Raw genomic sequence first — 242,201 nt, forward strand, 5'->3', positions numbered from 1 at the left:
CTAATGTGTAGTTGAGTTTGACAGCCATTGCTTGAATTAAACCTAAAGTGTTCTTCTTTTCTCATATGCACAGTTCATCATTCCACACTGTTTTTAAAATTAGATTACTCAAAACTTCATATAGAAGAAAAAAGGTTACAGGTGAAAATGGAAATAGTTCCATGCTGACATATATATGACATGGGCTGCCATGATATTTTCTTTCTTTGATTAAGTGTCAAAAAATTTTTTGTAAGAATTTATTTATTTTTTAATTTACATCCAATTTAGTTAGCATATAGTGCAACAATGATTTCAGGAGTAGATTCCTTAATGCCCCTTACACATTTAGCCCATCCCCCCTCCCACATCCACTCCAGCAACCCTCTGTTTGTTCTCTGTATTTAAGAGTCTCTTATGTTTTGTCCCCCTTCCTTTTTTTATATTATTTTTGCTTCCCTTCGCTTATGTTCATCTGTTTTGTCTCTTAAAGTCCTCATATGAGTGAAGTCATATGATATTTGTCTTTTTCTGACTAATTTCACTTAGCATAACACCCTCTAGTTAATTCCACATAGTTGCAAATTGCAAGATTTCATTCTTTTTTATTGCCAAGTAATACTCCATTGTATACATATACCACATCTTCTTTATCCATTATCCATTGATGGACATATGGGCTCTTTCCTTACTTTTGTTATTGTTGATAGTGCTGCTATAAACATTGGGGTGCATGTGCCCCTTTGAAACAGCACACCTGTATCCCTTGGATAAATACCTAGTAGTACAATTGCTGGGTCATAGAGTAGTTCTATTTTCAACTTTTTGAGGAACCTCCATACTGTTTTCCAGAGTGGCTGCACCAGTTTGCATTCCCACCAGCAGTGCAAAAGAGATCCTCTTTTTCTGCATCCCCACCAGCATCTGTTGTTTCCTGAGTTGTTAGTATTAGCCATTCTGACAGGTGTGAGGTGGTATCTCATTGTGGTTTCGATTTGTATTTCCCTGATGATGAGTGATGTGGAGCATTTTTTCGTGTGTCAGTTGGCCATCTGGATGTCTGCTTTGGAGAAGTGTCTATTCATGTCTTTTGCCCATTTCTTCACTGGATTATTTGTCTTTTGGGTGTTGAGTTTGGTAAGTTCTTTATAGATTTTGGATACTAACCCTTTATCTGATATGTCATTTGCAAATATCTTCTCCCATTCTGTCAGTTGCCTTTTAGTTTTTCTGATTCTTTCCTTCGCTGTGCAGAAGCTTTTTATTTTGATGAGGTCCCAATAGTTCATTTTTGCTTTTGTTTCCCTGGCCTCTGGAGACATATTGAGTAAGAAGTTGCTGTGGCCAAGATCAAAGAGGTTTTTGCCTGCTTTCTCCTCTAGGATTTTGATGGCTACCTGTCTTACATTGAGGTCTTTCATCCATTTTGAGTTTATTTTTGTGTATGCAGTAAGAAAGTAGTCCAGGTTGATTCTTCTGCCTGTTGCTGTCCAGTTTTCCCAGCACCACTTGTCTTTATTCTGTTGGATATTCTTCTTTTTTTCCAATTTAAAATTTTTTTTTTAACGTTTATTTATTTTTGAGACAGAGAGAGACAGAGCATGAACGGGGGAGGGGCAGAGAGAGAGGGAGACACAGAATCGGAAGCAGGCTCCAGGCTCTGAGCCATCAGCCCAGAGCCCGACGCGGGGCTCGAACTCACGGACCGTGAGATCGTGACCTGAGCTGAAGTCGGACGCTTAACCGACTGAGCCACCCAGGCGCCCCCTTTTTTTCCAATTTTAAATACAGTTTTAAGACATTGCATTTTCCACTTAACAATACAGTGCTTATAAAGTGCAATGTTGCATTTCCTTTTCTTGTGCACATATTCCATTTTCAAGTATCAAGAATGCCCAGTTTATTAACTATATAAGCTCAACTTCACTGCCATAGAATTTGTTACAAATTTGGGTCCTTCAAATGTTTTGTGTGGAACAATGCTAGACCTATTCTCAGCTTGGCTTAATCAACCTCTTCAATGGTGGGCCCAGAGGAGGCACCACCAGAAGGGGGAGCTCCACCACCAGGGAAACCTCCAGGCATTCCTCCAGGCATGCCTCCTGCACTCTGGTACAGCTTCATAATGATGGGATTGCAGAACTTCTCCAGCTCTTTCTGCTGATGTTCAAATTCTTTTTCTACAGTCTGGTTCTTATCCAGCCAGTTGATTATTTCATTACTCTTGTCCAGAATCTTCTGCTTGTCCTCATCATTGATTTTACCCTGAAGCTTTTCATCTTCAACAGTTGCTTTCATGTTGAATGCATAAGATTCAACTGAATTATTGGAGGACACCTTGTCTCACAGCTTCTCATCTTCAGCTTTGTACTTCTCAGCTTCCTGGACCATGCGCTCAATGTCTTCCTTGCTCAAGCGACCTTTGTCATTTGTGATGGTGATCTTGTTCTCTTTTCCTGTACTCTTATCCACAGCAGAGACATTGAGAATGCCATTAGCATCAATATCAAAGGTGACCTCAATCTGAGGAATGCCACGGGGGACAGGAGGTATGCCTGTGAGTTCAAACTTAACAAGTAGGTTGTTACCCTTGGTCATGGCTCGCTCACCTTCATAAACCTGAATGAGCACACCAGGCTGGTTGTCAGAATAGGTAGTTAAAGTCTGGGTCTGTTTGGTAGGAATGGTAGTATTGTGCTTGATGAGAACAGTCATGACTCCACCAGCAGTTTCAATGCCAAGAGAAAGGGGAGTGACATCCAACAGCAGCAAATCTTGAACATTTTCAGATTTGTCTCCAGAAAGGATGGCTGCCTGGACAGCTGCACCATAAGTGACAGCCTCATCAGGGTTGATGCTCTTATTCAGTTCCTTCCCATAGAAAAAGTCTTGTAGAAGTATTCCGTTGGATATTCTTTTCTGCTTTGTCAAAGATTAGTTGGCCACACATTTGTGGGTCCATTTCTGGTTTCTCTATTCTGTTCCGTTGATCTGAGTGTCTGTTCTTGTGCCAGTACCATACTGTCTTGATGATTACAGCTTTGTAATACAGCTTGAAGTTTGGGATTGTGATGCCTCCTGCTTTCGTTTTCTTTTTCAAGATTGCTTTGGCTATTCGCAATCTTTTCTGGTTCCATACAAATTTTAGGATTGTTTGTTCTAGCTCTGTGAAGAATGCTTGTGTTATTTTGATAGGGATTGCATTGAATATGTAGATTCCTTTGGGTAGTACTTACATTTTAACAATATTTGTTCTTCCTATCCAGGAGCATAGAATTTTTTTTCATTTTTTGGTGTCTTCTTCAACTTCTTTCATAAGCTTTCTATAGTTTTCAGTGTATAGAATTTTCAACTCTTTGGTTAGATTTATTCCTAGGTATTTTATGGGTTTTGGTGCAATTGTAAATGCGATTGATTCCTTGATTTCTCTTTCTATTGGTTCATTATTGGTGTGCATTGATTTCTGTGCATTGATTTTATATCCTGTGACTTTGCTGAATTCATGGATGAGTTCTAGAAGTTTTTTGGTGGAATCGTTTGGGTTTTCTGTATAGAGCATCATGTCATCTGTGAAGAGTGAAAGTTTGACCTCTTCCTGACTGATTTGGATGCCTTTCATTTATTTGTGTTGTCTTATTGCTGAGTCTAAGACTTCCAATACTATGTTGAATAATAGTGGTGACAGTGGACATCCCTGTCTCATTCCGGACCTTAGGGGGAAAGCTCTCAGTTTTTCCCCATTGAGGATGATATTAGAGTTGGATCTTTCATACATGGCTTTTATGAACTCGAGGTATGATCCTTCTATCCCTATTTTCTTGAGGGTTTTTATCAAGAAAGGATACTGTGTTTTGTCAAATGCTTTCTCTGCATCTGTTGAAAGAATCATGTGGTTCTTGTACTTTCTTTTATTGATGTACTGTATCATATTAATTGTTTTGCGGATATTGAACCCAACCCTGCATCCCAGGTATAAATCCCACTTGGTCGTGGTGAATAATTTTTTAAAATGTATTATTGAATCCGGTTGGCTAGGATCTTGTTGAGGATTTTTGCATCCATGTTCATCAGAGAAATTGGTCTATAGTTCTCCTTTTTAGTGGGGTCTTTGTCTGGTTTTGGAGTCAAGGTAATGCTGGCTTCATAGAAAGAGTTTGGAAGTTTTCCTTCCATTTCTATTTTTTGGAACAGCTTCAAGAGAATAGATGTTAACTCTTCTTTAAAAGTTTGGTAGAATTCTCCTAGAAAGCCATCTGGTCCTGGACTCCTTTTTGGGGAGATTTTTGATTATTAATTCAATTTCCTTACTGGTTATGGGTCTGTTCAAATTTTCTATTTCTTCCTGTTTCATTTGTGATAGTTTATATGTTTCTAGGAATTTTTCCATTTCTTCCAGATTGCCCATTTTATTGGCATATAATTGCTCATAATATTTTCTTATTATTGTTGGTATTTCTGCTGTGTTCATTGTGATCTCTGTCCTCTCTCATTCTTGATTTTACTTTTTTGGGTCCTTTCCTTTTTATTTTTGATCAAACTGGCTAGGGGTTTATCAATTTTGTTAATTCTTTGAAAGAATCAGCTTCTGGTTTCATTGATCTGTTCTACTGTTATTTTGGTTTCGATAGCATTTATTTCTACTCTAATCTTTATTATTTCCTGTCGTCTGCTGGTTTTGGGTTTTATTTGTTGTCCTTTTTCCAGCTCTTTAAAGTGTAAGGATAGGTTTTGTTTATGAGACCTTTCTTCTTTAGGAAGGCTTGGATTGCTATATACTTCCCTCTTATAACCACCTTTGTTGAGTCCCAGAGGTTTTGGGCTGTGGTGGGTGATATCATTTTCCTTGCCTTCCATGTACTTTTTAATATCCTCTTTAACTTCTTGGTTAGCCCATTCATTCTTTAGTAGGATGGTCTTTAGTCTCCAAGTATTTTTTATCTTTCCACATTTTTTCTTGTGGTTGATTTTGAGTTCTATAGCATTATGGTCTGAAAATATGCACGGTGTGATCTTGATCTTTTTTACTTGTTGAGAGCTGATTTTTGTCCCAGTCTGTGATCTATTCTGGAGAACAGTCCATGTGCACTGGAGAAGAATGTGTATTCTGCTGCTTTACGGTGAAATGTTCTGAATATATCTGTTAAGTCCGTCTGGTCCAGTGTGTCATTCAAAGCCATTGTTCCCTTGTTGATTTTCTGTTTAGATGATCTGTCCATTGTTGTAAGTGGGGTGTTGAAGTCCCCTACTATTGTGGTGTTATCATCAGTGAATTTCTTTATGTTTGTAATTAACTGATTTATATATTTGAGTGCTTTCACATTTGGATCATAAATGTTTACAATTGTTAGGTCTTCTTGGTGGATAGACCCTTTAATTGTGATATAATGCCCTTCTTAATCTCTTGCTACAGTCTTTATTTTAAAGTCTAGATTGTCTAATATAAGTATGGCTACTCTGATTTCTTTTGTCGACCATTAGCATGATAGATGGGTCTCCATCCCTTAATTTCAATCTGAAGGTGTCTTTAGGTCTAAAGTGGGTGTCTTGCAAACAGCATATAGATGGATCTTGTTTTCTTATCCATTTTGTTACCCTATGTCTTTTGATTGGAGCATATAGTCCATTGATGTTTAGAGTATTGAAAGATGAATTTATTGCCTATAGAGATGAGTTTCTGGTGGTGTTCTCTGTCCTTTACAGTCTTTGTTGCTTTTGGTCTTTTTTTTTTTTTTTTTTTTTTTCATCTTTTCTCCCCTCAAAGAGTCCCCCTTAAAATTTCTTGCAGGGCTGGTTTAGTGGTCACAAAGTCCTTTAGTTTTTTGTTTGTCTGGGAAGTTTTATCTCTCCTTCTATTTTGAATGATAGCCTTGCTGGATAAAGAATTCTTGGATGCATATTTTTCCAATATACCACAGTGAATATATCCTGCCACTCTTAGAATTCTGGCCTGCCACGTTTCTGTGGATAGGTCTGCTGTAAACCTGATCTGTCTTCCCTTGTAAGTTAAGGACTTTTTTTCCCTTACTGCTTTCCTGATTCTTTCCTTGCCACAGTATTTTGTGAATTTGACTATGATATGCCTTGTTGGTGGTCGATTTTTGTTGAATCAGATGAGAGTTCTCTGTACTTCATGGATTTTGATGTCTGTCTTTCCCCAGGTTAGGAAAGTTTTCTGCTATGATTTGCTCACATAACCCTTCTGCCCCCTTTTCTCTCTCTTCTTCTTCTGGGATGTCTATGATTCTGATGTTGTTTCTTTTTAATGAGTCACTGATTTCTCCAATTCTTAAATTATGCTCTTTTGCCTTAGTCTCCCTCTTTTTTTCAGTTTCATATTTCTCCATAGGTTTGTCCTCTATATTGCTGATTCACAGTTCTGCCTCATCCATCCTTGCCACTGTGGCATCCATTTGAGATTGCAGTTCAGTTATAGCTGATATATATAGCTAATTTTATATATATATATATATATATATAATTATATATATATAATTTATATATATATAATTTATATATGATTTATATATATAATTTATATATGATTTATATATAATTTATATATTATATATAATTTATATATATAAATAATTATAAATATATATATAATTAGCTATATATATATATATAATTATTTTTTATTTCATCCTGACTATATTTTACTTCTTTTATCTCTGCAGAAAAGGATTCTAATCTATTTTCAACCCCAACTAGTATTCTTATTATTGTGATTCTAAATTCTGGTTCAGACATCTTGCTTTAAGTCCCTGGCTGTCATTTTTTCCTGTTCTTTCTTTTGGGGTTAATTGCTTCATTTCATCATTTCCTTCATTTCATCATTTTGAAGGAAGAAAAGGAATTAATAAGGTAAAAAATTAAAATTAACAAATAAAAAACAACACACAAAAAACCAAGTAAATGATGCTAGTTCCTAGTGTGTTTTGGTCTGCTTGCTGAAAAGAGCTTGATATATTAGAGAAAAAAAGGTAAAGATAAAAAAAGAAAAAAAGGAAAACGTTTGAAAATTTGAAAAAATAAATACAATGAAATAGAATAAAATAAAATGATGGAAGTAAAATAGAATTTGAGAATTTTACAAAAAATATAGTAGAAAAAAATTAAAGAAACATATTTAATAAAAATGAAAAATAAAAATGAATATTTTATCTTTCTGTATTCAAGAATAAGAAAAGAAAAAGAAAAAGAAAAAAATTGAATAGATGGACCAGCAAACAGACTGAAATACGATTGAAATTATATCAGTTTCCCCTAGAAGTCAAACTATGAAGCACTTTATAGTCCATAAACTAAGCAGGCAGAGAGACTTATGGTGTTCCTGAAGAACGAGTTTGGCCCAGTTGTGTGGGACTCAGTGTAACGGCTCCATTCTCCACTAGATGGTGCTGTTAGCTTACTGGGGTGGATTGTTGTGGCACTTGTAGGTGTGTATACACATGTGCGGGGGTTGGGGGGTTGTGAAAATGGCATCACCTAGCTTACCCAGTCTCTAGTATCAGAATTCTGTTCTCCCTGACCAGTAATTGCACACCCCTCCTTTGTCTCCAGCTTCTGTTCACTCCCTGCTTTTACACTGTCCATGACCAAGCCTTCAGGTTGCAGGTGGCACCTCCCTCCTGAGTTTTATCTCAGATGGGGCTGTTTCCCAACCCCTCACTTCTGAGGGACTGTGGCTTTGACCTGTTCTGTCCCTCTGGGGGAGGGTCTCACCGAGCAATGGCCAGGTGCTGGCCGCACCCAGGAACATTCACGGGACTGTGCTGTTGCCGATGCCCAGAGACTGCAACTGGTTGCCAGCCCACCCCAGAAAATTTTCACACGATATTGCAGCAGCAGCATTTCAGGGATTATAGAAAATCACCACACACGTCTGGCACCAGGCTTCACCATAGTGAATGTGGTTATTTTCCAGGGTCCGCTGGGACCTTTGCCTGTGGGGTGGTCACACAGCCTCTACCAAATGTCCTCCCAGCAGGGGAACTGCCTCTTCCTGTGTGGCCCAAGGACCCCTTGGACCTTGCTCTCTGCTCTTGGGTATTTACCCTTTCCACCAGAGCACCACCAGGTATCTAGCTGTGGAGTTGCAGACTCTGTGCTCCCCCTGTTTATAGAGTCTTAATTGAATTTAGACCCACTCCTTTCTCCTTTTTACTTTCTCTCTTTTTTTGTTCAGTCAGTTGTGTACTTTCTCTCCAGCTGCTTCTGGGCGGGGTGGGGGATGCTTTCCCATACTCCCCCTTCCCCCCACCACTCCATCTCCATCCTCTCTCCACAAGCAAAAACAGCTCCTTGCCCTCCGTGCCTCTCTCTCCCCTAGTTCACCTCTCCACACTGCATACCTGCCAAGTTCTGTGGTTCAGGTTGTGCAGATTGTTGTGTTAATCCTCAAATCAGTTTTCTAGGTGTGCAAGATGGTTTAGTGTTGATCTGGCTGTATTTCACAGACAAGAGAAGCAAAAAAAAACTTCCATGCTTTTCCACCATGTTGGCCCCTCCAAGTACCAAAAAATTTTTAAAGTTTATTTATGTATTTTGAGAGAGAGAGAAAGATCATGCACAAGGTGGGTTGGGGAAGGGAGAGAGACAGAGAGTGAGAGAATCCCAAGCAGGCTCTGCACTGTCAGCACAGAGGCTGATGCAGGACTTGAACTCACCTGAGCTCAAATCGTATGCTTAACCAACTGAGTCATCCAGGCAGCTAATTTTATGTGTCAAATTTTATCAAGCACACCTATGTATTATTCTTTTTTGAGTTGAAGAAAATGTGACAACATCCTGCTTCTGTTTCCAAATTGGCAATGACATGGTGTGTCTGTTAAAGGACTTCAACTTTTATGCTCTGGAATCTGACTCATTAGGTTCAATAATTTTCATATCTCCCAGAGAGAGGGGTAGGTAGCATTGGTGTTTATAAGAGAAAATGGCTGCTTCTACATCAGAAAACATTTCTGCTCTCAGCTCAACTCCTGATAGAGGTGTGTTTTGGTCAAATTTCCTCATATCTCTTTGATTTTGTATTGCCCGTTTGAATAGAATTTTTAAAAATATCTATGTCTTTGAGGTCTATGATTTTATAAGATTTAACTTTCAGTCACCAAATACATATTGGTCTTTGAGACTTCTAAACCTTTTGAGCTGTTAGGGGCTCTGAAACCTATGAGCAAGCTCTTTTGTTAAGGTGGGGAGGGAGCTTAAATTCAACATCTCCTTACTTGAGAAAATCTGAAAGGAAATATTAGTGAGAAACAAAATATGAGCAGAAAATCTAGGGAAATCTGGGAGAGGAGGGGCATGTACTTTGAATATGGAAAGGTAACAATGTAACAGTAACAGTACTATGATTTCCTTCAATCCAATCATATTAGAAAGAAAAAGATCACTCCTTCACTCAGCATTTATCATGGCACTTGGAACTCTTCCTTTATGAGTCTTTCCCCTGACCTAAGTCCACTGCCAAAGGCATCTGGTAATCATGCATAACACTGCATTAGTCTAATCCTATGAAAAACAAAAATCACAGTTACAGAAAGAATGCAGCCTGCAAGAATCAAAAAGAATCAAGAAAAATCGTGTGATTTTTGTAGCCTTGTGCTTGGAAGATCTGTACAGTTTTGGAGACCTAGGGTAGTCTAGGGATGCTCCTTATATGGAGGGAAGGGAACATTGCCTCATGAAGGTTCAGAGTAATCTGACACCCTTTCTCAATAAATTTGTACTAACATCATTCTTCAAATGACAGTAAGAACAAACTGTAGAGGCTATTATTTTCTCTGGCATCCTATCCTTAAATACTGATATGTAATTCTGTATGTATCAAAAAAAGTATCTTTTCCTAGAAAATGGGTACTAGACTATAGCTAATTTGTTCAAAATATTACCTATTCACTGGTATGCTTATATTTTCCAAAGCAAGTTTTCTATGGACTCTCTTTTATGTTACTCCCCCTTATATGTTCTAGATTTTAAACACCAGTTAGAATATCTAAACAATTTTAAAGATCTTATCCAATGTAATATATGTATATATATATATATATATATATATATATATATATATATATATATGATATGTATCCATATGTGTATATGTATATAGTTCCTAGTACAGTATTTCCGGGGGGGGTAGTTTTTCTTTCAGGGTACATTTGTTGATGTCTGGAAATATTTTTGGCTGTCACAGCTAAAGGTCACTACTAACATTAGTGGGTAGAAGTGTCACAGATTCTTCAAACATCCTAAAAGACAAAGGACAGCCCCACCAGAATGAATGATCCCATTGCCAATGTTGATAGTTCTGATTTGAAAAATCTGTGGGTGGAGGATTAATAATAACACTTTTAACCATCCAGTAACTGGAGACAACAGGCAATCAGTGGAAGTCATGCATAAATGGAAAGCTAAGAATGAAAATTAAATGCCATAGGCTTAAGGTTTCTCTAGGATTCCCTGATGTTATAGATGATTAATTTCAATTCCAATCTACGAGAGGACAATATTTTGACTTGGGATTATTGTCACTATGATTTGAGATGTCTGGCCTTTCAATGTGTAAATATATTTTCAATGCTGCAAATAATACATCTGAGGGCATTCTTGGATTACTTCATTGCTTATTTCCTTATTAACAGTTTGTTCTGGGTACAGAGGGGTAGCCAGGATTGAGACAGACTTCATTCCCACCCGCTGAAGGCTATCATCAGGGAAGGAGGCACAGAACAGATAGCTACAGGAATTGTAGTTACAATTTGGGTTATGGCTATGAAGAAGAAAACAGGGGGAAGGACTAAGGGAATGGATAATGAAGGACAATCTAAGACTAGGGTGAGGAAGTGGCCTTGGAAGGCAGACTCCAAAGGAAATTAGGGTGTAGTGGGTGGAGATGCTAAAGTGGGAAGACTAGTGATAAATTCAAGTTACTAAATCCAGTGCGAGCAAGCAATAAACGTGGAATGAGGTAAGCAAGGAGCAGAAATTGAGGTTTTTTAGGTTTCAAAAAATATTGAGTGCATTTTCCTACCCGTTTCCCATTTTTTCCATTGGTTTGTTGGTATATAGCTTGTTTTTGTTAATACAATCTTCTCCTAAAGATCTCATTGTATGAACAGTTTTATTGTCTTCCTGCCAGTCCTATACTTTTGTGTTCTTCACTCCTCCAACAAATATGTTTATAAATTGTGTGGGCTAAGACTTCCATCCAATATTGGGTGGAAGCGGTGATAGTGACTATCTTTGTCCTTTTGTCTCGTTTTAAAGAGAATGCTTCCAGGAATTCCCCCATTTACAATGGCATTGCTTATATTCATATAAAGAGTATGCTTTCTCAAATTAAATATTTCCTTTTAACCATGACTCTCTCCCTAATATTTTTATTGTGACAACACGTTGCATTATTTTTTACTTTCTTTAGGTCCTAGTGATGTGTTTTGGAGTGTTGGGGTTCAGAGCCAATGGCTAAGAAAGATTTCTTGAGACATCTTCGGTGCAAAAAGATGGTTTTATTAAAGTACGGAGATAGGACCTGTGGGCAGAAAGAGCTGTACTGAGGTTGTGACAGGTGATTGATTATACATTTTCAGGTAGGGAGGGGGTTAGGGATAGCGTAAGTCTTCAAGGTATTTTGGAAGCAAGGTTTCCATGACCTTGAGGGACTGTTAAGAAAGGTCATTTATGGGGCATTTATGGGACACCTGGATGGCTCAGTTGATGAAGCATCTGACTCTTGATTTTGGCTCATGATCTCAGTTTTCATGAGTTTGAGCCCCCCGTTGGCACTTCACAGTCTCTGCACTGACAGTGTGGAGCCTGCTTGGGATTCTCTCTCTCTCCCTCTCTCTGCTTCTCCCTCGCTCTCGCTCACTTGCTCAAAATAAAGAAATAAACTTTTTTTTTTTAAAGGAAGAAGTCATTTATTGCTTTTTTTTAAAATATGAAGTTTATTGTCAAATTGGTTTCCATACAACACCCAGTGCTCATCCCAAAAGATGCCCTCCTCAATACCCATCACCCACCCTCCCCTCCCTCCCACCCCCCATCAACCCTCAGTTTATTTTCAGTTTTTAAGAGTCGCTTATGTTTTGGCTCTCCCCTCTCTAACCTTTTTTTTTTTTTCCTTCCCCTCCCCCGTGGACTTCTGTTAAGTTTCTCAGGATCCACATAAGAGTGAAAACATATGGTATCTGTCTTTCTCTGTATGACTTATTTATTTCATTTAGCATAATACTCTCCAGTTCCATCCATGTTGCTACAAAAGGCCATATTTCTCTATACACCGGGGCGCCTGGGTGACTCAGTCAGTTAAGCGTCTGACTTTGGCTCAGGTCATGATCTCCCACTCCGTGAGTTCCAGCCCTGCGTTGGGCTCTGTGCTGACAGCTCAGAGCCTGGAGCCTGCCTCAGATCCTGTGTCTCCCTCTCTCTCTGGCCCTCCCCCCATGCATGCTCTGTCTCTCTCTGTCTCAAAAATAAATAAATGTTAGAAAAAAAAAAAAGAGTGGTCTATACACCAAATGATGTAAAAAAAAAAAAAAAAAAAAACAAAAGGCCATATTTCATTTTTCTCATTGCCACGTAGTATCCCATTGTGTATATAAACCAAAATTTCTTTATCCATTCGTCAGTTGATGGACATTTAGGCTCTTTCCATAACTTGACTATTGTTGAGAGTGCTGCTATAAACATTGGGGTACAAGTGCCCCTATGCATCAGCACTCCTGTATCCCTTGGGTAAATTCTTAGCAGTGCTATTGCTGGGTCATAGGGTAGATCTATTTTTAATTTTTTGAGTAACCTCCACACTGTTTTCCAGAGCGGCTGCACCAGTTTGCATTCCCACCAACAGTGCAAGAGGGTTCCCATTTCTCCACATCCTCTCCAGCATCTATAGTCTCCTGATGTGTTCATTTTAGCCACTCTGACTGGCGTGAGGTGGTATCTGAGTGTGGTTTTGATTTGTATTTACCTGATGAGGAGCGACGCTGAGCATCTTTTCATGTGCCTGTTGGCCATCTGGATGTCTTCTTTAGAGAAGTATCTATTCATGTTTTCTGCCCATTTCTTCACTGGATTATTTGTTTTTTGGGTGTGGAGTTTGGTGAGTTCTTTATAGATTTTGGATACTAGCCTTTTGTCCTATATGTCATTTGCAAATATCTTTTCCCATTCCGTTGGTTGTCTTTTAGTTTTGTTGACTGTTTCCTTTGCTTTTTATCTTCATGAGGTCCCAATAGTTCATTTTTGCTTTTAATTCCCTTGCCCTTGGGGATGTGTCAAGTAAGAAATTTATTGCTTTTTAATAAAAACTCAGTCATGAGACCTGTGAGATGTATATCAGGGGACCATAAGCTTGGCGTATGATTGCCAACATATATCTTGGGGGGTGGGTGGTGATGGGGAGAGATAAATGAAGTTTCCAAAGGAATTTTTACATGTTAAAGTAGACTTCCAAGATTGCAGCAGTTGGGATAATGTTAAGCTAAGATTGCCTTTTGCCCTGAGCAAAGTGTCATTGTCCAGGCAGCTGAGGTCCCAAAGGAAGCTCACTCTCAAGGACTTGTCAATGAGCTGTAAGTTGTAAGGAAATTTAATTTTTCATTTGCCTTTGTTTTACACATCATTCCCCCCTGCACAATTTTGACCCTTAAATCTTCAAGGTTGCTGAGGGTGGAAGGTCTCTTTTTATGTAACTTTTTCCTGGTAATGAGAGGCATAGAGATGTCCCTAATTATGGGTCAACGTTTGTCAGTGGGGGCTTATACATGTAGGAGTTATGAAAGGCAGAAGCAGTTGAATCCCAGGGAGACTGAATGTATGGATCTTCCCGAGTAGAAAGCATTCTCTGTCAGTTTGAAGTTATGGCAGTGAAGGAGTCTCGGCACCAAGGGAGAGACATAGGAGAAAACAGCAAAACATAATTAGAATAAGAAAAAGAAAAGCCCAAATACAAGTCCTTTGATAGTTGACAAAAATCCTCTTCCAGTCCAGGAGTTTAACAAATCAATAAAGGAAAGAGAGGGGTGGTTTAGAGCTCTGATTTGAATATTCATGTCGGATAGAAACCCAAAATTATTTCTGTGCTTGTCTGGAATGTACACACAGCATTCTGTGTTTATGAGGGCAAGTTCCACCTTATGCTGCAGCTAAAGCATCTAATGCCATTTCATTTTGTAAAACTGCTTTATGCATTTGTGTTACTTAGTGTTTATTAGGGAGATGTTATTTTGAGTGTCATCTAGGCCTTTGTGTACGAATGAAGAGCTTCCTGTGCCAAACAACATCCTCTAATCCCAAAGAGGGAACAAAGATAGATGCTAGGTGGTCATGCCAACGAAACACAGAACATGTCCATCGTTGTTTTAAGTGTGGAAGGTTGGCTGGCTGATAATGGTTTTAATAATGCGTCTGTGCATCCAGGCAAAACCCAGAGGACAGCAGCCTATCCAGCCAGGGGGAGCTATAGCCACAAGTAAGAGCTGCATAGCCATTGGATCCCCTTAGGAGCCAGTCAATCAATTCTGTGCCTCCTTCACTGCAGTCAGGAGATTGAAGGCCATTGGTTTTGGAGGGCCTCCTTTCCAGGGGATTTTGGATGCCAGGCTGAATGCAAATAGTCATTAATTTTTAAGGCCCTATCTATTTGCTGAGTTATGTTTACAATAAAAAGATGGTCCATTGTCATTCTGTAGGGACCAAGGGAGACCAAATCTAGGGACAATTTTTCTTAGCAGGTTTTTGTCACCTCAGCGGCCTTTTGGCTCAAATAAGTGAACTGGTATAAATCCTCTATTACCTTCCATTGGTTATTTTTTGGGTATAAAGATTTTCCCCTCATTATTAACAAGTCAGTCCTGTTCATTTTTTAATATCCTCATTCCTGCACTATGTGAATTTTGTGGTCTGAATAGACTGGAGTTATGGACTTTATTGGAGTTAAAACTGGTATAAGACTTAATATTTGCTATTTTGTGCTGTCTTCTGGGCTGCACAGTCTATAAAATATTGTTTCCTTCATATTCTAAGGTCATATTCTTTTGATGTCCTTTGAGGTGAATTATAGCTACCTCCTTAATTTGGTGTACAGCCACAAGAAGAGTGATAATTTTGGACCCATATTTGATTGGAGTGTTCAGGCTTGATTATAATCCCCTTTGCTTCCAAATTACCTCCTGGACATGGAGGACTGGAAAGGCATATTTAGAGTCAGTACAGATATTAATTTTGAGGTCCTTTGCCAATTGTAAAGCACAAGTGGGTGTTATTAAGTCTGCTTTTGTGGGAGATATATTTTCTGGGAGGGCTTTGGCCTCAACTGTCTGAGTTAGACTGACTTTGGCATACCCAGAATTTCTAATCCCCTTTCGCCTAAACTACTGCCATCAGTAAACCAACTGTCATCTGCATTTTTAATAGGGGAGTCTTTTTAGTTTGATCGCCTAGAATAAACAAGATCAGTAATCTCTGAGCAGTTATGTTCTAACATGGAATAATGATGGTCAGCCCCAGGCACAAGGGTAGCTGGATTTAAAGTTTGACAGTTTAATTTTTAAATCAGGCATATATATAGGCATAGCCTGCTATTTAATAAGTTGGCCTCCTATCATCCATTGGTGGCCTTTAGTCTCTAAGACACTTTGGAACAGATGTGAACTCTTTATTGTCAGGGACTGTCCCATAGAAACTTTTGAAGCTTCTTCTACCGGGGGAGGGGACTGTTATACACTTGGCTAAGGCCTATATTTGCAATTGTACATCAATAGAGGTAGTTCGTGGGACAAATATGGCTAAGAGATAAAACCATCAAGAAGACCTCATTTTCGAGGCCTGATGCTAACAATATCCTAATTACAAGGAATCACTAGCAAATCACTTGTCTCGAGAGACAAGGGCATCCCCAAGGCATCATTCCATCCAGTTATAAGGAAAGTGGGGTCACCCATTATCTCCACAAGTCCATAGTTAACCCGGTGGAGTAGGGTATGCTCTGGCTTTTAAGGAACAAATTTATCATTCCAGCCACATAAAATTGGTCAAGGTGATAGTTGAATTATACAATTGTTGGAGAATGCATCTCATTTTCTGGCTGTTCAAATAATCATATGTCCATAGGTCCTGTTAGTATCCCCACAGAATAACAAGCATGAAGATTGTCTATATATGAGCCTTTGTAGCAATTTCTCTGAAGTTGACCTCAAGTTGTCTAGCTTAGGCAAACAAGAAACACTCAAAGATAATCAGAACTAGAATTTAACATTGGCAAAGGTGTGTTATTGAACCATAATTTTTCTCTCTATAAACACCATTATCTCCAGTGGTAGTCAAATCAAGACTAATTCGTTTGTAAAATAAGTCCAGTTTTAGCAAACTTGGCCTAATTATTTACATAAGCTCAGCAAGAACACTGATTGGCCATATAGATCTTTTAAAATTTGCTTTGCTGGAATTTTTCATAAGGAATCTAGATTTAACTTTTAGTAGCTTCTCTAGGCCAGAAACCAAGCCAAGTACTTGCCACCAGACATGTCTGCAGTACCCGTAGATTTGGGCAAATTCCTCTTCACAAGGTCCCCATGATATCCAGACCTGCCAGGAAGTGACATTCTTTACTCACTTGGCATGGCTACTGGGTAAGCAACATAACAGGCCAACAATGGGGGTTTATGGCTCCATTTCATAAAGCCAACCTCAATTCCTTAAAGCTATCTGGTCATATCTGGGTCTATGCATGTCTCTCTCAACTATGACATTACAGTCAAAGCCTTGGTAAAATAGTCCGAGTTTCCAGTGGTGTCCTGTTGCAAAGAGAACTGGTTATTATTAACTTATGCAAATAACTGTGATTGCCATGGAAGAATACTCACTGAGACTTTTTGAATTTCAGAGCATTCAGGTAGAGAGAAAAGTTAAATGCTTCAGTTTGTTCACAAATATTTTGTCACATTTTTATAAGTCTTAGATATCCTAAGAGAAATTTCCTTAATCTGGATGAACAAACATTATAGAACCAGCAATGTTTCCAACAAAAGTCACAAAACTATAATCATCTTCTGCAGTTCATTTAGTTCCATGTTACTAATTCCTGCTCAGTTTGAATGCAGCTTTTAGTTAGTTCTGGAAACTCTTACCCATTTCAGTTTTATGATCTTAAACATATAAAAATAACTATAAATGACAAATAACTCAGAAATGACAAATAACTCAGAGATAAGAGAGTTCATTATGATGCAGTTGACAAGGAAATTCAGTTATTTCTGTGACATTTAACATTTTATTTATTTAAAGTTTATTTATTTCAAGAGAGACACACTGCATGCAATGAAGGGAGGGGCAGAGACATAGGGGGACAGAGCATCCAAAACGAGCTCTGTGCTAACAGTGGAGATCCCCATGTGGTGCTTGAATTCATTAACTGTGAGATTATGACCTGAGCTGAGGTCAGACACTTAACTGACTGAGCCACTCAGGAGCCTCTGTGACATAAAACATTTTAATAATCAGAATAGAGTGATGACCTTATACAAGAACATAACATACCAAATAAACAAGCCTAATTAGTCAGAGACTTCATTTACAATTTAAATCTTGGGGAAGTTTGTTAAAACCTTGGAAAGTTTTAAAACACATGCCTAAATAGGATTACAGATCATTAAAGACCTGATAACGTCACACCATAGAAACTGGTTTTTCTGGTCAAAGAAAACACAATTTTGTTTACATTTTCTTGTCAAGAGCAGACCAATGATCCAAGAGCAGATCCAATGATCCAAAGCAGAATTTTGAGCTCTTAGAAACCTTAATCTCCAATGAAAACTAAGTAGTAACCAATTGTGAACTGTTAAACCAGAATTCCTTGGAAGGCAAATTTGTGAATCAATTAAGCACAAAGCATGTTTTCCAATAGACCCAAATATCCTTAGTTTCTTTACAATAAGTCAAAACTGCAAACCTATGTTCAGTAATCAATGCTTTAGCACTTTATCACATTTGGAAAAGACCTAGAGGTCCAACTAATTCAATCCAATTTATTATCTAAGCAAAACTTTAAAGTTTCAGGTTACCAAAGACTATCTTAACAATCACCCATGAAAAATTTGAGAGAGGCAAAATTAGCCATTATTTTAAGTCATCATTTTGCTGACAAATAGCAAAAAAGATAACATGAGCTTATTTGACCTTCAGCAAACCTTGGTAGAATAAATGTTTCATTTAGATTAAATACCAAGATAGAATTCTTGAAGACATCTTTGGTGCCAAAAGGTGGTTTTATTACGGCATGAGGATAGGACCTGTGGGTAGAAAGAGCTGCACTGGGGTTGTGCAGAGTGACTGATTATATACTGTGGAGTTGGGGGAGGTAAAGTCAAAAGGAAGTTTCTTTTTTTTTTATTTTTTTTAACGTTTATTTTTGAGACAGAGAGAGACAGAGCATGAACGGGGGTGGGGGGGCAGAGAGAGAGGGAGACATAGAATCCGAAGCAGGCTCCAGGCTCTGAGCCATCAGCCCTGAGATCGTGACCTGAGCTGAAGTCGGACGCTTAACCGACTGAGCCACCCAGGCGCCCCTAAAGGAAGTTTCTTAAAGGGATTCCCATATGCTAAAAAAGATTCACAGATTACTGGAGGCATAGCTATTGTCAGGCTAAGGTTGTTTTTCCCTCTAGCAAAGCATTATCATTAAGACAGAGAATTTCTGGAGATAAGGCTATTGATAAGATTGCCATTTTCTTGTAATATTACTAAAATATTTGTAAACTGATGGAGATTCTATCAGTTTAACCCTTTGTTTTCTGTCCTTTCTTTTTTTCTTGGGCAGCAAAGAATGCCTGAGAAATGTCACAAATATCCCACCTGGGGGAAGGGGGTTGTGCTAGCTTATGCTTGGCCCTCAGCTTGCCTTATGGTCCCTCATCAAATCTGTTCCCATGTCAGTTTTACCTGGGGCACCTGTGAAGAAATCTGAAGTGTACAGTGTAAGTCCAAGAGGGTGTTTTTTGCTCCTTGACGGCAAGGGTAGAAGGAAGAGTCAATGGCACCAGTTACCAAGGATAGTATAGTAACTGGTTATAGGCCACACCAAAGGTGGTACAGAAAGAGGAGGAAAGAGAGGGGGAGGCAAAAGAGGCGAGGTGCCTCCAGAAGGCAGAGAAAGAGGGTTCCTGGTTCTAAACCTCACTGCTTGAACAGAGGAGCAGATGCCATTTTGTTTTTTTCCACAAAATTGGAAATACGCAGTCCATGTAGAGCCAGAGAAAACAGGGAATTCCCCAAAACAAAGGGAGTCTCAGCAGCTGCTTCATAATGTTGGCTAAAGTCCCTGTCCAAGGGAGACTAACCTCAGTTGGCTCCAGTTATAGCCATTCACCCAGGAAATGAATGAGGGAGAAGCCCCCACATCTATTAGAAGGAGCAACAGTGAGAGAGTCAACATCCTTTTTGCTAGGAATGGCCTGTGTTTCCTCCAGCAACCTGGCTTCTATCAGGAGGAGGCCTATTTAGATAATAATCATCCAATATATCAGGGGGGGAGTTTACTGGTATGGTTACTGACCAAATATGTTCTGCAAGAGGCCCTTAGGTCCAGGTCCTGACTTACAGGCCTGAAGGCCTGGACCTAGGGAACCACCATCCATTTGCCCTGTTCCCTACAGAAGAGATCCATTGATAGATCTTACAGAGGTCATGCAATGTTGCAGAATATCAGTCTTTTTTTTAAATTTTGCAATCTGAGGGGCGCCTGGGTGGCTCAGTCGGTTGAGCGTCCGACTTCAGCTCAGGTCACGATCTTGCGGTCTGTGAGTTCGAGCCCCACGTCGGGCTCTGGGCTGATGGCTCAGAGCCTGGGGCCTGCTTCTGATTCTGTGTCTCCCTCTCTCTCTGCCCCTGCCCTGTTCATGCTCTCTCTGTCTCAAAAGTGAATAAAACGTTAAAAAAATTAAAAAAAAAAATAAATAAATAAATTTTGCAATCTGAATTGTTTCCAGCGGGTTAAAAGACATTCCAAGGATGAGTACTCGAGAAATGAAGAAGAGAAGGTCCATTACCAAAAATCCCCTCCCCCCAACTCCTGGGTGGTGTTCTGGCCTTCTGGAGGCACCTCGCCTCATGCAAGATAGGAGCAGAGGTTCTGTGTGTCAAAAATGACCAAAGGTGTCCCTTGGATGAAAATCACTATTGATCACATTCTGCCATAAAGACTCCATAGGAGGGAATGCTAGAGTCCCCCCAAACTTCCCCATGGCATCCTAGGCCTGGTGGGTGCCTGGTGAATGGAGTGAAATACCATTCGGTTCGTGTCTAAGCCTTCCCATGAAAGCCTCACTATTGCCTTGCTGTGAAGGTTATGCTGGTTTTTAACACATGGAAAACACTAGAAAAGTTTTACAAGGAGAAATTACTCAATTTTGTAGGGGACATTGACAGAAAACAGTAAAGATAGAAATCCATTTTGGTCTAAGTGACATTCCAGCACATGTAGTCTTTACAGCCAACTCCTTAGGAAACATTCCCCATTTGGGTTTTAATTGAATCGGATACTGGTTTTGGCTGGCTCCCAGTGGAGGTCTCTTGGCCAGAAGTAGCTAGACCAGAGATGTGGAGGTGATCACATTAGACCAATCAGGAGGACACATCACACAGGAGTCTTAAGATTGGCAGCTATGCTGGTGACCTAGGTGGCTGTCCCATGCCCAAGACAGACAACATTGTATAAGGACAGGAATAAAGAGAGGACATCAAGTTTCTGGATAATATTACCATTATTACCATGGAACTAACTTCCAGCCAACAGGCAGCCTTTCCTTTCTGTAGAGTAGCCAGGGCTAGAGGACTGCAGCCTGAGCAATGGACATGAAAGTGTTCCAAGAAGACCATAGTCCTTGAAAAGCCCCTGAAATGAAAGTAAAGGAAGAGAAGAGAAAGCACTCACCAAGTTTGCACCAAGGCTCAGAGTCCAAATGAGAAGGCTCAACCCGACATTAGAACACCAAATGATATTGTTGGAGTGTTGGAGTTCAGGGTTGACAGCCAAAAAATAATTCTTGAGACATCTTTGGTGTGAAAAGGTAGTTTTATTAAAGCAGAGGACAGGACTCATAGGCAGAAAGAGCTGCACTGGGGTTGTGATGGGTGACTGATTATATACCTTCAGGTTTGGAGGGGAGTAGGGATAGCTTAAGTCTCTAAGGTATTTTAGAAGCAAGGTTTCCAGGATCTGGAGGGGCAAGTTGCTGTTAAGAAAGGGTCATTTATTACTGTTTAGGAAAAGCTCATTCATGAGACCCGTCAGACATATATCAGGGGGCCATAAGCTTGGAGTATGATTGCCAACATGTATCTTTGGACAGGGTGGGTAGAGATAAAAGAAGTTTCTGAAGGAATTTTTATATGTTCAAGTAGACTTATGGAATCCTGGGGTCAGGATAATGTTAAGCTAAGATTCCCTTTTGCTCTTAGCAAAGTGTCATCATTGAGGCAGCTGAGCTCCCAGGGGAAGGTTACTCTTTCTGTCCAAGGACTTGTCAATGGGCTCTAAGTTGAAAGGAAATTTAATTTCCCATTTTCCTTGTTTCCAACATCACTAGAAAATGACCAGCCTATGTTTGACAATAATGTGATTTGGTGTCTGATAATAAGCTTAATCTCATTAACTGAGTCCTTCAATTCCCTGACGTCCTTGCTGAACTTCCTGTGCACTTGACTTATCCATAGCTGAGATAAATGTTTCCTGCTTCATGTAAATGTGTATATGTCAATGATCTCCAATGTTTCTTTTAATTCTGAAGCTCCCAGTTGTCTAAATATTTAGATTTAGTACATATTATTGAACTGTGTTTTTTTTTTTTCATTTTTGAGACAGACAGAGGCAGCCTGAGTGGGGGAGAGCCAGAGAGAGGGAGAGAGAGAGAGAGAGAGAGAGAGAGAGAGAGAGAATCCTAAGCAGGCTTCGCACTGTCAGCACAGTGCCCAACACAGGGCTTGAAATCCTGAAACCATGAGATCATGACCTGAGCCCAAACCAAGAGTTGGACTCTTAACTGACTGAGCCACCCAGGCACCCCTGAATTGGATTTTTTTTTTTATTGTATATTTTCCCTCCAAACACACTGGAACTTTTCACTTAACTTTTTGTCTGAGAGCAAGCCAAGGTTTCTTTCACTGAGTGTTTTCTATTATTTCATTTTTTATTTTTTTATGATTATTTATCTTTGAGAAAGAGAGACAGAGTACAAGCAGGGGAGGAGCAGAGAGAGAGGAAGACGGAGAAAATGAAGCAGGCTTCAGGTTCTGAGCTGTCAGCACAGAGCCCAACGCAGGGCTCAAACTCACGAACCATGAGATCATGGCCTGAGCCAAAGTCAGATGTTCAACTGACTGAATCACCCAGGCACCCCTCTATTATTTCATTTTCAAACTTCTCCTGTCATTATTTACTAGTGTCTCTTCTAAATAATAGCCCCCATTTATCCTCTTTTTGTCTAAGATGAAATATGTATTTCATAACTGGTAAACTGAATCCATTGATGTTAATTCCAATTGACATAAGCCTTTTCAGATTGACTGCCCTCACTTAGTAATCTGTGTTTAAAGTCTCTGTCTACTGCCTGCTTGGCAGCGCATTTCATTTACTGTTAAATAATAATGCTAATCCATTCGTGGTAGTCATTGATTTAAGGTGTGAAATCACAGGAAAGTATTTGAAGATATTTTCAGAGAACAGCTTTATTGTGTTAATCTAATCATTAGGGACAGCCTTCTCAGGACATCACAAAGAAATCCATCGTCTTAGGGCTTTCCGAAGAAATGGGTGTGGGAATTTGTATTAAAAAAAAAGATTGTAATCACTAGAAAGTTTACCAAAAAGTCATTCTTAAAAGAAACATTTTTCCAATTTTAATGGCCTTTTCAGATTCTTCAGATCAGGGTACTGTGAATCACAACAGCCTGTTGTCCTTCAGGGAGGCACAGCCTAAAGTGGCAAGACATGTGACGCCAACAAGGTTATTTCATTTTTTTTTTTTACTTTACTTTATTTTATTTTATTTTGTTTTATTTTATTTTATTTTATTTTATTTTATTTTATTTTATTTTATTTTATTTTATTTTATTTTATTTATTTTTGCTTCAAATATTTATTTATTTTTGAGAGAGAAAGAGAGAGAGAGCATGAGCGGGTGGGGGAGGGGTTGGAAGAGAGGGGGGCAGATGATCCAAAGTGGGCTGCACAATGACAGCAGTGAGCCCAATGCAGGGCTCGAACTCTTCATCATGAGATCATGACCTGAGCCAAAGTCGGATGCTCAATTGACTGAGCCACCCAAGCACACCTATTTTATTTTCAAGGTTATTTATTTGTTTTGAGAGAGAGAGAGAGAGAGAGAGAGCAGGGGAGGGGCAGAGGTTGAAAGAGAAAGAGAGAGAGAGAGAGAGAGAGAGAGAGAGGATCCCAAGGAGGCTCCACACTTTCAGCACAGAGCCTGACTTGGGGCTCAATCTCACTACCTGTGAGATCATGACCTGAGCCAAAATCAAGAGTCAAATGCTTAACCAACTGAGCCACTCAGGAGCCCCAAAAGGGTCCTTTTAGAACAAAGTTTGCTGCAATAATTTTCAAAGCCCGTCTGGCAAGCACCAAAGTTAAATAAATAATAAAAATTTACTCACAACCACTTACAAATGTTCTGTCATCTAGAATCAGTGTCTGCTGCACATCTCCAGCATATTAAAAGCTTGCCTAAATGCCACTAGTTTAATTAATATTTTGAACAGAATTATTTGTGTTTTACTAATTCCAAGCACTGATTTTCATAGCATTTGCTTACTGTTTGCCATATGCTCCATTTCTTACCCTATGTTCTACTTGCACTCTAGATTGTGAGATTTGGGAAGTGGACTATCCAGGCATTTTTGGTTTGTTTGTTTGATTGATTGATTTTTTTTATATTCTCTGAAAAATACCCTTCTCTCAATCACAAAATGTCATTTATCGTGGCATGTCTTGTTCTCTCCAATTTACTGCCTACAAATGAAGTTTTAAAAGCCTTCTAAAAAAAATGCTAAGAGATCACAGTTTCTACTGAAGGCCATGCTTTGAAGGAAACACACATGAGATTTCCTGATTTATTTATTTATTTTTACTCTGGACTGTTTCATACTATTGAACTTTATCTACTTTCAAATAACTTGTTTCTTGAATCTCACTCATATGTGGAATTTAAGAAACAAGACAAACAAGCAAAGGGAGGAAAGACAAGAGACAGAGAGAGACACAAACAAGAAACAGACTCTTCAGTATAGAGAATAAACTGATGGTTACCAGAGAGGGGGTGGGTGGGGGACGGGTCAAATTGGTGAATTTCTGGTACTCCAATAAATTTATGTTGACATTTTAAGAAATGCAGAATTTCTTTTCCAAGGGTGCTGCATAGAAGCCATCCTGCACCCCTCCTAAGGCACTGGGGCCACATAGGCAAAAGGGCCTACATTTCCCTCCTCTCTCTTCTCCCCAGCATAGACTTCAAGAAGCCACAGCAACAGATCCACAGCCTGAACTTCCATTCCTGTGCTTTCCGAGGTATACTCTAAAAGCATATTATTAATGAATATTGGCCTAAGTTAGAGGTTCTCAGACATCAATTACATTAAATCAGCACCAACACCAGCATCTTCCAACTTGTTAGACAGGCAAACTCTCCAGCCACACCCCAGACCTACTGAATCAAGAATCTCTGTGATGGAGACCCAGAAGTCTGTGTTCTAACAAGCCCTGCAGGTGATTCTGATCCACTTCCTAGGTTAAAGCAGTCTTGATGGTAATTGCCGAGAAGGGTTCTTGCTCAGAAAGGAAACAGCACAGATGAGAAGGGAAGCTTCTCTTGCCCTCTCCCACCCAAATCCTCCTCTTCCTGAACCTGGACAGTTTAGGTAGAGATACAGAACATCGGTTCTGGGTGGTGGGGGCAGACAGGAACAGGCAAGGGAGCTTCCCGGAGGAGAAGACCGACAAGAAGGTGAGAAAAGTTGAGTTGTGTAACACAAGATTACCTTGCTTCTGGTTACTATTTGCTTCTCTTTCTGTGTAGTTTTCCTGAAGCCTTTAATCAAACTTCTAGCCTCATCTCCACCCCCTGTTTGAAAAGAAATGGGACCAACTTCAATAAGCATATTAATGTGGAACACACACACCCATAGTCACCTCAGTGGTGACAGTGGTGATCCTGAACGCCTTCAAAGAATAGAACCGGAGAACCACCTTCTGCACCTGGAGACCTGCCTCCAGAACACCTTGCCAGGTTCTGAGTTTCATTTCTGCTAATGAAGGAGGCTTCATATTAGTCCCGCAAAGGTCTATGAATACTGTAGAGACAGCAGTCTACCTTCTGTCTCCTAACACAACTGTGCACACATATTTTTGCTACTTGCAAAAAGTTCATAAAACGTGCAACAAGAGGAAATCACATTAAATCACAGTAACCTATAATACAGAAAGTTTTTAATAATTTTGTTAATATTTGGAAGTAATTTTTTAAATTTTGTGATCCATTGAGAGGAAATGTTATTAAGGAAATTAACCAAATAATTGGGATTGGTTGGTAAGGCTGTTTTTATATATATTGAGAGGGACTGAGGGGCACAGAGAGTGAGAGAATATCCCCATGCTGTGAAATCGGTTGCACTTTTTTGCTAGCCTCCTTGGGAAAATGCAGAATGACAACAATTTCTAGGGGATAAATAATGTTTTGAAATATATTTCACTATTCCCTAATCACAGCAGTGTGTATTTCCTCTTGAAAAAGTCTGAAAGTGAGTGTGTGAGTGTGCGCATGCACGTGAGAAGGAGAGAGAACAAAGGCAGATATTCCCATCCCTCCCAAAAGATTTGTAATTTTTGAGGAGTTCTTGAACCTGGGGAAAAAAAGCAAGAAAAAGGCCATGTTTTTCAAGGCTGAATGAGATCCAGGCTTCTCTCTTTCTTACCTTTCATCATTGTGAGAAGCTGATTTGAAGTAAAGGCTGGGCTAAGCAGAAGTGAATATTGAAGAAAACTGTCCCTTAGTGGCTTTAAGAGGAACAGTACAGATGGTTATTTTGACTGTTACCTTCCACAGCTTTGGTTTATATAAATCAGTTGCTATAAGGGAGGCAATTCATCCCATTTCCTTTTGTTGCCGTTCCCTCCCTGCTTTTGAGAGGCTACTACTTCTCTCTGAGGGACAGAGGAGAGAAGTTCCCTCCCTAGAACCTTTGACCCTAGGAGGTTGCTTAAATGCCTATTTTCAGGAAAACTAAGATGGAGCCTGAGGGTGTATGATTAGTACTCCACTTAGGAATATTACACTCATGCTGTGGGGGCCGCATCTCCCAGAAAACGAGGAAGGGGGGGCAGGAACCTATGAGGAGCTCTGTTCTGTATGTCAGGTGCTTGCTCTCAAAGCTGGAACAGGGACTAATCTACATCCAGACCTCCCTAATCTAGGGAGCTATATTCCAAGGCACCTGACGAGCTATGGCTTCATTAAACAATGGGAACATTGAGTCCTGGATGTGTGCTTAGCTGGGTGCTGGGTGATAAAGAGGATCCCAGGACTCATGAACTCACTTCTCCATGCTTTATGATGCCTAGAGTCCTCAGACAGCCCCATTAATTTTCCCGTCCTTCTGTGGCTCCACTATGAACCTGACAGGAGTTCCTGATCTCAACTATATCTAAAGGCAGCTGACACCCTCTGTGACTCTTTTTAAAGGAGCCACAGGAAAGCTCCAGAGCATGAGGGAGCAATTATGGATTCATTCTAGGGGTTGTGGGAGCCCAAGGTAGCATTGTGCCTCAACCCCCACATTGAGAGGTAAATGAAAGAGGTCACACTGTCTAAACCCCAGCTTTCAGACTGTGAATTTGTTAGCTGAGACCTCTGGCCATTCTCTGCTGTGATTTTTGCCAGGTTGGGGTGCTGCAGGTAGTGACACTTGAGACGTGTTACTATTGTGGGACATGACCATGGTGGGGGGGAGGCATGTCTTGGAACCCTGAGTGTGAGAAACATATGAAATCTCCACCCTGGATTATATCCAATGTGTCTGTTTTCCAACATCAGTTTTCCCTTACCAATTTTAAAGTTAAAAAACCTTAGAGGGGCGCCTGGGTGGCGCAGTCGGTTAAGCGTCCGACTTCAGCCAGGTCACGATCTCACGGTCCGTGAGTTCGAGCCCCGCGTCAGGCTCTGGGCTGATGGCTCAGAGCCTGGAGCCTGTTTCCGATTCTGTGTCTCCCTCTCTCTCTGTCCCTCCCCCGTTCATGCTCTGTCTCTCTCTGTCCCAAAAATAAATAAACGTTGAAAAAAAAAAAAAAAAACCTTATAGGGTTTTTCCTGGCTTTTTCACCTATTACTGTCTCAAATATGGATTTTCTCTCAATCTTATGCTAGATTTTTATTGTTCCCTACTTAAGTCTCTACTTTTCCTCTCATCCCTCTCTTTTTGCCCTTCTCTCAGATGTTCCCTCTCTCTTTTGTTGTCATCCTGTTCATGTACTTAACAACAGTGCTAGTGAACACTTGTGCAAGGCCCTGGTCCAGTTTCTCCCCCAAGACAGACACTTTGTTTTGCAAACAAGGTAACTGAGGGGTCTCCAGGTGTCTGGGCTGGTAAGCAGTGGGTCTGGGACTCAAACTCATTAGCTGGGTCTCAGGAACTGCACTCTCCATGACAGCACTATATTACTCTCAACTGTCTTGTCCCCTTTGGGTCTTAATGAACAGCAGAAGCTTTGTGCCAATTCTATGAAGTAGAATTTTATACCACCTGAGAGTAATTTTGAAATATACATGAAATGTTGTCTGTCACCTCCTCTATCAGCATGCCATATCATCTACAACTTGGACACTGTTCTCCAAGGATTGTCTTCCTCCTGGATTCATGTGTACGTTCAGTTAAAGTAAGGGAAGGTTACTTTGTGTAGGCGCTGTTTGAACCTCTTTTTTTCTCTCTAGCTGCCCACAGTGTCACTGGAAACCTTTTTGGCTCGAACTCCATTTCTCCTTGGCATTGCTTTCTCTAAGTTCCTTGCTAGTCCTGATGCTTCTCTTGTCCCACACTCAGTTTTATTTATTTACCTGGACATTACTTTCCTCTTCTTCTCTTCCTGTTAACACAATCCCACATACCTCCTGTCTTATTAGACATGATCTCCTTACATGTTTGTGGGATCAATCAGAACAGAAGAAACTTCATTCTAGTTATTTGCTTTTTTTTTAAGTTTATTTTGAGAGAGAGAGAAAGAGAATGGGGTGGGGGGCAGAGGGAGGGAGAGAGAATCTCAAGCGGGTTCCATGTTGTCAGCACAGATACTGATGCAGGGCTCAATTTCAGGAACCGTGAGATCATGACCCAAGCTGAAATCAAAAGTCAGATGCTTAATACCCAGACACCCCACACTCTAGCTATTTTGAAATGAAGTCATGCCATAGGAATAGGACTGAACATTTTGAGAACCCTCACCTTTTGCCTTGTCCTCCTCCCCTTAAGATCTTACTTTTTTTTTATGTTTTTATTTATTTTTGAGTGAGAGCAAGACAAAGTGCAAGCAGGGGAGGGAGGGAGGGAGAGAGAGAGAGAGAGAGAGAGAGAGAGAGAGAGAGAGAGAGAGAGAGAAAGAATCTGAAGCAGCCTCCAGGCTCCAGGCTGTCAGCACAGAGCCTGATGTGGGGCTTGAACTCATGAACCACGAGATCATGACCTGAGCCAAAGTTGGACGCTTAACCAACTGAGCCACCCAGACACCCCAGGATCTTACATTTTTATTGCTAGGTCTCATGCAAGAACAGCAGTTCCCATTTCTTATTATGGGATATTTAGATGATCAACTCATCTCATGTCATGAATGTGAAGAGCAAGAACAGAGCCCTGGAATGTGGGTAGAGACACTCCAGACATTTACACCAGGATCTGGACTGAAGGAGAAGGACTTCAGTGTGATTCTATCAGGCATCATGGTTCAGTAGAACAAGAGGAGAGGTGAATATAGGGACACAGCCAGTGGACCGTGGCAAGGACAGGGTCTTCTCCTTTAGAACAAACTCTTAATATAGACACTAGATGTTAGTAAATAAATGACATGTCTCTGAGCTAGCATCAAAAACCTTCATGATACAGGAGAGCTGGAGGTCACAGGAACTAACCTGATTGTCCCTTCAGTGTATGGGTGGCACAGGGACCATGAGAATAGAACACCACTGTCTGAGGGTGGGGCCAAATTTCTCTCTCTTCAGTCCACACTCACTGGTAAGGTCCAGAGTCCAGTAGTGTGATTTTTCCTCCATATCCTTGGCAGTGCCTGGCATGGGTCTGTTTTGCTGTTTTGGTTTGACTTTAATGTTAGCTATTCCCCTGGGTGTGTAGTTGGATCTCATTGTGGTTTTAATTTGCATTTCCTTAATATGATGTTTAGCTAATGTAAACTAGATGTAAATTAGATGTAAACTAATGACGTTTAGCATCCTTTGCTTATCTGCCCATTGTGTATTTTCTGGGGTGAAGTGTCTGTTGCATCTTTTGCCTACATTTTAATTGGTTTGTTGCCAGATTATTCAGGTTTGAAATTTTTTAACAGATTTTTGGACAAAAATCCTTTATCAGGTATATAATTTACAAATATTTATTTTTATGGAACATGATGTTGGTGTTGTAGCTAAGAAATCTTTGTGTAAATCAGAGTCACAAGGATTTTTAATCCACATCTTCTAAAAATGTTTAAAATAATTTTACATTTTACATCTCTATGATTCATTTTGAATTAATTTTTACATAAGGGGTAAACTCAGTTGGAAGTTAAGTTTTTCTTGTATTTGCATGCTCCATTATTCCAACATCATTTGTTGCAAAAACCTATCTCCATTGAGTTGATTTTACACCCTTGTTTGAAAGTCAACCATCCATATTTGTGTGAGTCTATGGACTCCAGTTTATGGACTCTATTCTGTTCCATTGATCTATGTGTGTGTCTCTTTACCAACACTACATTGTCTTGATTATCATAGCTTTATAGTCAGTTTTAAAATTAGAAAGTATGAAAAAAATAAAATTAGAAAGCATGGTTCTAACTTTATTTTTTTTTCAAAAATTATTATTGCTTTTAGTTACTTTGCCTTTCCACATAAATTTTAATAGCAGCTTATCTAAACTACAAACATCCTACTGAGACTTTTGTAGGAATTGTGTCATATCTATCGATCAAATTGAAAGGAATTGACATGTTTCCTATGTTGAGTCTTCCAACTACACGCCCCACCCCGAAAAAAAAGATCTCTCTCTCCATTTATTTTGGTCTTCTTTGATTTCTTTCATTAGGACTTTATAGATTACACCATATAGATTTCGTATGTTTTGATCAATTTTCCTACATTTTTATTCTTTCTCTTTTTCTTTCTTTCTTCTCCTTTAACATAGTGCAAATGGTTACCTTTACTTTGGTTTTCAAATAATACACTGATGGCATATGGAAACGTGTTTTTGTTGTTGTTGTTGTTGTTGTTTGTTGTTGTTGTTATTGTTTCTTTTATATAAACTTTTTATTTTGGACTTGAAGAAAAATTACATGGATACTTCTGAGAGCTCCTGTACACCCCTGAATTTGTTTTCTAGGGCTGGCATAGCAAAATATCACAAACTGAGGGGCTTAGAGCAAGAGAATCATATCATCTTACACTTCCGGAGCAACTGAAATCAAGGTGTTCACAGGACCAAGCTACCTCTGAAACCTATAGGGAACAATTATTGGTTGCATCCTCCTATCTTCTGCTGTTGGCTGGCAATCTTTGGCATTCCTGGTGTGTAGATCCTTGCCTCAATCCTTGGTCTTCACATGGCTGACCTCCCCCTGTGCATGCTTGTCCCTGTATCACATTTTACCTTTTTGTAAGGCCAGTATAATGTGGGGTGAGGACTTACCCTAATGACCTCTCTTTAACTTGATTTTCTCTGTAGAGACCCTATTTCCAAACGATCACATTCTGAGGTACTGAGGGATGGGATTTCAACATTTCTTCTTTAGAGGAGACACTTCAACCCAGAACAACCCGGCACCCAGGTGTCCCCATTGTTAGTGTTTTACATTGGCATGGTGCACGTGTCAAAGCTAAGAAAAAACTGATGCTAGTACATTACTATCAATTATACTCCAGGCTTTATTTAGCTTTCATCAATTTCTCCATTAATATGCTTTATTTATTTTAGGATCCAATCCAGAGTACCATACCAAATTGAGATGTTAGGTCTCCCTATTGTCTTCTGATCTGTGGCATTTACTCAGTTTTTCCTTGTTTTGTTTTGCTTTTAAGTTTATTTATTTATTTTGAGGGGGCAGGGAGAGAATCCCAAGCAGCCTCTGTGCCATCAACATAGAGCCAACACAGGGCTCGATCTCACTAACATTGAGGTTATAAACTGAGCCAAATCAAGAGTCAGATGCTTAACCCACTGAGTCCCATCTTTCCTTGTTTTTAATGATCTTGACAATTTTGAGGTGTGATGGCCAGGTGTACTATAAGAGTGTCCTCACATTGGGGTTTGTCTGAGTTTTTATTTCATGATTAGGCTGTGGTTATGGGTTTGGGGAAAGAATAACACAGAGTTTAAGTTCCTTTTCATCTCATCATATAATGCTCTATATGATATCAACAGGCTTTTATCATTGATGAGTTAACTTTCATCACTTGGTGAAGGTAATTTTTACTTACTGTAGAGTTAGTTTTTCTCTTCCCCTACTTTATTCTTTGTAAGTAAATCACAGAGGGGAGGAGGGGAGGAGGGGAGGAGGGGAGGGAGAACTGCCAAATTGTCTTCCAAAGTAACTGGTACTGTTCATTCTCAACAGCACTAAATGGGAGTTCCTGTCACTCTGCATTGTCACCAGCATTTGGTGTTATCAGTTTTATTTTATTTTATTTTATTTTATTTTATTTTATTTTAGCCATTGTACTAAATACATAGTAATATGTAATTATGGTTTTAATTCCAATGTCTCTGATTATTACTGATTCAGAATATTTACATATGCTTATGTGCCATCCAGATATCTGCTTTGGTGAAATGTTTGTATCTTTTGCCCATTTTAAAAATTGGGTTAGTTACTTTCTTATTTTTGAGCTTTAAATGTTTTTTGTGTGTATCTCCTGAATATAAATATTTTATCAGTTGTTTGCAAATATTTTCTCACAGGATGTGTCTTGGTTTATATTCTTATAATATCTTTCAGAAACCAAAAGTTCTTATTTTGTATAAAGTCAGATTTAACAATTTCCTTTCATGAAGTGAGCTTTTGTGACTTTATTTATTTATTTATACATGTTTGTTTATTTTGAGAGAGAAAGAGCATGAGCAGGGGAAGGACAGAGGGAGACAGAGAATCCCAAAGCAGCCTCCACACTGTCAGTACAGAGTCCAATACAGGGCTCAGTCCCACAAACTGAACCCAGAGATCATGACCTGAGCCAAAATCAAGAGTCAGGCGTTTAACCGACTGAGCCACCCAGGTGCCCCAGAGCTTTCAGTGTTTTATCTAAAGTTGGTCTTTCTCCATCGAAGTGCCTTTATACTTTTGTGACAAATCAGCTGACCCTCCTGGGCAGGTCTCTGTTCCACCTTCTCTCTGGTTCTGATGATCCCTATGCCTATCTTTTTGTCAATACTACATTGTTGTATTGTCCTTGTCCTGACTACTGAGCAATTCTAGTGCTTCTTAAAATCTAATCATGTATTTGGATATTTTTATTTTTAAGATTGTTTCAAGCTATTCTATTGCTTTGGTGTACTATAATACACTTGATTTTTAAAAACTATTAAAATAAAATTTTCAATAATATACTTTAGAGCCAGCTTATTTATAACTACAAAAAATTTTCTAGGATTTTGTTAAAGCTTACACTGAATTTATAGATCAAATTGAGAGAATTGTCATAGCTGTATAGGTTGTCAATTCTATGAACATAGTTTATTTTTCCATTTATTTGGATCTTATTCCTTTCATCATTGCTTTATAGATTTCACTGTACTGATCTGCATATGTTTTAAGTTTATACCTAGTTAATGTATTTTCTTAAAAGTTAACAATTTTGTTTTTCTCTGACTTATTTCTCTTAGCATAATACTCTCTAGCTCCATCCATGCTGTTGCAAATGATGATTTCATTCTTTTTTAGTGCTTGAGTAATATTCCGGTGTGTGTGTGTGTGTGTGTGTGTGTGTGTGTGTGTGTGCGCGCACATATATATGTATACACACCACATTTTCTTTACCTGTTCATCAGTCAATGGACTTTTGGGCTCTTTTCATAATTTGACTATTGTTGACAATGCTGCTATAAATATCAGGGTGAATGTATCCCTTCAAATCTGTAGTTTTGTATCTTTTGAATAAATACCTAGTAGTGTAATTGCTGGATCATAAGGTAGTTCTATTTTTAACTTTTTGAGGAACCTCTATACTGTTTTCTGAAGTGGCTGCACCAGTTGGCATTCCCACCAACAGTGCAAGAGGGTTCCCCTTTCCCCACATCCTCACCAACACTTACTGTTTCTTGTGTTTTTAATTTTAGCTATTCTTGGGGCGCCTGGGTGGCTCAGTTGGTTAAGCGTCCGACTTCGGCTCAGGTCATGATCTTGCCGTTCATGAGTTCAAGCCCCGCGATGGGCTCTTTGCTGACAGCTCAGAACCTGGAGCCTGTTTCAGATTCTGTGTCTCCCTCTCTCTCTCTGACCCTCCCCTGTTCATGCTCTGTCTCTTTCTGTCTCAAAAATAAATAAACGTTTAAAAAAAATTAAAAAAAAAAATCTTAGCTATTCTGACAGGTGTGAGGTGACATCTCATTGTAGTTTTGATTTGCATTTCCCTGATGATGAGTGATGTTGAGCATTTTTTCATGTGTCTGTTGGCCATCTGTATGGCTTCTTTGGGAAAATGTCTATTCATCATTCAGATGTCTTCTGCCCATTTTTTAATTCTTTGTGTTTTTGTTTTGTTTTGTTTTTTGGTTGTTGAGTTGTATAAGTTCTTTATATATTTTGGATACTAATCCTTTATCAGATATGTCATTTCCAAATATCTTGTCCCATTCCGTAGGTTGCCTTTTAGTTTTGTTGATTGTTTCCTTTGCTGTGCAGAAGCTTGTTATTTTGATGAAGTCCCAATAGTTTATTTTTTCTTTTGTTTTCCTTGCCTGAGGAGGCATATCTTGTAAGAACTTGTTGCAGCCGATGTCAAAGAGGTTACTTCCTGTGTTATCCTCTAGGATTTTAATGGTTTCATGTCTCACATTCAGGTCTTTAATTCATTTTGAATATATTTTTGTGTGTGGTGTATAGCATATGATTTCACTCATATGTAGGATTTAAGAAACAAAACAAAGGAGCATGGGGGGGAAAAAAGAGAGAAACAGAGAGGCAAACCAGAAAACAGACTCTTAATTATAGAGAACAAACTAATGGTTATCAGAGGGGAGGTGGTTGGGAGATACATTAAATAGGTGATGGTGATGAAGGATTGCACTTATTTCAATGACCACTGAGTATTTTATAGAAGTGTTGAATCACTAAATTGTACATCTGAAACCAATACTACATTGTATGTTAACTAACTGGAAAAAACGTTAATTTTATTGGGACATATTTGACATACAATAACCTATAGATACTAAAAATGTGCAATTGGAAATTTTTCAAACAACTGATAACAACTGATATGAATTTGCAAACAACTGATAACAACTGATATGAAACCTTCACCAAAATCACGGTAATGAATCTGTCCATCCATCATCTGTGAAAGTTTCTTTTGCCCCTTGTTTTTGTTTTTGAGTTTTGACTTTGGTAACAACTCTTAACATGAGATGTACCATTTTAACACATTTTAAGTATTGGTAATGATCTCTAGAATTTATGTGTCAAGTTAATTCACTTTTTGAAGCTTTTATAAATGAGGGCTTTTAACATTTTTCAAATACAAATTTTGAAGCTATAAATGGATTGTTAAAAAAATTTTCAGATACAACTTTTTCACTGCAAATATGTAGGAATCAAGATGACTTTTATATATTGACCTTTTATCCTGCCACCTTGCCTAACTCACTTATGAGTTCCAGGATATTTTTAGTAAAGTCTTTGGGATTTCCTACACTCATAATCATGTCACCTGTGAACACATACATTTTATTTTTTCCTTCCCAATGTTTTTCTTTTTTTCCCCCTCCAACCAGATTTATTGGACATAACAAAATTCTACATACAAAGTGACCTGGACCTGCTATTTCAAAACATGGTCCTTTCTTAAATATTTTGATAAATCCATCTATTGAGTGTTTCTATTCATTTCTCTAAAATGAATAGAAAAGTACTCAATGCAGATAATATACATGACCCGCCTACTGGAACTTTAATAGTTCTACAAGATAATTAATGTAGGTAAGATGCCGTCCCTATGACAAACTGTTGGAGAACTGACAGGAGATGTTAAGAGGCCATTTCACACACTGCCACTGTGATGCTGTCATGTTTCTGAATCGTAGTGCTCCCATTATCTGATTCCAGAGACACACCACAGGAATGTGGGGTATGAGGTTACCTTGCTGATAGCTAGGCTAGAACAGATATGACTCTAGCATGTGCATCTGATAGGGTCCCACAGAAGCCCAGATTAAGTCCTTGTGAATCTGTGCTCCAGCAATGGAAGAGTTCTTCACTATGTCCTCCAAGTGCTGTGCCAAGTATGCTCCTCCATCCTGCCCACTGTCCCCTGGTCCAGGATCCCACAAGGTGTCCAATGTTTGTCATTTTGTTTTTTCTTGTTTTGCTGCACTACCTAGGACTTCCAGTATAATGTTGAATAGAAATTGTGAGAGAAGACATCTACTATCATCCTAAAATTAGAAGAGAAGAATTTGGATTCTCATTACTAAGAATGTTGTCAACTTGAGATTTTTCATAGAAACACTTCATTAAGGAAGTTCCTTTCTGTTCCTAGGTTACTGGAACTTATTATCATGAATGGATGTTGTATTTTGTTGGATGCTTTTTCTGCTTCTATTAATATGTTTTTCCTTCTTTAGCAAATTAATAAGGTAATTTACATGGATTATATTTGAAATGTTGAAGTAACCTCATGTTTTCTTGAATAAAGAAATTTCAACATGCTATATTATCTTTTTAAATATTGTTGGATTTGTTTTGAAAATGTTTTGTTGAGGATTTTTTGCCTTTATGTTCAAGGGGGATATAAGAATTTAGCTTCCTTTTGTTGTAAAGTTTTTGTTTGATTTTTGGATTCAATTATTTTCTCAGTTGTCTTTCTGTTTTCAACTTCACTCCTTTCTGCTGTAATTTTATTTGTTCCTTCTTTCTGTTTACTGTATGTATAACTTTTTCTCCCTCTAGTATCTTTTTTTTAATGTTCGTTTATTTTGAGAGAGAAAAGGGGAGAGTGAATAGGGGGGGGGGGACAGAGAGAGATCCCAGTCAGGCTCCACTGGAGAGCCTGATTCAGGGCTATATCTCATGACCATGAGATCGTAACCTGAGCCAAAATCAGGAGTCAGATGTTTAAATGACTGAGCCACTCATGTACCGCTAAAGAACTTCTTTTAACATTTTTCATGAGGTGGGGTTCCTGGTCATATATCCTCTTAATTTCTTTTTATTCTTTCCATTGTATTTTAACCTGAGAAATTCTTTACTTCTCCTTTACTTTTAAAGAATCTTTCTAGGTCAGTGTTTATTTTCTCTCATGCTTTAAATATTTCATTCTACTCTTTTCTTGCCTATGTGGCTCCTGATGAAAAGTCAGATGGATTTCTTATCTTTGATTTTCTGTCAGCAAGGCATTTTTTCCTCTGACTTCCTTCAAGATTTTTTCTTTCTATTTGATTTTTTAAAGTTTAAATATTATAATTTTAGTATTTATTCCACTTGGTGTTCTCTGAGTTTCCTGATGTGTGGTTTTGTGTCTAATATTTCTTTGGGGAAATTCTCCATCAGTATTCAAATATTGTTTGTTTCTTTCTTTCTTCTCCTTCTGGTATTCCCATTACATGTATATTATGCCTTTTGTACTTGTCCTTCAGTTATTTGATATTCTAAGGGTGTTTTTTTTCCTTTATCTCCTTGTTTTTTAATTTTGATATTTCTATGGAGATATCCTCAAGCTCCAATTCCTCAACCATACCTAGTTTACTACGGAGCCCACCAAAGTCATTCTTAATTTGTTACTATATTTTTTTGGCTCTAGAATTTTTAGAAATACTTAGTATTTTCATCCCTCTGCTTCATTATGTGTCTGTTCTTGTATGTTGTCTACTGTTTCCATTAAACTCTTAGCATATTAATCATAGGTTTTAGAATTTAATTTTGTAATCTGATATTTCCACCATTCTTGCCATACGGGACTCTGATTCCAATGCTTCTTCCATCTCTTCAAGCTGTTTTATGCTAGTTTGTTAGTCGTAGTTTCTTGATGAAAAGCAAACATGATACACTGGACACAAGGGATTGCAGTAAATAGGCCTTCAGTAATGTGGTAGTAAGGGGGTGGGTGAGGACGATGGATTCTGTAGTGCTATGATTAGGTCTGTCTTTTAGTGATCCTGTGTCCCTGGTCCCTGTGCCCCTGTGACCTGGAGGTCAGCAGTGCTTCTCAGTCCCCCACCTCTTGGATTTAACACAACAGTGTCTAGAGGGGCTGGAGTTAGGTAGTCCCTTTCCCAGGGAAGTTGGCTCTGGTTAAATAGTTTCTCCTTTTTAAGCAGGACAATCCTTTTTAAGGACAATCCTCTTTAAGAAGAACAGAATGCTCTGACATATTTCAAAATGATTAGTTTTCCCCTCCTCCTGCCAGAGCAGCAGCGATTTTTTTCCCCCAATATTCACTGTGAGGACCTGGTAAAGTTCCTACAGGTGAAACCCATAAAACTGTGGGTCCTTCCTATGAGTGAGTCCCCCTGGAGTTTTTAACTCTCAGACTTGTCCACACTGAGCCTCCAGCCATTCATCAACTACAGTACAGGTTTCCTACCCCAGCACCATGTCCCATGGACAATTCTGCTATGGTAAATTGAGACTCTCTGTATCTACCTATGCAACCCTCTCCAATTGGGGGAAGCAGCACTTTGCCCTCTGACCTCAGGGAAATTCTTTGATGAATTTAAGAGTTGTTGATATTTCAGTTTTTCAGATTTTTATTTGTTAGGACACAGTGTGATTTCTGAGCTTCTCACATGTTGCACCAGAAACTGGAAGTCTATGCTTCTACTTTTCAAGTTTCATTTTATTTCTTCAAGTGACTCACTCATTATTTATACCTCTATTTTCATTATTTTTAGTGTCTTAGAGTTTAAAATACAGGCATACCTCATTTTGTAGTGCTACACAGATACAGAGACTCTTTACAAATTGAAGGTTTGTGGCAACACTTTGTCAAGCAAGTCTATCGGCACCATTTTTCCAGTAGCATCTTCTCCCCTCATGTCTCTATCACATTTTAGTAATTCTCAAAATGTCTCTAATTTTCTTATTACTATTATATTTGTTATGGTGATTTGTGATCAGAGAATATGACTCGCTGCAAGGTCTGATAATGGTTAGCATTTTTCAGTAATAAAGTAGTTTTTAATTAAAGTATGTAGGTTTTGGGTGGCACCTGGGTTGCTCAGTTAGTTAAATGTCCGACTTCAGCTCAGGTCATGATCTCACATTTTGTGAGTTTGAGCCCTGTGTTGGGCTCCATGCTGACAGCTCAGAGCCTGGAGCCTACTTAGGGTTCTGTGTCTCCCTCTCTCTCTGCCCCTCCCCCTCTCGTGCTCTTTCTTTCTCAAAGATAAATAAATATTTTAAAAAAATTTTAAAGGAGTATGTAGGTTTTTTTTAGACACAATACTATCACACACTTAATAGACTACAGTATAGTATAAACCTAACTTTTATATGCACTGGAGAACTAAAAAATTCATTTGACTCAACTCTATTGCAATATTTGTTTTATTGCAGTGGTTCAGATCCAAACCTGCAATATTTCCAACGTATTCCTACAGACATCTTTCAGTGATTTTATCCCCCCTTCAGTAATACTGTACCTCTTCAGATGTGATGTCAAAAGCTTATCATTGTCCTAATTTCTCTTTCCTGTGTCTTATGTCATTGTTGTCATTTCACTTTTACATATGTCATAAACACATAGTACATTGTGGCTACTGTTTCTTTAAGCAGTTAGTTATCATTAAAGAAAATATGATAATACCTTACATTTCATCATTATTTATTGCATTTCCAGTGTCCTTCATTTCTTTGTGTAGATCCAAGTTCCCCCCCCCCCCCATACACACACACACATGATCTGCTTTCCTCTGAAGAATTTTGTGTGTATTTTTTTTTTGTACATTTGATCCACTGGCCCCAAATTCCCTCTGTTTTTCTTTGTTTGGAATAGAAAATATCTTCTATTTTTGAAGGATATTTTCACTGGATATAGAATTGGGTGTTGACTCTTGTTTTCTTTCCATGCTTTAAAGATATCATTCCATTGTCTTCTTTGTTGCATAGTTTCTGGAAAACTTATTGTTATAATTCTTATTTTTTATTCCTCTGTATGTAATTTTTTCCCCTCCTAATACAGTGGCTGCCTTCAAGACTTTCTCCTTGTTATTACTTTCAATCAGTTTGAATATGACTTGCCAAGGTGTGGGGTTTTTGTGTTGGTTAGTTCAGTTTTTATTTTTTTCTGGTTGATACTTTTTGAATATCATGGATCTTTTTTTGATGACTTTAACAAATTTTGGAAATTTTTCTAAAATTATTTCTTTAAATGTTTCTTCTGCCATTTTCTTTCTTTCTTGTCTTTCTGGGAATTCAATTACACATATGTTATGTCTTTTAATATTGTCATACTGCTCTTTGCTCGTTCAGTTTTTATTTTCCACTCATGGTACTTCCTCTTTGTGTTTTCCTTGTGTGTTTTGTATTCACCTATTTTTGTGGTCACTCATACTTTCCTTGACTGTATTACATGCACTATGAGGCCTGACAATGACATTTTCTACAGATTTTGTTCCTGGCTTATCTGAGTCTGCCTTACAGTTTTTGTCTCTCCTGAAATTACCCATGATTCTTGCATGATGTCTACATATTTCATCAAAGACTTTAATATACTAATCATAGTTATTCTAAAGTCCTCATTTCATAGGTCTAACATCTGTGTTGTATCTAAGGCTGGCTATGAGGAGTGCTTTGTCAGTTCAGGTGGATTTTTTTTTTCCTTTTGATATGCCTCATCATTTTTTATTGAATACCTGATATATATGTAGGAGATACTGTGCTATGACAGTAGATACTATAAGTCTTTTTCATGTTTTTTGGTGAGCACAGTTTCTTCTGCCAGGCCTTTAGTATGATGATTTGTGTTAATCTAGTCAATATTTGATATGGGTTTGAAGTTTGTCATGGCTATGGTTACCAAAGTAAGACTGTGTTAAGGCTATGGGTTCCAGAGACCTCCAGTGCCTCTAATAGAGGTTTTCTCATCTTCACACAGTTAGCAAATTGGCTAACTCTTTGCTGTAAGAGTTATCTTTCTTGTGTTGTGCATTACGGGGTATTTAAAGGGATTTGTGGCCTCTACCCATTAGATGCCAGTAATATGCCTCAAGTTGTGACAACCAAAATTGTCTCTAGATAGTGCCAAATTTCCCCAGTTGAGTCAGGGGAGCCCTCAGTTGAGGAGTACTACTTGAAAGATATTCTGTTTACTTCTTGGTTTGGCTCTAGGTCCTCTTCCCAAAGAGACCCTATGTCTTTCATCTCTCTAGCTGTATTGCTCCCTACAAATATCTGTCCATGATCTTAAGGGGCTTTGCACACTTATCCTTGCTCACATTTTGTTTTTAGCAGCTAATTAAGCTACTTTATCTTCACAGAGATTTCTATGGGCTCCGGTGGAATCTGCCCCAGATAAACATGAACAGGTCCTGTTTTGCTCTTTCCTTGTGCTCTCTATGCAGAATCTATCTTTGCTGTTTGACTTGCTACCTCAATTCTCTAACAGTTTCAACACAGATCATTGTTTCATTTGTCTAGCATTTTTCTTGTGGTAGGAGGGTGGCAACAAGCTTTCCAGCTCTCTACATTTCTAAGCTGAAATGGAAAGACCCCCTTATTTTTATCATGTCCCTGCATGTCCCAAAAATGTCCTTATTGGCTGGTAGGTTTTTTAATCTAGGAACGGTCAAAGATGCCCCATCCTAGTTAATTTTCATAATTTAGTCACCTCCTGTATAATCATTTCGAAACATTTTCTCCTAAGAAACTAAGATTATTTGAATAATCCAGGATTGTTGTTTTGTGTAATGTCTCCTAAATGTATTTGTCTGACTTTCCCCTATGGTTACTTACAGATTAAATGTTTCTGGGAGGGATACTACAGGTGTGCCATAGTCCTTAAGTGGTCCACATCTATAAATGCATGAAATTCATGGCCATGGTTTGGTAACCTGGTTAATGTATCTGCTAAATATTTACCTTGAAAAGGTACTATTTTCTCTTTTGCATTTAGGAACTAATACTTTTAGTAGAACTTTGTTGGTATACAAATACTCTCTTCCCAAAGTCTTAGTTATTTTAGCATCTACTGATGATTCTTGCCAGGTTCAATTATTGTTATGGTGTCTTTTTACTTTTTTGAGTTAACCTCTCCAGAAAAGGCAAGTGTTCAGTGCCATTCTTGCAAATCCAGAAGGTTTTTCCCATCCCCTTGTTAGGCTCAGAGTATTGGCTGTTGTACCTAAGCTAGTTCACTTTGATATCATAAAATGGGAATGCAAATGAGTACTGTATCCATATAATGTCCAGAAACAGAAAAAGCAGATTTTTCTTCCATGTTTCTTCTAGAACAAGAAAACCTCTTATAGACTCTTCTGGGAGTCTTTCTTTCTCTTTTTTCATTGGCCAGAATTGGAGCACATACCTGTGCTAACCAATCAAAGAAGAGAAAATAAGGGGAAACCATGATACCTTTGGACAAAAACAATGCCCCCTACTATGACTAGGGGTGAGCCAAAACCTCTGATGTCTTTGTAAAAGAGACAACATGGCTGACAAATCCTGAATTTCTAATGGAAGCTGAAAAGCAGGGCTGGAGGCCATGGCTGGAAAACAAGGACGCAGGCTCTCAGTCTGGAAGACTCTCCTTCCGCCTCACCATCTTACTCCAAGCACCACCCATCCTGTTATCGTGCATGTGTGTATTAGTGAGCAAAAGCTTATTTATTTTATTTCCATTTATTTCCTCAGAAACATGGATTCTACTTTTGTGCGCTGCGCCCCCAGTCTGCTTATCTGTTCCATCTGCAAGGACTATTTCACAGACCCTGTCACCATTAACTGTGGACACAGCTTCTGTACTCCGTGTCTCTGCCTCCTGTGGGAAGATGCCCAGCATCCCACCCGCTGCCCTGTATGCAGGGCAGTATCTCCACGCATGGACTTCAAAAGCATTATTTCTGCTGAGGGACAAGCTCGTGCTAAAAAAGAATCAGTTGCCAAGAAGTTACCGAGGTCTGCCAGGCAGATGTGTTGGATACACCAAGCACTGAAGAATATCTTCTGTCCAACTGACAAGAGCCTGCTGTGTTTGCAATGCTCTCATTCGCCAGGGCATACCACTCACATACACTGTCCAGTTTCACAGGTTGCTGAGCACTGCAGGGTAAGTACTGCCTCTGAATGCATGTGAAATGTGGAGGACTTGGTATCTGATAGGCAATGAGCAAAAGTGATTTTATTTTTCTTCTCTTATGCCTTAAACAAGTAGAATTTTTAAACACCATCTGCCAGGCATGGTTCTAAAACCTATGGATACAGCACCGAAGAAACTAAACAAACATCCTTGCTCCTCTGAAGTTTAAATTCTATTAGGCTGGGGGAGAGGAATGATGATGACTTGAAGAGGGTGCTGGTGTTTAAGTGTAACTGGCCAGGTGGATAATCTCTAGTGGCAGTTGACAGTCATTGGCTACTTCTGCCATGATGACAATAAGGCTCTTCAATATGTTCTAATCATGCCATAGAAAACGTGATGGCTATCATTTCAAAATTAATATGAATTAAGATTCATTTCTGAAAATGTTCCATGTTACGTATAATATCAGTACTAGATTCCTCAGATAATAGATTTCATTTCCAAATTCAGGAACTCTACTTTTGGTCAGCCTCCCAGTTGTGACTTATTTGCGTTCCCAAAGAAACTCACTGACATCTCTGCTTCCTTTTTTATTTTTCTCATGTCTATCCCTTTATCACTTTTTGAGGTATCTGAAAATTACATATTTGTTTTTCTAGTGCTCAAATTTGTAGTTCTTTTACAGGAGAAACTTCTGATGCAAATGAAATCTATTTGGAAAAACAGGCAGAGAAATCAGAGAAATATAAACAAAGAGTACAACTTACTTAGAGTATGGCAGGTAAGTGGGAAGCCCTATTTCCCTTGGACCAGGTTGGGACAGATACCATGGTAACTGACAGTGGAAGAACCTAAGTTAAATCATAATGTTCCCTGACCAGATGATTAGAAAAAGAGCTACATATAAGAACTGTATGAAAACATGACCTTCAGTGCAGGATTTCACATTGAGTCCATTGTATAACTAAAAGCCTTTCCCTGATTTTTCTGGATAAAGCAATATGTGCCACTAATACATTATCAGGGACAAGAAAATGCACTCTCACAAGGCAGAATGCAATGATCAGTAGGGTGGAGGTAAATACAGACTTCCATAGGAACTTAGTAAACTTTGAATGTTAACAAAAGCTTCTCAAACCAGTAAAACATCAGTGTGATAAAATAAGTTAGTAGAATTTAATTTCCTGTGTATTGATGGCAAAGAGTTCTGAGGGACAAGAAAACTAAAGATGAGACAAACCAGATAACCCATGGAATTGTTTGAGATCTCGGTGCTGGACCTACTGATTAGTAGATAGGGTATGAAGCAGAACATAGTGAGAAGTGTGGCTAGAAATGTAATCATAGCCAGGTCAAGAATGCAAATGCCTAGTTAAGGATTTTTGATTGTGTCATTTATTGATTCACAAAGAGGAACAGAGAACCTGATCTAAAGAAGAAAATGACACCATTATTTTCAAAGAACTTGAGCAGTACTAGAGGAGACCTAGAGACCTATAAAAAGGCAATATGAGGGAATAATACTTCACTGAACAGGAATCTGTACATGGTGCTGTGAGAGTGCCAAAGGGGAATAAGAACATTAGCTTGATTGTTTAGGATGGATTTCTGATGAAACATTCATTCATATGAGGACCTATGGTATGTTGCTCACTGTTCTAGGCCAACAAAGAGATATATAACTGGACAAAAAGAGAAACAAATCACTGACCTCATTAGTTTATAATCTAATGAGAGAACTCAATCCAGAAATTTAAGAAGTAAAATTTAAGCTATATGACATTTATGAAGTCCTTGCAATAAAATGAAGGCAGAAAATGGGTATAAAGAGTGCAGGCTGGGATGTGCTGGTGTAACCATTGCCAAGGTTACATCTGGGCAGAGATCTGAGTGGTTGTTAGAAGATGGTGGGAGATGAGCACCTGAGAATGCAGCTTCCCAGAGCAGAGGAGACAGAAGAGATTAGTAAAAGAAATGAGTAGTAAACAAGATCAAATGTGGAAAGAAGGTGAAGTACTATAAGAATGAATCATATTATTTCAATTTAGTAAAAATAGGCTCTTGGTTGGAACCTATTGTTGGAATGTGTGGTTCAGGAACGGGTAGGAGACAGAAGGGAAGACTCATTGCTTGGATGAATAGTTGAAAATTGCATCCCTGGGCACAGTGAGTTTGATCACATCTGGTCACTAAGTCTGGCTTTGATGGCAATGAAAGTGTTAGCATAGAAGCTGGATAAAGTCATTATAATAACAATATTTAGTTTTGACATTTCCAAAATAATTTGATAAATGTGTATATGTTTAAAAGCTGTGTGAAAAGAAAGGGAAAGAGAGTGTGAAAAAGTGTCTGAATGAGAGAATAAAATGGAGACAGGCCCATAGGACAAGGGAGAGAGAGACACAGAGACATGAAGGCAAGGCAAGAACTAGTTTGTGGGATAGTAATGTAGACCAGTAATATCTCTGAGAAGACAAGACAGGGGGACCAGTAAAGAGGAGGTGGGTTTAGCCCCGGTAGTAAGAGGCAGGCAGAGCCCAGCACTGGTGGAAGAGTGTGTGTAAGGAATGGAGGTAATTTAGAAAGATCAGGTGTGATGTCCTCTGTTTTCCTGAGAAAGCAAATTGTTGCTTTTTCCTGAGAGCAGATAGTCAGTTTGTAAGTACAAGCATTGAGAAGAATGGATTATGATTTTGAGATTGTTATGAATCCTGTAAAACAACAAAATTTGATCTTAAATTTCTATTTTCACATGAAAATATGGAAGTTTGAGAGTAAGTAGTTGGAAGCAGTGGTGCAGGCAAACAAATAAATGAAAAGGAAGAAAAGGAAGGAGGGAGGAAGGTAAGAAAGAAGCCAAATATGTGGTTTCTTAGAAGGAGAAAGACCTAAAAATGTATGTAGTACTTCTATGATCTGAATTGCTTCCTCCCCCAGTTTGTATGTTCAAACTCTTACCCCCAAGGTGGTGGTAATAGGAGTGGGGGCTTTGCAAGGTGATTAGGTCACGAGGCCACAGTCCTCAGTAATGAGACCAGTGCTCATCTAAAAGAGACCCTGGAAATGTCCCTTGGGCCATCTGCCATTTGAGAACACAACGAAACGATGGCTATCTAGGAAGTAGACTCTCACCAGATACCAAATCTGCCATCATCAATCGTAGACTTCCCAGCACACAGAACTGTGAGAAATAGTTTCTGTATTCATTAGGTACCCAGTCTGTGGCGTTTTTGTAAAAGCAGCACAACAGACTAAGATCAGAACATTGGGCATAGCATGCAAACTGTAGATAATGAGAGAAGAGTAAAACTGTCCAGATACATGACCTAATTAAACCAATGTCACTTCAGGGTTTTGTAAATCTAAGGATGGTGATGATCAAGGCTGAATATCCTAAGGTGTACCAATACCTCCACAAAGAAAAGCAAAAACATTTAGAGAGCCTGGCAATTGAAGGCAAGATAATTTTTCATCGACTCCGGAGAAATGTAGCTAGAATGCTTCAAATGGGGAAACTCCTGAAAAGAATCTATGAGGAGCTGAAGGAAATGTACCTCAAAGCAGATGTGCACCTGCTCCAGGTAAGGACTGAGGAAGGGTGAACATGAGCCTGGCTGGAAATCATTTATATCCACTGAGATCCATATCCCTTTTGACCTCCATTATTTTTCTGGTTCCAAAGTTCAAATTCTGCCTCCTCTGTGCAATAGCAGGCTTTGCTCCTCCAGTATAACCCAGGGATCCAGGGTCACATCCACCTTATACAGGAAAAGGAAAACTATATAGAAATGTGAGGAACAGATCCAGAAAAAAATCATCTCACTTTTTCTACTAAGAGTTTCTAACCAACTGCCACAAAGCAGCTTTTAAATACATAATTCAGTTTTGTATCTGGACTTGTCAGTATGTGGGATGTATCCATTCTTTCTCTTTTGAAATCGTAGATTTAGAGCCCACACACCCTTGTAAGAACTTTGAAGAAACCCTTCGTGAACCTCACTGTATATTACAACCAAAGAGCCATTGTTTGCTCTAAGAACACCTTCTGCTTTAAATTTTATCATGATCATAATTTTATCATATAATACATAGAAGACCATATAAATAGAAGACCAAATCTTATCTTTTTAAGGATAAGGAAAAGGGCAAATGATTTTACCAAGGAAGAAAGTGGAGATAGAGAATTTTCCAGTTCAGCCTCATAGCCTCAGACTAGACTAAACAGGGGAATATCTTGTGCTCAAAGCTAAGCCTTCCTCTTTCTCTTTACAGGATTTGGGAGACATCATGAAAAGGTAAATTTGCCCCTCCATCCAAGTTATGGCATCGGTGACAGTGGTCAGGTTATTTCTGCTGAGATGGACCCACAACTTTTTATGACAAGTTTCTTTATGCCCTCATTTATTCCTTGTCTAAGACACTTCTCGGTTTTATATTGACCACTCTTAGGTAAAAGTGAGGGTTGAAGCAGGGTGTGGTTTCAGCTGCAAGGCTTAATGCAGAAGTTGCCAAATATAACTGTTTTTCCTGCCTCTAATTTTCAAAATCCTAATTATTTGAGGCTTATTCCACATATTCTGTAGGAAAGGCAGATAAGCTCAGAGAGGGGTGTCTGGGTGGCTCAGTCCGACTTCGGCTCAGGTCATGACCTCTCAACTTGAGGATTCAAGGGTTCGAGTTCCGCATTGTTTTCTGTGCTGACAGCTCAGAGCCTGGAGCCTGAGTCTGTCTTTCTGACCCTCCCTTACTTGTAGTGTCTCTCTCTCTCTCTCTCTCTCTCTCTCTCTCTCTCTCTCTCTCAAAATAAATAAACATTAAAAAAAAACAACAACAACAAATGAGCTCAGAGAGGCTGCAGATGGAAGGATGATGAGAAGAGAGGGGAGGGAAAAAGATGAAAACCCCTACAGAGATTAAGCTCTATATATTAGGCCCTATTAAGCTCTATTTGACACCTATTGGGTTTCAGGAACTAAATGAGAACAGCTGTGTGCCTTCCATAGGGAAGGCGAAGGGAGAAAACACATTTGTGAGTGATCTATCTTACGGAGATTGAAGTGATAAGAGCACAGTAGCTAGTTATAAAATATAAGAACAACTACAACATCCCTCAGTTTGTGGAGTTAAACTCTGACCCTTTGCGCCCAATTGTGAGGATTTTGAAGGAGCATCTTCAAGGGAGGCTTATGATAGGACTAGAGGGGTCAGTAAGTGGTTCTGTTTCTTTGCAGGAGTCAGTTAGTGCAGGCGCACTTGCCCCAGCCTGTGGACCCACAGCTCAGTGAGTGGACAATCACCGGGATGTCTGAAAGGCTTAACAACTTCCGAGGTAAGAGGTGGCGCCCTGGTGAGACCCCACTATTTCCTCCATGAGGAGATACACCTGGAGGACCTCTCCTCATTGCTCTATTAGTCTTTGCAGAGAACTGGGAAGCAGATAAATATGCAAACCCTTGTAACTAACCATATTTTATTGTTAGATACCTGAAGGCAGTCAAAAACAATTAAATATAACACTTATATGACAATTTACAGTGAGTTTAAAAAAATGAAGCACTTGACATATAAATAGTTATTTGTTGGGGGACGGGGAGGCAAGCAGGAAAGGAGCAGAGAGAGGGGGAGACAGAATCCTGAGCAGGCTCCACACTGTCAGTTTGATGTCAGCGCAGAGCCCGACATGGGGCTCCATCTGATGAACTGTAGGATCATGACCTGAGCCGAAATCAAGAGTCAAATGCTTAAACAACTGAGCCACCCAGGCACCCTGAAAGCACTTGACACATAAAACTGCATATTCATTCAGTGTATTTTAACTTATAGTTGTTAATTGTAGTTATACGTAGATGTTCAGATTCCTAGAAGCACCTTAAATTGTTATTTAAATGTTTATCTAAAAATTTAAGTTAGTGAATGTATTTGAAAAATCATTAGATTTTAGATTTAGAAAGGGATAAAAATGTTTATAAAAAACAGGTATATCCAGAAAACACATGGAACACATGATTTGCTGTGTGGATTCGCTGTCCCTAAGAAAGAAGTAGACAGTGAGCCTGGCTGACAGGAGAAGCAGGCATGGGATGGGATAGGTTGGATTCCCAGTCCGTGATGCCTGAGTTAGAAATTCAGAGAAAGGAACCACTTCTTTAAAAAAAAAAAAAAAAAAAAAAAAAAAAAAAAAGGCAAATATGGATTTCCAGTTTCTTTTCCCTTTGCTTGTTGACATGTTACATCTTTGTGTTTGGACAAAGTTATCACTATTTAAGACTAATAAGAATAACAGTATCATATTTTTGAAATGATATATAATATTTATTACTGTTACTATATTTATTTGATTTTGTGCAAGTTGATAAATGAGAAAGCTTGAGTGAAGGGCCATCTTGGTATTTACTTGGCATCAATGAGCAGGCTCCCAAATTTTCAATGAGCTAATGAGAATAAAACCAGATCCTGCCATCCTACATCTTTAAGTATTCTCAGAATTGTTTTTCATCTAGTTGTATGAATAGAGATTTACTTGCTTAGGCAAGAAGCCCCTTCTCCCGAATGGGTCTCTGGATTGCCAATGACACACAGCCCATATAGTCACTTGTGATAAAGGAGTGTTCTGGGGCAGTTAGTGTGGACTCTGCCATGAAAGCTGTTACATGTTCCAGAATTTTACGAGGAATTACTAAGTGGTAAGTACCTTGAAACTGGCCATGGTGGTGTGGGAGTGTTCCCAGCAAACAAACCAGTTTTGTTTGGTTTTAGAGATTTGGTTGTTCAGCATTTGCTAGAACACTATTGCACTTGTCCCACAGAAATTTTAAACTCTGTTCTTTGACTTCACTGTTTTCATTTTACTTAAGTGTATATTACATTTGATGATAAGATAAGGAATTACCGTGTGCCTCTGTTTGAAGACCTGAGACGTTTGCAGTGCTGTCCCGACCATCAAGACCTGCCCCACAGTCCAGGGAGTTCACAGTATAAGCCTTCCTGGGCAGCTCAGACCTTCACCTCTGGCAAATATTACTGGGAGGTGGATGTGGGAAACTCTCAGAATTGGATTATAGGACTTTGCAGGGAATCCTGGACAAAACGCCATGACATGCTGCTCAACTCTGAAGGTATCTTTCTACTTCTGTGTGTCAACGTGGATGACCATTGCCGTCTCTTCTCTGCCTCCCCGCCACTGCGCCACTACATTCCAAGACCCCAGGGCTTGGTAGGGGTGTTTTTAGATTATGAATTTGGTATAGTAAGCTTTGTTAATGTTGCCAAAAGTTCCCTCATTTGTAACTTCCTTTCCTGTTCCTTCTCCTTCCCTCTCAGACCTTTCATTTGCTATGGACCCAAATGATCAGGAACAGCTCACAAACCTGACCAAGGTCTTAGCAATTTTAATAGCTGGGGAGGGTTCTATCCTGGTGACTTCTTGAGTGGGGAAAATCACTGATGCTAATGGTCTTGAACTTCATTTTACCTTCAGGGGATACATTTGTTGTATTATTTTTTAAAGTGGTGACACTGTGAAGGATGTACATTTATCTTTTCTATTTTATTGAAATAAAAGTACTCGCTTTTATTATATTGTGTGGGATATGTTCACTTTTCATTTGCTATCTGGGCTTGCTAGAGGTGAAAGAATGCATTGATGTGGAAACTAGCTAAATGGATGAACACAGAGCACAGAGGATTCTCCTTCCAGACAGTTCTTGTCAAAACTCAGTATCATGTGGAATTCTCTTCTCCCTGAATTCATCTGGCTAACTTCCCCCTCCATAAGTTCTCAGTTTACTGGACTAGTTTAGGTCACATTATAACAAAGCTCAACAACAGCTTATCCCTTCCCTTTGTAAAAGTCACAACAGAATTTGGATCTTCTTTTCTAGTTTGCAAATCACTAGAAGGGACAGCCAATGTCACTCCTCTTCATAGCACATTCCAAGAATGAAACATCAGTCTGGGGACGTGAGAGATACAACAAAATATTTGGATAAATAAAGGAATGTGTCAGGGTACCTGGATGACTCAGTCGGTTGAACGTTGGACTTTGGCTCAGGTCATGATCTCATGATTTATGAGTTCAAGCCCTACATTGAGCTGGCTGCTATCAGCACAGAGCCCGCTTCAGATCGTGTCCTTCTCTCTCTGCCCCTCCCCAACTTGTACTCCCTCAAAAATAAATAAAACATTAAAAAAGGAATGTGTCAAAATTATTAAAAGCAAAGGCTATATATATAACCAACAAAGGTTAAGATTATGTAGACACAGTAAGATAGGAAGTGCTGAGAAATATTGTTGAATAAAGAAATGAATTATGTTACTGTTCAGATTCATGGGTCAGAAATGACTTTTAACTGAAAAGATATAGATTGTATATAATTTGACTGCCTAGTGTTGCTGTAGGTCATTCTTGGTGGTGAGCACAGTATTCCAGGAATGTAGACAATTTTTACCAGAGTGATACTTATACAGACAATAAGACCCAGATGTTTGGATACTGCAGTATTTTTAAAGAAATTACATATAGTAAAAATATACATATATACATTTTGGAGGATGCATAAACCTCAATCAACCTCAGTTCTCAACCACATAAAATATCAAATGGCCAACAGTCAAATTTCACTTCAAAAAATGCTTCAGTCTTAGATCTTAGAAGTTTGCAAAATAGCCAGACAGTAGAGTCAAACTCTCTAGGGATGTGAGGTACAAAATGATGACTATAGCTAACACTGCTGCATGGTATATGGGAAAGTAGTTAAGAGAGTAAATCCTAAGATTTCTCATCACAAGGAAAAAGGTTTTTTTTTTTTCTTTTGTGTAAAGAAGGAATCGATCTCTGTCTCTCCCCCTTCCTTTCTCCTTCCGTCCCTTCCTCTTCTCTCCCTACTCAAGATTCTTTTGGAAGAGAGGTAATATTCTGGCAATTAAATTCACTTCTGTGAAGATGTAGTAGTGAAGAAACTATCCTAAATTTCAAAGAATTGCCTAGGGATTATTTAAAGCAATATGATGATGCTCTCATCTCTTGGAAGTTTCCAAGAATTGCTGCATGCTTAACAGTTTGGTGTTGACCTCTGGCACTGGTCAAAATGGAATAAATCCTCCAAAGTCTCACCCAGAGATGACAAGTAGACATGCTGAGCAGAGCACCAAAAATAAAGACTTTGTATGTGAGGACTCTGAGGCATTAAGAATAGAATGTGAGGGGCGCCTGGGTGGCTCAGTCGGTTAAGCGTCCGACTTCGGCTCAGGTCACGATCTTGCGGTCTGTGAGTTCGAGCCCCGCGTCGGGCTCTGGGCTGATGGCTCAGAGCCTGGAGCCTGCTTCCAATTCTGTGTCTCCCTCTCTCTCTGCCCCTCCCCAGTTCATGCTCTGTCTCTCTCTGTCCCAAAAATAAATAAACGTTAAAAAAAAAAAAAAGAATGTGAAATGAGATGAGTTAACATTGGAATAATTAATTACCCATAATGGGGGTCAGTGTTAAGGAGTTCTTTTTCCTCTTCTCTTCCCTAGCATTGACTGGATGAAAGGAAGATCCACTTCTCTGAACTTCACAGCAGGAGCATATGGCAAAAGCCCCCAAAGAAACACCCCCTTCTAGCCAAAGGGCCAGGAAGAGAGGCCCCTCATACATCAAAGTGTGGGAAAAAAAACCCTTTTCTTCTTCCTTTTTCTCACCCAGCCCTGACGCAAGGTCAGCCCCAGTGACAAAGCTGCAATGAGTGGCAATAGGGAAAGACCATTGCCCGAAGAGAGAGCCCTTTTTTTTTTCCCTCTCTGGGGAAAGGGCCTCTGTTGTCCCAGTTCAGGGATTAAATCCCCTTTATTCTCTTTTCTGTTGCTTCTTTGACTTGAGGACATGCACAGGACCTGTCTGGGTGGAAGGATTAACTCTGGGAGAGGCTCCAGCTTTGAAGACTTGCTCTTAAACTGTGTAAGAAGTAGCCAGAGACTTCTAACATGGGCTGGATGTCCCCCACCACTGGCACAGTACTCTCCTGTGTATTCCACCAGGTCTCCCCCTAGTGTGTGGCTTGTCCTTTCGGGATGGTGAGAACCATCTGTAGCCCTGACTGTGCACAGATACTTCTCCATCAGCTCTCTGGGGAGGTTCTTTCCCTGACCTGCAGTGTTGTCCTCACAAGCATTCGCTGTTCTGCACCCAGCTGTGGACTCCAACTGTGGAGTCCTCCGCGACCCTCTAGGGTGCTTCCTCTGTGCAGCTCTACCTTCCACAGTATTCAGTCCTGGGAACTCCAGCCACTTTGACATTCTTGACTTTCCAACAGTCTCCTCAGTTCAGGGCGACCCCTGGGCTGTCTGACCTCCTCCCCACTGTGCTACATCTGCAAATCTCCAGGAAGTGAAATGGGACCATCTTTGAGGTCTCCTCATTTGTTCCCTCTCTGTGTTTACTCTCCTCTGCTACTTATGAAACTTGGAAAAATGTTGTTTTATACCACATTTATGGCTTTTTCTTGTCTGGGGTAGAAGAGCAAATCCCATCCCTGCTACTCCATGTTTTCTTAAAACCCAAGTCAGAGGGGGAATTTATTAAACCACAGATTCACATTCTTTGATAGAGAACTATTGATTTTCTTTTCTTTTATTTTTAGCTTCAGTAGTGTGTATCTTTCATTGAATTTACTCATTTCCTCTTGGCTGTCAGATTTGTTAACATTGGTGTTTGCTAGATATTTGTTTTGCTGAATAATCTTTGTAAGCCAGGTTTGGATGTTGTTGGGGTGAAGAGCTTCCACCTGAGTTTCTGGAGGCAAGGCTTTCACCTTTTGTTGTACTGCAAGGAGTGGACCCCATTAACAAGTGGTATGGGATGAGTGCCCCTCCATCACATCCCCATGGCAAGAAGTACCTAGTGGAAAGAAAACCTCTTCTGATGGGTTCTAAGTACAGATCTGACTCAAAAGAGATGGGAGCCCATGAGCTTTGGGGCAAACTGCTCAGTGATGGGCCAAGAAAGAAGAGAAGGTCAGGGAATTCCAGGATCATAGTCACAGTGGTCCATCCTGGCTCTGCTTTGCCTGGTGATCTCAGGTTTAGATCTTTTCACTCTGGGGCTGAGGATCCCTGTCTTCAGTCTCCTCCCACCTACCCTTTGTGTGTCGACTGTTTTAGAAGTGGCCAACCAGGACTGCCAGGCACTAACATAAGAGCCTTCCTGATTCCTTTGAGCCCTACCCATTCCTGGTGATGCACGAATGCTGCCCTATGCATGAAGAACCTTGAATGCCTCTCCCTGATATCACTGGCTTCTCTTCACTGTACTCTAAGTACAAGAAGCCAAATGCCCCTAGGCACTGTCCCTTTAAGAACAAATACAGCAAAAGCTTTCAAAACTCTCGGTGTCAGCCACCTTACCTCTCTGCACTGTCAGACATTCCTCTCCTCACTGTGTTGGGCAGAAGAACCCATCTCCATGGCTCCAAATCCAGCACAGTGCTGGTCTACTGTGGGTGGTTAGGGCTTCAGGGACGTGCAATTCCTGGTCCCAAGGGAGTCAGGGAAAAGACACTGTCCTAACAGAAACTGAGGCTAGAACAGGAGAAAAAGTTTTTAAAAAGGTTATTGAGGGGCTTCCAACTCTTGATTTTGGCTCAGGTCATGATCTTGCAGTTCCTGGGATCAAGCTCCTCATTGGGTTGTGAGCTGACAGCACAGAGCCTACTTGAGATTCTCTCTCTCCCTTTCTCTCTCTCTCTGATCCTCCCCTACCAGAGCTTTCTCTCTCTCTCTCTCTCTCTCTCTCTCTCTCTCTCTCTCTCTCTCTCAGAATAAATAAATAAACTTTAAAAAAATAAGTGATTGAAAAATTGAAGGATGGGAGCTAACTCCACCACCATCCCTGCTGTAGCTTCCTAAGTGTTTGGCAAGGGAAAGCAAAGCTGGGAAGCTCATAATCTGTATTGTACTATGTTTGACTGCAGCACCCTTGAAGGAACAAGTGGTCCTATGGCTCTGAACCAAAGTTGTGTCAGCACCAGAGGCATTTCCCTCTCCCCAGTGTGTAGTACTCCAGGAGCTGCAATGAACATGCAAGTCCAGATTATCTTTTCAAATTAATGTTTTAATTTTCTTCAAATACACAGAAGTGTAATTGCGGTGTCATGTGGTAGTTCTATTTTTAATTTTTTAAGGAACCTCCGTACTGTTTTCCACAGTGGCTGTACCACTTTAACATTCCCACTAGCAGTCTACAGAGTTTTCTTTTTCTCCATATCCTCCCCATCGACATTATTAAATCTTGTCTTCTTGATGATAGCCATTCTAATATATGTGAGCTGCTATGTCATTGTGACTTTGGTTTGTATTTCCTTGATGATTAGTGATGTTGAGCATCATTTTGTATACCTGTTGGCCATGTATATGTCTTCTTTGGAAAAATGTCTATTCAGATATTTTGTCCCCTTTTTAAAAAGTTTTTTAAGTTTATTTATTTATTTTAAGAGAGAGAGGGAGGGAGGGAGAGAGCAGGGGAGGGTCAGAGAGAGAGGGAGAGAGAAAACCCAAAGCCAGCTCCTCACCATCAGCACAGAGCCCCAGGCAGGGCTTGAATTCATGGTCTGTGAGATCATGACCTGAGCTGAAACCAAGAGTCGGATGCTGAACTGACTGAGCCACCCAGGCACTCCTGCCAATTTTTAGGTCAGATTGTTTTATTTGTTTGTTTGTTTGTTTGTTTGTTTATATATTTATTTGCTATGGAGTTGCATGTGTTCTTTATACATTTTGAACATTAGCCCATTCCCAGATATATTGTTTTTAAATACTTTCTCCCATTCAGTACATTGCCTTTTCATTTTATCAATGGTTTCCTTTGCTGTGCAGAACCTTTCAATTTGACGTAGTCTCATTTGTTTTCTTTTGCTTTGTTGCATTTGCTTTTGCTGTCAGATCCAAAAAATCATTTCTGAGACTGAGGTCAAGGAGCTTACTGCCTATGTTTTCTTCTAGTTTAAAATGGTTGCAGGTCTTATGTTCAAGTCCTCCATCCACTTTGAGTTTATGTTTGTGCACGATGTAAGATGGTGGTATTGTCTCATTCTTTTGTATGTGGCTGTCCCAGTTTTCTCAGCACCATTCACTGACGAAGCTGTTTTTTTCTTTATATTCTTGGCTCCTGTGTTGTAACTTAGTTGGCCACGCATGGGTGGGTTTATTTTCATGCTCTCTATTCTGTTCTGTTGATCTCTGTGTCTATTTTCAACTCCATACCATCCTGTTTTCATCACAATAGCTTTGTGACATAGTCTGAAATCAGGGAGATGGATGCCTTTAGCTTTATTCTTTATTCTCAAGATTGCTTTGGCTATCCAAGGTCTTTTGTGGTTCCACACAAATTTTATTATTTGTTCTGTTTCTGTGAAAAATGCCATTGGAATTTGTATAGGTATTGCATTGAATCAGTAGATTGCTCTATGTAGCATGGACACTTAAACAATATTCTTCCAATCTATAAGCATGGATTCTCTTTCCATTTATTTGTGTCTTCCTCAATTTCTTTCACCAATGGCTTATGGTTTTCATGTACAGATTTTTCACCTCCTGACTTAAATTTATTCCTAGGTATTTTATTCCTTTTGATGCACTGTAAATGAGATTATTTTCCTAATTTCTCTTTCTGATACTTCATTATTACTATGTAGAAAGTACAGAATTTTCTTTTAATTTTATTTATTTATTTTGAGAGACAAAGAGAGAGCACAAATGGGCGAGGGGAACAGAGAGAGGGAGAGACAGAGAGTCACAAGCAGGCTCTGCACTGTCAGCACAGAGTAGGACACGGGGCTCGAACCCACAAAACTGTGAGACCTGACCTGAGCCAAAACCAAGAGTTGGACAGTTAACCAACTGAGGCACAAAGGCGCCCCAGAAAGTTAACAGAATTTTGATACTGATTTCATATCCTGCAACTTTACTGAATTTTTTAGTTCTAACAGATTTTTAGTAAAGTCTTCAGAGTTTCCTATGTATATTATCATTTGCGAATAATGACACCTTTCCTTTTTCCTTTTTAATTTAGGTACACTTTATTTCTCTTTCTTGAATAATTGCTGTGGCTAGGACTTCCAATACTATGTTGAATGAAAGGGTGGAGAGTGGGTTTCCTTGTCTTGTTCTTGATCTTAGAGGAAAAGATTTCAGCTTTTCACTATTGAGTATGTTACCAGCTTCAGCCTTCATAGATGGCCTTTATTATGTTGAGGTACATTCCATCTATACCTGATCAGTGGTGAGTTTTTATCAAGATTGGATGTTGAATTTTATCACATGGTTTCTCTCCATCTATTGAGATGGCCATATGATTTTTATCCTTCAGTTTGTTAATGTGGTATATATAACATTGATGAATTATGGAATGTTGGACCACCCTTATATCTCTGGAATAAATACCACCTGATCATAGTGTATGGTCCTCTTAATGGATTGTTGAATTCAGTTTGCTAATATTTTGTTACAGATTTTTGCATCTGTGTTAAACACAGATATTTGCTTGTATTTTTTTTTCTTGTGGCATCTTGTCTGGTTTTGGTATCGGGGTAATATTGGCCTCCTCATAAAATAAGTTAGGGAGAAATCCCTCCTCTACAATATTTAGGGAGGTAGAGGAAGATTGTTATTAGTTTTTCTTTAAATGTTTGGTAAAAATTACCATTGAAGCCATCTATCTGGTCCTGGACTTTTATTTGTTGGGAGGTTTTTGATTATTGTTTCAATCTCTTTACTAATAATCTAGAAAGGATTAATCTAGTAGTCTGGCATTCAGATTTTCTATTTTTTTATGATTCTGACTTGGTAGGTTGTATTTTTCTAAGAATTTATCTATTTCAGGGTTCCAGGTTATCATATTTGTTGGCATATAATTGTTCATATTATGATTAAACTCATTTCTTACTTCCTTTCTCATTATCCTCATCTGGAAATATAAATAGTTTCTCTTTATTCTACTTATAATTATTGTGAGGACTGACAGAGTAATTAATTTAAGCTCCTGACATTCATGGAATTAATTTAAGCTCCTGCCTACACATGGAATGCTTTCTATAAATGCTGGTTGGTTTTTTATGATGTATCCTCACCAATATTTTGGTGAATTGTTAAATATTAAGAATTAATGTCAATTCATTTTAAGACACTTTCATAAAGTAATTCATGCTCAAGAACACATTCTATGCTACTGATTTTCTGCAATATAAGGAAATGAAACACAAATTATTTACACGTCATTTCAATTTAGCTGGTTTTATTTATCTCTCTGCAATAAAAGTTTTCTACTCCTCCTTAATGTTGTATTTATCTTAATCTTTTTATGCTAATACACAATTAAACATATAAAATATAAGTGTGATTAAGTGTATGATGCTATTAAAACATATAGTACATTCATATGTATGCATATGTGTGTTCATATTGCTTCTGTCAAATGACCCATCATGCAAATCATCTGTCATTAAACTCCTGAGTGAGGTTTACCACCCATGGGTGGGCTCGGTTATTCTCAGACTACCCTAGATATCCTCTCATTAACAAACACATTGCCAAACTTTTAATCAAACCTGTAGATCTGAAATACTGATGCTATTTATTGTATCCTATAACTTCCAGTAAGTGAATTAAATATAATAATATTCAGCATTATGTATATGATTCAGGATAAAAAATATAATAAAATGTTTATTGTTATAATAGTTGAATATACCATTTCTTTCAATCTTTTATGATTTGATTAACTTTAGAACCATTTTTAATGAAATTTGTCTCTTCATTATTATCATTAGCAAAAACTTGCATGGGTACATATAAATTTAGGCTATCCGTAACTACAGGTATTTTCATTAAAATTATTAAAATTTCTAAAATATGCAGTCTTATTATCTCTGTCAAAGTTCTGTTTCAGTAAGTATCTTTGTGTCTAATTTGCTGAGCCTATCAATTTTAAAGGCAGCCTAATTCACATTTCTATTAAATAACACTCCTGAGTATTCTCATTTGATTTTGGTTACATTTAGTACGTTTTTTGACAGAGATAGAGCATATCCTTATTTGCTGCCTTGTAACATCTATGAATTTACTCATATATTGAATGTCAATTACATGTTAAACTCAGTGCTACCTACTGAAATATATCTATACATTAGCCTGGCATATATCTTCTCATAATGGGTAAACAAGAGGAAGAGGAGCAATATTAGCTTGTGGACTTTGCAGAGAGTATAAGGTCTTCTGAGACCATACAATCAGGAGACCTCATTTAGTCCAGGAGCTTGAAAAAACCGTTCCATGAAGACATTTTCAAGCTGAGACTTGGTGAAGAAACACGCCTTAGCAGATGCAGAGCAAAGAGGAGAGAATTCCAGGTCTGCCAGTGAGAAGAAACCTGTGCTCTTGCTTAAGCCCATGCAGCCGAGTAAACCCACTCAGGTATTCTTCGCCTCCAGCTACCTTTGAATCAAGTGAAAGGACACGACATAGAATAAAGATAGATCAACCTCTAAGAGAGATTGTTTTTATTTAAATACAATGGAAACAAATGTATACGCTTGTAATTATCAACCTTTAAAAATAGTCAATGGGTTGGATAAAGGAAGACGTTGAAGACCCTCAAGCAGGCACTTTGCTGAGCTGACACTTGCGGTCACTTTCTGACATGTCCCTCCTCACGAGGGTGCAGAGCATAGAAAGGGTCGGAGAGGAAGACAGAAGGAACGTGAGAGGAAACTGCAAATGAGGGAGCAAGGGGCCACGTTCACAAAGCTCACCACACCACACTCATAATCCAGGAACACCCCGACGTGGCCCAGAGGCCTTTCTACATATTGAAGCGACAGTGGGGAGGAGCTAAAGAGACGACACTGGTTGTCCTCTTTGATACAAAAGAGTAGAAAAATCCCCTCTGAGTCAAGCACCATGTCATTCCTCATTGTCCAAGAATCATCGCAAAATCCAAGGGCCCAGTTCCGACAGTTCCCCACATCCACCTCCCAGTAATGCTGACCACAGATAAATGCCTGGGCTCCCCATGCCAGAAAGTATTTTGATCTTGTTGCATTAGTGACAACGTCAGGATGATCGCGACTGAAGAGCCAACGTCTCAGATCTTCAAACAGCGGCATGTGACAGGTCGTTGTTTCATTTTCAAAAAAAATGGGCACTGCAGGAGGAAGGAAACAGTCACATTAACATGGAGTGTTACCAATTCCTGGTGGATGTGGGCTTTATATCGTGTCTGGGTTTCTAGCTTTCCCTGGAAACAAGGGCCAGGGCAGTGAGGAAGCTCTAGAAATCTACTGTATGCCAGGGCCTGTCTTCATAATGAGCAAATCATTAATGAGACAAAATAGAAGACATTTATGAATTTTCTTAAAATGTATAAAGAAGAGGGATATTGCTAAGCTCTGGTTTTTTTCCTCTGAAACTTTTAAAATTGGGACACCATTAGTAATTCACAGTAACAGAAAGCAGTAGCCAACTTCTCTTCTCAGAAAATAAGAAAACTCTAAATAATAGTAATTCCTAAAGAGTGGTCACTTTGCCTCATATTTAAGTATTTTTTACCAATATATATCAAGATAAAATAACCAGAAAGAAAAATCCATGTCTTTTACAAGTAGAATGTTTGTGAGAATTTTCAGCAAATGTAATTTTTGAGAAGAAAATTATGCAATAAGTGGTTAGCTTACTTTGTGGGGTTGTGTAGAAGTATTCATTTTCTGTTCTTAACACTATTGATTTATACAAAGTATTTTTGTATTATGTGAATAAAGGATGTACTGTGTAAAGCGCCTTTATTGTGAAACATTCTAGAAAACAAAACTCTCTGCTCATCTCACAGCCAGTAATCACCACATAACCTGAAACCTGGAATATACTGAATGTTCGTGCAGATTTACATGTTTCATACAGTTAACACCAAGTCTCAGCATGATGCACACATCAACTATCTTTTCCTATTGCTTACTTCCAGGTAGCTTATCATAAACTATCATACTGGGTTTTTCTCCAGATATTATTTGTTGGTCCACATATATCATTTTTCCACAAAGGCAAATTGGGTTACAAAATGCCCAGATATGAAATCATCAATCGTACAATGGAGCAACATAACCCACAGACACTAGCTGAGGAGAACGTACGGCTATCCCACCAAAGGGCGGTCTATTACCAAGAAAATGGTTGAGTCTCTCTATCAGCCCCGTGATGGGCCATGAACTGAGCCGTGGATCCACAGGTTGGGGCATGTGCAGCTGCACTCACTCCTGCAAAAAAGAACAGTCAGTTACTCTTTCTGAGTTCATTTTCATGACAATGGTGATATTTAATCTACGTCCCAGTGAAGATGCTTCATTAAAATCCTCATAGTTAGCATCGTAAATAGTTATGAATGTAACTCCACAAACTAGGAAACTTAACAAATATCCATTTATTTTATGAAGAGCAAACTAAACCCAATTCTACCTCCTAACACTTTGATCCTGGCATAATATTTCAGGATCTGGTTCTTCACAGCCAAGCAGGGGTTCTGCAAAATGGCTCGAAACTCAGGACATTACAGAAGGGCACTTTGATTTTTAATCCACACTGGTCACCACCGAGATGCTGTGTCCATATAAGCACAGCAAGGGGGTGAGGAGCTTAGCCCGGGCAGAGATTCTGCTCCCAGGTCCCAGCTTCCGTAAGTGCCACAGACAGCCTTTCCACGTGAAGCTGGAGTCAGCCACGTGCTACGTGGGAGCCCAAACCCTACATGGTCCTCCCCCCGCCCGCCCCGTGGCTTTCTCTCCCTTCTCCCACTTTATGCTTCTCGGAAACACCTATTTCTCCCACATAAGCCTGTCACAGCTTTGGGCCACATCCTCAATGTGTTCTTACGTTTCTAAGCATTAAAATCGCAGTTGGCGCTTTGTCTACACGCAGCTTGTGCACAGAACTGCCAGCCGCACGGGCTTCCACAGAGCCCTGTCCAGCTCCACCTTACACAAAATGACAAACGCGTCTCTACCTTATGAGACATGGAAAAATAAATATATTACAAAATGGGTTCTATTATCATAATAAATTATGCTCCTATTTCAGCACCAATAGCCTGATTACTCTTAAACAATTCTCAAACTTTTAATATAGGCGTAAACTTACCTTTTTAAAGTGTTTTCAAAATGCTGCAAAGAGAAACAGAAAAAAAAAATCTCAGTATATGCCGCAAGATTCGCAGTAGAGACCTCATTACTTATTCCCAAGAGTGGGTAAGCCCCAATTCCAGCAAATTGTATCATGTACACGGAAACAGAAAGAGAAAATGAACTGTATAGATTCTGAAATTTCTCATTTTTGCCAGGTCCACATACAAATCCATAGTCTTCAAACAAGCTTCTCGGGGCTGTCCATCAGTAAGTGAATGTATATGACAACTTGAGAAGGAGGTATTCTCTAGGATTGTTTTTAACCTGCTTTTTCAGACTTGGGTTCTTATGTATGGCAAGAATACCCTTTGGACTTCTGCATCACCGAGACAGGTAAAACCGCTCCCACAGCATCACAAAGCATCACTGCCAACGCGTGACGCGTGACGGTAGACGAAGAGATTGTGGACGTTCTCCAGGCAGCCCCGTGACTCTCCTCAGTCCTTACCTGGAGCAGCTCCACGTCTGGCTCATGACACGTTTTCTTGAGGTCCTCATACATTCCTCTTAGGGCTTTTCCCTTTTGGTCCATGCTGTCCTCACTTACTCTGAGTTGTTGTAAAATCTCGTTGCTTTCTTTTTCCATTCTCTCTAAATAATGTCTCTCTTCCTCGTAAAGCAAGTGGTACACCTTCCGATATTCAGCACGGATCATCTCCCTCCGCAGAGACACATAACCCTGCGGTGAGTGGGTTGTTTAGATCACAGAGCAGGCTCTCCCTGTCTTATCATCTACTATTTCTCCTCTGACATTTAGCAATTTGGTGGTTTCTTGAAAACAGAAATTTAGGGACATCTTTCTGCCCCCTGATCCCCTTTTCTGCTCATTTGGTTATTTTTTGGCACTAGAAGTGAAAACTTGACTCTAACTCCTTCCCCCAAATATCTACGTTTTCTTAATAGGTACTTGTGACTTAATAATTGTCCTGCCTAATATGCTAAGAATCCTTATTACTAAATCCATTTCATCTCTTGTATGCCCAGATATTTTAGCTACAGACTAACTCACTTCTGAAAATAATAGCAAACATTACTTCCTAGAATAAGATAAGACCTTTCTAAAATGTTTGCTTCCACGTCCACAAACTGCAAGCAGACCAGAACCTTGTGTGTATGAGTGCAGCTTAACTCATCCTGCCCAAGGCTCTACACCCCCTTTCTTAGCTGACTTCCACATGTCCTTAGAGACATTGGTCAACAGATAACCACCTTCCAGTATTAATTCCTCTCTTCTCACTTTTTTTCACTTTATCTTTCCCTATTGTCCTCCCAACGTTTAAACGTGGTTTGTTCATGCACATAGTTTTGAAATTAAAACAAACGTACTCGGTTGACCCGATGTCTTGGCTTTTGTGCTGTCATTTTTACTCCAAAAAAGCCTACTTCTTGTTAACAGGTATACATTCACTGGACTTGTTTATGGAACTCTCAATCATTCTTCCAATCAGTGAAATCTCTCTTTTATTCCTGTTTTAATGAGATTGCTCTTTATCTCCCCAGAACCTTCTTTGCTGAATCCACATGAGTTGTTACATGCATGTTACAAAGTTCTTTATATTTCATCAGTCCTTCTTGCTGTAAACCCTGCATACCCTGGGCTTCAAGGAAATCCCTGTCTCCTGGTTTCTTTCTAACAATTTGCCTTCTCCAGCTACTCTTTCCCAGCTGGAGTTACTAATACAGGGATTTCCCAAGTTATCTTTCCATGTGAAAACTTTTTAATTTTCCTTCCAAAAATTCCCATGTGAAAACCCTCTGCTCCAATGCCTAAAATTTTCCAACAATTGTGAAATGCCCCTGTCCCATCCCAATCTTTCACATAGACTCCAACCTTACGCATCCAACTGCCTACTGCACATTTCTTCTAGGATATCTCACAGGAACTCACAGTGGCACATTTCTCAAACTAACATTATCTTAACCCAAACCAGCCATACCTCCTCCATTTCTAACCTTGGTGATGTTCCCATTTCAAATCAAAACCTGTCTCATTTTTAAATTTTACCCATTTAACATTCCACACTCACATCACATTTTCTGGCATTTCTCTACCATAAAGGCTATCCCTTGAATCCCTCTACTTCCTGTTATCTGTGGTCAACTCATTCCTGATCTTTCCTTTCAGGATTCCTGAACAGTCTCATATTTGCTTTCTTGATGTTCATTTTGAGGTCTTCCAGTCAGTATTGTCTTCACCTTGCAATCTAAATGAACTTTCTAGAAAAGAATTGCGATAATACCTCTTCTTTGCCTAAACCCCTTTAGAAGCTTTTAATTGTATTCAATATGCTTCAACTTCTAAACATATATTAGACGAACCTTCAACAAAATGGTACCTAATTATCTGTGCCTTTTTCTGTGTTTCACTTGTATCCTTCTCATTACACCAATCATATTGACCTTCTGTATTTTAAATGAGTTTTTATTCATTTTACATGCAGTCCATCCACTTAACATGCTTACTTCAACTATGCTTCTCATAAATAGGTCACACTTGACTTTTAGATCTGACTTCAAATATCTCTACTATCACTCACTTTCCTTGATTGTCTGCACAATGGAGAAGTACAAGCAGGTGTGGGGAAAACCTACGTTTAGTTTGAGATGTGTATAATTACCTCTTCCTAAAAGCTATTTCCCTGAATAATCATATACCTTGATTTCTGACCTCATGCAAGTGTCTGCCCAAAGTGACCTTCCACATTGTCTTTTCTGATCGTCATATTGAAAATTCAATTTTGTCAAAGCTACTTTCCTTATTTATTTTACTACTGTATTTTTCTTAAAAACACTTATCGTGATGATTCATACTCTAAGTTTTCTATTTTGACTTGTTAAATACCTTTCCCAACTGCCTCATGAGCTCCTTGAGTGCAAAGAAATCTGTTGCTTTTGTCTATTTCTATATTGGCCTGGAACAGTTACTGAGATACAGTAGGCACTGAATATTTCAAAGAAAAAATATCCTTAAGGATACCTTTAAGTAATGAAGATAATTTTGTTATATCACCTTGTCATTCATACAGCTCCATTTTGATTCCTTCAAGGTTCTTTAACAGTGTTTGTTTATATTTCCATTAGGCAATCTTTACTTCCTCAGAAATATGGATAAACTTTGTTTCACATCTCCTATTAGTAGAGTTTGATCCATATTTTTGAATCCACAAATGATAAATCTACCTTCCTCTCTCATTCATTAGGTCACATTTTGAAGTAACCAATGTTACATTTCCAGCCATCTCTCAACACTGCATCTCTTATTTGTTAACCAATATGAACTTTATAGGACCTCAACATCTTCAGGATTCTTCTAGTTCTAGGCTTCAACCTTCACATATTTATCTTCTTGATATCCTCATGAATTTACAATTTCAAATTGTCCAATCATTGGAATAATCAGATAATATCTTCTAGACAAAGATTTTTTTTTTTTTTTACTTTTAAGAAACCCCATATTTATCTCATGTACCAATTACTGTCTCTCATGATGATAGTGATTTTCCTATACCTGTTGATGTGTTATGGTGTTATCCAGGAAATAAAATCTTTTAGCTGGATGTTTTGATTTTAGGAAGAAAGCCTAACAAAATGACATACTTCCCTGTACGTGGTTAGGTGGAACTGGTTTGCTATTGATTACCCACTCATGGAAGACTATTAACATTATGATTTTAGCTCAAATTTTTATTGTATAATCACTGTGTTAAAAGTAGGTACTAAAGGGAATCCCTTACTTATGTCCCCTGTTCTGAAGTTCCTGTTTTCTCTTTTTTGATTTCTCCAATTTTCTTGTGTCTTTTCCCACACAGACCTCATTTCTTACAGGAGCTTTTGCTACAAAAGGACCATGAATGTGAGCATAAGAAAAGCTGTTATTGAAATTTTCATCTCCTAACAGATGGAGAGGGGCAGGGAATGCAAGATACATGATTACTGAGAGGGTAAAGTGCCAGTACCTTTCATTGTTAAGCCCAATGTCAAATATGGAGGACTTTTATAACCACAGAATAAAGCTACAGTTGGAAAGGGTGTCTCACCATGGAGGAAACTGGCCCTCAAACTTTATGTCATTAATACAATTTTAATTAATTGAAAACTGTCTCAGATTTTAACTATCCTGTTCCTAGTTATTATCTCCTAATATCTTATTATTTTAACGAAGAGACAGTGTTTCTAAGTCGACTCCATTAGTTGAGGCTTTGTACAATCATGGTTATCATGGACAATAATCATTCCTGAAACTAACATATTTGTCCACCTTGGTCTTACATTGAATTGTCACAGTTTCTGTTCAGTATGATGCACAAATAAAAATTATCTTTATTTCCTAGCCTCTCAAATATCAGATCCCCCAGACTCTTAGGCATTACTTACCCGGTATTCCTCAGCAGTCCAGTCAGTGCAACAATGTCTGTGGGCCTCACGTTCCTTCAACTTACAGCACAGCAAACAGAGCAAGTCCTTCATAACCTCACAGAAGAAGTTCTTTGTTTTCATGTGTATCTCACACATCTGTTTTGCAGAGCTCGGTAAATGGTAAGGTCTTGCCCATCTGACAAGGAATACATGAGTATTCAAAACAATGTTGGTTTTAGAGTTCATTTGATGGGATGTTTCCCTGAACACAGGGTAGTAAGGAGGATGATAGGCTTCCTCCTGGAAGATAGAAAGATAAGGCATACAAAAGCTGTGCTCACAGCCTATAGTGACTGGGTCTATGAAGTACTTCACACATATGGAGCAAAGTGAATTAATTCTGGAAGATGTTGGAATCCATATTTATTAAGAGAGAAAAGAAAGAGAAAATTAGTTTGTCATGGGCTTTGAAAGAAGTGCATATTCAAAACTTTTAAAAATCCCAAGAGGCATAAGAATTATTTTCTTTGTGTATGTATGAATATCCTAGTATATACAGCAGGACATGCTATGTATTACATATACCAGATGATGAGGAACAGAGTCCTCATGATGTAACTTATTGATTTGTCAAACACGGCCTTCCTACCAGAGTTTCAGCTCCCTTGTACAATTTCAGTTTTGTTTATTCATGTCCTCTTTTCTAAATGGACCTGAGAATGTAGTACAGATCCAATCACCAGCCACAGAGAGTGGGTCAGATTTCACCTAATGCAATCATCCTTATCCCTTTGCCAGGGATTCATTATAGGCCACTTGACTCTGTTTAGCTGATGAGATTTGAAGGAAATGCTATTAGAAGGATTTTGTAAAATGTTTATTGGCTCCTGAGAAGAAACATTAGGAAGAGTCAACTGTTTCATGTTCCTCTGGATGGTGTTTGAATGTGATGCATGAGACTGTCATTTTGTGACCACAGTGTGCACGTGCCTAGAGACTAAAGCATACACCCTGAGGATGACAGAGAAATGGAAGACCTGGGTGTGTGACAGTGTCATCAGGGCATGAAAGTAAGTAACTCTAGGATCGACCATCAATGCATGTAAGAAAAATTAAGGAAATAGAAAAATAACTTTACAGTCATCATAATTAATCATCTCTTCTGGAAAGAATCATAAATGGATATGAAAACCATTGGCTAAAGCAGTACTCATCCAAAGATTGTTTGTTAATAAGTTCCTCACTTTATTACCAACTAATATATTAAATCATTTATTGAAATTTTTAAAAGTATGTAATTTTAGTTACCATAAATTGTGACTAAATATTCAATTATATGGTTGCTGTTATCTTTCCTATCTGGAAGAATTTGAATGAGAGGGGCTGTATATATGGAAGGTTGAAAGCTTATTGTGGGTCCAAAATAGACATGAGGGGAGTTATTACTTTACTGAACAGTTATAAAACAAGCTTTACAATACCTCTTTGAAAAATAGGTAGCAATGAGACAGTGATGCCTACAGATATATTTATGAATAACAGTTTGTGGGAAGGGATTTATGGCTTTCTGCTTGATGAACACACAAGTTTCAGTGACATGGAACATAAAGCCTTCCCTCAAACCCCCCCATCTTGAGGAGATGGTTTGAGGGACAGGAAGAAAGTTGAAAGTTTAAATTTGCCCTGTGTAGAATGGCCTAGAAACTGGCCAAGAATTCATTCTAATATAATTGTTTCTAGATGGATAACATTAATGATAATATTAAAGTGATAATAGTAGAAGCTAATACTGTTTTCTAATTCTGGACATGACTCCTCTTACCTGGATTGCCTGTTTTAGTCTTCTTAACAATAGTAGTAACTTATTTTCTATTTTTACCAACACTTTATGAGGAAGTTGGACATAGCATGAGTAAAATAAGTTACTTGTCTAAAAGTCACACATTGAATAAATGATTGATCCCATACTCAAATATAGATCTTACTGACAGAAAATGAAAGAAAAAAAAACCCTACATTTTGGTGTCCAAGATGAACACTAAATCAAGAAACATTTAGTCATCTCTGAACTGTACTGACAGTAATCTATTATAAGATATCATGATAGTGGAATTTAGGAAACAAAACAGATGAACCTATGGAAAGGGAAAACAAGAGAGAGAGTGAAACAAACCATAAGAGACAATAGAGAACAAACAGGGTTGATGGAGAAAGGTGGTGGGGGATGGGCTAGATGGGTGATGGGCATTAAGGAGGGGACTTGTGATGAGTACTGGCTGTCGTGTATAAGTGATGAATCACTGAAACCAATACTGCACTGTATGTTATCTAAATATAATTTAAATAAAATTTTAAAAAGAAAAGAAGATAAGATATCATGATAAAATACACAATATTCTGGTATTCAGTGGATCAGAGTTTAAAGGATGATATAAAACAAGTTTTTTTAAAACAGTAAATTCTTTTAATGAGAAATGTGTAATGTGCCATGGAAACAGAAAAAAGAGAACCATCTGATAGTTCACCTTTGGTGACACAACCATGCTGCACGCATTGATACTCAGTGCGCACAAAGAAATTTACTTGTCTTAATGCCTAGCATATTTAAGAACATCTTCTCCTCACAGTCTACATTATTTTTATTTTCATTTATTTTTATTTTTATTATTATTTTTTAATGCTTAGCTATTTTTGAGAGAGACAGACAGACACAGGATGAACAAGGAAGGGGCAGAGAGAGTAAGACACAGAATCTGAAGCAGGCTCCAGGCTCCAAGCTGACAGCCCATAGCCCAACATGGGGCTCAAACTCATAAACCGCAAGATCACGACCTGAGCTGAAGTCAGACGCTTAACAGACTGAGCCACCCAAGTGCCCCAACAGTCTACATTATTTTTAATAAAAAAAAACTTGACCTACTTTATTATTTTTTAATTTATTTATTTGGGAGGGGGCAGAGAGAGAGGGAGAGAGAATCCCAAGCAGGCTCTGTGCTATCAGTGCAGAGCCTGACATGGGGCTCCATCTCACAGACTGTGAGATCATGACCTGAGCCAAAATCAAGAGCCAGACGCTTAACCAACTGAGCCACCCAAGTGCCCCAAAGTTGACCTATTTTAAAGTAAATGTTGTATAGTTTGTTTGGATCTTATCTACTACCTTCATTTTGAAAATTTCAAAGCAAGTCAATTTATCTCCTCCATCAACCCTAAAACATTCAAGACATTAATGATTTTAAAAAGAGACTAATAATGTACTCATAATTCAATTGGACTTATTATCTAGAACTCCAGTTCTCTATGAAATGATATATACCTCAAGTCAACATGATTGTCAGCAGCAAATGATGACTGTGTTTTAAGATACAGATTTTTCTTGACTTACTATGGGGTTACATCTGAATAATGCCACTGTAAATTGAAAATATCATAAATTGAAAACACATTTAATACCCCTAACCAGCTGAACATCATAGCTTAGCCTCACGTACCTATAAGTGCTCAGAGCACTTACATTTACAATTGGGCCAAATCAGCTAATACAAAAGTCCATTTTAGAATAAAGTGTTGGAGCATCTCAGTGGCTCAGTTGGTTAAGCCTCTGACTTAGGCTCAGGTCATGATCTCACAGCTCATGCATTGGAGCCCCGCCTCAGGCTCTGTGCTGACAGCTCAGAGCCTGGAGCCTGCCTCAGATTCTGTGTCTCCCTCTTTCTCTCTCCCCCTCCCCCACTCACTCTGTCTCTCTCTGTTTCTCAAAAATAAATAAACATTAAAAAAAAAATTAGAATGGGGCGCCTGGGTGGCTCAGTCGGTTAAGCGTCCGACTTCAAATCAGGTCATGACCTCGCGGTCCGTGAGTTTGAGCCCTGCGTCGGGGCTCGGGGCTGATGGCTCAGAGCTGATGGCTCAGAGCCTGGAGCTTGCTTCAGATTCTGTGTCTCCCTCTCTCTCTGCCCCTCCATCATTCATGCTCTGTCTCTCTCTGTCTCAAAAACAAATAAACGTTAAAATTTTTTTTTAAAAAATTAGAATAAAGTGTCAAAAATCTGCTGTAATGTATTGAATACTGTACTGAAAGTGAGAAGCAGACAAATGGTTTAAGTGCATCAGAGGTCAATCGTCACAGTCGCTGGCTGACTGGGAACTGCGGCTGCTTCTGCTGCTGCTCAACGTCACCAGAGAACCAATGTTAGGGCACATTGCTGGCCCGTGAAAAGACCAAAACACAAAATTTGAAGTTCAGTTTCTACTGGATGTGCAACACTTTCTCATCACTGTGAAGTCAAAAAATCATTAAGTCCCACCATCTTAAGTTGGGGACTGTCCATAAATTGATTTGGCTGCACTCAAGAGTCCTTATTTTCATGTTCAGTGGATGCAGAGAACCTTCCCGTATCTAAACTTCCTCATAGGGAAAAGTAACAGTCTTCTCTAGGTCACTCCAATTCCTAAACACTTGACAATCTCCCTCTGAAAACTGAAATCCAAGTCTGAAGCTGAGAACATTAAGAGACATTTTAAACACTCAACCTAACAATGAGTGTTTGTGGGATAATTCAGCACATTGAATCGACCGGCATTTTAAATAGACCTGAGATACAAACATGTACTTAAATATGCACATACACAGAGCATAACATGAACAGCTTGATGGGCATGGATAGATGACTTAGTATCTACAGAAAAATAATACAATTAGCATATATGTATTGCTTTACCTACCAAACTGCAAGCTATCTGGTGCCAAATTATTTTCTGTACCTCACGATTATATATGAATAATCAACGTACACAAAAATAACAGAGGAAAAATAATCATACTAACTCAAAAAATAAATACAAAGAGAAGAGGTTGCATCCTCATAATGGACTAAATTTAAAGTAATGAAACAATTTCTACTATTAAATTCTTTGGAAACAACCTAAACAAACAGACATGTGGGTTATCGTTCCTAATTTTAAGAGAAAATAACAGAAGTTGCTTTCATGAATATGAGTACTCACCCATGGTTACTGGTAATGGAGATTTCCCATTCTTGTTCAGTAAGTGATTCTGTTAAAGTCGGTTCAAGGATTAGGCGCTCACCTTTCAGTAGCAGTAAATTTCTGAAGCCAACTCCAACTCCAGCCAACTCGAAACACAAAGATTCTACGAAATAATGAACTGGGCCCTTTGCCTGATGTTTTATAGTCTTTGAAGACCATGCCCATTTACCCAAAGTGCTTCAGTTATTGTATCTTGGGAAAGGTGTTGGGTTACATGATTCGATTTTTGCAGCCTGGTAAACACACCCTGAAGATTATGGCTGATTGGAAACCTTCTTAAACCAACTTATTCAAACTTCCACATTCGATCTCCAGTAAGAAGCCACACCTTGAGTTAACCTATGTGATCCATATGGGTCTGTTGTTTTTTAAAAAAATTTTTTTTTTAAACGTTTATTTATTTTTGAGACAGAGAGAGACAGAGCATGAACGGGGGAGGGTCAGAGGGAGAGGGAGACACAGAATCTGAAACAGGCTCCAGGCTCTGAGCAGTCAGCACAGAGCCCGACGCGGGGCTGGAACTCACATACCGTGAGATAGTGACCTGAGCCGAATTTGGACGCCCAACCGACTGAGCCACCCAGGCGCCCCTGTTGTTTTTAAAATAAATGGATCCCCAAAATATATTCTTCCTATCTGCTTTTAAGAAACTATATTACAATCCTAACTGCACCAACCCATTACTACACACTGTATTTGGTTATCTGTGTGAATCTGTATGCATTCCTTTTTTTATGTCAACAAGTAATAGTTGTTTTTTTTTTTTCACTACTTTCCTGATATTTTTTCATAAAGAAACTTTATCCACATTTGGATTATCAGTACAGTGTGATCAAGCCCCTGGCCAATAATACCACTTGCTGGTCTGGCAGAACTATCCTTCTACTGTTTTATGGATCGTGCCAACCTCCACTGAACTAAAATTCTCTGAAATTTTATATTTTTCAGTGAGTCCTCCACAAAATTCTTCCCTTTTAAAGGTTGTTTTCTTTTTGGAAACACAGTACTATTTTTTTTTTGTTTTGGTCTAAAACTGCGCACACAATAGCTTTTGCTGGTTTTTCTTTAAGACTCTGCTTTTTTTTCTTATTACCTCACATATTTTCTCATATACTCCTTTTAATATTCAATACATATGCATAATTGAAAGATTTATGATCTTTTGTGGATTTAATGATCACACAGTTGGTGTGTACTACATGATTGACTCCTAGAAGGCATCATACACATTTTTTTAAATGTTTATTTATTTTGGGGAGAGAAAGAGCACAAGCAGGTGAGGGGCAGAGAGAGAGGAGAGTGAGATATAGAATCCGAAGCAGGCTCCAGGCTCTGAGCTATCAGCACAGAGCCCAACTCGGGGCTCAAACTCACGAACTGTGAGATCATGACTGACCTGGAGTCAGAAGTTTAACCAACTTAGCCACCCCAGGCACCCTAAGCATCATAAACATTTTTGTAAAAGAAATGCTATATTTTCTGGTAAGTTTAGGCAACTATCAAAGTTTTCTCCATCTTGACTAGACATGCATCCTATTCAGTCTTTTAAAAACATTTTCATGTTTAGTCAATGATAGATCTTGGTGCTTCACCCAGGGAAGGATCTTAGAATGAAAACACTCTACTTTCACTACATCAAATGATCAGTTATCGCAAATCTGCTCTTCTAATGTAGGCCATGGCTAAAAAAGCGAATTATAGTCTTCAGATTCCAAAATGTTTTTCTCTAATATTATCTTCTCTTGGAAATTACATATCAAAAACAAAAACACGTTTACCCTTGACACCCCTTCATTCTCTTGTCTACCCCTGCACATACAGCAGTATAGTAAATGCTTTTTACTTAAATGTAAGTTTCTTGAGGAAAAGATCATGAATGATCAACTTTTGCAGTGGTATTACCCAAAATATCACCAGGTCTATAGTGGGATGTGAAACCCTTTTTGTTGCCACAGTTCTATGGCCTGGGAGTGTGGAGGGGGGTTAACTCTGGGAGAAATCCTGCTTTCAAGGCTTTATTTTAAACAGTGTAAAGTAGGGCCAGAGAAAAAAAATTTTAAGTTTATTTATTTAGAGAGTGGGAGAGAAAGAGAATGTGTATGCATGTGTGCGCAAGTGGGGGAGGGGCAGAGAGAGATGGGGAGAGAGAGAATCTCAAGCAGGCTCCGCACTGTCAGTACAGAGTCTCACGGGTGCTGGTTTGATCTCACAACCTGTAAGATCATGACCTGAGCCAAAATCAAGATTTGGATGCTTAACCAACTGAGCCACCCAGGTGCCCCAGGACCAGAGAAGTTTTTAATACAGGCTGAATCTACCCCCCTGAAGTGGGACAATACCCTTCTGAGTACTCTACCCTATATCCTGTGTAGTGTAAGGACTTTCTGCTGTGGATGAGGGGAACATCAACTATTCCCAGCCCTGTAAGAGCTGCAGGTATTGTTTCATGGGTTTTGTCATCTTTTCTTGATCAAGTATTTTCCTAATATGACTTAACTGATCTGCACTCAGCTATAGATTCTAGCTGTGTGCCCCTTTACAGATCTGTGTGTGTGTGTGTGTGTGTGTGTGCAGCTCTCCTTTCAACCAGTACTCAGTCCTGGGAACTCCAATCGCCTTGAACTCCCTGAACCCACAACTCCACTCAGGATTTCCTGTCTCAACACTGAGGTCTAGAAATCGCCAGGAGGTAGGCATGGATCTACACTGGATCGCCTCATTTCTTTCTTCTCTGTGCTGCCTGTTGGCTAATGTCTGAAAGCTGTTGTTCTACAGCTTTTTGTGCTGTTAATGTTGTTATTAATTGAGATAAAATCGGAAAGAAATGTAAGTGATGAATCACTGAATTCTAATCCTGAAACCAACATTGCACTACTAAAATTTAAATATAAAAAAAGGAAAGAAAAACAAAACAAAACAAAAAACATTTTTTCAGAGAAAATAAATATAAAAATAGGAGAGGCAATAAGGCTCCCACTACTCCCTTTTGCTTAAACATAAGTCTGTGGGAAGACTTATAAACTAAAATTTCAAATTTTTTAATGGATATAGAGGGTTTATTTTTATAAAACATTTTTGAAAATGTATCAGTTTTTATCTTCAGTGGGTGTTGGTATTGTGTCTCTTTCCTTCTTTCTTTTTCTTTTTAAGTGTTTTGGTTTTTTGAGAGTGAAAACACAAGAGGGGGAGGGGCAAAGGGAGAGAGAGAATCTTAAGCAGGCTCCACACCCTGCATGGAGCCAGAGGCAGAGCTCAATCTCACAACCGTGAGATCATGACCATGACGTCCTGACCTGAGCCAAAGTTGTGAGTCAGATCCTTACCTATCTGAGCCGCTTGACCCACGGAGCCACCCAGGCACCCCAGGTATTGTGTCTCTTTCATCAATATTGCCCATTTCATCTAAGCTGTCGAGTTAGTTGGCACAAATGTGCTTCTAATATTACCTTCTTTTCATTAAGATGTCTGTTGATCTCCACCTCTTTTGATATATTTTAGTGTCTTCTCTTTCCCTCTCCCCTCCCCCCCTTCCCTCCCCACCAGGGTGTGTTTGTGTCTGTCTATCTGTGTGCTTAGAGCTGCTAGGCTTGAGAAACAATGACTCCCTTTGATTTTTACTGTGTATTTATTCTCCTGAGTGAGTTAGGTAAGCAGGCCTTGGCAGTGGTGGAGTGGGGCTAGGGTCTTGCATAAGAGTTTCTGGAAACTAGGTTCTAGGCACTTATAGTGTTGTAAGCACTGGGCCCCACTACAAGGTGTCGGGGTATGTATGACAAGTATCTCCAATATACCCATTATTAGGAAGTACCTGATGGGAAGAGAATCCAGTATGGGTCATCACTAAATACCAGATTCTACTCAGAAGGAAAAGAAACAGGGAATGTACAGCTTTTTTAGGGTAAAAGGAGCAAATGTTAGGCCTTTCAAGAAGAGGAGGCCAGGAATCTCCAAGCTCTTGGCCACAAAGGTCCATCATGACCCTGTCCCCTGTCTCATCTAATGTACCCTCAGGTCTGAGACCCTCCCATGCAGGGAATGAGTACCCCTGGCACAAAGCCAGCTCCCTGACAAGGGAGTGTCAGGGGCATCAGGAGCTCCAAATCAGACCTGTCAAGCATGTCAAGCAGGTACTGCCCAGAGCCTTTGGACAAGAGTTCTCAGATTCCTTTGAGTGCTGCCCATTCCTAGGGATTCCTGGGCCCTGTCTTGGGGTGGGGGGGAGGGGTGGGCTGGAAATACTCTCCCCAGATTTCACTGATCTTTCTTGGGTGTGGAACATCCCCCACTGTACCCCAAGTGCCAGGGGTCAGTTCCCCAAGGAGAATTCATTCTGGAAATAAATGCGACCTAAGCCTTTAAAATCCTCAAAGGGCCAGCCACCTGATGTCTGCACTGTCACTACCAGACATGTGGCAAGGTAGGGACCCTGGTTTTGGCCCAAAGCCCAGCACAGCCCTTGGGTAAAGCCAGGGCCTGGGCTCCAGGAAGGTGCCATCCAGGGTCCCGCGTGTGTCTAGAAGATGCAGAAGTTAGAGCCACTGAGGCCAGAACACGAGGGAAAAATCATTTTTCAAATAGGTAACAGCAGGGTGTGGCAGGAACTGCAAGCCACTTCTCCAGTCTCCCTGCTGTAGCTTCCGGAATTGTTAAGAGAGCCTCCCTGCCTGTCCTGCTCAGTGCAGCGCCCTTGATGCCCTGTGGGGGGCGCGTGGCTCCGTGACTCCAGCACAGGCATGAGAGGCAGCCCTGGTCTCCAGCTTCTGGAATAGCCACCCTCTGGCCTCCAGCTCACCCTCTGGCCTCCAGCTCACCCTCTGCCTCCACGCGAGGTTGGGGAAATGTTGGACCCAGAGCACCCAAACCTTGCCTAGAACCCCCCCCCCCCACCATTGTAACCCCCCCAGACCGGTCCCCCCTCGTCCTGCAAATATCTCTCATCTCAGGGAGAGTTGCTTCACCTCATTACCAAAACTTAATATATTAAGTTTTAAATGCTCATCTGATGGTAGTGATTGTCATTTTAATTTTATGTCTTAACTATGAATGAGGTTGAGAAGATCTTCACGTTATTGCTTCTCCTCCTGTGAAGTAACAGTTTCAGATGTTTTTCCTAGGGGGAAGGCGCTGTCTCTATTTTTCTTCCAGATTGGAAGGAATCTTTACATATTTTGGATATTCATCCTTAACTAGTTTTATGTCTTACAGTATTTTTTTCTTCTCATTTTTTTCACTTCCATTAGGGTGTCTTTTGAGAACAGATGTCCTTAAAAGTTTTGTAGTTAAATTGATCAGTAGTTACCTTGTTTAAATTGTGTTTTTTGTTTCTTCACTGGGAAATCCCTTTCTAACATAGAACCAAAAAGATATTTTCCTGTATTCACATCTTTTAAAATGATGAATTTGCTTTTTCATATTGAACGTACCTGGAATTAATTTTTGTGAAGTGTCACAGAATACTCACTGGGCAGTTTCTCTTTTCTAATCCATTGGCAATGCCTACCTATTCAGTCAAAAATCACATTTCCATATAACAAGTGAGTCTTAGGCTTCCTCTTTGGTTTCTGTGGGTTTCTTGTCCATCTCTGTACCAGTGTCTCACCTCTTAATTGTGTGTTGAGACCATCACATTTGTCACTGATATCTCAGAATGCCTAATGATGTTTTGACCCATAGAAGAATGCTGCTCTACTATTGCCAACATCCATATTTAGTATAAAGTGTATATGCATAAGTATCTAGTATGTATTTGCATGTAATACATTGCGATCTTCTCATCACGTATTTCCAGAATTTGAAATACACCCAAAAAACAACATACCTAAAAATCTGATTGCAGTGTCTTTTTTGAGTAATCTTCAGGAAAATAAATTAAACGCACTACTTTTTCAACTACATACATACAGTATTTTTTCAATGCTATGTGGTATCTGAATTTTCCAAGATAAAGAAAAAATTTTTTTCCTCTATTTAAGTAGTCAAGAATCCAGAAATATGACTATCCAACTTTGCTTTTGAAGTCCTCAACATTCTCTTTAGGATCTTAATCTCCACTATTATACTTTCTTCATTAAAGAATATTTAATCAATATCACTGAATCAAAGTGTGTCTAGCGATCCTCTAGCTCTCAGGTGTAAGAAATTTACTCGGCCTTCGTATCTGTAAACAGCCTCATTCAGTGTTTCCCAAAGTTTGGTATTCATCTGAATTACCTGGAATGACTGATAAACCATGGATTTCATCCCCCCTCATGTAACATTTTTGATTCTGTAGGTCTTGGGTTTGAGCCCACAACTGGTATTTGAAACAAGGCTCAGGTGATTATGATGCTGAGGGAGCCGAATAAAATTTTGAGAACCGTGGACAGTCTCTTCTTCATTCCCTATTATCCTCAAAATTTCATATCCTCTATTAATCTATGTCATTTTCAATGGTTGACAGAATTCCTTCTAATGGCTATTCTCAATTATTAGTCAGAAATGTGTGGAATCATATGTATTTCAGAACTACCTTTCAGATATGGACTATGGCAAATAGAGTATATAGTATGTAAACTGTACCAATTATTGGGTAGTATAGTGTAGTCAAACCCTGCTGCCAATAAGGCAATCATGTCACTCATTTATGAATTGGCTCACTCATCAAATATCTGTTAAATGCATGTTATCTCCTAGACACTAGGTTACCTGCTGGGGTAATGAACACTTTCTATATTTCTTGCAATTTCCACTACTGGAAAAGATACAGTCAAATATATTTGGAGTTCATATAAAGAAAGGCCTATCTTGGTCCTGAGGGTCAGGGGAGATTTCCCCCTAAAACAGATTTTTATTTTTCTTCTGAGGGTGAACTGAAGTGTAGGACATACTAGATTAAGAGATGGGAGAAGAAGTTTCAGAATGACATGGGCATTGTAGATAACCAAGTCTGTCTATGATGGGCAAACTCTGTGTTCCTACTTTACACCATTGAGCTGGAATCACACACTCGTGTATTTTTGTAACTCCAGCAAACTCCCAAACCAGGTGTGCAACCACAGCATGTATTCTACGTAAGTGGGCCACAGAGATGATTTCAATTTACAGAAGATGGAACAAAACAAAAGATGGAATCAAAAGTCAAGGAACATATACCAACTGGCCCAGAGATTTTTTTCTTGACAAACACTGGGAAACTGGACAGGAGACTGTAACAATTATCCTTTCACACATAAAAGAAGAAATGTATCCTCAGATTCCATCAGTGGGCCATTCTTCCTTATCCAAGAATCTTTATAGACTCCTAGAGCTTACTCCCAACAGTGGCCCACATCCAGCTCTCAATACTGTTTTCCAGAGGTGAAGTCATCATCCATAATATGTCTTGATGTTCTCCACACAGGACAATAGTTAGATCTTTCAGAATTTAAAGATGCATCTTGACAGTCATGCCTACACCTCAAACTTCTCACACAACCAGTTTGATATCATGATCAGTTATTTCTTTATTGAAGGAAATCTCCACTATGTAAAGAAAAGAATATTCTAGTCAAAACCAGTTTAAAAATTCCTAGCCCATTTCTGAGTTGACTTAATATCTGAATTCATATAAACTATCTGTGATTTCAAAATTTAAAAGAAAAACATTCAAGCTTTTTGTTCTTGTGAAATATTTCTTCTCTTAGCACAAAATATTAATTTCTAAGTCATTTTGCTTCCAAGAATGCCCAGATCCAAGTGACTCCACTTTAAAACCTAAAAAGGGGCACCTGGGTAGCTCAGTCAGATACACATCTGACCCTTGGTTTTGGCTCAGGTCATGATCTCATGGTTCATGAAATCAAGACCTACATTAGTCTCTTTTGTGCTCACAGTGTGGAGCCTACCTGGGATTTCTTTCTCCCTCTCTCTCTCTCTGCCCCTTCCCTGTTCTCTCTTTCTGAAAATAAATAAACATTTTTAAAAACCACCAAAAAAAAAAAAAAACCCAATAGATTTTTAAAAATTAAAAAAAAAAAAAAAAACAAAAGAAAAAAACCAAAGAACAGTTCTTAAAGGAATCAGGAAAAATACTAAGCAATTCTTCTACATATCAACAGTATTAATATGAGTCTATTACTAAAATGCTCCCCTCAAATTTAAACAAAGATATTTTTCCCCTTGCAATTTCTCTTGCAAATAAATCTAAATGATTGAGAACAGAAAGTTGTTAGTCTTACTTGATGGTGAAGTCATAGGTTATTCTGATAGAAAAATGTACATCATGTTTTAGTAAACTGTGTTTGTTACTGTTGAGATAAGTGTCAATTTTTGGTCACCTGTAACCCTAACTTTAACACTCCCAAATTTTACTTACTATTTTAATTTTTATATTGTGAAGGTGCTAATAAGTGCATCCGCTCTAATGAAGTCAGTATCAGTTTTGTTTAAAATCAGTTGATAGTAGGGGCACCTGGGTAGCTTAGTCGGCTCAGCGTCCGACTCTTGATTTCTGCTCAGGTCATGGTCTCATGGTTCATTTTCTGGGATCAAGCCCTGTGCGCTGACAGTGCAGAGCATGCTTAGGATTCCCGCTCTGTCTCTCTCTGCCCCTTCCCCACTTGCACGTGCGTGCAGACATTCTCTCTCCCTGTCTCTCAAAACAAATAAATAAATAAGTAAATATTTTTAAAAATAAAAAATAAAATCAGTTGATAGTAAAAACAATAAAATGGATAAAGAAGACTAAGATATAGGACAAAAAAATAAGCTATAGTAGATGACAGGCATGAACGTATATTTGTATACACATATAAGATTTCTGTGCATGTTTTGGTCTTAATATTTGTGGACTATTTATGTCACTTCATAAAGAGGGGCTCTTTGCAATAAGGCAAGAGGAACATATTCATTTCCCAAAAAAGGGGAGTGAGGGTTTGCCATTCAGTTCAGTAATTTGTTCCAAAATCCTGTTCAAGAAAGCACTCCTACTATGTGCAAACTAGCCTTATATTGATAAAAAGAGAATATCTCCTCTACTTTGATACTCTCGGGGCACCTGGGTGGCTCAGTTGGTTAAGCATCTGACTTCAACTTAGGTCATGATCTCATAGTTAATGAGTTTGAGCCCGAGTGGGGCTCTCAGCTGTCAGCACAGAGCCCACTTCAGATCCTCTATACTCTCTCCTCTCTGCCCCTCCCCCGCTCTCTGTCTCAAAAATAAACATTAAAAAAGAAAAGGAAAAGAAAGTTGTTTTAGTAACAAGATACTTTAGTCAGAAAGGCACAGATTACAAGAATTCCATGGTTTTAAGCATGTTGATAAAATTATTTGTTTTAATATTATTAAAGTTTTTGTAGATAAACAATTGAAAGCAATTACCGTAACTAAATATATACTAGGCAACTAAAACCTAACTTCTATTGCAGCTGCTTATACATTGACCCAATGGTGACCTAATTATCACATTAATTACCTTACTAGTTAAATCCATGCTTGCTAGTGATATGGGTTCCAGTTGCCAAATATATTTGTATACTTGCAATAAATGAATAAAATTCCTGTAAGAAAGCTTTGTTGCGTAACCAGCAGGCATAGGCCTTTCCAACCCTCTTCCTCCTGTATGAAAGAGTTTTGGTGAGTATTGTTTTGTTAATTTCCTCCAAAAAGCATGCACTTCAGGACTTTGATCCAATCTATAGCTGCAGGGGTGAATCCTGATTGGTCTGAAATATCAATCAATAATGTGACTAGCCAGTGATTGGTTTAACAAGGGCAGTTCACTAAGCTCATCTACTTTCATTTAAGTGTCAAAACCATCCAATCATGATTTCTTGTCTAAAATTACACTGCTACTAAATGTTGGAGCCAGAAATCCCACCTTTGACCCAATAAAATCAGTAAGCCATTACTCTCCAAGACACTACAATAGGCAAAAGCAAGCAATCTGGGCTTTCTAAGCAACTGAATTAATTAAATCAACAAGAATTTTCTGATAAGTTTACAGTTCCAAGAACAGTCTGTCAGGTTGGGGATATAATGGTTAGTAAAATAACATCATTATAAGAGATAATAATTTTTTTTTAATTGATGAAGAAATCTATACAACGCCACTCATCTGTATGTCTTCTGTCCCTCATCCATGATCCAGAAAAATGCCTTTATTGCAACCCATTGATTAAAATGCACAAAAATGTGCATACATAAGACAGTCATAAAACTAACATCTCCTTGATGTTTTTTATTTCAAACAGAATCTGTCACCGAAATCAATTTCTGAATATGAGTGTTAACAGGATTAATCTTTGTAAAATTGGACCAGATTTCAATTTGAATCTTCTTACATGAATATACTAAGTTTTTTAGTTTGCCTTCCTATCTTTATTACAAACACACTTGCATTGAAAACCAATTGTGAAGGAGGAGAGAATGGCAGCATATTCTAAGTCCTTAGGAATTATTACCAAGCATTCCTTGTCATGGTGAAAAGATTTAACAATCATGTAATTATAATCAGCACCAGAAAACATATCATAATTTAAAATTTTTGTTTTGCAAAAACATTCATTCATTTCTGTTCCAAGTGAACACATTGTCCCTCTAATTTCTGACGTTTCTGCACAGTTACCAGTGTCACTTTAAGGCAAGCCCATTCGTTCTTGCCATCTCTAACTTTATGTCAGAAAACTGACGTTTCTGAAATCATTTGCCAACAGTCAAATACAAGTTATTTTCCAAATTATCCAATGTGTTATCTACTTGTAAATTACCAAGTATTTCCTCTAGCATACTTGCATATTGCCATTTGTAGAACAGAACGTAATATATTTATACAAAGAAAATAAGATTGTCCTAACTCATTTTTACGATCTACACAGAATAAAAAATTACAAGACTGGAAACTAATTTGTGAGTCTTTATAATCTATATAAACAGCCAAGGAATGAGTAAAACAACAGACCAAAACTTAAGCACCAAATTATTCCAGAAATATATACCAAAATCAGATGACAAAGTAGCTTAAGTTATGAAAAAGATGAAGGAATGGAGTCATTTTTTAAATTTGAAAATGAAATGATTTCATAGAAACAAATGCACTTTGCTGGTACATTAAACTTATGATACTGTATTTGCTTTATTTTGAGAAGAGGCAGGAACTCCTCTCATGTAAACTGTGTTCACCAAGGGAATAGAGCTATCGTCTCACCAATGTTTGCTGTAGAAGTAAAACTAAGTCATTCTTGCAATCATGATCTCCTGATAGCCAATTTAACTTTGATCATATTGCTTTCACAAATCCTCTGTAGTTTTTGTTTAGAGATTACATCTCCCTAAACCCAGAATTCAGTATAATGATTCACATTTTGGTATCAAAGGTCACCTTGGCCTCAGTAGACTAAGAAGAACTTGAGCAGCACTAAAAGGATTTAGATAGCCTCCTGATGATGAGAAACTATCAGATCCTAGACCACAAGAAAACACTGAAATTAACACTGAAGAGAAGGCCCTACATTCAAATACTATACTGAAAGATAGTCAGATGTGTAAGCAGGAATGGGAGAAGAATGTGGGGACCCAGAAACCCAGACAAAAATTTGCCATGTGCACATTGTTTAAAATTAATGGCAAGGATAAACCAACAACAGGAGGGTAATTTCAGTATATGGTTTCTGGAGACTGAGAATGGAATTATTCTAATCAAGGACAGAAAGGTACATCTTCCATTGGTCCTGCCTACTGCAGAAACCTAATCAGGGAAGAGCTTCAGGGATCCCAAACTAAAGGCTTTGCAAGGGCAAAGTAAGTTTGTTTTGTTTGTAAGTCTGTGAAGTTGGCTGGACTGTGGGAACTCAGAAAGTTACCCATTTTCTAGTAGAGAACCCAGAGAACACAGAACTCCTAACCCAATTGGGTGGATCTTCCTATAAGCATTGATGAGACCATTTACACAATCATTAGATGAGCACACCCTTGTTAGTAGAAGAATCGGTACTTTTTTCTTTAAAAATAAGTAATTTAACTATCAGCAGGCTTAAGACTTTTCTAAGCGGGTGTAATATGCCTAGTTAACAAAAATTATGTATGTAAGTCTTTCCAGTTTACTCCTGAGCTTTCAATTAATGTTATTGTTTTGACATTTACAAATTTATAAACTTATTTTATTTATTTTATGTTTATTGTATATATAAATGGGGATATCTAGAGGGAATGTTCTAGATTTCATGTAGTTTTATATTTGGTTTGGCCCTAAAACTTAATTGGAAAATCTTGGTGCAGTATGGTAAAAGGGACTGAGGCTTGGGGCGCCTGGGTGGCGCAGTCGGTTAAGCGTCCGACTTCAGCCAGGTCACGATCTCACGGTCCGTGAGTTCGAGCCCCGCGTCAGGCTCTGGGCTGATGGCTCGGAGCCTGGAGCCTGTTTCCGATTCTGTGTCTCCCTCTCTCTCTGCCCCTCCCCCATTCATGCTCTGTCTCTCTCTGTCCCAAAAATAAATAAAAAACGTTGGGGAAAAAAAAAAAAAAAAAAAGGGACTGAGGCTTAAAGATGAGAAACACGGGGGTGCCTGGGTGGCTCAGTAGGTCAAGTGTCCAACTCCTGATTTCTGCTCAGGTCACAATCCCAGGTTTATGGTATCGTGTCCAAAGTAGGGTTCCTCGATTAGCATAGAGACTACTTGAGTCTCTCTCTCTCTCTCTCTCTCTCTCTCTCTGCCCCTCTTTCAAGTTTCTGAGCTCTCTCTCTCTCTCTCTCTCTCAAAAACAAAGCAAAACAAAAGAAAAAATGTGAACATAAATTTCAACTCAGAAGTGGGCAATTTTCCATTTCTGTTTCCATTTACATTGTTACATTGTTTACATCGTTAAGGGTGATTAAATTATGGGGGGGCGCATATCCCAAGTGGGTTGTAATTTTCTCATTCATTGCTTCTCTCTCTCCTCAGAAACATGGACCTCCCCACACTTTAGGACTTCCAGAAATAACTCACGTGCTAAGCCTTGAAAGTGAGAAAGTTTGAGCTCCTGCTGAAGTTTCTGAACTGCTAGGACCAGATAAGTGCCCCAAGAACTAGAAATGGCGTTGTCTAGAGGCCGAGGTCACTGGTCCAAAGAAGACATTGTGAAGTTACTGGACCGCATGGAGACTAACCTTCCCTCCAATGACAGCCACACATTCAAAACAACCCAGTCACAGATGGACTGGGAAAAAGTAGCTTTTAAGGATTATTCTGGAGAAATGTGCAAACTCAAATGGTTGGAGGTTTCTTATCACCTGAGAAAATTTCGCACTTTGACAGAATTAGTCCTGGAAGCCAAGGAACATGTTGAAAAGCCTGACAGAAGCAAAAAATGTAAGAAACATCCGGACTTGCCCAAGAAGCCCCTGACTGCTTACCTTCGCTTCTTCATGGAGAAGCGGCCTCAGTGCTCCCAAAAATATCCCAACCTGAGCAACCAGGAGCTGACCAAGGTCCTGTCTAAGAAATACAAGGAGCTCCCAGAGAAGATAAAGCTCAAATATATTCAAGATTTTCAGAAGGAGAAACAGGAGTTTGAGGAGAAACTGGCTCAATTCAAGGATGACCACCCTGATCTATTCCAGAACCCCAACAAATCGGATGTAACCAAGAGGAGCCCAAACGGGGCCCAAAAGAAGTTTCCGAGACACGTGCCAGAAGTGAAGTCTCCCCTAGGAAGCTGTTTTTCCAAGAGGATGATATTCCGTGGAGAGCCCCGAAAGCCCCCCATGAACGGATATGAGAAGTTCCACCGGGATTTGTGGTCAAGTAGGGAGCTGCGAGATGTGCCCCCAAGGGAGCGCAGGGTGGAGATTGGCAGGCGCTGGCAGCGAGTCCCGCAGAGCCAGAAGGACCATTATAAGCAGCAGGCTGAGGAGCTGCAGAAACAGTACAAGGTGGATCTGGATGACTGGCTCAAGACCCTGTCTCCTGAACAGTATGCTGCCTACAGAGAGGCGACCTATAGTAAGTGTAAAAACATGAGCATGAGGGGAGGCCCGGATCCCAAGGTCAGACGGACAGATCTGCAGTCGCCATCAGCAAGGAGTCTGCAAGAAGGGCTTGGACAGGAGTCAGGGCTGCAGCCTCCGGAGACAGAATCACCAGAGACCACTGGGGGCAATGCTCATGCCTCTTGGGGATCAGGAGAAGATGAGGAAGGGATGGAAGGGGAGGAAGGCAGCAGCTCCTCAGACTCCAGCAGCGGGAGTGAATGCGAAGATTGTGAGTTTGGGGACAGTGGCTCCAGCACATCTTCCTTAGGTGACTCCTCTGATGCGGACCCCAACTGAGTTTTGTTCAGCCACTAAAGGGCGGGAAAGAGAACTTCCCAGCAAAAGTCCAAGGCATCTGTGTCAATTGGAAGGGCTCTTCTCTCTGTCCCTTTTCATTTCCTTCCTTTTTGCCTTTCCTCCTCAATTCAGAGGAGGACTGGTTGGAAAGAGGGGATCTGGTGCAGTATTTTCTGGCTCCCCTCTGTACCCCAGATCCACCCCCTAGAAACTCCATGCACTGAATGCTCTTGGAATAAACAATGAGATGACAGAGCTGTGAGAACACTGGATTAGACTGTTTCCTGAAGTGAGACGTTTTCCTCTCATCTGCATGCCACAGCTGGCAGAGGACGCCTAGGAGCCTGGGTGACCCTGACATTTCCTGTGGAATCGTGCCTCAGGACTCCTGCACCTCATCTGTGATGAGGAAGGAGCAGGAGGCACATATGTGTATGTATATCGAACTCCTGTATCTCCATGAGGCTTACTAATATCAAAAAATAAAAATAGGGAACTCAAGACAGAAACATTCCTTAAGATAACTGTCCTTATTAAAGGGAGCATGTCACTGGCTGTGATGGATATGGACACTGTATTTCCAGAGAATACCAAAATTCTAAAACACTTAAAATTGCCAATGCTTGCAAAATATATATTGTTTTATTTTAGCCTCAAATATAACTTCGTGATTTTGCTGCCATAATGTTGCTTTCAAATCTTAGTTGACTAAGTTTTAAAATGTATTTTCTAAAAGTAGCCATGAGTTGATCATTGTAATGGTTTCATGATCAGTTAGTTCAGTTTTCTCTTCTTTCTACTTTTGTGAATATTTAGTTTTTTTCTATAAATAAAATATTGAAAGCAGAAAAGAACAAATCTATATTTTTTTAATCTTTGAAAAACTTCATGATTTCATTTGAATGAGCGCCTCTATGGACTCAAGGAATTATGATTTGGATCACCAATCCTCTAGGTGGTTTCTGCATTCGTTCCTGGCAGAAGCCTAAACTCCTTCCTCCTGCTCCAGGCACAGGTGAGTCTCAGCTTTAACATCCAGGATAGATGGATGGATGATGGATGGATAGATAGATGAATTAGATAAATAGATAGGTAGATACATACATACATACATACATGGATAGATATATGGAGACACAGACATAGATGTATATACTCTTCTCTTCTCCTGGCCTTTCTGTGAATTCTTGTCTCAGTATTATATTGTTGTCATTATTTATCTTATGGTTATGTTTGGAAATGTATTTAAGGCTAGTGTCCTCTAATTATACTCTTTCCTCCCTGTATATTCCTGGATGTTTCCATATTGTGTTCTCATGAATATTAGTATCATAGAATTAGTCATATTTTTTTATATGAAAACCATTAAGGCTTGAGGGTTTAGGTAACCAGGTGCCTTAGTGAATTTTTGTTAAGGGATTTTCTAAGTAAATGATATTTAGAAAATAAAGGCAATAATTACAATTTTATACCTCTAATTCCTCTTTCTGAATGTGTTGGTTGGAATATCCAGAACAATGTTAAGTCAGAGAAATGTATGCCTGTCTTACTTCTGAATTTCAAGTTGATAGAACTTGCAATGACAATTATGCTGACTAATATTTATTTGAAATAACTATAATGTATTCATAAAATGCATGTTTACTTACATTATTGTTCTTCTTAATCCATAATGTTAATCATTGTTTAAAACATCATTTATCTCATGTATCAGTGTAATTTTTCCATGGCTATATTCATACTGGGAATTGGGTTATTGAATTAACTAATTTTTTTAAGCTTTAATTTCTATTTTTGAGAGAGATGGAGAGAGAGAGAGAGTGGGGGAGGGGCAGAGAGAGAGGGAGACTGAGGATCTGAAGCAAGCTCTGTGTTGGCAGCAGAGAGCCCGATGCCAGGTTAGACTCACCAACGGCGAGATCATGAATTGAGCTGGTCAAACACTAACTGAACGAGCCACCCAGGTGCTCCAAATTAACTGATTTTAAGCCCACATCATATTGCAGACACCCACTTTTGAATACTGTGTTAAAGATTACTACAATTTAGGCACACTTCCTTTCTTATGGATATTTACACAAGCTTCTGGGTATTTATTCACTTCACCAACGCTTTTTCATGATCTAGATTTGAATTCATTGTTTTTCCAGTTTAGTAAGATCCAAGTGGGTGTGGGAACAGGATTCATTAATTATTACATCAAAGCTGAAGGAATTCCCTAGGCTCCTCCCTAGAAAACTGAAACAAAATGTAGTTAGGGAGAAGTATCAGGGAGGAAAATCTCCTCAGAACTGTTGCAGACACATAGACTGGGCTGGATTAGCACTTAGGCTCTTTCATTTTGCATAAATTGGACAAAAATTGAAGGGGAAATATCAAGGAGTCACCTGTGTGCTGTCATGTGCCTGGAATCTGAAACACCAGAGGAAGGGCGCATATCTCCTCGTATCAGTGACGCTTGGCCTGAGTCTCAAGGGAGCAAGTCAAAGCAAATCAAAGGGAGGCCAGGAGATTGTAGAATTAGTTGCTTCCTGAATTTACCACCCTTATCATTGGGCATTCCTTTCTTTCAAGTACCATAAATTCCTGGTTTCCCTTCACTGCTGTCTCTGTCTTGGAAATCTACATATTCTCATGTAGCCTATATGCCTTTCCAGCATGAACCCATCATGTCCCACGTGTCTATCTGTTATTCTCACATTAATTAAGTCCATATATTTCTGCAAAAGTCGTACCACAAAGTAATGATCTCATTGACATCTCCATTACAGTTTTCCTCTGGCACACCATTCTTCAAGTGTCAAAGACAGAATTCATCCCAAACCCAAAACCTGCTCCTCTCTTGAGCAATGATCCCACCCATCATCCAATTGTCCAAATCCTTCCATTCTATACTCACCAATGATCTCTTGCTTCATTTTCACCAGCACAGAGCAGGTGACCCATCTTCTCAGCACACAATTGTAAATGGGAGCTCCAGGAGGCCTGCCGAGCTCTAATGGAATTTTCCTAAATTCTCTTGGCTGGTTCAAACTTCTTCAGGTTCTACCAGTTGTCACACAGAATGAGATATGAAAGACTCAGATATGCCGCTGGGAACCACAGGGCAGCTCCAACACCTCGTCAGTGATTTAAAGTGCAAGCTTTTGGGGGAGGGGGCTGGGTGGCTCAGCTGGTTGAGCATCTGACTCTTGATCTTGGCATAGGTCATGGTCCCAGGGTCATGGGATCCAGTCCCCAAGTGGGGCTCCATGATGAGCATGGAGCCTGCTTAAGATTCTCTCTTTCTCCCTCTAGCCTTCTCCCTGCTTGTACAAGCACGCTCTCTCTCTCTCTCTCTCTCTCTCTCTCTCTCTGAAACTAATTAATTAACTGAAGAGAAAGGTTTTGGACTTGGGCGGTGACTCAAGTAAGGCAGCCACTGGGAAGTGGGGAGGGAGGGAACAAAGGGCCAAATGATTTGATCTTTACTCATTACTGGTGGGAAAAAACAGACAAAAACAAAAAAAAAAAAAACATGGAGGCACGAGGATGTCTGGGGTCATCTTACCCTGGGGGGAGGGGACAGGATGCTGTACAGAAGGCGGACCCTCCCCTATTCCTCTAGGGCTAAATGGTAGGGAACTCTGGTCATTGGGACAGCTCCAGTGTCAGCGGAGAAATCCTGACATCAGAAGGTCCTCAGGGACAGGGTGGGGCTCAAACTTCTTCAGAGCAGAGACTTGTTTCCCTTGTTAATCCACAGCCCCAGGATTAAAGGGGATTCTACATCCTCTCTGCGCGCTCCCCTTTGTGTCTATGAAAAAGGCAGTGCGTGGATGAAAATGTGTGATCTGAAACCGACTGCACAGTTTTCGAGAAAATCATCTGAACCACCTACAGAGGAAGCTGGGGTTCCGTGGGCCCCACCTGTCGCCTACCCTGGAGGGAACGGGTCCCACTGTCCCCAAGGCTAAGGCTTCCCAGTTCATACTCCAGGCGCCTAGAGAGCAGTGGAGGGCACTGCAGTGGAGGGCACCCTGTCGCCAGGGTGAAAGAAAAGCCTAGAAGGCCAGGGTCCCTAAACCAACACTGCAATTCGCGGAGATTCAAACTGGATCTGAAATCCCCCAGGCAAAGGCTGAGCATCTCTACCCCTTTCCCGCCAGGGATGCAGGACAGCGGCGACCACACCCACCACCGCGCAGGGCCGGCCCCAAGCGGTCCCGCAGCCAAGGCCCCTTTGCACGGGGACTCTGCGGTGCTCGCTCGGCCTACTGACTCGTCCCGCTGAGGCCGGGAACCTGCACCGGGAGACTAGGGGTAGTGGCGCGGTTTCCGAGGGAAAAAAAAAACAAAAACAAAAACAAACAAAACAAACAAACAAAAAAAAAACATAAAAGGGAAGCGGAGCCTCGGGAACAGACCCAAGGGGCGACAGGACGGGGGTGGAAATAAGGGCCCACAGGAGGGAGCCCGAGAGCGAGCGGGGCCGGAGGGACTGGAGCGAAGAAGCGTCGCCAAGCGCTTCCAGCCTCGGGGCCCCTCCGGGCTCTGCGCACCAGCCTTAGGGGGAGACGGGGTCCGCGCAGCCGGCCGCCCGGCCGGGAGCCTTTCTCTGGGTGCTGAAGTCAGGGGTGACGTAGAACAGGTGCGGGTGCGAGTGCGGGTGGTGATTGCATTCGGGTCCGAACGCGACCCCGGGACGTGGCTCAAGACCCGAACCGAAGCCGGGAGATCGCGGGAGGAATGCGGCGCGGGGCGTGGTCAAAACAAAGCGAAACCCACTGGAGTCCCTGATGCGGCTCCCCCCTCCCCATCCCCCCGTCCCCACGGAGCCTCTGCTCGGGATTTCTAAGACCTCGTAGAAGGCGCGGCCCAGAAGCGCGCCAGCTCCCTCTGACCTCATCCCACCCGCGGAATTAGGACGAGCTCACTGGTCCTCACAGCTCCTCACATTTTACACGAGGAAGTGCATGGGCTTCAGAAGGATTTCTCCTCCTCCTGGGCCCTTTGGGCGCTCGATTCCAGCTACTGGGTTGAGAACACGCAGGATTCCACCTTTGAAGTCCGGCGGGGGGTGGGGGTGGAGAATAAAACGAAAGGATGGAAGGACAGAAGCCACAGAGGTACTGTGGCCCCGCTGGCAACGTTTTTGATGCAAATTCTCTAACAAATACAGGGGAGAGAATGACTGGTTCCTCTAAGCCATAGGGAAAATAATAAAACTGCCAAACAGGGAAAGGAAAACAGGTCTGTTCTCCAAGAGGCAGATGCAGAAGCCTGGATGGTCTCAGCTCCTGACATCACCAGGTGTTCCTGAGAGTCCATACCTGCTGGGCTGGAATTTCCATCTCCTTTAGCAAAGGGCTGAAGGTCTTGCAAAGACTGGATCAGAGAGAGAAAGAAGAGACAACAAGATATTATAATACGAGAGGAGAAAAATAAAACTGAAGAGACACTACACAAAATATGCAAACCTTCCTCACAAGTCTTCGCAGACTCTCCGGCTGATGGGAGGAGGCAGGCTTTCTCCTGCACATCTGGAAAAGCTGCACAACTGCTGTTCACTTCTATGAACACGTGCCTCTACGGCCAGCATCCTTCTTTTTTATATTATGTATATCTGAGCCAAGAGTCAGATTCTCAACTGACTAAGCTACTCATGCGCCCCCAGCATCCTCCTTTTTACAAAATTTATTTTACCAACTTGAAAATTGCAGAAAGTCCAGAATCCCGTAGAAGCCCTGAAACGCTAATACACTTGCTCTCTATTCTTTCCATTTTTTCTGCATCTTCATTCTTTTGTTCCCTCTGTATCTTTATTCTTATGTTCTCATACATTTTTGCTGTAGAGACATGCTTTTTGTTAGCTTTTTTGATGCATAATTTACATATCATTTAACCAACTTTAAGCACATACAATTTTTTTGGATTAGTTGTTTTTTTATTTTTATTTTTTTAAATATGAAATTTATTGTCAAATTGGTTCCCATACAACACCCAGTGCTCATCCCAAAAGGTGCCCTCCTCAATACCCATCACCCACCCTCCCCTCCCTCCCACCCCCCAACAACCTCAGTTTGTTCTCAGTTTTTAAGATTCTCTTATGCTTTGGCTCTCTCTCTCTCTCTCTCTCTCTCTAACCTCTTTCTTTTTATTTTTTTTTTCTTCCCCTCCCTCATGGACTTCTGTTAAGTTTCTCAGGATCCACATAAGAGTGAAAACATATGGTATCTGTCTTTCTCTGTATGGCTTATTTTACTTAGCATAACACTCTCCAGTTCCATCCACATTGCTACAAATGGCCAGATTTCATACTTTCTCATTGCCAAGTAGTATTCCATTGTATATATAAACCACAACTTCTTTATCCATTCATCAGTTGATGGACATTTAGGCTCTTTCCATAATTTGGCTATTGTTGAGAGTGGTGCTATAAACATTGGGGTACAAGTGCCCCTATGCATCAGCACCCCTGTATCCCTTGGATAAATTCCTAGCAGTGCTATTGCTGGGTCATAGGGTAGGTCTATTTTTAATTTTCTGGGGAACCTCCACACTGCTTTCCAGAGCGGCTGCACCAGTTTGCATTCCCACCAACAGTGCAAGAGGGTTCCCGTTTCTCCACATCCTCACCAGCATCTATAGTCTCCTGATTTGTTCATTTTAGCCACTCTGACTGGTGTGAGGTGGTATCTGAGTGTGGTTTTGATTTGTATTTCCCTGATGAGGAATGACGTTGAGCATCTTTTCATGTGCCTGTTGGCCATCTGGATGTCTTCTTTAGAGAAGTGTCTATTCATGTTTTCTGCCCATTTCTCCCTGGATTATTTGTTTTTTGGGTGTGGAGTTTGGTGAGCTCTTTATAGATTTTGGATACTAGCCCTTTGTCCTATATGTCATTTGCAAATATCTTTTCCCATTCCGTTGGTTGCCTTTTAGTTTTCTTGGTTGTTTCCTTTGCTGTGCAGAGCTTTTTATCTTCAAGAGGTCCCAATAGTTCATTTTTGCTTTTAATTCCCTTGCCTTTGGGGATGTGTCAAGTAAGAAATTGCTACGGCTGAGGTCAGAGAGGTCTTTTCCTGCTTTGTCCTCTAGGGTTTTGATGGTTTCCTGTCTCACATTCAGGTCCTTTATCCATTTTGAGTTTGTTTTGTGAATGGTGTAAGAAAGTGGTCTGATTTCATCCTTCTGCATGTTGTTGTCCAGTTCTCCCAGCACCATTTGTTAAAGAGAGTGTCTTTTTTTCCATTGGATATTCTTTCCTGCTTTTTCAAAGATTAGTTGACCATACTTTTGTGGGTCCAATTCTGGAGTCTCTATTCTATTCCATTGGTCTATGTGTCTGTTTTTGTGCCAATACCATGATATCTTGATGATTACAGCTTTGTAGTAGAGGCTAAAGTCAAGCATATATGATTTAATGTTTTGATAGATCAGTGGAGTCATGTTGAAAAGCAAAGGACAAACCAGCTGATATTTAAGTAACATCTAAAGGTTATTATCACTTGAGAAGGAGCATATTTATGAAATTGGCTTGAAAACTTCATGTTTAATTAGGAAAATAAATGTGTATCACAAAGGAACAAAATAATTAGAAGAGATCTGTTGAGTTAATCATGAATCTTAGAAAATGCTGTTCACTAAACTGAGGGTTGATGGGGGGTGGGAGGGAGGGCAGGGTGGGTGATGGGTATTGAGGAGGGCACCTTTTGGGATGAGCACTGGGTGTTGTATGGAAACCAATTTGACAGTAAATTTCATATATTAAAAAATAAAAAAAAAATAAAATAAAATAAAAAAATAAAAAATCAAAATTAAAAAAAAAAAAAAAAAAAGAAAATGCTGTTCACTGAATGTAATTTATGGATCATGTGGGGTTCAGAGGTCCCTGAAATCCATAAGGCAGAAAATTATATATGAAGGAATATTTGGGAACATAGTGAAAGTGCACAGTTCCACATTTCTGACTCAAGAATGTATCTTCCTGCCCAGAGGTCTGTAAACATTATGAAACATGATAAAGGCATTGTCAAAGGAAAGATGCATTTCATAACACAAAGTAAATATACTCCCACATCTGGGTCTCAGTATTGCCTACCCTTTCCCAACTCTAACCCCTTCTCCCATAGAGGTGACCACATCCTAGTGATTAATATATCCTGACACTATCATATTTTTGAAATTTGTGTAAACTCAATCCCATAACACATGCTCTTCTGTGTGTGATTTCATTTGTTTAAAATTATGTTGGTGAGATTTATCCCCCCCACCAATGCATATAGCAATCATTTTTTAAAATTTTGTTTCATAGTATTCCATTATATGAGAATACCATCATTTACTCATTCTACTACTGATGAAAATGTTCACTTCCGTTTGGGTAAGCATAAATACCCCTGTCATGAAGAAATTGTGCATGTCAAAGATTATTTGTCTAGGACCACATAAGTTATCCAAAATATAATTGCAATATCATAGCTTCTCTAAAGTGAAAAATGTGACCATGAATATGATCATATGAAGGCAAGCCTAAGTCAGATGCTTCAGACTGTGTAGACAGCAATAGCACAGCTGATAGTAGCTGTGTGAAAAGCACACCCTTTCCTAGGATGACACATGATTTCAATAGAAGGGCACAGGCATTTTAACTGTACACAGCTGACCTTCTGGTAATGTGATTGCTACCCAGCAGTGACTCTTCTCAGCCTTCAATGTAGATGCTATTATTTTCTTCTTTAACTCACTGTTACCATTTCTACTTCTAATAATATAAAAGTGGTTTCTTTACATGTTCAAATACACTAGCCATGTAAACACCTTTCAAATAAACTCACACCAGTGCGAACGCCTCCACCTGTTAAGTGTAAAAACGTGAGCACATACATCAGGTGTTCACCTTCTGCTCTGTTAATCCATAAGGAAATCCTTTTGTCTGTTACCCTTTTATTTGTCTTCTGTCCTTTTAACCTTTCTGATATATGTCTTGCATTCAGCATGGAATTGAGTTTTGCTTTGTGATTTAATTTGGCAATACCTTCTTTTAATAAGAGTTAAACCATTTACTTTTATTGATATGAGAATTTTGTGTGGTTTTATTTTGGTTATAGCATTTTCAATAGTTGTATGCACATATCTGTCTTTCACTAACTTGTTTGTATTCATTGCTTTTGTTCTGGTGTGAAGGTTGGATAGGAAGGCTGGATTTTGTTCTGATGGCTTCCTGATATAATTTGCTAAAGTAATCTTTTTCTTTAGACATTGTCTCCAAACTAAGACAACATTAGCTTGTATTCTCTTTCTTCCCCTCCCCATGCTCTCCTTCATCCTCCACTTTGATATCATAATACTAACATTAAGGCTTTTCCCTTTGCAGTAGTAAATATGCCTACAGCCTACACCCATGTCTGCACACAAAATCCTGCGACTCCCGGGCATTATAGATGAGGTGGTCCATAAGCTCGTTCTATGCAATGCCTTTCTTCCTCCCCTTCTCCCATCTTTCTTAGTCCTCTCATTTCTATATTATCAGAGCACCTACTAGTTAGATTCCTTTCTGTTCATTTGTCCTGCACATGTTTTTGTCTTTGAGGCTAAATATATTCTGTGCTCACCACCACCACCACACTAAAATTAGAAGGTTTAAAAAAAGTGCTGGAGAAAGCAAACAAAAATGTATCCTCTGGTAAAATCGAAGGCAGAGAGAGAACGAAAGAGAGGGGATGAGAATGAAAATGTTCATTCTGGGCTGGGAGGGGAGAATACACTAAGCACTGTCTCTATGATAGCAGGATTTGATGGTTGACTGGGAACAGGTGAAGTTTATAGCTTTTCGTGGGAGCAGGGAAGCCCTGCCCCTTATAAAAAGCTGAACCGACTCAAGAACCTGTGATGTTTCAGAGCAATGTTTTGACCCACGGGTAGGAGTTTGAGAACACTCTTTAGCGTTTATTTCCCAAGAAAATATTTAGATATGATTTGCTGAGCGTCTGTCTGTATTGTGATGGATTTGAGTAGAACAGATACTGACTAGATTAGTAAACAGGGCCAGAAGATTCAATCAAGTTGAACCAAGCCTTCCTATTTTACCTGCACAGCATCTGGTATTTCTGGAACTAGAAGGTAAAGAAATTATCTGTACTTGGAGTTGTTGAGACTGGCCTTCTCTCCTCCTATATATCTAATCTTTTTTGGACCTCAGTGTCCTTGTCCAGCTCAAATTATAATTAGCTTCCTGAATTTTCTCCCCAGGTCAGCGCTTTGTCCTGGAGGTGGTTAATTTGCTGGATTCACAGGGTACAGACCACTTCCTCCTTCAGCTCTTTCCATCCTCACTGTCCCCTACAGGTTGACAGCAGGGGGGAGTCTGCTGCTCTAGGTTATGGTTATGCTACTGAGCTCTTCGCACCAAGCAGGAATCTCCAGCTTTGGGGGTGCCCATCTGTTACCAATTGGGTTTCTAAGCTTTCCAGTACTTAGTCTCTGGAAACACTGTTGCCTTTCTTTCATGCTGTTGGAGACAATTGGTGATTTTGTCTGTGTCCTGGTGGTCTTGCTCCTCTTGCTCAACCTGGGCTTCATGGGGTTACCTCCCTCATCACGTTGTTTAGTCATAGATTTTGTCTTGTTCTCCTACTTGATCTGCTGGTTCTTGTGGTGGACTCAGGTATTGAAAGTATGCTGTTGCTACTAATATCTTGCTTATAAGTCCTACTGATTAAAATGTTTCATATGCACATGATTTAAAGCTGTTTTAATTCAAAGTTACTTGACAGAGATACAGGAGAGCCTCCTTATATTTGTATCTTTGAATAGATACAAATAGAATAGGAAAACATAAATTACCAAAAACTAAACCTACCCATCAGCCATTTACCATAAATTGAAATGCTATGCAGCTGTTACAAATGAGGGGATACAAACTTACATGGGGTAACTATATGCTAAATTTTTAAAACATAATTTACTCATGTGACTGCTTTATTAAAAAAAATGCAACTATACGTGCACATATCCTCAAGCAAATGGATACAGACATTAAGAAATAACTAGATTGAGTAAATAGTTCAGTAACTTGAATTTATGTAATTTTATGTTCTGTGGATATTTTGTTTGCTAGAAGCAGGCATTCCTGTTTTTATCTTATTTCTAACTTTGAGATAACTTTAGATTCACATGCGGTTGTAAACTATTGATACACAGAGGTTCCTAATGGCCTTCACCCATTTTCCCCCCAGTAGTAGCATCTTGCATGACTATGGTACGTTATCACAATGTGGAAATTGACCTTGATACAATTCACAGGCTTTATTCAAGTTTCACAAGATTTTTTTTTTTTTACATTTTTTTTAAATGTTTATTTTTTTTGTGAAACTGAGAGTGTGTAACAGTGTGAGGTGGGGAAGGAGCAGAGACAGAGACAGAGGATCCCAAGAGGGCTTTGAGCTGACATCAGAGATCCCAATGAGGGGCTTGAACTCCCGAACTGTGAGATCATGACCTGAGTCAAAGTCAGATGCTTAACCGACTGAGCACCCCCCCGGTACCCCCAGATTTCACAAGTTTTACAGTTACTCCTTTATGTGTTCATTTTCTTTCATTATATGTGTATGTTCATGTAACCATCAACACAATCAAGATGCAGAACATTCTACACAAAGATCCCTTGTCCTGTCCTTTATAGCCCCAGGCAGTTCCGTCATTCTTCCTGTCTTTAACCCACACCACTGACCAATTTGTTCTCCATCTCTACAATTTTGCCATTTCAAGAACCTAATGAATGGGATCATATGTTTCAAAACCTTTTGAGATCAACTTTTAAAAGCCTCATAATTTCTTTGGGATCACTTCAGATTTTTGCAACTATTGCTATTTTGTTTCTATAGCTGGTTTTATTGTTGAGTAGTATTTCCTGGTATGGATGTACCATAGTTTGTCAACCATTCACCCGCTGACAGATTTAGGTTGTTTTCAGTTTAGGGCCAATATAAATACAGCGTATACACATTCGTGTGTATGTTTCTGTGTGAACATAAACCCATTTCATATCTCTAGGACAAATGCCGAGAATTTGGTTGGTGGCTCCCCTGGGTAGCACATAGTTTTGTAAGAACCTACTATGCTCCTTTCCAGAGTTACTGTACCCTTTACATTCCTGTCAGCAATGTATGTGTGATTTTGTTCCCTTGCATTCTTGCTAGCATTGGTGTTGACACCTGATTTTAGCCATTCTGAAAGAATGGCAGTTTTCATTGTGGTTTCAAAGTGCACTTCTGTAATGGCTAAAAATATATGAATATGTTTTCTTTATTTACCATCTGTATATCATTTTCAGTGAAATGTCTATGCCCTTTGCTTATTTTCCAACTGGAAAAGTTTCTTTAAAACTGTTTTAAGAATTCTTTATTGTGGATATAAGTCCTTTTTCAGATATGTGGTCATTCACATAAATGATTTCTTGCAATATGCAGTTTGTCTTTTCATGTACAGCTTCTTCCCCAGGGAGAAGTTCTAACTTTGATGAAATTCAGTTTTACAAATTTCCTTTTTGGGGATTGTGCTTTTGTTTGTCAGGCCTAAAAATTCTTTACTGAATGCCAAGTCTCAAGAATTTTCCTCCTGTTTCTTTCTGAAATTTTTGTAGTTTTACTTTTATGTCTGTGACGTGAGTCAATTTTTGTAGAAGGTGTGAATTTAGGTCAAAGGTCATCCAGTTGCTCTAGCGCCCTTAGTTGAAAAGGTTTTCCTTTGAACTGCTTATCCACCCTTTAAAAAAAATCATTTTCGGGGGGGAGGGGGAGCGCTGGCGGGCTGGCGGGACTGGCTCTGTCAATTAAGCATCTGACTTTGGCTCAGGTCAGGATCTCATGATTCATGAGTTCTGTGCCGACATCTCAGAGCCTGGAGTCTGCTTCCGATTCTGTGTCTCCCTCTTTCTCTGCCCCTCCCTTGCTCATACTCTGTCTCTCTCTCTCAAAAATAAAAAAAAAAATTTTTAAAAATCAGTTGGGCATATTTGTTTGAATCCATTACTTTTTAACAAAATAAAAACGATATTCATCAGCTATGAAAGTTTAACTTTTTTTTTTTTTTTTTTTTTTTTTTTTTTTTTTTTTTTTTTTAGAAGACCTACTTCTGAAAATAGAATAAAACACTTCACTGGTCAAATCAGTCAATATGCATAGTACCCTTAAAAATATTAAGATGAAAATTAATCAAGCAACTGAAATGATAGCAGACTGTAAGTAATTAAGGCAATTTGAATTAATAGGTTTTTTCCATACATTCGAATGAGTTCAGAAAGGCCTGTGTTAGCCTTAAATAAGAAAAGCTTAGCTCTTGCGATTCAGAGACTGGAAATGATGTGTTACTGCCCCCTTGTGGAAGCTTTCTTCCATTAAGGCTATTCTAAAAAGGAATGAAAGTGTGTAATCCTCCAAGAGCCATTTTCTGCTTTCCCAATTTCTCAAATATGCAACTTTAGAGAGGCCTTTTCTCCCCTCTCTTAAAAATAGTTGTGGATATTTGCCTCAAGGAACTTCGTTTGTGGTAAATCTGTTAAATGTGTGCCAGATAATCTGATTAAAATCTACACTAAAACCAAGCAGGGTGGTTTTTTTTTTTTTTTTCTTTTTCTGTGAAAAATGAAAGTTGATTCTAAAAGTTAAAAAAAAAAAATCAGGGTGTCTTGAAAAACACACTTTGAAGGACTTGTACTTGAGATCACTTACTTTAAGATGAGTCCCACTGGAGTTTTTATGTTGGGACCAGTGCTTCTCCAAATTGAAGTACACTTAGGTCACCTGGTGTGCTCTAAAACTGCTGTCAGCTTTCTGTGACTATCTCAAGTGACCTCAAGGAGATAACAAAAACAAGAAGAACTGGAAAGCCAGTTAAGTAGAGGCATGCAGGCAGTGATTTTGAAAAATCAGGTATGATAGAAACAATGTATTAAGATGACCTAAGGGTCTTTCATGGGTCTATGGAAGTCAGTTAAACCTTAATATTGACAACCAGGCAAATTATACCTTTTGATGCACAAGTATTTGGAGAACTGCTTATAAGCCCATATATCCCTTGCCCATTTTGCATATAATCCCTTGTAAACTAACAAACTTCAGAGCAATCTGAAATACTGTCTCCCAGGCTATACTCCTCAGTAATACAACAAATAAGGCATTTACTAACCTATTTTGAGATCGGCTTTTTTTTTTTTTTTTCAGTCGACATTATTACCACGTCAAAATGAGTAAATTTGACAATGAGTAAATCAACAATGAATCTGAGAAGGCTCACAGGTGATACTTAGGCTGCTGATCTTGACCAAACTTCGTGTAACAGGTTATGGACTAGCAGTTTGCAGTCCTATCTGCATATTCACCTTGGGAGCTCTTAATTTTATCAGTACCCAGATCAGATCAATTAAATTAGTCTCTGGGACTGGGATTTAATCATTAGCATGTTTAGGGACACCTGGGTGCCTCAGTGGGTTAAGTGTTTGACTTCAGCTCAGGTCATGATCTCATGATTAGTGAGTTAGAGCCCCACATCACGCTCTGTGCTTGCTGACAGCTCAGAACCTGGAGCCTGCTTGGATTCTATGTTTCTCTCTCTCTCTCTCTCTCTCTCTCTGCCCCTACCCTGCGCTCACTCTCTCTCTCTCTCAAAAATAAAACCTTAAATCAATCATTAACATGTTCAAAGTTCCCTGGTGATTAACAATTTCATTTAATGTTTATTTTTGAGAGCGAGAAAGACAGCACGAGTAGGGGAAGGGCAGAGGGAGGGAGACACAGAATCCAAGCAGGCTCCAGGCTCTGAGCTGTCAGCACAGAGCCCAATGTGAGGCTCAAATTCAACAAACCTTGAGATCATGACCTGACTCAACCTCGGACATTTAACTCACTGAGCCACCCAGTCTCCCCTTACTAATTTTTTTAAAGTTTACTTTTATTTGAGAGAGAGCAAGCAGGGGAGGGGCAGAGAGAGGAGACAGAATAACAAGCAGGCTTCAACTTAGAAACCATGAGACGACCTGAGCTGTGATTAAGAGTCAGACACTTAACCAACTGACCTAATCAGGCACCCCAAACCTCCCTGGTGATTCTAATGTGAAGTCATTATGGTGCAAACCTAAGAGATCCAATATTTAGGGAGAAGCAGACCTCTGGAAATTAAAATTATAAGCAGTAGCATTGTCTTTATCCTCTGCCTGGAAATCTGAAATTAATGTCAAAGTTGAGACAGAGAGTGGGGCGCCCGGGTGACTCAGTCAGTTGAGTGTCTGACTTCAGCTCGGGTCATGATCTCATGGCTGGTGAGTTCAAGCCCCGCGTTGGGCTCTGTGCTGACTGACAGCTTGGAGCCTGGAGCCTGCTTTGGATTCTGTGTCTCCCTCTCTCTCTGCCCCTAACCCACTCACATCCTGTCTCTGTCTCTCTCAAAAATAAACAACAACAACAAAAAAAAATTTGGAACAGAGAAACCATACAAAAGTGATCCTGAAAATACCTAACATGAAAGGTTATTGATAAACATTTATATACAACCTGATGTATATGGCATGAGGTCAGTTTCCTTAAACCATTAAGAAATGAAACAAATGAAAAGATGTTGTGTGTTCATGGTTTGGAAATATTGTTAAAATGTCAATACTACCAAAAGCCATCTATAGATTCAATGTGATCCCTATGAAGATTTCAATGGCATTTTTTTCAAAAGTAAAAAAAAAAAATCTAAAACTTACATGAAACCACAAAAAATCCTGAATAGCCAAAGCAATCCTGAAAAAGGACTAAACAGTAGGGATTATACTTCCTGACTTCAAGCTATATTACATAGTTACAGTCCTCAAAATAGTATATGGTACTGCCATAAAAATAGACAAATCAACGGTATAGAATTGAGAGTTTAGAAATAAACCCAAGCACAAACGGTCAGCTAATATGACAAGAGAGCCAAGAATACTCAGTGGACAAAAGAAAATCTGTTAAATGGTGCTGGGGAAATTGGATATCCAGATGTAGGAGAATGGACCCATATCTTACACTACTAAGAAAAGCTAGCTGGAAATGGATTAAAGACTCAAATATAAGACCTGAAATGATGAAATTTCTGGAGGAAAACATAGGTAAAGAGATCCTTCACCTGGATTTTGGCAATGATTTTTTGGAAAACACATAAAGCATGAATAACGACATAAAAAACACGTGGGACTACCTCAAACTGAAAAGCTTCTGCACAGCAAAACCATCAACAAAGTGAAAAGACAGCCTACAGAATGAAAAAAAAATATTTGCAAACCATTTATCTGCTAAGGGGTCAATATCTAAAATATATGAAGAATTCCTACAACTAAAGAGTAAAAAAATAATCCAATTAAAAATGGAATTTTTTTATATCTGAAACCTAAATAGACATTTTTCCAAAGGTATACAAAAGGTAAACAAGTACATGAAAAGATGCTCAACATCACTAGTCATAGGGGAAATGCAAATCAAAACCACAATGAGATATTATCTCATACCTGTTAGAATAGCCATCATCAAAAAGACAAGATAACAAATGTAGAGGCACATGTAGGGGAGAAGGAACCTTTCACTGTTGATGAATTTGTAAACTGGTGCAGCCACTGTGGAAAACAAAATGGAGGATCCTCAATAATTTAAAAATAGAACTGCCAAATGACCTAACAATTCCACTTTTGGGAATATATCCAAAAGAACAAGCATTCAAAAAGATATCTGCATCCCCATGTTCATAGCAGCATTATTTATAATAGGTTGTTTCCATGCCTTAGCTAAGTGTCCATTGACAGATGAATGGACAAAGAAGTTGTGGTATACTTAGGCAATGGAATTTTTTTTTAATGATTATTTTTGAGAGAAAGAATATGAGCAGGGGAAGAGCACAGAGAGAGAGAGGGAGACACAGAATCTGAAGCAGGCTCCAGGCTCCGAGCTGTCAGCATAGAGACCAATGTGGGGCTCAGACCCACAAATGGTGAGATCGTGACCTGCGCCAAAGTTGGACACTTAACCAACTGAGCCACCCAGGCGCCCCAGGCAATGGAATGTTATTCCACCAAAGAAAATGAGGAAGTCCTGCCACTTACAACATGCGTGGACCTTGAGAATATTATGTTGAATGAAATTAATGAGAAAGGCAAATACTGTGTGATCTCATTTATAAGTGGAATCTAAAAACCGAACTCCTAGACAAAAGGATCAGATTTGTGGTTACCAGAGGCAGGGAGTGAAAGGAGGAGGGATTGAAGTAAGGTGGTCAAAAGGTATAAATTTCAGTCATAAGATAAATAAGCACTTGAGGAGTGCAATGTACAACGTGATGACTATAGCCAACACTGCTGTACAATATATAAAGAAGTAAAGAGAGAGAATGAGAGTTCTCATTCCAAAGAAAAACATTTTTTTTTCTTTTTATGCTTCCCCGTTTTATTGTATCTATGTGAGATGATGAATGCTACATAAACTTAGCACTGTAATTTCATGAAACATGTTAGTCACATCATTATGCCATCTACATTAAACTTATCATAGAGTGATATAGGTCCATTATATCTCAATAAAACTTACAATAGAGTGATCTATGTCAATTATATCTCAATAAAAGTTGTAGCAAAGGATAAAAAGTTATATAAATCTGTTTCAATATTTTTCAAAACATTGTTTTGTGCTAACCAATTTTTTAATATTTGTTTTTTGAGAGAGAGCAAGCATGCATGAGCAAGCAGGGGAGGGGCAGAGAGAAAGGAGACACAGAATTTGAAGCAGGCTCCAGGCTGTGAGCTCTCAGCACAGAGCTGGACACAGGGCTTGAACTCACGAACTGTGAGATCATGACCTGAGCCAAAGTTGGATAATGAGCCACTCAGGCGCTCCTGTGCTAACCAATTCTCAAACACGATGTACATGATGTATTCTTCTGATTGTTAAATAAAAATGTGTTTCTGTAAAAATAAAAAGACTACCTTTTGAGTAAAGCAAGTTCTTATCCAGTCTTGCTGGGGCCCCGGTAAACCCCATGCTCAGAGACCATGTATTTGATGACATGGTTTTTGTGTATAGGACAGATAAGAATTTTCTGGATATCTTGTACCGAGTAGGAATCAAGATTTTTGAGTAGAGAAGCAGGAAAAAAAAATCATTGTTGGTCCAAGAGGAATAAAAATGTACTCTGAACTTTCTTACTTGGATTCTGTATACTTAAGCCCGTAATTTATTGTGTCTTATGTAAATATAGTAAGTGTTAACATAGTAATTAGTCATAATATTGCCAATATATGAAAGGGAGAAAATGCTCTTTTACCTGTAATACTTTTGGGGAAATAGAGACTCATGTATAAGTCTCAACTTTCAATTAATCTTTCAGGTTACTTTCAAATCCATTCCATTAAAAATATGTGTATGCTAATTGAGATATAATTTTTAATGTCTATAGAGGAAGAAAGAGGATGTTGGTTGAGTGTAGTTTCTGGTTAAGTGACTGTGTCTGAAGTTTAGGAAAACAATGACTTCTGTATCTTTTTTTAATCAAATTATTGAAATATAATCAACATATGATAAACTGTGCATCTTTAAACTGTGCAATTTGGTAAGTTCTGACCTATGTATACACGTCTAAAACTGCCACCCCGATCATGATAATGAACAACCATACCCAAGAGTTTCCACCTGCCACTTTTAAATCTTCCCAACTGTCCAGATTGCTCTTTTCTAGGCAACCACTGATCTGCTTTTTGTCGCTAGAGATGAGCTTGCGTTTTCTTTCTAGAATCGTGTATGAATGCATTGCATAGTAGACATTTCTTTTTGCCTAGTTCTTTTCATTCAGCATTTATTTTGAAATTCATCTTTGTTGTTACGTGCATAATTTTTATTGCAGAATACTACTTGAGTAGATGTAACATAGTATAACCATTTATTTGTTAATGAAAATATTGTTTTCAGCTTGAATGATCTGTAAGGATAAAATGGGTGAACTTCAGGTCTCTGCTTGCTGACAGCATCCAATTAGAGCAAACCTCTTTTTCCTTAGATTCTAATTCGAATCCATTAGCCAAAGCTCAAATCCTATAACAGGTACTTTTTAATGTTCTGTTCCTGAGATTCCCTCATGGCTCCCCTTGGAATATGTTTTCCCTCATTGAAAGGAGTTATAAACGCAACTTGTTCAACTACAAGTGTGTTCCTGGTGGTCTTTGGCTAAAGTTCCTTTCTAGGGTCTTTTCTATGTCCTCTAAGTTGCCTAATTTATTGGCAGAAAGTTGTTCATATTATTTTGTTACTATTTAATATCTGTACAATCTATGCTGCTATCACTGAGTTTACCAAGTTTATTGATCTTCTCCAAGATCAATAGGTTTGTTGATTTTCTTGTTTTTCTTTTCTATATCATTGGCATCTGCTAATATTATTTCTGTGCTTCTGTTTACCTTGGGTTTAATTTTCTTTTTTTTTTTTTTATTCTTAAATTGAAATCTGAAGTCCTGGGTTTGAGACCTTTTCTTTTTTTCTAACTGCAGAGGATTTTAGTGCTAGACATTTCTCCCTCAAGTACTGTTTTACAGGCATCCTGCAGATTTTGGTTATGTTGTGTTTTCATTTTAATTGAGCTTCAAACACTTCAATTTCACTTTATATTTCTTTTTTGAATTATAAGCTGTTTAGGAATGTTACTTAGTTTCCAAATAATTGGAGATTTTCCAAATCTTTGATATTTATTTCTAATTCAATTCCAGTACGCTCAGAAAATCTACTTTGTGGAGATTTTCATCATTTCAAAGTTGGTTAGATTAGTTTTATGGCCTAGAACATGAACTACCTTGTTAAAGGTACACAACTGAAAAGAATGCATAAGCTGCTGTGGTGTGTTTCCCAAATGTTAATTAGCTCAAGTTGGTTGATAGTGTTGCTTCATCTTCTATACATATATTTTTAAATATACTTAATATGAAATGGTTCTCAAACTTTAGTATGACCAGAATATACCCAGAGGATTTGTTAAACACAGATTGCTTAGTTTCTAATTCAGTAGTTCCAGGTTTGGCCTGATGATTTGCATTTCTAACAAGTTGCCAAAGTGTTAGTCTGGTGACCTCACTTTGAGAACTCTTTCTCAGTACTCTACCACATTTTCTTCTGTCTGCTTAGAGAAGGAATGAGCAGAATCTTGTTAAGTGTGAAAATTATAAAACTAACTTTCAGTTTTGTGTTTTTTTTTTTTTTTTTTTGTGGGTTTATTGTTTTGGTGGGAGGAGATGTAGCTAAAGGAAGAATAACCTACATGAATGTTGGGTAGGCAAAGAATGGACCACATGATTATTTGTTGACATGTTTTTGGTTATCTAGTATTTGAAACCCTCATCTATGTTCATGGAACATTCCACTCTGATTATTCATGGTTGCAGAATTATTGTTAACTAGAGAAGCAATAAAGTCTAGATATTTATTTTCCCTGACGGTGAAAGCTAGGGCACAGACACATGATCTAAGTGTTTTCATGGTGGTGGTAAGGATGGTCTCCTCAACAAAGTGTTACACAGCAGTAGGGTTAGTGTGATCTGATGTTCTGCTGCTACAGCCACACTATCTCTGCCTTATTGCTACTATGACATAATTTTTGCCAACACTGGATGCCTTGATTTCTGCCCACTTTATTTATTTATTTTTAATTATTTAAATTCAAGTTAGTTAGCATACAGTGTAGTATTGGTTTCAGGAGTAGAACCCAGTGAATCATCATTTACATACAACACCCAGTGCTCATCCCAGCAAGTGCCCTCCTTCATGTTCAGCACCCATTTAGGCCATCCTCCTGCCTACCTCCAGCAACCCTCGGTTTGTTCTCTGTATTTAAAAGTCTCCTTCGGTTTACTGCCCTCTCTCATTTTATCTTTTTCTTCCTTCCCTCCCCCTATGTTCATCTGTTGTTTCTTAAATTCCACATATGAGTGAAGTCATATGATATTTGTCTTTCTCTGACTTATTTTGCTTAGCATAATACACTCTAATTCCATCCACATTGTTGCAAGTGGCAAGATTTCATTCTTTTTGATTGCCGAGTAGTATTCCATTGCATCTATATACTGCATCTTCTTTGCTCATTCATCAGTAGGTGGACATTTGGGCTCTTTCCATAATTTGGTTATTGTTGATAGCACTGCTATAAACATTGTGGTATATATGCCCCTTTGAATCAGTATTTTTGTGTCCTTTGGTTAAATACCTAGTAGTGCAAGTGCTGGGTCATAGGGAAGTTCTATTTTTAATTTTTTGAGGAACCTCCATACCGTTTTCCAGAGTGGCTGCACCAGTTTGCATCCCCACCAAGAGCACAAAAGAGATCCTCTTCACATCCTCGCCAACATCTGTTGTTTCCTTAGTTGTTATTGTTAGCCATTCTGACAGGTGTGAGGTAGTATGTCATTGTGGTTTTGGTTTATATTTCCCTGATGATAAGTCATGTTGAGCATCTTTTCATGGGTCTGTTAGCCATCTGGATGTCTTCTTTGGAAAAGTGTCTATTCATGTCTTCTGCCCATTTCCTCACTGGATTATTTGTTTGGGGGAGGAGTTGAGTTTGATAAATTCTTTATAGATTTTAGATACTAACCCTTTTTTAAAGATTTTATTTATTAATTTTGAGAGAGGCTGAGGCATACATGAGAGTCAGGGAGGGCGAGAGAGAGAGAGAGAGAGAGAGAGAGAGAGAGAGAGAGAGAAGATCCCAAGCAGGCTCCACACTGTCAACACAGAGCCCAATGTGGGGCTTGCACTCATGAACCATGAAATCATGACCTGAGCTGAAATCAAGAGTTGGGAAGTTAACCTCCTGAGCCACTCGGGTGGCCCTGGATACTAACCCTTTATCCAAAATGTTATTTGCAAATATCTCCTTCCATTCCATCAGTTGCCTTTTAGTTTTGTTGATGTGTTCATTTGCCACACAGAAGCTTTTTATCTTGGTGAGGTCCCAATAGTTCGTTTTTGCTTTTATTTCCCTTGCCTCCAAAGACATGTCTGCTAAGCGGTTTCTGTGACTGAGATCAAGGAGATTGCTCCCTGTTTTTTCCTGTAGGATTTTGATGGTTTCCTGTCTCACATTAAGGTCTTTCATCCATTTTGAACTTATTTTTGTGTGTGGTGTAAGAAAGTGGTCTAGTTTCATTCTTCTGCATGTCACTGTCCAGTTTTCCCAGCACCATTTGCTGAAGAGACCATCTTTTTTCCACTGGACACTCTTTCCTAATTTGTTGAAGATCAGTTGGCCATACATTTGTGGGTCTGGTCACTTTAAATAATTTTTTATTTTCTAATATTGCCAGAGATTGTGAGCTACTATTGCTTTTCTGCTAAAGTTAGTCAGTCAGTGCATATAGCTTGCAAAACAAAACCTGATCAATACCGAAGACATGGGCTGGTAATGATGTAGGTTACAGATGATCTGGTTCAGTTTTATTGCTTGTTTTCTGATTGGTCTTTTAAGTTTCTTGTCTTGCATAACTGTTCTGGCTATGATTTCCAACTCTGTTCAATAAAAATGACAAGAGTGGGCATCCTTGTCTTATTCCTGAGCTTACAAGAAAAGTTTTCAGCTTTTCACCATTGAGTGTGACGTTGGCTGTAGGCTTGTCATATATGGCCTTTATTATGTTGACGCACATTCCCTCTACAGTTGCTTTGTTGAGAGTTTTTATCAAAAATAGAAATTGAAATTATTTTTAAGTAGGCTTCATTCCCAGTGTAGAGCACAACCCCAAGAGCTGAGATCAAGAGTTGAACACTCACTTGGCTGAGCCACCCAGGGTCCCTGTGTTTTGTCATGATTTTTCTGCATTTATTAAGACTGACTATATGATTTTTATCCTTCATTTAGTTAATGTGGAGTATCATCTTGACTGATTTGCAGATATTGGACCATTCTTACATCCCTGGAATATGTCCCACCGCATCATGATGAATGATCCTTTTAGTGTATTGTTGAATTTGGTTTGCTAATGTTTTGTTGAGGATTCTTACATATATATTCATCAGGAATATTGGCCTGTAGTTTCTCTGGGTTTTGTTTTTGTTTGGTTTGGTTGTTGTTTTTTTGTTTTTTTTTTTTTTGTAGTGCCTTTGTCTGGTTTTCATATTAGGGTAATAGTGGGCTCAGAATGAATTTGAAAGTATTCCATCTCTTTTATTTTTTGAATCGAGTGGAAAGGATAGGTAGTAATTCTTTTTTAAATGTTTGGTAGAATTTACCTATGAAACCATCTGGGTCTGGGCTTTTTGTTTGTTGGTAGGTTCTTATTTTCGTTTTTTACCAATTCAGTTTTATTGGTAGTAATCAGTCTGTTCAAGTTTTCTATTCCTGATTCAGTCTTGGAAGATAGTATTTTTCTAGAAATGGATACTTTTCTTCTAGGTTGTCCAATTTGTTGGCAAGTAATTTTTCATAGTAGTCTCCCATAATCCTTTGTATTTGTTATGTTGATTGTAACCTCTCTTTCATTTCTGATTTTCAGTCCTATTTTTCTTGATGATTCTGGCTAAAGATTTATCAATTTTGTTATCTTTACAAAGAACTAGCCCTTAGTTTCGTTGACCTTTTCTATTTTTTTGAAGTTTCTATTTCATTTATTTCTGTTCTGATACTAATAACTTCCCTCTAATGACTTTGGGCTCTGTTTGTTATCTTTATAGTTCCTTTAAGGTGTAAGTTTAGATGGGTTTATTTGAGATTTTTGTTTCTTGAAGTAGGCCTGTATAGCTATAAAATTACTTCATAAAACTACTTTTGTTGTATCCCAAAGATTTTATACTACAGTGTTTCCATTTTTGTCACCAGGCATTTTTTTTTTCCTCTCTTCTTTAATTTCTTCATTGACCCATTGGTTGTTTGGTAGTATGTTGTTTAGCCTTGACATGTTCATGTTTCTTCCCATTCTTTTCTTGTAATTGATTTCTAGTTTCATACTATTGTGGTTGGGATAGATGATTGATAGGATTTCAGTTTTCTTAAATTTATTAATACTTGTTTTGTGGCCTAACATATGATCTATCCTAGAGAATGTTCCATGTGAACATTGAAAAGAACACTTGAAAAGATTGTATGTACTCTGCTGTTTTTGGATGGAATGTTCTGAATATATTAAGTCTAATGTGTCATCCAAAGACATTGTTTCCTTATTTTCTGTCTGGATGATGTATCCATATTGATGTAAGTGGGTGTTAAAGTCCCTACTATTATTGTATTACTGTCGATTTTTCCCTTTATGTCTGTTAGTATTTGCTTTATATGTTGAGGTGCTCTGATGTTCAGTGCATAGATATTTACAATTGTTATATCCTCTTGTTGGAATTATCACTTTATCATTATGTAATTCCCCTCTTTGTCTCTTGTTACAGCCTTTGTTTTAAAGTCTATTTTGTCTTACATAAGTATTGCTACCCTGGCATTTTTCTGCTTCCGTTTGCATGAAATATCTTTTTCCATCCCTTCACTTTCAGTCTGTATATAGCTCTAGATCTGAATTGCAACTTGTAGGTAGCATATAGATAGGTTATTTTCTTTATTTAATTTTTTTAATTTTAATTTTTAAATTAAATTAAATTTTTAATTTTTATTTTATTTTATTATTTTTATGTTTATTTTTATTTTATTCCATTCAGTTACCTTATGTTTTTTGATTGGAACACTTAGTCCATTTACATTTAAAATAATTATTGAACATTTAAAATAATTAGCTATGTACTTACTGCCATTTTGTTGTTTTCTCATTGTTTTTTTAGTTCTTTTCTGTTCCTTTCTTCTCTTGCTCTCTTTCTCATGCTTGCATTTTTTTCTCTTTTGTATGTGTGTTTCTGTATCTATTATAAATTTTGGGTTTGTGGTTGCCATGAGGCTCATATATAACATCATCTGTATATAGGATCCTGTCTATATTAAGTTGATGGTCACTTAAATTTGAACACATTCTAAAAGCAGTACATTTCTACACCTCCCTCCCCTCTGCCTTTTATTTATATGATATCATATTTTACATTTTAAATTTTGTGTATCCCTTACCTAAATTGTGTAGATAAAATTAGTAACACTACTTTTGTGTTTAAATAAACATTCATATTAGCTTTATAAGTGATTGATCTACTTCTGTGTTTGTTTCTTCTAGTGTAATATTTTTCTTTTCATAATTTTCTTCCATGTATAGCCTTTTATTTTGCACTTTAACATTTCTTTTTCTTTCTTTCTGTTTTTTTTTTTTTTTAACTGTTTATTTTTGAGAGAGAGAGAGAGAGAGAGAGAGAGCTTGAGCAGGGGAAGAACAGAGAGAGGGAGACACAGAATCCAAAGCAAGCTCCAGGCTCTGACCTGTCGACACAGAGCCCGACATGGGATTGAACTCATGAGCCATGAGATCATGACCTGAGCTAAAGTCAGATGCTTAACCAACTGAACCACCCAGGTTCCCCTGCACTTTAACATTTCTTGTAAGGCCCATTTAGTGGTAATGAATTTAACTTTTGTTTATCTGGAAAACTTTCTCTCTCCTTTAATGCTGAATGATAACCTCGCTGGGCAGGGTATTCTTGGTTCTGGAATTTTTTCTTTTAGCACATTGCAGGTCAGAAGGGAGTAGCATAATATATTCAAAGTTTCTGCTGAAATTTCAACTGATAGCTTTATGGGGTTTACCTTGTACATCACCATTTGCTTTTCTTTTGCTGCTTTTAGGACTTTCTCTTTATTTTTAATTTTTCCATTATAATTATTATGCCTCTTGGTAGGGACCTTCTTGGGTTCATTTTATTCAGGGACTTCTCTGCTTCTTGGACTTGATTATTCCTTTCTGAGATTAGGGAAGTTTTCAGATTTTTTTTCTTATTTCTGACAATATTTTCTTTTTAGTTGAAATATTATGTTCATGTTTTTTTTTTTTAATTTTTTCTTTTAACGTTTATTTATTTTTGAGACAGAGAGAGACAGAGCATGAACAGGGGAGGGTCAGAGAGAGAGAGGGAGACACAGAATCTGAAACGGGCTCCGGGCTCTGAGCTGTCAGCACAGAGCCCGATGCGGGGCTCGAACTCAAAAACCGTGAGACCATGACCTGAGCCGAAGTCAGCCGCTTAACCGACCGAGCCACCCAGGCGCCCCTATGTTCATGTTTTAATGTAATTACTTATATATTTAGGATTAATTGCCCACTATTTTCTTCATAGATATTTTAAAATTTATTATTAAATATAATTGATATACAATGTTATATTAGTTTCAGGTAGACAACATAGTGATAAGTGTAGTCCCCATCTGTTACCACACAACATTATTACAGTATTATTAACTGTATTCCTTATGCTGTACTTTTCATCCCTGTGACTTACCAGTGACTGGAATTTTATACCTGTTAATCCCCTTCACCTATTTTACCCATCTCCCTCAACCACATCCCTCTGGCAACCCCAAGTTTGTTCTCCGTATATAAGAGTCTGTTTGGGGTTTTTTTGTCTCTTTTTTTTTTTAAGATTTCACATATAAGTGAAATCATATAGTATTTGTTTTTCTCTGACTTATTTTCACTTAGCATATTATCTTCTAGGTCCATTCATATAGTCATGAATGACAGGACCTCATTCATTTTATGGCTGAGTAGCATTCATTGTACATATATACCATATCTTCTTTATACACTCGTCTATCAGTGGACACATTTGTCTCCCTATCTTGGCTGCTGTAAATAATGCTGCAATAAACATAAAGATGCATATATATGTTCAAATTAGTGTTTGCACCTTTTTTTTTTTTTTTTTTTTGACAAATACTCAGTAGTGGAATTACTGGATTGGATGGTATTTCTGTTTTTAACTTTTTGAGGAAACTCTGTGATGTTTTCCATAGTAGTTACACCAATTTACATTCCCACCTACAGTACATGAGGGCTCTCTTTTCTCCACATCCTCATTAACACTTGTTATTTGTCCTCTTTTTGATACTAGGCAATACTAGGCGTTCTGTCAGTTATGAGGTGATATCTCATTGTGGATGTGATTTGCATTTCCCTGATGATTAGTGACGTAAAGCATCTTTTTATGTGTCTGCTGGCCATTTGTATATCAACTTTGGGAAAATGTCTAGTCAGGTACTCTGACCATTTTTTAATCAGATTTTTTTTTTTTTTTGGTTGAGCTCCCTAAGTTCTTTATATATTTCTTATTTTAACCCCGTGTTAAACCTATCATTTGTGAATATCTTCTCCCATTCAGTTGGTTTCCTTTTTGTTTTGTTGATGGTTTCCTTTGCTGTTCAGATGGTTTCTATTTTGGTGTAGTCCCAATAGTTTATTTTTGCTTTTGTTTCCATTGCCTGAGGAAACATATCCAGAAAAATGTTGTAAGGGTGATATTCAAAACATTACTGCCTCCATTTCTTTTTAGGAGTATTATGGCTTCAGGTCTCCCTTTTAGGTCTCTGTTTTAAGTTTATTTTTGTGTATGATGCAAGAAGGTGGTCTAGTTTTATTCTTTGATATGTAGCTGTCCATTTTTTCCAGTACTATTTGCCAAAAATATGGCCTTTTCCCCATTGTATATTCTTGCCTCCTTTGTGCAGGTTGACTATATAAGTGTGGAATTATTTCTGGGCTTTCTATCCTGTACCATTAATCTACGCATCTATATTTGTGCCAGTACCGTACTGTTTGGATTATTATAGCTTTGTAGCACAGTTTGAAATTTGGGATTGTGATACTTTCAACTTTGTTCTTTCACAAGATTGCTTTGTTATTTAGTGTTTTTTTTGTGGTTCTATACAAATTTTAGAATTACTCTAATCTGGTAAAAATGATTTGCTATTGGTATTTTTGATAGAGATCACATTGAATCTGCAGATTGCTTTGGATAATATTGTATTTTTAACAATATTTATTCTTCCAATCCATGGTATATCTTTCTTTTGTTTGTGCTGTCTTGAATTTCTTTCATGAATACCTTACAGTTTTTAGAGGACAGGTTTTTCAGCTTCTTGGCTAAATTTATTCCTAGGTAATTTATTATCATTGGTACAATTTTAAGTGGGATTGTTTTCTTATCTATTTCTATTACTTTGTTATCAACCTTTAGAAACAACAGGTTTTCTGTATATTGTATCATGTAAACTGACTGAATTCATTTGTCAGTTCTAATAGGTTTTTGGTGGAACTTTAGGGTTTTCTATATAGTATGTCATCTACAAATAGTAAAATTTTACTTCTTCCTTATCCATTTAGATGACTTTTATTTCTTTTTATTGTTTTACTGCTGTGACCAGGACTTTCAGAATTATGGTGAATGAAAGTTGTGAGAGTGGACATCCTTGTCTTATTCCTGATCTTAGAGGAAAAGTTTTTAGTTTTTCACCATTAAGTATAACATTAACTGTAGGTTTTTCATATGTGGCCTTTATCATGTTGAGGTGTGTTCCCTCTAAACCAACTTTATTGAGTGTTTTTATCATAAACAGGTGTTGTATTTTGTCCCATGCTTTTTCTGCACCTATTGAGATGATCATGTGGGTTTTATCCTTTCTCTTGTTAATGTGATGCATCACATTTGACTGATTTGAGGATGATGAATTACCCTTGCCTCCCTGGAATAAAGCCCACTTGATCATGGTAAATGATCACTTTAATGTATTCTTGAGTTCAGTTTGCTAATATTTTGTTGAGGATTTTTGCATCTGTGTTTATCAGAGATATTTGCCTGTAATTTTCTCTTTTGTAGTGCCTTTGTCCTGTTTTGGTATCAGGGTAATGCCAGCCTCATAGAATGAATAAGGAAGTATTCCTTTTTATATTTTGTGGAATGTTTTAAGAAGAATAGGTATTAACTCTTCTTTAAATGTTTGGTAGAATTCATCTGTGCAGACATCTAGTCGTGGACTTTTGTTTGTTGGGTTTTTGGTTTTGGTTTTTTGATTATTGGTTCAATTTTGCTACTAGTAACTGGTCTGTTAAAATTTTCTACTTCTTCCTGATTCATTGTTAGAAGCTAGCTATTTATCCAGCTGTTATTTCTTCAAAAAAGTTTTCTCCCACCTTCTCTCTCTTCTCCTTCTGGAACCCATATAATGTAAATGTTATTTACATATGTTATTATTGATTTTGCTGCAGAGGTCCTAATCCTCATTTTAAAATTCTTTTTCTTTTTTGCTGTTCAGCTTAAGTGTCTTCCAGATTGCTGATCCATTCTGCATCCTTTTAATCTGCTGTTGATTTTCTCTAACATATTTTAAAATTCCAGTTATTCTTCAGCTCTGATTGGTTCTTTCTTATATTTTCCATCTCTTTGAAGTTCTCCCTAGGCTCATCCACCCTTCTCTCAAGTCCAGTGAATATCTTTCAGACCATTACTTTGAGTTATTTATCAGGTAGATTGCTTATCTCCATTTTATTTCATTATTTTTCTGTGATTTTATCTTGTTCTTTTGTTTGGAACATAGTCTCTGTTTCATTTTGTCTCTCTGTGTTTATTTCTATGTTTTACATAGTTCAGCTACCTTTCCTGGTTTTGAAAGTGGTAGCCTTATGTAGAAGGCATCCTATGATGTCTTGGAACACAAAACCCCCTGGTCACCAGAACCAGGAGCTCAAAGAGTGTCCCTTGTATGCTCTGTGTGTGCCCTTCTGTTGTGACTGAGCCTCAACTCTTTGGATGCGCTGGTGGGCAGGTCTCTGTCCCCTGCATGGCTGGCTGAGAAGCCCTGCTGCAGCCCCAGCAGGTGTGCTGGTGGGTGGGGCCAGCCCTTATCCCAGCTGACTGCCATGATCAGCTGTATCTGCTGCTGGTGCACTGGTGGGCAGGGTCTGCTCCTGGCCCAGCTAGCTGAGAGGCCCAGCTGCAGCTACTCCAGGCACACTGGTGTGTGAGATTAGCTTTCCCATCCTTTTGATGGGACACTAGTCCCAGCGGAGGCCACCTGACCAGTGTTGTGGGGGCAGTAGTCGCTTTGGAGGGATGCCAATCGTGGTGAGGCTGCCTGCTAGGTGAGGCAGGGCCGGCGTGGTTCGGAGGGGTTGTCTGCTGAGGTAAGCAGATTGGGTGGGGCAGGTCTATAGGGGCAAGCACTGGTATCAAGGTAAATGGAGAGTGTCAAAACTGGTTCTGCAACCATTGGTGGTCTAGGCTGAAGGAGGAGAAGAAAAATGGCACCTGCCAGCACTCCTGTTTCCAGAGAAAGCTCCCACAGATCCCTGACTCTCTGGCACATGTCCTAAAATTGTCCATAAATCTCCTTCATGTATAACTCAGGTGCTACTCAAACTGCTTCTGCACTGGGTCACCTGCTGAAATGCATCTGTGATAGGTGGTGACTCAGGATCATTCTACTCTGCCATCTTCCTTCTCTCACATTTTCTTCATCTATTCATCAGTGGACGTTTAGGTTGTTTCCATTTCTTGACTATTGGAAAATGCTGCAACGAACATAGGGGTGCATAAATCTTTTTGAATTAGTGTTTTCAATTTCATCAAATACTCAAAAGTGGAATTGCTGGATTGTTTGGTAATTGTATTTTTACTTTTTGACTTGTTTTAAATATAGATGCTTCCCGATGCCTACAGAGCAAGTATCCAAAGCAATTTTTTATTTTATTTATTTTTAAACATTCACTTATTTAAGAGAGAAAGTGTGAGCAAGGGAAAGGGTAGAGAAAGAGGAAGAGAGAGAGAATCCCAAGCAGGCTCTGTGCTGCTAGCACAGAGCCCAATGTGGGGTTTAAACCCACAAACCATGAGATCATGACCTGAGCCAAAATCAAGAGTTGGACACTTAACTGACTGAGCCACCCAGGTGCCCCCAAAACAATTTTTAAAGTGTAAAGTAAATAGGAATTACCTCATTCTAAATTTTGTATTTATAGATTAGTTTTTAAATTTGGTTTCACCAAAACTAATACATATAAGAAATAGTATAAAAATTCATGAAAGCTGAGTATCCACTAGGATTGTCTCTCTCCTTGGCTGTATTTTGCCTGGGGGCAGAAAAGGGGATCATGTGTCTCTTGAGGCCAATAAATTTCAAGGTCAGTCTTCTGTAAGCAATATGCAAAACACAGTGTTTTGTTATTAAGAAGCTGGCTTTATAGTAAGCCCACTCACCACACCCCTTTCCTTCAAAAGATGGCAACAGGAATGACCAGAATGATGGAGTTGATATCTGTTAATCTTTCCAAGTTTATCGAAGTTTAGTGCTTCCTAAATCTTTTTGAAGAAAAAGTCATAAGAATGTCTTGTAATTTTTCATGCATTTTAAGTCCAGTTTTATGTGTTTAGTTCTAGGGGCCTTTTTCGTCTTCTGCAAGATGTAAGCTACATTTTGTTCCAGTGTAAAGTAACTTTTATAAAGTATTCTAATACCATTCTTATTTAGGAAAAGAGGCTTTAAGGAAAAGTAAATAGAATGTCTATATTGGTTAACAAATTTAGTGTTGTTGTGTTAGGATGACCTGTGTTTTATTATGTTTTTTAATGTTTATTTATTTTTTGAAAGAGAGAGACGGAGTGTGGGCGGGGGGAAGGGCAGAGAAAGGAGACACAGGATCGGAAGCAGCCTCCAGGCTCTGAGCTGTCAGCACAGAGCCTAAGGTGGGGCTGGAACTCACAAACAATGTGATGATGATCTGAGCCACCCAGGTGCCCCTCCTAAATAGTTAGGATAGATAGGTTGTTAAAATTTGGGTCTTTGTGAGAGCCAGAGAGCGCTCACGGAAGCAGTTATTTCACATCCTTTTGAACCACACCATGGTTCTTTTACCCTTTGTCTCTTCTCCCCCATTTGACTTTACTTTTTCACCCTCTTTCTATGTGTGAGCCAAAGTCTATAATAACTTCGCCACTCAATTATCTGAAAACCTCTTTCACTTACTCCTGAATAGCCTTGCTTGTCTGGGTCTAATAAGGCATTCTACATGAAAGCCAGTAGTAGTGAAAAGCCTGGCAAATGTCTGGATGACTTTCTCGGGTTGGTCTGAGATTTAGCAGAGATTAAGCACCGAGTCCCAAATACCAGTAATGCAGTTTAGAAACTGTAGGATTGAACTTCATTATGGCTAGGGCTTGCAGAATAGTGATTATTTTGTCATTGTGATGAATCGTATTGTCCTCAGTCAGTTTGGGTGCTCAAGAAGAGTTATCACTTAATTACAATGGAATGAAAACAAAAAATGTTAGTTTTTCCAATAACTGCATCCACTTCTAAAATTGTTGAATACCCTTTTCTTGCTGTTTTACCTTGTTAGGAACCCTTTGGACGATACTGTGGAAGAAGGCCAGGAACTTTCTTGGCCATTTTCTGTTTACCAAGCCTTCTTCATTTGTAGGCATATGGACATGCTACACCATCACTAGGAGAGCCATAGTACCCCACGCCTCCCTTTGGGATTGTCTGGTTCTTTGTGATGCTGGTGATCTCTGCTGATGCGGTGGTTTCCTGGTTTCTATGAATTTGGTTTGGATGTGTTTCCTTAGTGTTGTCTTACTTTGAAGGGAGGGGAGATTTAAAAGCTAGATCAAGTGGGTTTGGTTGCCCCTCTGAGTCTGAATTTTGTTTTTAAGTTTAATGAGAAAACTTTGAAGGATAATAACGCCATCTGATTGCTAGTTTAGGAAGAAAACTCCGCTAAGTCAGAGATGGTCTAAACAGGAGTAATAGTGGAGGCGGAGACCACTTGGGGGCTGATGCAGAAGTCTGGATGAGAGATGATTGTGGCTAAGATTAGAATACTGGTGAAGCAGCTGGATTCAAGCGATATTTTAACTGCTGAGCCAGCAGAACTTACGGGTGGATTGGATACAAGTGTGAAAGAAAATAAAGAGTGAAGGCCCACAGGTTCACCCAGAATCTACAAGGAAACCATTAAAACCACTGCCAAAGGTGAGAGAACTCATTGGTGTTCAACTGGGGCCAAGGATGAGAATAGGAAGCAAATGATGTAATCAGAGGGTAGCAACTTCAAAAAAGAGACAGTGGAATAATGGTGCCGAACAAAGGTGCATCCTTCCTCTCTGACCCCGTGAGTCTCCATGGGACCCATTTCCACTTCCCCATGAAGTGGAAAACTATCTGGTTTGAGGAAAGTGGTATCATCCACCGAAAACAGGTGTCAGGTAGGATAGAATAGAGAAAGGGCTGGAAGGAAGATAAAAAATCTAGAGAGATTTATTCATAATTAAATGATACTGAAGGCACACAAGGATAGAGGCTATAAATGAGGCTGGATGATGCAAGTGTGTTGGAAGATCTTAGCACTATTAGGTAAAAGCTGTCATGGAAAATGGGCTGAAGGCACATGTTAATGATACAGGGAAAGAAATACTGAGCGGGAAAATTTGCTTTAAAGGCCAAATGATATACTTACCATTGCCAAACCTCTGTCTGGAATGTTAGCATCATGGTTACACACATCCTGTGTTGATGAGAAGGCATGCATAGGGGCCCTGTCTCTGTTTTACACTTTAACTTGATGGGCCATTTCTAATTTCTACATTTACTGTTGAGTAATTGTGACATCAGAAGAAAGTCATCCAATCATGGTTTTCTGCTTTTCTTTTCAAATGTCTTCCCTCTTTTATTAGTCTTGTACCCTTTCTCACTATCTGTACTACTTCTCACTTCTCACTTGCTTTATAGGTTATGGTCTACTATATAATGTACTGACATTCTAACATCTTATTTTAAGTTTGAAACTGATTTTTGGTGGTTTTTCCACCAGGAGTTTGAAAATACTCAACTAGGATGTATCTCTTGTCACAAATCTCAGCCATCATGATATCAACCATTCTTTTATTTATTTATTTTTTTTGGAAAGTGAACCTTGTTGTCTGGATGACCAGACATCCTGTCACCTTGAGACATCATTAATGGCATAAAGTCCATATCTGTATAGTTAGCATCTAGGTGATCCCTCTCATGTGAAACATAAGACAACATCATCATACAAAACATGAAATGTGTGACAAAGCTAAATATTGTTCCTTCTCTATCAAATTTTAATTACTCGTATGTTGATGACTCTACATGTACCACCTTATCAGTACATGTCACACTTTGTTTTCGAATCTCTCTGTGACTCGTTTGACAGGATTTGAGGTTTGAAGTTATAAGATCAGCTCTTTTAGGATGGGAGACAAGGGAGGGGAGAAAAGATTATATAAGAGCAACTTAACAATGAAGTTGTATTTGTATCAACAAAAGGCCAAAGACTTGCTAAACCAGCTAACCAGACTTTTATACAATGGATTGGCAAGATAAAGATGGCAGATCCCACCCACTGAGGCAGCGACGACGTTCAGAGTTAAGGTAATACTGCTTCTTCTTAGAACTGTTCACATTTAATTACATATTCAATATTTGCCTTCTCCTTGTATCCTAGGCTTTCTAAAGGCCAGGATCATATCCTCGATTTTTCATAATGTCTGGCATGCTATAACCTGTCAAATATTGGTTGAATAAATAATTTTAATTTGGGAAGATTAATCACATTGGGAAATTGTGCTGGTGAATACACTGATTTCTTCTCTTAGTCAAACTTTAATTAGCAATAAAAGTTGAGGTCGGAGTACAAAAACAAATTTCTCAAATAAGGCCTTATAGTCATTAGTTTCTACCTTCTCTTTTGCCAACAAAGAGATGAGAATGATGTAGTCAATAGCAAATGGTACCATGGATGAGATAAATTATGTAAGTCCTTAAAAGGTATACGCATAGCATATATTTGTGTATACTGACACATAAAATGTTTGATATTGTTTGTGACCTAGAGAAGACCCTTGTCACCCCACTGTTAAAACAGAGACTGGAAGGGGCGCCTGGGTGGCTCGGTCGGTTGGGTGTCCGACTTCGGCTCAGGTCATGATCTCGCAGTCCGTGAGTTCGAGCCCCGCGTCGGGCTCTGTGCTGACAGCTCAGAGCCTGGAGCCTGTTTCAGATTCTGTGTCTCCCTCTCTCTCTGACCCTCCCCCATTCATGCTCTGTCTCTCTCTGTCTCAAAAATAAATAAACGTTAAAAAAAATTAAAAAAAAAAAACCAGAGACTGGATATTTATTAAAATTCCAATACTTTTTAATGATGAAAATAATTACAGATGTTCTAGGAAAATGTTTCTTAAATTATGAGGAGTACAGCTACTTCATTGGCTCTTGCTTCTGTTTGAAGAACTTCATTCTAGTTAGCCATATACGCCGCTGCCGTGGTGGGGGAACTTGTTACGAAAATGTCTTTTTGCAGGTGTTTACCTCTAAAATAGAAAAGCTGGAGGCATCAGTTAAGGTATGTCAAATGGGTGGAAGAGCCTGGCTCTATCATGTTAGGGCTTTTTAGCAATATAGAAGTATTCTAAAAATCTTTTTTATTGAAATATAGTTGACATACAGTGTTATATTAGTTGCAGATGAACAACATCTATATTCAAAGACTCTATACAGTACTCAGTGCTCACCATGGTAAGTGCAGTCTCTGTTACCATGCAGTGTTATTAAAATATTGATCATATTCCCTGTGCTGTGCTTCTCATTTCCCTGACTTACAACTGGAAGTTTGTACCTGTTACTTTCCTTCACCTATTTTGCCCATCCACCTACCTACCTTCCCTCTGGCAACCATCAGTTGTCTGTATTTAAGAATCGTTTTTTTTTTTTTTTTTTTTAGATTCCACATAGAAGTGAAATCACATGGTATTTGTCTTTCCCTGACTTATTTCACTTAGCATAATATCCTCTAGATACGTCCATGTTATCACAAATGACAAATTCTTTCTTTTTAAACTTTTTTAATGCTTGTTTATTTATTTATTTATTTTTTTTTTTTGAGAGAGAAACAAAGCATGAGCGGGGGAGGGGCAGAGAGAGAGGGGTGGGGGAGACACAGAATCTGAAGCAGGGTCCAGGCTCTGGGATGTCAGGACAATGCCCAATGCAGGGCTAGAACCCACAAGACGTGTGAGATTATGACCTGAGCCAAAGTCAGACGTTTAATCGACTGAGCCACCCAGCTGCCCCACAAATGACAAATTCTTTTTGTGGTCGAGTAATTGGTCATGATATATTTATGCCACATCTTTATCCATTCATCTATGGGTGGACACTTGGATTGCTTGCTTATCTTAGCTATTGTGAATAATGCTACAGTAAACATAGGGGTTCACGTATTTTTTCAAATTAGTGTTTGAGTTTTCTTTGGACAAATACCTAGCATTGAAATTATTGGATCATATGGTATTTCTATTTTTAATTTTTTGGGAAACCTCCATACTGTTTTTCATAGTGGCTGCACCACTGTATTCCCACCAACAGTGAACAAGGGTTTCCTTTTCTCCATGCCTTTGCCAACACTTTGTTATGTCTTGTGTTTTTTACTTTGGCCATTCTGACAAGTGTGAGGTGATATCTCATGTGGTTGTGGTTTGCATTTCGCTGATGAAAGTGATGTTCAGCATTTTTTCACGTGTCTGTTGGCCATCTGTATGTTGGCTTTAGAAAAAATATTTATTCAGGTCCTCTGTCCATTTTTTAATCAAATCATTTGTGAGGTGTTTTTGTTGTTGTTGAGTTACAGATATTTTGAAATCGATTAGTTGACTAAAGATATTTGGTTCAAAGTTAACTCTCAGGGATTCTATGAAAGTTCCAAGGGAAAAGTCTATCCAGTATATCTATCATCAATTACAGTGCAATAAAAATGAATTTAGACTCTTTTGGCAACCTGTTAGGACCAAAGAGAGGTGTCTTAACTATGATCATCAAGGAATCAAACAGTGCAATGAAGATTGGAAGTATAACTGTAGATGTACTGTCTCCATTATTTACTCAGTAGGCATGTTTGGTTTGGCTGCAAAACTGTTTTTGGTTGGATACAAGGAATTCAGTCATAAATTGCTAAAGATTTTCCTTTAGGATGAAATGGATGGGTGCAGGAGTCCTATTTTGCAAACCTTCTAAACACTTCTAAAGAGAAATGCTGCATAACTGATATGAAGGGGAGGGCAGGGAAGATGCCATTTGTTGAGAACTTCTTGTTCATTATGGTGCAAGGCACTTACAGTGGTTAATCTTATTCATTTGAACCTACAATATTTTAATAAGGTAGGGAAAAAACCCCAGGACAGAAAAAGAAACTGAGAATTATGGAAATTTGGAGCCTTGCTTAGGTACAGAGGACAAAAGAACTCAATCTGATTAGTTTTGATATTGATGCGTGGGTTAAGGAACTAATAGGTTACAGTGGAGCAGCCTGGATCAGAAATGTTTCCCAAGTGTATCCAGTTAGAACTTAGGACAGAATCTGGCAGCAGAATGATAAACAGGGAAGGAAGAGCAGTACTTATATGCACTTTGCTGCTGCTGAAATTCAGCAATTGAATGGAGGTGGCAAAGACACAAGAAAGAAAGTAGTGTGAAAATTAACAAAGAGAAAGCTCATGAAAATAGAGTGGGAAGAACAGAAGAGGGAGCTTTCATGCTGTACTACTCATCACCAATTGCAGACCCTAACAGGGATAGACTTACCTTTCTAATCCTATTACTTGACCCAGCAGAAGGGAGAAAGGTCATCCCTCCCCAACAGCCCAGCCAATGAAATACTGTCACAATCCAGCCAATGAAAAGCCACTATACTTCAGACTCGCAGTTTACTCCAACAAACTGTTTGATTATAACAGCAATCATTCTCCCTCCCCCTTTGCCCGCCCCCAGAAAAGAACATTCTTCTTTGTTCTCTGGGAGCTTGCGTGTCCTGAACTGGAACTCTCTACAACTCCCGAAATAACCCATATTTGTTAGTGAAATAAGTGACAGTTTAACTTTTAAGATTAACATTCCTTGGTGAGCAGATATGGGATCTCAAGAAGACCCCCCAATAACTCCAAGGCTAGTGAGCAAACAGGTGCTAGACCCCAAAGAGCCAGTTGAGCTCACTGCTTTCTTGCCGACCCTGGAGTTTGAGGGTAAGTTTTCTCCTGGATTTGGTCTCTGCTTTCTTTGTGTTTGTAGTGATCTCTACAGGCTTCATTTGGGATCTACTTTGGTCTGGGTCTTTCTGAGAGTACTTGTTCAGCTTTTGGTATGCCTCCTCTTTGGAACCAGGCTGTGCCTTTTGGAACTCTGCTGATCTTTGGTGAGACTCCTTTTTGGAACCAGGGTGTTCCTATTGGAACTGTGCCATTTAGGAACTTTGCTTTTTGCTTTAGAGAACACTTCTAAAAAAAAAAAATGGAATTCTAGTCATCAAAATGCTTTGAAGGGTCCCTTCCTTCTTGAACCCCAGATGGTTTTATGTTTAAAAACTGTGGTCCCTCCTCATGTGCATGTCTAACTAAATGGACCAACTTAATCAAAAGCAATTTAGAACTTTAATGGCCATTATGGGGAACTTCTGATTTCCCCAGTTAGAAAGTCACAGCTAAAAGAAAAACAACAAAAACTGGGGTGCCTATTTCATTGATACCTTGAGGCTTCCAAATGTTTTTTGGAATTCTAATTCTGCTTCTTTGTGAAATACTATTTCTAAGTTAACTGAAACAAACAATTGAAAGGAATCAAAATGGCTTCTGAGGACTATTTTCCCCCTCCCCCTCATTTGTACCCAGACGCCTGTGCACAGGGCCTTCCTCCAGTACCATTTTTCTCTATTCCTTTGTGCCAGCCTTTCCTCCTGTATATGTCCCCTCTCTCTTCTAATCCTTTTGCTTAAGTTCCTTTTTCCTTTGAATCCTTTCTTAGTTCTTCCTCTTCTGAATGTATTAAAATCAGCCCCTATAAAGTTAAGTTTTCTGAGGATCTGAATGAACCCCAAGTTTCTTATGAAGACCTGAATTTTAAGCTGTAGTTTCCTAAAGTGACTGAGGACCCCTTTAGGTTTGCTGAAGAATTTAGCATAGTTATTCAAATGTGCAACCTGGTTTCTCAGATTTATATCAGTCCACCTGCCTGTTGGTGAGGGCCAGTCCAAATAATTGGATAAAACTAACTCAATGGGGACATCTTGAAAGGGATGTAGAAAAATAAACCCCTAACTTTTGGCAAAATACTTGGAACTCTCAATGGAAATCTCCACCAAACAATTACAGTAGCTTTTCATAAACCTGTTGATGAGAACAAAATTCAGGTTTGTACACAAAAACCTGGTGAAACTGTTTATGTCTATTACAGTCCATTCCAAAATGTCTGTAAAGGAAGTTTTGGTCTTTGTTTCAATGTTGAATCCACGTGGGTAGCTTTTAATTTTATTAATGCACTGAAAGGGGATCTTTCCCTTTTAGTTAAAAGAAACTTGATGGAATGGGGAACTGTGTCCACTCCAGATTTAGGCAATTTGGCAAACTAGCTTGTTCATATCCCACATAAGTCACCTAAAAGAAAGATGGCTACAGTTCCAATTTTCATTTCTGGAAATCAAAGGCTCCTCTACAGAACCAAAAACCTCCTAGTTTCTGGCAGCTTTGCAAAGGGCCAGGACATTGGACAAAAGGATTGTTACACATTTAAGCATTCCAGGTGCCATCAGCCCCCTAGCCAGTCTTTCCAATGTCCTCTTCATTCCCAGTAATGGCACACTGAGGAACTACAGGGGCTCTTCTCAGTATTCCTTCCTAATTGGCTTAGAGAAACCACTCTCCAGTTTGGGAATGACTCTCTCTTTGTCCTTATTGACACCAGAACAACACTCCCAGTGCTTACCCCCACTGCTTTAAATCAGCCCCATCTCAGAGTACGAAAACAGTTCAGATACTGGGGATCTTTAATAAATGCCAACAGGTTCCTTTCTGTCTGTCTCTCCTTTTATCTAGGCCTTTGTGACATGCACACTCTTCTCCTTAGTTCCTCCACCACTATTCATTTATTGGACCAAGATTTCTTAGAAAATAATCATGCTGGAATTTCTTTCACCCAGAAAGAGGAAATCTAGAATTTGACAGTAGTAATCTAAATAAGCAACCAGGGAAAGTAAATGACTCTTTGATATCTTTTATTTGCTCTGTCTCTGATGTCACTATAGCTGAGTCTGGAGACCATGATCATTTATTCTTCTTGGATCAGCTACCATCCTCTTATGGGCAAAATGTCTAAATGACAATGGTGGAGTCCAGTGTACTTCCCATCAAGACTCAGGTGGATCCCTCAAAACTTCTCAGAATTAATAAAGATTTATTAATCAATTTTAATAAATTAACCTACAAATAAAGAAGTCCTTCTAAGGCATTAGCTCCATAATATAAGATTGCAAGGCTCAGGGCCCCATTTCCCCTGCCCTAGTCCCTATTCTCTTCCCCTAGTCCCTATAATACCCCTATTTAACCTGTGAGAGAATGCAGCGGTAGAGGATGGAGATTTGTCCAGGACCTCTGAACAATAAATAACGTTGTTGTCCCTTGGCATGTTGTTATTCCTGACACACATTCCTACCGAAAGCAATTTTTTCACTATAATTGCACAGCATTTTTTCGTATTCCTGTTAATAATGATAGCCAGTATCTCTTTGCTTTCACTTGGGAAGACTGGAAATAAATCTGGACAGTAATGCCCCAGGGTGAGAGTCTTTTCTTTTCACAAACCTTAAAGGCTGATTTGGATGATGAAGTTTTCTGCAGGTTCTATTTGTTATGATACATAGGTGATTTGCTTCTCTGCTCCCCTCTCACACCTCTTCACAGGAAGACAGCATCCATCTGTTAAAACTTTTGGCCTCAAAGGGGCACAAAGTCTCCAAAGAAAAAATGCAGTTTGCTCAAACTCAGGTTCGATACTTAGGGTACCTGATCTCAGAACAAGGACTACATTTGGATCCAGGTAGGCTTCATGGCATCCTGAACTTCCCAAAACCTAAAACTAAGTGCTATTTATGAAGTTTTCTTAGACTGGCTGTCTACTATTGAAATTGGATTCCAAACTTCTCTCTTGGGGCTCAACCTCCATATATTTTATTTGAAAATGACCCTATTATTTGGAAGGATCACGATGACATAGCTTTTGGGACATTAAAGAAAAGCCTAATTAAGTCCCCTGTCCTCAGACATCCTAATTATCAACTTCTTTTTTTTCCCTCTTCACATGTGAGGGGGAAAGCCATGCCCTTGGAATACTCACCCCAAAATACGGGGAGCACTATCAACCAATGGGGCATTACAATCAACAGTTGGACCCTGTAGCATGGGGATAACCCCCTTGCCTTAGAGTCATTCCTGCTACTGCTCTTCTGTTTTAAGGCCTTGGGAGAAATAATCACAGGATCCTCTAACCATCCTGTGTTCCATGTAGCAGAAGCTCTTCTGAATACTCATCACCCTCAACACTTCAGTTACTTCCCTTCTGGGTCATCATCCTGCTAACTGCTCCTTTATATGACCTTCTCCTACAATACCTTTAGTCCTGCTATTCTTCTCTCCATCATGGAGGAAATCCCACGTGACCGCTTAATGCTGATAGATGACCTTTTGACTCCCTGTGACAATTTATAGGAAACTCCTCTAACCCGTGCAGATTTTTCATGGATTACTAATGGTTCTTTTCCTTTTTAATTTTTTTTTTTACATTTTTTATTTATTTTTGAGAGAGAGAGACAAAGCACAAGTGGGGGAGGTGCAGAGAGAGAGGGAGACACAGAATCCAAAGCAGGCTCCAGGCTCTGAGCTGTCAGCACAGAGCCTGACACGGGGCTCAAACTCACAACCTGAGAGATCATGACCTGAGCCAAAGTCGGACGCTTAACTGACTGAGCCACCCAGGCGCCCCTACTAATGGTTAAATTTAAAGGATTAAAATGATAAATATTGTGTTGGGTATGCTATTGCAACTCCTTTGGAAGTCATTGAGTCAGCTCCTTTCCCTTTGGCTATTTTGGCCTAATAGTTGGAGTTATATGCATTTACCCTTAGCCAAGGGTAAAACCACATTTATACCGAGAGTTGGTGTGCCTTTGGAGTATCTCATGACTTTGGAATGTTATGGAAACAATGAAGTTTCCTCACCAACAATGGGAATAAAATAAAAAATGGCTCCCACTTTCAAAATTTATTAGATACTATACTTTTTCAGGCAACTCTGGCTATTATTAAGCTTCCTGGGCCTTCCAGACTGGACCCCTAGAGTCCAAAGGAAACTGCCTCACTGATATTCCCACCAAAACACTGATCTCAAGGAAACCAAGACCCAAACCTCTCTCATTGTTGAAAGAGATGTTCTCTCAAATGATGATTTGGAAATACTGACAAAAGCAATCCAACAATTGGCCTCAGAGAGGGAAAAATATTAGAAATCTAATAATTGTTGGTTTAATAAACAAACAAACAAAGATAACTCTGGTTTAGATCTAACAATCCTGCCTTGCCAGAAGTCCTAGAATTTCCACTACTTACCATTGTACATGCATTAAACGATTGGTCTACTGACAAACTAACAGTGTTTGGGAATGTTGGTGGGGAAATATTAAAAAGGCTGCAAAAAGTACCTACCTTGCTTGTCCACCTGTCCAAAGTATAATCCAAAAAAAAAAAAAAAAAAAAAAAAAAAAACCTATTCACACAAATGGGTTTCATACAGCATCCCTGTCTCATGGATATAAATGTGTTGTAATTATGGTTTATTTTCTCATTGGACCAAAGCTTTTCCCTTGTAGATAGTCCAATGCTTATTCTGTGGCTAAAAGTCTGTTAGAAAAGATTATCCCTCCTTGGGGAACCCCTCTTAACCTTCATAGTGATTGGGGAGGTCATTTTACCAGTCAGGTGCTTCAACAAGTCTGTTGGACAGTTTTACAACTTCCATTGTGAATGCCATCTTCCGTCCTCAGCGTTAGTCAAATGCACTAACAGCACTAGTTGGCAAAATTTGTACAGACCCTCCAAATACCTCCAAAGCATTGCTGTTTGTCCTCTAAATCTCAGATCCACCCCCTTTGGGACTCAGAGACCCTCATCCTTTGTAGCACAGTGATGAGATGGTCACAGGGTGTCCTATGTACTTGGCCCTTGCCTCCTCTGACTCACAGTTGATAAAAGGAGATCTACTTTAATATTGTAAAGGCCTAGTTGCTTCTATTAAAAATAACCATGCTTTGGTAGAGCAATCTTTTCACCATGTACTCCTGGGAGACCTCAAATATTCTGCAACCTGGAGATTTCATCTATTGGAATAGACCCCTCCAGAAAGGCCTCACTGGAAAAGCCCTTATCAGAAACTGCTAACCAACTCTTGGGCCATTAAACTCCAGGGAATAGATTCTTGTATTCACATGACCCATGCAAAGAAAGCATCAAACCCTGACTGGAACTGCACACCAGCTGGTGGTGACATGAAAGTAAAGATTTGAATCGAAACAGACAACATCTGACGAGACAGCTTTCCCAAGATGTCCAGACCAGGCCTGTAGCCCTTTTTCTCACTGTTTGCTGCTGTTCGATCTCTTGTGGAAAGAAAATGCTCTGTCTGCATTTCCCAAATTCTTGCAAAAGGAGGAAACCTGTTCTTTTGTTTATGGCCTTTTGGAAACAATCTTATCACGATCCGTGAGCTTTCTCTGAAGGGTTAAGGTTCAGAATTCACAAAAGTCTTTTATCTTGAATTACTGACTCCTGATTCTAACTCAGATTCGTGGTTTCTGAATGTACAACTTTACATCTGTATTATCGATAACATATTTGCTTCCAAACGGTTCGTTTTAAAACATCTTTGAAGTTTTGCAACAAGTTCATCAGCTACTGCTTCATATTTACACCTGTACTGTATCTTCCAAAACGCACTCAGTTAATTCTTTCAGTGTGCTCTTGCTGTATCCACTAATCTGCTTTCATGGTTGTTTTAAGTGGGGGACTTCCAGGAAACATACATGACTTCAGTTCTGCCTTCCTAAGGCGGAACCTTGCTCCCCTAAATTGGAATAAGAGCCAATAAACCTTTTCGTTGGCTATTTTCTGACCTAGAGTCTTGGTTGAGGGCAATCCTACAGTTTGGAATTGTCACGTTACTACTTTTGCTTTGTATAGTTATTTTAAGTGTTGGGTTTTGTTCCCCGTCAAACTTTTGTATAAACAGTGTTTTGAAAAATGCGATGCTAGCTCAGTGCTTCAGAGATGATTTCCAATGCTTATGACTTTGAGAAGATATGGACTTGACTGGGGAAGTGCCTGAGAATTCTGCCTCCAAGTCCTTTCTGTTACCACGTGGTCTTTAGTGGCTTCCGACTGGTATGTTGTACTTTCCCTCGGACATTGGACATGACAACCAGGAAAAGTCCTTCCTGGACCCAAGGGACAAAACCACTAAATATGGAAAACCTGACTCTTGCTCAGTGATGCTTTTGAGGAGAGATATTGGTCAAAGAGAAGAAATGTAAAAATTAATAAAGGTAAATTTAACTAAAATGGAGTGAAGAGGCCAGAAGAGGGAAGCTCTCACACTCTGCCACTCATCACCAATTGCAGACGCAGATCAGGAGAGCCAGAAGAGATGAACCTTGCAAGCGGATATACCCCAGCACAAGGAAGGAAGGAAGGTTTTCTCCTCCCCCAGCAACCACTCAGCCAATGAGAGACCGTCATAACTCAGCCAATGAAAAGCCAGTAAACTTTAAACTCCTGCAAAGTAAACTTTGTACTCCAATGGACTTGTTTAAAGCAGCCCTCCCAAGTGCCCCCACCCCTCCATAAAAGAGCATTAATCTCCTTGGTTCTCCTGCCTTGCCTATGGTTTTGCTGTAGCAAGGCATGTTTGGAATTGTAATTTTCTGCTATTCTTGACTCATTTTTGTTGGCAGATTAACTGTTTTATTTTCAAGGTTGACAGTTGAGTTATTTAGGAAACAATTAGAGATGTTTTCCCGGCAGCCACCCCCTCCCCATCCCCCCAGAGCAGACTGTCCCGGTTTTTACAGGATCAACAGAATGGAAGTTGCCTGCCTATGGGAAGGCTCTGTCTCCTCCCCTCGCAGGAATTCCTCTTTCCCCGGGAAGGCCCCCTGAGGACCAGAGGGGCAACGAGTTGTTTGGGCCTGGTTGGGAGGGTGGAGTCAGTGGCCAGACTTTGCAGAAAGCCTGCGGGTGGGCGGGCTCTCACCACCTTCCCGGGGTGCTCTCTGTTGGTCTGCAGGCTAGAGGCCCGCTCTGGCCAGCCCCCCAAGCTCGGTCCTCAGGGAGGCATGGCGAAGTCCAGGGGCCGACTCTACCTTTGGATGTGCTTGGCTGCGGTGCTGGCATCTTTCCTGGCAGGATTTATGGTGGGTAAGTACGAGCCCCGTGTCCCCAGAGCCCCGTGTCCCCAGCGCGGGGCTGGCGCTTCTGGCTCTGATGCTAGGGAAGAGACACAGAAAGCCTGGAGGCCCTGGCGGGGCTCCCTGAGCTGTGGCCAGCCCCGCGGAATTCAGCCCAGCTGGAACCCCGGTAGGATGACTTTGACCTTCCTAATAAAGTGCGACTGAAATCCACATTCATTAAAGTTTACAGCGAGTTGAGGATACTGCCAGGAGCTGTTAGGAAAGCAGGTCAGAGCTGTCACTATCTACCTATCCACAGGGATGAAAAGATGGTTTCATTTACAAGCACGCTTAACAAGCCAAAACTAGCAAGGAATGTGGACAGCACTGCAAAAACTGCCCTTCCTTCCTCACTTACTAAACAGATATTCGTGGAATGTTCCTTGTGTGTCAGGCGCTGTGCTACAAACTAGACCACCCCGAGGAGAATGAGAAAGACAGGCACCACGCCTTGATGCAGAACATGTAGAAAGAGAAGTTATCTCTCTCTCTCACATAAAACTAGTTTTAACCCACCCAAAATTACATTGCACAGCAGAATTTGAAGGATTTCTGAATTTAATATGAACATTTTTGTAAAGCCTGCCGTGAACTGTTTCTTATGCAAGCACTATTTTTTGGCTTCTAGTGTTTATAAAAGCTAAAAACAATTATGTCTGTATGTAACATGTATATATGTATATATTTCCACCCCCCCCACCCCCCCACCTCCCCGCCCCACCCCAGGCTGGTTTATTAAGCCTTTCAAAGAAAGCACCACTTCACTGGGCTATCATCAAAGTATGCGGTGGAACCTGGTATCTGAGATGAAAGCTGAAAATATTAAATCATTTCTTCGGTAAGTTTGTCTTGATGTTTATTGCAGAGCGTTTAAAAACGTTTTTTTGCAGAGTGGGAAGTCTATTACAAGTGGTTATATTCACATAGGTAAACTTTGTGTGTAATTACGTGATATCACATTAATTTATGGTAGCTTAAAATGTCCCTTTAAACCACTCAGGGTACGATGTATTTGAATGTTGCAGGAGTGGGTTTTTCTTCCCTAACTTCATCTACAGAAAAAGTATCTGGTTGCTTTATTCTGAGATGTTTCAACTTCATGTAACTTTAGACTGCAGCTGAATGTTATTTCTTCTTCATGCTTAATAAGCAGTTTTAATGAACATCGCATTCTGTCAGGAAGACTTAGATGGTTGTAAACTCAGATTTAAAGGAGGCGAGATAAAAGTTGCAGATTCTGTCTGCCACAAATTAAACGTTTGTCCCACGTTGCAAACAGAAGTCACACGGATAGGACAAAATGAGAGCAAAGGATCAGTGCAAATCCACCAGCCTCTAAGCATGGAGAAGAGTGACATTTGGGGGAGTGGTGATGAACTCCTTGAAGGCAGTCACCATGACATTTACGTGCCATTAAACAAATAAAAACAAAACCCAGCTTTATTGAAGTATCATTTACATAAAATGAACTGCATCCTATAAAGCCTAAAATTTGAGAGTATTGACAGATGTGTAATATTCCGAACATACCACTTCTTCAATCGAGATTCAGAAATTTTTACATCATGCAATCTTCACTTTTAGCCCTAGGCAATCACGGATCTTTTTTTTTTTTTTTTTTTTTTTTTTAAGTTTATTCTGTGTGTGAGAGAGAGAGAGAGAGTACATGAGTGGGGAGTGGTAGAGAGAGAGAGACAATGCCAATCCTATGAGGGGCTCTAACTCACTGAACCATGAGATCATGACCTGACCTGAAATCAGGTTCAACGCTTAACCCACTGAGCTACCCAGGTGCCCCCCAGTCACTGATCAGTTTTATGTCACTATGGCTTCTTTGCATTTTCTAGAATTTTATGTAAATGGAATCATACAGTATGCGTTCTTATGTGTGTGCCTGCTTTCATTCAGCATAATAATTTTGGAACTCATCCAGGTTGTTGCATGTATCCGTTCATTGCTTTTTACTGCCGAGTAGTATTCCATTGTGTTCATATACTGTAATGTGTAGTTGTTGGACACTTGGGTTGTTTGTAGTTTTTGATTATTATGAACAAAGCTGCTGTAAACATGAGTTTACAAGTATCTGTGTGGACATTTTCATTTATCTTAGAATGGCTGTATTGGAGGATAAACATGTTTAACTTTTAAAGAACATGGCAAATAGATTTCAAAAATAATTGTAATGTTTTACATTCCTACCTATTATGTGTGAGTGTACCAGCTCTTCCACAACCTGGTCAGTACTTAGGATTGTCATTTTACTTATTTAAAAAAAATTTTTTTTAATGTTTATTTATTTTTGAGAGACACAGCCTGAGTGGGGGAGGGGGAGAGAGAGAGGGAGACACAGAATTTGAAGAAGGCTCCAGGCTCTGAACTGTCAGTGTAGAGCCTGACATGGGGCTCAAACCCAGAACTGTGATGGTGATCTGAGCTGAAATCTGACACTCAACCGACTGAGCCACCCAGGTGCCCCAAATATTGTCATTTTAACTATGCTAATATATATGTAGTGGTACCTTATTATGGTTTCAGTTTGCATCTTTCTTATGACTGGTGATGTAAAGCATCATCTCCTATGCTTATTAGACATTTGCATATCTTTTATAAAGTTTCTGCTCACATATTTTCCTATTTTAAGTTGTTTTCTTATTATTGAATGGTAGGAGTTCTTTATGTATTCTGGGTACAATTCCTTTGTCAGACCTGTACTGTGAATATTTTCTTCTATTGTATGGCTGGCCTTTTTTTGTTCATGGAGGTTTTGAAGGGCAGAAAAGTTTAATATTGGTAAAGTTCAGCTGACCAATTTTTGGTTTTCTGTTTCATACTCTGTGCTCTCTAACTTTGCCTATGAGAAGTTGTGAAAATTTTCCTCTATCTTTTAGAAGTTTTATAATTTTAGCTTGTATACTTAGGTCAATGGTCTACTTCAAGTTAATTTTTGAGTATGGTATGATGTAAGGGTTGGCAATTTTTTAGATACAAATATTCAGTTATTCCTGCAACATTTGTTGAGAAAAAAACCTCTATTTCTGCCTTGAATTGCCTTGACATCTTTGTCCAAAATCACTTGACCATATATGTGAGGCTTGGTTTTAGATTTACATTTTCTTCTATTGACCTCTATATCTCAACACTACACAGTGCTGGTTAGTGTAGCTTAATAATATGTCTGAAAATGAGGTAGAGTTAATCCTACAAATTTTTCTTTTTAAAAATTGCCTTGACTATTTTAAGCCCTTTGTATTTCCAAGTTAATTTTAGAATTAACTTCTGAATTCCTACAAAAAAAAAAACCCTGCAGAAATTATTAAAATTGCATCAACTCAATAGATGAATTTAGAAGAGAAGCGGCATCTTTAAAATATCGAGTCTTTCAGTCTCTTTATTCATTTGTCATAGGAATGTTCTACGGTTTAACTTTTCACCCATGGAGAGATTTTTTACATTCAGTGTTTCGATATTATGATTAATGCTGCTATTAATATTTTTGTATAGGTTTTACATGATCATAGGTTTTCATTTATCTTGCATAAATCCCCTTGCTAAGTTGTAGAAGAATTTGCCTAACTGCTCTTTAGGGTGGCTGTATCATTTTATCTTTTCCACTGACATTATCATTATTTTTAATTTTACCCCTTCTGACAGGTATATAGTGATACCTCATTGTGATTTTAATCTGCAGTTCTCTAAGAGTTAATGGTATTGAATAACTTTTCCCATGTTTATTCATCATTTGTATACTCTCTTCAGTGAAATGTCTATTCATGTCTGAATTTTTTTCTATTAGGATAGGTTTTTTATTGTTGTTGCTGCTGTTCTTTTGTTTTTCTGCTGTTGAGCTTTGAGAATTATTTATATTAAAAAACATTTTTTTAACATTTATTTTTGAGGGAGAGCGTAAGGAGGGTAGGGGCAGAAAAAGAGGGAGACACAGAATCCGAAGCAGGCTCCAGGCTCCAAGCTGTCAGCACAGAACCCAATGCAGGGCTCGAACCCATGAACCATGAGGCCATGACCTGAGCTGAAGTCGGAGCTTAACTGATTAAGCCACCCAGGGAACCCTAGAATTCTTTATATCTTCTAGATAAAAGTCTTTTGTTGGCTTTGTGGTATTCGGATATTCTACTCTATTATTTGTCTCTTCATGTCTTAACAGAGTCATTTGTAGATAAGAAGTTTTTAATTAATGAGGTCAAGTTTATCAGTTGTTCCTGTTATGGATGATGCATTTAGGTTCATATCTAAGAACTCTTTGACTAACTGTAGATCCCTTTTATCCTCTTTCCCCTGCCCCCAAATTTTATACTTTACATTAAATTTGTGATTCATGTAGAGTTAATTTTTACATAAGATGTAAAGTTTGGCTGAGGTGTATTCTTGTGTCTATGGATGGCCAATTGTTCTAGCACCATTTGTTTGTTGAAAGGCTATTCTTCCATTTAAATGCTTTGGACCTTTGTCAAAAATTAGTTGGACTTATTTGAGTGAGTCTATTTCTGGGTTCTCTATTCTCTATTACTCTGTATGTCTACTTTCTGCTAGTACCACATGGTCTTGATTATTGAAGCTATATAATAAGCCTCCGCAATGTGTACAATAACTCTTCCCACTTTGTTTTTCCAAACAATTGTTTGAGCTATTCTGTATCCTTTTCCCTTTTATAGAAAACATAGAATAAACATACTTCTGTCTGCAAAGGCATTGCTAGGATTTTGATTGTAATTGCACTAATCTTATAGACCAGTTTGGGGTTTTGACATTTTTCCCATGTCCAATCTTCTAATCCATAAACATAGCAAGTCTCTCCAATTATTTAGGTCTTTTTTGATTGCTTTTACCAACATTTTGTAATTTTCTGGATGCAGATCCAGATCTGTATGGTTAGATTTATATCCAAGGATTTCATTTTCTTCGGAGAAATTTTAAGTCATCTTGTGTTAAATTTCAGTCTCCACATATTTGTTGTTAATATATAGAAACACTGTTGATTTTTATGTTGGCCTTGCCTCATGTGGCCTGTGGAAACCCGTGTGTTTGGAAGTTTTTTGTAGATTCATTGGGATTTTCTATGTAGACAATTATGCCGTCTTTAAATAGGGACAATTGTATTTTTACCATTCCAAACCATACGCTTTTTACATGTGGATTTTTATTTGTTTGTTTTGTCCTTATTGTGCTGACTGGAATTCCAGTAGTATGTTGAATAAGAGTGAGAGCAAACATCTTTTTGTTTCTAGTCTTAGGGGGAAAGCATTCAGTTTCATAATGAAGTGTGACATTGTCTATAGATTTGTTGTAGATGCTCTTTATCAAGTTAAGGAAACTCCCCTCTATTCCAAGATTGCTAGGGGTTTTGTTTTGTTCTTGTTTTTGTTTTATCATGAATGGATGTTGTTACTGTCAAAAGGTTGTTTTCCTGCATCAACCTATATGATCATGATTATTTTTCTTTATCTGGGTTATTCTTTTGCTTTTTTACTGATTTTGGCAGGGTGGGGATCAAGTTATATCAAGAAGGGAGTCACAATCTCTAGGAATGTGAAAATGTATATTTTTCCCATTAATTATGTAAATTTTTGCTTTATATATTATGAATTTCATTGATTAGACATATATACCTTAAGATTGTTGTGCTCTTAAGACAGAACTACCCGTTTATCTTTATGAAATATCCTTTCTTATCTTTGGTGATCACTATTTTTAAGTCTATTTTATTTGGTATAAATATTACTCCGTCAACCTTCTTATGCTTAAATTTACATGCTTCCATCTACTTTTAATCTATCATTTTCTTTAGAATTCAAATGTACCTTCAACAGAGATCATTTAATTGCAACTTGATGTTTAATACATTTTGATAATCTTAATTAAAGTGTGTCCTCTGTAGGCAGCAGATAGTAGCAACTTGCTATTATATTCCTTCTGGTAATCTGTTGCCCTTTAATTTCAGTATTTAGTCCATTAACATATAATGTAACTATTGATATGGTTAAAACTTAGGTCTACTAATTTATTGTTTTCTGTTTGCTGTGTTTATTTTCCTTTACTTCTCATTTTCTGACCTGTTTTTGGTAGTGGGAAGAGTAGTTAAAATTTTATTTCATTTCAATTTATCTTTTGGCTATCTGTCCTTGCATTGGGTTTTTTAGTAGATGCTGTAGTGATTATATCATACATCAATAACTCTTCACTCAATTATTTATTTTATTTTATTTTATTCTTTTATTGGAAAGAGAGAGCATGCGAGTGGATTTCATGCACATCCCAACCTGAGGCTCAATCCCACAACTCTGGGATCATGACCTGAGCCAAAATCAAGAGATGCTCAACCAAACTGAGCCACCCAAGCACCCTACTTCTCTCAATTCTTAGTTATTTTTGGTACAGCTTAACATACAATATGAAAAACTCAGATTTCTATATTTCCATTCACCATTTCCTCTATCATTCTTATATTATAGCTGTCAAAAGTAGCATATGTGCACTGCAATATTAACCTTACAAAACAATTATCAATTTTTCTTTGAACATTATATGTATTGAAATTCATTTAAGAGCTGAGGTGCCTGGGTGGCTCAGGAAGTTGATCATTGGACTCTTGATTTCATCAGGGGTCATGATCCTAGGGTCATGGGATCAAGCTCTGCCTTGGGCTCTACACTGAGATCTGAGCTTAGAGCCTACTTGAGATTCTCTCTTCCTCTTATGCTCTCTCTGTAAGATAAAAGAGTTAAAATAGTATTTTGTATTTAATTTCCAATGATCTTCATTTGTTTCTGAAAAATTTTGGTTTTGCTATGATATTTCCATGTAGTCTGTGAAATTTTCTTAAGCATTTACTGCAATATGAACTCTGGTGATAACAAATATTCTGTAATTTTTTTCTATGTATAAAATCCTTATTTGATCTTAATTCTTGAAGCATACTTTTCCTGAATATAGATTGCTAACATGACCTTATTTTCTTCCTCTTTCATAACTTTAAATGTTTTCCATTGTCTTTTGTCTGGTATTGGCGTCTGATGAGAACTTTACAGTCATTTAAATTATATAACATATGTCATTTTGTCTTTAATATTGAGCAGTTTTACCATGTGCCTAGTTTTCCTCAAATTTATTCTGTTTATGGCTCTCTGAGATTCTTGGCTTTGTTAACTTCTGTCTTTCACTAATTTAGGAAGGTTTTATTCACTGTTTCTTAAAGTTTTCTGCAGATTCTCTTTTCCCCTTCTGAGACTCCACTTAAACCCTAGAAATCAAATAAAGTGTGTGCAGTGTGGTATATTTCCTCCTTATCAATTCTGTGATTTAATGAGGTCATGAAGTTCCATCTTCATCTCTGGGTAAACTAGAGCAAGCTGTAGTAATGAGGAATGAAAACAGCTACACTGTCGTCAAATTTGAGCTGATTTATGATTGAGGTGCATTAGAGATTAGGAAGCAAACTCAAAATGTCTGTTGAGGTGCTTGTTTAGAGATAAAGGAAAAGAATCAGGCAGTTAGGATGCATGTTGTTTAAAGAGAGACTCAGTCTTTATTTTTCCTGCAGTACAATATAAAGGCAAAACGTCTTATCAGTTGAGACAGAATACTTGTATTTAAATTGTGTAAGTTAAAAGACGAGATATAATGTAATACTATTGAACTCTGTCTGCAGCATATTATGAAGTTGCTGAAAAAAGTCACCTAGAAAGTTAGATCTCAGAAGCAAAACTTAGTAATATTTTTGACCATTAAAATTTGTTTATCTCTATTTTCCTTTAATGTGTAGTATAGCATAAGGTGATTAGTTATGTATAAATAGTTTATATAATTATATTTTTGGAGTTTGCTTTTCTTTCCTTTACATCCAACTGAATACAGAAGTTGCACGTGAAGAATGATGACAAGAGTAGAAATAGAGTGAAAAACACTGAATTAGGAACTTAACACTCTAATGAATGAGAAGTTTTGACAATTTTGACAAGTACCCAGAAGGTGTAGTACGTGGTAACTTTTGGTATGAGCTGTAATAGTCGTGTTTTTTGTTAAGAAAAAAAAGGAAAAATATTTGTAAGAGCCAAGGGAGAGTAAAAACTAGTAGCAGATCTTCTATCCCTGAGATATGTGGGGGCATGTGAAATAAAACAACTTGCAGGTGAGCAGGGTCCTCTGAGGAAACCAGTTACAGCAAGGAAGTCAAGCAAACATTCAGAGAAGGGGCTGAGGATACAAAATTGTTGATCATGGATGTACAGGGTTTATGATCAGTGAAGGAGCCTAGGAGGGAAAGGTGATCAAGATTGGATTAGCAGTTATAATGTAATAAGAACAGTTTGATTTCTCCCTACCCACTTTCTTGTTGACAGTGTCTGACTGATGACTGTTGAGTGTTCCTCATCCTTCATGTATTCAGTAAGGGTTACTTCCTTCCAGCTCAGGAATCTCTTGATTGGTCCATAATCCAATCATTAAAACTCTTCCCTTTGGTAGTGATTCGTTTAAGAGGTATATACCCTATTATGATGAAACGAAAAGAATGTTTAGCTGGATCTTCTACAAAAAAGTTTTCCTCTGGGGGCGCCTGGGTGGCGCAGTCGGTTAAGCGTCCGACTTCAGCCAGGTCACGATCTCGCGGTCCGTGAGTTCGAGCCCCGCGTCAGGCTCTGGGCTGATGGCTCGGAGCCTGGAGCCTGTTTCCGATTCTGTGTCTCCCTCTCTCTCTGCCCCTCCCCCGTTCATGCTCTGTCTCTCTCTGTCCCAAAAAATAAATAAAAAAGGTTGAAAAAAAAAAAAAATTAAAAAAAAAAAAAAAAAGTTTTCCTCTGTTAAAAGAAACACAGAAGAGGAAATAGATATTCCTGTTTGTACTTGTTTCTCCTGAGCATTACAGTGTAAATATTTTATGCCTGGAACTGTACCCATCTTGGGGACCATAAGGAGAAATTTTAAAATAAACTAAAGGATGTTACACACTGCTGCTCTTTTTGTTTTGTTTTACTTTTGCACTTCAGTATTTCATTTCAGTGAATTCTTTAAAAGATGGATAGCAGAAGTTGATGGCCAACCCTCCATCTTAATTTAAGGAAATACATTTTGTTCTTAGTTATAATGATATTATCTGCTCAATGTAGAAAATAAAACAATAATAAATTATATAAAGTAGAAATTAAATATCTTGAGCCTCACTGTTTTCATACATATAAAATAACTTCTTTCAAATAAAGAAAAAAATAAAATTGCTTCTTTCTATAAACACAATAATGCTTTTTAAAACATATTGTAAGATGTTAAATGTCTGTAACCTGTAGTTTTCATTTAATGATAAAGGGAAAGCTTCACAGAGGAGAAGATGCTGGAGGAGTCCTAATGGATGATGAGTAGTTTGCAAGTGGGAAAGGGGAATAAAAGAAGTGGTGACAGAGGGAGATTCAGGTAGATGGGACAGTATTTATGTCTGAGAGAAGATCTTGTGCAAAGGGAACAGGTGGTCACTGCAGAAGGAAAATGAGTCTACCAAATGCTGCATGGTGGAGAGGGATGGGAAATGGAAAGGAGAAGCGTGAATCAGATGAAAAAGGACCCAATACGCCATGTTTGAGTGTGGTAATGGAGAGTGCAGGGAGCCATACAAGGAGTTCAAGTAGTTAAATAATATGAATGATTTCAAATTATCACTATTTCTCAAAGTCAGACAACTATGACTTTCATATTTATTTAATGTTTATTTTTTATTTTTGAGAGAGTACACGTGTTTGAGTGGGGGAGGGGCAGTGAACAGGGAAGACCCAGAATCCAAAGCAGGCTCCAATCTATGAACTGTCACCACAGAACCTGACGCAGGGCTCGAGCCCACAAACCGTGAGATCATGAACTGAGCCAAAGTTGGACACTTAACTGACTGAGCCACCCAGGAGTCCCATGATTTTCATATTTTAGCCCCAGCATTTAATGGCTATGAAATTGTGAGCAAGTTATTTGCCCTCTCAGCTTCCTCATTTGCAAAATGAGGACAATGGAAGAAGGGTTGTGAAGATTCAATGAGGTAACTCAGGTGAAAGTACCTGGTCACATGCCTGACATATAGTAAGTTTTCTGTAAATATCAACTTTCCTTTACTGCCTATATTTTTTGTTGTTGTTTGGTTGTCATATGGTTGACTAAAAAGCCGATTTACAAAAGCATTATTATTTTACTGAAACTTTTAAAAATATGGTTTACACTCATGTAAAGTGAACCGATATAAAAACTACTTTTATGAGGCTACTTAAATGCTACAACCCATTTACCCTCAGAACCAAGAGAACATTGCCCAAATGCACTTCAACAACCTGTATTGTATTATTGCTGGATAACAGGCAGGAACTAAGCAGTAGGCAATATAAAAAAAAAAAATGCATGGACTTTACCTTCAATAAAATCAATAAACAACTGAATAAATATGACAAGACTCTAGTAGAAGTATATGTTAGACAGCCAAGTTGGTCTCTGGAAAATATTATGAACTCCCCTTCCCCCAAAATGTCCTCCTCTACTGATGATCAGCAAGAAGAAGCACCACTGGTATAGAGGCATGACCTTCCAAGGTGCCTTCTTATAGCTGCATACATGTATTTACCATGGAATATGTTCTTTTCTGGGGAAGTATAATGTGAAAATTATAGTGACACACAAATAGTTTTTATTGGCATACCTAGAAATTGGTATCACTACCTGTTTTTTTTTTAAATCTCTGATGTGGAAATAATTTAGTATGTAAATGATGAGTGATACCTCTAGAACAGTCCTTAGCACATTGTCTGAATATAGATTTAACACCCACTTGTATTTTATTTTCATTGTAGTTCTTTTACAAAGCTCCCTCATCTGGCAGGAACAGAACAAAATTTACTTCTTGCCAAGAAAATCCAAACCCAGTGGAAGAAATTTGGACTGGATTCAGCCGAGTTGGTTCATTATGATGTTCTCCTATCCTACCCTAATGAGACAAATGCCAACTATATATCAATCATGGATGAACATGGAATTGAGGTGATGTGGAATTGCTGGTACTTGCTGTATTTTATGACCCCACTTGTTTATGTGAATTGGGATGTAGGGTCAAGTAAAAATAGAAATTTGCTAATAGTGCAGTGGAACTCATATTTCTTAGAAAAGTTGATAGGTTACAGAATAATTATTCAGTGTCTACTGTGTGTTAGGCACAGTGCTAAGTCTTGAAGCCAGAATGAAGTCTAGGAACATGGTCTCTTTGCTTTAAGTAAGGTATGGCAGACGTTGGAACACATCATTTTAAGTTAATACGGTAAGTGTTAGGAAGAGTATGGTTTCGGTTCTTTACACAGAAAAGGTTCACTTAGCCAGACACGGACTTAGAGAAGGCTTTCTGAAAGCAGGCCTCCCTGATATGTGAGTTATGAAAGATCCGAAGGGGTTAACCACATGAAAAATCAAAGTAAAAGAATTCTAGGCAGAAGAAAATTAAGGCAAAGGTTTGGAGACCTATACTAGATTAGTATTATTGAGGAACTTAAAATTTTTCTGTATTTCAAAAATGTAAAGTATGAAGTGGGCCACTGTAAGAGATAAACCAGGATAAATGTTTTGGGAACAGGTCATAAAAGGGCTTATACATTGTCGTAAGAGGCTTAGAATTCAACTTCAGTCAGTGAATACCATTTGCAAGTCCTAAGCAATGGAAGGATGTGACTAGAGAGGCATTTTTTAGATAGTTTAGGCTGTCTTCAGATTAGACCTTGACTAGGCAAGAAATTCAAATTGGAGTCTTAATAGTTCAGGTGAAAAATGATGATTCCCTGAATCAGGATGTTAGCAGGAATGAGGAAGAGGGATGATCTAAGAAACAGTTAGAAAGCAATATTAGTAGGAATTGATTAGTGATTGACTGGAGGCAGGAGATGAAGACAGAGTTCAGGGTGACTCCTAGTGTTTGGAATGGGTTGCTGGTTACTGACGCTGCTGGTAATCGCAGGGAATGCCAAACCAGAAGTCGGCCTGGGGTGAGAGATAATAAATTCAAAATTTGACATACTCAGTTTGGACATCCAATCTGAAATAACCATCTGGCCCTTAAAAATACAAGTCTGGAAATATTGGTATTATAAGTATATTGGTTAAGGTTAAAACTTTGAGACTCAGTGAAATCTTCCGGGAAGGGAGTATAAAATGATGCAGACAGTGGACTGGGGATAAAACACAGAAAATATTATTTACATGGAATTGAAAGAAAAGGAGTCACTGGAAAAGGAGGAGGAGAACCATGGGGATGCCACCTTCAAAGCCCTGTTTTTATATGGGAATTTCTAGTCACCTGAGATGGCATTAATTTGCAGAGTTGCTACTATTTTGAAGGCGATAATAATGATAAAGCTCTTTTTCATTGTTGCCAGTAGAATTTACCTGTTTAATTATTGAATCTAGTTTCGGAATGCTTAATCTTGATAGTGGGAGAAAATCTGGAATATTTCTCTCCAACTTTATGTGTTTCGATTCTCACTAGATTTTCAATACATCATACCTTGAGCCACCACCAGATGGATATGAGAATGTTACAAACATTGTTCCACCATATAATGCTTTCTCAGCCCAAGGCATGCCAGAGGTAAAATAAGACTTTTTTTTTTTTTTTTTTTTTTTTTTTTACTAAACTCTTTAAACCTCCCTTTGTTATTTAAAGCCTATGTTGAGGACTAAAACTAAGGAGAAAAGGTGAATCATATATGATCCATACTTTGAGATTCAGTGCTATGAGCACCCTGTGTAAAAATAGTTTAAGAAAAAGAAAAAAAAAGAGAAATACATAAAAATCAGAGCCTGATGAAGTGGATGCCACTCTGAAATGACAAGCTACTGAACATATCTTTAATTCAGTAATGTCAATAGATGTTTTTTACAAGCTTTTTTCCTTTGTTCATAGTCTTTGTCATAGATTTATAGATTACACCACAGAAGTTATTAACTTAATACTATGCTTGAAAATTAAACACGGTTGGGATTTCTTTTTTTCTTTTACAAATCTCCTTTATTTCACCCATCCCCCATCCATCTCCCCTCTGGCAACCATCGGTTTGTTGTCTGTGTGTGAGTCTGTTTGTTCATTTTTGTTTAAATTCTGCATGTAAGTGAAATCATATGGTATTTGTCTTTCTCTGACTTCTCTTAGCATAATACCCTATAGGTCTATCCATGTTATTGCAAATGACAAGATCTCATTCCTTTTTCTGGCTAAGTAATGTTTCATTATATATATATATATATATATACACACACACACACACACACACACACACATTATTTATATATAATGTTCATCTGTCAGTGGACACTTGGGCTGCTTCCATACCGTAGCTCTTGTGAATAATGATTCAGTAAACATAAGGGTGCATATATTTCTTTGAATTACGGGTTTTGTTTTCTTTGGGTAAATACCCAGTAGTATAATTACTGGATCATATGGTATTTCTATTTTTAATTTTTTGAGGAACTTCCATGCTATTTTCCACAGTGGTTGTACCAATTTACATTCCCACCAATGGTACCTGAGGATTTCTTTTTCCTTTTGTGAACACTTGTTATTTCTCATTTTTTTGATACTAGCCATATCTGACACATATGAGGTAATATCTCATTATGGTTTTGATTTGTATTTCCTTGATGATTAGTAATGTTGAGAATGTTTTCATGAGTCTGTTGCCCATCTGTATGTGTTCTTTGGAAAATTGTCTATTCAAGTCTTTTGCCCATTTTAATCAGATGATGTATGTATGTATTTATTTTTTGGTATAGAGTTGTATAAGGTCTTTACATATTTTGGATATTAATCCCTTACTGGATATATCACTTATAACTATCTTCACCCTTTTTAGTTTTGTTTATGGTTTTATTGACTGTGCGAAAGCTTTTTATTTTGATGAAGTCCCAATGGTTTATTTTTGCTTTTGTTTCCTTTGCCCAAGGAGACATATCTAGAAATATATTGTTAAGGCTAATGCCAAAGAAATTACTCCCTATGCTTTCTTTTATGGGCCTTATGGTTTCAGGTCTCACATTTAGGTCTTTAATCCTTATTTAGTTTATTTTTGTGTATGGTGTAAGAAAGTATCTTGGTTTCATTCTTTTGCATATAGGTGTCCATTTTTCCTAGCACCATCTATTGAAGAGACTGTCTTTACATTTTTGCCTCCTTTGTCATAGATTAATTGACTATGTAAGTGTGGGTTTATTTCTGGCCTCTATTCTGCTCCATTGATCTGTATGTCTGTTTGCATGCCAGTACCATGCTGTCTTGGTGTAGTATATCTTGAAATTTAGGATTATGATTCCTCCAGCTTTGTTGTTCTCCTCATGCTTAGTTTGGTTATTCCAGGTCTTCTGTGGTTCCATACAAATTTTAGTATTATTTTTTGTAGTTCTGTGACAAGGCTGTTGGTATTTTGATAGAGATTGCATTGAATCTGTACATTCCTTAGGGTAGTATTTTAATATTTTTCCAGTCTATGAGCATGGAGTGTCTTCTTTCTTCTGTGTCATCTTCGGTTTCTTTTATCAGTATTTTACAGTTTTGGGCGGTAAAAGTCTTCCAACTCCTTGGTTAGATTTATTCCTAGGTATTTTATTATTTTTGGTGTAATTATAAATGGGATTGTTTAAAACATAGCTGGGATTTTTAAAATGACTTTAACTGGGGTGCCTGGGTGGCTCAGTTGGTTAAGGGTCCAACTTCAGCCTAGGTCATGATCTCGCTGTGTCTGAGTTTGAGCCCTGTGTGGGGCTCTGTGCTGACAGCTCAAAGCCTGGAGCCTGTTTCAGATTCTGTGTCTCCCTCTTGCTCTCTGCCCCTCCCCCACTGACGCTCTGTCTTTTTCTCTCTCTCTAAAAAACAAACATTAAAAAAAAATTAAAAATAACATGACATTTATTTCCTGTGGCCCAGTATATGCTGATAATCTCTTCAAAACAGAACACACTGGTTAAAGTGTTACATATTGGCTTTTTTTTTTTTTTTAACTTCTCAAAGTATTGAAATATTTTCTAAAAACTTATACAGAATTAGCATGGATCTGTTTATTAAGCCCAAATCACGAAAGTTAACTTTTGATGATGTGGTATGGTGGAGCAAACTTATTGTTTGGTTTTCTCTTTAATTATAGCAGTATTACATATTTAATTTTTTTTTAATTTTTTTTTATTTTCCTTACAGGGAGATCTTATATATGTGAACTATGCTCGAACTGAAGATTTTTTCAAACTGGAAAGAGAGATGAACATTAATTGCAGTGGAAAGATTGTTATTGCAAGATATGGAAAAATCTTCAGAGGAAATAAAGTATTGTATCATTTGCTTTTCTAGAGGGAAGAGGATAGTATGTATCCTGTAAATGTAAATGATCAGCTTGTGTCATGTTTTCCAGAATTACCTCAATATACATATTAAAAGTTTTTTCCCCCTATTTGCCATGGTAGCATAGGAAATCCTGTTTTTTTGTTAACCTCCCATATCAAGAAAGGGAAATTACTTTTATTATAGAAACAAAATCTGCTTTTCAAAAAATTTTGAAGGAAATTTTGTATGTAAGCTGAAAAATTAAAACTTCCTTGCATTACTCAGTTTCCTTGCCCAGACATGATCAATCTTAACAGCTTTTCTTAGAATATATAAATTCTGTGAAATATGAACATAAATATCTTTTTGTATGTACTAATTTTACATATATTATACATTTTTTTATAAAGATAGGATATACAGTATATGTAGCTTTACTTTTTCACTCAGTTGTAATACAAAGGTATTCCTCTAAGCTAACGCATTGAAAGTTGTATAATGTGTGGCTAAGAGTCTAGGACTCTAGATCCATACTACATGGGGTCTAGTCTAGTCTAGGCTGTTTTCTAGATCTTTTACTGCAAGCAAGTTATTTAACCTTTCTCTGCCAATGTTTCCTCGTATATAAAGTGAAATTAGTGCTATCACTTTAGAATGCTTACTGAGATGAAATTATTTTGTTTGAAAGCACTTATGATAGTGACTGGTACTTAGCTAATTATGAATACCTGGCTTCTTATTAAGTAAATATCTCATTCTAGATAGGTGCATAATACTTTATATAAGTATTATGCATGCATAAGACTTGATAAGCAGTTTAACCATTCCCGTGTTGACAGATGCTTGGCTTGAATTTATTACTATTACAAATAATTACATTGTGAACATCTTTGTCCATAAACACTTGAACATTTATGTAAAGACTTTTGTAGTATAGATTCCTAGAAATTGAATGGCTGGATCAACATGTATGTCCTTTCAAAATTTTGAAAGCCATCATCAAAATGCCTTCAAAAAAGTTGTGACAGATTTCATTCGCATTCATATTGTAAGAATGATTTCTGAATATTGGAATGTGTTTTAGTTAATCAAGACTGATGGTTATCTATCTTTTGCTATAATACTTCTGATAGTGAAGAATTCAGAATCTTGCTTGGAAAGGTTTTCCTGTTTGTGTTCAGTTTGGATTGTTAAAAAGTGTTTACAGAACACGATGGGCAATTTTTCACACACTACAACTATTTTGTATAGAACTTTAGTTTAGTTCCACAAATATTTGTATGATGTGCCAGACTTGGAGGGTGGGTAGTTAAAAGTGAATTAAGACATGGTCCCTTTTCTAAAACCACCCTCAGTCTAGCAGGGGAGAAAGATATTTTAAAGGTATTTAAAATACTATGACCCATCCTATAACAGAGATGTGTACAAAATAGAAGAGGCAGAAAGAAGGGAGACATTAATTTTGTAGTTTTAGGGACAATAGGAATGTTTAAAAGAAGAGACAGTCGCTTATTTGGAGTTGTATAGAGTAAATGAGAGTTGTTTGCTCTCCCAGGGGAGAAATTGTATTCAAGACATAAAGGATTGAATGTGTAACAGCATGACAGAAAGCAGTGCCTTAAGTTTCCTTACATTATTAAATTGATTTTCACTTAGATGAATTAATTTGCCAGTACTACTTTATGGATTGCACATTGCCCCTGCAGGTTAAAAATGCCATGTCAGCAGGAGCCATAGGCATCATCTTGTACTCCGATCCAGCTGACTACTTTGCCCCTGGGGTACAGCCATATCCTAAAGGATGGAACCTTCCTGGAACTGCAGTGCAGAGAGGGAATGTGTTAAATTTGAATGGTGCTGGTGACCCGCTCACTCCAGGCTATCCAGCTAAAGGTAATGGATGGGCCTGTCACGGTCCACCTATTTTTACAAAAATATTACTTGCCCTTTTAGAAGACATAAAAGCAAACATCTATAGGATAACCTTAAAACTGTATGTAATTGTAATGTTTTGGATTACTGTTGCTAGGAATTCAAAAACCTTTCCCTCGTATTACTTTTTTTTTTATTTTTTTATTTGTTTTTTTTTAATGTTTGTTTATTTTTGGGAGAGCGGGGGAGGGGGGGAAGAGCAGAGAGAGAGACACAGAATCCGAAGCAGGCTCCAGGCTCTGAGCTCTCAGCACAGAGCCCGATGTGGGGCTTGAACCCATGAACCATGAGATCATGACCCAAGCCAAAGTTGGCACTCAACTGACTGAGCCACCCAGGCCCCCCTCCCTTGTGTTACTTTTGTTTCAAATTTCCATGAGGTGTGGACATGGAGAGGGAAGGGTGGTTGAATTTCTCTTTAATTTTTTTTTTTTTTTTTTTTTTTTTTTTTTTTTTGAGAGAGAGATGGGGCACGAGCAGGGGAGGGGCAGAGAGAGAGAGGGAGACACAGAATCTAAATCAGGCTCCAGGCTCCAAGCTGTCAGCAGAGAGCCCAATGGGGGGGCTCAAGCTCATGAAGATCATGAGCTCAGATCATGACCTGAGCCAAAGTCAGCTGCTCAACCTACTGAGCCACCCAGGCACCTCAATTTCTCTCTACTTTTTTTTTTTTTTTTACTTTTTTTTTAATGTTTATTTATTTTTGAGAGACACAGTGACAGAGTGAGAGCAGGGGAGGGGCAGAGAGAGACGTAGACACAGAATCCAAAGCAGGCTCCAGGTTCTGGGCTATCAGCACAGAGCCCAACGTGGGGCTTGAACCCACGAACTGTTAGATCATGACCTGAGCTGAAGCTGGACGCTTAACCGACTGAGCCACCCAGGTTCCCCTCTCTCTACTTTTCATAGAGGTCCGAAACACAGGTCCCCATACCCAAAGTAACGTTGCTTTTACCAAACTAGGACTTTGGTTTTCTGAACTGCTTACTGATTTTATCCTTCTTTAGATGATACATTTGTATTTTTTTTAAATACTAATAAGTTTTTGATGTTGTTTAATATGTAAAATGTAAAACGTTTTGACATCTGTGTAACTACCTCCACAATTAAGATAATGAACATATCCATTATCCCAGAGTTTTCACTCATCTCTATGTAATGTTTTCCTTTCAACCCTTCCTCACCCACTCCTTGCCAATTCCTAGGCAATCACTGATCTGCTTTCTGTCGGCATAATTATTTTGAGATCCATCCACGTTTACGTCTGTGTCAATATTTCATTCTTTTTTATGCTGTGTAGTATTTCACTGGATACACTATAGCTTGTTTATTCATTTATTTGTTGATGGATATTTGGATTGTTTTTAGTTTGGGGACTCCTGTATATAAAGCTACTATGAACAGTTGTATAGAAGTCTTTACATGTACATATGCTTTTAGTTCTCATGGATGAATCTATAGAAATGCAATGGCTGGATAATATGATGCATATTTAACCTTTGAAGAAATTTTCAAATTGTTTTCCAAAGTGGTTGTACCATTTTACACCTTAGCATCAGTGTGTGAGTATTCCAGTTACTGTACCCTTGCTACATTTAGTTTGGTCATTCTTTTTGATTTTACATTCTAATAGAGAATCCTCCAACTTACTTTTTTTTTTTTTTCCCAAAGTTTTGGGGCCATTCTAGGTCCTTTCCGTGTGAATTTTAGAACAAGCTTATTTCCACTGAAAACGCTCCTGGGAATTTGAGATTGAATTAAATCTATATGTCAGTTTGGGTAGAACTGACATTTTAGAAGATACTAAATATTTTGATCTGTGCACATGACACAACTCTTCGATTACTTAGGTATTATTTAATTTATCTCAACATGTTTGTAGTTTTATTGTACAGATCCTGTCTTTCACATTTATCCACATGCATGGATAGTTTTATGCCTTTTAAAAACACATTTTAAATTTCAATGTCCATACACTTATTGCTAGTAAATAGAAATGCTTTGTATTTGTAGAAGAAATACATTGATCTTGTGTCCTGCAAACTTGTTAAACTTAGTAGTTCTAGCAGATTTCTGTAGATACTATCAGTCTTTACACAGATGATCATGTTTTCTGAGAATACGTTTTATTTCTTTGTTTCCAGTATGGATGCCTTTTGCTTTTTAGTATACTGGCTAGTACCTCTCCTACACTGCTGAAGAAAGTTGTTTAGAGGACATACCTTTCCCTTTGTTCCTGCCTCAAGGAGAAAAAAAATCTAGTGTTTCCTTCTTAAGTCTGATATTGCTGTAGGTATTTTTTATAGATGTTTTTTGTCAGGTTGACAAAAGTTGTCAGGTTTGTCAGGAAGTTTACCTCTAATGTGCTAAGAGCCTTTATCTTAGCACATTTACCTAGGAATGTACAATGGATTTTGTCAAATGCTTTTACCGAGTCTTGAGATGATAATAAGTTCTATTTTGTTAAGTTATACTCGTAAACTTTTGAATGTTAAACCAACCCTGCCATCCTGGGATAAACTCTACTTGAACACAGTGCATTATCCTTTTGTTAAGAATATCTTTCATGAGGGGTATTGGCCTATGGATTTATTTTCTTGTGTATTTCTATCTCATTTTGGTTTCAGAGTAATGTTGGCCTCATGGGATGAGTTGGGAACTATTTCATCTTTTTTTAAATAGGAGTTTATATAGAATGGGTTTGATTTTTGCCTGTAAACATTCAGTAGAATTCCCTAGCAAATACATCTGGGCCTGAAGTTTTGTTTTATAGGAATGTTTTTAACTACAAATTCAATTTTTTAAACAGGTATGTGGCTAGTTAGGTTGTCCATTTATTCTTGAGTGAGCTTTGGTAGTTTGTCTCCTAAGGGTTTTGTCCATTTCATCTAAGTTGTTAAATTTAATAGAGTTGTTCATAATCTTCTCAGTCTGTGTGTGTGTGTGTGTGTGTGTGTACATACATGTACAAGTATTCTGTTCTTTATTCCTGATTGTGGCAATTTTTTTTTCTTTTTTTCCTGAACTGTCTTGCTAAAGGTTGATCAGCTTTATTGATATTCTCAAAGCACCAGCTTTGGATTTTATTAATAATTGCTACCATTTTTCTATTTCATATTTCTTACTTTTCTGCTCTGATCTTTATTATGTCCTTTCCCTGCTTATTTTTGCGTCATTTGCTCTTCTTTTCTAGTTTGTCAAGGTGGAATCTGATGTCGTTTGATTGAAACCTTCCTTTGTTTCTAAGATGGGTGTTTTAGTGCTGTACAACTATTTTGGCTGAAAGCCAAAGTCCCAGTGAGGTTGTAAGTCTAACAATAGTTTTCAGTCTTCCTTTAAAGGGAATATTGTATTACTATTTGAATAGGATCTTTATTATTCCCAAGATCTCATAAGTTCCCTTTGATTTTTTTTTAGTTATATCTAGTTTGAGAATTTGGGACACATTTTCCAGGCAATTGGTTAAATGAGGCTTCTTTAAGAAGGATTCAAGATATCCTTGAAGAAATAAAATATTCTTCTAAAATTCAAGAGAAATACATGAAGTGTCAAAACAAATTTGGAAATTTTTAATCCCAATGGTTAATTTTACATTAAAATATAAATGATTTAGTTTCTTACTGTTGAATAAAATAGGCCATGTTAGGCAAAACAATCATTGGCTTGGGGGGAACTTTCAGTTTTTGATATAACTTCAAACATGTAATAGATCTGCAATAGTAATAAAAGAAATCTCTTTATACCCTTGGCTCAGATTCTTCAATTGTTTTCAATTTACCTTATTGATTTCTGCAGAGTACACTTTTAGACTTGATGTCAAAGAAGGAGTGGGAATCCCCAAGATCCCTGTACATCCTATTGGGTATAACGATGCAGAAGTATTATTACGGTATGTGTTTTTAATTGGATAGGAGATTAAGATATTTTGTACTAATATGTCCATTTTCTCATCTAAAATCAATGTAATCTAATTATGTTGAAAGTTAAGTCTGGTTGTACACCTGAAACCAATGTTATGTGTCACTTATATGTCACTAAAATGTTTTTAAGTAAAAATTCAGGAAACAAAGTAGGAAAATGAGTTAAAAAAAAGAAAAGTCTTGTGTCAAGATTCTCCTGAAGTAGGAATAGCAGAGCACAGCAGGAAATGGCAAGAAACTATTAGTTTGCTACAAATGAAAGTCTCAAGAGCAAAACTGTCCAAAGATAAAAAATACTGATTGGAAATTTTTCAAGTAGTTGGATTTTCTTAGGTATTAATTTGATGTTTATACCTGACCTGTATTTTAAAAATATTATAATGTCCACTACTTATTAGATTTGTGAACTTGGACCAGCTACTTAATCTTTCTCTGATTCAGTTTCCTTGTCTGTGAAATGAGGATAGTAATTGTTTCTCCCTGATAGAGTTTTGAGGAGGAGGAGATGAGATCAAGTACATGAAGTATCTAGAATATAGTAAATATTTAATTAATGTTTGCTATTCTTGCATTCTGTTACTGATGTTCTTTTACAAACATCCAGACTTTTTTTTTTAAGATGTCTATACCAATACAATTAGTGATTGCTTTATGAGTACCTACTAGATAATCAGCGCCTCTAGGAATTAATTTATTCTCCTTAACACAGTCATGAATTTCCTATTTTCAGTATTTCTTAAAAAAAAATCTTTAATGTTTGTTTATTTTCGAGCACAAGTGGGGGAGGGGCAGAGAAAGACACAGAATCCGAAGCAGGCTCTAGGCTCCAGGCTGTCAGCACAGAGCCTGTGGTGGGTCTCGAATTCACAAATCATGAGATCATGACCTGAGCTGAAGTCAGTATTTTCAGTATTTCTTCATCTTAAGTCTTCACTAGTCAAAAGTAAAGAGGCCGATGCTTCTCATTTCCTCTCCCTATCTTTTTCCTTAAGCTGTCTTATCACCAACATATTAAATACTTTATCTCAATTATGGCTTTCTCGGTAAAATGTCAGTTCCCCAAGGAGAGGGAACGTTAGCAGTACCTAGCTCAATAAATATTTGTTAAATGTACGATGAAATATCTCATTGTCAGACTTCATGATTTCTTCTAAGAAACTGTGACATCAGCCTTCTTTCTGTCATTTTCATTTTCTCTCGACAGTCACATGGGAGGAACTACTCCACCAGATGACAGCTGGAAGGGAAGTCTTAATGTGGATTACAACATTGGGCCTGGCTTTGCAGGGCATGATTCCTTCAGGTAATTTTATATTACTTTAATAGACTGGAAAAGTTTTATATGTTTAATGGAAAAATGTCAAGGTAACTGTTCTGCCAGGTAGCTTTTGCTTGTCTTTTTCTCATTTTTCATAGTGAACAATTGATACTTACAGGGGTGCTTGGGTGGCTCCAACGCTGGGTTTTGGCTCAGGTCATGATCTCACAGTTTGACAGAATGAGCCCCGCCTTGAGCTCTGTGCTAGGCGTGGAACCTGCTTGGGATTCTCTCTCTGCCCCTCCCCATTAGCTCATGCTGTCTCTTCCTCTCTCAAAATCAATAAATAAACATTTTTTAAAAATTGAAAAAAAGAAGTACTTACAGAGTGATGTACTGAATTATTATTCTTATAGTGGTATCAGAACATTTGTTTTATAAAGTCTTAAACATGACTAAATTTGAGTTTAGTGTTTAACATTTAACTTCCTTTTTCACCTTAAGTTTTAGAACAATGTTTCAGATAACCCAGTATTTCAAATGTATAACATTTTGGAAGTTGCCTTAAGGGAAGGAGTACAAGAGAGGAGACAAAGGAGGGTAACATATTGCTCACCTACTATGTAGGGTAAGCACATAACTATGGTAAGGCTCAATGCATTATCATTCTCACATGCACTATTGTAGAGGAGTGATCACAGAATATTTGTTCATTGAGCTTAAGTTATACAGAAAGGTTAAGTTGAACACTGGATCAAGGCAGGCAGGAAATTGCAGTTTAAAGAGATCATCTTGGGTAGAGTTGTGAAACAACATGGCATGATTACAACTTGAAGTAGTTTGATTTGCCTGAAAAAGAAAAGGAGATAGAACACTGATAAATCAGAGAACATATAGCTCTTTTTAATAAAATCAGTCTTTTTTGGTAACACGTTACCATAGGATTCTTAGTGGTTTTTAGTTTTTGTAAGAATTTTTCTCCAGAACTTTTAAGGTATTAGAAGATTAATATTTTATTTTATGGGAATTTTAGAAATACTTTATGTAAGTGCTTATTTATCTTTATAACTTAGAGCAGAGTTACTTTAATATAAGAGAGTTTATTATCTAATTTATTAATACCTTAACAGCAGCAGGAAAACCTAACACACACAATGAAAGATAAAGGCAGTTTGTTTGTTTATTGAGTGTGAGCAGGGAAGAAGGGCAGAGGGAGAGAGAGAGAATCTCAAACAGGCTCCATTCTCAGCATGGAGCCTGATGCAGGCCTTGATCCCATGACTAAGGATCAAGACCTGAGCCAAAATCAAAAGTCAGACACTCAACCAACTAAGCTATCCAGGTGCCCCAACAAAGGCCTTTCTGATTTAGAAACAGAAACATGATGACACAGAGAACACAGAAAACCTACAGCTTCAGTTCTATAATTGTAGTTCAAGAGTAAATCAGAAGCATACAAATCCCCTTGTCTAGATATCAAAAAGCTGTTCTTCACCATGGGCATAAAATTATTAATTGATCTGAGCTCAAAATGAACAAATACACAAATAAAAATCTCTGTCATTTTTCACCCAGAAGAGTTCTTGACAATCTATTTACAGATATTCAACGTCGTTTTTCACTCAGATAAGCCGTCTAGATTCTCTGTCATTTCTCACCCAGAAGAGCCCTTGACAATTTATTAATCCATTTACAGAGATTACTGAGTGACAAGACATGAAACCACATTTCTGGAGGGGGAGATGGGTGGGAGGATGGGCTAAACGGATGACGGGCATTAAGGAGGGCACTTGTTGGGATGAGCACTGGGTGTTATATGCAAGTGATGAATCAATGGGTTCTACTCCTGAAATCCTGAAACGAATACTATACAGTATATTAAGTAACTTGAATTTAAATAAATACATTTTTAAAAAACATGTACAAAAAAAACCCAAAACACGAAATCAGTAGGAAAAAGAGTATATAGTTAGAGATGCACAAAAAAGAGACAAACCAAGGAACAGACTTAACTATAGAGAACAAACTGATAGTTACCAGAGGGGAGGTAGTTTGGGGAGAATGGATGAAACAGGTGATGGGGTTAAAGAGTACACTCATCATGATGAACACCAAGTAATGTACAGAATTGTTAAATCACTGTATATTGTATGCCCGAAGCTAATAGAACACCATATGTTAACTATACTGGAATTAAAAAAAAAAAAAAACTTAATAATAAAAAAAGCTAGAGGGGCACCTGGCTGGCTTAGTCAGTAGAGCATGAGACTTTTGATCACGGGTCATGAGTTCAGGTCCCATGATGGGCATAGAGCTTACTTAAAAAAAGATAATTTTTTTAAAAATTTTTTTTAACGTTTATTTATTTTTGAGACAGAGAGAGACAGAGCGTGAACAGGGGAGGGGCAGAGAGAGAGGGAGACACAGAATCCGAAACAGGCTCCAGGCTCTGAGCTGTCAGCACAGAGCCCGATGCGGGGCTCGAACTCACAGACCGCGAGATCATGACCTGAGCCGAAGTCGGACACTTAACCGACCGAGCCACCCAGGCGCCCCAAGTATAATTTTTAAAAAGTTGGAGATACAGATCATCAGCAGAGTTAAAATTCTGTCACTGCTTCTGATTTACCTCAGAGCCAAAAGAAGACATGTCTGGGTTTATGCTACCCACACCTGCTTCTGTGAGGTGAATCTATTGCACATCTCAATGGAACTTCCAAAAATGCTAAAGGATGATTTTTTTTAAGTAAAACCATAATTCTCCTACAGATATAAAATGAACATGTGTCAAATATTTCATTTAATTCATTAATAAGGAAGCCGCAAAAGAGTTTAAGATGGTTCAAAGGAAAATTCAATGATACAAAAACAGAATGCTGAAATGAAAGTACAGTACTCAATAGCAGAAAAACTTGTTTCTTCCACTCTGAAGGAATGAACTAAATATTCACTAGACAGATTGAGTGTTTCAGTCGATATGTTGTTTCTACAAATTAACCTTATTCTCTACAGAGTTGTGAAATCTTCTAATCAAAGACACTGATAGGCAGAGGTAACTGATGGATGAGCTAAGGCCTTTCTTGCTTTTTCCTTAAAGGAGTTTATTCATTCACTTCACAAATATTTATTGAGCATTTACTATAACCTAGGTACTATTCAGCAGTGCACAAAACAGGCAAAATTCCCTCCCATGTGGGGCTTACATTGTCGTTCTTTTTTTTTTTTTTTTTTTTTTTTTTGGAACATTATGAATTTGAAGTGATAATAGGACAAATGGATATTCTTTTAGAAACTTCTGGAGTCAATGGTATTAAAACTAGGAAGACTTAAGGATTAAATATGTGGATAGTCTATTTTCAGGTTTTGATTAAAATAGATTTTTTTTTTCCGGGGTGCCTGCGTGGCTCAGTCGGTTGAGCGTCCGACTTCGGCTCAGGTCATCTTCTCACAGTTCGTGGGTTCGAGCCCCAAGTTGGGCCCTGTGTTGACAGCTCAGAGCCTGGAGCCTACTTTGGATTCATTGTCTCCCTCCTCTCTGCCCCTAGCCCACTCGCATTCTGTCTCTGTCTCTCTCAAAAATAAATACACATTAAAAAAAAATTTTTTTTAAATAGATTTTTTTTCCTCATTCCTCATTTGTAACATTCGTATTTTCTTCATTTAATGACATAGTATCAATGGCTTGGGGTTTCTTACTAACCTTGGGCTTCTGTTTTTAGATATACATGCTAAAAGTGTTTCTGCTTTTTTGCTATTAGTTTTTATCTATTTCATATTTTAAATGAACATTTAAAAATATTTTTTTTATCTGAATATGCATTCAGAAACACAATATACTTCTGGTGGGGAAAAACCAGAATCTGCAGTTAGCAATGTAAAGGTTTTGACAACCTCTTAATTCCTCCATTCATAAATAAACATAAATTAGAAACTGCTGAGATTCCTCTATCTACCCCACCCCCCATGGATAAAGATTTATTTTGTTTACTTCTGAAAAAAATGGCTCAGCATTTTCTCATATCATTTTGGGTTCATAAAATATGAATTGCTTTTTTGTTTGTTTGTTTTTCTATTTGAGCTTGATTGAATTTTGCTTTGAATTATAATTTGGGAAGTTGTATTTCATGAACGGATATTTAAAACGCTGGCCCAAATCAGAATCAACAGTGATGGGCTAGAAAAGTTTCATCATACAGTTGTCTTATGCATTTTAGCAGGTGCTTCCCAAATTCCTATTTCCTTCCCAAATTTGCCATGTTTCTTTTTGGCAGCTCTCAGCCAGCTATTTAACAATGTACTGACTGAATAACCTTGAAGAAAGGTCAATAACCTTGAAGAAAGTTACTCACCAGCAGGAATTAATGTAAATACAAAGACCTACTTAAAAAATGCTTATTTGTTCTTTAATACATAATTGGCTGTCTTATTTTTGTAATTCATACAGTATACTTACAAAGTTTAGAATGAATACCCAAGACATTTTGAATAAGTATTTTGGACTTTATTAACAATATAGCTTTGTTGGAGGAGTAATAAAAAATATTGACATTCTATTTTCAAAATCTGACTTCAAGCATGCTTAAGTACTTAGGAGTAAAATACATTAACCATTTGCAAATTGCACACATCAACAATATTAATGATTATAGAATTTAGGTTGTGGATGTATGGGAATTCATTGACTTAGAGTTTTCTGTAATTTTGAGATTTTTCATAATAAAACATTGGAACAAAACTGTTAGACATAATGCTCTACGTGAAGTAATTTATTCCCTTTGTAATCCTAGGAAGGTTAGAATGCATGTTCATAACACCAATAAAATTACAAGGATTTATAATGTGATTGGAACAATCAGAGGATCTGTGGAACCTGGTGAGTATGAATTTTTTAAACACCTCATTTTCACAAAGATTAGAAGAGTAAGAGATAAAAACCTTTAGTCAATAATTCTTTATTTCCCTTGAGTGATTAGAGACAACTACATTTGAAAAAAAAAAAAAATTGCACAACGCTAAAAGAAACCTGTACTTTATAAGTGTTGATTTTTTTTTTTTTCTATAGAAGAAACACAACCAAAAGGGAGTTTAATTTAAAGACACAAGTCACAAGTATTTGTAAGGTATTCAAAATTGTAGTTCTTTTGAACACATTATTTTCCAGACAGGTATGTTATTCTAGGAGGTCATCGGGACTCCTGGGTGTTTGGAGCTATTGACCCAACCAGTGGAGCTGCTGTTTTGCAAGAAATTGTCCAGAGTTTTGGAAAACTGATGGGTAGAGGTAAATGATGTTTCTTTGGTAGGTGATGACAAAACATGACTCACTTAATTTTCCTCTATTTTTAGGCACATGTGCCTAATTAATGTATGTTAACAATGATTGCAGGCTGGAGACCTAGAAGAACAATCATTTTTGCCAGCTGGGATGCAGAAGAATTTGGGCTACTGGGCTCCACAGAATGGGCTGAGGTAAATATGGCCGGAGGTTCTTGTTCTTGATCAACAGGGAAACAAATACATGTATTTCAGGGTGATCACAGATAGATTCCATTAGCTAAAAATGGTTTTAGTTTGGAGAAAGACTAATTTAAGAAATTTTGTAAATGGAATTATTTTAGTAAATTGCCTTTCTGATATCAGATATTTATTTCTTCTTTAGGTATGATTGATTTTCATTTCACACTGGTCCCAGATGCTTTATCTTTAAGTGTCTCTCCTAGACACCCTTCTTTCATCTTCCCTTAGCCTCCACATTGAGTAAGTTCTTTAACGTACAAGGTAAGGCCACACATTTTTGTCAAGACATGAACACTGTATACTTGCTTTACCTGCACCATCTATTTATCTTTGGGTTGATATTTTATAGAATTGTTTTAAAGCATGTCATATATTTCTTGTTATTGTCTGGTTTTAAAATACTTTCCTCCTGACTACTTACCTGTTTATTTTGAAATAATGTGAATGAAATAAACATGGGGGTGAAATCATACAGTTATTTCTCTGCTTTCTTATCCGTATATTCAATTGACATGGCAAAGTTTTGTTATCATTTTGGTAATTATCAATATGCATTTTGGAAGTAGACTGTTCATTTGGATGAATCAAATGTCCTCTACTTTAAGAAATGCAAATTCTTGTGAATGCATGTATATATAAATACGTGACTCTGTTTCTCTAATTTTACCAACTTAAAGATCAAAAAAATCTCAGATATAAAATAAAACATGTACTTCACATTAATCTAAATAAATTGGGGTTAAAAGACAATTTCAACACTGTTAATTCATGATAATATTCAGCAGCATACTTTTCTTAAAAATAGTTAAGGAATCTTTATTTCTACTCAAAATGTTATAATGGAAACTCTGACTATCTATAGAAGAGACAGCTACTATTTGGCCATTATGGGCAAGGGGAGAGAGGAAATAGTCCTCACTTGTGCCATAACCACTCACAGCTTTACATTTTTTATTATAATATATTCTATTTATTTAATTTAAGTTTATTTATTTTGAGAGAGAGAGAGAGAGAGCATGCATACTCAAGAGCAGGGGAAGAGTAGAGAGAGAAGGAAAGAGAGAGGGGAAAGAATGAGAACATAACCCAAACTAGGCTCTGCACTGCCAGCATGGAGACCAATGCGGGGTTTGAACTCACGAACCGTGAGGTCATTACCTAAGGCAAAACCAAGAGTCAGATGCTCAACTGGCTGAGCCACCCAAGTGCCCCTATTCTTCTTTTTAAATTTAAGTATAGTTGATATACAGTATTAGTTTCGGGCACACAAACTGTGGATTGATAATTTTATACATTATTCAGTGCTTGCCACAATAAGTGCACTTACTACCATCTATCACCGTACAAAGTTATTATAATATTGACTATGCTGTACTTTACATTCATGACTTGTTTATTATTTATAACTGGAAGTGTGTACCTCTTAATCCCCTTCACCTATTTTTCCCATTTTCCCACTCCCCTCCCTTCTTGCAACTACTAGTTTTTTCTCTGTATTTATTAGCCTTTGTTTTTTGTTTGTTTTGTTTTACTTTGTTTTACTTACCACATAAGTAAAATCATGTGGTATTTGTCTTTCTCTGACTTAATTCAGTTAGCATAATACCTCCTAGGTCCATCTATAGGTCCATCTACAATGTCACAAATGGCAAAATTTCATTCTTTTTTATGACTGAGTAGTATTCTCGTGTGAGTGTGTGTGTGTGTGTGTGTGTGTGTGTGTGTGTGTGTGTGTAGAGAGAGACACATCACATCTTCTTCATTCATCCCTTGATGGACTCTTAGGTTGCTTCCATATCTTGGCTATTATAAGTAATGATGTAATAAATATAGGGGTGCATATATCTTTTTTAATTTGTGTTTTTATTTTCTTTGGATAAGTACCCACCAGTGGAATTTCTGGATCATATGGTAGTTCTATTTTTAGTTCTCTGAGGAACTTCCACGCTGTCCTGTAGTGACTGCTCCAATTTCTGTTCCTACCACCAGTGCACAAGGGTTCCCTTTTGTCCATGTCCTCACTGATACTTGTTATTTCTTATCTTTTTGATACTAGCTATTCTGACAGATAGGAGATGGTATCTCTTGTGGGTTTCATTTGCATTTCCCTGATAAATAATGTTGAGCATATTTTCATGTGTCTGTTAGCCATCTGTATGTCATCTTTGAAAACATGTCCATTGAGGTCCTCCACCCATTTTTTATTGGCTTATTAGGTTTTTTTTTGTTGTTGTTGTGTTGTATCGGTTCTTTATACGTTTTGGATATTAATCCCTTCTTAGTACATAATTTGTAAATATCTTCTCCCATTCAGTAAGTAGGTTGCCTTATTGTTTTATTGATGTTTTTATTTGTTTGTTTTTTTGTTGTTGTTTTGCTGTGCAAAAGCTTTCTATTTTGATGTAGTCTCAATTGTTTGTTTTTGCCTTTGTATCTCTTGCCCAAGGAGACAGATCCAGAAAGATATTACTGAGGCTGATATCCAGGAGATTACTGCTTATGTTTTCTTTTAGGAGTGTTATAGTTTCAGGTCTTACATTTAGGTCTTTAATAAACTTTGAGTTTGTTTTTGTGTATGGTATAAGAAAATGGTCTAGTTTCATTCCTTTGCATGTAGCTACTCAGTTTCCCCAACACCATTTATTGAAGAGACTGTCTTTTCCCTATTGCATATTTTGCCTCCTTTGTCATAGAGTAATTGCCATTAAGTGGGTTTATTTTTGGCTCTGTATTCTGGTCCATTGATCTATGTGTCCTGTTTTGTTTTTTTTGTTTGTTTTTTTTTTTTTTGTTTACTTATTTTGGGAGTTAATTTATTTTGAGGGAGAGAGAGAGAATGGGAGAGAGGCAGAGAGGGACAGAGAGAGAATCCCAAGCAGGCTCTGCACTGTCAGCACAGAGCCCGAAGTGGGGCTTGAACTCACGAACCATAAGATCATGACCTGAGCTGAAATCAAGCCAAATGCTCTACCATCTGAGCCACCCAGGCACCCCAATGTGTGCCATTTTTGTGCCAGTACCATACTGTTTTGATTACTATTGCTTCTTAGTGTAGTTTGAAATGTGGGATTATGATATCTCTAGTTTTGTTCTCTTTTCTTAAGATTATCTTGTTTATCTATAGTCTGTTGTGCTTCCATACAAATATTAGGATTATTCTAGTTCTGTGAAAAATGCTGTTACTGGTATTTTGATAAGGATTGCATTGCATCTGTAGATTGCTTTGGGTACTATGGACACTTAAAAATATTAATTAATCCATTCCACCAGCATAGTATATCTTTCCATTTGTTTGTGTTATCTTTGGTTTCCTTCACCAATACTTTCTACTTTTTAGAGTACAGATCTTTCACCTCCTTGGATAAATTTATTCCTAGGTATTTTCTTTTTGGTGTAGTTGTAAATGGGATTGTTTCTTTAAAATCTCTTTCTGCTACTTTGTTATTGGCATATAGAAACAACAGATTTCTGTGTATTAATTTTACATCTGGCAACTTAATCATTTATTAGTTCCATTAGTTTTTTGGTGGAGTCTTTAGGGTTTCCTGTATATAGTATCGTCATCTAGAAGCAGTGACAGTTTTCCTTTTCCTTACCAATTTGGATGCCTTTTTTTTTTTTTTTTTTTTCCCTTGTCTGACTGCTACAGCTAGGACTTCCAATATTATGTTGGAGAAACTGGCAAGAGTAAGCATCCTTGTCTTGTTCCTGATCTGTAGAGGAAAAGCTTTCAACTTTTCACCATTGAGTGTGAGGTTAGCTGTGGGTGTGTCGTTTGTGGCTTTTATTATGTTGAAGTATTTTCCTTCTAAACCCAGTTGCTGAGAATTTTTATCATGAATTTTGAATTTTGTCAAAAGGTTTTTCTGCATCTATTAAGATGATGTGATTTTTTTTTTTAATTTTTTTTTCAACGTTTTTTATTTATTTTTGGGACAGAGAGAGACAGAGCATGAACGGGGGAGGGTCAGAGAGAGAGGGAGACACAGAATCGGAAACAGGCTCCAGGCTCCGAGCCATCAGCCCAGAGCCTGACGCGGGGCTCGAACTCACGGACCGCAAGATCGTGACCTGGCTGAAGTCGGACGCTTAACCGACTGCGCCACCCAGGCGCCCCGATGATGTGATTTTTTTATTCTTCATTTTGTTAATGTGTGTCACATTGATTTGCAAATATTGAACAACCCTTACATCCCTGGAATAAATCCCACTTGATCATCATAAATGATCCTTGCATTTTTGGTTTGCTAATAATTTGTTGAGAATTTCTGAATCTATGTTCATCAGGGATATTGGCCTGCAATTTTCTTTATTTCTATGTATTTATTTTTTTGTAGTGTCTTTTAGATGGTTTTGGTATCAGGGTAATGCTGGCGTCACAGAATGGGACGTTTTACTTCCTCTTCTCTTTTTTGGAATAGTTTGAGAAAGATACATATTAGCTCTTCATAAGTGTTTGGTAAAATATATATGTGAAGCCACTGGGCTGGCCTTGTGTTTTTTGGGAGTGTTTTTGTTACAGATTCAATTTTGTTACGAGTAATTGATCTGCTCAGATTTTTGATTTCTTCTGATTGAGTTTGAGAAGATTGTATGTTTCTAGAATTTTATCTGCTTCTTCTAGCTTGTCCAGTTTTTGGATATTTAATTTTTATAGTCTTTTATAATATTTTGTATTTCCATGGTGTTAGCTTTAACTTCTGTTTTGTTCATGATTTTGAGTCCTCTTTTTCTTCGTGGGTCTGGCTAATGGTCAATCAATTTGGTTTATATTTTCAAAGAACCAGCTCTTAGTTTCACTGATACTTTCTCTCTTTTAAGTTTTTATTTCCTTTATTTCTGCTCTGATCTTTATTACTTCTTTTTTTCTACTAATTTTGGGTTTTGTTTGTTCTTTTTGGGTTTTGTTTGTTCTTTTTCTTTAAAATAAATTTTTTTTAATGTTAATTTATTTTTGAGAGAAAGAGTGTTGTGAGCTGGGGAGGGACAGAGAGGGAGACACAGAATCCAAAGCAGGCTCCAGGCTCTCAGCATTCTTCTATTTTTGGGTGGAATGTTCTGTATTTATCTGTTAAATCCATCTAGTCTAATGATTCATTTGAAACCACTGTTTCATAATAGATTTTCTGTCTGGATAATATATCTATTGATGTAAGTGGGGTGTTAAAATCCCCAACTATTATATTACCATGGATTTCTACCTTCTTATGTCTGTTAACATTTGCTTTATATATTGCTTTATATGTTAGGTGCATAGATATTTACCATTGTTATATCTTCTTGTTGGATTGATCTCATTATGTGATGCCTTCTTTGTCTCTTATTATAGTCTTTGTTTTAAAGTCTATTTTGTTTGATAAAAGTATTACTACTCCAACTTTTTTTTTTTTTTTGCTTCCTCTTACATGGATATCTTTTTCCATCCTTTCACTCTTTGTCTCTGTGTGTCTTTTGATCTGAGGTGAGTCTCTTTTAGACAGCATATAGATGGGTTTTGCTTATTAATCTATTCCGTCATTCTCTCTTGATTGGAGCATTTAGTCCATTTACATTAAGGTACTAATTAATAGATATATACTCATTGCCATTTTGTTAATTGTTTTCTGTTCAGTTTTTTTCTGTTCCTTTGTTCTTCTCTTGCTCTCTTTCTTTGTGATTTGATGGTGTTCCTTTAGTATTATGCTTGGGTTCCTTTTTATTTTTGTGTATTCTAGGTTTGAGTTTGTGGTTATGGTAAAGTTGATATATAACCTCTTATGTATTAGTACTCTATAAGTTGATGGCTACTTGGGTATGAATACATTCAAAAACACTAATTTTTGACCCCTCCCCCCCATTTTATTTATATGATGTCATATTTTACATATTTTTCATACTGCCTACCTAATATTCTAAATATAGTTGACTTTACTATTATTGTCTTTTTAACCTTCATACTAGCTTTATAAGTGACTCATTTACTACCTTTACTATATGTTTGCTTTTACCAGTAGAAATTTTTCCTTTCATAAATTTTTTTCTAGTATGACCTTTTCTTTTCTAAAGAAGTCTCTTTAATGTTTATTGGAAGGCAGGTTTAGTGATGATGAATTCCATTAGCTGTTGTTCATCTGGGAAACTCTTTATCTCTTCAATTCTGAATGGTAAACTTGGTGGATGGAGTATTCTTGGTTATGTTTTTTTCTACCACTTTTAGCACTTTGAATGTATCATGCCCCTCACATCTGGCCTGCAAAGTCTCCGATAAATCAGCTCATAGCCTTACTGAGTTTCCTTTGTATGTAAGTATTTGCTTTTCCCTTGGTGCTTTTAAGATTCTCTCTTTATGTTTTGACATCTTAATTATTATGTTTCTTGGTGTGGACTTCCTTGGGTTTATTTTATTTGGGGGATCCCTGGTATTCCTGGATGTCTCTTTCCTTCCCCCAGTTAGGGAAGTTTTCAGCTGTTATTTCTTCAAATAAGTTTTCTGCTTCCTTCTCTCTTTGTTCTCCTTCTGGGAACCCTGTAATGCAGAAGTTGTTATGCTTAATGCAGTGATACCTTAACCTGTCCTAATTAAAAAAATTTTTTTTTCTTTTTGCTGTTCAGTTTGGTTGCTTTCCACAATCCTATTTTCCAGCTCACTGATCTGTTCTGCTGCCTCTATTCTGCTGTCATTTTAGTTATTGTATTTTTCAGTTCTGATGGTTCTTTTTTATATTTTCTGTCTCGTTGAAGTTCTCACTGAACTCACCTAACCTTCTTTCAAGTCTGTTGAGCATCTTTATGACCATTACTTTGAACTCTTTCTCAGGTAGATGGCTTATTTTTGTTTCATTTTGCTGAGGTCCAGCCCTAGCAGGTCCAGGGGTTCCCAAAGGATGAATGGCGTCGGCGAAAATAACAAATGGACACAGACAATAGCAGCGTGTTAGACTGGTCGCTTTATTGTGGCAAACGTGGCATTTTATGTGTTAGCAATTTCTTTGTAGAGTGCATCATCTATGTTTTTCAGCATTACCTAATTCTAAATATGTTTCTTTGTGTAATCACCCAGTAAGGAACAACATAGTTATTTTCTTGTAACATTCCCTCCTGCCCTTTTGCTTATTAATTTCTTCATACTATTTTCATTATGAATCTACATTTGTCTATAAAGCATTTGCTTTGCTGTTTTCATGAAAGGTCATCTATCTCTCAACACCTCAAGTGGAACGTTTACAGGGATGTGACTTCTTAATTGTTCCTTTGAACCATTTGCAATACAAGGAACAAAAGTATTCTCTTTGGTCTTGGGTGCCGGGAGGGAGCCAAGAGGGCCCTGGGAACCCACGCCTTATGCGTTCCCAGAGAGACAATGTATACCTAGGAGCTAATGAACCATTCTGTACCTTAACCCACCAGGTCCAGTTATCATCTGGAATGCCTCCTGGGGGCCAAGTGGGTCTAGGGTTTGGAGTAACTTGTATCCATGGATACATTTCTTTGTTGGCCGGGTGGGGATTTCAAACCCATTTGTCCCCCTCCTTGGCTGGGAAATATATGGGGCTATCCTTCCTTTAGGTGGGGGACAGGCAGGCAGGGGTGGCACCGGCTGGGTATAAGGTTTCATTATCCATCTTCGGATTCTCATGGTTTTTCCCAGAAGGAGTTTATATATCCCCGAGTTTGCCCCCATGGGTTTATTTTGATTCATCAATGCTAATTAGACTATGGGGATGGCCATGATGAATAACAGGAGGGATACTGGTAGCTTCCCATTCGAAGGGTCGCTGTGCGTTGCCCTCTGCCAACCACCCACGCTGTGCCATCAGGAAGGCTGGATGGATCGGCTCCCGGCATCATTTAGTTCTTTTTTTGAGGTCTTGTTCTTTTGTTTAGAACATCTTCCTCTGTCTCCTTTGTCTGACTTTGTTTGTTTCTATGAATTATGTGGAATGGGTACCTCTTCCAGTCTTGAAGGAGGAGCCTTACAGAAGAATGTCTCCTGTGTAGACTGTGTACTTGGTGGCTTTGGCTGGCTGGTTGGTGCTGGATGGGCATTGGCTGGGGCCCTCTACACAGAGGCACCCTGTCAGGTCAGCTGGAGCAAGTGTAATCCATGGTTCCTGGAGTGCTTTGCACTATGGTCACCTTGGAGGGTCAGCTGACATGAAGCAGACTCAGGCCAAGGGTTTTTGGGGTGCTCTACATTGGGGCTGCCTTGGTGGGATGGCTGGAGATGGCATGGGAGCAGGCCAGATATGACATGGTGCTTTGTGCCTGGGTCACCTTGATGGGACAGCTGAAGCTGGTGTGGGTTAGAGGACTGAGTAATCTGACCCTGGAGAGAGTTCTAGCAGTTACACCCATTTGGCAGACATTCTATGGTTGGTAAATGGATTTCCTTCACTTAATAATCTAGTTTCCCTTTATTTTATTTTATTAAAAAAATTTTTTTTAAACATTCACTTATTATTGAGAGACAGAGAGACACAGAGGGTGAGCAGGGGAGGGGTAGAGAGAGGGGGAGACACAGAATCCGAAGTAGGCTCCAGGCTCTGAGCTGTCAGCACAGAGCCTGACGTGGGGCTCGAACTCACGATATGTGAGATCGTGACCTGAGCCGAAGTCAGTCGCTCAACCAACTGAGCCACCCAGGGGCTCTCTAGTTTCCCTTTAAATTACTGTTTGTTTTGTTTTTCTGTGTCCCAGGGTAGGTGACTCTGTCCATTGGCCCCTCAGTGATATCCCTCTCTACTCTAGGTTGCCACATCAGGTGGTTGTTCTCAATGTTACTGTGTGTCTGTCTTTCCTACCCTTCTTTATGTGGTCCCTCTATTCTTTGTCATGCAGAAGTTGTTCAGTCAGCCCTCAGTTCTTCTTTAGGAAGAGTTGCTCTGTTTGTAGGTGTAGATTTGGTGTGTCTGGGAACTGAGTTCAAGGTATTTATATGCGTCTATCTTGGACTGTGTCCTATTATACTGTGTTCTTATGAGGTAGCAAGCTAGAGAGAAGTAAAAGGCTCTCTCAGCATATCCCATCTGTGTGATAGTAGTGTGTGTGTGTGTGTGTGTGTGTGTGTGTGTGTGTGTGTTATAGTGAGAGGAAGAGACTATCCTAATGGCTTTCCTTCTCTCCATCTAGTTTTTTTTCTATCCTCCTTTTGAAAATTATTTTTCTTTGCATCTCCTCTTTTAAAAATAGATAAATGGAGGGGCACCTGGGTGGCTCAGTTGGTTGCATGCCACTCTTGATTTTTGGCTCAGGTCATGATCCCAGAGTCACGGGATCAAGGCCTGTGTCAGGCTGTGTGCTGATAGTGCTGAGCCTGCTTGGGATTCTCTTTCCCTGTCTGTCTCTGTGCCTCCCCTGCTTGTGTGCACGTGCACTCTAAAATAAAATACTTTAAAAAAATAGATAAATTGACTCTATTTCTGACTTTTAAAATTATACTTGGGTTTCCAGTCTCAGTAGCTCTCTCAAACTTCAGTGTATGTAAGGATTTCCAGGGATACCTTTTAGAAAATACAGATTTCCAGGCCCTTCAGAAATTTTTAATCAGTACATCTGCTGTGGGGCCCAAAATCTGGGAGCCTCACCCCTTCATATTCTAATGCAAGGAGTCAAGGAACCACACTGTGAAAATACTTTTTTTCTGAGAATCCTTGCTATTGCTATAAATAGTAGCTACACATATTTTTCTTTTTACTTGTGTTAATGTTGTCAACCAACCAGTTATCTGCATTTTCTCATAAATTATGGCAAAGGCATAGATACTGGATTCATAAAGGTATCTGTAGACCACCTTTATACTAAATTGATTTGCTTATTTATTTCCACAATTGTAAATATTGTGAATTAAATAACAACTTTGCTTCAACTGTAGGAGAATGCAAAAACACTCCAGGAGAGAAGCATTGCTTATATCAATTCTGATTCATCTATAGAAGGTAAATCTTACTTCAGATTATTAAACAATGCATCATCTTTTCAGTCTGCAAATTGTAACTAACTTGTAAACTAAGATTATTCTCGTCCTATGAAATTCCTCAATAGTACCTCCATTTTCCACTTTACCACAGAGAAAATGATTATGATTCAAATGAATCAGTATGAGTCATATCTGAGCTACTGATTGTAATTTCTTTAGTATGTTTGCCATTTGCCTATCTTGAATTACTACTTAAAACTCTAGTATTAACCATATTCTTCCTGTGGAGATATTAAAAGAATTTGGCTACAATATTTCAGAAGAATGTTTTACGGAATATTCCACATAGAAATACTTTATGGGAGCAATTTGAAGTGAGTACATACTACAGACTTTGCTTGGAAGCTGACATATGACACTTGTGTCTCTAGGCTTTCTTTGTATTACTTCTAGATGAATGTCAGAGCATGCTTCCGAGGTACTGAAATGCTCTGGTCTAATGTCTTGATATACACTGTTGAATTGATGGAGTAAATATGAATGGCATAGCCTTATCACTTCCTTTGCCAAAGCCCCCCTCGAAAGATACCACCTTAAGAATGATGCTATTTGATTTCAAGACTATACATTGTTTATAATTAGAAATAGTTAGAATTAGACTTCTCTTGGAATTTCACCTGGAAGTATTAAAATACATTGTATTTTATTTTTTCAGGCAATTATACTCTGAGAGTTGACTGTACACCCCTTCTTTACCAATTGGTGTATAAACTGACAAAAGAGGTATATAAATAGATGTCTTAATGTTTTCTGATGAATAGAAAATAAGTGGATAACACTTGTTTTCTTAATTAGTGGTACTGATTTTTAAACTGGTAACTGATTTGTATAAGTAAGAAGTCAGAAAAAAATCTTTAATACACTATTTATATGACCTATGTATAAAAATAGCATTGCTAATCTTTCTAATAGTAGTTATTATTGTATACACTGTTGCCATGTAGAGGGTATACAGTTTCATTTGGCAGAGGAATTTAGATACAACAGAATGAGCTGGAATGGAGAAAGCCTTGGGTTCAAACCCTATAAAATGAATTCCAGCAGCATCAATGATAAAAGGACATGGCCACTGTATCCAAATACTTCGCAATCTAGAGAGGATACACACTTGTAAGTGAGGAATTACACGTCAGTAGAATATTGGATACTACAAACAATGGAGAAGAATTATGGAATAGAGAAGCTGAAATTCTGGGGTGGTTGGGGAAGCATCAGAAGATGTTTACAGAATAATTAGTTCTTGGGTTGTAAAATGGAAGGGTGTGAAAGTAAGAGAGAAGGCATTCTCAGCAGAGAACACCGTAACCTAAAAAAGATGTGGAGACATGAAAGAAAATATTTCCTGAACTGTAGGTGGTTCAGGGTGACGTAAGTATAAGGTTTTGGTGGATAAATGGTAAGAAATGGAGCAGGACAAATAGGCCAAGGTCAGAAATATGGTGATGGGAAAATTAGAGAATTTTTTTTTATTTTTTTAAGAGACCTGGAAGATCATTTCTTCCTTTTATTTGTTTTATCTTATTTATTATTAAATGTTTATTTTTGAGAGAGCGAGTGAGAGAGCACACGTGCATGCACGTGGGGCAGAGAGAGGGAGACACAGAATCCAAAGCAGGCTCCAGGCTCTAAGCTGTCAGCACCTATCTGATGTGGGGCTCGAATTCATGAACTGTGAGGTCATGACCTGAGCCAAAGTCAGATGCTTAACCGGCTGGGCTGAGCAACCCAGGGGCCACAGAGAATCTTTAACAAGGTTATACATTATCATATTTGTTCATTAGAAAGACCACTCAGTATCAGTGTAGTGAATAGATTAAGCTGTAGCAAGTCTAATAGCAAAATGGAAATAATTCTTACAGGAATTTTGTGAATATTATTGATAAAAAGTACTTTGCACTCTACTCTAAAAATGACATATATCTTTAATTTTTGTGTACTTCATTTAAATGGTTCATTATAGAATTTAGTTACCAAATACAAATCTTTAAAGTATGTTATCACTTAGATTACAATGTGAAGTAGGTGTCACTTCTCTGTAGGTACTATTTTCCACTCTCCCTTAATATTACCCTTTCCTTTTTCCCATTACATGCCTTTAAAAACCAGTTTTCCCAAATGGGAGTGCTCTCATCATTCCCATCCCAACTCTCAACATATTGGGTAGCTTATGTTCTTGATACTTTTATTCGAATGTCCCATTAAAACATCTAAAGCAAGCTGTAAGGAAAATTCTGAGAGAATCCTGCTCAGGACATGCATTTATGCTTTGTGCTGTCCTCCAGAGATGGCTCCTGCCTTTGATATCAAGGATAGTTAATAATTTCAGGGCCAATAGGGAGAAGTTGAGGTCTATGCCCCTTTGTACACAGGCAGATGCTTCTCCACGGCCATACCAAACCCTGGTAGAAAAAGACTTCTGTGAACAGACTATTACCATTTCAGCAACCTCTAGAATGTGTTGGCAGAGGCAAACCATGCTGGTGGCAGGAGTGCAGGATGGGAGTGGTAGAGAGGGCAGAGCTTAGAGACTGGGCAGCTGCCCAATTTAAGAACTGGGACAAGGTGTTGAAAATACCCAAGGGTCAGCATTTGTGACAAGACAGCAGAGACAGAAAGTATGCTCTAGTGGGTACAGGCTAGAAGGACTCAGTTCTGGGTAGTGCTAGACTGAAATTGTGATTCCAGAAAAGGAGAGGGTTTTTCAGGGAATTCGGTCTAAGCAGGATGTAGGAAATGGAGCAGGTTCTCAGCCATTGCAAGTTGGCGGGAGCAGAGTCGAGTAGAACCCAGTCAGTTGGCGGGAAAGGAGTAGAACGTCCCTGCTGCTGCAACATGCTGGTGGGCAAAGGAAGGATGTGGAGAGCCAGGACTGCCTTTAAGCTGCGGGCTCATGTGCAATGATGAGGCAACAACCCACTCTGTATAAAGGCCACAGAAAATATCAGAGGAATTGATGTTTATGTTAAGATGGGGACCATTATCCCCATTTCCACAGCTGAGAAAACTAGCGTTTGAAGAGGGGAAGCAACGCACCATAGGTTATGATGCTTTCAGAGCTGCGTGAGGAGGGTATGCCTTTTTCTGAACAAAGCAGAGCTACAAACACAAAATTCAGGCAATACGTGTGTTCATGAGGATCTAAAACAGGGACCTCAGCCTTCACAGTCCACACTCTACCTTGTGGCCCTGCCGAAGATTGGAGAGAGCAGAGTGTAAGTTAATGGCCGTACCTTTAATGGGGGCAGTAAAAAAGGTTCTTGTATTCATAGAAGCTCCTAAAATCCCCAAAGAGAAATGTGAGGTTATGCAGAGCTTTTAAAACCCATCAGATTCCAACTTGGTTTGAATACAATTGGACTTTCCAACAGCAGTTCCTCCTTTCCCCTCGGGCTCTGCAAAACCAGGATTTACATTGCCCTTGTCAGGCTTAGATGCTTCAGCCACATCTGCCACCCTGAGGCCTCTCTTTAAAGGTCTTTTAGGACAGAAGCAACTTACTTACGTAAATCTTGTATCCAAGTTTTCCCCCAGTGACTTACTCAAGGACATCTAAACTGCTAAAAATTAAAGTGATAACATTTGTTATAAATCTGCAACTCTATTAAAAAAGTTTACCAAAATAAGCCAGAGATTTTTATCTCACGTACATGGCAAAATTATCAATAGGCAGGCAACAAAAATGAACATGAATTTGGTTGTATTCTTTTGTCATTTGCTTGTTTTTCTATAAAGAACATGATATATGTCCATATAGTTAGAAGTTGATAACCTATGGTTTTATTATCGACATAAATTTAGTTGCTTCTGCCTCTAATTCCCAATATTTGATGTTTCTTTCCAGATATCCAGCCCAGATGATGGTTTTGAGAGTAAGTCTCTTTATGAAAGCTGGTTGGAAAAGGACCCTTCATCTGAAAATAAAGATTTTCCTAGGTGAATTACTTGTATATTTTCTACCATTAGGATCAATTGTGAATTCCCCTTTGCCCGTTGTTTCTCCAGAAATGTAATTCTCAGCTATGTCAACAATGTGAGTAGAAGAAAGATAATCCCAAAGAATCCCTGTGTAGCCTTCAATTTGCTAATGGTACAGAATAGCCAAGTCTTTGAATCTATAATAAATTCTACTTTTGCAAATGTTTAGCCAAAATTATTTTGCCACATTATCAGGTATTATTTTGCATTTTTGTATTAAATTTTAGATATGTATTCAATGCATTAATGTGACACCAAATGATAATGATGAAATATGGATTATTTGCTTCTAAGTTTAAGGGGCATTATAAGTCACTACCAAATTGTGTCTTTACCTGTAATGAATATAGAATGTATTAATTTTTTACTTCTCATTCACAAAAGTTTTCTTCAATTTTTTTTCTCCTGCAATACTATTTCTATAAACCAGCAGATAATGGTAACAGTTAATAGCTCCATTACATACTCCAAATAAGTCTTGTGAAAGTTTGTTTCCATTGTAAAAGTTTTACATGATTAAAAAAAAAAAAAAAACTAGAGTCAAAAAAAAGGTTTTTAAAATACCTACATCTCAAAAACACATTGGAAGTATGTATTTTCTAATACACCTATAATTTTCTTTTTTGCTTACCATTTTATCATAAATTTTCCCATGTTATTGCATATATATTACATATGTATGTATGTAGTGGTTTCTTAACTACATGCAAAAAAATATATTGTAATTTCATTTTCTAAATAAGGCAGATTCTTCGTGATCCTAAATACACTTTATCATGGCAGTTTTCTTACTATAGTTCTCTGAGGGTAGTGACCAAATTTTATTTTTCTCTTTTTCCTCTCTATGTAAATATTCTAAAAGACTGACGATGTGAAAGAGACCACAGTCACTAGGCTGCTGTCTTCGGTGGCACTGTTCAACTGTGACTGTAGTCAGTGCAGATTTACAGGTTTAATGCAGCAATTTCCGGCATGTGACAGGAAAGTAGCTTGGGGTGGTGTACCTTCTAATTTTTGTAAATGTGCTGTGCAATTCCTTGCTATTCCTGGGACAGGATTCATTTTTCTATTTCTTTAACTTCATATTTTTTAACTTATGCATTTATAATATCCTTGTGTGTGTGTATACACATTTATATCCTACATCTAGAATCAACAAGCTGGGATCTGGAAGTGATTTTGAAGCTTACTTTCAGAGACTTGGGATTGCTTCAGGCAGAGCCCGTTACACTAAGAACAGGGTAAGCCATTTCATTATTTTGGATACATAGCATTTTATCCAACTTCTTGTTAGGAATTTTAGACTGTTTAGTTGTTTGGTACCAGGACACCAGGTCATGTGGCCTGGGAAGAATTCCAGGGCTGGAGGCTGACTTCATGTCTCTTTGTAGATGGACTAGGAATTAATTTGGGTTATTCAGTGAATTTTCCTTGCAGGATTATTCAATGAAATGGTAGCTGGGAGATTACTGCCAAGTGCTTAGCTGGTGAGCAGAACCAAGTAGTGCACATCCCTGTTCTCATTCAGGCTTTATTGGAAAATCCCATTCTCCTCCACTTTTCCTGAGGAAAATGTGCATGTGAAGAACCTGTTTTGGTCACAGGGAATGCTAGGCCACGAGTCTTTACTGTCAGTAGCCCCTCTTCACATCCTCACTCCTGCCTGTCATCTGAGTCCAGGGCTCCTGAGTAGGGAATAAAACAAGTTCCTCCTGATTTTTAAGTCGATTAACTTTTCTGATCAGTTTGCACCATTGCCATTCAAACACACTGATGATATGTATTTGAATATGCCAACATGTGCCATGTTTGCTTGTCTAGGTTATAAATTATGTGATAAACCAAACTGAAGATTACATCAGCAAACCCAGATTTGTCACAGATTTTAATAATTTTCAAATCATAATTTCAATACACAGTCTTGCTTGCCTAGAATACATACCTTTTGTAAATCTGATTCTCCAGAATCAGAGAACAGAGATGAAAGCAAAATAAATCTGTATCCTGATACTCATTAAACTCTTTCAAGGCCTGTTCACTTTTATATTCTGTCATCAATCTGAACACAGTTGTCTAGTTTCTAAGAAATTGCAGATTAAAAGCAGGACATTAGACAGGAGAGAGACTGACACAAGGATTCGCAGTAAAAATGTTCACCTTATAGCAAAGTAGCATATAGGTAAAACTAAACTTAGGAAAGGCAGACCTAAGGAGTAAAACAAATATTTCTATAAAATACATCTATGTAATAGTTTACAGTGGTAGCCCTTAACTGCATAATAAAGGTTAGATGGCATTTGGTTATACAGTTTGGGAAGGCAGAGAAGGTGCTTAAATGTAGATTCTATACAGATCTTAGCTGCCCAGAACCTTTCATTTCCAATCAATTGATAATTGTAAACTGTGTTAATATGCAATTTGAGTATGTATGCCTTAATTTCAGTTATCAGAAATACAATAACAATTTTGAAGTATTTTGAATGAAGATTATGTGAATGATAAATAACAGTAAAATTTTAAATGGGTGAATAGTTGGTGAAAGTGTTAGATTTTAACTTTTTGCTTCATGATAAAACTCAGAGTTCCACATGGTTGTATTTTTTTTTCTGCATTTTTAAGATTACATAAATAATATAATTGGAGTATTTAATGTTTGTCTATATTCAGTACCTACCCATATTTTGTTTCCTCAGAAAACAGATAAGTACAGCAGCTACCCGGTATACCATACAATTTATGAGACGTTTGAATTAGTAGAGAATTTTTATGACCCTACTTTTAAAAAACAGCTTTCAGTGGCTCAGTTACGAGGGGCACTGGTTTATGAGCTTGCAGACTCTAAAATCATTCCTTTCAATATTGAAGACTATGCAAAAGCTTTGAAAAACTATGCAACAAGCATCTACAATTTATCTAAGAAACATGACCAACGATTGAGAAACCATGGAGTATCATTTGGTAAGAATGGCTGGGTATATTTTATAATCTGAGTTAGAGCTTTCAGATATCATCTCCGACTGTCATCACTGCACACTCTTTCATCCTAGAATACATCCTTGCGTTACTTAAGTTTGATTTCTAGGAAAAAACTTGAAACACCTTTAAAGAATGTCATTTAACCTGGTATTTGTAGGATGAATTTGTTTTGCTAAGTTAGTGCTATGAACATTGGGTTGGTTAATATTTTCCCTATATTGCTGCCTTTAGAAATATTTTTGCTGTTAAAAGAACAATACTATAAAAATACAATACTGCACAAAGATGGGAAAATAGAGAAAACCAATTCCACTACATATATAATTATTGTATATTTTTGTTTACCTCGAGATTTTTTTTACCTGGTTTAAGCATTGTTTCACTTTGTGTATTTTATATTCATTTTATATTCACATTGCCATTTTGTGGTTATTGTTATGTACTATGCTATCTCCAACAAAGCAGGGATGAAATATAGTATGGTACAAAGGACTGAGCATTGGGTCTAGAAGCAGTTACCTGGTTCAAATCCCGATTCTAATATTTAGTCATTGTGTGATGTTGGAAAAGTTACATGACCTTTGTCAATTTTCCTCTGAGTGAAATGGTAAAGAATATAACGTTTCCAAGACTGCTGTGGGACATTCAGTTGGTTGGATATATAGACACAGTGGTGAGTCTCATAAACGTTACCTACTAGTACTGTTTTACTATAACCATTTTCTTTTAATCTGGGAGTAGATATTCTTAGTACATACCAAAATTATCAAGTATGTACTCAGTGTCTACTGTCTACTGTGTTATTTCCTGGGAGATACAAGAATGTTTAAAAAATAATCATTGTCCTCAAAGAGCACAGGCTCTCACGTGAGGGCAAAGACAAAAGTGCCAGGGACAAGCTGTTATAGGACGCTACAGAGAGTACTGTAGGGACACAGAGTAAGTAGAGAGAAGTCAGCAATGGCTTTGGAATATTGCATACGAATTAGTAATCTTCAAAGTCATGAGCAGCAGGTACTATGATCTAGATAAAGTGATACAAAGAAAATCTAGGAAACTGTATTTACATCAGTGATTGGAGAGTCTCTTTAACGAGGCAAATGAAATCGGAATAAGCAGAGCCGACAGCGAGATAGACATTCACAGTTCTGTGGCTCACCAGCATCCTCTTCTTTTCCTAGATGCCCCGATTTTCTTTTGGTGAATTACCTTTTATCACTTTAAGTCAGGATCCAACCGAGAGAGAAAGCACACAGTTACAGGTGAAGGCCACTCTTCACACAAAGTGACTTAACCTACTCTATTAATGCCCCTTTCCCCCCATATTTTCACCCTCTCCACCTCAGTGGCAATATTCCATCCACGTTAAACCATCTTGTAACTTTCTTATAAACATTTCTTCTACCTAATGTACCCTACTCCCTTCCCAATCAAAATTCTTCATTTAGTGCCAGGCAAAAAGCAGTCCCTAACATGTTTTAATGAATGAATGATGGATAGGATGGATATGTAATTTACATGGTCTGCAGTTCTCTACTTCCTTCTACCAATCTAGTACTGTCCTATCTTCCTAACACTCTACTGAAATTGCTTTTGCCAAAGTTATTCACCTGTTACTAAATACCAGGCACACGTTTTATTTCTTATCCAATTTGACTATTGTGGTTCATTGGAAATTTAAAATTCTTTCCTCAACACTCTTTGGCTTCAAAAATATCTATTATTAGATTATTTTGTACTTGGCTTTAAGAATAGCAACAGTAATTAGAGCTTAAAGGATATCTAGGGCTAAAAAAGACCTTGTCTTTTATATTGAAAGTAACTATTTACTAGCTGTGTGACCTAACAGAAATCCTGTGGAGCAGTAAGTGCTTTCTCTGCCAAATGAATATTGTATTCCCTGTATCACAGGATTAATGAAGGAAATCAATGATTTATGCTAATGTTCAGTTTAGAAAAGATGGAAAATGATATAGGTTGTTGTAATAAAAAAATATGTTGAGAATCTTCTCACTTCTTAGAATCTATGTTAACTAAAGAAAAGCTTGACTAGACCAGACCTGATCCTGTTTGAGTCCACATACACCAGCTTGTCACAGGTTGCATTTAAACAAGATCTTAAATGCACTGCTTAAAAAGAGGGGTTGGTTCACATTGATTTATTCTCTAATTATTGCAGGAACACAGCTCAATTTATAGCTGTATCCAGTATCTAGCATATAGAAGTTGTATTAATATACATTGAATGAGTATCTACATGAATGGTAAATTAGGATTTAAAATAATTATGTCCTAGACTCTTGAAAGTTCCTTCATGAAGAACCAATTTAGAAATTTTGTTTTATCCATTGTCTCTTTGTTACAATATTTTCTGATCTTCATGGATCTACAAAAAGGCTCAGTAGAAAAACAGTTTTAATATCTATTCAGTCTTGTCAGCCTGGAATGTGGAGGGCAGGGAAGTAAACATCTGAAATAAGAAGCATTTACTAATATACCTTCCACTTTTCTATTTTTAAAAGATTCTTTATTTTCTGCTGTGAAAAACTTCTCAGATGCTGCTTCAGATTTTCATAGAAGACTCACAGAAGTTGATCTTAACAAGTAAGTTTCAAATGTAAAGTTTCCTATTTTGAAAAGTAATCTAGTTACTAGAGTGAATCGTGTACACTTACCTAGGCAGGCAGCTCTAAGTCACTGCTACCCAAATTAAGGTCTGTAACTACACCATCAGCATCACTTAGGAGCTTGTCATCACACGTAGAATTCTGCACTTTAACAAACTCCCAGGATGGTCAGTATTCACATTGAAGTTTGAGAAGCAGTGCTCTATCTGGTAGACTAAAAACCCCTCCCAAGACAAGGGCCAGCCTCATGCCTTTAGGAGTCTGCATAAGAATTTTGAGTGTAAGTCATCATTCCGTGGGTAAATGCACTTGTAGTATATTTTACTAATGTCCCAATACTTCTATGACCAGTGTAGGAATTCTTTTACTGATAGAATTTTTGCCACTTTTAGATTGAAATATAATTTGAAAAGTTCTATTCAAAGCATTATTTAACAAGCATAAACTGTCCTGTCACATTTACTTTTTCAGATCCAATTAGAGTAAGCTCTCCCACTACCCATATTGGCAGAAAGATTATCCTTCATTCTGAGGGGCTTCTCTCTCCTTTGGATTGTAGGAAAGCCCAGAGAATTTGTGTAGCACCCCAGGAAGAGTTGGCAGATGCCAAGTGTGAAAGGGGATTCCCAGCCCATGATGGGCAACTTCCTGCAGACTGGCACTCTTCCTGCAGACTGCTGCGACCTTCCTTCATTTGTTGTTGTTCAGCCTTTATTCTGCAACTTTCTTCCACAGTGGAACTGAATGGCTTATCAACAACTGATAGTACACCCAGTCGGCCTTTGCAGGAGGCCTGGCTGTCCTCCTAGAGAGAATTATAACTTTTAGTTCTTTCTGTGGTCTTGAAAAACAAAAGAAGCCATCTGCAGTAGGTCTCTCTTACTCTGAATATTAGGAAGATGACCCTCTTGTTATATGTAGCTTACATATAAAGCATTACTGTTAATACGTATTTTCTTAAAAACCTATTTTAGAAGTTTATTTTTCCATGCCTTATGCTATATTATTTTAAACTATAGTTCCATGAAAGAGTTACAGTTACCTATTTCTTATTTTCAAAGTCCTATTGCAGTGAGAATCATGAATGACCAATTGATGCTCCTGGAGAGAGCATTCATCGATCCTCTTGGTTTACCAGGGAGGCGGTTCTATAGGTAAGGAAGCAACATGTGTTCCACTAAAGGATATTAAATACTCCAGTGTGACCAAAACCAGCATATCCAAAGTCTGCTTTAAACTGTTGCCATCAGATGAACGGAAGGTGAATATGCATGCTGAGAATATGGGTAAGATTATGCATTAGAACAGTGTAACTTGTAGTATCAGAAAAATTAATTTCATGTTGTTTACTGCTTTGCTACAGATGTAAATGATAGTTGAAAAATAACCTGTAAATATAAAGGCTATTAGTATCTTAGAGCTTGTGTAGTTCAAATTTCTACATTAATTTTTTCTATAGGATCTGAGGTAAGTAGCTTGTCTAGTCTCTGAATCTTCCAATTGTAGGAAGCTTACCACCTCATGAGGAAGTCCATCCCATTTTAAGAGAGGTCTACTTTAATAGAATTTTTTCTTCATAAGGTCTTTTCCCCTGTAATTTTCTCCTTCTAATCCTATCTACTCTCCAAAATCAAATAGAATAAATCTAGATCTATTTCCATGTAACATTTTAGGTTTTTAAAGATGGCTGCCATGTTCTGAAGAAATATCCTTTTTGCCTCTGTATTTCTATGTCAAGTTTTCTTTGAGTATCTTGGCTGTGTGCATGGGCAGACTCCAGTTTCTTAAGATACCTCTTAAACTGTGGTTCCTTGGTGAAAATTTACAAGGCTGTTTATCATCAGATAACCTATGCCACAGATAGTTCTATATGTTAGCTTTCTTATAAATATTAGTGACTAGTATTAATATTTAATTAGAAGCACAGGCTTTTTTAGAGCCCTGCTCTGGCTCGTACTAAGTAACCTGGGCAAAATACTTCTCTAAAGCTCATTTTCCTTAGCTGTTAAAGGAGATAACTGCTTTCACCCCATAGGTTTATATATTTCAGGCATGTGGAAGATTGAGCTCAGAGAGGGATACATTCAGTAAGTGGCTATTTTCAGAAAATGATAATTCATATAAATAATAGCAGCCATCAGTTAAGTATTTACATGTCGAATTAAAAGCAAAAAGCAAAGCTACATGTTAATCCTCTCCTGCCTGTATTTGTATTTTATAAGCAAAATGTCTCTATTTTGTCAAAATGAAGCAGCCTTGTAGAATAAAAAGGGACAGTGATCCTTCAGCATTCCCTTCTATAACCCATACCCAGCCATTTGCTAGTCTCTAAAGAAAATGTTTTATATACACATGTGTGCAATGTATGTGTGTGTATACGTATATATATTCATCCAACTGTATTTATATAAATGGGCCTACACATTATTTTTCAGCTTGTTCTTTCTTCATAACAATTTATCTGCAAGATCCTCCCATGTCGGTATATATCCGGCATGTAGTGTTCCACTGTATGGCTTATATGTGTAATTTTTAAAGTCCTTGTTGAGTTTTTATTTACTATTGGGATAAATACTGTAGGATGTCCCCCGTGTCCTATTTGAACATGTCCTAATATCTAATGAGTATGTGGATTTAACACATTTTAAATTTAACTGCCACACTGTCTTCTAAAAAGACTGCACTGTATTTTGAAAATATGTCTAGAACTATTACCTGAATATTAAGACTATATTCTAAAGCCCAGGCAGTACAAGAGCAATGCAGGAAGACCCTGAACTCTCTCCATCCCATGGACACCCTTAAGCTACAACTATGTGTGAACCACATTTCCTCCAACAGAGACCTGAAGACTAGCTGAGCAACCCCTTCATTATCAAACAAGAAAAAGGCCTGACTGAAGATGGTAGGAGAGTCTGAGAACTAATTCTGCCATAAACCTGGCCCAAGGCACACAACCCACAATTGGGAGGGAATTTATAAACCCAGAACCTCTCCTTGGGGAATGAAGGGCTCATACTTCAAATAGGACTCACCAGCTTTTCAGACGTATGCCTGAGATGAGCCTCCAAAACATCTGGCTATGGAAACTAATGGTGTGCTCACATTCAAGAGACCCAAAGGGCCGTGGAGAACTGAGGCATGGCTCTTGAAGGGCTTAAATGGACTCACTTGCCACAGGATCCAGTGCACAAGCAGCACTTTGAAAAGCAGACTTCACGTGAAACATTCACTTGCTAGCTTTAATGCATCATGTGGAGGCACATGCTGGACTGTTCTCTGGGATGGAGGCTGGTGGGTGCCATCTTCGCATTCCTCCTCTGCTGAGCTCCAAAGTGCCAGTATCTCCTGGAAGGGAGCCTTTACACTTACATTTTAAAGTTGCTGCCCAGAGATGCCCTTTGACTGGCTCTGGAGCCAGAGGGTCTTATATTTCTAGGTCCCATGGGACTGGGACAACTGGGAGATGGTTCTTGGCTAACTACCACCTACAGTGTACCGCACAGATAGTGGACTGAAACAGGACTTTTTGTCCAGGAGCTCTGGCCTCAGGAGAAAGCTTCTGGTCTGGCATGTATCTAGGAGTCTGTGGCTGAGAAGCCTCTTTGCACTCTCCCCCTGCTTTCCCCAGCTTGATGGCATATCCCCAAATGGAGTTTGTACCTTTGTCCAGCACCCCAGTTTTTGCAGCTGCTGCAGGGGACACCTGTACATTGTATGGCTCTGGTGGCCAACAGGGCAAGGCTGATGGGTCCCACAGGACAGTAATCAATGGAGAAGCAGCTACCTCCAGGGCACAGCAAGAGACAGCAGATCCAAGAGCTTATTCTTCCAGTGAAAGAGGTCTTAGTTTATCATCATGGCTACAGCCGGAGGGGCAGGCTTCTAATTAAAACACACATCTAAGGATTAGTCATCAGAGGCCTCAGAGGGCAGGTGCTCTCACTCTGCCTGTTCCAGAGCACCAACATCTCTAGGAGGGGAGTTCTCACACCCTGGTGTTTGTGGCTTGCTCGGTGGGGGTGGGGAGCCTCCTGAAACAGATGCAACTGCACAGTGGACTGAAACTCACATCCTCTTTTTGTAGAAGAAGCATATTTATCCTGAAGCTTCAGCCTAAGAGCAGGCTTCAGATTTGGCACTCATCTAGAGGCCTATGGAGATACTCTCAGGCAATGTGGATGAGGGCAGTGCCATCTTTGTGCTCGTAATTACAGCTTGCTGGTATATTCCAGAAAACAGCTTATGTTTGCAGTCTCACAGAAAGTTTGGAAACCAGACCCTCAGGCAGCAGCTTTCAATCATCCTGAATTTAGGTGGCGAGAGATTCCCCTTTGGTACACTGACAGGTCTTGGCACACCCTCAGCTACCAGGAGCTCTTAAAAATAGTCTGCTTGGACAACCACAAGTTTGAGAAACAAATGATAGGGCAAGGTTGAATGAAAAGGTTTATCTTCAACATTGGGAGAGGTGGCTGTTTCATCTAAAGCACAGAAACCAACAAAGAGGAAAAAAAAAAAGAAACAGGAATATGTTCCAAATGAAAGAATTAAGATAAAACCTTGGAAAAATACCTCAGTGAAATGGAGATAAATAATCTACTTGATAAAGAGCTCAAACTATGGCCATGAAGATGCTCACCAAAATTGGAAGAATGGATGAACACAGAAGTTGGAAAAAAAAAAAAAAGTACCAAATAGAAATCACAAAGCTAAAGGATACAATAACAGAACTGAAAAATTAGAGGGGTTTTCCAGCAGACAAGATGAAGCAGAAGAAAGGATCACTGATCTTAAAGACAGGGTATTAGAATTCACCCACAGCGCAGGGGCGGGGGAGGGGGGAGAGGAGGGGGAAGCTTAAGAGACTTAGAGGAAAACATCAACTAACATTCACATGACAGGGATCCCAGAAGAGACAGAAAGGGGCTGAAAACCTAGAAGAGGAACCCAACATCCAGAAGCAGGAAGCCCAGAGAGAATTCCAAATAAAATGAACCAAAAGAGACCCACACCAAAACACTAATTGTCAAAAGTTAAAGACCAGGATAAAAGCAGCCAAGAGAGGAACTTCTTATATACAAAAGAACCCCCATACAATAATTAGCAGATTTTACAGCAGGACTTTGCAGGCCAGAAAGGAGTGGCATGAGAGAGTGCAAGTGCTGAAAGAAAAAGACTTCCAATCAAGAAAGAATATACACTCTTGCAAAGTTATCTTTCAGAACTAAAGGAATCTGTCACCATTAACTGGCCTCCTAAGAAATGCTAAAGGGAGCTCTTTAAGTTAGAAAGGTGTGGATTAGTAACAAGAAAACAGGGAGAGTGAACATTTTACTGGTAAAGATAAACATTAGAATAAAAGTAATGGTATGAAGGTTAAGACAAAACTAGTAAAAATAACTATAATAATTAAGGGATACACAAAAGTAAGAGGAAGTAAAACCTAAACCATGGTGGTAGGATGGGTAAGAGTAAAAAGGCAGAGCTTTAGAATGCCTTCAAAGTAAAACTGTCCTATTCATGAAAGTCTACTTTAAATTGGTAGTTTGTTCTATGTAAGGCTCATAGTAACCACAAACCAAACAGCTACATAGGCATACCTCTGATCTACTGCAGGTTAGGTTACAGAGATCTGCAATAAAGCAACTTAAATGAAGTTTCGGGTTTCCTAGTACATACAAAAGTTATGTTTATACTGTATTATAGTCTATTAGGTGTGTGAAGCACTTCTAAAAACAAAGTACATACCTTAATTTAAAAATACTATATTTCTAAAAATGCTAGCCATCATCTCAGCTTTCAGTTAGTTGTAATCTTTTCCGCTGGTGGAAGGTCTTGCCTCCAAGTTGATGGCAGCTGGCTGATCAGGGTGGTGGCTGCTGAAGTTTGGACTGGTTGTGGCTAAGTCTTCCATTCAGGTTTCTCTGTTGTGATGCTGTTCGAGAGTTCTATTTCAATAGTCAATTCTCTCAAAGCCTGCTGCTGCTTTTTAACTAAGTTTATGTAATATTCTAAACCCTTTGTTGCCACTGCTGAATCTTCACAGCATCTTTACCAAGAGAAGATTCCATCTAAAATTAACGACTTTCTTTGCTCATCCATAAGCAGCAACTCTTCACCGATTAAAGTTTTACTGTAAGATTGCAGCAGTTAAAATATAATGATTATGAAAATTAAGGCCAGTATCTGATGAGCAGAGAAGCAAAAATCTTCCATAAAACAGTAAATGGAATTCAACAATATACTAAAAGGATCATTCACCATGATCAAGTCAGATTTTAGAGATACAAGTGTGGTTCAGTATCCACAAATCAATCAATATGATACACCACCATTAACAAAATAAATGATAAAAATCACACAGAAAAAACATTCGACCAAATACATCTGTTCATGATAAAAATTACCAGTGAAGTGGGTTTAGAGGGAACATGCTTCAATGTAATCAAGGCCATTTCAGATATACCCACACCTACCCTATTACTCCATAGGGAAAAGTTGAAAGCTTTTCTTCTGAGATTAGGAATAAGACAAGGATGCCCACTCATGCTATTTTTATTCACCATATATTGGTAGTCCTAGCTGCAGCAGTCAGTCAGACAGGAAAAAGAAATCAAAGGCATCCAAACTGATAAGGAAGAAGTAAAACTGTCACTATTGCAGATGACATGACACTACATACAGAAAACCTAAAAACACCAAAAAATTAGAACTAATGAATTCAGTAAAGTTGCAGGGTACCAAACAAATGCACAGAAATCTATTCTGTTTTTATATACTACTAAACAAAGCAGAAAGAGAAATTAAGAAAACTCATTTACAATTGCATCAAAAAGAATAAAATATCTATGAAGAAATTTAACCAAGGAGGTGAAAGACCTGTACTCTGAAGAGTACAAGGGAGCACAAAACAAGCAAACACAATCCGTATCAAAATATCAATAGCATTTTTCACAAAATTAAATTATCCTAAAATTTGCATTGAAACCAAATGCACCCTACATAACCAAAGCAACCTTGTGAAACAAGAACAGACAGAGCTGGAGGTATCACAATCCCAGATTTTAATATATACTACAAAGCTATAGTGATGATACAGGAAGAAACATGGACATATAAATCAACAGAAGAGAGAGCCCCATGCTTATGTGATTAATAATGTACAAAAAAGGAGGCAAGACTGTGCAATAAAGAAGGTCTCTTCAATAAATGGTGCTGGGAAAAATGGACAGCTACATACAAATGAAATGGAACTACTTTCTTATCACAAAAATAAACTCAAAATGGGTTAAATACCTAAGTAAATGTGAGAGCTAAAACCATTAGACTCAAAAAACAAAACCCCAAGAACAATAAACTGGGAGAATAGCACACTAAAAAGCTTTTGCACAGCAGAGGAAACCATCAATAAAACAACAAGGAAATCTAAAATGGGAAGGGATATCTAAAATAAAGAACTGCTACCACTCAACAACAAAAAAATTGATTAAAAAAGGGCAGAGAACCTGAATATGTATTTTTCCAAAGAGAAAAAGACATGAAAAACATGGTCCCCACCACTAATCATTAGGGAAATGCAAATCAAAATTAAAATGAGGTTTTCACCTCACAATGTCAGAATGCCCAGTATCAAAAAGACAAGTGTTGGCAAGGATGTGGAGAAAAGGGAACTCTCATGCATTATTAGTGGGGATGTAAACTGGTGCATCCACTACAGAAAACAGTATGAACATTCCTTAAAAAACTTAAGATAGACATACTACATGACCCAGTAATTCTATTACCGGGTATTTACCCCCCAAAAAACAAAAACGCAAATTCAACTAAATATATGCATTGTTATTTAATACAGTGTTATTTACAATAGCCAATACAGGGATGCAACCTAAGTGTCCACTAACAGATGAAGAGAGAAAGATGTATACACACACACAACGCAACAGTAACCATAAAAAAGAATGAAATCTTGCCATTTGCAACATGGATATACCTAGAGAGTATTAAGCTAAGTGAAGTAAGTCCGAGAAAAACAAATCCCATATGATTTCACTTCAAAACAAATGAACCAAGAAAAAAATTGGTGGTTGCTAGAAAGGACAGTGGGGGGGGGGAGTATGGACAAAATAGGGGATTAAGTGGTACAGACTTGAAGTTATAAATAAGCCATAAAGACAAAAAGTCCACCACAGGGAAACAGTCAATTATATTGTAGTAACTTTGGTGGCAGATGGTACCTACACTTATTGCAGTGAGCATTCCTAATGTATGTAACTGTCAAATTACTATTATACACCCCAAATAACACTGTGTTCCAAAAAAGAATATAATAAAGTCTGAAATATTATAAAAATAACCAAATTGTGACAGAGACAAAAGTGAAAAAATATAGTTGGAAAAATGGTGCCAAAAGACTTGCTTGATGGAAGGTTGCCACAAACATTCAATTAAAAAAAAAAAAAACAACGAAAAACGTACTGTCAGGCACAATAAAATGAGGTAAGCCTGTAGTAGATACAAGAAAGATAAAAGAAAATCTAAGCATACCTACCATCAAATCACAAAGGGTGAGAGCAAGATAAGCAACAAGCAAGAACTACAAACAGCAAGAAAACAATTAACAAAACAGCAATATGTACATACCTATTATTTTTAACGTAAATGGAATAAATGTGCAATGGAGAGACAGGGTAGTTGAATGAATAAAAAAACAAGACCTATATGATGTCTAGAAGAGACTCACTTCATTTTTTTTTTTTTTTTCCTGAGCGCGAGTGAGCGCAAGCGTGGGGAAGGGCAGAGAGAAGGGGAAACAATCCCAAGGAGGCTCTGCACCACCAGCTCAGAGCCCAATGTGGGGCTTGAACTCAGGAACTGTGAGATCATACCTGAGCCAAAGTCAAGAGCTGGATGCTTGACCAAACGAGCCACCTAGGCACCCAGAAGAGACTCACTTCAGATGTAAAGACCCACACGGAAGAAAACTGAAGGCATGGAGAAAGACATCTAATGCATAATGGAAACCAAAAGAAAGGAGGAATACCTATCCTAGTATCAGACAAAATACTTTAAAAAGAAGACTGTAATAAGAGACAAAGAAGGAAATTACATAGTAATAAAAGGGTCAAACAAGAGGATATAACATTTGTAAATATATCTGCACCCAACCATATAAATTAGGTATTAACACACATCAAAAGAGACAGGAATACAAGAGGAGGAGACTTTAATGCCACACATCAATGGCTAGCTTCTAGACAAAAAAAATCACTAAGGAAACGTTACCCTTAAACGTAACATTAGACCATATGAAATTAAAAGATATATACAGAATGTTCCATCCAAAAGCAAACCACACATTCTTGCAAGAGCATGTGCAATGTTTTCCAGGATTGGTCATATGTCAAAAAATAAGTCTTGACAGACTCAGGAACTATTAAGCATCTGTTTTGACCACAGTGATATGAAACTAGTAATCAACTACAAGAAAAGTAGAATATTCCCAAAAAGTGGAAATTAAACAATGTTCTACCAACTATAGGGCAGGTCATGAAATCAAAAGATAAGAAAATACCTTGGGAAAAATCAAGAGGGAAATACAGATGGCAAAATTTATGGGATATAGCAAATGCAGTTCTAAGATTGAAGTTCACCAGCAATAAACACCTACCCCAAGAAAAAAGTAAAATTCTCAAGCAACCTAACATCCCACCTCAGTGAAGAAGAATGATAAATGAAGCCAAAAGTTAGTAGAAGGAAGGAAATAAAGAGGAAATCAAGGAAATAGAAATTAAAAGGTCAAAAGAAAAGTTCAATGAAATGAAGAGCTGATTCTTTGGAAGAAAATTTATAAACCATTCACTGGATTCACCAAGAAGAGAAAGGGTTCGGATACATAAGAGATGTTACAACTAATACCACAGAAATACAAACATACAAGACTATCAACACTATTAATGCCAACAAACTGAACCGCCTGGAACATATGGACAAACTCCTAGAAACATACAGCCTTTCAGAACTGAAGCATGAAGAAATGTATATGTAAAAAGAAAGGGAGGATACTGAATCAGCAATCCTCAATCTCGCAACAAACCAAAGTCCAGGACCAAACGGCTTCACTGGTAACTTCTCCAAACCTTGAAAGAAGAATCAGTACCACTGGTTTTCAAATTCTTTCAAAAAACTGAAGAGGGAACACTTCCAAACTCCTTTTAAAAGGCAAGCATTACCCTGATATGAAAATCAAACAAGAATGCCACAAGAAAATTACCAGCCAATATGATGAGCAGAGAAGCAAAAATCCTTCACAAAATATCAGCAAACCAAATTCAACAATATATTAAAACAAGATCACATACCACAATCAAATGGGATTTATCTGAGGGATATAAAGATGGGTTCAATATCCACAGATCAATGTCATGCCATATTAACAAAATGAAGGATAAAGTCTTACATAGAGGCAGAGAAAGCACTTGACAAAAATTCAACATGCATTTTTATTAAAACTCTGAATCAAAGTCATGTAAAAAAATGTAACTTAACATAATAAAGGCCACATATGACAAACCTCCAGCTAATATCATACTTAAGGGTGAAAAGCTGAAAGCTTTTCCTCAAAGATCAGGAACAATATAAGAATGCTTACCTAGTCTTGCCACTTTTTTCCAACATAGTATTGGCAGTCCTACTGAGAGCAATTAGGCAAGAAAAAGGCATCCATACTGGAAAGAAATAAAACCATTACTTATTTGTAGATGACATTATATATAGATAAACCTAAGGAATCCACTAAAAAACTGTTAGAATGAATAAATTCATCATATGGTGAAGACACAAAATATACAGAAATCTATTATATTTCTATACACTAATAATGGCCTATCTGAAAGAGAGATTAAGCAAACAATCCCAATTCCAACTGCATCAAAAAGAATAGAATACCTAACAATTTAGCCAAGGTGAAAGGCCACAGGGGTATTAGATGTCAGGTCAATGATTCGAACCAGGTTTATACAATTCTTAGTATGTATGTATGTATGTATGTATGTATGTATCTATCTATCTGTATTTTACTATACTCTGCTTTTACAGTTTTCCAATAGAGGGCAAGTATACTTATGAATAGCTACAAACTTCATGTAGAATATCTCAAGTCATATATAGGTCAGAATATCAATGTTTATAAGCAGTTCAGTATGTAACATTGGCTCTAAGAAAGATCCATTTGAGGCCATGTTAAGATTTAAAAGCCAAGAGAAATAAATCCTGATGTAATTTGGATAATCTAAATGATTTACATTATAAATTTCTATTTGATCGTTAATATTAACTTACATAGAGTTTCATATTGTCTCAGACAGATTTACATCTTAAAGAAGCTGTAGGATTTTGACCTAATTCCTTATCATGGTATTCAATAAAATATATCCTTTTCTGGAAAGCAGCATTCCAGAGGAAGAGAAGTAGCTTGATCTCTTCAGGTATTTATAAGACAAAATAAAAAATCAAATGCAAAACTTTCCTTCTAGATTACAAATTAAATGTGTCTGTAGGCAATTCACATGGACTTCATTCATCATCCTTACATTTATGATATATTGGCAATACACGCTTATTGAATTACTGATTTTTAATGTCTAAAGAGTATCGGAACAAGTGTCATTCTTGTTGAATCTCTGAAAAAGGCAATGCACAGATAAATTATTTTTTCAACCTCTTCTCACTCTTAGTAAATATATCCATAAAGCATACTTGTTTTCACTGTTCGGGTGTCTTGACAGTCAGACAACTGATGTACACAACTTACGAGAACGAACCCATTTTCTTCCAATTGGTATGGGTAGCAACATGATTTATGAGAGTAATCTTAGTGAATGCATATGGTCAACTTTCTTTATTTAAAATTATACGGTTACATAACTATCTTAAATTAATTATAGGTCTTCATTATGGAGTAAAAAAGTGAATGCCAGGAGGAGACACAGTATTCTTAAGATGTCATCTAAGGAAAGGGAATGAAGACAGAAGTGTGTAAAATGTAACGTATGTACATATACTCTTTAGCTCAACCTGCCCTATGTTGTTGTTTTGGTTTTTTTTTTTTCTATTAGGCACATCATCTTTGCTCCAAGTAGCCACAACAAATACGCTGGAGAATCATTTCCTGGGATCTACGATGCTATGTTTGATATTGAAAATAAAGAAGACCCTCAATCAGCCTGGACAGAAGTAAAGAAACACATTTCTATTGCAGCCTTTACAATTCAAGCAGCAGCAGGAACCCTGAAAGAAGTGTTATAGGAAGGTCTCAGCCAAATGGCCATTAAAAGTGTTACTGAAAGTCTCAGGATAAAATCCTTCCTTGTTTTTTGATAACTTATGAAGCCAGAGTATTCAATAATCTTGCTTTTCATGTCCTATTTTGATTTAGGCTTCCATTCTGTTCATCTGTAAAGAGTTTTCTGGCTTTTTAAAAATTCAAAACTTCATCACCAAATCGTTAATCTAATAAAACAAAAGAACTCCAGTCTTGGGGCAGAAAGACATAAAGTAACTGAAAATTCCCACAAATAAAATATGACAAGGAACTTGGAGCTCTCAGACGTTGCTAGTAGAAATGTAAAATGGTACAACCATTTTGGAAAACAGTTTGTTAGCTTCTTACCAAGTTAAAAAATACAGTTAACCCTTGAACATGGGTCTGAACTGCACAAGTCCACGTATACATATTTTTTTTTCTAATACAGCATTTTCTTTATGATTTTAACATTTTTCTTCTAGTTTTACTGTAAGAATACAGCATATAATACATATATATAAAATATGGGTTAATCAACTGTTTATATTATTGGTAAGGCTTCTGCTCAACAGTAGGCTATCAGCTGTTAAATTTTTAGGGAGTAGAGTTATATGCAGATTTTTGCACAAAATCTGTTATATGCACAAAACAAAAAAAGTTATATGCACAAAACAAATCTGCCTGGTAGATTCGCACCCGTAACCCTCACACTGTTCAAGGGTCAACTGTAGTAACCCTTGCCAAGTTATTGTTTCATAAGTTATGTTGTTTTTATCATCTTTAATCAACAGCTGATAATTAGAACAAGTGATTATGTGCCAAAGCCATGTAATTAAGCAAGGATGTTACATATATAATGAGCTATTTTTTTTAATGTTGATTTTTGAGGCATAGAGAGTGCGCGAGTGAGCGCATGAGCAGGGGAGGGGCAGAAAGGGGGAGACACAGAATCTGAAGCAGTCTCATGGCTCTGAGCTGTAAGCAAGAGCCGAACGTGGGGCTTGAACCCACGAGCCGTGAGATCATGACCTGAGCCGAAGTTGGACGCTCAACAGACTGAGCCACCCAGGCGCCCGTGAGCTATTTAACGTTTTCCCTTACGAGTACTTTACCTATAAGATGTTTTATGTATGCCACTTACTAATGACAAAACAAAAATCTAGTGATGAAACAAAAAAAGGGGAGACTGAGGAAATCACCGTGGAAATCCACTGTACAAAGGTAGAAACAGAGGGAAAAGGAAACACAGGAGATAAAAAAAATAACCAGAAGGCAAAAAAGAAGACAGCAGTAGTTAAGTAATCATAAATGGATTGAATTCACCAAAAGGCACAAAGTGGCTGGATGCAAAAAACACCTAACTATATACGCTGTCTAAAGGAAACTCATTTTAGTTCTAAAAACACAGACTCAAGGTGTAGGGACAGAGGAGGATATTCCATGCATGTAGATACCAAAAAAAAGTAGGCATCACCATATTTATGCCAGAAAAAATACACTTCAAGCCCAAAACATTAAGAGACAAAGAAGTCACTAATGATAAATACATCAAGAAGATAAAACAATTATCCATCCAACATCAGAACATCACAATTAAATGGATTCAACAGTCATATACAGAACATTCCAACCAACAGCATAATCCACGTTTTTCTCAAGTGCATATGGACATTTGCCAAGGCAGATCACATGATAGGGCACAAAACAAATCTCAGCAAATTTAAGATTGAAATAATACCAACTATCTTTTCTGACCACAATAGTATAAAATAGAAATCAGCAAGAGAAAGCTAGAAAAATCTACCAATATGTGGAAACTAAACATATTTCTAATCCAGGAGTCAAAGAAAAAAATGGAAATATGACACATCAAATCTTATGGGGTGCAGCAAAAGCAGTTGAGAGGAAAGTTTACAGTATAAATGCATATATTAAGAAATTACAAAGATCTCAAACAGCCAGTTATGAAAGTTACTCTAGGAAATGTAAAAAGAACAAATTAAGTCTAGACATAGCAGAAGGAAATAAAAGCAGAAATAAAATCTCTTTCAGAAAAAAGCATCAGTAAAACCTAAAAGCTGGTTCATCAAAAAGATAAAACTGACAAAACTTTAGCCAGACTTAGAAATGAAACCAATCTTGGGGTGCCTGGGGGGACTCAGTCATTAAGCATCTGGCTTCGGCTCAGGTCATGATCTCATGGTGTGTGAGTTTGAGATGCCCACGTTGGGCTCTGTGCTGACAGCTCAGAGCCTGGAGCCTGCTTCAGACTCTGTGTGTCTCTCTTTCTCTGCCCCTCCCCCATTCACACTTTGTCTCTCTCAAAAATAAACATTAAAAAATTTTTTTTAAAAAAGATCTTACAACTGATACTACAAAAATACACAGGATTGCAAGAGACCATTATCAACTATATGCCCCAAAACAGGTAAAAAGGATACATTTCTAGAAACAACCTATCAAGACAATGAAAAAGAAACAGAAAACATGAATAGACCAATAAGGAACAAGAGACTGAATAATTTAAAACATCACAGTACAAAAAATAACCCAGGACCAGATGGCTCCATTGGCAAATTCTAATAAACACTCCGAGAATTAACACCATCTTTCTCAAACTTCCAAAAACTTTAGGTATATGGAATATTTTCAAACTCACTTAAAAGGCCAGCATTATTCTGGCGCTAAAGCCAGAAAAGAACAAAAAGTAGAGACCAATATTGCTGATGAACACAACTCTCAACCACATATGAGCAAACCTAATTGAAGAACACAAAAAGCTTATACATCTTGACTAAATGGGATTTATCCCTGGGATGCAAAAATGGTTCAATACGTGTAAAACAATAAATGTCATACATCACATTAATAAAATGAAAGACAAAAATCACGATCATCTATGCATTTAAAATGCAACATCCTTTCATGATAAAAACTTCAGGCACATTGGGTATAGAATGAACATACCTCAACATAAAGGCCATGTATGACCAACCCACAGCTAACATGATACTCAACTGAGAAAAACTGAAAGCTCTTGCTCATATCCAAATCAGGAAGGAAGAAGTGAAACTGTCCCATTTGTAGTTAATATGATTTTGTATATGCAACATCCTAAAGACTCAAAAAAAAAAAAAACCCAAAAACAAATCAGGGATTTCAGTAAAGTTGCAGGACACAAAATGTACAGAAATAAGTTACATTCCTATACACTAAGGATGAAACATCTGAAAAAATTATCCCATTTACTGCATCAAAAATAATCCTTAGAAACAAATGTAATCAACGAAGTGAAAGAGTACAATGAAAACTGTAAGACTGCTCAAAGAAATTAAAGACAAATGGAAAGACATCCTGTGTTCATAAATCAAAAGAGTATTAAAATGTCCATACTGCGCAAGGCCATCTGCAGATTCAATGTAATCCCTATCAAAATACCAATGGCATTATTCACACAAATAGAGAAAACAATCCTAAAGTTTGTATGGAACTGCAAAAGACCCCAGACAGCCAAAGCAATCTTGAGGAAAAAGAACTAAGCTGGAGGTATCTCCTGACTTCAAACTATACTACAAAGCTACACTAATAAAAACAGCATGGTACTGACACAAAAACTGACAGAGACCAACAGAACAGTGAGCCCAGAATCAAACCCCTGCTTTAACAATCAATATTTGACAGGGAGCAAAGAGCATCCAATGGGGAAAGGACAGTCTCTTCAACAGATGGCTGTTGGAAAAACTGAATAAACACTGAGCAATGAAATTAGGCTCCTATCTTATACTCCTCTCGGAAAATAACTGGGAATGGGTCAAAGACTTCAACATAAGACTTGATACTATAAACCTAGAAAAAAAAATGGGGGACGAAGCTCTTTAACACTGGTCTTCATAATGTTTAGGATATGACCCCAAAAGCACAAACAAAAGCAAAACTCAACAAATGGGACTACACCAAAGTTAAGTTTTCACATAGGGAAAAAAAGAAAAAAAAAATCAAGTTACAGAATGGGAGAAAATTTTTGCTAATCATCTAGCTCATGGAATTAATATCCAAAAAATATAAAGAACTCCCTACAACTTGGAAACAAAAAACCCAAATCCAAAAAATGGCAGAACTAAACAGACATTTACTAGATATCTACGTAGCCAAAGACACATGAAAAGATGCTCAACTTTATTAATCATCAGGAAAATACAAAATAAAACCAACATGAGAGATCTCATACCTATTCAAATGGCTACCATCAAAAAGATAAAAGTGTAGCAAGGATGTGGAGAAGAGGGAACCCTTGTGCACTATTGTTAGGAATATAAACTGGTACAGCCTCTATGGATAATAGTGTGGAGTCTCCTTAAAATTTTTAAAAAAAGAGCTATCATAGGACCTAGTAATTCTCCTTCTGGGTATTTATCCAAAGAAAATGAAAACACTAACTCAAAATGATATATGCACCCCTACATTCACTGCAGCATTATTTGTAATAGCCAAGATATGGAAAGAACCTGTGTCCATCAACAGATGAATGGATAAAATGTGGTGTGTATATACACACTGGAGTAATAATTCACCCATGACAAAGACATCCTGCCATTTGTGACAACATGGATGGAGTTTGGGCACGTTATGCTAAGTGACAGAAGTGAGAGAAAGATAAATGCTGTATGATATCACTTGTATGTGGAATTTAAAAAGGCCAAAGTTGTAGAAACACAATAAAATGGTGGTTACCAAGGGATGAAAGTTGTGGGGTCAAGAACAGATGTTAAGGGTACAAATTTACAAGGAGCAGTTACTTTAAGCCAAGGAGTAGTTAAGCCTTAGAGATATAATGTATAGTACAATAAAAACAATAAATTGTATTATAACCAAACTTAATAAGAGACTAGACCTTAATTATTTCAACTACCGAAATAATTATAATTATGTAATATGCAATGTGATAGAGGTGCTAATTATTGCTACAGGCGGAAAATCATATTACAACATATACATTGTATACCTTAAATTTACACATTATATGTTAAATATATTTTTTTAAAAAGTCATCCTAGCAGAGGGATGGTGTTAAGAGTCCTTAGCACCTAGCATGGCACCTCCTTAAGCACTTAAAGAGTTTCAAATATACTGGTGCCTGGGTGGTTCAGTTGGATAAGCATCCAACTCCTGACTTTGGCTCAGGTCATGATCTCATGGTTCAAGAGTTTCAGCCCTGTGTTGGGCTCTGCGCTGACAGTGTAGAGCCTGCTTGGGATTCTGTCTCTTGCCTTCTTTCTGACCCTTCCCTGCTTATGCACACATATGCGTGCACACTCTCTCTCTCAAAATGTTTTTTAAAAATGTGGTATTCCATATAATGGAATATTAGTCTTGAAGGAAATCCTGACATTTGCAACCACACGAATGAACCAGATACTCTGATAGTCTAATATTCTGAACCTGATGTTAGGATATTATGCTAAATGAAATAAGGTGGTCACATAAACACAAATATTGTATCACTTGCATGAGGAATCTGAAGTAGTCACACTCAGGGTAGCTCAGTTGGTTAAGCATCTGACTCTTCTTGATTTCAGCTCAGATCATGATCTCACGGTTAATGACATCAAGCCCCAAGTTGGGCTCTGCTCTGACCGTGCAGAGCCTGCTTGGGATTTTCTCTCTCTGTCCCTACCTCACTTGTGCACTCTCTCTCAAAATAAATAAACCTTTATTTTTTTTTTAAGTCTTTAAAATAAATGTCCTCTTGTAATTTGATGGGACATCTTCCCTGACTTTTCACAAATGAGAACCTATCCAGTTTCACATAACTGAAAGAATGAATTCATTTGCCTAACACACTAATAATCTTAATGCATTGCTTCTTTCACTCCATTACAATGATGTGTTTTGCCTAAGTACATGGCCTTTCAATCATACCTACATTTAAGTATACAGAGATGCAGAAAATTGTCCCAAAGTCCAGATGACAATAAGGCCAAGTTTACTTACATGCACAAGCCTTTACAAGACAAATTCATTGCCATGAGCCTATTACTTTCATTCAGTCCTGCAGACTCCATCCCTAATTCTTGTCAATTACCCATTGGCCCTTTAGAGGTCCTTCTCAGATAAGTCAATGGCTCCACCGATTACTGTGAAAAGTGAAAGCTCATTATCCTTTTATGATACTTTGGTCGTTTGATATTAAACAAGAAAAGACTAATAAATGGTGTTCTAAATTTAGGTTTTGCACGGTGACTTAGAGTTTAAGGACTTAGGAGTCAAAGTCCCTGATTTTAAAATCTAATTTCACCATTTGCTACTTACGTGACCTGAGGCAAAGTATGCAGTTTTCCTTTGCCTCCGTTTCTCCATTAGTAAAATAGGGATAATAGTATATATATTCATATGAAGGTGTTCTAACTTTAAGTGAAAAGCTACTAAAAACACTTAGCAAAGTGCTTGGCACACTAGCTGCCAAGCTATTGAACAAAAACTCCGCTACTGTTAGGTCTACAGGCTAAATTCCTAAGCTTCAATCACAAAATTTGTGGTCTTCTAATCAATTGAATGATAAAGTCCTGTTATTAGACACTTACTTTTCCTGATGGCTTGAAATTACCTGCCTGAAAAACTGATCTAGAATTCCACCTGAATACATTCCAATTCTAATTTTCATTATCCTGTTATTAGCTTTCTGCTCCCTTAAATTTTTTCCCCCCTCTGTGTCCAATCCAGTCTTCTGCAGATATTATGTTTTGTAGGGGAGCGTGTGTGTGTGTGTACTGGAAGGAATCCCTAAGACATCAAAACCAGTCCATGTTGGCCTCTAAATATGAAGTCTGCAGTCTGGGATCAGTCTGTTACTAGAATCCAGCTTCCATTAATAATTGTAAGAAACCCATTAATTCTAATAAGCCCAATGTGTCAAACATTTAAAACTTGTGGATTTTATTTATTGACACACACAATCTTCACATTTTCTTCCACCTTAAGAATATATCATGCCTGATTAAGTTGTTTAAAGAAAGAGTCTGTAGTTAACTTATGTGGTTTCTGTCAACCCAGCCTTCCTTCCCTGTTCTTCTGGCAAAACACTTTTTCATACACAAGACGCATCACAAGTGACTTAGGTGGCATACACTGCATACTCAGGGTGTAAGAGTGAATGATTCTTTACCGGACTTCATTATCTCAGTACCTGTGTACTCCTACTTCATCATACTCACGGGCAGGGTCTGTCACTGCTTTTTGAATGAAAAGTAAGGTACCCTAACAAAAGTTCAAAATGCTATCCATTTTGCATCCTCAAAGTTAGCCAAATGGAATATTCACATTACTATTTACTTACGACTTTCAAATCCTAAGAGCCAGACAAGACCTCACCAACCTTAAGCTTCAGAACTTACCAACAGCCTGGACTGTTTTACTGGGATGTCATCAACATTCCTTGGACTCAGCAGTCTTCTGTGAAAATCACAACCTTTTTCTATATTCCCTGTCTTGTTCACAGTTAGGAATTATGCAGAAGTTTCACTCTCTAGTCCCTAATAAATTTCAGTTCAAGATCCTAAGTCCCTTAACTTACCCCTCCTTTCCTGCTGCTTTTGTTCCATATTTCATGCCTTTATCCTATCTGGTCTTTCCCTTCAACCATTTCCAATTACACCTTCTTACCAAACTGCTATTTCTAAGTAAAATCCAAGCCTTATTACTAAATACATGGAACAACTTAAGTGAAGGCAAAAGGCAATCAACTAATTCTGAGTCTGTACAAGAAGACTAAAGGAAAAACAAAACCAAACAAACATAAGCACCATGCTCTAGCTGATGACTTTGTTCTCCATGTGAAACTAGGTTAATAATTCTGAAACTGCTATACATGCGTACCTGAATTGAACGATTAGAGTAAATGGATAGCAGATGGTTGAAGTTGTCAGAGCAAGTTACAAATAAGCAAGAGGAGGAAGCTAAAATAATTATGTAGTAATGGATTAGTGCTGGAGATAGGAGTATGAACTCACGTTTAGGTTAATATAGATACAAATGGTTACTTGTAGAAATATTTATAGATATGTGTATAGACACAGGTTGGCATACACACCTACGTTTCCTTGCTATCAGCTGAGTGTGCCTAGAAGCAAAGACAGCTTAGTGGCAATGAGTGGACACCTAATACCATTCTTCAATAAACCAGGGATCCTTGGAGAAATGGCTGACTGGAGCATTCTGAAGTGCCTGAAGGTAAGAAAGTGCAAAACAAAACAAAACAATAGAAAACCCCACAATGGAAGGACAGTAATAGGATAAACAACAACAACAACAAAAAAACCCCAAAAACCCACAGGAGCCAAGTAAAAGGTCATGATAAGCAAAACTGGAACAATCTGAGAAACAAAACAATGTGATACTAGATTATAACTTAAAATATGAAACAGAGTCCATAATGCAATAAATAAAAGATGAAATAAATTAGGAAGAGACAAATTTCCTATGCACAAAAATTCTAAATAATTTATATAGACACTCCACCCTCAAAAGGTGGAATATAAACCCCCCACTCTTCTTTAAGTGTGGACTGGATGTAGTAACATCCTTCTGAAGGACAGAAAGGAATTAATAGTAATTTTACAGTTAAAAAAACACAAAACCTTAGCCAGATAAACAAAATGTTAAGACATGTTGACAGTATGTACCCTTGATATCACCAATGAGAATGACACTTTACGTCTGTGGTTTCCCTTCTCAGTACACATTCAGTTCCCTAAGAAAATCACCAGACAGATCCCAAGTGAGGGCTATTCTACAAAATACATGACCACTAGGTTCTCCTCAAAACTGTCAGGGTTTTGAAGGAAGACTGAGAAACTGTCAAAACCAAGAGAAGCCCAAGAAGACATGACGACTAAATGTAATGTGGTATCCTAGATGGGATCCTGGAACAGAGAAAGACATTAGGTAAAAATTAAGGAAATCTGAATAAAGTATGGACTTTAGTTAATAAGAACGTATCAATATGGGTTCTTAATTCTAACCAATATTATCATACTAATGTAAGATGTTAATTATAGGGAAAACTGGGTGTGGAATACATAGGAACTCTCTGTACTAGCTTCACAATTTTTCTCTAAATCCAAAACTATTCTAAAACAAAAAATAATTTTAAAAAATTATAAGTTGGTAAGAGGGAAAAAAGGCAAGCCTGATCACACTTCCACGCTACTAGTACAAACTTTATGGTTTGTACTAGTTTCTGGAACTAGTTTCGCATTTAGTAGGTTTCTGATTTTGTAGGTCTGAGGGTGAGGACCAAGAATTTGGATTTCTAACAGATTCCGAGATACAGTGATCCTCTGGGTCTAGAAATGATACTTTGATAGCCACTGGCCTAGCCTAGAAGATGAAAGTCAAAATTTCAAATGATCCCTTGCTATATCTGTCCTATCTTTACAATCTTATCTGTCTGTCCTATACAGGTATCTTATGTCACAGACACTTTAAATTATAGAATTGCTTTAAGCAAGTCTCATACTAATGGGGAAACAAAAGACAAATTTGATGCTGTTTCATTACACATTTTATCTAACACGCAGATATGCATTCCTATCTATAAGCTCCATACAAGATACATATCATTTTCAAAATAACAATGGAAACTTGTTTTGAAACAGGATTATGAAAATTCTTTGGAGGCTGCTGAGAGAAACTAGAGACCTAACAGTGGTCAAATCACAAATGAGAAGTTTTTAATACAGCTATTATTAAAACTAAAACCACTCAGACATAAGGACTACATGTTTTATTTCATAAACTTATCTTCTAACACAACATACGTAGCTAAACATCTGTTTCTGGTGACCAAACACAGTGTTAACCAATTTTCCATGCTATGTGCCAATGTTTCATGGAAACTATTAATACAACTGACACACATAAGCCCCACAGAATAGTTAAAAGACAAGCACAGAACACAAAGCCAGGCTGCTTGAGCTTGAAATCTCTACTCTCCCTAACTCACTAGTTTTGACTTAGGGCAAGTTATTTCACCTCTGCAATAAATCACTTTCCTCCTCTGCAATATAATAACAGAACCTATCTCACAGAGTTATCATTAGGATTAAGTGACTGGCCCATAACAAATGCTGCATTGCTTCTTGATACTTACAAAAGCCAATCAATATGCCAAGCACTGTACTAGAAAATGGAATGGAGACATAATGGTTGGTCAAAACATACTCAAGGTTATATTCAGTCTATAAGAGGCTACAGATATTAACAAATTAATCACACAAAATATGAATAAATATGGACTGCAAACTGATGGAAAGGATCACAGTGTTTTAAAAACATTAATACTACTACACTCATCTAGTCTCATTTTTGGGGGACGACAGGAAAGTACTACAGGTTCAGGGATGTTCCCGTCTTCCAGGCTTCATAGTCATCTTACTTCAATTAAGAAAGTCTTAAAGATAATTTAACAATTCAATCATTTGGACAGTATATCTGCTTTGTCAAGAAGAAGTGGAAATCAAATTATTTTGACACAATTTCTAATTAACAAACATGTTTAAGGGTGGAAGTTTTATTTCACTTTAATGGACATTAAAAGTGGTCTACTAAATTGAAAAACTAAGAAAAGTCATTAATTAGCATTTAATTAAAATATGCTCTTTAGAGAAACTGTTCTTGAAAGAATTCTTCACAACTGAGAACTACGTAAAAACTTAAAAACCAAAAATAACAAGGCAACTGGGTGGCTCAGTCGGTTAAGCGTCTGACTTTGGCTCAGGACATGATCTCAGGGTTCCTGAGTTGGAGCCCCTCGTCGGGCTCTGTGCTGACAACTTGGAGCCTGGAGCCTGCTTCGGATTCTGTGTCTCCCTCTCTCTCTCTACCCCTCCCCCACTCGCACTCTGTATCTCTTTCAAAAATAAACATTAAAAAAAAATTAAAGAAAAATAACTATGCAGAAGAAAAACACAGCAAGCTCAGTACTTTAGAGATAATACCACCTATATAGAGCCCCAGGCATCTATACCTACATTAAAAAAGGCAAATCATGCAACAACTCCGTAAGTTGTAAAATACTTAAGCAGTAAGGAAACAGGTTAAAAAAAAAAAAAATTCAACTTCCTATCTCCCCAACAATGAAAATAAATGGAGGGAAACCCTATTAACAAAACCTAGAAACAGACTAGACTTAGCTTGCATTTCAGAACTGACGCCATAGAACTATGAAAAAGGCAAAGAATAAAAATACCAAATATAAATGCCAGATCAAAATAACTTGCTATGAAATGAACCAAACTCTGTTTATGTTGACAACTTAAAAATACATGGCCATTAAAAAGAAAGTTAGAGTACATACCCAAATGCCCTAAACGGATACCAGCACTCCTTAATGAGCTTTTAAAAATTTACTGTGGGTGTATGCATGTATGCCTTTTTGGGTTGTGGAATGGCTGACTTCTTTTTTAAAAAGCAATGGGTGAGAGCAATAACCCAAAGTCATCTTAAAATATTTGCAAGAACTCTTTAAGATTCTCTTCACCCTTAGATGGTTAAAGAATTGTCTAAAAAACCAAGTTATATAAGAATTAAAATCTCCAGGGGAAAAAAAAAAAAAAACTCTAGGATAAAGTTATAATAAAACTGATCATTAGTCTTTGCCAGTATACGGGTACAACAAGAAATTACATAGCTGACCTATATAAACATTTCTCTATGGTAAGAGGATTTCAATTTATATTTACAATGGTTTATAAATTACTGGCTAAAATGATCACAAAACAAACTAGGATAGGTTTTAAGAAGTACCCTTTCAAGTGTTCCACTAAATAAAAGACGGTCAAAATTAATGTTCTACTTTAAGTAATAGCATTGTACCAAGGCTAATTCTTAGTTTTGTACAAGTTCTATGGTCACGTAAGATTTTAATATAAGGGGAAGCTTAATATAGGGTATAAAAACTTATATAAATACTTTTTTTGCAATTCTTCTATAAATCTAAAATTATTTTCAAGAAGTTAAAAAAAATAAAAGCTCAACTCTTAGTAACTTACTATCTCTATACTAGCAAATGTGCTAAGTAAGAAAAATAGTACTGTCTCCCATGTTGAGTTTAACTGTTAGTTACCAAGTGCATAATAGTTTTGACTGCTTTGCTACAGTAATTTTTTGAATGCTGCGAAAGACAAAGTGTATTTCCAGAGAAACAAATAAACTCAATAAAAATTTTTGGCAGATAAAGTAAAACATATTCTACTTAATTATAACTGTGTTCCTTTATGTATGAGTCTAAGATAAAAATATCATTTAGATTTTTATTTGGGTAACAAATCAGATGTTCATACGAATGAGAAAGGAAATAGAATGGTCACTAATGTAACTAGACTATATAAGCTACCCCTCCCTCTCTGTCTCTCTCTCTCTGTCTCTCTCTCTCTCTCTCACACACACACACACACACACACACACACACACACACACACGCACACACGCACACACACAGTGTCAGTACTCTGTAACTAACTCTTGGGTGACTAATCCACTTGCTTTGAATAATAGCTCAACTGCATGTAACATATTAAGATATCGTTTAGGGAAAAATAGCCTCAAGAAGAAAACATTAACAAAGGTATATTAATCATTATCTCAAGTCAAATCAAGTATCAACCTTTCCCTTTAATAATTAAGATTTCATGTCTTCAAATAAACCCAAGTTCCTAAATTATGAAAGATAATTTGAAAAAATTTAAATACAACCCCAAGTTGTATATGCTCTATTTTTGTCTCAACTGTACTGTCAAAAATTTCTGGCCATGGTATTTCATTAATACCATGTGTCATGAAAGCCTGGTTGCCAGATTTTTCGTCTTTATTTGTAACAGTGCTAAATCATTCAGTAATTATATAACCACCTTCAGTAGTTATTTGCTAAGGGTAGTGGAGTAAGATATCCTAACCCTCTATTAACCTATACTTCAAAAACGGTACTTTTGTAAATTTTTCTTTGTAAGAACAAAAGAAAAACACTCAAGGGGATTGGGAAATAATCATTTTAATCTACATAAGCATAATTCACACCCAAAATGCTTAAACTGTGCCAAAGTTCTGGCCTTCATAACATTTCTTAATTTTAGTTTTCTTGGTGAACTCTGCACTGCCTCAAAAAGTAAATTATCCTTTAATGGGTTCAATTGGCATAAACAATTTAAGTCTGTGATACCTGTATCTAATGAAGTATAATATATAATCAACATCGTATCACCTAGAATTGTCAAGCTGTTTATGAAAGCCTAAAAAAACTCCAAAAGAATTAAGCTACTTTACTTAACATGTAATAGGTATTTCTCATAAAGCAAAGCTTAAATATTTAGTTTTTTGATACTCTAATGTATTTCCATAAGCCTTTAAGTCTACAGTTTTATAGATACAGTTTTCCATCAGAGGTGGAAAATTATAGATATATTTCTCTTTACATGTAACTAATTAAAGATTTTAAGAGGGTGTAGGCTACAAATCAAGTACAATTTAGTCATAACACCATACGAAGACCTTATAAAAAAAAATCAGAGAAGAGATGGTTAACATTATTGCTTGGTCTTAACAGCAAATTTTAACCAAATTGATACCTCTCTACTCTTATTTATAATGTTTCTGATACATTTATATCATAGCGCTTGGCAAGTAATAAAGGTACTGATATGATGTTTTAATTAGTTACAAACAAATTCCAATTTGTTAATCAATGTATGTATGTCCTCTTTAACTAGTAAAACTACACTACCTCAGAATTAATCCTTCTAAAACAAGTAACCTTCCCGAGAAGGCAATGCAGAGCTTCATGTCTTCCTTAAAGATTTTCAAGTATTATAGGAACACAAACTCATGGAAAAAACTAATTAAAAATCGGATATTCCATCTTGGCTTTACTAATTATGGGATAATAGGAACAGATGTGAACCAAACAAATGTTCCGTTACACTTGTCTGCTAAACATAATATCATACCAAGAAATACTGAAACTGTGCTGTTTTCTAGCTTTTCAAGTACAGGACACAACTACAGTTCTATCAAGTGAGGAGAAACGAATAATCAACCTTAGGTAACTCAAAAAGATGGGAGGCACAAAATGATAACCTGACTTTGGCTTTTAAGAACCTACCGTTGACCCTGAAATGCCAGACTCAACAACAATGATGACAACGACAGCAACAACAAAGATTACAGCAGCAAGCCAACATTTTACCACATACTAAGAATTCTGAAATAGGCAATCATTTTTTCCCCCGTCAACTCATTCTGTTGAATCTTCTTTTTGTTCTTCCTGCTTTTTGGTTGCAGGCAGTTCAAGGCTTGCCCACTGCATAGGCTCAGCTTTTCTCATGGTGATCTCAATCTTTGTTGCAGTCATAGTTACATAACTTCGTGTTACATCAATCACCTGAGACAGAGCAGAGATAGCTGTGGTAAGCCTGGATGTTTTGTTTTAATTTATTTTTTTAAATTTACATCCAAGTTAGTTAGCATATAGTGCAACAATGATTTCAGGAGTAGATTCCTTAGTGCCCCTTACCCATTTAGCCCATCCCCCCCCCCCCCCCGCAACCCCTCCAATAACTCTGTTTGTTCTCCCGTATTTAAGAGTCTCTTATGTTTTGTCCCCTTCCTTGTTTTTATATTATTTTTGCTTCCCTTCCCTTATGTTCATCTGTTTTGTATCTTAAAGTCCTCATATGAGTGAAGTCATATGATATTTGTCTTTCTCTGACTAATTTCACTTAGCATAATACCTTCTAGTTCCATACACGTAGCTGCAAATGGCAAGGTTTCATTCCTTTTGATTGCCCAGTAATACTCCATGGTATATATATGTATATATACCATATCTTCTTTTTTTTTTTTTATTTTTTTATTTTTTAATATATGCAATTTACTGTCAAATTGGTTTCCATACAACACCCAGTGCTCATCCCAAAAGGTTCCCTCCTCAATACCCATCACCCACCCTGCCCTCCCTCCCACCCCCCATCAACCCTCAGTTTGTTCTCAGTTTTTAACAGTCTCTTATGCTTTGGCTCTCTCCCACTCTAACCTCTTTTTTTTTTTTTTTTCCCTTCCCCTCCCCCATGGGTTTCTGTTATGTTTCTCAGGATCCACATAAGAGTGAAACCATATATACCATATCTTCTTTACTGGATGTGTTCTTTTTAAGTCTTAGAGGAAAGCAGTGGTCCTATGTTAACAATCAAAACTCCAAGCTTCTAAGGGCATTTATATACTTAGATTTAAACTTTTTAGTAAGAATGAATGGTTAAGTTATACACCTACTTTACACCAACGATTTCTAAAGTACTGCCTTTTTACTGCACCAATGGGTATTTTAAAGTATTAAAAAAAAAATCTGGATTCCTTAATACTTACACCCCATAATTTCACATTTTGATGAAATTCTTTCTCTCCTTCAAATACAATATGCACATTTAACTGAAAAATAATAAAGTTAAATAACTGATCAAATCCAAGTTGAAGGAATAGGATTTAAAGCAATGATCATAAAAGTAACATACTGATATAAATCACTTTAAAAAAATTTTTTTAATGTTTATTTATTATTGAAGATAGAGACAGAGCATGAACATGGAAGGGGCAGAGAGAGGGGGGAGACACAGAATCTGAAGCAGGTTCCAGGCTCTGAGCTGTTAGCATGGAGCCTGACATGGGGATCAAACTCACAAACCGCAAGATCATGACCTGAGCCGAAGTCGGATGCTTAACCGACTGAGCCACCCAGGTGCTCCTTGATATAAATCAGTTAAGGTATTTAAGAAACTGCCAATATTGTTATTTTTTTCTTTAATTTGAGGAAACCATTCACAGAAAAGAAAAATTAACTTAAAGTTTCATATTGAAAACTAGGTACTATATGATAAATCTTGAAGTACTACAGTACTTTCAGAATGTTTCAGAACTAATTCTTTTACGCAGAAATTTTCATTTAAAATAGTTTCTGACAGTAATTTCAAACTATTTTTTCAAATGGAAAAGATTTAAAAAGTTTTAAAATCAACAATATATATAATGGATTTTATAATACATGAAAATAAAGAGTAATATATGAGACAATTTTTACTCAAAATTATTTCGTATACTTACCAATGTACTATTTGCTACTACTTGGCTAAGTTCTGGAAGTGAATTTTTAGCATATACTGAAATGGTGACTTCACCTCCAGTCTGATGCCAGTCATGTCTACATGGAACGACTTTTTTCCCCTGTAATATAAGAAAAACCTTATGAATTTATTATGTGTCATATGACCTCTAAAAATGAGGAATCTGACCAAACAACTGAGAAAAAATAACTATGTGCAACTAAGCCCTTAGTGTTTTTAAGGGCAAGCAACTTCTAAAGTTCTCACCCAAAAGCTTAAACAATAAAATCTATCACAATACAAAGAATCTTTATAGTTTTACAGCTGGAGAACATGCTTATTCTTCCTTTTTTTTTTTTTTTTTTTCTTTTGGAACCATAGCATTAACATACATTGAAAAAGACAACTTAAGAATTCCTACTAAACTTTATCCAAGTTTAACATTTCTGAAATCCACTAAGCAGTCATAAAAACGTTCTCCAAAGACTAAAATAAACCATTTGCTTAATGAAATAATCCAGACATCTTAACCTCATGCATAAAAGCCTTCCATTTATTTTCTATAAATTGGAATCTGACTACAAATTAGAATTTCCAATTTCTACAAGTGGAACTAATTGACTACTTACAACTATCCGCTACTTGTTTCAAATAATTATTTTCCTCCCATAATAACATGCAGAAAAAAGTGGGGATTTGTGAAAGTAATGTTTTGGTTATTATTATGGAAGTAACTATTACCTCCCAGTAGAACACTGTGCTTTATCAATGACTATTTTAAAAAGAGACAAATTGTAATTTGTTTTATAAATGAGAGCAACATAGCCACATAATGCAGGAAACCGTGAGACACTACTGTCGAAAAAGTAGTATTTACATTTTGGTACAATTATGCTAACTGAATTTAAAGTGCTTATAGCACTTACATTTTGTGCCCTAAGCTAGAGCTTATACCAACTTAATACTTGACAACTGTATGCGTGAAAAAATAACAAAAACATTATTTCATCAAGGGTTATATTATGAAAACTTCTACGTATAACAGAAAACATTTTATGTTTTCAAGCTAAAACTTTTAAAATTTAGGTCCTTGGGGAAAGTACAGAGAGACTTTACTAAGTCTTTCTGCTAATAAAATATCCCTGGAAGTTCTGTGGCAGACGAATCATTATAACCTGAAGGATATATTTACACTTCCAAAGCATATGTTATTAAAAATCAGAAACTACCAAAAAAAAAAAAAAAAAATCAGAAACTACAGAATATTCAAATGGAGAATGAATAAATCCCTAAAACAATCTGAAAATTTACAATTTTTTTGTAAGTTAAAGGACACATATAATGAAAAGGCTGATTGTGTTAGTGGGGTTGTTAGTGCCAATACAACATATAAAACTAATTTAATACATTATATAATACATTACAGCAGCCAACACATACTTACTGAGCAATAAATTGTTTGCTTGCTTATAATTTAATGGGATTTAGACACTTAATTTGCACAACCTAAATCTTTTAATAAAGCTATCTAGGGAAGTAGGAACTAATGCTTTTTTTGTTGTTGTGATAAATTACCTTGTAGCAAGCAGAGGCATTCAAGACAATTCCAACAAGTTTGCCATCCTCCTCTTTGGCCACTAGATGGAGTGTTTTTGCATTGTAAATAGCTGAATGAAGTTTTAAGTGGTCAAAGGGAATCAGAAGTCTAAGTGATCAGTAACTCAAATGAACTCAAAAGTGATTTTTGAAAAGCAAAAAGTGGGAGCAGGCTATGGAATTACAGAAACACATTCTTCAATTTTGGCAGGCTTTAAAATTTCACAAAAACTGGCACACTTGTGTCATTGTACATAATGGCTACTTTGATCAAAGGGCGGTGCTCTGGGCGCTTGACTCAGATTAACTTTAATTTTCAGGAATATGAAATCTTTACTGTATGAGACAGAAAAACTTTCTTTTACATCTGAAGACAGAGTAATTTTTAATCTTTTTAAAATGACTCAGATGAATACACCCCAATGTGTTATTTTGAAAAGGCTACTTACAGCATCCTTCTTAGTCCACACGTGTTTCCCTGTTGTACAGCCCTCCTGGGCTAAGAATGTATTGAAATCTGAAGTTTTTCTTCTACAACAGCTCCAGTATTTCATCCTTTAAATTATCATAGAAAAACTTCAGAAATAAAATCTTACAGCTATTTAAGTCTAGAAGTAGCACAGCGACAGTGTGAATTTAAAAGATAAGTAAATGTGCAAGTTTAGTATTCTAACAAAGTGTTTAAGGTACTAAACAGTTAAAACTATCAGAAGAAAATCATTTTAAAACCAGAATGCCATTTATTGTAGCAATTTTGGAGCTCCTGACTAAAGATGCTTAAAACCACCACAAAATTCCAAACCTGCTTTTCACTAATTGTTCACATTCCAGTTTCCTCATGGAGCTACCAAAAAGTGGTATAACCAAAGATTTTAAATCCCATTTTAATAAACCAGGAAAGTGAAAATATGCAAACAAACTAAAAACTAACATTTACACAACCTGTGATGGTCAGTCCTAAAGTAGGTGATACCCACTATTACTTACTTGAGACTAGAAAGATAAAAATTACAGTAAAGCTTTGGGTTTGAGTCTTGCAGAATATGGAAAAAGAGTGGAAGACTTTAACACAGTACTGCATGTCTATAAACTTCAGCATAATACAGAAGGGGAGCTAGCTCTCAATTGAGGACTATGGAAAGTGTGAGGTTTCTTGGATGCCACAATGCCGGTGTCTTTGTGGCACACAGCCAAAATTCTCAGAGTCCTGTAGTGCACAGAACAGTTCTTCAAACTAAACACTATTCAGCCCAAATAGAGTATCCCACTGAAAAGTAAGGAAATAAGGAAAAACATGAGGTTTGGATCACAATGGCCACTTACTGTAATATTGTTTCAGTTTTTTTATGTGTAAAAAGACAAAATCCACATTCTAGGTGACTCTAAAGATGTTGACAATGTAAATAAAAAACCTGATAATGCTGCACGGCAAATAATGCTTACAGGCATATTAACTTTTCTAACCTCTACCATAAAGTTTTAATTAGTCATGTATTAAGTTACCCTTCATGAAAAATAGGTACTCCAGAATGATATACACAGACTTCATCTAGACTCTGCAGACCTTGATATGTCTAAAAGAGAAAAAAGAAGAAGAAATTAGCTTCGTATCTCAACGTTATGTTTCATAAACATTTGTAGTATTGGTGACCTCTAAGGACTATGAAAATGCTCAAGAAATAACAATTACCTAGAACATTCATAAATTCACCCCAGGCCATTCCAATAAGGAATGGAAAATAATTCCTTTTTGGCTATAGTTAAGTTTTAGTTCCCTGTGAAAAAGGCAAATAAAAAGTAGGCAATGGGATACATTAAGATGCTCTCAGACTTTCAGGTATGAGGTCACATTCAAGCATATTCAGGTATTTAAGTTTATAGAACAATACTGAAACCAAGGAATTAGTATTCCCAACAGAAATATAGTTAAGGCATGATTTATGTGTATAGGAAACTCTGTGTGGACATTACGACTTAATAAGCAATTCTGGAAGGTCTAGGAGTTTTGCTGATTTCTTATCCCTAGGAAGGGTAAAATGAGCTGCAGACCTATAAATATATCCAGGGTTTGTCTGGAAGATCCGGGCCCCACTGCTGCTGTAGGTGAAGGCCCTACAGATGAATTCACAAAAAGTTATGTTAATAAAACACAGATGCAGCCAGTAGTATATTTTCTACGTTGGTATTTATAGCAACTACCTACAAGTACAGAAAATAAAATTCTGTATATTTACTTTTTGTAAATCCAAAGTACTGGGTTGACAAAATGCACATCTCCTAAAGATATTCCATAAGCACATAAAACAGTATGTTAGATTCTGAACTTACCACTATTGCCCCTTCTTTTCCTCCCCGCTACTCCCAACTCCTACTCTTCTTCCCACCTTATTTCATGGCACCATATCCAGTCTCCCAAAGCAGCAAAAAAAAAAAAAAAAACAAAAACAAAAAACAAAAAAACCAAAAACCTCTCCTTCCATCCATGTTTTCTATCACAAAATCCTATCAATTTAGCTTGAAAATACCTATCAGTTTAATTTGCTAACCTTCCTCATGATCACCAGCAGATCTTAGACAATGAGACTACACTAACAGGTTCTAATTCATTTACTATCTAATTAAAACATGAATCACTCTCTTATCTACAGTCATCTACCTCATACCTTGCACAGTTATCAGTTCCAGGTGGTTTGTACATTTAAATGCGCCTCTACATATGAGGAAATAGTCACGGCTTTAAAGTAAGTAGATTTCTTAAAAACAACGCAAAAAGTGCTAGTCAAAAATAATGGACAAATTGGATTTCATTAAAATTAAAAAGATTTTTTATCAAAAGCCATTATTAAGATCATGAAAATGTATAGTGTCCCTCTTCAACAAAGTACTTCTGAATGAAAAATAAAAAAGAATTCCTAACATCAGTAAGACGAAGCCAACTAACAGAAAGAAAAATAGGTATAAGATTTCAGACATTTCACAAAAGAGGATATCCAAGTGACCAATTAACAAACAAAAAGGAACTCAACGTCATTATCGGGAAAGTGCAAATTAAAATCACAATGGGAACACTACACACTAACCAGAATAGCTAAAATACAAGACTGATATTAAAAAGCGTTCCTAAGATGTAGAACAAATGCAATCCGCTTCATATACTGCGGCAGGTGTGGAAATACAACTATCTTGGAAAACTATGAGGAAATATCTGTCAAAACTGAACATATGCATACCCTATGATCAGGGAATTCCTTTTCTAGTCATATACCTAATAGAAATGTACACACATGTTCCAAAGTCAGGCACAAAAATGTTCATAGCAACATTAGTCAAAAAATGTAAAGGACAAAAGAAAGGGTAAGCTGAACGGCACATTCACACGACAGCATATTTTAAAACAATGAAAATGAACAAACCACAGCTATATGCCAACAAAGAGAAGTCTAACATACATTTCATGAAGCAAAGGAAGACAGGCACAAGAGCACCTCGTCTGTAATTCTATTCACATTAGGCTCAAAAATAGGCAAAACTATACTGATAGAAAGATGTGGTTACTTTTGGGAGAAAATAATAGCTGGGAAAAGATATACTGAGGGGCTCGTTTTTGTGAAAATCCCTCAAGCTATAAACTTACTTACTTTTTAATGTTATTTTTTCAGTGAAAAAGATCGAAAGTTTCTTTAATGGCCTCTGTAACCTACAGTAAGATCTCACTTGTGGGCATGGTAAAACTGTAAATGCCCTTAAAGTTCTGGCCTCTCTGTCTCTCTTTTAACCTCAACACACCAACAAATTTTGTACCATGATTATTAACTGTTTATTGTTTCCTGAAACTGCTATCACCTCTGCTTGAGACACACTTTCCCTTTTGTCCATTTACAGGACTGGCACTCATTCTTCAAAATTCAACTGAGATGTTTCTCTCTCATCTTACTGCAGTACCCTACCACTTCCACTGTCTCTCCCCCACCCCAGTACTCACTCTTTTTTATCTACTACTTCTACCCTACATATATGTGAATACATTTCCATTTCCATCCCTAAATAAGCAAGGTGATCTCCAACTTAACATGAGGGAAAATTACAAACCTGCTCCCCTAATCATGTTTTCTCCTTCTTGGTTAATGGTGTCACCAGTCACCTAGCTGCTGGAGCTCGAGGTCCCCCTCACTTAAAGCTCATTAGCGATTCCTGCTAATACTTTGAAATAGTATTCATTCTGCGTGATTTGTCATGAGCCAGGCAGGCACTGTTCTAAGCATTCAAGATACAGCAAAGAACAACAACAAAATTCTTTTCTCATAAACCTTACATGAGAGAAGGGAAGGGAAGGGAAAGTCAGCTGGGATAGATCAGAAGTAAAATACATATGCAAAAAAAGTAGCATGTTATAAGGTCGTTAGTGCCCTAGAGACAAAAGGGCAGTGAGAGTGGAGATGTTGGAGAGCACATAATTTTACATAGAGGGGTGGGGAAAATTCTCACTGGGATGTTTGAGTACATCCCACATTTAACTACTTCTAAAAAATACTCTCCACTCCCACTGCCTGGTCTTCTATAAATGCATCCTAGCTGGTTTTCCTTCTGCCAATTCCCCTATTATGCCAATATATTTGCCACGTATCAGCCAAAGAGATCTTTTTAAAATTCCTCCTTAAAATAGACAATGGCTTCCCATTATGCTTAAAAAGAAAAGAAGAAGAAAAAAGCCCAAACCCATCATTATGCCCTAAAAAAACTGCCATAATCTTGCCTACCTCGCTTACTCCTACCTTTCACACCACTAAGTCCCACTGACCTTTCTCATAATTCCTTGAACAGCCAAGCTTTAAAAGCTCTACATATACTGCTCCCATATCAATTTCAAGGTTTATATAACTCACCTGCTACATTATTTAGATTTCTGAGTTAGTGTCACTTCCAAAAGGATTTTCCTAATAGCCTTATTTAATACCTTTACTTGCCTTGTCCACTGTATTTTCTTCATATCTACCTAAATTCATATTTAATTACCTACATGTTACCCTTCTCCCTAAATTACAGTATAACCTCCACAACAGGAGAAATTTTTGCTTCACTTAATACTGTATTTCTAGCCCCTAAAACAATGTCTGGCACACATTTACTGTGCTCAGTAAATGCTGACTGCATCAGAATGACTTATTCCCATGAGTCTATCAGATATGGTGTTTGTCATCTCTTATTCGTGTTCACAGCCCTAGCCCAAGCACACTGACCAACACATAACAGGCACCCGAAAGTTTGTTCAATCAGTAAACTGCACTCTCTTCTTTGAAAATTAAAATTTTTCTTTCATGACCCAACACAAATTTTACAATATATACCTTTGAACACCCTCCATTTTTACATGAGGTCCCAATCTTAATTTCATCACTGTCCTCTTCTAAAACAAAGAAAAGAAAATCAAATTAGAAACATTAAGATAGATACTTTGGCGTTATTCTTAAGTAACCTCTTTCATAAAATAAGCATTTGAAAAAATAATCTAAATTTAAAAAACACTTATTTTAAGACAATTTTAAGTTATTTTCTAGGTGACCTTTCAGGTAATTATATTTAAAAAACTAAGAAGAAATCAACTATTGTGATTACGCTTTGCCTATGTCCCCAAATAATACATGACACGCTTCATGTATAGTATATCCTATACTGCAATACAACATCCAACATCTTGACCTCGTGAAAGGGAAATCATGAAAAAGGTACTACTTTCCCCCGTGGTATGGAGTGTAGGTCAGAAAAAATTGAATATACTTTATATCATGCCCAATGAAACATGTACAATTATAAAATAAATTTAACTGTTAAAAAAGTGATGAATCATGGAAGAAACAAATTTTTAATTAAATTTTTCATTTTAATACAGACATTATGGAATAAACCAATTCATTCTGAGGTATTACTGGTATTTAGAAAGCAAAATAAATTCTTTACTACAATATGTTACCTTTTCTTTCATATTTATACTCAGTGAACTACACTGTCTCTTTTATCTTTTAGATAACTGGTTAATTGTACAGAAAAAAAAATTATAAAATAAAATCTTACCTTTTTTATTTTCTTCATTCCCTGATGACAGTTTAAGTTTATCAAGTGCTTGTTTTAGGGAGGCAGATATTTTTAATTCCAAGTTTGTCATTGGTTCATCTGGGCTGGAGAATTTTTAAACTTTATTACCATTAGTGATGTACCAAAACATTTTTTTTTGTTTTTTTTTACTAAAAATAAATACACTAAGAGCCTATTTATAAAAAGAAGCCAAATGCCTCATGAATCAGGGTTTTCACATTAAATACTATTTTACAAATAACTGCCATAGTGTACCTACACTTCTAACTTTTAACAGGAAAGTTGATATTAAAATATTAAGTCTCAAATAATCATGCTATTGCCAACACAGTAAATTATTAATCAGTATCCCTAATGGGAAGGAAATAAAGACTAGGATTCCAAGTTTGCCCAGAAGGGATCATGAAGTACTTTTACATGCCACACCTAAGCAAAATGTTGGGCATAAGCCTAACAGGCAATAAATATGTACTAAGTGAATCCATATTCCTACCAGTGGAGATAATTCACTTAGTGTGGACACTGGTATATACATCTATATGTTCATATACAATTCTAGTAGGATTAAAAATCAATACAGTGCCCCTTCATAACGATTAAGTGTTGTATGTACAATTTAAGGCCATTCAATAAGTATTAAGAATATTTACAAAAACAACAAAAATAGAAATGCTAGGTTATGCATTCCACATCCTTATTGAAAACAACTATTATAAGTAAGATGTAGAAGTATTACCAAAGTATGTAAAATCCTGTATTCTCATAATTTCTACAATATCACCAAATGAATTTAGGACAAAATACTTAATTTCTCTTACTTAAGTAAATTAGTAGTCCATTATTTAAAGAAAATATTAACTCATACTGTCAATTACAGTAGACACTACTGTGATACTTAAGAATGAGTCATGCCAAAATTGTCTTTTTCTCATAATTTTTTTCAACTGGCAAATCAGTCAGCCAGGCATTTGATAAACTCTCTCATGATTATGAATAAGGTGAAGATGGAATAATAATAATTCTAAGTAGTTTGGTTAAATGAATAATTGTCACAAAGTCTCTCAGTCTTCTTATCTTGGTCCAGTATTATTCAATATGCTATAAATTTCTACATAAATTTACCTAAATTAAATGTAAGATCAGGAAAAAAAAAATATGAAAAACATTAAATCCATGGTGTGAATAAAAATATCAACTGGAGCCATATTTGAGGCCACAGAATCATGTTTTTTGAGTCTCATATTTTGGTTCTAAAACAACACTCAAGTGCAACATTAAGAAGGTCTGCTGTAACAGCATTAGCCAACACACGTGTGTGAGCGTGTACAATTGAATTTAGCTGACGAGGTGACTACGAAGGACTTGTGTAATCTACTGCAAAACGAGCAAGAGGTATTTTAAAAGTACTTTAACAGATCTGCATCTAAATCAAATAAATAAAAAGTTTGTAAGTAATAATATTATCAGTTTTCAGGCATCTGAAAATAGGAGTGACTAGGCTTGCTCTAAGCAACAAAGCATGGACAAATTAAAGAGACAGGATTTGGCTCAATATTAAGAAAGAATACACAATAACAAAATGGAATGCTTTACAATAATAAAAGTAAATTCCTCTTTCTAGAATTATTTGAAAGGAAACTAAATATCCTTCTGTCAAGAATGTCCTAGATGCTCTTCAAGAAAACAGCACAAGAATGGATAGGAAGGCCTCTAGGTTCTTTTTCAACCCAAAGTGATTCCCAGACAACAATTTCTTTATAGAATTTCTCCATACTACAGTGAAAAGGCCATGTTAAGTCACAAGAAAGATGTGTGGCTCTTCTGCTCTGGACAAAATTATGACGACACAGTGAACACATATGCGATGGAAATTTACTGTGTACATGTCCTCAAGGTAAAGGGGAATAAAAATGAAAAGTATACTTAAGGGAGCATCAAACAGATCTACACAAGAGCTATAAATGATATTATATAAAATCATAAAATACCAGGATCAAATGCTATTTTTTTTTTTTAATATATGAAATTTACTGTCAAATTGGTTTCCATACAACACCCAGTGCTCATCCCAAAAGGTGCCCTCCTCAATACCCATCACCCACCCTGCCCTCCCTCCCACCCCCCATCAACCCTCAGTTTGTTCTCAGTTTTTAACAGTCTCTTATGCTTTGGCTCTCTCCCACTCTAACCTCTTTTTTTTTTTTTTTCCTACCCCCCCCCCCCCCCCATGGGTTTCTGTTACATTTCTCAGGATCCACATAAGAGTGAAACCATATGGTATCTGTTTTTCTCTGTATGGCTTACTTCACTTAGCATCACACTCTCCAGTTCCATCCACGTTGCTACAAAAGGCCGTATTTCATTTTTTCTCATTGCCACGTAGTATTCCATTGTGTATATAAACCACAATTTCTTTATCCATTCATCAGTTGATGGACATCAAACGCCATTATTTAATTGTGACAAAAATTACAACTGTATAAAGTTTACCTTGGCCTTTTTATTGCTTCTACTGGTTTAGGGGCTTGAATGATGTGCTCCTGAAACTTAGGCTTCAATTCAGAAAGTTCTTTCTTCTCAGTAGTCTTGACTTCAGGTTTGACTGGCTCAGGTGGTTTCTCACTATTATGCCTACCTTTCGTACAGCCCTGTTAGTGACAGATGAGAGTTAGCTTATCATGGGTTTCATATGCCCTGACAAATTAGTTTTCAATTCTTTATTAATAAAATCTCTTCTATGCTTTCTCCACTTTCATTACACAGACTTATTTTAAGAAACTAAAACTAGAACTCCAAATTTGCAATTATTACATCTGAATGCATTTTTTATTAACTTGTTTTTTTATTTTATTTTTTAATTGTTTTATTTATTTATTTTTTAATTTACATCCAAATAAGTTAGCATAAAGTGCAACAATGATTTCAGAAGTAGATTCCTTAGTGCCCCTTATCCATTTAGCCCATCCCCCCTCTCACTACCCCTCCCGTAACCCTCAGTTTGTTCTCCATATTTAGGACTCTCTTCTCTTTTGTCCCCCTCCCTGTTTTTATATTATTTTTGTTTCCCTTCCCGTATGTTCATCTGTTTCATCTCTTAAAGTCCTCATATGAGTGAAGTCATATGATTTTTGTCTTTCTCTAATTTCACTTAGCATCATACCCTCCATTCCATCCATGTAGTTGCAAATAGCAAGATTTCATTCTTTTTGATTGCTGAGTAATACTCCATTGTATATATATACCACATCATCTTTATCCATTCATCCGTCGATGGACATTTGGGCTCTTTCCATACTTTGGCCATTGATGATAGTGCTGCTATAAACATGGGGGTGCATGTGTCCCTTTGAAACAGCACACCTGTATCCCTTGGATAAATGCCTAGTAGTGCAATTGCTGGGTCGTAGGGTAGCTCCATTTTTAATTTTTTGAGGAACCTCCATACTGTTTTCCAGAGTGGCTGCACCAGCTTGCATTCCCACCAACAATGCGAAAGCAATCCTCTTTCTCCACATCCTCACCAACGTCTATTGTTGCCTGAGTTGTTAATGTACATCTGAATGCATTTTAAAAGAAGCCTTTGAATTATGCTTCATGATTATCTATTTGTAGTATATACATAGCATAAACTTGTTTTTCTACTTACTACCCATGCAACCTTGAGCAAGTTAATCTTTTTAAACCTCAGTTTCCTCACTAGTAAAATGGAGATTATGCCACTTAAGATATTTTTTGAGAGGATTAAGTAAAACAATAGAGTATTTGTCAAGTCTGGCATGTGGTAAATTGTCAACAAATGCTAGTGACCTTTTTGACATTCCATGGAGTCATACATGCATTGTAACATCCTTAAAAATCATACAGAACTTCAATGGCATGTCATTTCATTAACAGCTTTTGTTTTCTTTCTTAAGGGCATACAAAATAAATGGCACATCTTGGTGCATGTTAGATTTGATAATAATATATTGTTCCTCACTAAAAATGCCTTAAATTGTTACCTACCGCTTCTTTATTAAGGTACTTTAAAGACCACTAACACCAAGGACAAACCTAAATTGACATGTGGGTAATTAGTATCTTGAAACTTTTATTTCTGAAACAGACGAATTCCTTATTTTAAAGGCTATCAAGGGAGGTGAGTTCCACTTTAAAAGAAAGATTCTATCTGCAAGTTAACAGACTACTTAATAGGTGTCCAAAAATCAGACTCCTCAAATGTGGAGCTTCACATTGTATGTACGTTCTCAGGAGATAATCTAGGAAAAAAATGAATACTTACTGCAATGCTTAAAAAATCAGAAAAATCAGTTGTTCTTCTCTTACAGCAAGACCAACCCTATGAAACATGAGAAAAAAAACTTAAAATTGAATTTGCACAGAACCACAACCCACTAAAAGGGTCTACTTGTACTTATCTCCTTGAATCTCACAGTGACTGGCACATAGATAGATTTCACAGTTGTAAAGTGTTATACATGATTTATCTAATCAAGTGAAACGATTTTTAGTCTTTGATTTAAAAAAAACCCTAATTAACCAATGTTAGAGGTGATTTGTGTTTTGAATGATCACAAAAAGAAACACCTTAAAATAGGGAAACAAAAACTGCTTCTGGTTTCAAGACTAGTAACTGAATTTTAGAACAGAAACACTTTATAATTTCTAAAAACATCATATATTTTAAAGGATCTGGAGAGTAAGTGAGGTGCTTTACTTTAAAAATCTGGTAAGTTAGATAGAGATGATTATCACAATTCAGCTTCTAAAGAACTCACTAGCTGTTTCCCAACAATAAGCAGTCTATTTTCAGAACACCATAGATTGATTAGCATAGCAGCCTAAGAATTGTTAGGTCTTTGAAGGTTAAATGATCTTTTCAGTGACAAGCATAAATACACAGAAATTCTAATGCCGTGTGTGATTTCTAAACAAAATACTAAGTGGCTTACCAAAAAACGGCTTTAAGCTGTCATCCGTAATTCCAAAGTAGTACAGAGAATAAGAAAATAAAAATGCAGCAGTTTCAAAACGTGGGATGTTTCAAATTATACTAAGGGCTAGGATTTGCACATACCCATTTGGGCCTCACTGCTTTTCTCAAGATAATGTATGAAGAATTTGGTAGTGATTTTTTCCACACTATGCGCTTACAAGATTTTTTTTTTTTTTTAAAGTTTATTTATTTGAGAGAAAGAGAGTGAGCACACATGTGCGAGCAGAGGAGGGGCAGAGGAGGAGACAGACAGACACAGAATATCCCAAGTAGCTTCTGTGCTGCAGGCTGCACGCATGGGCCTCGATCCCACAAACAGATCTTGACCAGAGCCAAAATCAAGGGATGGATGCTTAGCTGACTGAGCCACCCAGGCACCCCCAAAATTATTTTAAAGAAAATGTTAAATATGCTATAATTCAAATTTTCCTTTATTTTGAAATTATCTTTTACTCTGAATTGAAATATAGATGAAAACCTACTATAATGCTGAAATATAGAATTTAATTACTATTGATAATATAGTCTTCAGAAAAGTCATTCTACACGACAAAAAGCTTTATTGTCTTGCACAAAGACTTACAGCAGATATTCTGGGGAGACCAGGATACATACATGAAATAGACAAGCTGTTCCCAAATATCAATCTGGGATCTATCACAGTCCCCAGTAAAAAAAAAATGAAGGGTAAATTTAAGTATGTAAGTATAAGGTTGTTTCTTAAGACAAATTGTCTCTTTTCTTTGTCTATGCCACTTCTAATTTGAATATTAAAATGTTCTTTCTAACTTCTTATTTGCCAATAAACCGGCAACAGTAGACATTACACTGGTTTATGTATTTGTGCTGTGAAATCCAATAGTCTTTGGATTTCAGGTCTTCAAGAAATGTTTATAGAGCTCTTATGAACAGTAGGATTGAGAAGGAGAGAAACAAAATTACTTCAAAGTGAGATCATTAAGATTAATTCAACAGGGAGATTAACAGCTGGGTAGTAAAAAAAAAGAACAGCAAAGTTGAGAGGCTATTTCTGGAATAAGAGTTCACTTTAAAAACTGGTTTGCAGGAGCAAATGACACACATAAATGGAAATATTTTGTAGAAGCCATTGGCACAAAGATGACATTTAAGGACACAAACGAATGAACTAAATGAGAGAAAATAGGAAGCCCAAAACAGAAGTGAAGTAGGTCTACGGTTAGGAGATAGAAAAATATAGCAGAAGAAAGAGAAAAACATACAGTAAGAAAAAGTAACACAGAATAAACGGCACTCCAGTAAACATATAAAATACCCCCACTCCTCTGCAAAAGTATTTCCACAGAAGCACAGTTTCCATCCCCAAAGAGTTTCAAAGAGGCCAAAAAGACGTAAGAAGGAAGACTCAGGTCTCAACTTGCCCTATTCTGTTTTCCTCTCTTAGAACTAACCAGAGTGACATAAACTTGCTACATGTTTATTTACACTCGGCTATCTAACAGTTAAATACCAAAAGTGTCCACCTACTCCCTGGAAGGTATAATTAGAAATTCAGGCGCGTGGGTGGCTCAGTCAGTCAAGCGTGGGAGTCTTGACTTAGGCTCAGGTCATGATCTCACAGTTCCTGGGCTGGAGCCACGTCCGGCTCTGCACTGGGAGTGCGGAGCCTGCTTGGGATGCTCTGCCTGCCCCTCCCCCACTTGTGTTCTCGCTCTGCTCGCTCTCTCTACCCTCCAAATAAATAAGCTTCAAAAAATTCAAAAGGCATCAACAATATTTAAACACGTAAGACTGTTTATGTTCCTAAAAACAAAAGTACACCAACACCTAAAACCACGGCAGCCACACTGCAACATTTTCTTTTGAGATACACGTTATCTATGGAGATAAATGTACCATGTTAACATAAATTTTAAAAAATCAATAAACCCACCAAGAAAAACCTGATCAAACAACATCCTATTATCTAATTCTCCAGAACATCAAGAAAGTACAGGTGGAAAACAGTTGATATCTGTCTGTCCTGCAACTGGCACCCTTTACTGCTAAGAATCTTCCCTCAAATTCAGAGCTGCTCTTTATTAGACAGCAGCTGCCCAACAGACTGAGAAACTAAGATTCAGTACAACTGCTTTCACTTCCCCTCAAAATTGAAAAGTGAAGAAATGAAGGGTATAGAAAATGAGAGCTGGGATGAAAAGAACCTAATTTTATACTTGGGAAAGACTTTAAGACCACCACCTACTGTCTCTGCCTTCAGACTTGCTTAAAGCACCCCAAAATGGTCATTAAGAAAGCAAAAAGTCACAAGCTGAGCTGAGGAAAAAAGATGAGAAAATAGTTAGTATTACACCTCAAAATTTAATATACAAATATGAAGACACTGAAATATACCAAGTTCTTACCTTTAAGGCATCATGGAAGACTGGAACACCTGGGTGGTATGTGCAAGCATCTGGTCAAAAACAAAGAAAGAAAGGAAAAAAAATAACTTTATAATGAAGAAGAATCATTATTTTCTTCAGGTGTTAACATTTTAATCATTTTTCCAAATGCAGGTAATACTTTACTTTTCCTTAAAAATTCACAAAATGCTCAAGTTAGATGCATGGCACACAGTGCTTACTATAATATTGTATTAAAACAGTAACAGTTCAGGGCGCCTGGGTGGTGGCTCAGTCGGTTAAGCATCAAACTTCAGCTCAGGTCACACACACAGTTCCTGGGTTTGAGATCCACCAGGCTCTGTGCTGACAGGTGGGAGCCCGGAGCCTGCTTCAGATTCTGTGTGTGAGTGTCTCTCTTTCTGTCCCTCTCTGGCTCATGCTCTGTCTCCCTCAGTTTCTCAAAAATAAATAAACGTTAAACAATTTTTTTTTAAACAGTAATAGTTAAAATTCTAATTCAAGAGTATGATAGTTATAGATAAAAAGTTGCACTACAGACTAGTGCAACTATAACAAACTGTATTCTATTCCTTTAATCTTTGTAGTTAAATTTGTTTAATACCAAAACTTCAAGCTCCAAGATTTTGACAGTCCTCTTCCAATTCTATTTACAAAAACACTATCAAACTGAAGTGTGCTTATGTGCACTGATCCATAAAGACTGAAGAGATTCTCTAAAAAGATATTTTGGAAGGACAAGTTCAAAATTTTAAAAACTGAAGCAATATCTGATTGCTAATTTAACTTTCCTAGACAGGTGTCAATATCTAGATACAAACTTCATTTAAAAAAGTTTTAAGTTCTACAGTCTATTTTCAGGGTTGTCACTGATTGTTATTCTGTATTTCCCTCCCCTCCCCATTACACCATCAATTTCTACTAACTCTTTCATGAAAATGGGCTTACTATACATGGCAATATACTGTATTACATTAAAAAGTCAGATAATAATAATAAACAATTATTTCCTGACTAGACACAACCATGAGCTTAGAAAAAAACAGGTCAGCTCCACACCTGTGCAATTTTCTTATAAGGCTACTTTGCCCCCACCTTTCCTTGTCTGCTTAGCTTTCAATTGCCCACAGCCTCTGATTCCTGGTGTTGCCTTAAAGTGATTAATTCCTGGTACTTACAGAAATCCTCCTACCCCCTACAGTAATAGCCAATAGTTTATTAATTACGGGTAGTAGTGGAATTAAGGGCTGAAAAAGGAGATTCAAAGTAGAAATGAATAAGCAGAGGGATATGAAGTTACGAACAGAAGCAAAGAGAGAACAGAGTATTTTCAAATACCAAACATATAGATGGAGGCATAAAATGCATACCGTATAACACATTAAGAGGCATTAATCATAATAATGGTCAGTTTGGGCAGAATGGTAGCAGGTGTGAGTCAGGTCTTAACCATACACCTAGTAGGAACACAATTTGAAAATCACTGCTTTCAAATGTAAATAACAAGCAGATGGTCATTGGCCTCTCTAGCCTTTATCAGGTTTACCAGTTTTGCTCAAAGTTAAATTTCATGGGTAAAAAACAACATAGTAGCAGTTCAGAGTTAAGGAAATGAAAGTATTGGGTCTTGGGTCTGACCAATGCTCAAATTCTGGTTCTGCCCTTTAGCAGCCAGTTCAGTTTACATACATGGCTTAAGTAAAAAACTGTGAAGTGGTGCTTTGTACAGAGTAAGTGTTTAATACGTGAAAGACACTGTGCCTCCTTTAAACATTAAGTTAGCTTGTGTTTCAAACTAAAGCCTTGTACCAGCTTAGAAGGCTTTTTATTTTTGTCAATACAAAGGTCAAACCTCTCCCATTCTATAAAACTTTCTCCTAATCAACTCCACAGTTTGCTATTTATTAGCTCTTATCTTCCACTTCCTATCTCCATTTTCTTAACTTTCCACTCAAATCAAGCAACTTACTTGGTCTCTAAGCCCCATTTTGCTAAAGCAGCTAAATTTTCAGCAACCTTATTGGCGCTTCCTGATGAATTTAGTACTGGTGACCACACAATGCTTGAGTGTCTATTCTGATTTTCCCACTCCCCTCCACTCCCATCTCCTTTTTAGGCATTATACCATTACACACACACACACACACACACACACACACACACACACTGCTGACTTCCAAAAAATGGCTTTATCTCCCCCTTAATTTCAGGCTCATATATAACATTCTATAAATATATATACTTATTTGAGAACATTATAGTCGCACTCAACAAAGTATCAGTCTTTCCTCTTCATTTAATATTAAAGTAGAATGTGTAGATACTAAGATAATTTACTTTTTATGCATGCTGCCAACAGCAACTGATTTTAAAACCTCTTGTTCCTCGATTTTGTCATCCACTGAAATCTCACAATTTTCTCTTTGAGTAACATATTAATATCATAAAAACGCTGGGGCTCCTGGGTGGCTCAGTCGGTTGAGCATCCAACTTAGGTTCAAGTCATGATCGTTCATTCCTGGCTTCGAGCCCCGCGTAGAGCTCTATGCTGACAGCTCAGAGCCTAGAGCCTGGAGCCTGGAGCCTGCTTTGGATTCTTGTCTGCCTGTCTGCACCTTGTCCGCTCACGTGCTCTCAAAAAATCAAATGTTACACATTTTTTTAAAAAAATCATGAAATTGTCATGACAGTAACATGAGTATTACACCAAGACTGAAAGACTGGATTCTAACTTCATCCATAGAATCCTGCCAAGAGTTTTATTTTAAAATATGTCACCAATTCACGTGTGCACCAAGTAAGTGCTTCAGACATCTCAGAGGTGGAAAAGAGTGTCAAAGGCCTCGATTTTAATTCCCTTCATAATGCAGGAACCATGCTGCTACCATGTTGAACCCGGCTTCTCTATTAAATAGGTCTAATAATACATACTTCACAGGGGTGTCCTGAAGATTAAATGAGATGATGATATAAATGACAGACCAACATCTGGGGTATAGAAAGCATGCAATTACCGCTAGTTCAATTTGACAAAGTGGTGTCACTTCACACAATAGTCAAGAAACCGACTCACTTTATCCCAATCGCCACTCAAAATTCAAATTCATGGGCTGTTCACCTAGTCCAGCCACTAACTTTCACTTTACATCCTTAACTGTACACCTAGGAACAACCACTTTATGCCAACACTTGGCAGAAATAAACTCCGGAAAAATATACTAATACGGTGAGCTGAACTAAATAAAATAACTCGCCCACAACCCAACCCTCCCACCCATCTCTGGCACGCACACGCACACACACACGCCAACCGCTAAGCGAGCTCTGTAGCACCGGGTTAACTTTGGCTTCCCCAAAGACACGGGTGGGGGCGGGGGGATAAAGATGTTCCAAACTGCACGCGAATCCGCGAGCGAGCGGACCACCGGGAGACACGTGGGTGCCGGGAACGTGGGTCCGTGGGTCCGCGTGGCTGCAGGGAGAGGGTCGGATGCCGTCGCCGAGCGGCCCCGCGCACAGGCAGTAGGGCTAAGAGGGCGGCCCGAAGGGACCCGGACGGGGGCAGCGCGGCAACGGCTCGCGGGCGGACCCCGGGGTCGCCCTTGGGCCAAGGGCGTCCCCCCGGGTGAGGTGGACACGGGAGGGAATGCCGGCGGCGCGTTCCTCTTACCGTCGGAGTTGGTCTCGGGGTCGAAGCGCTGGCCGCAGCCCCGGTTGTAGCACAGCAGGGCCATTTTCTTTCCCCACCGTTACGGGTCGGATTCAAACACAGGGACGAGCAAGAGGATGCGCTTACAACCCCACTGGCGCAACGACCGGTCTGACGGCTGGGGCGGCTGCCGGCTTCCGGAAACGGCCGGTTCCGCTTCAGGAACCTTCGCGAATTTTCCGGTCGCGCAGGCGCGCAGAGAAGATGGAGGCGGAGGGAGCGGCGGGAGGCCGGGCAACAGCCCGGACGCTGTGGGTCGGACTCCGCAGGGTGGTGGCGGGGCGGGGAGCTGGCGTCCGGATGTTTGAGGAGGAGAGACCCTAAAGGCAGAAAGCGATGCCATCCGAGGGGCTGACGTGCTCGCCCCAGATTTCGTCTCTGGCTGCGGCTTTGTCGTGCAGCCAAGCCGCCGCCCAGCGGGTTTGCCCCAGCACCGCAGGCTCCTTGCTTTTGGGATTGATACAATCACGGCATTGTTACGTTCGCCCCCTATCTGCTGCAGAGTAGGGGCAGAACCCTGCAGTATTTCCGAGTCCTCTGCCTAGAACGTGGAAGCTTGGCAAACGACGAGAGGACTGGTGGACCATTCTCCCTGGGTGATTGTGTGTCCGTTGTCCCGGTCTCTGGAGCACTGGAGAAGCGCAGGCATCGGGAGCAATTGTGGTAACTGAGGTCAAATCACTTTGAAAATACAAAGCGTCTAAAATCAGAATACCGAAAGTACTGATCCGATACAGTGCTAGAAGTGGTCACTATTGCTCTAAGACCCAGGGGATAAAATCGTTGCTATTTCATGTGAGCCTCCATTTGATCAGTGTGCCCGTACTTAATTCTTCTATCCCGAAGCTGATTTCATCGAGTGCATTATAAAAAAAAAAAAAAAAAAAAAAAAAAAAAAAAAAAAAAAAAAGCGTGATACTAACAGGCACAAGCTAAAGATACTAGTTACAACTTGTATATTTCCCAAACTTGGGGTATAGAAATAAAAGCAAACACTTGATAGCAGGTATACTGACAGTCTTAGAATAGTAATATCAGTGTTAAGTAGAAGTAAAAGCTATGCAATGTTTCTAGTGATCCCAAAACTTTGGGCTCAAAATTTTCTCACCCTCGTAAAAAAAAAAAAAAGTTTGTTACCTTCGCATGATCCCTTCCTCTTTTTATATCTAGAAGTGTTAAATTTTTGCAGTAATCTCAACATAGAGATATACAATGTATTATTCTTCGTTTAACCTAACCTGAGTATTTTTCTGTTTCATAATCATCATAAATGGAGTTGAATAAATCGGCACTATGACCAGATCTCCCTCCAGGATAAGTTTTGGGACGTGGCAGTACTGGGGTAAAGGGCGTCCACTTCTGGCTCTGCCCCAGCCTGTGTAGCTGTTCCTGCATGTGGATGCTGCATGTCTGGTCTGGGGCTTGGATGCTGCACTGCCCCATTGCCTGTCCCTTCTGGTAAAATAAAGATCTGTTATGCCTATAAGTCTTTTAAAATAAACTTAAGATTTTAAAGATAAGTATAGCCAATTGTTTCCAGTAGGTGGCACCAACTTTCAATTTCACCAGCCGTGGATTGGAGGAACAGACCATAGGAATTAATCTTACACAATTAGAGAGAGGGAGACGTTTACAAAGTTTTAGTTGTGGTTAAATTCGTGGTCTGAGTGTCCTACTACCAGTGCAACATTATCAGGATTATTATTAAGTTCTTTCAAATACTTTTAATGTTTACTCTCACTTTTTTCAGCTACAACATTTTATAAACAGAAAATAATAAATACAGTAGGTAATTCAAAAATGCAGAAATCTATCAGGAACAAAACCAATAATTCCATCACCCAGCAATAAGTACGGTATCACTAAAATAACTCATTGATAAATTTATTTCCAGTCCCTTCCCTGCCAGGCATCATACCAATAAATTATTGGTATGAATGTTAAACAAATTAAAAAGACAGCAACAAAAAAAGCCCAAAGAATTGGAGTCATAATATACATGAAAGTTTATGTTCCTCTTTTGGCTACAAAATTAAATCATTCTTATTAAGAGAACAGAGACAGGACATTCCACTCCATTCCCACACTCCAGTGCTGACTACCACAAATTGTTGGAGAAATTTTGTGGTGGTAACACTGCAGAATTTATATAGCTTTAAATCCAGGTCCCATTTCTTCCCCCAACAGAAACATACTGTTGCACAGAATCTTGCAATTTTTCCTGTGTTATGAAAGCAATGCTATATATAGGATTGTTAAGAGTAGACCTGGGTAGCACAGTTCGTTGAGCATCTGACTCTTGATTTCAGCTCAGGTCATGTGGTCTCTCTCTCTCTCGCTCTCTCAAATAAACAAAATAAAAAATCTTCTTAGAAAAAACAGAAAGCTTTGGATTCAGACAAGCATTCAGATCCTAGCTCCACAATGTACTAGCCAGTAATCTTTTCAGGAAATCTCTTTGGGCTTCCATTGTAGACTTGACCCAGCTATCTATCTACAGCAGGAAGTCCAATCTCAGGGCTTGAAAAGTGATTTTGAACTTATTTTGATTAGTCATGTAATATTGAACATGTATATTTATCTCCATTTTCTCCTCAGATCCCACTAAAACTGTGGTAAAGGAATAAATATATTAATAAATGAAAGTAAGAATTAAAAAATATATAAACCCACAAGGACAAGTTTGAATAGGGTATTGCAACAAATGATATCAACAAATTTTTTTTTTAATTTTGTCTTTACTTTGGCATTTAGGAACATTTGTGTATTTCTTCAAATTGTTCCCTGTATACTAGTACTTAATTATCTCTTACTTTTTTCTTAGGCATTCCTGCTCACTTTGCCAGATTGGACTGATTTTGACTTTTAGTTGCTTCCTATAGGGCAGTCAATGAGATTACTACTCTTCTTTCTTCCTTCCTTCTCCTCCCATTTTAGTTGTTAGTTTTTTCTACTTTGTTGGAAAATGCAGCGTTTGCATATGAGGCTTCCATCCAGATACCTAGCTGTATTATTTATTATTTAAATATATTTATTATTAATATATTTGTGTGAATATATAAATATATTTATCAAATCTATGTAAATGTATTTATTTATAACAAATATATTAAAAATATTTTCACTGGTCACTACTAGTCTCTCAGCTGAGGTTTCCTGGCATTCTTGTCAGATGAAGCTTATTTTCTAGTAGAGCTGGGCAGGAAACATTTCGATCTCTTACATGTTTCAAATAGCTTCTTCTATAGACTTGAAACTTGAAGGAGTGCTTGAGTGGAAATAAAATCCTTAGTTCATACTAAGAGTTCAGAATTACTTAGTTCATACTAAGTTCAGAATTTACCCAGAAATACTGAACTAAATTGTGTGTGTGTGTGTGTGTGTGTGTGTGTGTGTGTGTGAGACGAAACCTATGTGGAATCAAATGTAAAACAAAATGAAAGAGAAAAACCTCACTGTGGCAGTACATGTTTTTCTTTTTCCTTCTCTGCATCAATCAAACTTTTAGAAATGTCCTGAACTTATTTCACTGCCCCATAAATCAATATAAATGTCCTACAACAGTATTGCACATTTTGTAAATGATTCTTCCAAAGTTTGGTTACTTTTTTTTCGAAATAAATGGAATATCTTTATCTGAATAGTTAATAAAATTTGGGTTGCCAAAAACCCTTCACCTTTTGAAGTCCTTAGACAATTGCAATTAAAAAAAGAAAACAAAGATTACAAGTAAGAATTACATTGAAGTTTATCCCTACTACAAAGCAAAGGAGGAAATATAAATAAATAACAAGAGAGACTAGAGATGATTATCTTGTATATTAAAAATCATACATGTGGCACCTGGGTGACTGGTGCACCTGGGTGACCTGAGGGTCCAACTCTTGATTTCGACTCAGGTCATGATCCCAGGGTCATGGGATACACACCCCCGCATCGGGATCTGCGCTGAGTGTGGAGCTTACTTAATTAAGATTCCCTCTCCCTCCCTCTCCCTCTGCTCTACTCCCCCGCCTAGCGCTCCTGCTCTCTCTCTCTCTAAAAATAAAAACAAGCAAACAAACATACAGTGATGTTTATACTCTAGAGTGCATGCACACAGTTATTTGAAGAATACAACTTTTCTAATGTTACCCCATATTTGAATTTCACTATAGGCAGCAATCCCAACAGAAGTAATTGTGAAGTATATTTTCTTATAAGTTCTCATTTACTTATATTTTTACTTTTTAATTTACATCTAAGATCATGTCCTTATTAGTTTTAATAACCTAACAAAACGGGAGGTGAGATTCATACATATTTTGTGCTCCACCTCACATTCTTGTGGCCCACCAGTTTCCTCCAGTCATTGTGATGTAACCTGACATTTCATTCATCTGTATCACATACCTTTCTTTGGTCCCGTGCTTCTCTGGCGCCAATATTTGAGATGCCTGTTAGCCATTCTGATGCATACCAGACTTGGAAGTGGGAGGAATGAACATGCAGTGGTGCAGTCCTTGACCAGTTCTTAGATGGGGACTAGTGGATAAATGTTCCTGATTCTGTGTCTCAGGTAGACAGTTCTGAAGTGTATTCTATAAGGCTTCTTAGAGGAATTGACCCCCAGCTACTCACTGCAGTAATAAAACTCCTCAATAATTTACCTTAGGTATTAAATTTATTCTTTCCCTTGTTTTCCCAGTTTCCCACTCCTCTTCTTTGGAATAATTTCTTAAAATAAACTATCTGTTTACAAGCTTTTGTCTCCAGCTCTGTTTGTGGAAAGGACCTAGGCTGAAAGAAATGAAAAGATATGCATTTTTACTGAATATATTTTTAAAAATTAAATCCTCAAAAGAATGAAATTTATCATATCTCAGAAATTTATAGAGTGACTGCTTTCTATTACTAGGGAAAGAAGAGACAACTTTATAGATCGAAAGTTTGAAGCTATTGTCGATTAAGAATTGATTTCCTTGTACAATAATTGCTGGCATTTCCGTAAGGTTACAGTTCCTACATTTCCATTACATTTCTATAATGCTGGCTTTTCCAAACAATTTCAATTTTCATTAAACTTTGGCTCTTTAGATGGTGCCTATGAGTGCTAAATAACTTGTTCAGATTTGAATAACTAAAATATAAAAAATTTGTTGCTGACTCATTTATTTGTTGCTCACTTTTCTATAATCTTATAAGTACAGAAATAATTACTAAGACTTCCAGTTCTACAAAATTTTATATGCATGGTCCTGATTTTGGAGTATTATACATTTTTTTTTTCTAAAGAGCCTATTTTTGTGACAAAATCTTGTATATCTTCTTTCCTTCCAAACTATGAGCTTATGCAGTTTATCAAAGTGGATAACAAAGATTGTTTTTAAAGAACATTAAGACCTATAAATTCACTTTATTTTTTTTTAAATTTTTTTTAACATTTATTTATTTTTGAGACAGAGAGAGAGCATGAACAGGTCAGAGAGAGAGGGAGACACAGAATCTGAAACAGGCTCCAGGCTCTGAGCTGTCAGCACAGAGCCCGACACGGGGCTCGAACCTACGGACCGTGAGATAATGACCTGAGCCGAAGTCAGACGCTCAACGGACTGAGCCACCCAGGTGCCCTTATAAATTCACTTTAGATTCCAGCTAAAATGTAAGATCCTTAAAAGCAGGGATTTTTGTGTCTTTATGCATTCTTATATCCTGAACGCTTAGAAAATGACTGACATAAGATAGACATTTAATAAATATTTGTTGAATAAATTGAATAAATGAATTTATATGTGCTCAATAGGAAAAAAACCTAAAAGACAATAAATTCAAAATTAAAATATGGTCAATTACAACTTAATTTTTTCTTTAGCCTGTAGAATTTGGAGCAAAATTGAACAAAAATTTAAATACAGAAATTCATTGAAAGAGATTTATATTACAATTAACAAAGCAATATTAGACTCCAAAAAGATACAAAGTCCATGTAGATTGAAAAGTAAGTTTGCATGAAAGCAGCAGAAGGAATACTTTTAGGGTGATATCTCTTTCTAAAAAACAACTATGGATAATTCTGGACTAAGTCTTGCAAAACTTAAGCATTATTATAAATATTTTTCCACAAGATGGCAGCAAAGATTTATTTTAGAATCACTGGACACAGTAGTCATCCCAAATGATGTATGTCTTTAAAAGCTACAATGTGTAAGGGAAGTGGGGGATTCTTTTTCGTTATTCCTTGGAGGTACCACTGCATTAGAAAGGTTTTATCATTGGTACCTAGAGTTTCTGTGACTCTTTACACATGCCCCTCTCTGTCATACTCTCCACTGCCATTTTTTTTACATCCAGATTAATTTTAAATTACAAATCTGAACATGTCATTTCTTAACTAAAAAAAAAAAAAAAAAAGACTAATAATTTCCTAAGCCATATGAAATAAAGAATAGTATTTTCTAGTTAATTCACTCAACCTATTCAGTAACTGTATTCTATGTGCAAGTTGCTATGATAGGTACTAGGAATAGAAACATGAATAATGCTTGGGGCTTTTCATTTTATGAATTACAAACATGTAAAGATAGAGCTGCAACAAAGCACTTACCTGGAGAAAACTTTGATTTGGGGACTGGTGAGGCTCAAAAAGGAGATGAAGGTGAGAGATGTGTTTGTACATGGGGCATTGAGGACTGGAACTCAGGGAAAAAATCTGGGTTTAAGAGAGCAGTTTGAGAATCAACATGCAAGTATAATTGAAGGCATATAAATATAACTGGTGAATTTTTTATTGACTCCCCAATTTAAAAATTCATTCATGATAATTGCAAAACAAACATATTTAAAAACTATAGAAATGATTAATGTTAAATTCACTAGAATATATATATATATTTATTTATATAATTTATATATATACAAATTATTTATATTATATATATGTGTGCGTATATATATATATATATATATTCGGATTTACATATAAACACAACTTACGGGGTGCCTGGGTGAATTAGTCAGTTAAGCTTCCGATTCTTGATTTTGGCTCAGGTCATGGTCTCATCGTTTCATGAGTTCAAGCCCCACGTGAGGCTCTTTGCTGACAGTGTGGAGCTTGCTTAGGATTCTCTCTCTTTCCCTCTCTCTCTGCCCCTTCCCTGCTTGTGTACTCTGTCTCTCTCAAAAATAATTTAAAAAACTTAAAAAAATGTAAACACAACTTACACGCACATACCCTGAATATTTGTCTACGTATATATAACAGATCCCATTAAGGCCATCATACACAACCTGTTCTTGTAACTGCAATTCACTGAATAAGCTGAGTTGGGGAAGCTGGAGGATGGGCAGATGAGACTGAAAAAGACTGGCTGTATGAAAGGAAAGGAAGCTGTCTAAGAACCCAGAGAATAGGGCCATGTATGACAAGGACTGAACGACTTCTAGGAATGGAATAATTTAGTGTCAAGTTCTACAGAAATGATTAACTGAGAAGAGAACTAAGAACAATCGATTGGATTTGGCAATTAGTATCCTGGATGTGACCTCTGCCAGAATAGCTTTTGCTTGACTGCTATGTGACAATGAGGGATGAGAAGCAAGGCAGGGGTGGCAGTTGTGAACTTTTCCTGTGAGAAGATTCACTTGCAATGCAAGAGAGTAAAGCATGAATATAATTTGTGAAGAAATAACCTGGTGGACAAAGAGAGGTCTAAAATATAAGAAAAATAGGGAATAACCCATAAAACAAGATTCTGGAAGTGGTCAGATGTAATAATAATAATTAAAAAAAAGCCTAGGTGAAGTATTTGTTTATACACAAAAAGAATTTTGTTTTGTTTGTTTTTCCCTTTTGAGTATAGTTAAGTTTTTAGGTGTAGGAGTGAGAGTTCAATTCAAGGATCTTAACACTATGGTCTCAATCCTTTACTGAGACCACACTTCATGTGGCTTATACATGAACCAAACTGAATTATTTCCTCTGGCTGGCCCTGGTGTATCTATCCAACGATTTACTTATTGCTTTGTTTACTTCATTCTCTCTTCAACCTCTTCTTGTTGAAAGTTTCCACATTCTTTTATTTTTTTTTTTTAAGGTCCATAACAAATTACACTTCCTACTGGAGCTATCTTCACCACATGATCTAATTCAAGTGTGACTTTTCACTATCTGGAACTTACAAGTTAGTCAATGTTATCTCCAAAAACACCACCAGTACAGACAGAATACTGGAGGAAAGCAAGGCAAATATAATTGGGGGTGGTAGTTCAAGAAGAACCTTCTGGGTACATAATCTTTCCCGATCTGACAACATAAGAGAATCTTACAGGTAGTGAAAGGGGTTCTTTGCTTTTTTTTTTTTTAATTTTTTTTTTTAACGTTTATTTGTTTTTGAGAGACAGAGAGCACAAGAGGGGAAGGGGCAGAGAGAGAGGGAGACACAGGATCTGAAGTGGGCTCCAGGCTCTGAGCTGTCGGCACAGAGCCCAACGCAGGGCTTGAACCCACAAACTACGAGATCATGACCTGAGCCGAGGCCAGACACCCAACTGACCAAGCACCCAGGTGCCCCAAGGGGTTCTTTGCTTTTTAATCTGGTTCAGTAGTTTCAGAAATTATATATAGTTCTCTTAAAGTTTAATTCAATCCACTGCTTTTTAAAGCACAAACTTCACTTCTATTATTAAACATAAAATGTAAATTAAATTTGTCAATGAGGAAATGTTTATTTAATTTTTGCTTTGTTTCTGATTAAGTTTCCAAAAGGTGGTTTGAAAATTTTATTAAACTGTTTTCATGTGAGTTTTTATCAATATATAAGAATAAAATTAAGAAGTATAATAAAAAGCACTGACTATCAATATAATAGTCAAAGACAAATAATGAGAAGAGCCAGGATTTGGAGTAAGAAGGCCTGGCAGTGCAAATGTATAGTGTTGTGTATGTCACCTCTCAGGTCCACATGCTTCCTAACCTAAAAATAGGGTATTAAAAAGTATCAGTTGAAAATACTTTTGTAAACATGTGTTGTGAACCACAAAGTCTTGTGAAACTATTAGCAAACTTTTTTAGAAGCATTCACATAAAAGGATATTGTTTTTAAGAAGATTTATTATAATTACAGTAGACAATTATCTGTAAGTTTCACAAATTTTGATGTCCACATTGACACCTTTGCTTCTTAACACTAAGCACAAGTTGACAAATGTTCCTCAGCAAATGACTTTGTTAAGTGAAGTAATAGTGAATAATTGGCTCTATCTTGAGACCAATTAAAATAATTTCATTTTTGGGACGCCTGGGTGGCTCAGTCGGTTAAGCATCTGACTTCAGCTCAGGTCATGATCTCACAGTCCGTGAGTTGGAGCCCCACATGGGCTCTGTGCTGACAGCTCAGAGCCTGGAGCTGGCTTTGGATTCTGTGTGTCCCTCTCTCTCTCTGCCCACCCCCACCCCCTCACTCATGTTCTGTCCCTCTCTGTTTCTCAAAAACGAATAAATGTTAAAAAAAAATTTAAAAATAAAATAATTTCATTTGAGTCTTAAAAATCAGAAAGACTTAATTACATGTCTTAAATATAGATATAAAATATTTTGATCTGTTTTTAGCTAATGAGTATTTAACTTTAGATTTTGATCCTAAAATCATTTTTCCTTTTGTTTATGTCTATAAAATATTTTAATCAGAATTATTACACAATTGATTATTTTTCTGTGTGAAAATATTTGGGGGAAAACAAAAATGTATTTGGGGACTAGATGCCATTATGTCAATTTAATCTGTTAATTTTTTCTCCACAGAAAACTGTTCACAATTTTGCCATTTTCATTTTAAATTTACTGACATTATTTTTGCTAATTTTTTTTTCTTATTATGTTCTTAACATTTGATCCATTGATTGTTTTTTGCCTATATAAAATATTATCATTTGTAACGTATGCTACTAGAATTTTCTTTGGTGGCCATTATTTCTACCAAATCCAATGTATTTGCATCAAATTGAATATATCCCAATGTTACACCTACGGTTTTATCTATTTAAAAATGTATTTGTCTTGCTTATTTGTACCAGTCATATTCATCAAAATCTTAAATACTGAAAGTTTATGTTTGTTTGTTGGCTAATCTTAGGGAAAAAATATATGGCTTTCAGATAGTTTAAGATTGAGCTAATGTCAAAGGCTGATTTGTTGTATGGATAAGCCAATTCTTTCTTATTTTTGAAATCATTTTGTGTCTTATCAATGTTTCTATTTGATTTTGAAACTATATAGTGTGCTTTTTCTTTTCTTAGAGTCTGCAAAATAAGTCAGCTTAAGAGATATCATTTAAGTTGATACTTAGAAGTCATATATTTGGTCAATTATCTGTGGTCCTGAATAATATATTCTAAGGCTTTTTCCATTTCCTAGAATAACTAAGGCAATACAAATTATTTTGTGCGAAATATTAGTGATAAAATACTCATGAGTTGGTCATGAGATATCTCAATGAGGAATTCATAAAAATCAAAGCAGAATATGTTTGAGAACTGAAGAGAAAAATATTGTAATACAAGAACAGAAATTTTAAATAAATATAGTTTCAGGAAAAATGTTCTAATACTAAAATCATGCTATGAAATATCCTCCCATGGGAAGTGTGAACACTTCAGTTATTCAAAACCAGCCTGGAAACAGCATTAAAAAATGTACCCTTGGGAGTAATTTTATACAGTGGTTGAGTTGACTCGGATCCTAATAGGCCTTTACCATATCTGCTTGGTATGACTTAAATAAAACAGCAACTTTTACAGTATTTGCCATTGGAAAGTAGAAATTTAAAAATAATGTGACCAGTGCAGGTAACATGATTCTTTTAATAAAATGCAGTCACATTTTACTAACCCATCAAATATTAGGAATAATGATGATTTTCAAAGAATTTTGGAAATAAAAAATGTTATGAAGTGTTGTCAGTCTCTATTACACATTTTTATTCATACATATTACTTCTCTGGAAAAATAATTCTATAAGCTGAAAAGTGGAAAAGCAAGGGGGATAATATAAGAAGAAGAAAAAGTAAATAACAGGAAAAGCAGAAAACATCTGCTAAGAACTCTGAAGGACATCAGACTTTAATGGGACCAGTTCCAGCATATGTAAGAATGTGTTTTTATTCATTGGTAGCATGTCTTTTTTAAGGTCTAATATAAAGAATACTTCATTGGTTAAACTTTTGAGTATATGATCCATAATATTTCAGTTCATTTTTGTCTTTGGAAATATGTAAATATGTCTGAAAATAACTATGTAAACTACAAGTCCCGAAGTTAAGAGTAGTTCGATCAACATATATTTCCATAATAGAGTATTCCCTATTTATTAAAAACTGTCAGTCTGATGCTCTTTAAAAATAGCAAAAGTCAACAAAATAATGTCTAAATATATGCATGTTTAAACTTAAGTTGAGCTATCTAAATATTATATCATAATTTTTAAGAACAGCTGGAACACAGGATCATTCTGTTCTTTTATAGTCATTACTAAATATGACAAGAACACTTCAGGGCTTATCCTGGTTTAGGCTCATTCCATTAAATAATCCCCACAAAAACTGAGATGGGTATTTTATTATTCCAAGTTTTCAGATTATGCAAATGAGGCATAAAGGAGTTAATTAACTCACCTAAGTTATCACAGCTGGCAGGTTGCAAAGATTTAATTCAAACCCAATCATTCTAAATCCAGAGCTCATGTTCTGGGGCTTTGTATAAAGCATTTAAAATAAGTGTACTTAATAGTATTTGGGCATTATAGAATTAGCATAACAGAGTACTGATATATTTTGTAGTAGTTGTGTAACTAATTGCTATTTCTTCTTAGTAAGTGTTCTTTTGTAGCTGTAGTTAAGTCTTACTTTCACTCCTAGGTGCCTAATACAATGTCATTACATAATTCTGTGGATACCTGATGCATATTTGTTTAATAAATTATGTCTTACAATTTCACTGAGGAAGTTGCGCAGACAAAAGGAGAGAGAGCAATATTTGAAAGCTACTTTTATTTTATGGAGTAATTTTTTTAAATTTTTAATTAAATTCTGGGGCACCTCGGTGCCTCAGTCAGTTAAGCATCCGATTCTTGATTTTGGCTCAGGTCATGATTTCTTGATTCCTGGGTTCAAGTCCTGCATCGGGTTCTGTGCTGACAGCACAGAGCCTGCTTGGAATTCTCTCTCTCTCTCTTTCTCTCTGCATGCCACCTGCTCCCACCGCTCAAGTTCTGTCTCTTAATGTCTCTCAAAAATAAACATTTAAAAAAAATAATTTCTAATTTTGTGATGATTGAAGATTCACTGCAGCCTTAAAAATATAATATTGAGGGTTCCCATGTACCCTTTACCTGGTTTATGTTCACATGACAATATTTTGTAAAACTATATAATATAGATATGATGCTGAGGAAATTGAGAAACAACCAATTCATCTTCTTCAATTTCCCCAGGTTTACATGTATTCATTGCATGTGTGCATATTGTGCTTATGTGTTTGTATGTGTGTGTGTGTGTGTGTGTGTGTTTAGTAGTATGCAATTTTGTCACATGTATCAGTTCAGGTGACTATCATCCCAATCAAGATACAAAACAGTTACATCACTACCAGAGTACCTGTTATAACTTTTTAAATGCTCTCCAGCTCCTCTGCCTTCCCTAGTCCTTAACAACCACTAATTTGGTCTCTATCTTTATACTTTTGCCATTTCTAGAATGTTATGCGTGGAATTTTAAAGTATGAAATCTTTTAGGATTTTTTTTTTTCCCACTCAGCATAATTTCCTGGAGACTTATCCAAGTTGTTGTATGTATCAATACTCATTGCTTTTTATTGCTCAGTAGTATTCCACGGTATGTATGTGCCACAATTTGTTTAATCTTTCATCCGTGGAAGTACATCTGAGTTGTTTTCAGTGTTTAGTTATTACAGGTAAAGCTTCTATGAACATCTGTCTATAGGTTTTTGCATGAACATAAGTGCTCATTTCTCTGGGATAAATGTCCATGAGTGCAACTGCTGGGTCATATAGTAGGTGTGTGTTTACCTTTATAAGAAAACTGCCAAATGTTCCCAGTGGCTGTGCTATTTCACATTGTCACTGGCGATGTATGAGTGATCCAGTGTCTCTGTATGCTTGCCAGCACTTGGTATTGTCACTATTTTTAATTTTAGCCATCTGATAGGTGTGTAATAAGATCTCATTGTACTTTTAATTTTCACTATCCTGATGGCAAATCATGTTGAACATTTTTTTACATGCCATCAGTTTGTCCTCTTTGGTTGTATATAGATGGCCAATTTTATTTTATCCTTTGGTGACATGTCCATTAGTAGTTGTCTATTTTCTCGTTGGATATTCTTTACAGTTGAGTTTTGCGAGTCCTTTAATAATCCAGATACTTATGCTTTGTCATTTTTATATTCTAGATACTAGTCCTATGTGTAGTTTGCAAATATTTTCTCCCAGACTGTAGTTCATCTTAAAAATCTCTTAATGGAGTCTTCTGTAGAACAAAAGTTTTTAATTTTGATGAGGTCCAATTTATCCATTTTTATTTTATGGATTGTCTTTTGTTTCTATTTAAGTTTCTCAAAGTTAATCCTAAAATTTTATTAAATTGCTTACATAGTATGTGAGTTTTTATCAATATAAAAGAAGAATAAAATTAAGAAGTATAATAAAAAGCAGTTGAACATTAATAGTCATATATAAACTGGGTATTGAATTTATAAAGCAGTTATTAGGTTTAAGATGGTCTTCAAATGATCTAGAATATACTTTATTAAATATCTTAACATACAAATTAGATCATAATGTTAAAAAAGTCTTATAGACAATAACCCGATAAATATGTGCACAAAACATTCATTTAGGAAACTCTGATCTTAGATGTTTCTATTTAAAAGCTGGCAGCATAATCTTTTGAAAATAACATCTGCCTAAACATATCTGTAGACTTTTGAAAAAATGGGTGTATATAATTTATCTACAGTATTGCTTTAGTATAATTATTTTATTTTGAATGATTCACATAGAATCCTTGTGATCTAGAATCTGAATTCTCATTAGTACTATAATGTCCTTCTAAGATACAATGCACTTTCCATTATTTTTTCAACAGGTATTCACTGAATACCTACTGCATGCTAGTATTGGAAATGAAAATAAAATCAATGGTTGGTCCTTGCCCTAGAGCAATTTATTAACCAACTTAGAAAACAAACACTCACATTAAATTTATAATATCAGTAGCTAGCATTTATCAAAAGCTTAGTATTTTCCAGTTCTATTCCAGGTTCTTTACTTGTATTCCATCATTTGCTCATACAAATAACCTTATAAGGTAGGTACTATTATTTTCCCTCTTTTACAGAAGTAACTAAAGGACAGTTTGAATAACCTGCCCAAGATCCCACAGCTAATAAAGGCAAAGTTACCATTGAAGCTAGGCAATCTGACTCACAGTCTGTGCCTTTATCTTTCCTCAGTATTGTTTCCTAAGAAGGGAAATAATATCATGAGGCTGACTGACCAGGGCCAACCCTTGTGTCAACTGATTCTACAGTTTACATTTTACCATCTATACCCCTTTGCCAAAGCAATCAGTATATTGCCACAACCATTTTTGGAAATTACATATTTGGGGAAATTATTTGGTCATTATAATGGCCATGTTTGATTACATATTCGGGAAAACTCCTACTACGGAAACATCTTCACCTTATTTTGGGAGTCTCTTTCAGAACCATTGTCCCTTCTTTTGAACTGCTGTTGGTTGGACTGGTAAAAGCATTGCATTTAATGTGGAGGTTTTATTTCCTGACTGGCCATGTTGACACATACAAGGAATCAGGACAACAATGTAGTAGGTGATCAAATAAGCCTACTAGAGTTGAAAGTTATTTGGTTTATACTAATATATTTTAAAGGGTATTTCTGTACTCAAGTCAAATTTTGATTGTTGACACTTTTTTATTTAAAAAAATTTTTTAAGGTTTATTCATTTCTCAGAGACAGAGCATGAGCAGGGGAGGGGCAGAGAGAGAGAGGGAGACACAGAATCTGAAACAGGCTCCACGCTCTGAGCTGTCAGCACACAGCCCGATGTGGGGCTTGAACTCATGGACCGTGAGATCATGACCTGAGCCAAAGTCGGATGCTTAACCGACTGAGCCACCCAGGCACCCTGATTGTTGATATTTTTAACATTCATGAATTTAGGAGTAAAAGTAGTTTTTTGTTAGTAACTTCAGCAAATTATTAACAGGAATGATGAATTATTTTTCAATAGGTGTACTTTTACTTTTGAGTAAAACATTCCAAATATGAAATTTAGTCAACCTTTTTTCAGAGATGACTCAGTAATTTGGGCTTTTTCTTCCTGTAAGTCACTTAATTTACAGCATATCACTATAAATTTATAATTGCCTGTCCCCATAACAACTAAACCACGAAAACCAAAGTGCATACTAATTCTTTGCTATTTCATTAATTAATCTAATCAGAAAATTTTAGTGAAGGCTGTTTTTATTTTATTCAGGGATGCATTCTCTCCACATCTTAACATTTTGAAATTGAGGTACATTGTATAATCCATGTTGAAAAAATTTTAAGGTAACATCACTTATTATTGGTTTGTGATGTTGCCATTTTCATTACACTATTGGGTTTTTTTGTTTGTTTGTTTTTTAGTGTAAGTGATGTACAATTTACATTAGTCCAGGTGCACAACTTAGTGATTTGACAAGTTTATATATTGTGCTATGATCACTACAAGTATTGCTACCATCTGTCACATTACATCGCTATTACAATATCATTGACTGTCCTCTGTATCCTCTACTGTTTATTCCCATGATGTACTCTTTTCATAACTGGAGGCCTCTCCCCTTCACCCATTTTGCCCAACCCCCACTCCTCTCAACCATCAGTTTTTCTCTGTATTTATCATTCTGATTCTGCTTTTTGTTTATTATTTTTTTAAGATTCCATTTATGGCCAGAATCATGTGGTATTTGTCTTTCTCAGTCTGACTTATTATACCTAGCATAATACCCTCTAGTTCCATCCATGCTGTCTCAAATGGTACAATCTTATCCTTTCTTATAGTGGGGTAATATTCCATTATGTATATATATGACATTTCTTTATCTATTCATCTTTTGATGCACACTTAGGTTGCTTCCATGTTTGGCTACTGCAAATAATGCTGCAATAAATATAGTGGTGCATATATCTTCTCAAGTTAGTGTTTTTTAAATTTTCTCTGGGTAAATACCCATTAGTGAAATTATTGGAACCTATGGTATTTCTATTTTAAAAAATAAAATAGAACTTGTGGAACTCCCATACTGTTTTCCACAGTGTTTGTACCAATTTACATTCCCACCAACAGTGCACAAGGGTTTCTTTTTCTCCACATCCTTGCCAATGCTTGTTTCTTGTCTTTTGATTTTAGCCATGATAACAGGTGTGAGGTGGTATCTCCTGGTTTTGGTTTGCATTTCCATGATGACAAGTGATGTTGAGCATCTTTCAGGAGTCTCTTGGCCATCTGTATGTCTTCTTTGGAAAGATGTTTACTTGGGTCCTCTGCCCAGTTTTTCATCATAATCCATATTGAATCCCAAAACATTGGTAAAGCAGTAATTTGCCACATGGTCCTCCCT

At 37.6% G+C, this 242,201-nt stretch overlaps 5 protein-coding genes, 1 long non-coding RNA gene and 2 pseudogenes across 9 annotated transcripts; 3 read left to right on the forward strand and 5 right to left on the reverse strand.

Annotated features, from left to right (window-relative positions):
* Positions 1 to 1,920: 1,920 nt before the first annotated feature.
* On the reverse strand, positions 1,921 to 25,312 carry LOC132660573 (heat shock cognate 71 kDa protein pseudogene; annotated as a pseudogene).
* Positions 25,313 to 35,479: 10,167 nt separating this feature from the next.
* On the reverse strand, positions 35,480 to 37,431 carry LOC132660572 (ragulator complex protein LAMTOR5 pseudogene; annotated as a pseudogene).
* Positions 37,432 to 42,302: 4,871 nt separating this feature from the next.
* LOC132662339 (tripartite motif-containing protein 77-like) lies at positions 42,303 to 50,113 on the forward strand. The gene is made up of 6 exons (XM_060607817.3): positions 42,303 to 42,713; positions 43,372 to 43,467; positions 46,037 to 46,267; positions 46,959 to 46,981; positions 47,918 to 48,015; positions 49,541 to 50,113. Exons 1-6 carry the CDS (start codon positions 42,303 to 42,305, stop codon positions 50,032 to 50,034), a joined length of 1,353 nt encoding a protein of 450 aa, XP_060463800.2. The 3' UTR covers positions 50,035 to 50,113.
* Positions 50,114 to 59,206: 9,093 nt separating this feature from the next.
* LOC144613047 (tripartite motif-containing protein 77-like) lies at positions 59,207 to 62,720 on the reverse strand. 2 transcript variants are annotated; one of them, XM_081790186.1, is made up of 4 exons: positions 62,329 to 62,720; positions 61,833 to 61,859; positions 60,866 to 60,959; positions 59,207 to 59,854 (listed from the first exon to the last, which is right to left on the reverse strand). In XM_081790186.1, exons 3-4 carry the CDS (start codon positions 60,939 to 60,941, stop codon positions 59,361 to 59,363), a joined length of 570 nt encoding a protein of 189 aa, XP_081646312.1. In that variant the 5' UTR covers positions 60,942 to 60,959; positions 61,833 to 61,859; positions 62,329 to 62,720; the 3' UTR covers positions 59,207 to 59,360. The 2 variants fall into 2 exon arrangements, with proteins under 2 accessions (XP_081646312.1, XP_078290071.2); XM_078433945.2 differs by lacking the exon at positions 62,329 to 62,720 and having other exon boundaries at positions 61,833 to 62,238.
* A 21,581-nt stretch (positions 62,721 to 84,301) lies between these two features.
* On the forward strand, positions 84,302 to 85,567 carry UBTFL1 (upstream binding transcription factor like 1). The gene has a single exon (XM_060607815.3). The coding sequence runs from the start codon at positions 84,314 to 84,316 to the stop codon at positions 85,547 to 85,549; it is 1,236 nt and encodes a 411-aa protein (XP_060463798.1). The 5' UTR covers positions 84,302 to 84,313; the 3' UTR covers positions 85,550 to 85,567.
* A 5,068-nt stretch (positions 85,568 to 90,635) lies between these two features.
* Positions 90,636 to 119,034, reverse strand: LOC144613046 (uncharacterized). 2 transcript variants are annotated; one of them, XR_013550368.1, is made up of 3 exons: positions 118,929 to 119,034; positions 102,057 to 102,161; positions 90,636 to 90,916 (listed from the first exon to the last, which is right to left on the reverse strand). It is a non-coding gene; the product is annotated as an uncharacterized LOC144613046 (long non-coding RNA). The 2 variants fall into 2 exon arrangements; XR_013550370.1 differs by lacking the exon at positions 102,057 to 102,161.
* A 4,254-nt stretch (positions 119,035 to 123,288) lies between these two features.
* NAALAD2 (N-acetylated alpha-linked acidic dipeptidase 2) lies at positions 123,289 to 195,481 on the forward strand. 2 transcript variants are annotated; one of them, XM_060605387.2, is made up of 21 exons: positions 123,289 to 123,510; positions 126,217 to 126,352; positions 130,646 to 130,776; positions 131,535 to 131,646; positions 141,638 to 141,824; positions 143,314 to 143,415; positions 146,014 to 146,139; positions 147,843 to 148,029; positions 151,864 to 151,957; positions 153,193 to 153,291; positions 158,034 to 158,119; positions 158,408 to 158,527; positions 158,633 to 158,715; positions 168,614 to 168,677; positions 169,374 to 169,441; positions 172,560 to 172,651; positions 173,844 to 173,934; positions 175,387 to 175,651; positions 178,192 to 178,273; positions 179,358 to 179,450; positions 190,413 to 195,481. In XM_060605387.2, the coding sequence occupies exons 1-21, from the start codon at positions 123,399 to 123,401 to the stop codon at positions 190,600 to 190,602; spliced, it is 2,520 nt and encodes an 839-aa protein (XP_060461370.1). In that variant the 5' UTR covers positions 123,289 to 123,398; the 3' UTR covers positions 190,603 to 195,481. The 2 variants fall into 2 exon arrangements, with proteins under 2 accessions (XP_060461370.1, XP_060461371.1); XM_060605388.2 differs by lacking the exon at positions 126,217 to 126,352 and having other exon boundaries at positions 123,427 to 123,510.
* Positions 195,482 to 196,472: 991 nt separating this feature from the next.
* On the reverse strand, positions 196,473 to 225,652 carry CHORDC1 (cysteine and histidine rich domain containing 1). The gene is made up of 11 exons (XM_060605390.3): positions 225,479 to 225,652; positions 221,809 to 221,858; positions 218,711 to 218,767; positions 216,919 to 217,076; positions 214,408 to 214,511; positions 213,684 to 213,742; positions 209,842 to 209,912; positions 208,788 to 208,893; positions 206,744 to 206,863; positions 206,012 to 206,074; positions 196,473 to 205,031 (listed from the first exon to the last, which is right to left on the reverse strand). The coding sequence occupies exons 1-11, from the start codon at positions 225,540 to 225,542 to the stop codon at positions 204,885 to 204,887; spliced, it is 999 nt and encodes a 332-aa protein (XP_060461373.1). The 5' UTR covers positions 225,543 to 225,652; the 3' UTR covers positions 196,473 to 204,884.
* Positions 225,653 to 242,201: the final 16,549 nt, after the last annotated feature.

This window comes from Panthera onca, chromosome D1 (assembly GCF_046562875.1).
Source record: "Panthera onca isolate mPanOnc1 chromosome D1, mPanOnc1 haplotype 2, whole genome shotgun sequence".
Taxonomy (NCBI): Eukaryota; Metazoa; Chordata; class Mammalia; order Carnivora; family Felidae; genus Panthera; species Panthera onca.

Coding starts and splice junctions, on each gene's coding strand:
- LOC132662339 (XM_060607817.3), top strand. CDS start 42,303: ATGGATTCTACTTTTGTGCGCTGCGCCCCCAGTCTGCTTATCTGTTCC. Junction 43,468..46,036: donor ACTTACTTAGAGTATGGCAG/GTAAGTGGGAAG, acceptor ATGTCACTTCAG/GGTTTTGTAAATCTAAGGAT. Junction 46,982..47,917: donor TTGGGAGACATCATGAAAAG/GTAAATTTGCCC, acceptor GTTTCTTTGCAG/GAGTCAGTTAGTGCAGGCGC.
- LOC144613047 (XM_081790186.1), bottom strand. CDS start 60,941: ATGCCCCAACCTGTGGATCCACGGCTCAGTTCATGGCCCATCACGGGG. Junction 59,855..60,865: donor GAGACTCAACCATTTTCTTG/GTAATAGACCGC, acceptor TTCCTCCTGCAG/TGCCCATTTTTTTTGAAAAT.
- UBTFL1 (XM_060607815.3), top strand. CDS start 84,314: ATGGCGTTGTCTAGAGGCCGAGGTCACTGGTCCAAAGAAGACATTGTG.
- NAALAD2 (XM_060605387.2), top strand. CDS start 123,399: ATGGGATCTCAAGAAGACCCCCCAATAACTCCAAGGCTAGTGAGCAAA. Junction 169,442..172,559: donor TGTATAAACTGACAAAAGAG/GTATATAAATAG, acceptor GTTTCTTTCCAG/ATATCCAGCCCAGATGATGG. Junction 173,935..175,386: donor CCCGTTACACTAAGAACAGG/GTAAGCCATTTC, acceptor TTGTTTCCTCAG/AAAACAGATAAGTACAGCAG.
- CHORDC1 (XM_060605390.3), bottom strand. CDS start 225,542: ATGGCCCTGCTGTGCTACAACCGGGGCTGCGGCCAGCGCTTCGACCCC. Junction 214,512..216,918: donor GAAGCAATAAAAAGGCCAAG/GTAAACTTTATA, acceptor AAAATTCTCCAG/CCCAGATGAACCAATGACAA. Junction 206,864..208,787: donor TGTGGACTAAGAAGGATGCT/GTAAGTAGCCTT, acceptor CTTATATTACAG/GGGAAAAAAGTCGTTCCATG.